General features: G+C 38.7%; 1 long non-coding RNA gene across 3 annotated transcripts; it reads right to left on the minus strand.

Annotated features, from left to right (window-relative positions):
* Positions 1 to 71,605: 71,605 nt before the first annotated feature.
* LOC308622935 lies at positions 71,606 to 186,768 on the minus strand. Of its 3 annotated transcripts, XR_014016709.1 has the most exons (8): positions 186,588 to 186,768; positions 186,371 to 186,468; positions 180,391 to 180,443; positions 179,521 to 179,636; positions 158,042 to 158,079; positions 140,487 to 140,578; positions 73,622 to 73,744; positions 71,606 to 71,963 (listed from the first exon to the last, which is right to left on the minus strand). It is a non-coding gene; the product is annotated as an uncharacterized lncRNA (long non-coding RNA). The 3 variants fall into 3 exon arrangements; XR_014016708.1 differs by lacking the exons at positions 179,521 to 179,636; positions 180,391 to 180,443; XR_014016707.1 differs by lacking the exons at positions 140,487 to 140,578; positions 179,521 to 179,636; positions 180,391 to 180,443.
* Between the last annotated feature and the right edge of the window lie 101,590 nt (positions 186,769 to 288,358).

Raw genomic sequence — 288,358 nt, forward strand, 5'->3', positions numbered from 1 at the left:
ATTTCCAAAAGATCTGAACCAAAATAAGATGAAGGCTTATTTCTGGGAATAGAAGAGTTATTTCTTACCTACTTTGATTCGTAACGTAAACAGCATTGTTGAATAAAAAATAAATCCACCTGCTGCCTTGTAACAAGTAAACAAAAAATAAATTAAGGGATTTATCAAAAACTATATAGACTCCTAATTCTAGAAAAAGCACAGCCCACTTTTATGGGAAGATTTGGATATTTCTTATGAATATTATATAAACAATATTTCATGCTGTTGAACAGTTTTGCTCCAATACTCTACAATTTTAAATTAAGAAGGAACAACAAAATGTAATGAATCAAACCTCAGGAAAACAATATTCATTTTAAACCAACTTCTATTTTACAAATTTTGAAGGAGAAATTTTAATAGTATCTGAATTTTCCCTAATTTATCAGTTAATCAAAATCTACCTGTTCTTGAGTTCAGTTTAGTTTGTTTGTTTGATATTTATTTTGCACATTTTAAATGCATTATGTTAATCTAGCTTATTCACTTTAGCATCTATGAGTCTAACACAATTTTTATCCACTGGGACCTTCAATAATTAACCATACCATTTTTAATACCATATTTTAAGTGTCCTTCATTACCTGTATGTCCTCATTCCCCTCTTTACTAGTTTAAATTCCAAAGCCCATCACACTTTGCACACGCACATAATTCTTTGCCTCTGTATTATACTGACTTCACAAAACCTGAACCCAGCTAAACCCAACTCTAACTCCTCCTCTCCTGTGCCTAAGCAGTTGTTTAAAGCTAGAGAAAATCAGAGAACCCTGCTGGCTGGTCTCACTTTAAATTTACAACAAGAGATCTTAAGTGGGCCCTCAGCATTGCCCAGCTATGAAATCATCTTGTGTTAATTTCACAATTTACTCTCTATTCTCTGACATGGTTTTTTAATAACTTTTTTCTTCTCAAGACTCGAATCCCTTTTCCCCACTGCTCATTCTAAGCTTCCTTGTCTCTAAGAAAAATAGAAGCAATTACAAGAAAGCTAGGTAAGTTAGTAACTTAAAGAGTAGCAGACAGCCTAGATTTATATCCTTGTATTCTGCCCTTTCCTTCTGCTAAAGTGAGTCTAACTGATGCTTCTAGCTAAGTCCAACCCTTCCATGTACATACTGAATCCTTTCCACTTGCCTCAGTGACAATGCCCCTGTAATTTCCCCATCCCTCCTAAATCATAAATTTAGTCCTATGTTGTGGACTATTTCCATCACCAGACAAATATGCTATGATATCTCCTAGATTAAGAATAGAAACATGATTAACTTACTGAAATACCACTATGTCCTGCAATTACTGTCCCATTTCTCTTGCTTGTGTTAATAGAAAAACCACTCCCAAGTTTCAGACTCCAATATCCAACTATCTACTCGTCTTTCCCATTAACATGCTATAGGCATCCCAAACTCAACTTGGCCACTAAACTCTTGGTTTTTCTTGTTTCATATTTCAGTAAATTGCACCATCATTTACTAATTACTTTGGCTATAAATTAAGATTCATCTTTGATCCTGGTCTTTCTTTCATACCTCATGTTATATCTTCATACCTTGCAGCAAATTCTATTTTCTCTTCCATCAATATTTGTCTTGACCAAATTCTTTCATGACCTTTACTGCCAACATTCTAGACCTGGCTATCATGATATCCTGCCTAAATTAATGCAATAGCTTACTAAGTGTTCTCCCTACTTCCACACTTGCCTATTATGCTTATTATTCACACAGAAGCAAGAGTGTTATTTTTTAAATATGGATTAAAAAATTTATACTCTCCCCTATGTACACAAACTACAATGGCTTTCAATTATACTTAGAATAAAATAAAAATTCCTTACTAAGTATTAAGAGGGCATTACTATGTTATTTCACCTAAATCATTTCCTTTGCCCTATTCGTTATAGTATGGACACACTAGTCTACTTGCTGTTTTCAAATACACCAAGCTTGGTCACACCTCAGGGCTTTTGTACTTGCGTTTTCTTGTTCTTTTATTCCACATCTTCACACATTTTGATTCTTCATTTCAATTAAGTCTCTCATCAAATATCACCTTAGCAAGGTGTGGGATTACTTCACATAAAATAGTACACTTCTGTAACTCTCTATCATACTCTGCTTTACTCCTTTGTAGTTGTTACCACCCCCTGACATGGTATCCCCTGTTTATATATTTGTTTACTGGCAGTCCAACACAATATGCACTCCATGAAGAGAGGCACTTTCTTTGTCCTGTACACCATTGTATCACAACAACATAGGTTAATGCTTGACACTTGTTAGGTGTTTATAAATATTTGTGGAATAAATGAACTATTGTATCAATTTCTTAGGACTAATAAAAATTACCATAAACTTACTGGCTTGAGATAAAAGAAATTTATTCTCTCATCACTCAGGAAGCCAGAAGTTTGAAATAATGGTGTCAGCAGGGTTGGTTACTTCTTAGGGGTTCATCTGTCTCATGCCCTTCTCCTGGCTTCTGGTGGTTGCCAGCCAATCCTTGATGTTCCGTGTCCAATAGACATATCTCTCCAATCTCTCCCTCCATCTTCATATGGTATTCTCTGTGTTTCTTCACATTGCCTTCCCCTATGCATGTTGCTTTGACCAATTTTCCTCTTATAAGTACACCAATCATCAGATTAAACACCTTAATCCTGTATGACCTCAATTTAATTACATCTGCAAAAATTCTATTTCTAAATAAGACCCAAATTCTGAGGTTCTGAGTGAACATGAATTTGGTGGGAGAGATGGGACATAATTTAACTCAGTGCAACTACAATTGTATCAAATCATAAAGACTAAAAATTTTCAATTCGTATCAGAATAATTTCAGAATATAATGTGGATGCTATATAATGCAGATGCTGTCTTGTCATTATTAAAAATCCTGGCAAAGAGTTAAAAGATTTGAGTGATCCTCTTATGTGCCTTTTCAACCCTCATTCTTCCATTCAAATACTTGTTCTTTCATTTTAAAAACATATTGTTGTGTGTTTCTATATTACAGATATTATGCTAAGTAATGAGACACAGTAATTAGCAAGATAAGATGGTGTCTGCTCTCAGGAGGTTGACAATCTATTTGAGTGAAAGTGTTATTTTTCTTCAGGACATCTGCTATCACCTGAAATCTTTAGCTGATATCAGTCAAATTTGCATTAGTAAATGGTAAATTTGACCCTCCAATTGAGTAATACAAGGGAAGTTTAATAAAAGAACAATTTTAAAAGTTTTAAGGCAGGTGTTAGAATAGTGATCAAAAAATAACACAGTACCACAGGGATAGTAATAACAGAGATCATTTACCATCCTTAGACCTGAGGGGCAAAGAGGAGAGAAAGGATGAAAAGGAGGATGCTTAGATAGTATCTCTGTATCTAGAGAACAGTTTCAGATTATAACTTCAGTTCTATATGTTCATTTTTTAGGAAATGCCTGAGTTATTGTGGACAAATTTCTGTCTTTATTTTACAATACCTAAGCTTTTTTAAATGCCTTGAAGAGGTAGTGTATAACAAGAAGTAGAACTAGTGAACTAACCAATTTATGAATATCTTTTTGTTATATATAATAGAAAAGATGAATCTTAAATATGGAATTGTTAAATCATCTCTGAAGCAATATGAATCAAGATTTTTTCATTGTGATTGTGGCAGAAGGAACTGTAAAGGAAAGGATGTATGCAGCTGTGTTCATGTTTACATTTTGGTTATAACAATTGGTGTATGTGTGAATTTCTTTTGGCCATACCATATGAATAGATTTTTAAATAATTAAATGGCAACATATCTCTCACTAGTATTTGAATAGTATGAATTTTAGAAACATCTAGAAGCATTATGGTTATTGGACTTTATTGCTCTGGGTCTCATTTTAAATTGCACATTAAGAGAATACAGTACTTTAATTGTAACTTAGCCAAAATCTATCCAGAGGTCTGTTATCATTTTGTCTTTTAAGCAAATTTTCTCCCAAAAAGGCTGGATTATATTTATTTTCTGATTGTTATAGTGTAGTGTATTCTTTTTTTAATTTTTAATTTATTTATTTTTAATTTTATTTTATTTTATTCATTTTTCACTGTGTTGGGTGTTCGTTGCTGCACACGGGCTTTCTCTAGTTGCAGCGAGCAGGGGCTACTCTTCGTTGCGGTGCGCAGGTTTCTCGTTGCAGTGGCTTCTCTTGTTGCAGATCACGGGCTCTAGACGCATGGGCTTCAGTAGCTGTGGATCCCGGGCTCCAGAGTGCAGGCTCAGTAGTTGTGGTGCACGGGCTTAGTGGCTCTGCAGCATGTGGGATCTTCCCAGACCAGGGCTTGAACCCGTGTCCCCTGCTTTGGCAGGCAGATTCTTAACCACTGCGCCACCAGGGAAGCCCCATGTAGTGTATTCTTGATAATCAAACTACTCATGACTTTGGGACTTTTTTTTTTTTTTTTTTTTTTTTTTTTTTTGCGGTATGCGGGCCTCTCACTGTTGTGGCCTCTCCCGTTGCGGAGCACAGGCTCCGGACGCGCAGGCTCAGTGGCCATGGCTGATGGGCCCAGCCGCTCCGCGGCATGTGGGATCTTCCCAGACCAGGGCACGAACCCATGTCCCCTGCATCGGCAGGCGGACTCTCAACCACTGCGCCACCAGGGAGGCCCGACTTTGGGACTTTGAATTGGTAAATATTCATGATGTGAAAAAAAATCATGATATATACTGCACTATCATATAAAAAATGTATGCTTCACTGTGTACTGTGTATACACACCAAAGGACCACATGAAAATATAGAGATACCATTAGCGACTAGACAAATACATCAAAATATAGACTGCTTGCCCCGGTCTGGGAGGATCCCATATGCCGCGGAGCGGCTGGGCCCGTGAGCCATGGCCGCTGGGCCTGCGCATCCGGAGCCTGTGCTCCGCAACGGGAGAGGCCACAAGAGTGAGAGGCCCGCATACCGCAAAAAAAAAAAGAAAAAAAAAAAATATATAGACTGCTTGTAATCATGGATGATTTTGTGTTCTTGGCTTCTTGTGCTTCTCAGTTTTCCATAACATGTATATATACTTTTTAAGCATTAAAAAGCATTATTAAAGTCAAGGTAAGCAGTGCTTAAGACAAATGAGCAGACTCTTGAGGTAATATAATAGTATGGACTACAAGGGGAAGTTGGGATAAACGAAATATTTTTGGTACAACATGGTGACCAACTGTGGAATGGTAACGTCCCAAATAGAAAAGAAGATATGAAATATTTGAAACTGCAACTGTGATATTATATATTTTCTAAAATTTTTGCCACCTTTTCTCACAATCCTGCTGACAATGGGCCATCCAAATTCCGTCCCTCACCACTTCATACATTATCAGGTGAAGAGTAGCTCACTAGGCTCACTGCCACCATTCCCAACTCATCACTTCAATGTAAGTTGAAACTCTTCATGGCAATATGGGAGCAAGCTTCATCACTGTGCCAGTTAAAGCACTTGGGCCTGGGTCTGTCTCAAGCCCAGGGTTTGATATTCCGTGCCTATTTCTCTTATGTGCATGTGTCTCATCCTAAGGTACCCAGGCTATGGTACCACACTTCAAAAGGTGGTATTGCACAAAGGAGAACTGAGACTTCAGTACCAGATTACTTGGGTTTAAATACACCAAATGAGAATATATATAGTATAATGATACTGAATGTGCATATATGTACATACACATACACACACACACGTGTGTATATTGTATAATAATTCTACAACAAAGATTATATATAGATAGACAGTTACAATAATTCTACAACAAAGATTATAAATCCTATAAATAACATATAGTCAAAAGTGCCCTGGTATGCAGACATGATTTATGGCCATTTCCAACAAAGCATTATGATAAAGTAATTATTAGTATTTCTTTCTCTTAGTCCAATAATATAAAAAGCATTCCCACATGTGTTTTCACATGTGCCAGCCTCTCTAAGACATAATTAGGCTAGGCATTGTTATGTACTTTTGGAGAGGGCAGATATTGACTAAGACACAGAGTTTATCCAAAGACACAGTTGGTAATAGGTAGAAACTAATTCCCCATCTCTTAGAACAGCATTCCTTGAATACAACCATTTTCTCCTTTAGTTTTATACTGAGGATGTTTGCTAAGTCCTAACATACGTATAAACACTGGCCCCTCAGAAACCCAAAGCAGACGTCAGCAGTCCTTGCTCATGCTCCTCTCCAATCCTCCGAATATCCCCAAAGGAAATTACTGTTAGTTTACCCAAGATATCAAATAATAGAAACTTTGTTTGCCACCCATAACCTTGAGCAGGTGCCAGCAAACATTATCTGAAAAGAGCCAGTTAGTAAATATTTTTGAATTTCCAGTGAGAACTAGTCACGTCTGCCTTTGCAGTATGAAAGCAGCCATAGGTAATACGTGAATGAGACATGTGAAGGAATTAGCAAGACCAGATATGGCTGGCAAGGAGCTAGATATGGGTCCCTATCCCCAGATGATCTCTGAGGAAACTTTCCAAAACCAATATTCCATGATTATGTCTACCTGCTAAAAGAAACAAAATTTGCATAACGGGCCTCTGTTTGGCCCATCATTGCCATGGTGATAAACATTACTCAGAGGACAGTTTTTCATTTATAAGAATTTAAATGAACTGAAATCATTTACAAATCATGCTTTGCAAGTAACAGAAACCTCAAATAAAACTGGCTTAAATAATAAAGTACCTGACTGAACAGACAAGAGGTAGATCTGTCTAATTTCAGGACAGGATAGTTCAAGAATAAAAGAATTGTGGTCAAATAAAGAAATAAAGCAAGTAAAGAATAAAATCAGCAAGGAATAATATGAACTGTACTTCTGCCATAAAAGAGAAATTTATCCTCTAAAGATGTACCACAATGAAGGAAAAATGTAAGCGCTATATTGCTATTACATTTATTCTGGTCAAGTTTTTTCTCATTAAGAAATATGTCTACACAACCAGATTGTTTGGCTGAACTGTTTACCATCATGTCTCTTCAAAAATTTCTAGGCAAATGGGATCAAAATGTTCTATATTATTTATCCATTGATGCAAGAGTGATCAACTTAGCAACAATCCCTGCTCTTCACTTCCTTTGAAAGTCTAACATTTTTGTAGACTATGTATTGAGATGGAAAAAACATTTGTGATAAAATTCCAAGTCTAAATAACAAGACAGAAAAATACAGCATCATCCCAAATTTGTGTGTGTATGTATATGTATACATCTATAGGTATACATACAGACAGATGCAAATATAAATTGACTTCTTTCACATGCATCCTCCTTCTACCTAAAAAGTACCTTGATCCTCAGTTGGGAAATTCACCTCTTCCCTATTATCAAGAATGTGGTCTCAGAGGGATGAATTACTAGTGTTAGATCCTGATTGGCTTCATTCCTTAGTTCAAAATATTTATTTCATAAATGGTCATTTAGATTATAATAAGTGAGATGAGAGAAAATGTTTATTGAGACTTCTGGAGAGAAAGGAGTTTTTTTCTTCGTCATTGTCTTGGTTTTTGCTGTTTTTTGTTTGTTTTATAGTGCTACCATATGAAACTCTTTTGTACTTGACTTAAACAGGAAAGAATGAAGGCTGAGGAAACAATAGCATACGTTCTCTAAAAATAAAGGTAGGACTGTCCTGTAAAAACAAAGCTGAGAAGAGGAGATAGGAAAGCAGAGTCCTGGCCACAGTTCTTTTATCCTTGAATCAATCCAAGCCTGAAATTCAACAGATCTCTTATCTGTTCAGTTAATAGCCAGACAATTTTCTTTATTATTTAAGCAAGCTTAATTTTAGGTTTTTGTTACTTACAAAGTATGATTTGCAAAAATTCACTGTTTACATTCTCAAAATACTAATGACAACATTGTGCCAATTAGTATAAATGGATTTTTGGTGCATATTTGATTGTTTTGTGAAGTGTGTCTCTTATTCCATGTAGGAAATGCAATGTGCAAACATCTGTTTCCCTGGATTTCCGGAGCATATGTACATTTCAGACCAATTACTGCACTTGAATTATTTTACCATAGGCTGTAGTTGTGTTTGTTTAAAAGCATAAATACCAAGGTAGTGCTATTCTAGTATTGATGCAGGTTATTTTATAAGGCTGTAAACTTCATCTATCATTTCTTAAATAATGATGATAATAAAGAGTGTATGTCAGTCTCTGTGAGATTTTCAGTAAAATCAGTGCCTTCAAATTATTTTGAAGTGCAGGAAACTTTGAATTTATGAAATATTTATGAGAAATCACATCATGTCTACAGCAGTTCTCAGCTGTGACTACAGCATACGGTTTATAAATTGAAACAGGTGTGGGAGAACAGGTGGTCACAGCCAAGCCAGGGAAGGTTTGGAATTTACTGTGGGGAAGCAACATGATAAAATACCACCACTGGCATTGAAGGCAACTTGCTGATTTGATGGCAGAACCCAAAAGATGTTCACAGGGGCAAATACATATGACAGCACTTGAGATGAAAGTGTTCACCTACTGAAATCCCACATATGGAAGTTGGGAAGCAGTCAGTGTCATTTTCCATGGAGAGTGAATGCAAGTGAATCTTCACATTGAATTTGACTAGTTTGGAAGTTAACTACATTAAGAGAAAAAAAGAATAAACTCTTCCTTTTACCTCTTTTAACACAAGCCTAGCTCAAATAAGGGCTAGAGCCACTTTCACCTGTGTTATCTACATTACTTCTAAGGATAATGCCATATATGCTGTCCTATATCCACAAACTCCAAGCATCAGAAAAGTACTCAGAGGGTGTAGGTATAATGTCCTATTTCAGCAAATACCTTTAAAATAAGCCATCTTAAAATCTCATGTTGCTTACAGAATAAAGGTAACAGAAGATAGTATTAATGATTTTTAAACCTCCTCCCCACCTCACTGCCAGTACCTTAGTCTATATTCAGTCAGAGCTTAGGAGTCCCTATGAAATGAAAGGACCTGAGACACAATAGCTGAGTGTTTCTAGATTAATTTGCAATGAGCATCTGTACTTACATTTAAATATGAGTATTTGTCATCTTCTAGAGATTCACGAAGTTTCAAATAAAATATTTTATGGAGTTATATTTTAAAAGTAACCCTAGTGATGGCCAGACCTGGTGTTTGAGTGATTCCCTAGGCCCAGCAAAGCAACAAAGTTTCTGGAGCCCTGGAGACAAGGGATAACACCCCAAAATATGGACCCATCTTCCATGCTACCTTCATTGGCCCAGCAGCTGCCAAGAACAAAGGTCACATCTCCCAATACCTGGCAAACAAATGCAGTATTGCCTCACAAACTGATTGCTTCTTTGAGGTACCCACCAGTGTATCTGGGGAGAAGCTTCAAGACAAGTTGAGGAGTGGCTGTCCTTCTATGAGACTGGAGAGATTCCACAAAAGAATATGGGTGTCATGAAGGAGGCAATGGTTCAACCAGAGGAAGTGGCTGCTGAGATTACTAGGAAGCTAGAGAAACAGAAGAAACGCTTGAAGAAGGAAAAGAAACGGCTGGCTGCAATTGCCCTGCCATCTTCAGAAGACATCAGGAGTACTCTGGAGGACAGTGGGGAGACAAGTGCAAGACCCCAAAACAAGAAAAAGCAAAAGCCCCAGGAGGCTCCTTAGGAGAATGGAATGGAAGACCCATCTGTCTCCTCCAAACCCAAGAAAAAGAAATCTTTTTCCAAGGAGGAGCTGGTTAGTAGTGATCTTGAAGAGACAGCTGGAAGTGGAAGTCTTCCCAGGAGGAAGAAATATTTCCCCAAAGAGGAACTAATTAGTGACCCGGAAGAGTCAGGAAACAAGAGTGCCTCAAGAAAAAGAGGAAATTCTCTTCCAAGGAGGAGCCACTCAGCAGTGGACCTGAAGAGGCTGCTGCCAGCAAGAGCAGCGGCTCCCAGAAAAAGAAAACGCTCAGAAAGCTATCCCAGGAAAATGAGAATGGACATTTCCCTGGTGGGGCGTAACTTGCAGAGATATTTCCCAACCCATCCCCTGTAGTCCAATAAAAACAAAAGCAAGTTCACGAGGAAAAAAAAAAAAGACACCTTACAAAATATCGAGAGAAACTCATCTTCCGTATCCTTGTTCTTGTCTACATTCTGACATGTACTCAAACGAGAACGGACACCACTACCTCAAAAAGCTGTGCAAAACCTCAGGTAAACTGAACTACCCTTCTTTAATTCTCTAAAATTCTTTCTACAATTACCTAGTTTGTCTCAACGTAAGTAGGAGGGTTAGTTTTTAGAAAAGAAAGCAAGTCAGAGTGAAAACTAACAAAGGGCTTTATCATTACGGACTCTACTTACCAAAGGAGAAGCCTGTGTAGCGGAGACTCAATGCCGACCTCACCTTCCTTACGTACACAGGCACGCACTACGCACACAGGCACGCACTACGCACGCAGGCACGCACGCAGGGACTCAGATACGCAAACGTGCAGGTGCTTGGGCTCTGAGACTAAGTATCGCTCTTCCTCCCTGCTGGAAATTTTAACTTGTTAGGTGATTCCTGTCTCCCAACAAGTGCCCTAGGATAAAGAGAGCAAACTTTGTTGTTGTTGTTGTTGTTGTTTTTGCGGTATGTGGGCCTCTCACTGTTGTGGCCTCTCCCGTTGCGGAGCACAGGCTCAGCCTCCATGGCTCACGGGCCTAGTCGCTCCGCGGCAGGTGGGATCTTCCCGGACCGGGGCACAAGCCCGTGTTCCCTGCATCGGCAGGCGGACTCTCAACCACTGCGCCACCAGGGAAGCCCGAGCGAACGTTTTTTTTGAAGTTTAGTTGATTTGCAATGTTGTGTTAATTACTGCTGTACAGCAAAGTGATTCAGTTATACATATATATATTCTTTTTTTAAAATATTCTTTCCCATTATGGTTTATCATAGGATATTGAATATAGGTCTCTGTGCTATACAGTAGGACCTTGTTTACCCATTCCATATATATATAAGCTTACATCTGCTAACCCCAATCTCCCACTCCACCCCTCCCTAAACCACTCCCCCTTGGCAACCACCAGTCTGTTAAGATAGACAACTTCTTTTAGGTAACACCCCCTTTTCAGAGGCACCCCATGTCCAATGAGGAGACAACTCTGCAGGGCCCTCCCAGCTCCAGAGTTCATCATAGCTGTTACTCCAACATAGCCTAAGGTCTCCCTCTACCCTTTACTCTTCGCTTTGTTACAGATATTGACCCCAAGGGTACTACCCTGTACACAGATGTCTGTCTCAGAAGCTGGAAAACACAGTAATGCTAGAAGTGGTCCAAGGAAACAGACTGGATCACCTATTGGCAGCAGGCAGAGTACTGATATCTCTCGGCATGCAGCAACAGTGAAATTTGTTAAAACTTTTAGTGTTAGGAACTGGTATTGCTGGAAGGGGAGGCACTGATGGAAGTAATGTATCAGGCAATTAAAAAGCACATCAAAATAGTATTTATAAAGGCAAAGGAAATGGATTACTATTTTGAGAGAAATTGGTGGTTTGGAGAAAAAAATTGAAAGACTGAACAAATAAATTCAAAGAGGTCCTCCTTGACAATATATAAAGAGACTCTGATCTTATACAGCCAGGGGACAGGCAAATCAAATTTAATCATAAAAATAGCAGAAACCCAAAGAAGGTTAAGAAAGTTGAATATTTATCCTCAACAAGTTTGCTGTACCAGTAGGGATTCCATACAAAATATGGAGAACTATGGATTTGGGTAATAGAACATATTGTCCCTATGAGCAAAACAGAGGTATTGAGAGCGTTTCTCAGTCTATGCAAACAGAATAAAATAAGGACTGATGATCAGCAATCTAAGAGTGGTCACCCCAATAAAAAGTCGTAACACCTTGCCTAATTTCTGAATTCAAGCCAATTTTCAGACCCAGACCCACATACTGAAGCTGTCAAGTTTTCAGAAGGAAGAACCTTGCAACACTATGGCAAAGATATGCAGCCATTATTCCCTGTTTCTTATTCACAGGAACCCATAGCCATTGACTTCAGGAACATACAGTAGGGAAAGCAGAATGCCCACAAGATATTGGAGACACAAGGTCCAAACTGGCATTGACAACAAAGGACTCAAAGCATTATCAAACCCTTTTTTAGAGTGGGGTTTAGGGAGGCCAGGCAATAAATGGAATCTTGGCCAAGTCTGGCTCATGGTGGGTCCACTTCATTCATGAACACACTTAATAGTAATTTTCCTACCCCGAAATAATATAACATGTCCCCAAATATAAAATCTAATGGATATACTTGGTAGTTGGCAGGTCCCACATTAACTCCTTATCCTGTGAGGTAAGAACTATCATAGTGAGAAGGTCAAGTGGTAGCCTTCTAAAGCACCACTCCCCCAGCCAAAATAGAAAAATTTAAAACAATATCTTATCTTGGAGGGCATGTAAGAGGTTAATGTTATTCTTGGAGTGGTGATGCCCATTATATCTCCACTTTATTCATGTCTCTAAAAATGCCAGATGGATTCTGGAGGATGGCATTGACCCCTGCCATGTCAACCACATAGCAATCCCAATTGCAGTTGTGTGGAATGAGGAATCTTTGCTAGATCATCTTAATACAGCTTCAGGATATAGTACACAATCAGTGCAAATATATTCTTTTCCCTCCCTATCAAGAAAGAAGATTAGAAATAGTATTTCTAAGTATTCATTTAAAACAAATTATAGTATACCTTTGCTGCCAGAGGCCTACGATAACACTACTGTCCTATAACAAATAGTGCAAGGGAAAGTGGACTGAGTGGAAATCCCACAGATAGATGACTTCATCTTAATGAGACCAGGTGAACAAGAAGTAGCAAGGAAGTTGGAATCCTGGGAAGACACATACACTGCAGAGGATATGAGATGATCCCTACAAATATTTGGAGGCTGACTATATCAGTGAGGTTTGAAGCAAGTCTGGAGTTCTGGTGCATGCCAGGGCAACCTCTCCAATGTAAAAGATAAATTTTTGCATTTTGCACCTCCCACCACTAAGAATTAAGTGTAATACCTGTTTAGTCTCTTGAGTTTTAGAGGTAGGATGTTCCATCTCTGGGAATACTGTTTTGATCCATATATCAGGTGACAAAATGCTCCCAAATTTGAGTAACACCTAGGAGGAATGTGCTGGAAGACTGTGGTGCATGCCAGTATGACCATATGACCCAGTACAGTAGTATTGAGGTATCTGCGTTTAGGAAACAAGATGGTGTGCAGTTAATGTCAAGTCTTAAAAAGAGAATCACTGGCTCAGACTACTAAAATTCTAGGTAAAGGTCATGCTCTCTGTAGCAGAGAATTATATACCTTTTGAAAAGCAGAGGTGGGGGGAGGAAGGGAGATGTTTCTTGCAAGAACCTAGCTTATATGGTTTGCAGGGCTGGCTAGGAGAGCCAGAAATCCATAGGCCAGCCCATCAGGAAGAGTAGTTCAAAACTTTCAGGCAGGACCTGAGGCTTTAGTCCACAGGGGGAGTTTCTTCCTCAGGGAAATCTCAGTTCTGCTCTTAAAGCCTTGGATTGGTTAGATCCAGCCCACCCAGATTGTCTAGGATAATGTCTTTTACTTAAAGTCAGCTGATTGTAGATGCTAATTACATTTACAAAATACTTCCAAAGCAACACCTAGATTAATATGTGATTGAATAACTTGGGACTGTGGTTTAGTCCAAAGGAAATAAACTGACCATCACACCTGGCTTTTTCCAGGCCCACTCCCTTATGAGGTCAAGTGTGTCTAGCAGCAGTCTATTGTAGTATAGAAGGGGTTCATTCAGGATTACACATGAGTAGGGTGGGAAAGCATGTGCAGATGGCCAGGACCTCCATGTCATCCACCACTATCCTATCAGTGACTCGCCTTTAAGTGGACTTGGCCACTCAATCTCATTCAGAGGTGGCCCTAAGAAACAAAAATGAAGGGAAGTTCTCTCAGTGGATAGATATTTGATGGTTAACCTGACCATCCACTTTGTGTAGGAAGAGAAGTGTACATTCGAAAGAATGTATATAGACTTATAAACACTGGTGAATGGCTTGGCTGGGGGTTTAGGGGCTTGGAAAGATTCAAATAGGAGGACAATGAAGTCTGTGGAATAGGCATACTGAAAAATAGGCATGAACTGTGAGGATGTTTGCATCACATGTTGACACCCATTAGAAAACATCCACCCTTGAAAAGGCACTAAACAACTAAATAGATTGACTAGGTCAGTTGGTATCATTCAGAATTTGTCCAGCAGCCAACTCAGTACTGGCACAATAGACCCATGAGCTGGATAATCATGGTTACCAAGGATGTTTGGGTCTAAGAACATGGGTTCCCTCTCATCACTGCTGCTGCTAAAATGTCCAACTGCTGGCAACCAAGACTGATGCTAGTTCCTCAATATGGCACCATCCTTGCAGGAGTGCAAATAGCCACTTGGTGGTAGATTAACTCCATTAGACACATTCTACTCTGAAAGGAGGAGCAGCTCTTTTTGATTGTCATTGACACATGTACTGGGTATGGTTTTGCCTTTCCTCCCAGAAGGACCTAATCTAGCACCACTATTCAAAGACTAATGGAATGTTTGGCTTACTAACAAAGGATGCTAAATAACTTTGCATTAAAGCCACTTTACAACACAGTGGTTCTGATATGGGCATATTGACATGAAATCCAGGTTCGTATCCTATGCTGTACCACTTTAAAACTGCCATCTTCCCAGTGATTGCCCTCATCTGAATAGAATCACATTGTTCAAGGTCATACCCCTTTCTGGGGGCAGCCTCCATTCAGTGACCAGTCAGTGTAGGACTATAAAGGCCCATGAGTTGGCTGAAACCTCTATTGTTAGTCATCACAGTCCAACTTCTCCCCCTGCCCAGTCTTGCTTTATTCACTCCTTTTTCACCATTGCTGACCCCAAGAGTAACATTGAATATCATTGCTACATGTAAAGTTCTATTTCATTATCTCCCTGCTGGAAAACTCAGTCTGCTACAGCAGATTATATGAAACTGTATAGTTTACTTTCAGATAAAAGCAAACTGTTCATTTAGCTTCAAAAAGAGATCTTATGTTTTCTTAATACAAAAAAAGTAATAATGATAATAAAAAAGGAGGGCATGAAGAAACATTTGGAGGTGATGGATTTGTTTATGGCATGGATTGTGATCATGGATTCAAAAAAGATCCTTATAACTTAAAATAAAGTAAGAATTCCTTTATTTAAAAATAATTAGCTAATATCTTTGTTGTGGTACTTGCCTATAGACATAGATGAGCTATTCTCTTAGTAGACATTAAAAAGACCATGTAATCTTTTATAAATAAAATAACTTGTAAAATATTACCTAAAATAATGTGTTAGTTTTATAAGGAGTAAATTATCAAATTCTTGGATTTAAAGCAAATGTACACATTAATTTAGCATCTACTAGTGCTAGAACTGGAGTTACCCAGAAGTCTAGTCTAGGCCTTTAAGCATCTCATACACACACACATACACAGAAATAAAATCCCTACAAAAATAAAAATAGTTAAAATTTATTGAATACATAATATATATCAGGCAATATCATCCAAGATTGTTAGATACATTATATAATTTATTTCTCAGGGTACCTATTAAGTATATGAACTATTACCAATAATAGGTACCAATAAGAAACCTGAGTATTAGAAAGGTCATACAATTGGCACATGGCAGAGCTGGGATTACAGCTGTAGTCTGCCTAAGTTTGGGACCATGCTTTTAAATATTATGCAGGAAATTTAATGAGAAAGAGGAATACAATAAAAATAATTAAACTATAAATGCTAACAATGCAATACAACAGAATACAATGTACACTTGTAAATACAATTAGATTTGTGAAGTTTACAAATTATTGTTCAAAATTTGTCACAAAAATTCATTTGTTTTACAAAGACAAAAGCAGAAGTTCATAATTGCTTTGACCAGTAATTTATGTACTTGGAGTGTTTTAAACTCAGCTTCTCAAAACTAGTCTCATTTTGACATATTAAACACTTGCTGAAACATTCATTCTTTGAACACCCAGTCTAAATTTTTACCAGCCAATTAACAGCATCATGCTAGGAACTTGTATCTCTTTTGTAGCTGAAAAATAAAATTTATCACTCATTTACTTCCCACTTCAAATAAACTAAAATACACTTTGCAAGGGATGTTTGTTGGGTTTAAAGGTCACTTAGAACTTAAAGTTAAATAATGTCTCTAGAGACTGCAGGAAAGTGTTTACACAAACTCAGACTTTTTATAAAAGCTCTAAAGTGCTTTTGGGTTTTCAGGCAATGGCCTTGAATCACACTTCACAAATGTGTGGTAAACACATTGCATTTTAAAAGAATATCAAAGCTTATTTCAACCATTGGTTAACCCTTCAAAGTCTTTCGTAGTCTGTATAAAGCCAAATATCATAGTTGAATATCCACCATCATAAATAATTGATGACTTCTGGTGGTTGTGTTTTGCTTGTTTTGATGGTTAGCTGTTTTGTGCTGAAGAAGTAAATCATGTCATCCCTACTACCCTATGATGATAAATTATTCAAAGCTCTATGATTTTATCTGATAATTCAACAGTTTTTTATTGTCCTCTTATTTTACTCCAGGTGCTCTCCTGACTGTTGCTGATGAAAGTATTGAACAAATGACACATTTCATCCCTTCATTAAGATTATTCTCTAGTTTGATGGAGTTACAAAAATAGTTCGGCTCATAACAAAACCCAATGTGTTTTGTTTTGTTTTGTTGCAATTAAGCAGAAGCATTTTATTAATGATAGGGAAATATAGGAATAGAGGGAGTGAGGAAAAACAAAAACAAACACATATGCATGCATAAGCACAGGGAATTTGACTTTTCAAAGGAATTCTATGTGTATGATCCCGTATGATTTTTATAGATAGTAATTGGCTTGAATTATACCAGAAATATTGTCCCTGAACTTCTAAAGATGAGGTCTTTCCCAGCATTTAGGTATGTTGCAGCTCTTGGAGTAACATATATACAACTCGGGGGTCAAGTAAGAATGATAATGTTGGGTTGGCCACAAATTTCGTTCTGGTTTCTCCATAGCGTCTTATGAAAAAACCCGAACGATCTTTTTGACCAACCCAATATTAACAAATCCTTATCTGTAAGTAGGACCAAGTCTGAGACATGGCTTATTACTTACATATACATGCATGTGTATACAAATGTGTTTATAAATATTATGTACATATTTATACATATACTCATATATACATGCATGTGTATATATATGAATATTATAGCAGTAGATAAGTATAGTCTAATCCTTGTAACACTGTAGTCCTTGCAACACTATGAGTTTGGAGTTACCCTCTCTGGTTTACGGATGCAGAACCTGAAGCACAGAGAACTTAAATAGCCTTCCCTAGATTCTAGAGGCAGAGGTAGTGGCAGAGATATGATTTGAAGTCAACATCGTCTGACTCCAAAGCCCATATCTTGTTCCACTTTCAATATATTACCTCCTCCAAAGATGAAATTCCAATTCTCAGGTCTGGTTACTTTTTGGCAGTGACTTTCTATATAATAGAAGCATGAGATGTGTTTATGTAATTATTTGGACATGAATATGATTATCCAAGTCTTCCCCACTTTTCAGATATAAGTTCCAGAATGTTTCATAGATGTTGACTTCAACTAGTTGAATCAACTACTTGAACTATATACATTTTTACAACATTAAAACAGAGAAGATAATTTCCAAATCAATACTTTTCAGGTTCTCAATAACACAAAGAAAGTCAAGAATTTCAAAATAGAACACTTCCATTTCATTTCAGACCAGACTTCTAGCTTAATAATCTGCCCAACCTTACAAGGCAGGGTTGCTCATAAGAAACATTAATACTGAATAACAAGTTCACCATTCATAAATGAACTGAAGGGTTACACTGCCAACCAAATCAAAACCTCCGGTGAGACATGTCAAGCCAAGTGATGAAGCAGTAGGTAAAAGAGTAGGAAGTGAAAACCGAAACCAGAGGAGCAGGCATTGCCATCTGGCCTGTTTGATGTCTCCCCCATCCTCCCATGACTGTGGCTGCTTGAATGAGTGAAATAAGATGGGAGAACTTTTGGGAGGAAACCTGCAGAAATTAAAGTTCACATTCACCATACAGAGCCTTCACTCCACTGATTAATGTCTGTCCTGCCTTGAAGGGCTGATGATTCAATTAGTAATATATGGGACCACACCTGTGAGAGGGATTGCTGCCAGGAGGGTCAAGCATAGGGAGTATGTAAAAATTGAAAGTTCAAAATAAACAGAGCAAAACAAAGGAGAATTAAATGATAGATCATGTGTTCTCTGTGGTAGGGATTAGAGCAGGGGAGGAATGATGTTCAGTTCCAATGTATAATCACTTAACTATTTTACAACAAAATAGGAGCTGATACTATTTACAATAGCCAGGACATGGAAGCAACCTAAGTGCCCATCAACAGATGAATGGATAAAGAAGATGGGGCACATATATACAATGGAATATTACTCAGCCATAAAAATAAACGAAATTGAGTTATTTGTAGTGAGGTGGATGGACCTAGAGTCTGTCATACAGAGTGAAGTAAGTCAGAAAGAGACAAAACAAATACCGTATGCTAACACATATATATGGAATCTAAGAAAAAATAAAAGGTCATGAAGAACCTAGGGGTAAGACGGGAATAAGGACACAGACCTACTAGAGAATGGACTTGAGGATATGGGGAGGGGGAAAGGTAAGCTGTGACAAAGCTAGAGAGTGGCATGGACTTATATACACTACCAAACGTAAAATAGATAGCTAGTGAGAAGCAGCCACATAGCACAGGGAGATCAGCTTGGTGCTTTGTGACCACCTAGAGGGGTGGGATAGGGAGTGTGGGAGGGAGACACAAGAGGGAAGAGATATGGGAACATATGTATATGTATAACTGATTCACTTTGTTATAAATCAGAAAGTAACACACCATTGTAAAGCAATTATACTCCAATAAAGATGTTAAGAAAAAAAGGAGCTGATAAATTGATACTCTGATTTTTAATCTTCCTTACATGAAATAGAGACTTTTTTCATATATTATATATATATAAGACTATAGTTATGTCACAGTTTTTTCAACCTTGGCATATGTACATTTGGGACGAAATAATTCTTCATTGTGAGGAAGTGTTCTGTGTATTGCAGGATGATTAGCAGTATCCCTGGCCTCAACCCACTAGATTCCAGAAGCAACCCGCTATAATCTTAGCAACCACAAATGTCTCCAGAAATTTCTCCTGGGGGAAAAATCACCCATGGTTGAGAAACACTAGTCTAGATCATCCAAATAAATGAATACATTTCAATCACAATCAAATTGCCTGGCTATATCAAATCAGGGGCATAATTATATTTACCCTACTAGGATTCAGGTATTGGCCTGATATCTCATTAGACTAGAGAAATAGTTAGATGGCATCTATAGTCATTCTCAGAGCCAGACCTTCATAGGTGATCTGTGAAATAGATTTGCTCCCAGGAGAAAATTAGCCATATATTCACTCCATTTGGCCTCTTATAAGAGAGGAAGAAGACAGTTCTCTAAGGCATGACACAAGCCCAAATTTCTATATTTCTGTTCTCTAACCTCTTTTGGATCGCTCTCTCTCTCTCTCTCTCTCTCCATGTTGAAAGAAAAGGGGAAATTCAGTATAAATCATAGTTCCATTTGTGCAACTTGCCTACCTGGTAACCAAATGAGGAAGTTAATATTATGTACTTTTTCTAAAACTTGTACTACCTTCCTGCTCTTTGAAATTAACTTTACAATTGTAAGATTTCAAGAGTCTGTTATAGTTTGTATATACTTTTTTCATGATACCCCTAACTTACTAAAAAAAAAATTAAGGTCAATACTTTAATTCACTGAAATTCAATTATTTTTATACTCAAACACATGAAGCTTTCAGCACAACACAGTGAATCCAATAGCAACAGTCAAAATACATTCTATGCAATGTGAAAACAACCTGCAGTACAGGGAACTTTCAGTACAGGGAAATGTATTTCTGCTGATACATAGATAGCATTATAAAATGTTCGCAGAACCATTCATTTCAAAAATATTCAAGCCAGCACATATTTTTAATTGTTCTTTAATGTTTAGGGGAAACAAATATGTACAATAATATTTTGTTGATTTCTTGAGTTAAAATGTCAAATAAAATTTTAAATAATATGGAAGATAAATACCTTTATAGAATGCTATAGCTTAATTTGAAGAGCAAATTAAGGTAAGTGCAACCCATGAGTTACTTTACCCTAAGGTAAATGCAATCTGGTGAAATTTAAATAAAATGTGTTTATTTCTAATATGAAATGAAAATAATTGATGAGTCTATGTGTAAAAATGGTTTCCATGAGGGTAAGTTTTTATTGAATAGCTTGCAGTTGCCAGGAAAAGCAATGGATATATGATATGAATGTGATATGATGTGTGTATGCATAAATGTGTATGGATATATATTTATTTATTTATTTATTTATTTATTTATTTATTTATTAAGCACATCAAGGTGACCTTATAAGAAATAGTATAGTATGACAATTATTGAATGGTTGTGAGTGATTCTTACCAAATGTGAGTTTTCTTTTTCTTCCAGGACATTTAGACTACATTTCCCATGATTCCTGACAATAAGATGCAGTCTTGTGATCAAGTTTCGGCCAGTGGTGTGTAAGCAAAAGTGTTGTCGTACTTAGAGAGAATTCACCCCCAAAATTCCAGCACTATTCTGCCACCCTCTCTTGGCTCATGGGCTGGCTAGATGCACTGGATCCAGAAGACTGTGAAACTCTAGAAGACTACAGAGCACCTGGATGGAAGAAACCTGGTCTATGAGGGACTGTGGCTTAGAAACGATGTGCACCCCCTCTCCCTACTGCCTTAAGTCGTGATGGAAACAAGGAATCACTTTTATTTTGTTCATCGACTGATATTTGGGGGTTATCTGTTAGTGGCTTCTAGAAAATGTGTTAGTACATTGCCCATCTCTCCAAGCTCTTACCACTTCAGAGATCTACAGTCTGACTTCCCATTGCCAGAACCAGAACACTTTTTTTTTTTTCCTAAAGGCTGTTTGGCCACCAAAACACTTGTTTGCTCAGAAATTATAGGGAGTTAACTACTGTCCTTCCCCAGAAGACCTCAACCAATTACTGCTGGGATTTCGTGCAAAATTTCCACTCTCCCTGGACCCTCCTGAAAGAAACCTTTGAAGCAAGTCTTCTCCCCTAGATTCCAGAATTTCCCAGCAGGATTAAGCTCCAGTGACCCACCATGGCTTCTGGCTGAATAACACCCTTTGCTGGCTGCCTATCCTCCCTTCACTGTCTTGTAGTCTTGCTCCTCTCCCAGACCATCTACACTCATTTCCTTGTCTGGGGTCTGCTTTGAGAAAAACCCAAACTAATGAAAATATTGAACCTTTCCAGACTGTTATAAAGAGTTTTATATCTGGAAACACATGAGTCCAATTTAGCCTGAACTCCCCCTTCCTAGCTTTATAAATATGGATAACATAATCAATTTTCTAAAGGTCCATATTTTCCTCTGAATCTTATAGGTAATAATAGTAATTATTTCATAGTGTTCTTATGAGACTAGAGGTGATAAAAAGAATAACTTTGTAAATTGTCTACTATACAATGAGCACTGACTAAATGATGTCATTTTTGTTTTTGCTGCATAGATAGGTAGTGATGGAAGTGGTATTTGAACTCAGTGGTATCTCGCTGGTAAACTAGTGTACTTTCTCGCATGGTACGCCAACTCTTGATAATTACCATGCATTACTCAAGTCATTTCTGAAATGACTTATTTCAGTTTTAATTTTTATTTTGTATCAGTGCTATGCATGCACATAATTTAGAGTAAAATAGTTTTACATGTTTTTTTTTGAGAAATAGTAATGGCCATCTAACTCGCATCCCGATTTCCCCTCCCCAAAGACAACAATTTTGATTCTACTAGATAATTCCTTTGATATTTATCTTTATTTCTCTACATAACATGCTTATATTGTTATTTAATGATTTTGTTTCAGGCATTATCTACTGATGTCCCACAATCGAGGATGAGGTTTGAACTTCTTTTCTTTTCCTGCCCTACATCACACATGCACATCTTTCCTATACCCCAACCTCACTACATAGCTATACCATGATTTTTATATTTACTCAGTATTAATATCATGATGACTATGTAAAGCTATACATAACTGAACTACATCGGTTGGCTTACTTTTCTATATAATCACTGTCAATTCCAAATCATCTATTATCCAATTGTCTTCTCTAATGACACTGAGATCTATCAGGTATTCTATCCATTGCATCTTCCTAGAGAAGAAGATGGCGTTATCTGATGTGCATGATCTTGATGCTCTGCTTGCTAAGGATGGTTCACAGCTGTCATCCAGGCATCTACCTTCACCCTTGTTCTGGGGATTCCTTGTACTTGCTTTCTGTGTTAAAAGACCAATTTCCTGTGTTTATCACTTCCTCTTTATTGTTTTCCTTTTTTGTTTTGGTTTAATACATTCTACAATAGTTTTCTGATGAAGGATAACTGGGAGATAGATACAGAGATAGAGATGTTTAACATGTGTTTCTGAAAATAATTATTCTACTCTCATGCTTGATCAATAATTTCACTGGGTAGAGAATTCTAGAATGGATATCTCTTTCCTCCAGGTTTTGAAGTATTCATCACCTTCAGGCTTTCAGCTTGACACAGTTTTTGTGTGAATTGTTTTATTGCTGTGGTTGTGGTTGTTTTATCCTCTTCCTCCATTCCCAGCTCATAAGATCTTCTGTTTCAAAGTTTTGAAATTTCTTCATAATGTACTTCGTGTGAGTCTAATTTCTAATTTTATTCTGAGCACTTGGCCCCTTTCCACCTGAAAATAGGTATCCCTTGACATTTTTCTCTTGTTTTATTGACTATTCTTTTTCCTCTCACCCTTATTTTTTTCCTTGAAATATTGAATCTCCTGGACTGGTTCCATAATATTCTTGTCTTTTCTTTCTCATTTCCTTTCTGTTTATCTATCTATCACTTGATAGATCTATTGATTAATCAATCAATATTAAGGAACTCAACTTTCTGGTGTATTCTACAACTTTATATTCTAGCCTTTATACTAAGGTTTTCATTTTTGTTATATTTTTTTCCCAAGAGTTCTTTGTTATTCCCTATTTAATTTTCTTGTTTCATGTTTATAATATCTTCTGTTCCTCCTCTGAAGATATTAATAATATATATTTTTTAAGTTTTAGCTCTATGAATAGACTTTTTTTCCAAATTGATTTGTTTTTCCTGTGTGTGGATTTTATCTTTTATAGCGAGGCCTTCCTTACTTGTATGCTAATCACGGGCTGGATTCTCATACTTAGAAGTGGGACATTACAAAGATGTTTGAGAGCAACACATACATGAGTGGGGTTGTTTACTTTTGGTTCCTCTGTGAACAATTTTTGGAGTTTTGTTCTAGTAGCCACCAGTTTCTTGGGACATGCTCTGCCCTGAGATAATCAACTAGAATTTTGGTTGTTAGCATCCAGCAAGCTGTTCATAGCTGGTCTGCTATCCAGTTTACACACATTCTATTTTACTTTCTCCAAAAACTAAACCCTCAGTCCTTTGAAAGTAAGAGAGGGCACAGGCATTGGGCTACAGAGAATAGTGGCAAGGATGTGGGGATCCAACTTCTTTAACCAATGTTTGACTTATCATGCTGTCTTTATCTTTTATCTCACTTGTGAAATGTATCTGGTGCTGTGAATTCTCAAGCATTTTGGTAATCCAGCAGTGTAAGTCCAGTTTGTTCTCAGCTTTCCCCACTGCTGGTTTAGGATTCAGTGTGTTCAAGTCTGCCATGTTGGTTTTCTACTGATCTATGTATTTTCTAACCCCATGATCTTTTTCTATCATTTCTTCTCCCATTCTCTCATTCTTGCAGGTTTATTTCTAAATAATCTCATTGCTATGACTTTAATGCAGCTTCAGGAGGGAACTAAAGTAGGTTTGTAAAAATAGTGTGCCAGCTTTACAGGGAGTGTCTTCCTGAAATTTTAGATGACATGTTTCACAAGAAGAGAAGTTGGTATAAAAATGATTTAAAATGATTATAAAAAATATCTCTAAGTCTAGCCAACGACTATCATTAGAAGCTTTAAGGCCACATTAGTTTACATAGGTATATGTATCACAGTAGTAATCCTAAAAGTTTTTTTTTTTAATATGTAACTTCAAGAATGAGATGTAGTACAAAGAAATAACAAATGAAACATGCCATAAACAAAAAATTAAGCATCACGGCTCAGAAATTTTTATGGGTTCTCATTCCTTAAAGAGTAAGAGCCAAAACCTGACAATTTAGGCCTACTACATTTACAATACTCCAGGCAAACTAAACGACTTGGTTTTTCTCATAGCTACCTAATATTTGCCCAGCTCTCTGACCCTGTCCATGAGTTTTCTCTACCTTAAAATATCTTTCTTAATTTATTCAAGATTCTTGTGGAAATAGTCTTTTCCACCTTTGAACTCAAGTATCAATACATCTTAATGAAAAAGTATGTTATTGTTATCTCCTCCTATTAGACTATCAACTCCTTGAGGACAGGGACAATGTTTTACTTAGTGTTTAATTTCTAAGCCTCCTCCCACATCCAGAACTTGGAAAAAAATATAGCATAAAAGTCATCTTCAATAAATTTGTTGAATGATTTTATAGTCACACCATGTACATAAAAATTGTATTGCAAGATTTACTAGTTGCCTAATTCAATACACATTTCCTGACCTACTTATTGAGAAAATTTAAAATTTTATCTGGACATGTAAACAAATAAAGTAGAATGGTCTTCTTACCAGCACTTATAGCTGTTTGTGATCATCTGACAAAATTCTAGCAAATAAGATATAAAAGTAAAGGGTGTATGAGGAGATAACAAAGATGAATGTCCCATGGGAATTCCCTGGTGGTCCAGTGGTTAGAACTTCAGGCTTTCACTGTCGAGGGCCTGGGTTCAATTCCTGACTGGGGAATTAAGATCCTGCAAGCCACATGATGCAGCCAAAAAAAAAAAAAAAAAAAAATGAATGCCCCATTTTTAAATTTTAAAGAAATTCCCAGAAGGAAATCTGTTTCATTAAAAAACTTTTGGAGAGTTTTGTATATTATTTATTAGATATATACACCGAATATATTTTTTCTGAGTGTATAGTTTGCATTTTAATTGATTAATGGTTTCTTTTGGTAAACAGATGCTCTTAGTTTTAATTAAGTTCAATGTATTAAACTTTTCTGGTTAGTGCATTGTATGTTCTGTTTAGGAAATCTGCTCACAGATATAAAGATATTCTCCTATGTTTTCTTCTAGAAACTCTTTAACATCCGTATTTAGATATATTACCTTCTGGATTAATAATTATTGTTATTTATATGGATATTTGATTTTCCAGCACTATTTATTAAATTTTTTTAAATCATGTCATTACCAGTCCTATCATTTTTTTCCAGGCAGCACTTCCTAATAAATAACTTTCAAGTGAATAATTGTTCTAGGACTTGCTTTTTCAGAAACCATCCTAAGATAGCCCTTGTTTCTGAACAATAACAGTTCTGCTGGGTGTTGTAGACAGATTTATTTTGTCTTCTTGACATTTTAAGGATACTATAACATTGCCTCTCAGTTCTAAGTTGATTGTCTTGATATGCCTGCTGTTAGTCTAAGTGATTCTTCTTTTTGTTTTTTACAAAAATTGGTATATTTAACGCATTTTTACCAACTATGTAATGCATATACATAAAAGCCCTGATGAAAATTAAAAACTCACCCATATGTTCTTAAGACCCACCAATTCCCACGTCTTTCTCTCACTGCATTTATATGCAGTTATGTACATCTTTTTTTTTTTAACCTACCTCATACTATATCATATGCTTAAACTAAGTGGTTTATTTTGTTATTTATTTCTAGTTAAAAGCATTTGTTATGTTATGGTCAGGAAATTTCTGCCTTTAGACTGCATTTTCTTTATGGTTGCTTTTAAAATGTTTTCACTGACTTTGGTGGTTTGCAGGATCAAATTTATGTGTCTAGGAATGGACTATTTTCATCAGTTCTGCTCAGGACTCATTGTTTGTCAAAATGAAGAATACCTGTTTTGTTAGTGCTGGAAAATTCTCAACCATGATGTTCTTTACCATTTCCGACTAAAATATATTCTAAGTATAATATCTCCCTCCAGACCTATTAGAAATATGTTACATTCTCTAAGTCTTCACTCTTTGGCTTTTAATCTTCTACATTTTCCATCTTTTTATATTTTTCATTTTATATAACTACCGCATATCTACTTCAGTTTCACTAATCCTCTTCAACTATGTCATTTTTAAAATTTTAAATTGTGATTATTTTTTATTTATGTAAGGTCTAGTTCAGTATTTTTCAGATCCTATGTTTTATTCATTGTATCCTTTTTATGTTGGGATTTCAATGCCTTCTTTTATAATTGTGAGCATGCTTATTATATTACTATATTCTCCTTCTGGATGTATTTCTATTATATTAAGCTCTTGAGACTGAGAATCCCTTGTTGTTCAAGTGTGGGAATGCCTGACAAGAGAAATTGTACATTTATTTACTTCTGATGGCTTCCCACAAGTTTCAAGTTTCACTGCTTTGAGAAGGCTAGCTGGCTTCTCTCTCTCTCTTTCTCTTTCTCTGTTTCTCTCTCCTTGTTCTGAGAGTTTTTAAAACATGCAAGTAATGCCAAATCAAACCACAAATTTAAAATACGTATAAACTTTGCCTTTCCAATTCTCAAATTAGACTTTTTAAAATTTGACTGACAAAGCAGATAAACATAGACTTTTTTAAAACTTGTATTGGTTTTAGCTGTTGTTTTTCATCAGCTGGAGTGTAGATTTTTCGTCTACATTTTACTGAAAGTGCAGACATTTAAAGATTTTGGTTTTATTCCCTTTCCTGGTTCAAGTCTTTGACTTAGTTTCCTGATTCTCCAAATGGACATTAAAAGTGAGACTATTGGAGAAAGAGACAAATAGCCCCACACACCCATCCCCACCCCAGAGGCCTCTGTGGTTTGAGCTCAAGTCCTAGGTGCTCTGGTTTTCATTTCTCTCTTGGTTTTTTGCACTTGAAGAAGTTTTCTTCTTTTTTTTCATCTCTTTCTCTCTACCCTTCCTTCCTTCTTTGTTCTTTCCTTCTTTCCCACCTTTGCTTCTTTCTTCCCTTCTATCTAGCTCAGGTAATATTTAATTGATTTGTTAAGCTTCTTAAACTTGAGCCTCTTATAACTTTTGAATGAAACCTACCAACTCTCTTATAAGCATATTTTTCAAAGATATTTTTAGACCTTCATTAGAAAACTAGTTCCCCTGTTAGTACACTTGGTTAGCTCATTTTTGTCATTTGCTTCCGATTGTGAAAGCTAACAGTAGTGTTTTCTGGAATCATTTGTCATTTCCTCAAATCATATTCAACTGTATCAATTATCATATCGTTTTAAATATATGTATTATAAATATCTGTAGCCAAATCATTTGAAAGCTTAATCAATTTTAACAAAATTTGTCCATTTTTATGGAAATTACTAGAATGCCTTACTGAGTAGCTCATTGAATTTTTATTTTTAGTTCATGTGCCTAATTTTGGAGTTGAGAGGATTGTTGGTAATAAATGTTTGATGTACACTTTTTAAAAAGTTACATTCATTTTATGCACCATTTCTAAGTATTGGATTTAATTCTGGACGGTTGTCAGTTTTTATTATCTGTCATCAACCTGGAACCAGAAGTTCTGCACTGTTTTAACTTTAAGACTTGAAAATCAGGACTATTATTTTCATCCCTAAGACCTGTTTCAAAAATGTAAGTTTTTTCATGTGATGATTCAGATGAGCTTTCCTCAGAACTATGCACTTGCACTGCTCAGAGGCAGAGGCTATCATGTTTAATTGTCACTCTTACAGAACAACTACATAACTTGCCCAAGTTAAATGTTAGCTGAAGAAAAGAAGCCAAGCTGATGTTCGGGGTTCCTGTCTCTCAACCCTTGGCTTTTTCCACATACTGCCTGATTGCTCCTTTCTTTATGAGGCCATGGGTTTCTGCCTCTGCAAGCAGATTAAGAAGAAGAAGAAGAAGAAGGTGGAGGGGAAGGGAGAGTAGAAGGGGGCGAGGAGGGGTTAAGGGGGAGGGAAAGGAAGGGGACCGGGAAGAGGAGGTGGTAAAGAGGAAGGAAAAAGTAATCTTCAGACATAAAGAAGTTTGGATTGGACATTTCCAGAATCCAGTTGTGTAACTGAGCAAACCACAACACCCCTCCTGGATCTAGCCTCAAGTCTCTTATTTGTAAAACAATTGTAATATCAAATTATCGGTGTTGTTTTGATAGAGAATTAGTATATAGAAAGCATTTTTTGGAAAATTATATATACAGAATATATTCAATAAATGAGCTAGTTTAAAATATTATTACAATTATATTAGTAATTGAGGTGGCTTATAGTAGTAATTAAAACTATTCTTTGAAATCAATGTCTTTTTGAAATCTTTTCTTCTGGTCTGCTACTGTGTCTTTCATAAAATGCCATGGCATTTCAGTTAAGGCTTTAGCTGAGTTATGGCCAATGTCATGCTCCTAAGGAAATCAAGTACTTATCAATGAATATTTTTTCCTTAACCATTAAAATATAAATAAAGTCATCTTTCCACTTGCTTATGAGCACCAGTTTTTAATTTCCAAAGCATTTTACATCAAAACTTCTTACACACTTCACGGCTTTTCACATTGTAAATCTTATTTTCAAAGTTACTGAATGTGGACTAATTTAGCCCTGGAGATTTGATTTTCAAAATTCAGTCTAGTCAAGGTGAGGTTCATTTTGAGTGTGAAAAAGCTGAAACTTGCCCAACTTTTCCCCAGCACAAGTGCTTGAAGCCTGATCTCTTTCTTACAACCTTGGGAAGAGTTTATACATATGACCAGCACTTCACACAGAATTCAAAGGAGGGGGAACCAGCACTTGATAAAGAAAACATTGATTTTCTTTTCCAAACTTCTTACAGTGAAACTCAAGAACTTGTTTCACTCTTGTCCTACAACATCACTGTTGGCTTAAAGGCCTTTATGGATTTTTTTTCATATAACAACAACCACATCTTTCGTGCTCAAAATGCCACTGCACCTCATCTTTGAGAATAAACAGCTCTTGCTTTGGTTCGGTGATCTTTTATCTTGCTTGTTTTTTATCAAATTTCCTCTGCCATCAGCCATCCAAGTCATCTGATCTCAGTCTTCCCATTTCAGGGGGTACTGTTTCTTATTGTGTCTGTACTTTTAACCTCGGAGTATCTCTGATCAGGCAACTCTTCTCAGACCCATGTTTCTCACTTGGATGTTTGTGATGTAGAGGTTTTTCAATTTTAATAATTAATATTGTGTTCATTATTTCTTTATGCAGATGCAAAATTTATAATTAAAAAACTTAATAGTTTATACAGCATCATTTTACAAAGTCCCTCTCTTGTTCAGGCAATGAGTAAATCCAAGGATAAATTAGATAATATGTTATTCATTTATTCACTGCTTTATAATTTACAAAATGTTTTCAAGTAGACTCATTTGTTTTACCCTAGTTACAATCCTGAGGCACACAGAACAGATTATTAGAAATGTTTTTAATGTCTTTCAAAGATAAAGAAACTATACTTCAGGGGTTTATATAGCTTGACACAGCTCTCCCTGGTAGAGGAGGCAACTGATGTTCAATCCCATATTTTTCGTCTCCGTATGCTCTGTGCTTCATATTATACTAGTCATTGCATATTCCCATTGTACAGCACAAGCTTTAAAAATCTGAATATTGACACTATCAGTACAGATTTTCAACAATACAAAATTTAATCCTAATTAGGTTTCAAAAACCTACTTGGCAGAGTATACCAGTGAAAAGTAAGGGATTTATAACAGACAAAGCTAGATTTGGTTTCTGATTCTATTAATTAATCACTGACTTACTTTGTATCCCAGATACAAGGCTAATAGGATCTACACTATAGAAATTATTGTGAGGATTGGATGAAAAATATATCGAAGAGCAAAGTATGGCATCTTGCAACTAGCAAATAATCAATAAGTAGTGTCAGTATTGTAATTCCCTTCTCTTCAATCAGTCCTTGGAAAATTTTTGAATTTGGAAACCCATTTTGAACTCTGAGCTCCAATATCTTCCCAGCTACACACGTGTTTTCACTTCCAACTTTCTACCACTTTATGCCTATCAAAATCTCTTTTTCTATTCCCTTGGTCGTCCCACATATAAATGGTATAATATTAAGATTAGAAGGGAATTTTGAGATCATCTCACCCAACACCTTGGTTTCATTAAGGAAAACCTGAGTCCCAGGCAGGTGAAATGGCTCAAGCAGGGAGGTAGATGACTGCTACAAACTTTAAATGTGGCTTGACCAGGAAGTTTGTGCATTTCATAAGGCTTTAAAAAGGGAATAAAACTTACAGTGAATTTCATTGTGCCATCCTCCAGGAGAGGATTCTTGGCAGGGAAGAGCATGCTAAAAATCATACATCTCAGATCATGCCCCATCTCACCTGTTTTAAAGGCAGCCCCTTCTCTTGTAGTACATCCCATTTTCATTACCCATCTCATGTTTCAGATGCTCATCTGAAGAGGCTATCTAGCATGAGAAATGAGCCTGGGCAAAAGACAAAAATAGCCTTTAAGCAGAACTCTGTTATCTCTATTCCTTTCTTTTTTTCTTTTCATTCTCTGTCTCACTCTTGCTCTCTCTTTCCTTTCTAGTCCCTGATCTTGTCTCATGTTCAACTCTAATTATTTACAATAGTCTCCAGTTCTGCTCTTTCAGATTCAGATTGACTTCCAACCATTGTCTAAGTCATTAGCTTACAAATCTATTTGACTATTAACTACAGGAAGAAATAAAATGTACATCAAGCAGTACACACACAAATATGTATATACAAACACACACACAAGCAATGAAAACAAAATTGTCATTAATACATGTACCCATGTTATATGCAAGGAATTTTCTGTTCTTTCTATTTCATTGTTTTAATAGGGTTACCCACAAATTTAATTTAGTATCATCCTTAATAAGTTAGAAGCCACAGTTTGAAAAAAAAATTGTCTAAATTAAAGCCAAGAAGAAAGATATTCACTTTAATGTAAATTATGTTTATTTCTGGATAGGAAATTACTAAATGATTGACTCTTTTCTGTACATTTTTGTATTAAAATAATTTTAAATTGTCATTATTTGAAAAAATAAGTTTCAATCAAAAAATCAATCAAAGGAAAGGATTAGGATTTGAAGATTGGAATAAGACTATTTATTATAAGGTATACAGTTGTTATTGTTAACCTACATGTATCAGGTAGAATACTACTCAAGAATAAGCTATTAGAGATAAAGGGGAAATTTTTTAGGAGTGAAAAAGTTCTTTCTAGTCACTAGCCTTCCTTTACTACTCATCTTTCTCATCCCAGAGCCATGATTCTGGGACAGTTTAGGAGTCCAAACACATTCAGTACCAATTATTAAGATCCAAAGGGAGTTTAAACAAAAATTTCACCCATTATCTCAATGGGAAAACCAAGGCAAAGGAAAAAAATATTAATTCGAAATCCAAGGTAAATTCCATCTTAATGAGTTCCTATGACATCTTACATAGTAGGTCACTTTTTCTGGTAAAAGTCACAAAGAAAGCTACAATTTAGGAGCTTCTTTTATTTTGTGTACACACTTGATCTATTTCTCTAACAATTTATTAAGCTCATGTAAAAGCAGATTCTGTTTTCCTTTACTGTTAGTCAACCTTATACACACTCTATCAATGTGTCCTTTGCTAACCCCTTCCATATCCTTGAACCTGAAAAGTACATATGCCTGGCACTTGTCCACCCTCTCTCCTCTTCACTAAAAATAAGTAAAACAATCTAGATTATCCAGCTGTGTTTAATCCTATGGGTCTATGATACAGTTTACTCCAAGCTACTAATACAAAGCTACTAGGAAGAACACAATTTTTTATTTTTGAAACTGGGTTGGTTATAGGAACTGGTAGGCAAAAGATTTAGTCTCACAGGGCTTCCCTGGTAGCGCAGCAGTTGAGAGTCTGCCTGCCGATGCAGGGGACACGGGTTCGTGCCCTGGTCTGGGAAGATTCCCACATGCCACGGAGCAGCTGGGCCCGTGAGCCATGGCCGCTGAGTCTGAGCGTCCGGAGCCTGTGCTCCGCAACGGGAGAGGCCACAACAGTGAGAGGCCCACGTACCGGAAAAAAAAAAAAAAAAAAAAAAAATATTTAGTCTCACAGACATGGATCACCAGAAGGAGAGATGTATCAACTAAGAGTGCAGAGGTTTTCCCACCAAATCAGTGACAATACCCACCCAGCAGCAAGAAGGAAAACAACAAAAAAGGCCTTTTGAAAATGGTTCACTTTTTCCACTTTCTATTTTTACCAATCTGCAGCCATTTCGTCTGCAAAATTATCAATCTACAGCTGTCTTATATTTTACCAAAGATGGTCCCAAAGAAAAAAGTGTTATAAAACTCTTCAGAGAAAGCTCTCATTTCAAAATATTTATAGATTTGATGAGAAAATATATCCCATATACTTGTAAAAACTGCCTCCTGTTACTTCCATATAATTTAGCTCCAGATAAATATTTGAGAGTTCATGAAAAAGAAAGGCAGATTTTAAAAAATATCCAGCAGCGGAACATTCTGTTGGGTGGAAATGCTTTTTTCTGCCTTCTGTCTTTTTAAGCCACAGTCTCAGATACACAACAAAGGTGACAGCAGGAGAAGCAGAGGCCAAAACAATCTATTTTTCCAAGTAAGATATTGCATTGCACTGTGTTACATTAGAGATGCTCATCACATCAGAGGCAAACATTTTTACCAAATTCTGTTTTTGAAAAACTCATCCCCTACTTTCAGCTTCTTAATATTTGCATTAATTCGTGATGGGAAACTTTTTTTTAGCTGAATGTAAATTGGTCTAACACCATCTACTTCTAATCATTCACTTCAGTCAAACTCTTTTGACAGCAATTCGAGTTATTTAAAGAGAAGCTTATACAATTCTTGGGCTTTCCTGAACCATCTCTAGGGCATGCATCACCTCCACGTTACATACTTCTCAGTTCTCTGAAAATTGTTACCATTTCTTGACCAATCTGAGAATCTGTCAAGAAATATGTTAATAGAGTGAGAATTATTTCACACCTACTCTCCATATGTCTTCAAGAAATATTTTTAATTCTGTTCACCCCAAACAGCACAAATGTTGAAGTGAAAAGTGGTAAACTACCTGCAGAATTGTCGGCTGAGGAATATCAAAACCAAATAATGTATTCTCCCTTCATCCCCACAAATACAAGGATATAAAAATCTGGAATTATGCTATCTAGGCACACATGAGATAGTTAAAACCTGAATATAAGTTGATTTGATTTTTTCCTATTTTCTTGCTTAAAAATCCTGACTCTAAATGTGGTTATGCTGGACCTCTGGACAATCAATAGTTGTTTTAAGTCTTTATTTATGACTTCTATTCATATTTTTAAAATAATCATTTCATAAGCTTATTTTCTTACAGCCAAGCAGTACCTTGTCCCTGTCCTTTCACAGATATTAAAATAATTATTTTAATATTGTAACTTCATTGTCCTGAGCAAGAAATACTAGCCTCCTGTTATATAGCCTGGTTCTTACAAAAATCCATCCACTTCACAGTTTGTCCTGTCTTTAAAGCAACTAAACAAATGTACACAACTGATTTACCCTGAATCATGCCCAGGTTCACAGTATTCACTTTCTAGTTACATAATCCCCAACAAGCCGCCAGAAATCTTTATATTCAGGGATAGTTAGGAAAGCTGAGAATGGGCTAGAACGCCCCACGTGCAGAGATTGGAAAGGGACTTCAGGACCCTTATTCTAGACACGGGCCAAGTAAGCGTTTGCTTAAACTGACAAGCCTTGAGAGGAAGCATCTTCTCCTGATTATAATAAAGGTATAAACAAATTACAGTTTAGAATGTTGGTATAAAAATAAGATGTTAGTATAAAAATTAAAGTTCAGATTGATCATAAATTTCATAATTTCTTAAAGTCATGCCATCACATAATGCTCTATTACAATTTTTATTGGATTGTTACAACAAAAGACATACACATGTAACAAACAGCAGCTCAAAATCTATATGCAGATTACTAAACCAACCTCATGCCTCAAGTTGAAAATGATTGCCTTAAATATCTACAGCTAAACTATTTGTCAGTTTCCCTAGAGAAAAGCCTCTAATTCATATACAGGAAAGAAGAAAAAAGTTTACGTTTTTTTAAAGATACAATCTAAAAAAATTTAAAAATCAACCAATTAGTATAATTAGTATAAAAAAATCAAACGGAATTAGTCAAAATAATATACGTGTGTGTTTGCATGTGTGTAGATCACTGGATAAAAGTGTGGAATATATTTTATTTTAAGATGGATTGTGATATAACTATTGTTCTAAAGGCATTGTATTTATATATTATCCTTGCCGAGGCAATCTGGGCTTTTACATCCATTATCTCACTTTAAGGGTTTATTCTACCACAAAAAGAATCCCAGAGAGTTGAAAGAACTTCCTCCAAAAGACAGCTAATTAATTATGGATGATGGACCAAAATCTTGCTTCTGCTTCATGTCCCCATGGCCCAAAAGATCTGTGGGAACTAGTCCAAATGTTAGAGTAGCTATAGCAAGATGAATAACACATCTATTTATCATCAAAGAAGAAAACTCAGAGAAGCGGTTTCTAATGATTTATAAGCATGTGTTTGGTAGTCACTGGGATAAAGCCCACTCATAACCCAGGGTTTCCCTTACTTTCAATCATTTGTTAGAACCTTAGAACCTTCCTTTAACCTTCAATACTTCATAAATAATTAAGAAAGTTAGGAGTTATAGACATTCAAGTGAAAGAGGAGTATTTTGAGTGAAATCCTAGTATTGCATAAAATTGCCATTTCTGGATTAAAGAACAAAGATAAAAATCCTCGTTAATTTCTCTTGATTTATCCATACCTGAGAAACTGTAGAGTCATTCAAGTTGAAATCTAGAGATCATACAGGAAAAAAGACATTTTTATTTACTCACGATATCAAAAGATAACCAGAAAAAAAAATCCCACTTAATGACCTCAGAATAGAAACCCAAATCTTCCAATCAAAAGGCTTTGCCAGGGCTTCCCTAGTGGCGCAGTGGTTAAGAGTCCGCCTGCAGATGCAGGGGACGTGGGTTTGTGCCCCGGTCCGGGAAGATCCCACATGCCGCGGAGCGGCTGGGCCCGTGAGCCATGGCCGCTGAGCCTGCGCGTCCAGAGCCTGTGCTCCGCAACGGGAGAGGCCGCGGCAGTGAGAGGCCCGCGTACCGCAAAAAAAAAAAAAAAAAAAGGCTTTGCCATTTAAACACAATCAATTTTCTTATATCATTCATCAAACTCACCATATACTTTCACGGCTCTGTCATGCTTGGCCCTCTTTCTATACTCTCCCACACACATCCCGTCCTCCACCCACCCCTTCAGTCCCCTCCCTCTCCTCTACCTGACATTTTCCCATTTGGATAGCTGCGATACAATTTCATGACCATTCCACTCCGGCCAAGGTCTTTCTCCAGCATGCTTATGCATCTCTACCCTCACAATCTTATGGTATGAAATTCATATTACTGTACCTATGGGATATGTTACCATCTTCTTCTCAAGATCTGCATATCCACGTTGGTCATAAAACCTCACCATAGCACCACCAGCTTCATGCCAGCAATAGCACTGATGAGACACAATGGGCTTTTAATTCACAAGCATATTTACTGAGCTTTCGAGAATACAGGATAAGCAATTCAGCACTTTTTATCTCCTTGGGAGATTCAGCAGCTACACATACACAGCTTCTTACCTCACCCCACTACACCCAACTCACCCAAAGGAAGTGAGTGCTTGGAAGGGATGAATCCCAGTGTGTAGGATTCACCTTGACCTAGAGAGATCAGTGCCTTGGTTTCCCACCTGTCTTTTTTGTTATTCCCATTACAACTCAAAGCTACCCCCGGGCCAAATCCAGTACCATATCAAGTAAACAAAAATGACAGTTAGCCTCTAGAATACATCATTCCTCATTCATCTTAACTCTGTCATGTCCATGGAAATAGTGTTGTGACAGGTAATCTGAGATCATCTTCCTAGAGAAGTCTAGGATTGTGCCAGGCCCAAGCCAGGTGATAACCATTTGCTCACACCAGAGGAAAGCAATTTCTTCTTCCTCTTCTTACATTTTCCATAATGTTCATTTATGGTAGCTAATCATATACTGATTCCTGTTATCATTATTATTATTACCCACATCGTTTGTATCTTTGGTTTCATTATGGTCAGAGAATATTAATAATACTTGAAATTGCTGTTTATTTTCTCAATATATCTTTCTGAACTTAGAAAGTCTGTCTTATTTTTCTCTACATCCCATAGTTACAGTGTAGTTCTAACAATGCAACTCCTATGTGTGCTGGTCAATTTTTTCATATAGTTTGGCACTATTTCAGTTATCTTTCAAGATTTTTATTTCCTTCAACTTTGTTCTAACAGTGGAAGAGGCATCTTCGAACCATACAACCTCAGGTTTTGTTTCCCACGTAGCCAGTCACCTGTTGCTTGACTATCACAATGGTGTGAGCATGTTTTATTGTCTGAGTCATCATTGGCTTTGAGATACTAGAGAATGAACCCCTTTACCTTTATGTGACCAGATCAGAATGGGTTAGTATTTACTTATAAATATAAAACAGGCAAATGACAAACAAAATAGCCAGAAAGTTAAAACCACAAGAAACAAGCTCAGCTTCTTCAAGAAATAAGCACAAAATGTGCTCAAGAGTTTATATTTTCTATCCAAAAGAAGGTTTTGGTGGTAAACTGGAAAAAAAATATCTCCTCAGGAATAACTTATATCCCAGAAATGGAGAAAATACATATTCTGTTTTATATGTATTATTATTTCATTCCTTCAGCAATACTCTGAGATGGGAATTCTTACCTCTCCTTTACAGAAAAGGAAATGGATAAAGAGGTTAAAAATCAGCATTCCCCTGATCAAATACTCATCCCAGACAGAGCACAGCTCAACCACAGTTACCTTTCTCTAAGTCTAGTGCTCCCTTTACTTAGTTCTATAGGCAATTATTCTGTATAAAAGAGGAATACCCATAATTCACAGGTTGAAGGTTTGACCTTAACTGAAGAAAGTATAACTTAAACTTAAGTGAGAGGGAAGTAGAGAACTCTCACCTGGTTTTTAAGCATCTTCCCATCACTGAATCAGTGCCTTGGAAGGGGACATTTCTGTTAATCAGACAGTGTACTTGGCCTCAGGTGAGAGCTATCGCGTGGAACTTTGAATCATAAGATGACAATAGTTGACATCTAATCGAAAGGATGGACATAACCAATATAACCCTAGTGTACTGCTAGCAAACAAACTTTAAATGTGTAGTCAATAAACTCTTTTGTACAACCTTGCTATAGCTCCTAGAAAGCAATAGCTATAGTGTAACAATTCAATCTGCACAACCTGGGAGGGATATAGTTCCTTTGAAATAGAGTATAAGGTACATTATTGCTACCAATTTCAGATTCAAAGGCATTCATTCAAAAATCATTTCTGTACCTGTTATATACCAGGCACTGGCTAAGGAATAATATAGAGAGAGTCAAAGTCCCTTCCATGAATACGCTTTCACTCTCAAGGGAAAACTGACAAATATAAGATAGAGAGATAGAGGGAATGGAAGAATGTTACGTGATATACAATGGAATACATAAGAAATATATTCAGGCTTTGGGAGGTAAGGTTGGAAAAGCCTACTGAAACTGAGTTTTGAAGAAATGCTAAGCTTTAGTTAGATGAAAAAGGAATAGAGGCTGGCAGTGTGGAAATGGAGAAAGCAAGCTGTTTCATATGGAGGAATCACCAAGTGAAGGGACATTGTGACATGGATAGCATGGCATGGAATCTTTGAGGAATGTCTCAAACGGTGAAGATTATGGACTTTGTCTTGTAGCCAGTGAGTGAGCACTGAAGTAAAAAGGCAGCATGAATTGATGTGCATCATGCATAAAGAGAAGCAAGTTTGGGTAAAAAGTGATTAATTACTCAATTTAAAATTATTTTCTCAGATATGCAATTCCTCACTTCCTGGGTGACCCTCTCTCTGCCATCTGCATTCTCACCACTTCTTCACCCATTAGATGTTGCCAAAAATGTGTTGAGTCTCTACTACATACCTGACATTGCTTTAAGCATCAGAAATATCAGTCGCTATTTGCAAGAAGCTTGCATACATTAGAAGCAACAGAAATAAAAATCAATATGTGTAGTAAATAAGTCAGCATAATAAAGTACTGAATTGGCACGATAGCTCATGGACAGGGGAGAGAGGAAGTTAAGGGAATTTACCAAGGTTTTAGGAAAGGCCACAAAAACAAGGCAGCACTTGGGTTGGGCCCTATGATAATATTTACATTTATTGAATACTTACTTTTGTCTAGATACAGATGCTCTTGGAAATGTTATGCCATTTAAACCTCACGGTAAATCTTTAAATACTGTAAGCACCTATCTCCCCACTTTTAATAGTTCAGAAAACAAGTTTTAGAAAGAAAAACAGAACCTTGGTGAAGGTCACAGAGATGTGGGAGACAGAACTGGGATTTAGACTTATAATGTCCTCTTGAAAGAAGAGCTGATGTTCCTCAAAAAATTGGGAAAAGGAGCATTGAGGGTAGAGGTGTTCTAAATCCACCATTACAGAGTCCCCAGGACTGCCCTGTATTTTTTGTCCCCTTTTTTTCTTTTTAATTGAAGTACTGTTGATTTACAATGTTGTATTAGTTTCAGGTGTACAGCAAAATGATTCAGTTATATATATTTTTCAGATTCTTTTCCCTTATAGATTATTACAAAATACTGAGTAGAGTTCCCTGTGCTATACAGTAGGTCCTTGTTGGTTATCTATTTTATATATAGTAGTACACAAGGTGCAATGAGTCAATCGCCTGATAACACTCAGTGACAGACTTACTACCCTCTTCAAGGAAAGGTATGAGACATCACAGCATTCATTTCACTAAGCGAATTTCATCTAAATAACCCTCATCCTTATTTTCTTCCTACATATTTTAGAAATATTTTGCTTGATTTTCTTCTAAATACTATCTGTTTTGGGAAAACAAAGACATAAAATAAGATTAAAATTTAATCTTTATAATTAAATACAAGTCTGTCAGATGCAGGATAATTAATTTGACTGGTACTGAGGAGGTCCCCAGGGTACAGGACTTTCTGTGCTAAAACTGGGACTGTCCCGGCAAACCTGGATGATCTGGTCACCATAGTATTCATTGCTGCCTTTCTTGTGCTTAGTACACTATAGAAACTAAATGAATTTGGGATAAATTAATCTTCATCTTCACTTAAGTCATCACTAACAAGCCAATGTATTTTTTTTACATTAAATACAGCTCTATGGATATAAAAAGAGTTATGAAAGACTGGGATATACGATCTGCAAAGCATGCAAAGCCCATGTGATTCATAGGCAAAAATACCACCGCTGGAATCATCTGTCACCAGAGAGTCACCCTTATGCATGTCAACATATCCCAAAGAGCAACACAGTGACAGAATGGGCACTTAAAACACAATTCCATCCTTTTTGTCTTAGTGCATGCACTGCAATTTACAAGTTTTACAGGTTTACAATCACAAACTTGAAATTCAACACACATAATAAACAGAAGATCTGAAAAAGTCATTAACGAATAATTTAATAATGAATACTGTCTCCCTTGGCCATTGGGAGATGAAGGGAAGGAAATTCTCTAGTGAAAGCTGTTAGAAGCATAAAATCAGAGATGCACTCACTGCAGAATTGTTTCCAGTTAGTACTAACTACAAGGCCCAGATTCAACAAAAGCAAGTCACTTTTGGAATGAGAACAATTCAACCATAAAAGTCTAAAGTGGATATGATGAAAGCACTACAAGTTTATTAAAATCTCATTGTTTTGGAGTATCTTTAACTTTCTTGGTTGGTGGGAAATAAAGTTCTTTTAGAGAATAGGACTAAGGAATGTGTTGTATTCATCAAAATGCCTTTAGTTTCTCCCTGTTGGCAGGGATTATGCAACATGCTGCTTATAAAAAGATGAAAACTTTAAAAAGCAAAAAATTTCTTGAACTAAAGGAGCTCATAGACTGTCTGGTACATGAAATAACAAATAGTTACAATAAAATGTGAAAAGTGTGAAAATTCAGGTTTGAACAATGGAGGAAGCAATAGAGCTGACATGGAGCTGTTGAGGGAAGCATTGAAGAGGAGGTAAGGTTAAGCCTGGACCTAGAAGGATGAGCTTTCGCTTCTGGGTTTGGAAAAAAAAAAAAAAAAAAAAAAAACCTTGAAGAGTGTAACCTCTAAACTTTTTGAATGTACAACTGGCCCTCCATATCCATGGGGCCTGCATCTGCAGATTCAAAAAATCACAGATTGAAACTGTACTGTGGTGGATTGAAGCTGTACTGTGGATACATAACCCAGAGATAGGGAGGGTTGACCCTCTATGCCTTTTTAAATAAAGGACCTGAGAGTCCACAAATTTTGGTATTCGTGGGGGTCCTGGAACCAATCCCCAGTGGATACCAAGGGAGGACTGAATATCAACTGAAATAATACTAAGTGTAGCAATCAATTAGCCTCATGCTTTGAAAGAAGGATCTTTTATAAAGGTGACAGCTGAGTAAATACCGTGCCCAACAGTGTTTGATTCCTCTACTTCTGCTAACACATCCATGGAGTGAAACGGAAATTATTGATCTGGGTGTTGAGAAAAAGAGAAATCACAAAGAGTTGAAATGATTAGATGGCTTTCACAGAAAGAAAAATGTCAGCCAGAGTGGTCTTTTAAAATATATTTCAGATCCCTCTTTAAAACTGTCTAGCTGTGAATCTTGAAATCCGGATAACTCCAAACTCTTCCCCATGGCCTCCAGAGAGGCCTATAATCTGGGCCCTGCCTACTCTTTGATCTTTTTATACACTACTCGCCTTTGCTCTGATATTCCAGGCAGAGCACCCCACTTCTCACACTCTACTAGTCTGTTCTGGTCTGAGGGCCTTTGCACTTGATATTTGGTCTTCAAGGAAAGCTCTGACTCCTTCACATCTCTTATTGCCCCTTGTCATTTCTCAAGACACAGCCAATGTCATCCTGCCCAAGTTGTCTACAACATGTCTAATAAATGATTGTTACGGCTTAAATTGTGGCCTTCAAATAAGATGCGTGTCCTTATTTGGAGATAGGGCATTTACAGTGGCAATCAAGTTAAAAAGAGGTAATTAAAGAGGGTCCTAATCCAGTATGAATTGTGTCAAAAAAGGGGAAATTTGGATGCAGAAACTGCACACATGGGAGAAAAACATGTGAAGATCAAAATTGGAGTGATGCTTCTACAAGCTAAGGGATACCAAAGATTGCCAGCAAACCATCAGAAGCTAGGAAAGAATCATGGAAAAGAGATGGAATCAAAGCTGACAACACCTTTTTTTTCTTTTAAAGATTTATTTCTTGTTTATTTATTTTATTTTTATTTATTTTTGGCTGCGTTGGGTCTTAGTTGCGGCACGCGGGATCTTTGTTGAGGCATGCGGGATCTTTTCATTGCAGCACATGGACTCTTCATTGCAGTGCACAGGCTTCTCTCTACTCGTGGCATGCAGGGTTTCTCTTCTCTAGTTGTGGTGCATGGGCTCCAGGGCATGTGGGGTCTGCAGCTTGTGGCATGCGGGCTCTAACTGAGGCGCACAAGCTCAGTAGTTGCAGTGCGCAGGGTTCTCTCTAGTTGCGATGCGGGCTCCAGAGCATGCATGCTCAGTAGTTGCAGTGCGCGGGCTTAGTTGCCCCGCAGCATGCGGGGTCTTAGTTCCCTGACCACGGATTGAACCCACGTCCCCTGCAAAGCTGCCAATACCTTGATCTGGGACTTCTATCCTCCAGAACTGTGACAGTATGTTTCTGTTGTTTAAACCACTCAGTTTCTGGTACTTTGTTATTTTGTATAATATTTATCAATAACTGAAGCCATCTTTGCTATTTTCTCATACCTTCACTGGAGGGCAAGCTCCAAGAGAACATTGACCTCTTCTCTCCCGTCCCTGACTCTACCTTAGCACCCAAAACAGTGACTAGCAGGTAGTAGCCACCCTAAAAATATTTTGGAATGATTGTGAGAAAGAGGAAAAGAATGAATGACTGTAAAAAAGGGTGGAGTCCCAGACTGGAGAGGAAAATCTGGAACATTACCTGAAAATATATAAGCAATATTACTATTCTTCTTAATTAGTTTTCAAGTTAATTTGGATACTTAATTGGATATTTGGCAGTAGTAACATTGAACTGGGATGAAAGTATTTTCTACGTTTATATTTCACTAAAATTTGAGAACAATTTTTGTTTTTAAAATTGGAAAGTTTATTAAACATTATTTTTATTTGGGTTTCTGAGTCATGGTTGTTTATAAATGTAAATTTCTAGAAAGTGCTCCTTTTTGTTTTCTTCTTGTTCTACCCCTTAGGCATTCTGGTTCCACTGCCATGTAGTCTCCCTCCATCTCCATTAAAGCCTTTCAGAAATGTGACATTCACTTGAAGCTTTTATTGATTCACACGTGTATTTTTAAATTTGATTAATACGATAATATAAAAAGAAAACCATCTCTATCATTGAAAAGAAACTACATTGCATTGCTGTTTACACTGTAAAAAAGCAACACAGAGATTGGATGTCCTCGGCATATCTTTTCTCACTCACCACAATATCTGCAATTTGGCAGAACAATAGCCATCTCTTACCGTTAATAATAAAAGGTCTTAACTAGGTAAGAAACTTGCAATCGCACCTCTAAAGGGGCAAAACACTAAAAACGTTTCACCTGGGGGAACCACATGAAAGTGGTTATCTGAGATTCCTTACTTTGCATTCTAAAAGAAAAAAATTTCCAGCTGAAAACCAGGCAAACTTTGATATATTTCTGTATTTGCTATATACAATCATAAAATAGCCTGAAAAACATTGTATCTTTCATTCATATCTACTACATGAAAAGGATTTTAACTTATTGAATTAGTTGCAACTCACTATGTTTAATAAAAGGGTTTGAGTGCAACAATAGATCAGAAAGACACATTAAAATCTATGCTCAGAGGTAGTGATGATGTTGGACACGGTTATGTCACATGGCTGTTTTCTGATGGTTATCTATAGTGTCCCCATATTAAGACCAATGAGAAGCAGGTTTTTCTTTTTTTGTTATTTGTTTGTTTTGCTTTTTTAAAATTTCTTTTTATTTTCTTAAGTTTTTAAATTTTTATTTGATATTGGAGTATAGTTGATTAACAATGTTCTGTTAGTTTCAGTTGTACAACAAAGTGATTCAGTTTTACATATAAAGAAGTAGTTTTTTCATTAATGAAAGATGGATGCAATTTAAAACTGCAACTGTATTTACCTGTCTGATGTTAATCCAGTGTTGGATTGAAAAGCCTTTCTTTAGGAAGGTAAAAAAGGTCCTTTTCCTTATCTTTGTCATATGTTAAATGCCTATGTTCTTTTAACATGGTTGTGAAAATATCCACTTTTTCCTCCTGTGAGACTAATCCACAAACCCAAAGTAGAACAGAGATTTGTTTTTATGATTTATCTCAACTCATGGACTTTGATAAGCCTTGCTTTTTTCTTTCTTTGTAAAAAGAAGCCTCAGAAATAAAAGCATTTGAAAAAGAAAATGGGTTTACAAAATTTGCACCATAAAATCCAACATTAATACTGCAAAATCAGGAATAATGATTTTGTTAGGGGATTAGCCAATTACAGGAAATGTTCATTGGTTCCTCTACTTTGGTGAGGAACTGAGGCAGGGTGACACCATTTATTGTTAGTGTATCTTAGGGTGGAAGAGGTTTTGTTTCTGCCTTTTTAGCTATAATTGTGACCTATAATTGTGTTCTTCTTCCCTAATGCACATATAACTTTGTTAATTGATTTTTCCAATTCTATATCATTAATTTGATGTTTTGCTCTGTTTGACCACGTGGGAAGAATAGTACCTGTTCCTCAGTAAAGGACTTGTTATAAATAAATAAACAAACAAACAAATAAATAAATACAATTTGTGGCAAGGTCTAGTTTACAACACTGATTTATTCAAGTATGTCCTGGTGAAAAGGAGGATAGCTTCTTGTTGAATCTACAAAAATAACAATACATCTATGAAAGATAAAGGTGCCTAATATGGGGAATTTTCATAATAATTAACCTGTTGTTTTAAAGAGTTTGTTAGACTAATAAATATATGACATTATTTTCTTTTCCAGAACATTATTTTACATCATTCTGATGATTTGCTTTTAGTTTATATTAAAGTTTATATTAAGATCTTTCCTAAAATATTTTTTCTGAATTCTCAAGGATTTAATTTTAGTTTATATAAGTACAGGCTTTAAATTGAGGAATTGATATTAGAAATTTAAAATTAGGATTAGAAAATGTTTTTAAGAAATTCATCTAAGAATTAAGTAGAATCACTTAGTTTATGTTTTTATTTATTTTTTAAGGATACATTTATCTTATAACTGGAAGTTTGTGCCTTTTGACCACCTTCACCCATCACTTATTTTAGTATCAGGTTATTGAATTTTGTTTTGCTGATCTGGATTGAAGGAGTCTGCTTTCATGAGGCCGTCTACATCTGCACTATCAGCATGCTGGAAATTATGACTCAGTTCCTTGGTTTACATGCTTTTCCTAAAGACAATGTCAGATCATACTGGGAAAAATGCTTCCATTAATTTATTTCTTCTAGTATCTAAACCTGAGAGTACCTAGTACTGTACTTAATGCAGCTTGTAGCAGGGGCTTTTGAGCAAGAGAAAGATAAATACATTTCAAGTGCTGGATAGTCACATGTAGCTAGCAGCTCCCATATCAGGAAGTGTAGCTCTAGAATCTAGCATAGTACCTGGTACAGATGAGGCACTCAATATATATTCAATAAATGAGTAAATGAATGAAAATAACTTCCATGTCTCACAATGTATAATGTCTCTGGCCAACTGTCTTCCACGAAAAAATCACTCTCATTGCTGTTCAAATAGCTATGAGAGTCTTCCTAGAAGTAATCATTAACCAAAAGATGAGAGGTTATCCCACAATTCAGATAAAGATACTTTGTTTAAATTATCTCCCCAACTTCATGCTCAGAATTACACTCAGTATATAAAGAATATGTAGAAAAAGATATATTTTTATATAAAGAGTAACATAATTTTAAAATGATTTACTTGAATAATGATGAAATGTAGTATGTTTTAATATGTTTAAAAAAGAGGAAATAGTTAACAAATTAATTTTCTTAGTGAGGGGTTAGAAATATCATCAGAAATATCTTTACATTAACGTTGGAAGCTCTAAGGCAGCAGATCTTTCTGATATTTTCTATATTTTTTCGAAGCTCTTTATACAAGTTTCTGAGACACAAGTAATCAGCAAAAAATTGTAGGAACTTCAACGCACTCACCTAAATGGTTGACTACCAAGAGAGGAAAAAAGCATGGAAATAATTGATGTAATAACTAAACTCATGAATGAAGGGAAGCACAAATCCAAAAGCCTCCAATCTCTATCACTGTATCTCAGTAATTCAAAGTGGAAAACTAGTGAGGAAATCAAGTATACCATGAGAAAGGTGGGCCTCCCACATTTGTGGAAAAGTTGTCTTTTTTGTTGCAAAATTTTTGTTCTAAAATTTAAAAGTCATACACAAGTGGAGCAGAGCAGAGAGGCAAGTTATCTTCAAGAGATGGTATGGCTTCTAAGCCAGCCATGCCTTATAATAATCTGACTAAATACACAGACATTTAAAGGCAGTTGTCAATGAGGATGGCTACTGATAATTATTGATCCCTAGAAAAAGCAATGTCACAGAGCAAGTTTGGCAGTGCCCATCCAACTACAAAAGGATGCTGGAAATTGACTCTCCCTCTCCCTGGGCAAGGAAATTCCCAGTGTGACCATGGATGTAAGCAGTTGTGGTCAACTGACTCTGAATGTTTTGGTAATCTTTGCCTGATGAAGAAACTTCAGTCACAATATATGCTTAATCTTGAGTCCATATTCAACAGCAAACTTCTTTTTATAAACTGGCTTCCCCTGTGGGCCTACCTTCAGGAAGAAAATATGTTCAGTATAGAGTTTCACAGGATTCTGTCATTGTGTATCAGTTCTTGGACATAGTTAATATGAATCTGTACCTACAGATAAATCCACCATTAGGGAACTGACAACTCAAGTTTTCAAGACTGCTGTGTGGGAGTACCAGATATTGGACTGTGGAAAATTCACAGGGTAATCACTGCCACCCTGTGAAGACTCTTCCACCAAACTGCTGGACTTTTCCTTGGTAAACAAACTCTCTTGATTTTGTTACAATGACTTACTGGAGTTGTTTTCATTTGCAGGAACTCTTCAAAGGGACAAAATAAAATGCCATAAAATTTTCACCTAATCTTTTAATCATCTGCTAATAACCATTTCTTAAATCAGATATTTCATTGTGGTTTTGCTAATTCTATCATTCCTACTACATCTCTTAGCTGAAATTTCTTTTGTATCATAGATTCTCTCTCTCTCTCCGCACTATGGGTATGTGTATTACCCTAAAAGGCAAAATAATTGCTTAATTCTTTCTCTTTGATGATCAAATTTCAGATTAATGAGTTGGTGCCTTATCGACATCCAATAATGACTGGTGAGTTTTTGTTTTCTACATCTGTGACTGTTTCTGCTGTGCAGATAAGTTCATCTATACTGTTTTTCTAGATCCCACATATAAGCGATATCATACAATATTTGTTTTTCTCTTTCTGACTTACTTCACCCTTTATGACAAAATGCATTATTTGTAAAGTTTTTTAACTTTGTATTCATAATTCCATTTTTTCCCATACGCTGTGTGGTTTTCACTGCAGGATTTGGCAAAGCATGGTGACTTTAATATATGTCATGTTATAGCAGCACTGACTATAAATGTCAGTTTCAAAATAATAATACCAATATTATTACTAACATTGAGACTGCTGAATGAAGTTTAAGATTGCTTTCCAGGTTTTTGTCCTTAACAGGTATCACAAAACACCATGTTGGAAGGTCAGTTGAAATATTTTAATTCCTTGTATGTTTATCTTACCAACCTAATATATGGTAAAGTTCATTGTTTCCATGTATTTTGAACTTTAGGTTCAAACTTGAACATTTTAGTGCTTTATTTTAAAAAATTTAGTTTTTATCTTTCAATTTTGCAAAGGTTTACAGTTTCCAAAGTAAAAAGTATATAGAATTCTCACTTCTATCCCAGTCTTCTACATGCACATTACTGCCTGTAGGCCTGGGTCCCGTATCTCAGGAGGCACTGCACTTCAGAATGCCTTCCCTAGAATTTTCTAACTCCTCCTCCGATGTCTGGGACTGGGGCTCAGCAGTATCATGGTACTTTTTTTACTACTTTCAAGGAGATCTCTGTCTCTCTGCTCTCCTGTGGGGTTGACCATATACCCCAAAGAATTTCTTATGGGGTTGGCCTGGCATGCCATAACTGGGTTCAGATTCCAAGAGGACAGCCTGATAAGGAGATCAATCCCTCTTGGATGATGGAATAATTTTTTTGGGGGGGTGAGGGAGGATTGCATGATATTGATCTAGGATTGTGCTAACAGCTGAATTCAGGTAACTCAAATTCTTTCTTTCTGAAAATGTAAGCATACAGTCAACTGCTTTCACAAAAGGGAGCACACCTGTTTATGCTTTTAGCACTTTCCTATTTTCACTTAATGGTGTATGCTAGAGATTGTGCCATATATAATGTAAAAATCTGTATCAATGTATAGAATTCTGACTCTTCCCTTTTGCAACTATGTACTACTTCATTGTGGGGTGAAACCATAACTCTGTATTAATGTATATTTGGATTGCTTCTAGTGTTTTTGCTATTAAAGTACTATAATGTATAACTTTGTGTAAGTCATTTGATATTGTTTCACGTTTCTTTGAGTGAGTTTTCTTGAAGTAGGATTTCTGAGACAAATGAGATATAACTTAACCAGGTAATGCCAAATTTCTCTCCATAGGAGTCGAATCATTTTTGCATTCCCACTTGGAATATATGACTTATTATTTCCTCACAGCCTTGCCAACAGAGTATTTTGTCAACTTTTAGATTTTTGACAATAGAATAATTGGGAATTGCTGTCTAAGTAAAGATTAATTTGCATTTTTCTTTTTTTTTTTTTTTTTTTTTTTGCAGTACACGGGCCTCTCACTGTTGTGGCCTCTCCCATTGCAGAGCACAGGCTCCGGATGCGTAGGCTCAGCGGCCATGGCTCACGGGCCTAGCCGCTCCACAGCATGTGGGATCTTCCTGGACCGGGGCACAAACCTGTGTCCCCTGCATCGGCAGCTGGACTCTCAACCACTGCGCCACCAGGGAAGCCCGCATTTTTTCTTTTTAAGAGTCAGGATGAATATTTTATGTATAGTTAAGGGAAATTTATATTTCTTTTATTTGTTAAATCTCTGATTAGTTTCCCTTCTCATTCCATTCACTTTTTTGGAATTTTTCATTTTCATATTTAGGAACTCCTTATATTTGGAAATTAGCATTTTGCTTATAACATGAGTTGCAAATATTATTATTCCTTTTTGTGTTAAGTCCCTTGATTTTGCTTCTGCTCTTCTTTTTAATGCATGAAAAAGTATTTTTTAATGAATTCATCATTTTTTTATTGTTTCAAAATATGGAAAGCAGATAGGAAGTTTTTTTTCAATCCTAAATTATAAAGTAATTCATCAATAATGTTTTCTCAAACTTAAATGTTTTATGTTTTTTACATTTAGTTATTTGATTACATTGGTATTTGTCTTAGTACATATAACATGAGGTAGAAACCTAGTTTTTTAATTAATTAATTAATTAATTAATTAATTAATTAATTATTTTGGGCTGTGTTGGGTCTTTGTTGTGGTGTGCAGGCTTCTCATTGCGGTAGCTTCTCTTGTTGTAGAGCACGGGCTCTATCTTGGTTTTGAGGCTGGCTGTATATTTATTGTTTTCTCTTTTTACTTTTATCATTGCTATGTATATTGGGGTTATCAAAGAATGAATTCACTCTGCCATCTGGATCAGAACTCTTTCTTTTCTTTCATTAACTCTCAAATTCAACAACTTCTGTCATTTTATTCCAAGCATTAAGTAGCTGTATCATTTCTTAATAGGCCATTGGGCATGTGAAGAGAAGCAACAAAATGAGAGAGGTCCTTCCATGTACAGATTGCATTAGTGAAGTAACATTTCATTGACTCTAAAACGCCATTTGACTGTACAAGATATCCAATTACTTTACGAACCTCCAGGAAGAAAAAATATTGCCAGTGAAACTATGACATGACATCAATTTTATGATGAACCCCAATATCAGAAGCATGTTTACAGTAATATTCATTGCTTTTACAGGCCACCAACTGTGCCATATCACTTAACATGAACTACACAATGCTAACTCATATAGAAGAAATCAGCATTATATTTAGAAGCTAATATTGTGGACTTTATATCATGTACTTATTATAAAGTACATGACTCACTGTTTCAGTAGTCATGGACATCCCCATCTCCTCCTAATCCTCACTCAGAGGTTTATTTATTTATTTAATAAATTTATTTATTTATTTATTTTTGGCTGCGTTGGGTCTTTGTTGCTGCACGCAGGCTTTCTCTAGTTGCAGTGAGCAGGGGTTACTCTTCGTTGCAGTGTGTCGACTTCTCACTGAGGTGGCTTCTCTTGTTGTGGAGCATGAGGTCTAGGAGTGCAGGCTTCAGTAGTTGTGGCAAAGGCTCAGTAGTTGTGGCTCATGGGCTCTAGAGTGCAGGCTCAGTAGTTGTGGCACACGGGTTTAGTTGTTCCATGGTATGTGGGATCTTCCTGGACTAGGTCTCGAACTGGTGTCCCTTTCATTGGCAGGAGGATTCTTAACCCATGTGCCACCAGGGAAGTCCCAGAAACCTAGTTTTAATTTTTCCAAATGGTGATCCAGTTCTCAACACTATTTTTTTAAATCTACCTTTCTTTACATCAAGTGTTAATTTCCAAATATACTTGAATCTCTTTCTAAATATTGTAATGAATTCCATTGGTCTTTCTGTCCATTCATACCCAAGTACCACGCTACACATCTAGTTATGTAGTATATTTTAGATACTTTAATACATTTTAATATTTGGTAGGGCTAAGCCCCCACGCTAATGTTCTTCTATGTTGGATCCCCTCCTACAGTCACTCCCTTCCATAGTTTTCCATATGAAATTTATAACCAACTTCTATAGTTTGAGGAATAAAACATCCTGCTGGTAAGTTTACTGAAACCATGTAAAATTTACAAAACAAATTGCAGGAGAATTGACCTTTTCATGATGCCATATACCTTTCCAAAAACATGTTACATCTTTCATTCGTTTAAAACTCTTTTATGTTTTTCAGGGGAAAAAATGAAACTACTGATCTTAAGATTTACTAGGGACCCATTAAATAGGTAGTTTTCTCAAGTACCTAGAAACAGAAGTTCAATTCAAATAAAATCAAATAATGTAATGTATGTCTTCACTGTCATTAACTCTATTCCAGAGTCCAATAATATAACAGCATATACTGGTTTTAATAAGAGCTATAATGCCAAGACAGAAAGTTTAGAGGAAAGCTGGTCCTAGAAGACTACTGTGTTGAGATATTTGAATTCTGGGACAATAAGTGTTCTTTTGTCACAAAGATACACTGAGCAAAGATAAAATTGTTCTTCTGAGTTCTATCAGTGACCACTATGTTCTGGCAAAATTGAATTTAAGGGCTTCCCTGGTGGCACAGTGGTTGGGAGTCCTCCTGCTGATGCAGGGGACACGGGTTCGTGACCTGGTCCAGGAAGATCCCGCATGCCGTGGAGTGGCTGGGCCCGTGAGCCATGCCCGCTGAGTCTGTGCATCCAGAGCCTGTGCTCTGCAGCGGGAGAGGCCGCGGCAGTGAGCGGCCCGCGTACCGCAAAAAAAAAAAAAAAAAAAAAAAAAAAATTTAATTTAAGATGGCTACTAATTGCAGCTTAGTATTTCCCATAACTTCCCCAAAACACCTGGCAGCAAGTATGCTTGAAAAAATATGAAATAAAAATTTTGGAGAAATGACAATGTCATTAATCTCAGGCACTGCAAAGCCCTGTTAGGAACAAAGCAGAGAGTGAAGCTAAGATGTAAAACATAAAATCAGATGACAGCTTTTTTTTTTCCATCTTAATACTCCTAGAGGGGGGGTCTTTAAAATTTCAGTGATTGTTCCTCCAACTATCTCCTACACACGGGAAATTCAACAATACCTTTACAAGTCAGCCTCTTTTTTTGTTATTAAACTGTTGCCTCCTCTTTTTTTACCTCTACGATATTCAGCTTAAGGCTTTATTAAACTCTCTTAGGAAGGCTTCAATACCAACACATCTTATAAGAGCGTCTGCCTCATTGATGCATAGAAGCAGCAAGGTATAGTAAAAACTAAACTAAGCTAAACAAAAATCAGAAATTGCAACACACATGTTCTACTCCTTGCCCTGCCATTTATTAGATGGTCTGAACTTGATTTACTCTTCAACTTTGTGAGACACATTTATAAAATTTCTTATTTGTAAAATGGAAATATCTATACTTATCCTACCTACAGCAAACAGTTGTGAAAATCAAATAAGTTCATACATATAGGGGAGCTTTAAAATTGGGCACTGCTATAACATTTGAAAAATAGTTCAATACTGTATATTTTTCTTATAATAAAAATAATGTATGTTCTTGTGAAATATTAGGAAAATACCAAAACGCATAGAAAAGAAAATTAAATTCATCTATAATCCCACCAACCAGAGGTAATGATATAATTTCTCCATTTCCCCTAACTGTACTTATGCCCATACTCTGACATAAATTACACAAAGATTCATACTTCTTGTATCATGCTATATATACAGAATTCTGTATTTTTACTTTTCAATCAATTTTATATTACAACTTGGCAAAATTATCTGTATATATGTTTTCAATGCATGATTTACTCAGAGATGTTTCTAATGTTGGTTACCTAGGATGTATCTCATTAACTATTATTTTTAAAATGTTACAGTGATCATAAAATATACTATTGTAAACTAATTTGACTACATTACAGGCAGTCCATTTATCATGTGATGTTAATGGTAGAGATGAAATTAGTTACTCTCCAATCCTTTGTTATTATTGCCTATAGTGTAAATAGCTTTTGAATTAAGATAAAATATAAAAGAAAAACATTCAAGTTTCCACCAAGTGCCATATGCTTCTCTCTCTCCCTCTCTCTCTCTCTCTCTGTCAATTCTAAATCTATATGAGGAATGTATTTTTTATTGAGGTACAACTTACATGGAATGAAATGTTCAGATCATAAGTGTACAATGGAATGAGTTTTGGTATATTCACAGGTGTAATCAACACTCCATTAAGATACAGAAAATTTCCAATATCCTAGGAAATTCCACTGTTATAGTTACTCCACCCCTCATAAGTAACTATTGTTCTGATTTCTACAACATAGTTTTGTCTATTCTTGAATGAAATTAATATCATAGAATCAGACAATATGTGCTTTCTTGTGTCTGGCTTCTTCCACTCAACACTATGTTTTTTTTTTTAGATTCATCCACATTCTTGAGTGTATCAGTAATTAAATCTTTAAAAAGATTGCTATGTAGAATTCCATTACATGAATATAAAACAATTTTGATTTGAGTCTATTATTGTCTTTTGTTTAGGTCTATTAGAAGCAACAGTGCAGAGATATTCCTGCACAAGTCTTTTTGTGGACTTTTTTTTTTTTTTTTTTTGCTTCTTTTAAGTGCATTCCTAGGTGTGGGTATGGTTGTATGAGAAACTGTCAAACTGTTTTCCAAAATCGTTGTACAATTTTATACACCCACCAGCAACTTACGAGAGCTTCAGTTGCTGTATAACCTCACCAATATTTGGTTCTGTGCATACTTTTAATTGTTAGTTGTCTCGTGTGTTTGATTTGATATTTTATTGTGTTTTTAATTTGTATTTCTCCAAGGACAGATGACATTGAACACATTTTCATGTCTTTACTGGCCATTTGTATAGATTCTCATATGTAATGTCTGTAAATTCTTTTGCCCCTTTTTATGTGGTTGTCTTTTTATTACTGATTTGTACAGTTCCTTACATATTCAGGATATAAGTCCTTTACAACCTATATGAATTTCAAATACTTTCTTCAATCTTGCCCCTTTTTTATGCTTTCTTTCAAGGAGCATTAGTTTTACAGTTATGAAGTCCAATTTGTCAAATTTTTATAAAATTAACCCTCTTGGATACCTCTTTAAGAAATATTTGCCTTCCCCAAGATCATGAAGCTCTCTTACATTTTCCTCTAGAAGCTTGCTTTTCACTTACACACGTTTACTATTTCTAGTGTTCTTTATTTCTTCCTATTAAATCGTTTCCATCTGGTATCATTTTTTTTCCATTGAAAACTTCCTTTACCAATCCTTATATTTAGGTTTGCTTGCAAAAACTTTCTCAGCTTTTGTTTATGTGAATATATATTTCACTTGAAATTTGGAGCACTTTTTTTAGCACTTTAAATATGTAATTCTATTGACTTCTGACCTCCACTGTTACTGATGAGACGTAATTTGTGATTCTTTCACTATTCCCTTAGCTGAGGCTATTTTCAAGATATCCTTTTTCTCATTGATTTTCAGCAGTTTTTCCATATGTTGGTTTTCTTCGTATTCATCCTGCTTAGGCATCATAGATCTTCCTGAAAATATAATTTGAGGTTTTTCACCAAATTTAGGAAGTTTATGACCCTTATTTCTTCAGGAATTTTTTGGTCTCTCTCTCTCTCTCTCTCTCTCTCTCTCTCCTCTCTTTCTGGGACCCTAATGTATATATTATAAATATATATTTTATATTATAAATATATATTATGTATTGTAAATATATATTATAAATATATACTATATATTATAAATATGTTTAATGTATAAATATAACTTATATCTATAATATGCATATATAAATATATATTTCTATATATATGAAATTTTTTAAATCTTTCCCATTTTCTACAATTCAATAATATCTATTAATTTGACTTCAAGTACACCAACCCTTTCTTTTACAGCATTAAATCTGCCATAAAGTAATTCACTAATATTTTTATTTCTGATATACTAGTAATATTGATTTATTTTGCTTTTCAAGTTATTAAATTTCCATTTCTCCACTAAGAATCCCCATTCACTTTTTCATTGTGTCCATGTTTCCCTTAAGTACTTGAAAAATATATATATACTACTTTTGTTTTTATCTTTTATTACCTTATAGTAAAATGATTTTTTGGTATACATTCCTATGAATTTAAACATGTTTAAAAATCTATGTATCCACCACAACAATTAGAATACATAATAGTCCCATCACTCCAAAATACTCCCTTGTGCTACTCCTCTGTATCCACATCCTTCCCACTCAGCTCCTGGCAACCACTGATATATTCCCATCCCCATAGTTTTCTCTTATTGAGACTGTCATATAGGTGTATAAGTGGAACCAGATAGTATGTGTCTTTTTGAAACTGGTTTCTTTTACTTAGTGTTATGCCTTTGAGATTTTATCATGTAACAATAGTTTGCTAGTTTTTACCTCTGAGTAGTATTCCACTGTATGGATGTACCACAGTTTGTCTATCCATTCAATCACTGAAGAACGTTTCAGTTGTTTTCAGATTTAGGCATTTATGAACAGAGCTTCTATAAATATTTTTGTACAGGTTTTGTCCTCACTTCATCCAGGGCCTTTACGCTAAGATATCATCCTTATTTCTAAAGAGTAGGCATTTGGGATCTCAATAAATACTTGAAGTCTTTAGTGATTTCTTATGTTTTTGCTGGGTCAGAATTCTATCATCTCCTAGCACTCCATGACCTTTGACATTTCCATTCATCTCTCAGTCTTACAGCAGCATCCCTCCACTGGACCTCATGCACTCTTGTCCTATGTGTTTATAGTCCAACCACCAGCCAAAGGTCATATGAGAAATCCCCACTCAGACTTCTCAGATCCCTTTGCTGCTCCCTCCTCTCTAAGACCAATGTCTTGAAAATTCCATCTACTGAAGCAGTCCCAAACTCAGAACTCTGCCTTCTCAATTCAAGTAGACTGTTTTCTTTTGTTAAGCTTCACTGCCCTGTGCTGACATTCAGAAAGTGCACCTAGAAATAACATGGAGTGGAATTCATGTCTTTTTCTTCTCTTGGGGATCACAATATTGTGCCCCTGTTGTTGAATACATGCAAGCAGTTATATTATGTTCAGCTGTATAGTTGTTTACAACAGGAATGCAAGTCTGATACCAGTTATTCTGTCATGGTTGGAAGCCATTAGATGAAGTATGCATTTTATATATATTTTTTTAATAGATTTTTATTGGAGCATAATTGCTTCACAATACTGTGTTAGTTTCTGCTGTACAGCAAAGTGAATCAGCCATATGCATACACATGTCCCCATATCCTCTCCCTCTTGAGTCTCCCTCCCACCCTCCTTATCCTACCCCTCTAGGTCATTGAAAAGCACAGAGCTGATCTCCCTGTGCTATGTGGCTGCTTCCCACTAGCTATTTCTATAATTGGAATATCTCTGAGAAGTTACAGAGTAAGTAGTAGACACAGGATTTAAACAGTAGTCTAGGGCTTCCACGTTCATTTTTCTCTCCACTATGTTACAAACGCCTCTTAGTTGTTCCTATTTCTGTGACGTCCTATGATTCCAGCACTCATATATTTTACATACAGCTATTTATTCATGCTTTAATATCCCTAATACCATTTCTCCAGTAAAGTGTGGTAATCACAAAATTCTATAGCAGAATTATTGTTACTAAAAAGTATAACATTATCACCATTATTGTTAGGAAATTACTTTTACTTCTTGATCTTACTTTTCAAATTCTCATTTTGTACCACACCCTTATCTTTAATCCATGCAGTTCTTCTTATTAGAAGAGCCTAGAAAACTCATAAAATTTCCAGAAAGCCAGGATAACCATCACATAAAGCTTATTTTAAAACAAACAACCAAACATTAGACTCCCAAAGAGTTAAAGCATATTCACTTTTTAAGACATAAATAAATTATATTTTATTAAGTAGTAAATAGAGAGAGAAAAAATATTTAAATATTAAAAATCACGAGTCTATTTTTATATCCCGACTGCCTTAATACTCATTTTGTTCCCTCTCCCTCAGCTGTTCTAGTTTTAAGCTTTAGTATATCTAAATCCCATGTTGATATTCTTTTGCAAGTTATTACTTCTCTAAACATTACTATTTCTTGGTTGACCACAATTTCTTAGCTTTTCAGAGCAACCAGTTACTGCTTGTTTAAGCTCTGTCCAGGCCAGCTTCTGTCTGGAGCAGCATAAACTATGAACCATCTAGTTTGCTCCAGTTATACCTCAGCTGTTCTCCATCATTTTCCATCCTGAGAGAATAAATCAGATGCATTTTTTTTTTCCTAATAGAGAAGGGATAAAAGGGACAATTAATATCCATCGAACTCTGACTCTGTGCCAGGTTCCTGAGATGAATTTGTCTCCTTTAAGTCTTCTCAATAACACAATGAAGAAAGTTCATTCCTATGAGGCTCAAATTCATACAGCTGATAAGAGTAAAGCTGAGTTTCCTATTTACAACAGCCAGGACATGGAAGCAACCTAAGTGTCCATTGAGAGATGAATGGATAAAGAAGATGTGGCACATATATACAATGGAATATTACTCAACCATAAAAAGAAACAAAATTGAGTTATTTGTAGTGAGGTGAATGGACCTAGAGTCCGTCATACAGAGTGAGGTAAGTCAGAAAGAGAAAAACAAATACCATATGCTAACACATATATATGGAATTAAAAAAAAAAAAGGTTCTGAAGAACCTAGGGCCAGGACAGGAATAAAGACACAGATGTAGAGAATGGACTTGAGGACACAGGGAGGGAGAAGGGTAAGGTGGGACGAAGTGAGTGAGTGGCATGGACCTATATACACTACCAAATGTGAAATAGATAGCTAGTAGGAAGCAGCTGCATAGCACAGGGAGATCAGCTCGGTGCTTTGTGACCACCTAGAGGGGTGGGATAGGGAGGGTGGGAGGGAGATGCAAGAGGGAGGGGATATGGGGATATATGTATACGTATAGCTGATTGACTTTATTATAAAGCAGAAACTAACACAACACTGTAAAGCAATTATACTCCAATAAAGATGTTAAACAAAAAAGAGTAAGGCTGAGTTTTAAATCTACACCTGACTCTATAAACCCAAAGCGCTTTTCAATAGTGCTTGAAACTGCACCCCACACTAAGTTAAAAAAAATAACTAACACTGCTCACATGTAATTATGTACTTACACCATTTAACAGAATATTTATGAAGTATTTCATAGAAACAATCATCAGCAGTTCCTTGCCTTTAGTCTGGAAGCATTAAATGTACCTTAAAGCTTTAAAATATGTTCAGTTTGTGGAAAACAGGATATTTCTTTGGTTGCTTTCTGCTTTATATAAGTTACTTTATTTGGCTTATTTTTGCACTCTCAATAATGCTTTCATTGTTTAGCTTCATTGTGTTATATTCTGCCTGCTTTTCCAAAAGTTTTGGAATTATATTTTTTAACACCGTCCCAGGGCCCACATTGTCGGTACTCTTAGGAATGAGTGGGCCCTCCTCAAGCTCAGCATCTTCTTAATCAGTGAACATATGACATAGAAAAGAACCCTAACTGTGAGTTGACTCCACTTTCTTCCAAAAAGAGTATAACACTAGAAGGGCATTTTCACCTTGAACAAAATCCTGTATAGTGACCCTAAGCATTCCAGCTACACTTCACTTGAAGGCTAGGCCTGGAGACACAATGTGCATAGAGAACAAGAAAACTAGCAAATCTACATTGCTCAGGTAAGAAGTGCTAGAAAGGAAAAGGAGAATTTTAAGTCCCTGACTTCAGCTCCTTTTAGAAGACTGAAGGTGTAAATAAAGTAAATCCATATAATCTGTATAAGTGGATGGCTGGCCACTGTTTTAATTGTGGAATAACTAACCTCCAATTGGAAGTGTTAAAGTTTCTGAATACCAACCTCTTAAAATCATGTTATTAAAAAAAAGAAAGAAAAAGAAAGCACAAAACAAATGAATAGCACAATAAGCTGACAATGAACATAACTGATCCTAATTTTAAATGAATTTGGGAGAGTAAGTAGGTTATAAACTACTTTATTAATGTTTTTTGTGGGGTTTTTTGCCATGCAGTAGCCCGTGCCTGCTGAGTCTGCTGTATATAAGCCATGCATAAGGTTTAATTTTGATTTAAACAGTTAACATTTCTTCATTTAAACCAGTAATGCTGTGTATAGCAAAACACTGTAAAGTAAGATATAAAAGTAATTTTCCCTTTATAAGATATTGATTTTTAAATAACTAATCAAGGTTTGAGGTTATCCCATGAGAGGAAACAAGACAAAAGCAAAACTAGGGTTAATAAAGCTATATACACAAGTTCACTACTCTGAACTTCAGTTTTAAAGCAATTAATGAAATAGGGAGCAATGTCAGACATTTGAGATAGCATGACAACAAATAAAGATTTATAGTTTTTTCAGTTTTTTTCAAAAAAGATTTTAGGTATAAGTAGACATAAAATAAAAGTTCAAAAAATATATCCCTGCATTTAGGAATAAATCCGATCAAATCCTGGGTTTAGAGACACTCAAATTTTCTTCAGTGATACTTCAAGGTTTCTATGAGGCATGCAAGGCTCAGATGCAACAAGATAAAGTTCATCCAGCCTTAGTGACCTTGATAATGGTCAGTGTAAAGGCTCTGGGAACAAGTGAATCCCTGAATGAAACTATAGTTTATGTTTTGGTATTTCATTTAAACCATAGCTTCAGTAGAAATTGGCATGAAATATTTGATTCCTCAAGGAGTCTTCTGTTGAACAACCTGAAAGGAGTCTTGGAAGCATAGCTACCTGCAAACATAAGCATAATGGAGAGCAAGAAATTTTAGTGAGCATTATATTATATACAGAGGTGTGTGGCTCTAGACTCAGAATGTCATTCCTTGAACATAGAGAAATTATCCTCTAAGAGAAAAAAAAGTCAAAAAACACGATAGTGGGCTTCCCTGGTGGCACAGTGGTTGAGAGTCCGCCTGCCGATGCAGGGGACATGGGTTCGTGCCCCGGTCCGGGAAGATCCCACATGCCGCAGAGCGGCTAGGCCCGTGAGCCATGGCCGCTGGGCCTGCGCATCCAGAGCCTGTGCCCGCAACGGGAGAGGCCACAACAGTGAGAGGCCCGCGTACCACAAAAAACAAAACAAAACAAACAAAAAAAAAAAAACATGATAGTATTTGGAGGATACAAAACAGTGCAGAAAACAAAGTTTGAAGAACTGCATTTATGGGTGGCTTATGAATGTTCTTACACAAGCTCTCTCTGATATTCCATACTCTTTTTACAGAATAGACTGTGGAAGGAAGGTCTTTTGATATCACTTAAGCAGTAAGAGACAATGGCAAAGCAAACTAAGGAAGCTATTTGATTGCTCAGCATTGCAGTGTCTGTGGCTCAGGATGACAGGCTGGCCTCTTTAAAAGTACACAGTTCCAATGGTAAGGTATATTTAAACACAGAAAACTAAATGAAATTATTATAAGACTTGTTATTCAACAAAATACAACTTCTATTAGTGCAACAGGTCTATATTTTTTCTAAGCATTTAAAATTTGTCTTAGCAGGAAATAATAGTTATTGAAAATAGTCTGTGTGCTAAAATTTTTACATATGTTTTTCAAGAATTTGTTGATTCACCAAGTATTTTTTAAGTAGCTATGTTATAATCCTTAGAACAAAAACTTCAAGGTATATATCATTAACTTCACCTTTCAAATGTGTAATTGTACCTCAAAGAAGTCAAATAATATACTAAAATTTGTAAAGATAAAACCATCAGCACTAGTGTTCAAAGGCAGGATATTTAGTCCTGCCTTTTTAAACAACATAAACATAAAGGATGTCAGATGCTTATGGATGTGGACTATTTGGAATGTCACCTTTTGAAGGACTCTTCCATCCTCTCACTTAGACTCACTCTGTGATATTATTTTACACAAATACTGGGAAGATCATCAGAATAAAATAGATTTTAATACAAAGCTTTAAGGAGAAACACAAAATGGCACAGGGAATGGGCTATTCTTTATAGTTTATGAAATAACTCAAAGAAGGATTGCAAGAAAGCAAGAAAAATCTATGGAAACTTTGTATATTTCCAATTTATAATCAATGAGAATTATGTGAGATAGTTTCTATTCTATCCCTACGAACAGTTAAGTTCAGAGCTAAATTTAATGGAGTAAAGTATATTTTTCGTCCTTGACTTCAATTATAATGACAGCTGCCTTATTTGAATAGTCTAGAATCCATTTCATCTTCATTTTAACTTTCTCCATTTTTTGAAAGCTATTGCAAAATCTTTGAATATTTCAAAAAGGTTAAATCAGTACCTTGCTATACTCATGGTAGAATGAAGGTAAGTCTGAAGTCATGATATTAACAGAGCAATACACAGAAAATTAACAGTGATTAGTTTGAGATAATCTCCACTTCTACTTGAATGTATAAATTATGTGGCAGTGTGTGCTTTCTATTAATCCACTACATCAATTATTTTTTACATCCAAAATATGCTTTATAATTAATACCAACATTTGATTACAGGAGTACTCTAAAGCCCTCTGTTTCATTCATCAATAATAGAACTATCCTAATATTATGTTACAGATCATATCAACATCTCGTAAGCCCATTCCATCTTAGTTTCCTGATAACAAACTTGAGCTATCGTTCTCTAATTGTCTTAAAATTCTAAGAATTATCATTGTCAAATTCTTTCTCCAAGTCGCCATGCCACTTGTGCTCATTTCATAGATGTCCTAGACAAAGCTAAATGCCATTTCCAATCCAATTGTCACCATCTCCAGCTTCCCCTTTTTACAGCTCAGTTTTAGACCCTTTCTGCTCATACAGTTTCCATACAAAGAATTTTAGACATAAAAGAGAACCTCTGAAGAATTTCTAGATTTCTACAAAAGACCTCATTTATGATATCTTGCTTGACTGCCTATCAATTTTTCCCCTAGAAAGACAAGGGTCTATTAACCATCTTGAAAGCTCAACCCCACTAGCTGACCCTCAACCTTGCCATTTGTTACAATAATGGTGGCTCTCTGGCCCCCTAATAGTTAAACATCACCAGTTGGATTCTATTACTTTGGGGGCCTCATCCTCCCCATGGCCATCAACAAACTCAACACTAAAAGTGCTTAAGATCCATCTCCCCTTATTTGAGAAATAGAATCCCCAAATTTTAGCTAGGAACTTAGCTATCAAGCTATAGCCCACAGCTCTATTCCCCCTTAGAGGTAGTAATGGCATTTCAGGTCAATAAGGCATGAACAGGAGGACAGTATTATACTTCTAGGTGGCACTAGAAAGTATGCAATCATGGACCCCCTTTCTTCATCTGGATATTGGGTGGATCTATCAAATATGGTGACATACCATTTTGAATGAGATGATTCAGGATCAATGAGACTAAGATAGTTTTGGTTCCTAAAAGACCTCAAGGAATAGAAGCATTCTACCAGTCCTGGATTGCCTAACTCTGAACAGTCTCATGAGAAAGAAAGAAATTTCTATCTTGTTTAAGCACTTTATTTGAGTATCTTTAGAGCAGATAAATCTATATTCTAACTAATACTCATCTATGTCACTTTATCATAAATTTATTTTTAACTAGACTCGAAACACGGGGAAGGTAATTCTAGGTACAGAAGAAGGAGAAGTCTGGAAGAGTCTGGAGTTGAAGCAGTGCACAGTGAGTGACATCAGACTTACGTTCTTCCCCAGTAAATCTCAAAAAGCTATTGAGACAAAAGTGAGAGCCTAGTATATCCCCAGAGCTCACCACATTAACCTAGGATCCTGGTTTCTCAGCTTCTGAACCTCTTCATTTCTAATTATCTTTGCCCCTTACTTAACTGCCTCAAACACCCACTCTCATGTCACACCCCATACTTTGTCATTACAATTAACTGCACTACTTTTAACACCATCACCTCCTATTCTTCTAACTTTCTACCTCTATTAACCCTTCTCCAAAAATATTTGAACTTCACAAAGACTTCTAGTATTTTGATCCCACAATTTTTGCATGTTCTTCTCTTTAATCTTCTTGTGTCTACACATTCCTCCTTAGGCCTAATGGTAATTGATTATTATAAACAATCCATTCATCATTGCTTTGTTCAACAAATATTTTTTGAGAAAGATCAATATATCAGGTGTTGTTCTGGGCATTAGGGATGAAGACGTAAACAAAACAGAAAAAAAAATCTGCTCATATGAAGCTTGCTTACTTTCAACAGGCAAAAATATAGAAATAAACAGTAAAAATATCTTTTGTAACTTCATAACATATAAAGATATACCTTTATATATTATCTATTATATCTTAATGGTTTTAAGTAAGGATGCACCAAATTTCATCCCCAGCTCTAGCATATGAGCCGAATCTAGCATTTCATCTTGAGCTTTGAGGCTTTAAAAACCAAGTGACTGAATAACTCCTTCAATATAAATTCTGGTGTCCCTGAAATTCACATGGATAATTATTACATAATTACATAGGTTACCATCATATCCAGTGTGCACAAGAGTGAACAGAGACCCTAATTCAAATTTGCTGCCAATATCTTAATATTTAACTTAAAACATAGGTTTGCATTCTATATTTGAGGTAAAATTCACTTCATATATTTATTGCAATTCTCAGACATTTGATATATATTTGTCTCTTATTGAAGTAAAACATTTTGTAACATTTAAATATGGTTGGAATAACTATTACTTTTATTTACAAAAGCAAGTTTTAAGAACTTCTAACTAAAATAAATAGGTACATATATTTGTAGTTATTACAAAATGGGAAGACTGCATTAGTTACAAAACTTTAAAAATAATATTATATCCAGTTTGAGTCAACAGTATATTAAGATTAAATAATAAAAGGAAGAACTCTAATATTGAGTTTTCCTAAAATTAAATATTAACCTTTGAAAACAGTATTTAGCTTTCAATTATTTAATCCCGTTTTTGACATTAGTCTTTCAAGAACACATTTATTTGGATATTCTTCATCATTTGGAAAGAGCATCTAAAAGCAGAGGATCAATCTACCAGCTCAAAATTTGAGTAGAACAGACACCAAAGTTACATATAGCAACATGCATGACAAATCCTTTTTGTACACATTATACAGAATATAAGAAAAAGAGAAAAGTAAGGTATGAAAAGCACAATTTGTTCTCACTAATCAAATAAGAGAATGAGACATTCCAAAAATGCTTTTGGAAGAAAATTCTTTTAATGTTTTGACATTTTAATGTTTTGACATTATGGTAAAATATTAAACAAAATTCTTATGCATTTGGTTAACACAAACCAGCAAATTTTTTAGTCCCTGAAAAGGAAAGAATTTTGGAGATTTACAAAACTTATTAATCTTAGGTTCAAAATTCCTTTTGGAGAACAAGTTGTCAAAATCATTTTCTCTTTCTTCGTTATACTTTTCTATACACACAAAAGTCTGTGGAAATTCCTTTCAGTCTGGCCAAACAGGTGTTTGGAGATGCAGAAACAGCAGATGATTTTTCAAAAAATGTTTGACAGCATATGGATTCGTGATGAAATTCAACAGTGCATCTTGTTTCATCAGCTGGCCAAGAGATTGCTGAGTTCCACACAGATAACAACATGATGATTCTGATAGAAAAATGACTTACAGAAGAGGAAATAACACCCTTTGGTTGGGTGTCCACAAATTGATTCTAGCCCTGTGTAATATAAATGAACTGCTGGACATTATCAGAGAAACAGTCGACCACATTCTTTTTCAGCCAAAGACAAAATCCTAACACACAACACATTTTGTCACTGTCTTGCTATGCTCTTATATAATAAGTTCTAACAGAACAGAATCCATAAATTATACATTTAGGAAAAGATTCCAGAGCAAAAGAATGTCTTGGGCTGTACTTCATATATAATACTGAAGGGCTAGACTTCTGTTTGAAGAGAAAACAGTTTATTTGCTGGAAACTACAAATAACCTTGATAAACCTTGATAGTGTATGTATTTCTCACTTAATAATTTCTATAGCATTCTCTACCAGAGCAGGTGCTAAAATTAGTGTCCATGCAATGAAGGCTGAGACACCAATAGAAGCTGAGAGAGAATTTAGTTATCTTTAAACCATGCTTTCACTCCATTTCCGTATTTGCAGACCCATGTTTTCTTATGATGTATAAGCAAAATAACATTTCACTTAAGGTATTGTGTAGAACAAAAATATCAGAAATAAAACATGGTAAGTGAGACAAACAATCTCAAATTTGCTTCTGAAAGTATTCAGTAAGCATCTTTTATCTAGTAGTATAAAAGTTGTAATTTATGGAATTATGTCAATGAAACTACATCATCAACATAGACAAGTTCATCTGATCTAGGAGCTAAAAATGAAATGTCTTTACCTATTTTCTCATGTCGAGGAATGAGAACTTTAAAAACATGCTGAGAATATCACCAACACAATTACATTACATGAGCAGAGCTAGAAAAAAAATCCTAGGAAGAAATGGACAAATTCTTAGAAATGCACAACCTTCCGAGAATGAACCAGGAGGAAATAGAAAATATGAACAGACCAATCACAAGCACTGATTGAAACTGTGATCTAAAATCTTCCAACAAAGAAAAGCCCAGGACCAGATGGCTTCACAGGCGAATTCTATCAAACATTTAGAGAAGAGCTAACAACTATCCTTCTCAAACTCTTCCAAAATACAGCAGAGGGAGGAACACTCCCAAACTCATTCTATGAGGCCACCATCACCCTGATACTAATAGCAGACAAAGATGTCACACAGAAAGAAAACTACAGGCCAATATCACTGATGAACATAATTCAAAAATCCTCAACAAAATACTAGCAAACAGAATCCAACAGCACATTAAAAGGATCATACAACATGATCAAGTGGGGTTTATCCCAGGAATACAAGGATTCTTCAATAGATGCAAATCAATCAATGTGATACACCATATTAATAAACTGAAGGAGAAAAACAATATGATCATCCCAAAAGATGCAGAGAAAACTTTCGACAAAATTAAACACCCATTTATGATAAAAACCCTCCAAAACGTAGGAATAGAGGGAAGCTTCCTCAACATAATAAAGGCCATATATGACAAACCCACAGCCAACAACGTCCTCAATGGTGAAAAACTGAAACCATTTCCATTAAGATCAGGAACAAGACAAGGTTGCTCACTCTCACCACTCTTATTCAACCTAGTTTTGGAAGTTTTAGCCACAGCAATCAGAGAAGAAAAATAAATAAAAGGAATTCAAATTGGAAAAGAAGAAGTAAAGCTGTCACTGCTTGCAGATGACATGATACTATACATAGAGAATCCTAAAGATGCTACCAGAAAACTACTAGAGCTAATAAATGAATTTGGGAAAGTAGCAGGGTACAAAATTAATGTACAGAAATCTCTTGCATTCCTATATACTAATGATGAAAAATCTGAAAGTGAAATTAAGAAAACACTCCCATTGGGCTTCCCTGGTGGTGCAGTGGTTGAGAGCCCGCCTGCCAATGCAGGGGACAAGGGTTCGTGGCCCCGCCTGGGAAGATCCGAGTGGCTGGGCCCGTGAGCCATGGCCACTGAGTCTGTGCGTCCGGAGCCTGTGTTCCGCAACGGGAGAGGCCACAACAGTGAGAGGCCTGCATACCAAAACAAACAAACAAACAAACAAACCAAAAAACACTTCCATTTACCATTGCAACAAAAAGAATAAAATATCTAGGAACAAACCTACCTAAGGAGACAACAGACCTGTATGTAGAAAAGTATAAGACACTGATGAAAGAAATTAAAGGTGATACAAATAGATGGAGAGATATACTATGTTATTGGATTGGAAGAATCAACATTGTGAAAATGGCTATACTACACAAAGCCATCTACAGATTCAATGCAATCCCTATCAAACTACCACTGGCATTTTTCACAGAACTAGAACAAAAAATTTCACAATTTGTATGGAAACACAAAAGACCCCGAATAGCCAAAGCAATCTTGAGAAAGAAAAACAGAGGAATTCCGTTGGAGGAATCCTCCAGGGAGCTGGAGGAATTAGGCTCCCTGACTTCACACTATACTACAAAGCTAAAGTAATCATGGCAATATGGTACTGGCATAAAAACAGAAATATAGATCAATGGAACAGGATAGAAAGCCCAGAGATAAACCCACACACATATGGTCACCTTATCTTTGGTAAAGGAGGCAAGAATATACAGTGGAGAAAAGACAGCCTCTTCAATAAGTGGTGCTGGGAAAACTGGACACCTACATGTAAAAGAATGAAATTAAAACACTCCCTAGCACCATACACAAAATAAACTCAAAATGGGTTAAAAATCTAAATGTAAGGCCAGATGCTATCAAACTGTTAGAGGAAAACATAAGCAGAACACTCTATGACATAAATCACAGCAAGATCCTTTTTGACTCACCTCCTAGAAAAATGGAAATAAAAACAAAAATAAACAAATGGGACCTAATGGGACTTAAAAGCTTTTGCACAGCAAAGGAAACCATTACCAAGACCAAAAGACAACCCTCAGAATGGGAGAAAATATTTGCAAATGAAGCAACTGACAAAGGATTAATCTCTAAAATTTACAAGCAGCTCATGCAGCTCAATATCAAAAACCCAAACAACCCAATCCAAAAATGGGCAGAAGACCTAAATAGACATTTCTCCAAAGAAGATATACAGATTGCCAACAAACACATGAAAGAATGCTCAACATCATTAATCATTAGAAAAATGCAAATCAAAACTACAATGAGATATCACCTCACACCAGTCAGAATGGCCATCATCAAAAAAGCTACAAACAATAAATGCTGGAGAGGGTGTGGAGAAAAGGGGAACCTCTTGCACTGTTGGTGGGAATGTAACTTGATACAGCCACTTTGGAGAACAGTATGGAGGTTCTTTAAAAATCTAAAAATAGAACTACCATACGATGCAGCAATCCCACTACTGGGCATATACCCTGAGAAAACCATAATTCAAAAAGAGTCATGTACCACAGTGTTCATTGCAGCTCTATTTACAATAGCCAAGACATGGAAGCAACTTAAGTGTCCATCAACAGATGAATGGATAAAGATGTGGCACATATATGCAATGGAATATTACTCAGCTATAAAAAGAAATGAAATTGAGTTATTCGTAGTGAGGTGGATGGACCTAGAGTCTGTCATACAGAGTGAAGTAAGTCAGAAGGAGAAAAACAAATACCGTATGCTAACACATATATATATGGAATAAAAAAAATGGTCATGGGGCTTCCCTGGTGGCGCAGTGGTTGGGAGTCCGCCTGCCGATGCAGGGAACACGGGTTCGTGCCCTGGTCTGGGAGGATCCCACATGCCGCGGAGCGGCTGGGCCCATGAGCCATGGCTGCTGAGCCTGCGCGTCTGGAGCCTGTGCTCCGCAACGGGAGAGGCCACAACAGTGAGAGGCCCGCGTATCGAAAAAAAAAAAATGGTCATGAAGAACCTAAGGGCAAGATGGGAATAAATAAATAAATATATATATATTCCTTTTATCAATAAACAAGAGTCCAGGATGTTGAGTCCTTCATACCAGTGAGACTATAAATAAAGATATTACTAATAATATTAATAATACTTAAACACTATGTGTCAGGAGCTTTGTCAAGTTTTTTTTTTTTATAGAGTATTTCATCTGAACTTAACAACTGTGTAAGTCGTGTACTACTGTTATCATCGCTCCCATTTTAAAGATGGGAAACTAAAACACAAAAAGTTGCATCTGTTGCCCCAGTTTACACAGGTATTGTGAGGCTGAAGCAAGATTTCCACCCCACCATTCTTTAGAATTTGATGCTCTAACATCCAATAACCCTAAATGTATTTACTCACATGCACACCCTTGTCCCACTTAAGTTATATTTTGGGAGGTGAAAGACAGGAGTGCAAAAGTGCCTCTGAAAGCATGGGGTCCACCTGGCCTTAGGTAAATGTAAGGAAGCCACTGTCTACCCTTGAGGTAGTACTGCTCCTGCCTCTGCATCACAGTATTGATTAGGAAAAGACAGTACATTTGGGGGCTAACTGGTAGGTTATATTCCAATAATAAGCTGATGTGCAAACAATAAAGGACAAGCTATCTTTTTCATAAAATTCAGAATGTTATTCACTAATCATTTTCATTATTTTCTGGCAGGAAATTCTTATTCTTCCTCCAGGTGTTAATGTAATTTTTATCAGCTCAGGTTTTCCTGCAGGTCACAGGGTTGCATTCTTGTAGAGAGATAGTGGGGAGAAAAAGGAATGCCCATTAAGAGAAATTTCTGGTCACACATGTCACACATATGGTTTCATATCCACACACTGAGAATTTTAAGTCTGAAAAGGGATACTTTGCCTGCTTTATCTATAAGTCTTCACCCATTCCTCCCTCTCTAAAGAATCAGAAGGCAGTGAAAGAGTGTAGATTTCACATGCAGTTGTAGAGTTGTTCATTTAGATAGCCTGGTCAACTTGTGTCTTAGAGAATGCTTCTTCCCCATTCCAAATGATCCCTTCCCTGCACAGACCTACCGTTATTGTAATATTCATGGCATCTCTTTACAGTTTTTTCTTTCCCAGGGAAAAATGATTTATCTGACTGGGTATTTGCATGCAAAAAATTGTATCCCAGGATCATATTCTCTCACAATAGGAAAACATTAGAATATAAGGATAAAATATTAATAATTAGGAACTCATGTGTTTAAAAATATATGCATTTCATAGTTTAAAATAATTTATTAATCAAATATTGTGATGAATACTAAAAAAATATTTAGAATTGAAATAAAGTTTAAACATTACATACCAAGTTTTGTGGGATATACATAACAAAATATCAAGACAGGAATGTATAATATTAATTGTATACCTTAGAGAAAAGAGTAACTGAAAATTAATGAGATTATCATTCAACTGATACAGTTAAAGAATAACATAGCAAAAAATAAAAGTAGGCAAAAGAATGAATATAATGAAAAGAGGACAAATTAGTGAAATGAAAAATCACTATAAACATAATTTGCTATTTTAACAGAGTATTAAAACATAGAATCTTCTAGTATGATTGATCAAGAACAAAAGAAAAGACATGGAGATTTGATATCAGGAGCATTATAATATTACTCAGATAGTAGATATCTTTCTGTGACAGCATAGTCACAAAGATGGCAATGCTCCCCATATTAATCTCTATATTTGATGCAATTCCAACAGAAATTCTAAAAGGATTTTCACCAAACTTGAAAAACCCATCCTAAAATTATTTTGGAAACAGAGTTAAAATTTGATAAAATAATATTTCAAGGAGAATAAGGAGGAGGAGGAGGTAGAAGAAAAAGAGGAAACAGTAAAGTAAGAAAAAAAGCAGGCAATTAAGAGAAAGATACACTCTTTCCAACAGCTCTCCAGAATTTCTACAAAGTTATAAAACTTAAAAGAGAATACTGATACAGTATAAAAATAGATTAACAAGTATAAAATCTGACCAATGTACAAATGGCAGCTTGGTATTTGATGGCGGTTACATTACAGATTTGTTGATATATCAAATAAAATAAACATACAAAAGTGATGGTTGCTTTGAAAATAGCCAGTTCATGGCAATTTCAATAAGAGTAGTTTAAATAAATGCTTGTTTGGAGTGAGATGAAGAAAGAACAAGAGGCAAAGAAGTAGACAGTCTTTATCAAAATTTTTTTTTTAATTTCTACTATTATAGGCAAGAAGAGACATGGGGGTAGAGGGATCACATGGGGTCAAAGGAGGACTTTTTTTTTTTTTTAGCTGTGAAGGACTCTAGAGCATAACCGTGTGCTAACTGGGTTATCTAATGTAGGAGGAATTGTTGATACAGGAGAAAGGAGTGGGGGTTGGGTAACTGTATAGGTAAATCCTTGAGTAGGTGAGAGAAGATGCAATACAGAGTGTAGGTGGAGGATTCACTTTACTAGTAGGGAAAATACTTTCATAGTTACATAAAGGAAGAAAAAATATGGGAACAGATGAATTTAGTGATACAAAGATGAGGAATTCCCATCTGATTGCTGACCCTGCCCTTACTGGTTGGGTGACCTGAAGAAATACCTCTACTTTTTGAACCTCGGGTCCTTGAAACAGAAATGGAAAGAGGATATTCCCTCATAGCATTTTGTGATGATGTGTATAAGGCATTTAGCATACTGCCTGGTGGGTAATTAGTGTGCAGTAAATTACAGGCACTCTTACTCAAGACAACAGTCTGAGGAAGGCACCAGAATCCACTAGAACTTGCTGAAAACTTTAGTGTAGATTAGCTCTCTGTCACTTATAAGTAAAAAGTACAATTTTGATAGGTTAAAAGAGACTAAGAAAAGGTTAGAAAATTAGGGCTGTCAGAGCCAGACTCTTATAGAGCAGTTAAAGCTTGGGTTAAGAATCACAAGTGAGTAATCCTGACTATTTTCTGAACCTCTGTTCTTTGATCCTTGAATAAGGAAAAATACTAGCACTCTCTTACAGGTAGCTTTTAGGACTATATGAATACTAGATACAAAAGAGTAATAATACAGAACATTGTAAATTAACTATACATCAATTAAAAACTGGTTAAAAACAGTAATAATAGAACCTAACCATGCCATTATTATTATTATATAATTTTGTATTTTACATATAATACTTTAAAAATTTTATACTATATATAAAATAAAATCACAAAATTTCATATTATATATAAAATATATAATATAAAATATTAGTTGTATAATTAGGAATGTAAATATTATTTTATAAATTTTCTCTAAATTTAGAAAAGAATTAATAATTATAACACAGTCCTGCATTCACTTCTTTTTTACCCTGATGAACTGTGTTATTTCATTGAATCCTCACTGTTTAAGCCATGATTTAATTAGGATTATGATAAAAATTAAATAACATGCAAAGCACATAAAACAATATCTTTTATGTAGTAAGTTCTCAATAAAAATGAACTATTGAAAGACAACATGGAGCTGAGCACTGGGGACTAGAGTCACACTAGTGGAGTATGAAAGTCGACGCTCTCACTTACTAGATTGGTGATTTTGGCAAGTACTCATCTCCCTGTGTCTGTTTCCTCATCTGTAAACTGGAGAAAAATAATAACAGTATGTTCAAAGGTTGCTCTGAAGATGGATTAAATTTGTTATTATATGTAACAAATTATATAATTACATAATTATATTTAGAAAAATGTCTAGCATATCATAATCACTTAATAAAGAGAAAAAGAATGCCACCTTGGAAACAATCAAAATCAGGGCTTAAATTCAGCTCTTTCAACCCTGGTCTAGTGCTTTCCTAAGGCTACAACTAAAAAAATCTCACATTCCCATTTTTCCTATTCCTGACCCTGTTTAAAGACACAGAGAAGCATCCTGCTTTTGATGAAATATCAGAGAATCCAGACCACACACATGTTCAGAAGGACAAATCCAAGATGTCACTCCATCCCACCCACTTCTCTCCTCACCACTCCTTGGTAGCTGTTTTACCCATGTACATTCATCTTGTGCCCTCTGCCCAAAACCCAGAGTGAGAAATAATGCTGATTTCCTGGGCACAATGGTACTCAGAGCCCTTTGCTGCATTCACAATATGCTACTTAACATTCATGAAGAACCAAATCAATTTTCTTCCTCTATTTATTTAAAATAACATCAACTACTTGACCTTAAGCCTTTATTTAGAAAAAAAAATGATAACACAAAGTTCTCACAAACAAAATTTTTTGGAGTTCAAGTGTTTAGAAATACTACACTGTTGGTCTTTTCATTTCCAGTTCCTCTGGCAACAAATGCACCGTAAGTGGTCTCCAAATATCTCAGTCCTGCTCTTAGAGTGTGATTTGCCATTTTAAAGATCTTAAAAAAGCAAAGGATTCTAAGCTTGATATGTGTTTCAGTTAATGAAACAGCATCTTCTATCTGATATCAAGCACAAAGGGAAACTTTCAGAATCAATATACAGAGCATTTATACCTGGAGGTAATGGTTTTCCCATCATTAAAGCATTTAAGCAGATGTCAGACAACTATCCCATAAGAATGCAGGGAGCGTCATGACCTCCACTGTTTTGTTTCCCCAGCATTCCTCCCCATTTTGACTGTAAGATGCTTTCTCGACATTCCAAACAGGTTTTCAATGGCAACATTCATGTCATGTTTTTATTTGACTCCAGATGCAAATTATTGGCCTAGTAATAGGCAAATAAGTCAAAAAGGATCATCAGAAAAATTTCCTGATACTTTTCAAACTGGATCTGAGAGAAACTAGGGAATTGAGTTGAAGATTTTAGGCTGTCAAACCAGATTCCCCATGATCATATCAATTTCTCCACCTACAAGTTGAGGATAATCAGAGAGGTGTAGAACAGAGGATTTTTAGGGCAGTGAAAATACGCTGTATGATACTAAAATGATGGATACATGTCATTATACCTTTGTCTAAATCCATAGAATGTACAACACCAAAAGTGGACTGTAATGTAAATCATGGATTTTGGATAATTATGATGTGTCGATGTAGGTTAATCAGCTCTAACAAACGCCCCACTCTGATGGTGGATGTTGGTAATGTGGGAGCCTATGCATGTTTGGGAGCAGGGGGTATATATGGTAAATCTGTGTAGCTTCCCCTCAATTTTGCTGTGAACCTAAAACTGCTCCCCCCAAAAATTGTCTCTAATTTTAAAAAAAATGTTTAAAACATTAGATAGCATTAAAATTATGATGACTCTCAATCAAACCTTCACTGGTCATGGATTGGTCCGAAGCAGATCTAGGTGATGGAGAAAGAAGGTCTCTAGTCTGTTTCTCATTATCCACAAAACCAGATGCATCTCTGCTCTTCCAGTAGATTCTCCTTTTTGCTGAAAAAAAAAATTAGAAACCAAATTAGATAACAAATTGGGTGATACCAGGTGGGTAGCAACTCTGCCATTCTACTCTTCAGTGATTCTGTGTCTGCCTCAGAATGACCCATGCATAATGCCCTTTGGCCTGGCTTTTGTTATTTATATTGTCCTGCCATAACTCTCTATCTGAGTTTATAGTGTGGTAGCCAGCTATGGACAAGTAAATCACTGTAGCAGAAAAAGAAAATTCAGTCCTTACTTTCCAGAAATAAACTGATAATGTTATGAGAAGATAACAAATGTTAATACATGGCAGAAAGACAGCATGCCTGCAAGGTAAAATCAAAGTCATTATTTTTCTCTTTATCCAGAAAACTTAATATCTTTATCTAGAATCCATTCTCTCTCAACCTCTAGGCCTTAAATGCCATTTTAGAAGGTATTAGCCTTTGATTTCATTTTTCTTTTCTTTTTAGTAACAAAACTTATGTTAAGTTTAAAAGGAACAGGGAAACTGGGCTTATTAATCTTGAAGAAATAATTTAATAAATAGTCTTAGAGTGTATCTGCCTATCTATTTATCTATCTATACATCCATCTATCAAGTGGGGTTACTTGTTCCCCAGATTAAATGTGTAGGTGTGGATTAAGGTAGATACCAAGGAGTGAATATGGAACTAGACGAACTTCATAGACTTCCTTTTGGGAAGATAATTTTGTATAAGATAAACCTGTTGAAAACTCTGCATGTAGCTAGAAACAAAGGGAATAAAATGCATTAGTTGAAAATAGACTTATCTCAGTTTTTATGAAGTCTTCTCAGAATTGTACTTCTACTGGTGTTTATGTGTAAACAATCATTGGTTAAAACCTGAAATTATCTAGAGTTCTTAAAATATCCATAAACCTATAGCACAATGAAAATAATGGAGAATTGAATTTAAAAGTATAGCTTCAAAATCGAGCTCTACCACAACCATTGTGTGACTTTGGGCAGTTCTCTTAATGCCAGTAAGCCCATTTTAGTCATCTTTATAAGAGAACAACACATTTATCATAGTTTTATTATAATAGTAACTAAGAAAATACAGAAAAATATTATAAAATATGAAGTACATATGCAAATAAAGATAACTATACTCTGAGTCTTTAATAATTATGGACCTCTGCCTTATTTATCTTTATGTTCTCAACACCTAACATAATGTTGCCAATTTCCCAATAAGTAAAATCTAAATTTCTTATTATTTTTTAAAAGTACATTATGATCTAGCCCTCGATCATATCCCTTGCATTATTTCTTGCCACTTTTTTATCATATTCTCTAATTGTAGTGATTCTGCCATTCTGAGTTCATGAATTGGTCTTCTAACACCTTGGGGTCTTTGCATATGTTCTTCCCTGTGCCAGGAGCCCTCCTAATTTCTTTTTCTTGCTTATATCCTACTCAACCTTTAGCCTCATTCTTTCCACCATTTCTTCCAGGATGCCTTCCATGACACCCAACAGATAGAGTTAGGTGCTTCTCTTATGTGTCTTTGTGATATTCTGTATATACTTCCTAACATAGCACTTCATACAGAGTATTGTAATTACCTGTTTCCCCCATTAGTTTACAGACTTTCTGAGAAAAAAAGGTTCAATCTTATTCACCTTTGAACAAGAACACAGCAAAGAGTCATAGAGTAGGTGCTCAAGAGATATCTGTAAAATGAATTCTAGTGTATTGTAAGAAAATATTAATAAATGAAAGAATTTCTCATTTTATTTTATGGGGATCTGGTATTATTTAGGAAAGAGTTCTTGAAAAGAATAAGTAATTGGAGGATGTGTAATCTTCTTAAAAGTTTGACTGTGAGGAGAGATGTATATTTTAAAATATTATTTCTTGTAAAATTATGAACACATTTGTAATATGACATTAAATTCAAAGCTTCTGCTGAGAAACCAAAATAAAGCAGAAGTCTCTGAGAGTTAGTGTAAGACAGTTCCTCTTGTAGAAATCTTCAAAGCCACTATTTGAGAACTAGTTGCAGGTACCTTGGATCTGTCATCTCATATTGAGGCTATAAAAGGGACATAGAAGCAATTTGTGAGGAGGGTTACTTTGCAGAGAACCAATGGAGTGTTGAGTCTCATATTGAGGCTGAGAGATGCCCCCCACACACACCTGCACCTGAGGGAGGGTTGGGGAGCTCAACCTCCTTCCACTCAAGCATAAAATTGAGGGGCTTCAATGGGACCATTCACGGAATTTAATATGTGTAAATTTGAGTTTGGAAAGCAGGGCAGATGTGTCTGATCCACCTGTGGGAAATCCAGAAGGTGATAGAGATGGTCCAGCAGGCAGCTTAGTGAAGGAGAAACAGCTTGGGCTGGTAGTCCCACACTCCCTGAGTTTCAAGGCAAAAGATATGTGAACATTTCCCCTGGACCAACTGCAGCAAAGAGAGCCAGTGTCCAGCTAGCTATCTTGTTTTCAAGAGGACTGCTTGGAGGGCAAGAGGACTACAACAGAGTGAGGTCTGTGTGACCCAGACTTCCAAAGGCAGTCAGTATCCAGAGGAAAACATATTGTCCATATCCAAAGAACCAGGAGGAAAGCCTCCAAACACCTCATGAAAGCACCCACAGAGGGTACTGTTCATACCTGCCAGGCCCCAAATGCACAAAACCATTTTATCAGAGTGCCAAGTCAGCAAAAACATCAGGACACCTTCACTTTTCTCTCCCCCAAGCTCCTTCCCCCACTCAGGGCAAGAAAAAGGAGAGAAAAAGCAAAAGCCAACCATGTTCCCTTCTACAAAGACAAGTGTCCTGCACATGCTTCAAAGCCAACAAGAACATATTTTATAAAATATATGAAGTCATTGGCCTTCCAGAAAGAGCAGAACTGATTTAAAATATGAGAAAGAGATTTATAGGAAAAATAGGACCCACAGAAACAAAGCAAATTTTAAAATATATTTAAACCTTCATTGTTTTATTCAGCTATTTTTAATAGTTATATCCTAAAGACAGTAAGAAAGTCTTCAGTCCTAATTTCAGTCTGTAAAACCATCTCAGAACAGAGATACAGAGCACCAAACTCCATTGCACCTTTGCAGGAATAATCAGGGGTGAGATGGTGTGAACACCATATGGTAATGCTAAATTATCTTCCATTCCAAGGGAATTAAAAGAATTTAAATGCTAGTCAGCAGCAACACAACCAAATAGTAGTCAAAATAAATCATTTCTATTCAATTCACTGAGAAAAAATATTACTTTATCCAACCTGTACTAGGAAAAAGTAAATTTTTTTAACTCTTGAAACAACTGATTGATTCTATGGAGGGCAAATAAGAAAGTTGGGTTGATGGGCAATGAAGAGGAGCCCCCATGAGAACAAAGGAATTAGAATTAATAAAGGTATAGACAGAGATGGTGTTCATTGAGTCTTCTGTGCTATCATGTTGTAAAATATTGTCATTGGAAAGGGAATAGCTACCTCATAAGGAGACTAGGGTCCAGAAAGATGAATTAATTTACTTATGGTCAGATAAGAGACTCAAGCATAGGTCTTTGGATTGTAAATATTGAGACTATTCCTCTCCATTTCTCTGAACTTGCCTTCTAAGGTAAGCATCAGTAGGATGTTCTTAGAGAAGAACATTAAAAATAAGCCATAGGGGAAGAATCCTAAAAGCCAAGAGGACAGAAAGATCAATATTCATGAATAAATAGAAACAAAATGTTTCCACTGTGAAAGGTTTACTGTCTGCAGACCAGTAAGTTTTAGGAGTATGAGAATAAGGAAATAACCAATAAAAGAATATAATCTCTTAACACGTGGTTCAAGAAGGCTTCAATAAGGCATGAGAGATTTGAGGTTGAGAAAAAATTTGTTAAAAGCTTTGAGCCACTTTGAATGAGGGAATATTCTAAATATAAGGAATTACTGGCACTTCTTCTTTTTCTGTAGAATCTAGGACCTGTTGTTTATTAACTTGATTTTCACTGTAAGAATGAATAAAAAAATACCAGTTTTCTCCCTCGTGAGGTATTTTCTGTAGAAAGACATCCTAATCTTTTCCTACTTGCTTTGTATGGTCCTCCATTCCTATTCATTTTGCTACAAGAGATAATTAAGTCCAGCTGTGCTCAGCACTGATCATGGAAATAGACGGCAAGAGATTGGATGGATATGACAACAGAGCAAGACTCCACACCCCAGATTTTATGCTGAGGAGTTAGGAGGAAAAGGACCTCCTGACTGAGGATTTCAAGAGACCCTCTTCTACCTCAGAAGGCTCGGGGGCCAGCCTCATCACCTGCCTTGGATTTGTCTCTCAGAGATTAACAGAGAAGTGGAATCCAGAATTCTCTCTGACAAAGGCATACCACTCCTATGACTGGCTGAGGCAAAGACTTTAAGAGCCTCTCCATATACAACCTTTAAAAGAAACACGATCTGAAAGTTCTGACTGACTCTGTTAATACTATTGGAACATTAAGGGGGAAAAGACAAATTGCAATTGGTTGAAAAATGCAACTGAAATGGCTTGATGGCTTAATTTGGCAGACTGCTATTGCTCTGCTTCAAGTGGCTGGCATGGCATGGGGTAAGATTTCAAACCACTCAGAAACACTGAGTCACCTACAGATTTGCAGCCTGACGTGGATCACGTAAGCAATTCTCAGGGAGAGAATGGCACTCTTGGATGTGGAGAAATGGCTGTGGAATCCATAAAAGATTCCACTGAACTCTGTGACATGGGGCGAGTCACCCAATGTAACAAGGCTGCAAGCTCTCCAGTGGGATAACGGTTATGAATGTCAGGATAAAACATCACAGTATATATATACTTTATCATGTCAAAGTATAAAACAGATCAGACAAGAGGTAAAAATCATGCCAGTCATGTGCGTGTTTCTGTGTGAGTATGTGGAAAAGGAAACACAAACTCATCTTACGTTTCAGTAGTTAAGAATCATCATTAAATAAGTACCTTCCATGTGGCTATTACTGCCCTGGATGTAAATCCAAGGCATGAGCAATATATATCCAACTCTTGAGGTATCATCAGAATCCAATTTCTGCTGATGCCCAATGAATGCCAGAAACTCATAATATAGACTATAATTACTAATTAATCAGGTTTGATGTAAGGGGTGAAATCTATTTGCTCTGCTACTCTTCATCATATTTGTATATGATATACAATGATGCTGAATTATCTTTCAAGGCAAAAGACACATGAAATTATTTAAGCCAGTGTGTAATAACGAAATGAACACTAGACTGGAAGCCCAGTGATTTAAGTCATTTCTACTTAGAAGGCCTTTGGCAAAAGGGCTCTCTCTCTTCATCTATAAAATCGATAACTCACTGATGCTTGTTCTACCGGCTTCACAGTATTTTTAGGAATATCCTGCAAGCAATACGACAGCTAGATTGCATGGGAGGCTAGGGCTCTTGGTAAGGTAAGCCCAGCAGTGCAGGACATTCAGTAATAAGGATCTGGCTCAGGGCTGGAAAAATGTGAACAGAAAAGAGCCTTAGAGTTAGGTGATACTTTTCAAAATGTTTTTAAAAAATTTTTTTAATGTTTTACTTTTAATAATGAAATAATGAAAAGGAAAATGCAAAAATGTGCATGGAAATGAATATAACCAAAATCTGTGTGTCCACCACCAACAAAAATTTAAGTATCAAAATTGTGCTACATTTGCTTAAGAATTCTTCTGGAAAGGAAGGAAGAACAAGAAGGAGAGAGGGAGAGAGGAAGGGTGGAAGGGAAGGAAGAAAGGAAGAATGAAAAACTTTATATCTACAAAAAATTCATCATTAATTCCTCAATTCCTCTGCAGATATTACTACTTTCCTCAGGTTGATATGTATTACTTCCCCATATTTAAAAAAAAAATTTACTAACTATATGTGTGGGTAGGATTAACTTCTTACTGGATAAGAATAACTTCTTGTTTTAAACTTCACATAAATAGTATCAATACTCTACATATATTTTGTAATCTTTTCTACACAATATTATATTTTTAGATTTTTTTCAATGCATGTAAATATCCAATTCACTTTTGAAAGCATTTTTAAATGTTCTCCATTGTATGAATACAGCAGTCCCCTTCTGTGGGATAGTTGTGTTGTTTCCATGTTTTTACAATTATTAGTAGCATCATGGTAAGCATGTTTCTACATGGAACTCATAAAAGAGCAGGCTGTTTTCTAGGGTAGAAACTTCATGTAGTATTGTTGACCAAAAAGGAGCATGTCCTTCTTATTGTACCAACTAACATCCACCAACAATCAATGTGTCTTTTCCCTTAATGGCCCCACCATCTTTGCAAACACTCAGCCTTACCAGGTTTCCTAAAGTGTGTCAATCTGTCAAATGGTGTCTTATTAATATTTTAATTTTATTTTTTCTTATTATTAGTATGGCCAAGCTTTTCTTTCATACAGTTATTGAGATTTTCAGTTCCTTTCCTGAAAATTTCATGTCTATATTCTTTGTCTATTTATGTATTAGGCTATTTTATTATTTTTGTTGTTCATTGTAGAAGTTCTTTATATGTTCCAGATATTAATTCTTCGCTGGATTTTTCAGCTCCAATGTTTTCTGTTGGTTCCTAATGTTATTACATTGTAGTTAGAGAAAGTCTTTGGTTGACTCTGGTTCTTCAATATTTAGTTAATTATGTCTTGCACAAGGGTGCACAGTTAATTTTTGCAAAGGTCCCGTCTGTGCTTGAAAAGATTGTGTCCACTAACATTGAGTGTGATGCTCCATGTATGTTTATTAGAGTAGGCTTTCACTATGTTATTCAGATCACCTAGAGCCTGAGTCACCTGACTGCTCAATCAATTTTTATTGAGGGAAGTATGTTAAATTTTTAAAAAATACATGTTGATTAGTCAGTTCCTCATTGAAATTCTGTTGATTTTTTTTTTTTTTTGCCATGTGTTGAAGCTATCTTGTAAGATCCTAAAGATAAAGATTTGGGCTGTTTCTAAACATTTTCTATGACAAATCATGCTATACTGAATATTCTTGTACGTAAATTCTCAAATACACATACATGCATACTAGTAGGATAAAACCCTAGAAGGAACTAGATCAAAGCATATGCACATTCTTAATATATACAGAGAGATCTTACCAAGCGATCTTTCCTACAGTTCAAACTGAAGAAACCAATTGGGAAAAAAAAAAAAAAAAAAAACCACCTGCCTAGTTAGAGCTGAATAAAATTTGAGTTAATGACTATCATTGGAGAATAAGAACCTTAGTCAAACTGGGTGAAATCTTTAAAAAGGTTACCCTCTACTTTCCCAACTCCAATTCTTTTCTCTGAATCTTGATAAAGTGGCTGTCTTTGCTATGGAATCTTAAAATAGATCCATTTCCATTTTCAGAAAACTTTGATTTGTTCTAATATATACATGTATTTTTTCACCTGTTCTTTGACATTCATGTAATATCCTTGGATGAAGACACTAAAAAGGCATATCTGCTATCTCACAAATCAGAGAGTACTTCTCAAAATGAGAGCATTAAAGATAAACTACCCCTGTTTTGCCAGCCACTGTGAAAAACACATAACAGAAAAAGGATTCTGGAGTCTTTGAAGAATATCCCTGATAAATTTTGCAAGTTCCAATTTTCATCTTCTTGAGAAATATTATCATGTTCCCTCTGAATCACCTGTATAAGTTGTTGCCAGTAAATTCAAACAGCCATTTTATCGACTTGAGGCCAAAGCTTAAAATGCAGGCATCCAAACTGTGCAAAATAACTCTGTTTTTCTTCTAAGGGCATGTAGCTGAATTTTTGTTCTTGAAAATAGGGTGCAAAGATGTAGAGAAAATATCATTGGCTTATTAGGACACAGTGCTCACCTTCAGGGAAAAAAATGTACCTTCTGGGGAAGGCTTCCATGGGTTGAGGAGAAGAGGCAGGATGTTGAACTGAGAGCACTGGAATCCTGACTCAAGACTTAAAATTTATGTGCCCTTAGGCAATTTATTTATTTAATTTCTCTCTGCTTTGGTTTCATCATCTATAAAACAGGGATCATAGGCTTACCTCAAATGTCAGTGTGTGAGATGAAGCACCTTGCAGAGTCCCTGGCTCATAGAAAGCACAAGGAATTTTGTTTTGTTGCTGTGAATCATGGAATAGCAACAACAGTGATGGTGATGTAGCAATTGTTGTGATCCCATCTCTTTTATTCAGTAAGATAGACACAGCATTACCACTCCTCTTTAATAGAATTGGGAAAAGAGTTCCAGGAACATAAGGTTATATGCCTTTCAACCACAACCCTACTATTTGGCAGGTAGACATGGAAAGCTTTGAGGCAGGTGTGCTGATTGACACCCAAGACAGAAAAAATTAAATGACACAAAGTTCACTTGGATTAGATGATTTGGGCTTGATAAATGTCTTACTGGTAGAGGTCTGTTTCTAATGGCAAGAGAAATTAAAAATTCTTATGATTTCTAATGGCATAGTTAAAAAAATAGTTACGTACACACACACACACACACACACACACATATATAATCTTGGAAGCATCCCTTAACACTCTGAACCTCAAAATTCACACTTGTAAAATAGAGATAATACCCTTTCACATGCTCATTGTAAAGATCTATGTTAGAATCTAGAATCCTAGCACAGGACCTAGAACATGGTAGACAATGCAAAAGCCATCGGTTTTAAGGACAGTATTAACAGAAACAGTTAACAGTAGCAGTCACCTTTGCATAGTGATGGAAACAGGGAGTAAGGGCACTTAGGTAGGAAGCTATGGAGGGGCCAGGAGCGCAGAGGAGGCTGGTGGATATGGAACCACAGCCAGCTGATAGTCACTTGGTGCCCTGTCTGAAATGCCACCCAAGCGTCTCTACTCTCCTAAATTATTTTCTTCAAAGCCCAGCTTCAAGCCATCTATTTCTTGTAACTTCCAGGATGAATATAGTTCTTTTTAACTTCATTTATTTTTTCCCAAGAAAATAGAGTTGACCCTTGAAGAACATGGGTTTGCACTGCACAGGTCCGCTTACACTTGAAATTTTTTAAATAAATATATATGTACTGTAAATATATTTTCTCTCCCTTATGATTTTCTTAATAACATTTCCTTCTCTCTAGCTTGCTTTATTGTAAGAATACAGTATATAATACATATAACATAAAATATGTGTTAATTAATTGTTTAGGTTAGGCTTCTGGTCAACAGTAGGCTATTAGTAGTTAAGTTTGGGGGGGAGTCAAAAGCTATACACAGATCTTCCACTGCAAGGGAGTTGGCACCCCTAACCTCCCTGTTGTTCACAGGTCAACTGTACTGTCTTGTTTCATGCTCTATACCGGGAGGTGATTAAGCAGAGGTGAAGGAAAGAGCCACAGGCTCTCACTTCTCTCATGGAGTTTACAGTCTAGTAATCTCAGAAGCATGTATCTTCCTTTGCCAGCTAAAACACTCTACTCTGTTCTGATTCTGATTAACTTCTACTTATCCTTTAAGAATCATCTTACAACAAATTCTTCCACAAAAATTTTTTTGATGCCTTACCCACCCTCTCCTCTTCCGAGTTACGTGTGTGATGGTCAGTTTTATGTGTTAATTGGGCTTGGCTACAGTCCTCAGTTATTCAATCAAACACTATTTTAGCTGTTGCCATGAAGGTATTTTGTAGATGTGATTAAAGTCCATAATCAATCGACCTTAAGCAAGGAAGATTATCCAAGGTAATCTGAGTGGACTTGATTAAATCAATTGAAAGTCCTTAACAGCAGAGCTGGGTCTTCCCTGTGAAACAGGAAATCCTGCTTATGAACAGCAGCGTCATGCCTGAGAGTTACAATCACCCCTTCTGATGGCCTGCTCTACAGATTTCAGATTGGCCCTGACAATAGTGTATGCCAGTTCCTTGCAATGCATATGTACATACGTACATACGTGCATACATACATACATACATCAATGAATCAATGATTGTATCAATGAATGCAACAATCAATGAATTAATGAATATTAATGCTTCTCTGGTTGAACCCTGACTGATACAGATGCCTCTGGGTTAAGTTATTTCTAACATGACACTTATTATTCTCCTATTATAATTGTCTCTATTACAACTACTTTTTGGAAACCTAATAGATAAATTCTCCTTGCTAAGAGAATACCTGTCACATAGTAAACTCAATATGGATTTGTCTAATTTAATTAATTAACTGTTATTAGTAAATATCCTCTAAGGATTAAGCCTTTGGGTGTTATAGTCAGGAAGACCTAAGTTTGAGTTCTGTCTCTCACTAACAGTGAGGCTCTGGGCAAGTCATTTAATACTTTCAAGTTTTAGTCTCCTGCTTTAGTCTGTTTGGGCTGCTGTAAAAAAAAAAAAAACATGATATATTGGGTGGCTTACACAACAGACATTTATTTCTCACAGCTCTGGAGGCTGGAAGTGGAAGACCAAGATGCTGAAGAGCCTGCTTACTGTTTAATAGACTGCTGTATTCTCACTGTGTCCTTACATGGTGGAAGGGGGAAAGGAGTACTCTGGGATCTTTTCTGTGAGGGCACTAATCCCATTCCTGAGGGCTCCTCCCTCATGACCTAATCACCTCCTAAAGGCCCCACATCAAATAACATTACAGTTGGGGTAAAGACATTAACATATGAATTTGGTAGGGACATAAGCATTGTATTCATCTCCCTTTCTGCTAAAAGGTAGTAATAATAATATACCTACCACATAGAGCGGTTTTGGGAGGTAGGAGAATAATTGCATAAAAATATCTTAACAGACTTCCGGGTAAGATGGCGGAAGAGTAAGACGCGGACATCACCTTCCTCCCCACGGATACACCAGAAATACAGCTACACGTGGAACAACTCCTACAGAACACCTACTGAACGCTGGCAGAAGACCCCAGACCTCCCAAAAGGCAAGAAGCTCCCCACATACCTGGGTAGGGCAAAGTGGAGAGATCCCCACACAGAGGATCGGTGCCGAGCGGCGCTCGCCGGCCCGAGAGGCTTGTCTGCTCGCCCGCCGGGGCGCGCAGCGCTGGAAGCTGAGGCTCGGGCTTCGGTCAGAGCGCGGGGAGAGGACTGGGGCTGGCGGCGAGAACTCAGCCTGAAGGGGGCTAATGTGCCACAGCTAGCCGGGAGGGAGTCCGGGAGAACTCTGGAGCTGCCGAAGAGGCAAGAGACTTTTTCTTCCCTCTTGGTTTCCTGGTGCGCGAGGAGAGGGGATTAAGAGCGCTGCTTGAAGGAGCTCCACAGACGGGCGCGAGTCGCGACTGAAAGCGCGGAGCCCAGTGACGGGCGTGGGACGCTGGGGCTGCTGCTGCCGCCGCCAAGAAGCCTGTGTGCGAGCGCAGGTCACTGCCCACACCGCCCTTCCGGGAGCCTGTGCAGCCCGCCACTGCCGGGGTCCCGGGATCCAGGGGCGGCTTCCCTGGGAAAACGCACGGCGCGCCTCGGGCTGGTGCAACATCACGCCGACCTCTGCCGCTGCAGGCTCGCCCCGCACTCCGTGCCCCTCCCTCCCGCCCGGCCTGAGTGAGCAAGAGTCCCGGAAGCGGCTGCTCCTTTAACCCTGTCCTGTCTGAGCGAAGAACAGACGCCCTCCGGCGACCTACACGCAGAGGCGGGGCCAAATCCAAAGCTGACACCCAGGAGCTGTGAGAACAAAGAAGAGAAAGGGAAACCTCTGCCAGCAGCCTCAGAAGCAGCGGATTAAAGCTCCACAATCAACTTGATGTACCCTGCATCTGTGGAATACATGAATAGACAACACGTCATCCCAAATTGAGGATCCCGGAGTCAGTGCTGTGCCTCTGAGGTGGGAAAGCCAACTTCAGGACACTGGTCCACAAGAGACCTCCCAGCTCCACATAATATCAAACGGCAAAAATCTTCCAGAGATCTCCATCTCAACACCAGCACCCAGCTTCACTCAACGACCAGCAAGCTACAGTGCTGGACACCCTAAGCCAAACAACTAGCAAGACAGGAACACAACGCCACCCATTAGCAGAGAGGTGACCTAAAATCATAAAAAGTCTGCAGACACCCCAAAACACACCACAGACGTGGACCTGCCCACCAGAAAGACAAGATCCAGGCTCATCCACCAGAACACAGGCACTAGTCCCCTCCACCAGGAAGTCTACACAACCCACTGAACCAACCTTAGCCACTGGGGACAGACACCAAAAACAACGGGAACTACGAACCGGCAGCCTGCAAAAAGGAGACCCCAAACACAGTAACATAAGCAAAATGAGAAGACAGAAAAACACACAGCAGGAGAAGGAGCAAGATAAAAACCCACCAGATCTAACAAATGAAGAGGTAATAGGCAGTCTACCTGAAAAAGAATTCAGAATAATGATGGTAAAGATGATCCAAGATTCTATTTCCCAGATCCAAAATCTTGGAAATAGAATAGACAAAATGCAAGAAACAGTTAACAAGGACCTAGAAGAACTAAAGATGAATCAAGCATCGATTAAAAACACAATACATGAAATAAAAAATACTCTAGATGGGATCAATAGCAGAATAACTGAGGCAGAAGAACGGATAAGAGAGGTGGAAGATAAAATAGTGGAAATAACTGCTGCAGAGCAAAATAAAGAAAAAAGAATGAAAAGAACAGAGGACAGTCTCAGAGACCTCTGGGACAACATTAAACGCACCAACATTCGAATTATAGGGGTTCCAGAAGAAGAAGAGAAAAAGAAAGGGACTGAGAAAATATTTGAAGAGATTATAGTTGAAAACTTCCCTAATATGGGAAAGGAAATAGTTAATCAAGTCCAGGAGGCACAGAGAGTCCCATACAGAATAAATCCAAGGAGAAATACGCCAAGACACATATTAATCAAACTGTCAAAAATTAAACACAAAGAAATCATATTAAAAGCAGCAAGGCAAAAACAACAAGTAACACACAAGGGAATCCCCATCAGGATAACAGCTGATCTCTCAGCAGAAACTCTACAAGCCAGAAGGGAGTGGCAGGACATAATTAAAGTGATGAAGGAGAAAAACCTGCAACCAAGATTACTCTACCCAACAAGGATCTCATTCAGATTTGATGGAGAAATTAAAACCTTTACAGACAAGCAAAATCTGAGAGAGTTCAGCACCACCAAACCAGCTTTACAACAAATGCTAAAGGAACTTCTCTAGGCAAGAAACACAACAGAAGTAAAAGACCTACAATAACGAACCCAAAACAATTAAGAAAATGGGAACAGGAACATACATATCGATAATTACCTTAAATGTAAATGGACTAAATGCTCCCACCAAAAGATACAGATTGGCTGAATGGATACAAAAACAAGACCCATATATATGCTGTCTACAAGAGACCCACTTCAGACCTAGAGACACATACAGACTGAAAGTAAGGGGATGGAAAAAGATATTCCATGCAAATGGAAACCAAAAGAAAGCTGGAGTAGCAATTCTCATATCAGACAAAATAGACTTTAAAATAAAGACTACTAGAAGAGACAAAGAAGGACACTACATAATGATCAAGGGATCCATCCAACAAGAAGATATAACAATTGTAAATATTTATGCACCCAACATAGGAGCACCTCAATACATAAGGCAAATACTAACAGCCATAAAAGGAGAAATCGACAGTAACACACTCATAGTAGGGGACTTTAACACCCCACTTTCACCAATGGACAGATCATCCAAAATGAAAATAAATAAGGAAACACAAGCTTTAAATGATACATTAAACAAGATGGACTTAATTGATATTTATAGGACATTCCATCCAAAAACAACAGAATACACATTTTTCTCAAGTGCTCATGGAACATTCTCCAGGATAGATCATATCTTGGGTCACAAATCAAGCCTTGGTAAATTTAAGAAAATTGAAATTGTATCAAGTATCTTTTCTGACCACAATGCTATGAGACTAGATATCAATTACAGGAAAAGAGCTGTAAAAAATACAAAGACATGGAGGCTAAACAATACACTACTTAATAACGAAGTGATCACTGAAGAAATCAAAGAGGAAATTAAAAAATACCTAGAAACAAATGACAATGGAGACACGACGACCCAAAACCTATGGGATGCAGCAAAAGCAGTTCTAAGAGGGAAGTTTATAGCAATACAATCCCACCTTAAGAAACAGGAAACATCACGAATAAAAAACCTAACCTTGCACCTAAAGCAATTAGAGAAAGAAGAACAAAAACATCCCAAAGTTAGCAGAAGGAAAGAAATCATAAAAATCAGATCAGAAATAAATGAAAAAGAAATGAAGGAAACGATAGCAAAGATCAATAAAACTAAAAGCTGGTTCTTTGAGAAGATAAACAAAATTGATAAACCATTAGCCAGACTCATCAAGAAAAGAAGGGAGAAGACTCAAATCAATAGAATTAGAAATGAAAAAGGAGAAGTAACAACTGACACTGCAGAAATACAAAAGATCATGAGAGATTACTATAAGCAACTCTATGCCAATAAAATGGACAACCTGGAAGAAATGGACAAATTCTTAGAAATGCACAACCTGCCAAGACTGAATCAGGAAGAAATAGAAAATGTGAACAGACCAATCACAAGCACTGAAATTGAAACTGTGATAAAAAATCTTCCAACAAACAAAAGCCCAGGACCAGATGGCTTCACAGGCGAATTCTATCAAGCATTTAGAGAAGAGCTAACACCTATCCTTCTGAAACTCTTCCAAAATATAGCAGAGGGAAGAACACTCCCAAACTCATTCTACGAGGCCACCATCACCTTGATACCAAAACCAGACAAGGATGTCACAAAGAAAGAAAACTACAGGCCAATATCACTGATGAACATAGATGCAAAAATCCTCAACAAAATACTAGCAAACAGAATGCAACAGCACATTAAAAGGATCATACACCATGATCAAGTGGGGTTTATTCCAGGAATGCAAGGATTCTTCAATATACGCAAATCAATCAACGTGATACACCATATTAACAAATTGAAGGAGAAAAACAATATGATCATCTCAATCGATGCAGAGAAAGCTTTCGACAAAATTCAACACCCATTTATGATAAAAACCCTGCAGAAAGTAGGCATAGAGGGAACTTTCCTCAACATAATAAAGGCCGTATATGACAAACCCACAGCCAGCATCGTCCTCAATGGTGAAAAACTGAAACCATTTCCACTAAGATCAGGAACAAGACAAGGTTGCCCACTCTCACCACTCTTATTCAACCTAGTTTTGGAAGTTTTAGCCACAGCAATCAGAGAAGAAAAGGAAATAAAAGGAATCCAAATTGGAAAAGAAGAAGTAAAGCTGTCACTGTTTGCAGATGACATGATACTATACATAGAGAATCCTAAAGATGCTACCAGAAAACTACTAGAGTCAATCAATGAATTTGGTAAAGTTGCAGGATACAAAATTAATGCACAGAAATCTCTGGCATTCCTATATACTAATGATGAAAAATCTGAAAGTGAAATCAAGGAAACACTCCCATTTACCATTGCAACAAAAAGAATAAAATATCTAGGAATAAGCCTACCTAAGGAGACAAAAGACCTGTATGCAGAAAATTATAAGACACTGATGAAAGAAATTAAAGATGATACAAATAGATGGAGAGATGTACCATGTTCTTGGATTGGAAGAATCAACATTGTGAAAATGACTCTACTACTCAAAGCAATCTACAGATTCAATGCAATCCCTATCAAACTACCACTGGCATTTTTCACAGAACTAGAACAAAAAATTTCACAATTTGTATGGAGACACAAAAGACCCCGAATAGCCAAAGCAATCTTGAGAACGAAAAATGGAGCTGTAGGAATCAGGCTCCCTGACTTCAGACTATACTACAAAGCTACAGTAATCAAGACAGTGTGGTACTGGCACAAAAACAGAAAGATAGATCAATGGAACAGGATAGAAAGCCCAGAGTTAAACGCACGGACATATGGTCAACTTATCTTTGATAAAGGAGGCAGGAATGTACAGTGGAGAAAGGACAGTCTCTTCAATAAGTGGTGCTGGGAAAACTGGATAGGGACATGTAAAAGTATGAGATTAGATCACTCCCTAACACCATACACAAAAATAAGCTCAAAATGGATGAAAGACCTAAATGTAAGTCCAGACACTATCAAACTCTTAGAGGAAAACTTAGGCAGAACGCTCTATGACATGAATCACAGCAAGATCCTTTTTGACCCACCTCCTAGAGAAATGGAAATAAAGACAAAAATAAACACATGGGACCTAATGAAACTTCAAAGCTTTTGCACAGCAAAGGAAACCATAAACAAGACCAAAAGACAGCCCTCAGAATGGGAGAAAATATTTGCCAATGAAGCAACTGACAAAGGATTAATCTCCAAAATTTATAAGCAGCTCATGCAGCTCAATAACAAAAAAACAAACAACCCAATCCAAAAATGGGCAGAAGACCTAAATAGACATTTCTCCACAGAAGATATACAGACTGCCAACAAACACATGAAAGGATGCTCAACATCTTTACTCATTAGAGAAATGCAAATCAAAACTACAATGAGATATCATCTCACACCAGTCAGAATGGCCATCATCAAAAAATCTAGAAACAATAAATGCTGGAGAGGGTGTGGAAAAAAGGGAACACTCTTGCACTGCTGGTGGGAATGTGAATTGGTACAGCTGCTATTGAGAATGGTATGGAGGTTCCTTAAAAAACTACAAATAGAACTACCATATGACCCGGCAATCCCACTACTGGGCATATACCCTGAGAAAACCATAATTCAAAAAGAGACATGTACCAAAATGTTCATAGCAGCCCTATTTACAGTAGCCCAGAGATGGAAACAACCTAAGTGTCCATCATCGGATGAATGGATAAAGAAGATGTGGCACATATATACAATGGAATATTACTCAGCCATAAAAAGAAATGAAATTGAGCTATTTGTAATGAGGTGGATAGACCTAGAGTCTGTCATACAGAGTGAAGTAAGTCAGAAAGAGAAAGACAAATACTGTATGCTAACACATATATATGGAATTTAAGGAAAAAAAAATGTCATGAAGAACCTAGGGGTAAGACAGGAATAATGACAGACCTACTAGAGAATGGACTTGAGGATATGGGGAGGGGGAAGGGTAAGCTGTGACAAAGTGAAAGAGCGGCATGGACATATATACACTACCAAACGTAAGGTAGATAGTTAGTGGGAAGCAGCTGCATAGCACAGGGAGATCAGCTCGTTGCTTTGTGACCGCCTGGAGGGGTGGGATAGGGAGGGTGGGAGGGAGACGCAAAAGGGAGGGGATATGGAAACATATGTATATGTATAACTGATTAAATTTGTTATTAAAAAAAATTTTTTTTTTAAAAAAAAGAAGATTAAAAAATATATATATATCTTAACATAGGGCTTCCCTGGTGGCACAGTGGTTGAGGGTCCACCTGCTGATGCAGGGGACACAAGTTTGTGCCCCAGTCCAGGAAGATCCCACATGCCGTGGAGTGGCTGGGCCTGTGAGCCATGGCCGCTGAGCCTGTGCATCCGGAGCCTGTGCTCTGCAACAGGAGAAGCCACAACAGTGAGAGGCCCACATACCGCAAAAAAAAAAAAAAAAAAAAAAAAAATCTTAGTATACTAATTATCACACATTAAGAATTTGATAAATATTTGCTATCCTTGTTCTTACTATCAACTGAAATTTAGAACAACTCTATTTGGCCTTTCCTTGAGAAACATCTGATTAATTATCCAAAAACAATTAATCTTTATATGTTTGCCTTATTCCTTATGATAGATGCCTTCAAGAACAGCAAATTAGTTTGGCTGTGGTGCCTGTTGACCTAAAGCTCTACAGTGGAGAGCTGATAACTAACAAGGTACTGATCCTGCCTCTAGAATTCTTGCACACATGCATGCATAGTGAACCCAATGAAACCTCAAACAGTACCTTCAACTTTTCATAAAAATACCAAATCCATACAAGAATATGCAACACCTTGCTCACTCAACTCTTCCTTGATAAAGCCAGCAATGATAAACCACTACCACCAAGGGCACCCATATCGATGTGGCCCTATCCCTTCAAAGCACTGTAATATAAACAATCTTCCTTGTACCTCAGAGCAGTCCTATAAAGTATGTAGGCCATTTGCAGGCTCCCTTGGGCAGCTGATGAAACAAATTATTTGTATGTAAGTCTATCAATTGTATAAGGGAATTTATAGACTCCATGTAGCCTAGATAAAATGCTGGGGGACACCTCCCACTTACAGACTCTGTTTGCTGGTGTCTCTGCCCTGAGAACCTAGATCTTAGGTACTCAGAAGGTTTTCTGAGAGCCCCAAAATACAGGGATGAAATATTGCCTTTTGTTTTCAAGTCCCAACTCCAGCATTATGAGTTGCACACCCTTGTGCGATTCACTTAACTTTTTGAACCTCATTTTCTTTAACTGTGAGTTTGGTGATAGTAATATCTCCCTTAGAGGATTGTGAGGACTACAAGTAATAACGTGGGAAGTAGCTCATAGGACCTTTCCAAGAAATGTTAGCTACATTCCTTTTCTTTCGAGAGGCCATAGTATGGTGTAAGGAGGACAGACTGACCCAAATGCTTATTCCCCAGTCAACTTCAATAGAGACACGTAGGCTGACATATTAAGCAAAACAGCCAAACAGTGAACGAAGAAGGATTGTGGCAAACTTCTATATTCATGCTGTAAAAAGGTCACGGTTACTGAGTCTTTTTCATTTCACCAATTTCCATCTGTGAATAAGGAAGGCAAAGTTCACCTATGTTTTTCTTTCATCAATATCAGTGCCTACTCATGAGGTCCATATGCTGAATATAGGACAATCTATCAGGAATATTATTAGGAAGACAGTTTTAAAACAACAGTGAACATCTTAAAATTTACAGATTTTACTTATTTCCTTCATTTCCTAAATTATAATCTTTTTCACAAAAGATGGATACTTTGATATATATCATAAAAATAAATAAAACATGTTTAACACTTTCTTGCTTAACAATATGACCAACACCGCTGCTTTCTGAATTTACTTCTCCATCTTATACCCAACCTGAAATCTGACCTTGAATAAAATTTTTAATATAGTTTAATGCTATTTATTTCCCAGAACCAATAGCTTAGCTTATGTGTTGCAGCTGGCGTAACGTATCAAAAGTTCTGGTAACATTGTTAAGACCCTAAAACATCTTCATGAGATAGAATATTGAACACTTTTATTGGTCATTCTCGGAGGCACTTTGATATTGTACCATGTGGAAAAGAATAGAACAGTCACGTAAGGGCTCCCAGATAGAGGTCATTGCTTCTCTCAGCTGCAAAAAGAGAAGTTACCATCTGACATTAAAGTTACAAACTCTGTTTATTTCTGTGAGTATAGGAAGCCCCAACACCCTGTCCAGGTCTTTATCATCACCCTTACCCTAATCCCCACACTTGGCTGCACATTTCACTAACTAACCTAATCTCCCCCTCCTCCCACATCCTTCCACTGTATCCTCTGAAATATACAGACTGTCTTATTAAAAAACAAAAATTAAAATTAAAAATCTTGATATCCTTAACTTCTTTGAAGTTTCTATTAACCATTTTTCCCCACTTTACTGAATGTGGTCTTTCCATAAGTATACCACTTGCCCTGAGGCCTCTCAAGTGGAGAGTGACTTTTTTATCCTACACACCAAGCACCTCAAGGTAAAGAAATAGGTAGAGTACTCCTTGTCCCATTTTCACTTCCAAGCCATTTTTTATCCTTTTCCCACACACACAAAATCTTAGATCATAGATTTTGAAGTTTTAATCATTGTAATTAACAATCACTACCCCTTCCCTTTTTTGTAAATGTCATTTCCTGACCTCTCTGTGGCATTTTTCTCATTTCTTTTAAAATGTTAAGGTGCTCATGATATCTGTCTTCACCTCTTCTCCAATCAAGTGTATCCTTGAAAACACTTGAGATACTCTTGGATAATCCATTCATGACTCTGATCTCTCTTTTTCTTAACTTTCTCATTTACAATTATCTTCCTCCATCCCAATTCAGCCTCCAATTACTATCACCACTGTCATCCCCAATATTTGCAGATTCTCCTATCATTCAAGCTTATTGATTCCAGAAACTCTACTCAAAAAATTCATTATTTTTTTCCTGTATTGCCCAATTATTAATTCTAATTTCCATTATGGTATGGTATGGTATTACAATGCACAGAATATTAGAGTTCTGATTGCTCCCCATACTAATGAATATTTGATGTGAGCTAGTATTTTTTTACTTCTATCCATTCTAGTGGATACCTAGTAACATCTCATTTCTTTGATTCCTTCATGTGCTTACTGGCCATTCACATGTTTTCTTTTATGAAGTACCTGTTCAAATCTTTTGATATTGTATGTGTGTGAAAATATATGTCCACATAAAGACTTGCACAAAAGAGACCATAGCAGTTTTAACTACAGATGCGTACAATAACACAAATATAAAAACCACTATATTGAGTGAAAAAAGCAGAGAGCAAGACAAAATAGAGTTAATACTGTATGATTATTTATTTGAAGTTCTAAAACAGGAGGAACAAAGCCATAGTGTCAGAAAGCCTATCGGTGTTTGCTTGGAGCTGAAAGTGGGTGGGTGATAGTATAGTTTGCAAAGTACACAGGAAATTTTGGGTTGATGAAAATGTTCTATATTTTAACTTAGTGGGTAATTCCATGAGTAATTCACACTTTATTAAACCTCTGAATCAATTCAATTTATTGTATGCAAAATACACTCCAATAGATATTATCTTTTTAAAACAAGTTTCAACTTGGGACCAATAGAAAACACTGAACAAAGTGATGTTTACCCCCACTGCTCTCATTGCGATTAAAAATTCAATTGGTACATTGAAAATAAAGCTGCTATTTGGAAAGTCCTACATATGGCTCTGTATATCAGTATAATATGTGGCTCAATGGTTTTCATTTTGAATGAGGAAATTTTGGGCTATGATGCAATTATGAATTTATAACTCATGTGAATAAGAATGAATGAGAAATTGACCTCTGACTGCTACCTAATGAAGTATGCATGACGATTATTTGTCCACATGAAAAATAACAAAAGCAAAAATTTTACAGAATAACATACTTTTATAAATTTTGCAGGCAAATCCAAAACTATTCAATAACAAAATATAAAAAAAGGTAGATTAACATTTTGTATTGGAGAAAAATTATAAAATAGTATAATACATAATAAAATATATAGTTGTATACACTGTATGTAAAATGTTTTATAAGCATTATAATGTATTATTTTGGATATTTCAAATATATGTAAGAGTAGCACACTTATATTTATTCTACCTTTTGGAATGTAAAGGTTGTTTAAGAAAAAACTCCAAGGCAAAGAACTGAGGTTGCAAGGATGCTCAACACTCATTCAGCCAGTATCATTAAAACTCAACATCTATTGTTAAGATTTTGCACCAGGGCATTTGTACCTACATATATCCTAGAGAATATTGATGGTTTCTCTGAAAAGTGAAACCTGATTATATGAATTAGCTTCACTAAGCTGTTTTATTATTTCAAACTATTTTTGTGCCTGATCTATCAATCTCTTTCAACTATTGTCATTTGAAAATGGAATTTCCAGACACCAGCCAAAGAGCTTGAAAGCAAAACACCTCACTGGTGTGTCAAAACTGGATATTGGTGCTTTCTCAAAAACTGAGTCATTTATCTACTGCCTTTTCTTTTCCAGTGTTGATCACGAGAATTCCAATGCCATTCTCATCCTCCGTCCTTCATAGCCTGTCTTCTCTCTGGGAGATGTTAGCCTCATCCCTTCAGCACTGGGATTCTGAAATTTCACAGTGATTTGCCTAAGTGCAAGTCATTTTCAACCATTGGGGCAGTCACTTACTAGACCCTTCCACTATTGAGACTTATGACCTTCAATTCTGGAAACTTTTGTACTATTTCTTTGGTATAAATTCCCCTCTTTTAATCTGTTCTGCATTTATGAAATAATAGTTATTCTAATACTGCTCTTTCTGGATGAATCACCGATTTTCATAACATTCTCCCCAAAAGCCCATATAATTTATCTACTTTTAACCAATCTTCCTTGATTTTTACCTTCTAACACAAAGAATTTGTGGGAAGAATAGAAATAAAATTAATGCCCCTGGAGCCTCAGGTTTCCTTACAATGGGTAGATTGATAAGTCTCTTTCTCACCAGGGGAAGCCCCAGGCTCAAGATTGTCTTCGTAGAAAAAGGACTCTTCTACAGAAATAATTTTTAAAAAACAGAACAGAATTTAAGAGAAAAGATTAAAAAATTCTAACATAAGTGGAATTGGATTCTCAGAAGAAAATGAAGCAGGGAATGTGCTAGACACTACTCCATGTTTAATGCCTAAGAAATTTCCAGAACTGATGGAAGCCACTTTCTCACAGATTCAAAACCCCAGGAAACCCTAAGCGGGATAAATGCAAAAAAAATAAAATTTAATTAAAAAAATAGCAAGTGGATGCATTTTCAAACTGTTAAAAATCAAAGATTTTTAATCTTAAATGAGCAAAGGTAATAGAGACACATCATCTTCAAAAGAGCAAGATAAGATTGATATTTCTTAACAGAAACTACAAAAGCCAACTGACAAAGTAATGTCATTGTTAAAGTTTTGAAAGAAAAATAATTGTCATAATAGAATCTTATATCCTATAAAAATATCCATCAAAACATAAAGTTGAACTAAACATTTTCAGACAAACAGAACCACAGAGAAATTGTTACCTAAATGCCTGAACTAAAATTAACAATAAAGAGAATTTCTTTAGGCTCGAGGAAAATTATGTCAGATGGATGCACAGAAATGTTAAAAGGAAAAGATCCCCTGGAAAGGGTAAATGTTGACACACTGCAATCTAGATCTATGTTTTCTTTGATGATATTTGTTGGTTTCAAAACCAAAGTAGCCAAATATTTTGACTCTTTTATGTATTTCATGATAGCATATGTCTGGACCATCTTAGGCTGTCCTTCCAAAAAGCATGAGGCATAAATAAAGCTGACTATCATGTGGCTTATTGTAATAAAAGGCTCCATTACTTCATGGGGGTACATCATGCTTATAAAAGTCATCTGAGCTGCTGTCTCCACTCCTTCACTCCTTCTCCTTGCAACTACCTTCTTCCTTGCAGCATCACCTTTTCCACAGAAGTTAGGGAAGGTCCCTGGCAATGCCTGATGGAGATGCTGCTTCGATCTGGACACTGCCAGTGCCCCAAGGGTACTGACCCACTCAGTCATTCCCCAGTACAGGGGGACTTGGGCTCTGATCCACGTCCCATTGCCTCCTATGGTATGTGACATCCAGTAAATGACTTCACTCTCTGAGCTTCAAATTTCCTTCCTCTGTAAAATGGGGGGTCATTAAAATATGTATGGCACAAGATTGTTGCTCCTTGAACTACCCAGAACTCTGGATTCCAGGTTCTAGGCTTTCGTCTCCCTCACAGTTCAGGGAACCCAAAGAAACAAGAAAGGGCTTTCTTGGATTGTCCCCTGTGAGGCCCACACCCCTTCTCCACCAAAGTGGTTGATCATTGGAATGAAAAGAGGGCTATATTCAGGGTATATGACAGCATTGTGATCCTAGGGAAGTTGGAAAGCACATCAAAGAGTTTCTTAGGACTCCAGACAGCTTTGAGGCTGGAATGGGAATGAATGGCTGTGTTGCATCTGAATGAAGAAAACTGATGGAAATCAGATGTTCATTGGTGACCACACAGCCTTAACAATCACATCAGCTATCTCTATAAACACTAACATAGGATTCACAGTGGAAGAGAAAGTTGGGAACTATGGGGCTGCCATATATATCACTCTGAAGAAGGGGGACAGTGTTTTCCCTCATGAGCAGAGGGCTTTGTATGCTCTCTGGAATAAAACAGAGCTTTTTGGAATCTGGTAACCACAATTTTTTTTTGGATGCAGCTTCTACTCATTCATGTAGAATATGAAGTCTGACTCAGCTCTAAGTCCTATGGTCTTAGCTTTGAACTTCACCACTTTCTCTTTACAGACTAGCCATACCAATGGCCTTTGTTGAGAGTTTCTTATTGTAGGCATTTGTTGATATTTGGCCCTTCATATATAGTAAGTGATAATTTTCAATTCTCATAATACTATTGTGTTTAAAGTATTTCTAAAAACTCTTTTACACTGGAATAAAATATAGTAGAGGAATGGGCATTATTCTTCTGTACTATTGTCATCAACAAATATTCATTGAATACCCTCTCTGAGCTGGAAACTTTAAAGAAAAGAAAATATAAGATATACCCTTATATGCTTCTCTAGTTAGGAGGTTAAAAGATGTCCCCCATATGCTTCTCTAATTAGGGGGATAAAAGTGACATTCTCACATGTACACTCCGGTACAAGTAAATAAGCACCAAGTGAGTGGAATAATTAAGTGGTTCCTAAAGTGACTGATCATCAGAATCATCTGAATAATTTAAATTTCAAAAGTCTGAGTCCAACGCCCCAAAACTGTGACCTGATTGATCACATTGAGCAGATTCTTGGGCATTAGGGTATGTGTATAATTTTAATATAATTTTTGAATACTTTATTTATACCTATAATGTAAAATTTTAAAATTATAAAAAAGCAATTATACTCCAATAAAGATGTTTAAAAAAAAGTAATCAGATAAAAGTTCTTCTCATTATCTGTTCTTTCGTCTGCCTTCTTGGAAGCAACCATTTTTACAAGTTTTTTAATTTTTCTGGGCACACAGACACACACACACACCTCTTTTTAAAAAGTTAGCCCTACATACACACTGTTCTATCTTTTGCTTTTTCACTTAATAGAACTTGAGATTGTTTTATATTCTCAGGGAAAAATAAAAATCATCTGGATGAAGTGTGTCAATATTGACACACTTCCTTTTATGCCAAGTATTGGAGAAAAGATCATCACGCTGGAATGATTACCCTTAAAATACCGAAATACCAAAGTATGTCAGTTTGCAGTTTTAACTGCAAACTACCTATATACCTTAAAAGAGGAGTTTTCAACACAACAAAAGCAAAGTGCCATTGCCAATACACATATGATCTTTCAGTCATGAATATGAGACTAGATAAGGATATGAGAGGCAGAATTGAAAATAACTTCTCCCCAAAAAAGAAATTATTTTCTGCCTCTTTATTTCTGGTTATAATTCCTGTAAGAACTCCTTTTGTTAATTATAACACTATTGTTTGTGGCCAAGAAAGAAAAGATACCAAAAAATTATGTTTACGCCAAAAAGAAGGAAACCTGTAATATTGGAAACAGAATATAAAATGAAGTATAGCAATATTTAGACTGAAAAAAGTGGCAGATCATGAGCTCTCCTACACTGAAGACAGTGGTCAATAAAAACTGAATTTCATTCCTTTCTATTTGGCACAATCTAGTTTTCTTAGTCTTTTCAGTTTTGAAATAAAAGCCAATTTCATCTGAGAGGCAAATAATGGTGTTATTGTTATTACCTTAGACTTTGGACACAACTATTACAATAAAAGCAAGAATTGGGAATCCCATTAAGGGCATTGGCAGGAAATTTCCGCCTGATTTATGTAAACTTACCACCAACGTTTCAACTGACAGGGAAAATGGTGCAAATGTAATTCTTTTAACAAGACAAACATGTATATGGTATGCAGGATAATTTGTTTTTCTGCTGTAGTTTTCATTTTCTCTTTTGTATATCTGGAAAGTTGAACTAGATCGGAAAACGATGTCTCATGCCCCAGCATTCACATATAAAGTTCTATTGAGACACGGTCACACCATTTGTTAACATACCATTTGGGGCTGCTTTTGTCCATGATGTCAAAGTTGAGTAGTTGTTACTGGGACCATATATAAGGCCACAAAGCCAAAAATATTTACAGAAGTTTATAAACCCTGAATTAGATAATAATGACTAATAAGATTACACATTTGTGGAGCACCTACTATATTCCACATACTATACTAACAACTTTATATGCTTTACTTCATTTATATTTGTAAAAACATATAAATGAGGACTAAACTTTAGTACCTAAGCTCACCTTGGGGGAACTGATCTTAGTTCTTTAAAGTCCTCATTCTTAAACAACAAATGTCAGTTTAACTAAGGACTAGATGTATTTGTGGAATGTGTATAGCATATAAGATAAGATGCGAAGGACTTAAGAAGTAAAATGCATGAGTAAAATGATAATTTTTAAATAGGTTATTTGAGTACAGGCATGATATCTTCCTTTTTGTTTCCCTAGTAACTATCACAGAACTGTCATGTAGTTGGCACCTACTAAAAATTGCATGAATGCATCAAGTCTGTGAGCTTAAAGCCTCTTAGTATTGTAGGAGATAAGACAATACATAACCAAAATAGAAGCCAGATATATTATGGAGTACTCCTCTAAGTGACACAAGAAAAGTCAGATGTGCTATTCTAGTAGGGAACAATCAAAGTTGAAGCTTTCTGTAATGCCTTTGAGTGAGAGAATAAGTAAGAATGGAATGAAGCTTGGACCTAGCTGCAGAATCTCTCTTACAGAGCACAGCTTAAAATTCCAGTTTATTCTTCAAGGCATACAGTACTTACTGTCACATATCTGGAAAGCTCTGGGAATGCAAGTAGTAACTACTCTTTCTGCAAGTTTTCTCGTCTGTGAGGAGACATTCTAGACAAGGGGTTTGCTTTCTAACCAGAAAATATTTGATTTACTCCTCTGGTCACACCTCATTCAAAACATTTGATTGAATAATTCATAACTTCCTGTAGTAATTCTCAAGGAAATCTCAGAAAGGTCAGTTCCAAATCCTAACCAGCAAAAGTATTGAGGGTCAGGTAGATTTCATGTATTAGAGTAAGAAAGCCCCAGAACAACTAATCAAATCCAGGGATTGCCAGGATTGGTTAAATATTTCCTTTCATGTATTCTCTGGTTTTATGCACCTATCCCTTTGAAACTTCTTATGAATGGAAGGTATTTACCTGTCCCCACCTGCAACAGTAGCCCTTCACTAACTCAAAAACTGTTTACCCTTTAACAATGACTCAACTCAGCTCAACACTAGGGCATATGTTGTGACCATAGTGGGATAGAAAGACACAGGTTGAGGCCACTTAATCTCCTCTGTCAAATCTCCAGAATTTACTTTTATATCAACTAGTCCATGTAGGAGCAAAGGCCAATGGTGATTAAACTGCTGTAAGTTATAGGAGGAACTGTGACGAGGGGCCAGCCAACCAGTGATGATTTGCTGGGATCATAAAACCTACTGTCTTGAAGGAAGGATGGGTCATACTGTTCAACTATTGTACATGTGGAGTGAGGATCGGAGCAAAACAAACAAGGAAACAAGCAAGCAAACCAACAAGCAAACAGAACCATATAAGTAACTGACCTCAGAAGCCGGAATACCAAGTGACAAACAATGACTTCACACATGGTAATACCTTTGAATGGGAGTATGGAAGGCTTCCATTCTTAATATCCTGAGACAATGGAGGTCTTGGATTTCATGAATAAAACACAGGCTGTTACAGTATATGCACTTGGGTTAAAAATACTTCTCACATTCAAGGAAGTTCTAGACTTGTTTTAAATCTTAGCATGCACCTGAAACATCTTCAAAATTGACTTTCTTTCTGATTGATCCCTCTCAAACCCACCTACCATTCCCAATGGTTTCAGAGTCCTTACAACAAAATGGCATTCTCCATCCTCTGCATTTAATTTGAGAACCCAAACCACCACACAGCTTTTACTTTGGGGATTGGGATCTGAAGCCACTTGTGTCAATATGACTCCTTCTTATTTGTTCCAGAAGATTATTGGCCAGGAAGATAAGGCTGTAAACCAATAAATAACTTCACTATTGGTTTCAGGAATTTCCTAAAAGCCAATACTTCTGAATGAATAGTTTGCTCATCTGGGCAAACAATCCCTGCTCTAGGAACAATGAGTTGTTGACTTGGCCAAACAGCTCACTTATCAAACAGCTGTTTATTTATCAAAACTCCTGTTAAGACTCTTGCTTCCTTGTGTCCACCAAACCAGAAATACTACATCATGAACTTTACCCAATCCCAATCAGATAATGTGCCTTGAAGGACCTGTCTTAAAGCATTTGATCCAAGAGCCCAAACTCCTACCAATATCTTCCCCTGACTTCTCCTTTTTGAAGCACTACTGAGACAGTCAAAGTGTTACTCTCCCTTCCTGCAGTAGGTTTAATGAACTTAGTTTTGTTTGAATAACAGGTTATCCTGGTGGTCTTTTGAGGAATGTATGGGCAATCTTTCCCAACTATACCAAACTGTCAGCTGCAATCTCTACTTATATCTAAGTGGATAAACCTCAGTAACCATGGTGGGAATACAGAAGGGCAAGCTACTGAGGAAGTATGTATGGAAAACTTATTACACCTTCAGGCATTTTAAACTAGCTTGTCAAAAACAAGTAAAACCACAATTTTATCTAAAATCAAAAAAGTGATTTTGTCATATATATGTTTATTCTTAAATCATAAAATACCTTTAAAAGGCTAATAGCTGAAACTAAATTGTAAGCTTCAAAATTGCCCTGGTTTGTTTGACTAAAAGGACATGTAATAAGGGTTTGTATGTAGACGCCATAAACCAAGTAATTAAAACATACAATTAGCAAGACAAAAAAAAGAAAGACTATAGTGAGATTTTCTGATTCACATTTCAGATTTTTTAATAAGAAGTAATATCTGAAGAGATCAGGAAAAGAGAAAGAGATATTCCAAGCACAACTTTGTAATATAAATTTCCTTGTATTAAATAGATCCTCAACCCTCATTCCCACCCCCACCATCTCAATTCCTTTATTTCTTCTCTTGGTAAATGTATTAGTTGATATCAGGTGTCCAACATTGCTGCCCGTGTTAGTTTGGAATGTTGAATCCCCCATGCTGGCTCAGTTTTGTCAGCCAGAAAATTTTCTTCCCTCCATCCTTCTTCCTTCTTTCTTTCCTTCCTCCCCTCCTTCCTTCTTTTCCCTTTCTTTCTTTTTCTGTCTTCCTTCCTTCCTTCCTTCTTCCCTTTCTTCCTTTCTTTCTTTCTTTCTTTCTTTCTTCCTTCCTTCCTACCTTCCTTCCTTCCTTCCTTCCTTCCTTCCTTCCTTCCTTCCTTCCTCTGTTTGATTTGCTTCTTCTGTTGCTTGCAATACATAAATAGTTCTAATGATGTTATGTTATTCTATATCAATGAATACCTGGAGATGTTACATAAAATATGCTTTACAAATGATATTTTGATGAAAGAGCTATTTTTAAAATTTTCTGCTCAGTTTTATCTATTCCATTAGATTTCACCATCCACCATCACCTTATCTCCTGATAGTCACATGCTCTGAGTTTTCTAAGAGTTTTTTATTACTAATTGGTTGATTGATTACCATTTAAGTCTTCCTACCCAACCCAAATTATGGAATTAACCATGTCTTAATTGTGATCGTTCAGAAGAATGATTCATAAAAACATCCTAGTACTAAATTTTATGTTTGTTTTGTTGTGTTTTAAAATGTAGATTTTATTATTATTTAGGTATGGTGAGGCCAACAGATCGGGAGATGACTACCATTGAAAAGATAGTTTGATACTCACAGTTCTCCAGAGAAAGGGGCACACCATGCCACACAGGACTACATGGGGAAGCACCAGGGTTAATCAGGAAGCAGAAGTGAAGGGAAAGTATAGGCAGGAGCCCTAATTGTGGTTTTCATGGGAAAGGTAAGGCAAGCAGGGTAAGCAGGCTTAGAATGAGCTAGTTTGAAATATTTCTGGGTATGGCATCTCTGGGATAAAAAGGGTGACCTCTGGTTGCTTGGTACCTGGCCCTGGGATGATTAGGGCAGAGAAATATTGCCTCCTGGAGTGTAAAAGTCATACAGAAGAGGCGGTTTGGAGTATGGACTCTGCATTAGTTAGTTTGCATATTAAAGTAATGCTTCTGGGCAAATCTTTTGCTGTCTCTAAGAATCAGGGCAGTGTCTCCCAAGTCAATAAGAGCTCAGATGCCACAGCATCAAGAATAAAGAAAATATAGTTAATGCATAATACATGTTGTATTGAGTTATATCATCATAGATTTTATTATACATAATAGTTTCTACCTCTTAATCCCCTATCCTTATACTGCCCCACCCTCCTCCCCTCTTCCCAGTGGTAACCACTAATTTTTTCTCAATATCTATGAGTCTGTTTATTTTTTGTTATATTCACTAGTTTGTTGTATTTTTTAGATTGTACGTATAAGTGATATCGTACAGTATTTGTCTTTCTCTGCCTGACTTATTTCACTTAGCATAATATTCTCCAAGTTCATCCATGTTGTTGCAAATGGCAAATCTCATTCTTTTTAATGGCTGAGTAATATTCCATTGTGTGTATATATATATATATATATATATATATATATATATATATATATATATACCAAATCTTCTTTATCCATTCATCTGTTGATGGACACAAGTTGCTTCTATATCTTAGCAATTGTAAATAATGCTGCTATGAATATTGGGGTGCACATATCTTTTTGAATTAGTCTCTTTGATAAGTAGGCAGCTACATGTAAAAGAATGAAATTAGAACATTCTCTAACACCATATACAAAAATAAATGCAAAATGGATTAAAGGCCTAAATGTTAGACCAGAAACTGTAAAATCCCTGGAGGAAAGCATAGGTAGAACACTCTCTGAAGTAAATCATTTCAATATTGTTTTTGGATCTGTCTCCTAAAGCAAAGTAAATGAAAGCAAAAATAGACAAATGGGACTTACTTAAACTTAAAAGCTTTTACACAGCAAAGGGATCCATTGACAAAATGAAAAGACAACCTACAGAATGGGAGAAAATATTTGCAAATGATACAAATGATAAGGGGTTAATATCCAAAATATATAAACAACTCAACATCAAAAAAACAAGCAACCCAATTAAAAAATGGGCAGAAGACCTGAACAGACATTTTTCTAAAGAGGAAATGCAGGTGGCCAATAAACACATGAAAAGGTGCTCGACATCATCAGGGAAATACAAATCAAAATCACAGGGAGATATCACCTCACACCTGTCAGAATGGCTATCATCAAAAAAGGACAAAAATAACAAATGTTGGCAAGGATGTGGAGAAAAGGGAACTCTTGTTCCCTCTACAATCCCTGTTGGTGAGAATGTAAACTGCTGCAGCCACCGTGGAAAACAGTATGGACGTTTCTCAAAAAACTAAAAATAGAACTACCATATGACCCAGTAATTCCACTTCTGGGTATATATATGAAAGAAAATGATTCTTATAAGTTCTCTCTGAAATCCAGAGGTGGATATTATGACTTTGAATTCTGTTATAAGCCAGAATCTTTGGTAAGGACTAAATGTGGTTAATCAGAAAAATATAACAATCACATAAGAAACCCCACACTGCAGTTGCTTTCCCATAATCCTTCATTATTTAATAAATATATATCGGTTTAGTATATACATTTAATGTATACTCTGGGACTATAAAGCTGAACAAGGAAAGCATGGTCCTGAACTTTCATGGAACTTCTATTGCAGTGGAGTAAATGGGTCAATCCATAGACCAGAAAAAATAATAATTGCATGTTATAATGAGTAGAATGAAGGAGAGAAAGTGTTTTGACAGGGAAGAAAGGGGGCAGGTAAATATTCAGATGGTAATAAGTGATCAAGGAAGGTCTCTGCCAGGAAGTACAGAGTATCCAGAGAAAAACTGAGCCAGCCCTACAAACTACCAAGGCTGTCTCACATGCAAATTACTTACTGAAGCAGATGAGAGAACACACTGACAGGACCAAGGTCTGTTACTTAATTTGTTTATTTCTCTGTCTTTGGAAATGGAGGAGAGAAGACAAGAACATAAGACCAGATTCATAAAATACTGCAAGTGAAACCCCAAGACGGCCTCAGTCAGTGGTTCTCAACAGGAGCACCATGAACGTCAGTATCACCAGGAGCTCTCTAAGACTGCTTGTGCCTACACACATTAATATATAAAATAAAAGCATTCCTAGTGGGCAACAGAGACCCAACCCACAACAAAGAAAATGTCCAGAGATTCAGAGAGAATGTTTGGTCTCGTAGACTTTAATCTGGCTGACCTGGAGTCATGGGACCTAAACTGTTACAATTTCACTTGATTCTCTCTGGCTGAAGCTTATTTTAGCCTTTGCCACTGATGTGGTTTATTATTTTTAATAGTGTTCCATCCAAGAGTACAACATTCTCCTCAGATAAAGCCTTGGTTTGCTCCACAAAATAATTCTACTTCTTCATGAGACTCTGAAAGTTTCTCAGCTAATATAAAAAGAGCTTTGATATCTAGCACACTGAATTCTCATCTAAACAGTTCATATTTACAATGTAGAGACATTTTTCTCTAGCAAGGAGAACACCAAATTTTTCTTTCTCTTTTATTAGATATAAGGTAGAAAAAGAAATGCTTCTAAGGAAATTTTTTTATCTTCTTCAGTTTTTTTTTTTTCTGTGACTATTCTGTGCTACTCTACTCTCACAAAGAGAAAACACAGCACAAGTATTTTCTATGAAGGCTCTGTATTCTTTTCACTGAGGATTCTCTGAACTTGATGTGTTTCAAAATGTTGAGATACATAAATTAGAATGTCTGGTGAGAAGATCTTGGGCCCCTATGATCAACTCAACTAAATATTTACAAAATCTATTTGGTAAGATGGCACTGTGGTATCCAATATTCAGCTGTAACAGAGAGAAAGAATGCTAGATTTCTTCCCCCTGTTTCCTTCCTCAAGGGTAAAACTAGAAGAAGCATTGTCAATGAGATACTGTTCTTTTAGGAATGATACTCTCAGCAAAGACTTGAAATCACTTCTAGATGAAATGCAAGTGCCTCAGAGAATGCAAGAAGAGATACCGCAAAATGCGTTTATGAGGTTAAAGTCAGCATGTTAAATTGCTTAACCCTCCCCGAGATGGAGATGATGATGACGATAGATAGATAGATAGATAGGGGTTATCTATAAATATATATATATATATATATATATATATATATATACACACACACACACACATACATATACACACAGAGAGAAAGAGTTATGTGCTGAATTGTTCCCTATCAAAATTCTTATGTTGAAATCCTAACTCCCAGTCCCTCAGAATATGACTGTATTTTGACATAAGACCTTAATGGAGCTAATTAAGGTTAAATGAGGTCATTAGGGTGGGCCCTAATCCAATATAACTAGTACCCATCTAAGAAGAGGAGACTAGGACACAGAAAAACACAGAGGAAAGAGCAAATGAAGACACAGGGAGAAGACAGCCATCTGCAAGCCAAGAAGAGAAAAACAGAAGAAATAAACTTTGCTTAACAACTTGATCTCAAACTTCTAGCCTCCAGAATTGTGAAAAAATTAATTCCTATTGTTTACTCAACCAGTCTGTGGTACTTGTTATGGCAACCCTAGCAGACTGATATATACGTAACAATACAACTTACACCACATCTACAAATATTATGCCCGTCAGGGGGAGGGGACATAGTCACCATCTATTGAAAGAAGTAATGTCAAAGATTTTGTGTAGCATATTTCCAAACCTCCACACTCCGTCTTCTCATCACAAGTTATTTGCATTCCTTCCACATGTATAATATACTCATTCTCTCTTTTTTAAACATTTTATATTGGAGTGTAATTGATGAACAATGTTGTGTTAGTTTCAGGTTGTACAGCAAAGTGATTCCGTTATACATATACATGTATTCTTTTTCAAATTCTTTTCCCATTTAGGTTGTTACATAATACTGAGCAGAGTTCATGTGCTATACAGTAGGTCCTTGTTGGTATTCCATTTTAAATTCTCTTTAAATAGTACTCAAAGAATCATTCCATTATAGTATCAGTCTCTGGCTCAAATTCAGGATTTTGTAACTTAAACTAAGTTCAAGTGTGGAGAAGAGTCATCAGCATGGTTCCTCTTATCTGAAAACTGGTGAACTAAAGAGACGACCTAACCCAGCTATCGCTACCAAATTCACTTCATTCATTCTTTCATCTTTATTCCTTTGCTCTACTGTAATCAGTGATTAAAGCATAGCTTTGGAATCAGACTGACCAGGGATGACTCCTGGCTCCTGGCTCCAATATTCACAGACTCTGTGACAAGTCACTTAATACCGCTGAGTCAGATTCCTCATCAAAGTGTCGTTATGTGAGAGTTAAATGAAACCATCTTTTTAAACAGGGCATTATAATTTTTCAATAGTTCATAGCATTTATTGGCAAATTAGCAGGACTCGGTATTGTTCTTATTGAAGATAAATAGATGTATGTGTCCTTACAACCACCCAGCATGCAATGATAGGATGGGCATAGAATAAACACATAGATACTTGTGTTATAAAAGTGTACTGGGAGGCACAAAGCTATCCTAGCTCATAATAATTCTGAAATCCAGATGGGCACGTGTTGCCAGTTCCTAGATTATAGTCCTGTCCTAGTTTATGAGAGTTTTTCTCCATTGATCTTAGCTGTAGCCTCTAGGCTCTGGACTCTCCCTTTTAGACACCTTTTCCTTTCCATAAAAATAACCCTATGTTTGCTGAGCACTTTTCTCAGCCTCTTTTCTGCCCATTAAAATATGGAGGTCCAAGAGCCTTTTTTTATTTTGCTCTCTCACTTTTAGTTCGAGCTGGTGGTGTTTCTGTCAATATAGTTATCTTACAAACTCTGTCAGTTTCTTATGTATCAATTATAAATCTACCCCACTGAACAAAAGTCACAGAAATCTCTTCTTAAGGTCTGCTCTACTCAGGGTCTGGTGTGAGGATATGGTAGACAAATTTCTTAAGATTCCTGGAAACTCAGCTGTTGAACAGAGAGGGTCTATGAGCTATAACCATAAAGACTGCTTTTTGAATGAGAAGAATTATGAAGCATCACTTTTAAATATTTCTGAGGTCCTAGCAAAAAGTGTTATAGTTCCACCCTTTACTTATTTAGCCTAAGACCACATTTGCCTTATAGTGCCCTGGATTTCATCTGCCCTCCAAGAGACTGGGGTGATAAATATTTGTATTTTCAAACACAGAAAGTCTTGGATATTTTACAGTTCTTCTAGATACTATTCAAAAACTAAATAATTCCTTTTTAGCTCATTTCTCTAGATTTTAATCTTATAATATGCAGCTAAAGGAAACCAGCTAACACTTTAAGCATTATTTCTGAACAAATTCCTTAGATCCATCAGTACATTAAGAACGTTATTCATTTTTCACATTCCTATAGATGACATTATTTAAAAATTTTGAATTGCTATCTTATAAGGATCTTCATTCCTTCAGGTTTAATAACATTTTGCTCAGTCTCCCTTAAGCCCTCACCAACAGCTTCCTTGAAGGCTTTCAGGATTCCACTAACAAGTTCCTCAAGACCTTGTTTAACCATCACGAATCTCAAAGTCACATGTAATGGTAATGATGTGGAAATTAAAAATAATATATGTAAAACATTGAGCAAAACTAAATGCTTGAGAAAATCATTTTTATTCTTAGACCAAATAAATGCTTTGAGGTCAAAATTGTTTTATTTTTTCTCTAATGTGCATGAAAATGTCGTTGCTACCAAATTCACCTTATTCATTCCTTCATCTTTATTCCTTTGCTATAGTGTAATCAGTGATTAAGGCATGGCTTTGGGATCAGACTGACGATGATTTCTGGCTCCTGGTTCCAATATTCGTGGACTGTGTGACAAGTTACTTAATACCACTGAGTCAGATTCCTCATCAAAATGTTGTTATGTGAGTTAAATAAAATCATCTTTTTAAACAGGGCATTATAATTTTCAATTTCAATATAGTTCATAGCATTTATGGCAAATGAGCAAGACACAGCATTGTTCTTGTTGAAGATAAATAGGTAGATGTATCCTCTAAAAGCCCCCAGCCTTTAAGAACACAATACCTGAGCAAGTATAAAGCAGGTTGACTAATTTGATTCAGATTAAAATGCATGTAGGGAAGGAGTGGACAATACATTTGAGAATAGGGAGTACTAGAAAGGGCATTGTTAGGAAATCTGGGCTTTTGCCTTGGTTCTACTACTTACAGACTTGCCAATCCTGAATAAGTCATTTTACTGATTGGGGCTTCAGTTTCTTCATCTGTGAAATGTATATCATAACATGTGCACATTTACCTCAGCAAAAACTATGAGGCTCAAATGAGATTGTGAATAGGAAGATGCCTTGAAAACTGTGAGGCACTGTATAAATATAGATTATGGTTTTTTAAAAAAATTCCAGTTTGTGCCCAAATAGAGAAAACTAAACTCACAAAGTAAATGCATTGTTTTTATGCCAAGACTTTTGCATGGGGTCTTGCTTATAGCAAGAGCATTTTCACACTAGAGGAAGGATTCTAATTAGCTATCTGCAAAAGTGAAAGGGTAACCTTTCTATTTTTATTATAGAAAGTACAATTTAAACCTATGCAAGTAAATTTGTGTTAAATTCCTACCAGCATTTTGTTCTCTGATTTTCTGCTCACTAATTATGGATTGCAGCTATTCAATTAAGATAAATGTATAGGGCCTCCCTGGTGGCGTGGTGGTTGAGAGTCTGCCTGCCGATGCAGGGGATACGGGTTCGTGCCCCGGTCTGGGAGGATCCCATATGCCGCGGAGCGGCTGGGCCCGTGAGCCATGGCCGCTGGGCCTGTGCATCCGGAGCCTGTGCTCCGCAATGGGAGAGGCCACAACAGTGAGAGGCCCGCATACCGCAAAAAGAAAAAAAAAAAGATAAATGTATAAGTGCATATTGCTCAGAAATATTTTATGTTAATTTAAGGGATGGTGAGGTATGACTTTTATTTTCTCTGTTGAATTTGGATTATCTCTTGTATTAGTGAGAACACAAGATTATTTTCCGATATACACAAGAGAGGTATATTAAGCTGTGGGAAAATATAATAATATGTCCATGTAGCAGTATTTTCCAAATTCTTATTTTCCATTAATACAGAATTAAATGAAAAATATCTCCTCATACACAATTTGCCAGGCATGTTATCTCTAAGCATGCTGAGAGTGTCTTTACAAAGCCTAAAATCTCCAATTTTGGACAAATATAATTATTCATAAATATATTGTAAAAAAAAAATCTCAACTAATATTTTGGATAGACAATTATGTACGAAGAACTGTGTTAAGTGGTTTACAAGCTTTAACTCACTGGATCCTCCAAACAAGCTACAAGGTACCTGTTATTAAGATCCTACTTTTATAGATCAGGAAATAGAGTTTAGAGTATGTATTTATCAGGGTTCCTCAAAGGAAACAAATAAAAACTACTCTAAGTGTTTACAGCAGAAACTTTAAAAAATATCCTGCTAAATCATTCACAAGTTAAAGAAGAAATCATGAGACATTTTATAAAGAGAATGGCAAACACTATATATCAAAATATGTGGAATGCATCAAACACAGTTATTTGAAGGAATTTATCACCTTAAATACTTAAGTCAGAAATTTTTAAAGCCTCAAAATGAATGAGTTAAGTATTTACACTAAGAAGTTAGGCAGTCCACCTGAAACCATAAAGTAAAACCAAATAAAATATAAGAGATAATAAATATATAAACAGAAATTCATAAAAAAATTTTAAAAGATCAACAAGGAAAAAGTTGGTTCTTTTAATAAAAATTATAACAAAATAAACCTACCCCTGTCAACTCTTTGAGAAAAGAGAGTGGAAGCAATGTTATGAATGAATATAATCACAGAGAATATAAAGAATAAAAAGATGAGAAAATAATATTAACACCTCTTTGCCATTCCTAAGGAAAAAATGTAATTTACTAGGAAGAAATTAAAATCTTGAATAGTGGTATAACCATTAATGAAATTGAAGCAGTGATCAAAAAATCTATAAACAGGGCTTCCCTGGTGGCACAGTGGTTGAGAGTCTGCCTGCCGATGCAGGGGACACGGGTTCGTGCCCCGGTCCAGGAAAATCTCACATGCCGCGGAGTGGCTGGGCCCGTGAGCCATGGCCGCTGAGCCTGCGCGTCCGGAGCCTGTGCTCCACAACGGGAGAGGCCACAACAGTGAGAGGCCCGCGTACAGCAAAAAAAAAAAAAAAAAAAAGGAAAAATCTATAAACAAAATAGGAGGCCCTGTCGGTTTTAAGAGACAAGTTCTACCAAACTTTCAACAAATTTCTGTACCTATTCTCCTAATCAGCAGAAATGGAGGATTATTCCTCAGTTCAAAGTATGATACAAAAACCAGACAAATCATTATGGGCCTATTTCACTCATAAATATAGAACCAAAATTCCTAAAAAACAAAAAAAATTTTAAATTAATACAATAGTGCATTAAGAAGATAATATACTATGACCAAACTGGGTTTATTCCAGGTATGCTAGAATAGTTTATAAAATCCAGTAATGTACTTTTCCACAGTAATGGGCTAAAAGAGAAATTATATAATCATCTCAATAGATGCAGAAATTTGGTAAAATGCAAACCTCATTCATGATAATAAGTAAGTTAGTAGTAAATTAGGAATAGAAAAGCATATCCTTAACCTGACAAAAAAATATATGTCTCCGAAAATCATATATTATTCTAAAGTATTAGCTTTAAAATCAAGAACAAGACAAGGAAGCACAATTATCACTTCTAATCAACAGTGTATTGAACGTTCGAGCTACTAGAATTAAGCAAATGGAAGAAATTAAAGTCACAAGAATTAGAAAGGATGACATAAAACTGCCATATTGGATATATTATCATTCACCTACAAACCCCAGAAAATGCATAGACAAATACTTAGAAATAATAGCAGCATTTAATAATGTGGACGGATATAACCTTAACACAAAAGTCAGATATATTTTTATTCTCCAGAAGGAAAAATATAGAAAACATAATTAAAGAGAGGATTCCATTTAGAACCATATCAAAGAAATATTAAGTGCATAAGAATAAATCCAAAAAATGATGCCCAGTACCTGTAAAGGAAAAATTCTAAAACTCTATGAAGCAGTATTCAAGAATACCCAACTAAAAAGATATAAACTATGCTTCTGGATAGGAAGACTTAATATCATGAAAATGTCAGTTTTCCAAAAATTGATCTATAAGATCAATAAAATTTCAAACAGCTTCTCCAAAATGTTTTTTTAATTGAACTTTATAAAGATTATTCTAAATGTGTATGATGAATAAGGGATCAAACCTAGCCAGGACAATTTTAAAGAAGAGAAACAGGGAAATATTCTTCTTACTATATATCAGGATTGATTATGAAATATAGTAATCATGGGTAGATAATATGACCGTGGATCTTTGGCATGACAGATATATTATGTAAGATGAAGAAAGCAGAGATTACTCAGTAAGTAAATCAGGGAAAAAATTATTATCCATATAGAAGAAGATGAAATTGGACCCCTACCTCACACAAAAATGCAAAATCTATTCCATATGAATTAGGACTTAAACATCAGTAATAAAAATGAAAACACTTAGAAAATAAGAGATTACAATTTTTTAGTCTTTGAGATATGAAAAGATTTCTTATATGCTTACTGTAAAAAATTTAAAAATTGATAAATTATGCTACATTAAAATTAATAATTTTGTTCAGCAAAAAAAAAAAACTTAAGTTTTTATAAGAAAGTGAAAATACAGGTCCCATTCCTTTATGATATATTTATATTACACACAATGGACAAAAGATTAATATCAAGAAGATATAATACAATATAAATTAGTATCCAGAACAAATACAGAATAATGGGAAAGAAATGTTAGAGTCCTCTACACAATAGGAAACATATGACCAATAAACATGAAAAGCTGTTCATTATATAAGAGAGATTAAAATTAATACCATAATAAGATACCATTTTACATCCTTTCAATTCACAAAAATTAAAATGTCTGAACATTCCAAATGTTAGAAAGGATCCACAGTAGCTCTAATATTTTTCTGGTAGGGATATAAATAAGCACAATCACTTTGGAAAAGAGTTTGATTTTTATAGTCTATTACTGACTTTTCATATCTGAAGGCTCAGCAATTCAACTCCTATTTTATACACAATAGAACCTCTTGCAGCCGTTTAATAGTAGATTTATTCTCAATATTCACAGCAGTGCTGTTCATGATAGCAAAAACTTGGGAATAACCCAATAGCCCACTGGAGACTATAAAAACAAAATGTGCTATATTCACATGATAGAACATTGCAGTTAAAATGAATGAACTACAGTGTCATGCAACAAACTAAATGAATCTTAGTCGTATATTAAGTGAAATTCTAAGTCTCAAATGATTACATGAAGCATTGTACTCTATTTTAAAAGCTGAAAATAACTAAAAAAGACATAATGTTTTAGGAATGGTTATAGAGGCAATGAAAATGAGAGCAAGGGGGTGAACACAGGAGTCAGAAGGAGGGGGTTGGCTGGAGGATAGAATGAAAGGGGTGAACCATACAGCTGGATGAAGATTATTTTCAAGATCTTAGCTTTAGTTTTTGTTGTTGTTGTTGTTGTTGTTGTTTTGCGGTATGCGGGCCTCTCACTGTTGTGGCCTCTCCCGTTGCGGAGCACAGGTTCTGGACGCGCAGGCTCAGCGGCCATGGCTCACAGGCCCAGCCGCTCCACGGCATGTGGGATCTTCCCGGACCGGGGCACGAACCCGTGTCCCCGGAATCGGCAGGTGGACTCTCAACCACTGCGCCACCAGGGAAGCCCCCCCTTTTTTTTTAAATTTTTTTTTTAATTAGCTTCAGTTTTGCATGGTAGGCTCACAGATGCTTATCATGTTATTGTTTATTTTATATATAATAGTGTGCATATATTAATTCCAACCTCCTAATTTATCCCTCCTTTCCCCTTATCACATTATTAAAAACAGCTATCTAAATATATAAATAAATGTGGGGCATACATTGACCATAAAGAAAAGTGTATCAAAGGCATAACAAAAGAAAAAAAGAAAGAAAACTGAATGTGCTTGGTCCTAAATACTCAGTAGAAACTCTCCTTTATAATGCTGGGTAAACAGCCAGGGTTGGAACAGTGCAGCAAATAGCAATCACAGATCATTAATCATGATCTAGATCTGTTCCAAAGCAATTTCAATTTCTGAGGAATTTTGCCCTAAAAGTTTTTCTCCCTGGGTGCAGCAGCCCCTCAGTTGCCACGTGTACTTCAAAGGATCCCAGTTTGTGACAATGTAAATAATTTATGCACAAAAAGTTAAGCAAAGCATGAAAATTGGAAGGCATCTTAAATCATTTTTAAGGTTGCATAAGCATAATAAAATAATCTGAGAAATAATTACATGACACTATGGGGGTGAATGAAGTCTAGCTAATGAATCTGGATGCCTACATCCTTTCTTAGTTTTCTATAAAAGAGTCTGCATTTCAGAAAGTTAAATTAGAGAGTTTAAACTAAGACCTCAGTGAAATTCTCTTTTGGGGCAAATGGGTTAGCTCCTGAGTAGATGTCTGATATGAAACATAAAGTAAAATTGCATTTTTCAAGACATTTCTTTTTTCTTGTAGATAGAGGAAAACATTCCTGTTTAACAAGTTCATCAGCATCTAAGAATGTGTTGCAGAATGACAATAAAGCTGTCACCAAGAAAATAATCTTAGCCAATTTACTTCAGATGAGTCAATCCACTGTGTTATCTTCTCCAAGGGAGTGAAATGGTAACACCACAGGAGCAAAAGTAGCAGGTTTAGAGGAAGAAAGACTATTACTTCAGTGGTAAGGTGAACCTTCTTAGCAAGGTCAACAAGCAACTGAGAGCCTCCCTTTATCACAGTATACTGATAAAAGTTAAGTTTAAACTGCCTTTCAAATTAGCAAACAGCACATAACATACTAGTCTGCACTCAGTGGAGAATGCTCAGAGATTCACCTTGGGCATGAGCCAAAAATTAATAGCTTTAAACCACTCTGTACGGATAGAAAAAGTAAGTTCCTAAGTTTCTGCAGAGAAAAATCAAAGAATCATAGACTGATATGGAAGCCATGATACCTATGGCTATAAATTGATGTCTTTGACAATGAAGAGTCAGAAGAATAAACAAGATGATTTGAGTCAAGACCAGCCATCCAAATATATTCCTAAAGTGATTGTATTCGTTTCCTAGGGCTGCCATCACAAATGCCACAAATTCAGTGGCTTGAAACAATAGAAATTTATTCTCTCATAGTTCTGGAGGCCATAAGCACCAAATCAAGGTGTCAGCAGGGTTCCTACTAGAGACTCTGAAGAAGACTCTGCTCCATGCTTCTCTCCTACCTTCTTCTTTTTTTTTTTTTTTTTTTTTGGCCTCACTGCGTGCAACATGCAGGATCCTAGTTCCCCAACCAGGGATGGAACCTACGCCCCCTGCAGTGGAAGCGCTGAGTCCTAACCACTGGACCACTACGGAAGTCCCTCTCCTAACTTCTTATGGTTGCTGGCAATCCTTGGTGCACTGTGGCTGGTACATTCATTATTCCATTCTCCCTCCGCTTTTTAATGGAGTTCTCCCCTAGGCCTCATCACATGGTTCTCCTAATGTGTCTGTCTCTGGGTCTCTTCTCCTCTTCTTATAAGACACCAGACATACTAGATGAGGGTCCACCCTAATCGAGCATGATCTCATCTTAACTGGATTACTTCCGCAAAGACACGATTTCCAAATAAGGTCATATTCACAGGCACTGGATGTAGGCTCTTTAACATATCCTTTTCAGGAACAAAAATTCAACCCACAACACTGATCAGCGAGAAAGTTTGGAGAGAAGGTTTTTTTATGGTAAAATACTGAAGTTCCTTCCCTGCCCTTTTATCCTGGGAGCTAACCATCTGGTTAAACATTCTGGGAATTAATGTCTCCAACAGCAAAGACCAGTAACAAACTCATATGCCTCATAGCCTAAGAAGGTAACACTAGTGAGTGAAATGGACTGGTTAATATGAGCTGAGGTACTTATTTTATTCACTTTAAGAAACAGCCTTTATTGAAAGTTTAGTCCCCACATCCTTTTTTAAATCATGAGATTTTTCACCATGTACATTTTCCATATACATTTTTTCCACACGATTTTCATAATTCTCATTTTGGTTTGTTTTACATGGACATCTTGCATTGAACTTTTGACAGAGACCCTTTGTTGAAAATATAGAAATACTTTTAATTTCCACAAAGAAATATGCTTTCAGTTTTCTTGAAACACACTCTTAATAGAGGCATAGGTATAAAAACATTTCTCTGCTCAAAGACAAATGACAATAAAAGCATAATGACATGCAGTGGCTGATATACAACTTCAATTATGGGTATGTAGTGGGGAATAGTGGGGATTGTGGCACCTGTCCAAATGAGAACCACCAATTACTCAGCTTCAACCAATTAGTGCCAGAAGAGCATGCAAGGGCAGTCCTGAACACAGGATGTTCAGGTAAGATTCTTCAAGAGAAACCAGAAATCCAGTTCTGATTTTTCAAGAGTAACCACAAACCCAGATTTTTGTGAGAAATCTCCAGATTTTTTTTAAAATGTAAAAAATGTTGTTTAATGAAAGCCAAATAAAACACAAATGTGAATTTAATTCAGTTATAGGCCACTAGTTGCTATCCTTGAGACCACTAGGACAAACATTTGAATGAATAGTTTTCCCTTTGGAAAGATTTACTTCCCCTCCTCCTTTCCCATCTTACCACTGCTTCTTCCTTTTTCTCCTCAACCTCTCCTTCTCCTCCCCCTGTGACTAAGTTCTGGCTCTCAAACTATGCTCTTCCTCAAACAGAATTTGAAAAGCTGAACCCAGGTGATCAGCTAATGAAATTAAATCTTGACTATTTTTGCCTAATGTATAGAAGAAAAATTAGTCTATGGATAGAAGACTCTTAATCTGAAAAATCTCTTCCACAAACCAGCCCATGTCTTTTACCACTGATAGGAGACCTGATTATGTATAGTTTGACAGCTTTAGCTCTCTGCACCTGTGTTTATTGGAGGCTGATTTTTCCATTGATACACAAAATGTAGGCATATTTTTGGCTAATATATAGATTTTGGTGGACATTCGTCATTCTTCTTAGCTACCTAGTAAGAAAATCTGTCTTCCTTTGTCTTCTGAAACCTCAATTTCACAAGACAAAGGAAAGGGGTTCTCTTACTGGGAAGTTAAAAGAATGACTCATGTGCACCAGTAGAAGTTGAAAATGCCAAATTCTCACTTTCCCATGCTTCACTATCCGATTACCAGTCCAGACTTTGAAACCAAAGTTAGGAACACAAAGTAGCAGTGTCTGTGCAAAATCTTTTCTGAGGAGAGTGCTAGAAGCAGTAACCAGCTCGTAGAGATCCATCTTGCAGAGACAGCAGGGGCAGCAATGGTTCTAGCTATAATGACTAATGTTCAGCATCTGAGAATTGATGGTGCTAGCCTGGGCATCTATACCCAGGAGCAGTGCTCAGTGGCAGTGCCCAGAAGGTCCTCCTGTTCTTTGGCATAACTCAGGCACTGTTGCTGGCTGTGAAGCTTCAAGCTTGATTCTCCACCTCTCCGGAAGATTATGGATTATCTATTTCAAATAACCAGACTTAATTTCTGTTGCTTGCAACCAAGTTCCTTGATTTATATAAAAATTAAATGTCAATAGTTACAGTATTTTTCTCTTAATGCTTATGAATTTTACCTCATGAACAACTTTCAGAACCACTGTTCTAAGAGATGGAAGTAAAGCATAGTGGTTACTATTATGGATTCCAGTTCAAATCCTGGCTCTGTTACCTCCAAGTGCTTTAATCTCTCTGTGCCTCAGTTTTCCCCATATGTACAAAAAGGGAGGACAGTAATAATTAATTTATCTTATGGGATTTTTGTGAGGATTAATGAAGTGCTTGAGGCATAATGAGCACTCAGTAAATGTTTCCTAGAGACATTATTTTCCCCCTGAGCTATATCACACAATTACATGTGACTCACTCTTGGCATAGCCACTTCATTTGGATGGATGGTAAAGAAATAGAGCCAGAGAGGAATTCCAAGACCCTGGAGCTAGAGTACTTGGGGTTTCAATCTCTACTGAAAGTGGTCCACTGACGCTAGAGTTGAATTACCCCAAAGTCTAAAGCCCTAAGAGAGAAACTGCAAATAATATCTGTTCCTTTAATGCTTCTCTCCGAATTCCGAAAAAAAACAAACAAAAAAAGTCCTTTCTGTTTCTGCAGTTTTTCTCAAGTCCATTGTCCTCGCAAGGCTCTTGGGATCTATCAGTGAATAAAACTGAAAAAGATCTCTGCCCAGGGAGCTTATATTATAGACCAAAATATATAACTAAATTAATGATAAAATAATAGGTAGGTAAATCATATGGTATGTTACAATGTGGTAAGTGTTAGGGTAAATAATGGGGCAAGATAAGGGGAAATCTTGAGTGTCCAGAGTTGGAAGTCGAAGCAAGTTACCATTTTAAAAGAGGTTGATATTTGTGTAGAGTTAAAGGAGATCAAAGAATTAGGTGTGTGTGTATATCTGTGGGAAGAGCATTCCAGGCAGAGGGAACAGCCATCACAAAGGCCCTAAGAAAGGTACATGCCTAGGGTTTTGAAAGAAGAGCAAAGAGTTTAGTATAGATGAAGCAGAGTGAGTAGGGGAAGCTCACCAGATGAAATCACAGAGATAACTAGGGATTATTTTGTGTAGGGCCTTATGGTTATTACAATGACTTTGACTTTTATTCTGAGATGAGAAGCCATTGGAGAATTTTGAGGAGAGAAGAAACCTATAATTTATGTTCTAAAAGCACCATCTGGCTACTGTGTTGACAATAAACTATAGAAGGAAGCAAGGCAAGGACAGAAGCAGGGATATCTGTGAGGCAACCACTTCAGTGATCCAGGAGAGCAATGACAGTGTCTTGCTTCAAGATAGTACCAGTGTACATGGTAAGAATTTGTCATGCTCTGTTTATAACTTGAAGGTAGAGTCAATAAGAGTTCTGGATATTGATGTTTAATTCTTCCCTGTGTCTTGTCAATCCACCTTCTCTGTTTTGTCTTACACCCTCAATCACCATCTCTCCGGCTACACTGATAAGAGAGGTCCTTCTACATTTAATATGTTATCATCCTACTTCCCTGAATTACATTCCATAGTTCTCTGTACATTTCACAATATAAATTCCTTAATATAGCTCACAAGACTGTTTATGACCTGGCATCTGTCCATATCCATACCTTACCTACCTCTGTCCCTCCAAGAGGGATTTGACTGCTTACTTCAGTCAAAGGACACTGAATGACTTGCACTGCCCTGAACCTGTCTTGCTACTTCATACGTCTGTGCCTTCAGACCTACTGTTCCTCTTCCCATAATTCCTTTCTCCAGCACTTCACCTGACTGACTTTTACTAGAGATCACTTAATCCAGTGTTTAGTGAAGAAAAGGGACTATGGGAAAGAAAAAAAAATGTCATTATAAATAATTGATTGAGAAAGTACTCTTAACAGCAAACCACAGAACATCAACTGCATTTATGAAAAGCTGAGAGCGTAATTAGATTCCCAAGTTCATTGGATATGATTAAGAGAGATGAAGATTTCATATGTGCAGAAGTTTCAGTTAATTACACATCATCAAAGGCAATACAGTGGAAGGGAATTCAGAAAAACGTTTTTGTGAGTCCAGGGACACTCTTGGTGTCATTTAGTCATGGAGTGACCTTAAGCATTCTCAAAGGGTTCTTTCCATTGGAAATAAAATAGATCCTCTACCCACAACCTGCATCCAAAAGAATTTGGGGAAAAGATCTGAGTAAAGTTTAAATAGAGGAGTGATATAACGTGCTTTATGTTTTTAAAAGATTATACTGGTTCCTTTGTATAGGACAGCAAGGAAGCCAGATTTGGGACAAGGAGACCAGTTAGGAAGCTATTGCAGTAGTTCATGCACAGAACAGTGGGGGCTTAGACTGGGATTGTGACCCTGAAGATGGTGAGAAGAAGTCAGATTCAGGATGTATGTCAGAAATAGGGTAGATACAGCCCGTCTTGCAAAGGCTTAATCATGCTCAGATGTAAGAGCATGAGTGGAATCAAGAATAGCTGTAGTTGGGCTTCCCTGGTGGCGCAGTAGTTGAGAGTCCACCTGCCGATGCAGGGGACACGGGTTCGTGCCCCGGTCCGGGAAGATCCCACATGCCGCGGAGTGGCTGGGCCCCTGAGCCATGGCCCCTGAGCCATGGCTGCTGAGCCTGCGCGTCCGGAGCCTGTGCTCCGCAATGGGAGAGGCCACAACAGTGAGAGGCCCGTGTACCGCAAAAAAAAAAAAAAAAAAAAAAAAAAGAATAGCCGTAGTTTTTTGTTTGAAGCAACAATGTAGGGACAGTGGTTTGTGTTATATGTGTTGGAAGATCTCTGTGAAGTCGAATGCCTACTGATGACCTGAATATGAATGACTAATATCTCCCTCTCTACCTAATCCTTTGGACAGGTCCGTTACCTTGCTAGAATCAGTGTCTGCTACCTGTGGCTATAACATGTAATATCATGTCCTGTCTGCCAGATTAGACGTCTTTGTAACCTCAGAAACTTGTCCTCTTAGTTCCCAGCGTGGCTGGTAACTAGATATAGTTACTGGGTATGGTCTCTCCAAATGTGCCCAGTCATCTGCACTAGGCCAGTCCATAATCTAACACGGAAAGAGCATTAAAACAAGAAAGAATTCTACTGTTCAGAACACTAGAAACCATCTACAAATGTTTTCCAAATTTACATAATTATCACAATAACTTGTTAACATTGCAGATTCCAGGACTTACCCCGGATCCACTAAATCAGAATTTCCCAGAGAGGAAACTATTAACCTACCATTTTTCTTTTTTAACAAGTTCCCCCCAAGTTATATCAAGGATGAGCTAAGTTTGGGAAACACTGATCAACATCTAAACCCTTGTTACAAGAGGAAACGAAAAGCCCAAAGGAGTTAAGTAATTTCTAAAAGGAGCTGTTCGCCTCCCACATCTGAGAAAGAATTTTACTTTTTTGCTTTCTTCTTTTAACTTTCCTCATTCCCCTTGCAATATATAGAAGTTACATGTTTTTGATCAGTCTCTGAGAGGACTGCTAACACTTCCTAATCATGTCTCCCAGGAGAAGTGACTTTGGAAATCTAAAACAGTTTCGGGAACTGCTCTGTCCTTTCCTCATAAAAAGCTCACCTTGAAACAGGCAGACACTCTAGGAAAACTATTTCTTCTTAATTGGGACGATCTAGAGAGACTGGGAACCATAGAGGCTCTCTTTGCCAAGTTAAAAAAAAATGGTGTCCCTTTGTCCTTATTATTTTCAAGATGATACATGTGATCTAATGGCTTTTGCACACCATGAGGTTCTCAACATCAATAGGCATTACGCATGTAAAAGGGCAGCAGGAGTGGCTCATTATCTCCAGCCCAAGCAGAGAGAAATGCAATAATCATAATTCTCTGCTTTTCTTCAAGCTTTTAGCTGGTGTTGGAAACATGAGTAACCTTAGTGCCTTGGGTTAGGGTGAGTAACACCCTTTTCAATAGGCAGATGGTGTTCAATGCCTGCTTGACAGAGCACAGAGGACGTGGTGAAGGAGCCATTGACTGGGAGGGACTATTCTTATCTCTAAAACAAGACAATTGATTTGACTTTGAGAAGAACAGTGACTCCCCAATACTACTTTCCAATATGCCCAAACTCTGAAGCAAATGAGTACTTTGTGTGTCCATAGGAGTTAAAAGTTATCTATGTCAAAAAGAAAAGTTGACCGGAGAAAATGTGGTACACACTCCAAAAACATTATTAAGTCAAACCACTTTGTTTATTGAGTCTTTTATTCTCTTCCTGGTCTAGACACTGCTGTAGAATTGATGAAGTTTTACATCATAGATCTCATGAAGCCAGTTAGGTCTCAATTACCTGTTCCAATAAGAGAAGCCTGGAGCAGATCATTTAAAACATAAAAGGCACATACCTAAATCAAAGCCTTGGTTTTCCTTCCCTCTGAGAAGCAATATTATCATCACTTTGAGTCTTTCTCTTTTCCTGTTTCCATTCTGGCACCAAGAGAAGACAGTCATTCATAGTTTCCTTTGCTGAATCAAAACTTATAAGAAAAATGCTATTTTCTCCTTATAATGGTGGTTTCCTCCTCTCCACTTGTGTACACTCTCAAGCTGCCTACTCTGTTCTACTCACTTCTTTTCCCAGAGGAAATGTCCTTTTAAGATCACTTGGGCATCATCCTTTCAGAAAGGTGCTCTTTTAATTGAGAACTTGATTTCAAGAGTAGGATTTGTTATGAATCCTATCTGTCGAGCACTGTTTCAGCCACCCGACCATTTATGTCAGCAATACTCCTTTCAATCCAAGCTAATTCAGGCCAGCCTTTCCATCAAGCATGATAAACAACAAAATCGATATTATGAAAATGGAGATGATGAAGATCTCAATTTGTTTTAAGTAATTCAGTGAGAACAGAGCTTCACTTTTTGCCTTTGCATTCTAAACCATTGTAAATATTCTGTTCTTTTCTTGTTGCCAATAAGAAACCTTGTTTTTTGTTTTGTTTTTTAGTTTCTGAAATATATTTTGGCCACAGCTTTTTCAAATGTAGTGGAAGATGGTGCCTGATCCTTGCTCTCCTAAGACTATTTCCAGAGCACTGATTCACCACCATCCCTGCTGGTCTCTCTGCTGGAGACCAGGCCACTCAGCTACACACCCACTCCATGAATGCAGAGCTGACACCTCTCACCCACTGCTGTAAATACCCATGTCCACAATCCTAACTCAAGATTGTACACCTGTGTATAAAGGAAAAGCTAAAAGCCAAGTATCTTGCCTTCTCAGGTGGGAAAGGGCAAGAAAAAAGAATCAAGAATGAATATAAGTATTCTTTTCACACATCAGGCTGTGTATCAAACCTATTATTGTCATCAAACCACCTTTCTTTCTACCGAGCCACCCTGGCCCCTGAGCTAATTATTCCTTGAGGGCAAAGACTGTGATTGATACTTCTTTGCATGACTCTCAGCTCATGCCAATCACAGAGTAATGATCAAGAAATTCTTATTAATGGGCAGAAAATGTGATGGGGTTTTGTAAATCATATAATTAAAATCCTTATTTTAAAAATAGTAAAACATTTTCAGAACAATGAAATGTAATGTCTGAAGTCACATGCATAACCAACAGGAGCCTGAGGCAGGATTAGAATCCAGGAATCAAATCCATGAAAATCCAGGTTTTTTGTGTTCCAAGAACTCAGCCAATTACATACTCAGGATGATGTGGTTGCAGGAGATGTGGAGTTTCACATTTCCAGCCCCTGCAACTAATGTGTACTGTCAGAGAAGCAAACCAGAAATTCAATTTAATAGGCATGTATTGAGCACCTTCTATGTACAAAACTCAGAGTTAGGCATTTGGAAGAAAGCACAGTTTAATGTGTTGGTTTACCTATAGTTCACAAAAAACGATGACCCAGTTTTTGTATATAGACCACATACTTAATGAGTATAAATGTGTAGTAAACAAGTACTTTTTAATTGATTTTTATGAAAAATATGTAGTTACTCCAGGGACAAATTATTTTTATTCATTCACTCATTTATTCATTTATTCAAAAATATATATTGAGCATCAAACATTTTCCAGGCACTCTCTCAGACAATGGGAATACAAAAATGAATAATTCCAAGTCATTATGCTCTGTGACTTTACAGGCAAAAAGAAAAGTAAGGACAACAGAGTGAGAAAGATGTTATGGCAGCGATCTCTGTTCTGTAGGAGACCATTAGCATGGGGATGGTAGTCAAAGACAAAGGAGAAGTCAGTTCATAAATTATTTTAGCTTGGAAGAAACTCGTTGAGCAGTTGAAGGTGAGATATGTTGCAGATGGAAAGAAAAAACTACCTAGATGAAGGATGTGGGAGAAGAAAGGGATGAAGTCAGGGAACCACAGGAAAGAATAGGAAAAAAACAGATCAGAATCTTTAGGCATTGATAAAGGTTTTGAATATTATTCTGTGGGCAGTGGAAGCTGATGAAGATTTTCTAGCGGAGAGAGGATTTGACCAGATTTGAGATGAACTGGGGAGATGTGACAAAGCATAGACAGCTAAATGATGCCTGAAGTTTTTGATTAGAAACAACAGACTTTGTTATGCACAGTAGAGGTTTGATATAAAAACAGGAAGGAGGTAAAGAATATGATAACAAATTAGATTTTGGATTTTGTGGTAGGCAGAAGAATGGCTCCCCAAAGATGTCTATGCTTTAGTCTCCATAACCTGTGAATACATTACCTTACATGGCAAAAGGGACTTTGCAGATATTAATAAAGTTATGGACCTTAAAATGGAAGGAGTATAGCAGGATTATTCAGGTAGGCTCAATCTAATCCCATGAGTTCTTAAAAGCATAGAAACTTTCGTAGCTTCCCACCTATGGTCAGAGAGAGAAGAAATGGAAGGAGAGATTCAAAGTATGAGAGGGATACAAACCTCCATTTCTGACTTTAAAGATGGAAGAAGGGGGGCAGGAGCCATGGAATATGTGTGGCCTCTAGAAGCTGAGAATGGGCCTCAGCTGATAGCCAGCAAGGAAGCAGGGATCTCAGGCCTATTACTACAAGAAACTAAATTCTGTCAAAATAATGAATGAGCAAGGAAACAGAACCTCTTCCAGGGACTTCAGAAAGAAACATAGTCCTGCTGAAATCTTGATTTTAGTTTGGTGAGATCTAGTGAGATCTATGTCAAACTTCTAACCTAAAGAACTATAAAATAATAAATTTATGTTGTTGAAACCACTAAGCTTGTGGTAACTTGTTATGCCAAGAGTAGAAAACTAATACTGATTTGAAGACAAAAAAAAAAAAATGAGTCTGATAATTCCCAGGTGGGAAAAGGTAGACAAAAGAAGAAGAATCTTCCAGAGAGATTGTAAAGAAAGGATTAGAGAGGTAAAGAGGAATCAGAAGAAGTCATAGAACCAAGGGAGAGAAGAACTCTGAGAAGGAATGATCCAAATTGATAACTGCAAGACATCAAGTAATATTGGACTTGTAGCTCTGCCAAAGCCAATCTTCAAATCTGTGAACAGACTCTTTGAAGGATTAAACCAGAAGGAAACAAAGCTTGTGCCCAGTGGACTGGCATCCTATAAATGAGTCGGTAATTTGCAATAGATGATTTGACTCTAAATCAAGAGAGGAAATATTCACAGAACAAGTAAAGGCATGAAATGTGGTTTCTCTCTTCCTTCTGACTTTATGTTTCATGAATATGTACCCTAATAGGTTAAACAGATTATTTTAAAAGCACTTATAATACTTGCAGGCTAAAAAGGGTAGGGATTTTCTTTATTCCCAGAGATTCCTGTGGCATGAAGTGTGGCTGCCAAAGAGTTAAAAAGCTCTAGTTGATCACCACACTTCTCCCATATGCATACAAACTTTCAAATAACCAGATACCTTTTATTTAAATGCAGCTGCTTTAGACCTACACAAATATTCTGTGGAAGCTGTCTTACTCAATTTTGTATCTCCAGCACCTAATCAATGGTGGGAACATAGTAGGTCAGGAAGATTTCTTTCCTGACAGCATTGATGAATAAAAGATGTTTGTAATAAATTGGTGAAGTCACCATAATACTCAAAACACAATTTATCACGACTTTCCGAAGTCTTCCATTACCATCCATGATATTCATAATATATGAATTTAATTCTGTTAAGACTCTTACAGAAAAAAAGTTTACATTAGCATAGAGACAATATTCAAAGTACTACATGTTCCTGCATACTTCACAGAGCTTTGTTCCAGAAAAGAATTATTCCCAGAAAGTACCTTATCCTGACAATGCTGGTTTGGCACACAATTGTGATGTATGTCCTTGACTATATTCAAGTTCACAGAACACAGTACATATTTTCTTTTCTGAAATAGCAGAGCATTGTCCTGCCCCAAGCATCCCTGGGAATACTTGGGTGTTATTTGAAAATCACTTTGAGATTCTCTAGGCAGCTTTTTGCAATATTTCCCCAAATAGGTCTTCAATTGTCTTTGTCCATATTATCCTTAGCCAGTTTCTCTCTTTAAAGCATGCCCCAGCTATAATCTCCAGGGCTCTCCCACAGCCTACCCCAGCAAGAGCCTAAACTGGTCAATTTACGTATACGGAATTTCTAGACTGCTGGGGGATTTAGAGACTATTTAATCCCACCAAGAGGAAAAGAAAACTCAATCAAAGGAAGTGAGGTGAGATGTTCAGGGGATAAGGCTGGTTAGTGGCAGAACCAGGCTGCAATCTTTGTTTCCTGACTCAGAGGTGAGTGTTCTTCTCACAACATACCAAAAGATGCCCACATTTCTTGTAGGATTCATCCAAATTAGGCAAGGCTTATTTTCTTTGCCACCTTTGTGGAATGATTCTTTTGGCTCTTTCTCAAAGTATTAAGCTGATTAATTCTGCCTAATTAACGTGCAGATTATGAAAACAATCATATTACCCCCTGGAAAGCAATCTATGATTTCTTCAATTTTGGAGTTATGACATTTTTTTTAATTTATAAATTATTTCTCTCTCCCACTCACTTCCTTCCACCCATACTAAAAGCATACCATCAAACATTTATTCTCTTATTCATTTATTCATTCATTATTTTATTTATTTATTCATGCATTCATTTGTTTATATTCACAAGCATTGATATAAGCACTAAAAGTACAGAGATGAAAACAGAGATGCTTGTGTGTTTGTTTGCTTGGTGTGAGAGGAGGAGGTCACCAAGAGATCTGGCTTTATCCCCTTTATGTGTTATGTTCTTAGCAGTGATATGGACAAGTTTATAGGCCTATGCATATAGAAAAAGGAAAGGAGATTTTAAAATAGGAAAGTCTGAACAGGAATTTTACCCAAAAAATAGCTTTTATTTCTTCAATGCAAGTGATGTACAAATACCTTAATTTGATGCTTGTCAGGTAAATTCTGCTACTTCTTTGTAGTGATAAAAGTTTCCTTGGAGACTGGCAAAATTCAGGCTGAGAAACAGATTTTAGATTGATAAAAAAAAACCACTTTCTTCTATTTCAAGCATAGCATGTGGTCTTCTCCTTGTACTAGATAACTACTTAAACAGAAGAAAGATTAGATAGATAGGTAGGTAGATAGATAGACAGACAGATAGATAGATAGATAGATAGATAGATAGATAGATAGATAGACAGATATAGATGTAGATATAATTGTTTCAGGGATTTCTGGCCAGAGACCCAGATGGATGCCTTTCCCTTTGCCATGCTCCAATTAATCAATTGGTTCTTTTTATGATGTTAAGCATGACAGATTTCTACAGTGTCCATGCAGGTCCGCCTCTCAGATCTCTCTTCAGGTGAACCTGCTCTGAGAAGCATGGGTAGCTGACAGCCCCCAGCTGCCACACACCATAGCAGTCACATCTCAGCCATGTTCTCCTGGGGGCTGATCTCTATTATTAACTGAGCACAGCAGGGGACTAGAGCTGGACAGTTCCTGCCCAGTGCTTCTTCTCTGATGGGAAGTCTCTGCTCCGAGACTCTCATCAGCCTGGCTGAGATTCTCAGAGCTTCACGGCAACCTGAGACTCCTTCTTCCTAACCATCCATCCTTCCCTCTCTCCTTTCAAAAGAGTCATGCCAGCACCATGATTGAGAGTCTTCTCTACCTGTTCCTGCTTATCTGCCCTACTTTCAGGGGCAGAACTCCAGGAGATAAATATTAATCAGAGGATCTTTCACACAAAGATAATATTGATAATGATCAATATCCTCCTCACTGGTTTCTAAGACCTTTCTTGAAAGTTCCCTTTTTTATTTCAAAATTCTGAACAACAAAGAACCCCCATCCATATCCCACCCATCTTAGGAGAGAAGAGGAGTGAAAATCATCTACAGCCAATCCTTATGGATATGATATGATTACTACTTCCTAAGAGGAAAGGTAACTGGGTGGTGGACAGTGATTGCATTGAGTTACAGCATTTCTTGAATTGGGGGAGTCTTGAAGGCAGAATTTTTCTGTTGTGTAATAGAAATGTTGCAAAGGAGCAAGGATGACTAATCTCTCTAAACAAAGAACAAGATGTGAGTTTCAACAACCTGTTCATGCTTCTGCTTCTTCCCCTTGTCATCATTATATAAACCATCTTTTGTGATAAAATGGCCAAGCTCTTGCAGGAATCAGGAAACACTTGTGATGCTCCAGGGACAAACTATGGACTGATTTATGCCCTCCTAAAATTCATATGTTAAAGCCTTAACCCTCCATATGACTGTACTGGAAATAGGACCTTTAAAGAAGTGATTAAGGTTAAATGAGGTCATAAGGGTGGGGCTTTAATCTGATGGAGCTGGTGCCCTTATAAGAAGAGGAAAATATACGAGACCCTTGTGCTCTCTCTACCATGTGAGGACACAGCAAGAAGGCAGAAACCTACAAGCCAAGAGCAGATGTCTCAGAATGAAACCTACCTTATTGGCACTTTAATCTTGGACTTCCCAACCTCCAGAATTATATGAAATAAATTTCTGTTGTTTAAGCCACCCAGTATAACTTTAAGCTGACTAATACAGACATTAAGGACAATTATTATTGTCTATCTCTTTCCAAATATTGTCATAGGGCAGATGGCCAAGAGTATCCTGATACAGTGATGTACAAAGATACCTTTTAAAGACAAAACATTAATTCTCTCCTTTGGTTAATTTCCCATTAGATAACTTTTACAGCTATTATATTTTAGTTAAAATATATAACTCATGGCCATTTTTCTTATATTAATTCAGAAACATCTACAAAGTTCTGTCAGAAATCAAATAGTATCTCAAAAGAAATATTTTTGAGGAGTTCGTAATGGACAAGATACAGAGCTATACAGATAGACAGAAGAAAAGGATACCTTTAAAAATTCCACTAATTGCCTGTTTATTTTCTTTTTAATAGAAAAATGTTGGAAAATAATAACAAAGGATGAAAAGTTGACTGGAAACCCCCTATCCAACAGACACTTTCACTTACGATCAGTTAAAGCAGTAATTTTATCTCTAATAAATCAAGGTCATGTTTTGTTTGTTTTCTGCAGTAAGTTTGAATGGAGTTTCTTAGAAACTTGAGAATGGGAAGGCTGAATGATAGTTGCAAAGTCAGCTGTTGGAAAGTCATGCAAGATGCACTAAATGAAGCCTGGTGGTCAGATTCCCCCGTATGGACTCTTAAATAAGCACAGATGCTAGGACTGCTTTTCTCAAACTGTTCTCCTCAGAATCCTTGAGTTTCCTAGACACAAATCAGGGGACTCCTGGAGGGGGATGGGGACCCTACTGGTACTTAATGTTCCCCTCTTCAGCCCCTTTCTATTTCTTTGAAATGTTTTAAAACCAATAATGGTAGGTGTTTAATGCCTCCCCAAACATGTCCACCTCCTAATCCCCAGATCCTGAGAGTATGTTACCTTACATGGCAAAAAGGACTTTGCTGATGTGATTAATTTAAGGATATTGAGACAAGAAGATTATCTTGGATAATGTGACCACAAAGGTCCTTATAAGAAAAAAAGGAAAGTAGGAAAGTCAGAGTCAGAGAAGGAGATGTGGCAGCAGAAGCAGACAGCCAAGTGGTGGAAGGGGGTATGAGACAAGGAACGTGGGCAAAGGCAAGGAAACAGATCTCCCCTAGAGCCTCCAGAAGGAATGGAGCCCTGCTGACACCTTGATTTTAGTCCAATGAAACCCATTTTGTATTTCTGATGTCCACTCTGGACTTCTGACCCTCCCAGCTGTAAGATAATCAATATGTATTAAGTCACTGAATTTATAGTAATTTATTACAGCAGCAATAGGAAACTAACACACTGATGAACTAACACAAGTACTTCTCCAACTTTAATATGCATAAGCTTCATCTAGTATGTTTGTCAAATATTAATTTCTAGATTCCACTCCCCAAAATTCTGATATAGGTTGTCTGCTGGTTAGTCTAAGAACCTGCATTTTTAATGAATACTTCCCCAACCCCATGATTCTGATTCCAAGTTTCCAAAACCGAATGAAACCAGATTCACCATAAATAATCTCATAAGATACAGGAAACCGTGATGCTAGCTGGAATAATGTTGCCACAAATCCCCCCTCCACCCTCTGGTACTTTCAGCAAACATCCCTAAGAAAGATGCATCAAACACTGAATTCTGCATCGTGTGGCACAGCAAGCTTCCAGTGTAAGCTTCCATCTTGCAATTGTTCATTGTGTCAGTGCATTGCAATAGAACAGTTATTATTTGATTCACTGAAGAAATAGTAAGTGTGAGGAAATATAGTAAAAAGAGTCTCAGTCCTGCAGTCAGTAGACCTTGATCACACACTCTTCTGAGTCCCTGCCTGGATGTATAGCACTGGGCAAGACACTTTTCATCTCTGGACCTCAGTTTCCCCACATGTAAAGTGAGAGTTTTTAACTAAACAATCTCTTAGGTACTTTCAGCAATAATATCCTCTTAGTGATCCACTTGAGTCTATTGAAAAAAAAGCAAAAGACACTAGGAATTCCTTTTTTTTTTCATTTCATCTTTAATCAACTTTGTTTCCTAAGGACATTTGTGAATGCAAAGGTTTCTTTTCCACTTTCAGGTCCCTATATTCCTAGGAAAATTATATCCTTTCAAAGGGAGACACATGTACACCCAGAATATGGCTAGTTTCAACGACTCTTTCTTTACAGCCCCGCCCTCCTTCCAAAGGAGGCCATGATATAGGTAGGGTCTGCCAGATGTACCATTTTCAATTATTCTGAGACTCATACGCCATCCTATTATTCATCCAGTTCCTTTGCTTCTCTCCTTCTTTCTCCCACTGGACTCATCCTGATCAGTCCTTTGGTTTGGCATCACTTCTAGAACAAGGTAAGTTACCACCTTTCTCCACTCTGAACTGCTGAAACCAGACCAGCTTCCTCTGTGGGGTGTGTGAGGGGTTGTTATCACATCTCACGAAGGGATTATAATGTACAGTTAAGAACACCCACTCTAAAATCAGTGAAGACACTAGTTCAAATCCAGGCTCTGCCAACTGCTAAGGCTAGATATGCATGTTTGGGAAAGATACTCAACTTCTCCTTACTTTTGTTTCCTTAACTACAGATACAGAGAGATATAGATTTTTATCCAAATCTATAGAATGAGGATGACAATACCTAACTCACATCATTGTGGATATTAAAGGTAATGTTTGTAAGATACCTGGCACCCATTAAAAGCTGAATATGGTAGGTTTTATTTTCACTATTATTCTTGTCAGTGAATTTTGGCATGGTCAGAGCTGAAGGATCTAGGATGACTAGGCTCAAAATCACATCATAAAATTATCAGAAATATTTGGCATAAAGAAACTTACAGGAGACAGAATAATTGTCTTCAAATATATGAAAAAAGGATTATACATGTTTTGTCTATTTACTGAGAACAGAGCAAAATTCAATAGGGGGATTTCTTCTAAGCCTAACAAATAATTTTTTGACTACTAGGGCTGTGTAGGAATGGAATGGACTCCCTTGAGAGGTAATGAGTGTCCCATAGCTAAAGGAATTCAGGAGGAGCCTAGCTAGCTCTTTAGTGGGAATGTAATATAAGAAATTCAAGCACAGGATGAACTATTGGATTTTTATGACATTTAAAATACCTTCTAAGATTGAAATTCTATGGTTCTGTGATTATTACCAGCCCCAAAAGAGGAGCAGGAGGAAAGTTTTTAAAGGTGAAAAAAATAAACAATCAATTTGGCTATCTGCAAGCAATTCTTGAGAGAGAGAGAGAGGCTAAAAATGTTGACAGCATTTGTAAAACTAAGGATTGGGGATTGAAACATTCTACATCTTCCTATTTACCATGGCTCTTACATGTGCTTTTCTCAGCTATAGTCCTGTAATGCCAAATGCATTATGTAAAACCTGAGTGAATGGATAGATTGTGAGAGGCTCTTTAAAATGTAAACTCAATGGCAAAGCCCATTACATGAAATTATGTTTACTTAACTAGCTAAAGGCTTAAAGGTAGTTAAAACACATAAACCATCTTTTCTCCAGCTGAGAGATCATGAAAATGGATATGAAGAGTGTTAACAAGTACCCAAGGATTTGGAAAATGTCAAGCCCAGTGAACTTTTGAGTTTTAAGGAAGTGTCCGTCCAAGTGTTTTGAAGTCTTAATAAAGGTTGGCATACTGCTCTCTCACTAGATCGTTATCTCTGGCTCTTTCTCTCTCTTCCTCAAAATGATTCAAGAACATCTCATGGAAGCAAGAAATTAGCAGGTGCATAATTGAAACGAAATTATGGTAGATACTTTGGACAACATTATTTACAAGGAAAATTCAATAGAAGCATTTAAAACAAACCTGATTGTACATGTACCTGTATATACACTGCGCGCGCACACACACACACACACACACATTACAGACTAATAGACTAATATCCTTCTAAAATACTAACAAAGTTAAGTGGTGGTCTTAGGGCCTGACATGAATGCTAGGATGTGCTTTCACTATGTAATTCAAATTGCTTTTAAAAAGCAACATTCCACAGTTTGCAAAGGGCTTTCACAACTATCTTTATCCTCACTCCAGCCCCTATTGAACCAGGCAGGGGAAAATTTGAGAATCAACTGTATTCTTCATACCATACATGACATCTGTGACCAACACACACATACATAAAACAACATACACACGGGCTTCCCTGGTGGCGCAGTGGTTGGGAGTCCGCCTGCCGATGCAGGGAACACGGGTTCGTGCCCCGGTCCGGGAGGGTCCCACATGCCGCGGAGCGGCTGGGCCCGTGAGCCATGGCCGCTGAGCCTGCGCGTCCGGAGCCTGTGCTCCGCAACGGGAGAAGCCACAGCGGTGAGAGGCCCGCATACCGCAAAAAACAAAAAACAAAAAACAACATGCACACCGAGAAAACATTCAAAGTCTAATCATCCAAAGACACTGATGATTTTTTGTTTCAGACAGTGATTATTATTTAAGTGCTATTCACATTTAGAATATTCATTAAAAGACATGAGATAGGTCATGAGTCCAGACATCTAGCAATAGATATTCAAAGGCTTTTCTGTCACTCAAGAATGTGTATATACTTTTGAAGAGAGAATTTTATTCTTTGCAGGTTCTATTTAAGCAAATGAGAATGACTCCAGTGTTAAGCTTTGGTGATAAGTTGTACATTTAGCTTCTAAAAGCCTTTAAAAATAATGTGTATGTAATCAACAAGAAATAAAAATCAATCCATTATGCCCTGATTCTATCAGAAAATGGTACTATAAATAGCATCTAATAAATGGACCAGAACAAAGCCCTCTGGCCAGGAAGCAGTTGAGCTGGGCCCTAAATCATCTGAATTCTATTTAGAAGATTAGATTGAAACCAATTTAATCCTTAAACTGAGGAACTAACATTAGACCTTAACAGTGATGACAGGATATGGTGATAAATGGCATCAGAGGTGACCAATAAGCCTAAGAGGACTGGAAAAGTCTAAGAGTCATTCAATTTGCTGCTTTTCCAAGTAAATTACTAATGGCCACAAGCTGGCTCTACAGGAGCTGGGTCGGGTGTGACTTATGACTGAACCTGGGAGGCTGAACAGAGTAATTAATGGAATGTAGAAAGGATCTAACACTGCCCCCTCCTCTAGACCAACTACCACTGCAAGCCCATGGAATGAGCTGAAATCTAAACTCTAAACTTTTTCAAAGACGCTTTCCCTTTCAAATAGAATTTTGTATGATGCAGCATTAAACATTTACTACAAATAAAAATCATAATAATATCTAACATTTATTGAGCACATAGCATGTGTAGGAATCAAAATTCAACACACCAAGGAAAGATTTCAAGGTTTAGGCAGGTGTCTTGGGTTATAAAAAGGAAAAATGGCAAGGCATGAACAACAAAGACAATAGTATCTTTTTTTTTTTGAATTCAAGAAAAAAGAGTAATGAAAGCAGTCCTGGATCTGGGAGAGCTCTGAGAAGCAGCTGTTGATCAACAGCAGCTGAATGCAGGGAAGAGCTGGGGACATGCAGGAAAGAAGGCTGCCTGCTAATAGGTATAATGTCCCAGAATGCTTTGTGTTTGTGTGAAGGAATTTACAGCCCAGTGATCACCACCACAAAGCTTATACTTATCTCTTTGCAACTCGCGCCAGCTCTTGGAATTTTCTGTTCCCTAACTCAGATGTCAAGAGAAAGGGGAATAAAGGTCCAATAAAAAGAACTGGAAGACTCTAGGTCCATCCACCTCACTACAAATAACTCAATTTCGTTTCTTTCTATGGCTGAGTAATATTCTATTGTATATATGTGCCACATCTTCTTTATCCATTCATACGATGATGGACACTTAGGTTGCTTCCATATCCTGGCTATTGTAAATAGAGCTGCAATGAACATTTTGGTACATGACTCTTTTTGAATTATGGTTTTCTCAGGGTATAAGATATAACCCTCTGTCTATATAAGTAGTGTCCATGAGGCACAAAGCTGCTTAATCTTTCTCTCTTTGTATGCTTCCAAATCCCATCTTGTTTTGCATCCAGTGTGCTTTGCACAAATGCCAATCCCCTCCATTTCAGCCCTGATGTCATGACAAAGGGAAATCCTCCCACTTGAAATCTTTCCCTTTCAGCCTTTTTGCTGAAGTCCCCTTCATACAGAGACTGCCTCTAATTCCCGGTTTGAGACCACTTTCTTACATGACACATAGCCTGATATGGCCAGGCAGTTAAAAAAAAAAAAAAAAAAAGGCAATGCCTAGATTCCCCCCATGATATAAATTACAGAGTTGCAGCCCCATCAGGGTCCTCCAATGAAGCCGCCCACTGAGTGAGGAACTGTTGGATTTCCATCTGTGTGTCTCATACCATTGGTAGCTATTGTTTAAATAAACATTACTTTGTGTTGCGTTTTTAAAAAATTCAATACATGTTGATGTCTGGTTAAAAGGAAAGAAAATTGCAGTAATGAAAGACTAGTATTTTCAGAGTCTTGTGATGTAAATTGCTAATTTAAAACCCAAAATATTGTTAAAGCGTCTTTATTTAATAGCAGGTGATTGCAAGCTGTAATTTGCAAGCTGTAGATGCAGATGGTAATGTTTTTCCTCCCTTTTCAGCAGTGCAGTACAGTATTTACTGCAGATCTATGCAGGCCTGGAACAGCCAACTGTGAAAGAAAACACTCTGCAACAAGATTAACCACAGAGTTCATAAGACCAAGATGGCTTTCGAGACCTGATCCTGTCTCAGCCAAGGCAAGGTCCTCTCCTCCCAAGCTCAGAGGATGTTTGCTCACCAAAAGAAGTTGAAGGTGATGTCATTGGTCTGCCAGGTTCCTGCTAAGGTTAAAACACATGAGTGAGAGAGTGATATTTAATTTAGTCTTCATTTATTTACTCTGGCTGGAGAGAACTCAGGAAGAGAGAGAATGTAGGGATAGGGTTGCCAGATAAAATGCAGGACACCCGGTGAAATTTGCAGTTCAGATAAACGAGCAATAATTTGTTAGGATAGGTGTATACCCAGGTACCTGGGACATACTTATACTAATAAATTATTGGTTGTTTATCTGAACTTCAAATTTAACTGGAGTCATGTATTTTTATTTGCTAAATCTTGCAACTCTATATGGGGAGAAAGAGTGAGTAAATAACTAACAATGACATGTCCAGGAAACAGAGACAGGACTTGACATTTACTGAGCACTGTTCTAGGGCCTTGCCTTCTGCTGCCCATGTAATCATGGCAACAATTTATCAGGTAGATATCATTGTTAGCCATATTGCAAAGAGGCGTAATTGTGGTTCAGAGACCTTTGGTGACTTTCCCTATATAGTTCACAGCAACCCTGGATTTGGTGACCAAGTTCTCTGTGGCTTCGGAGCCTGAGTTCTTTCCATAAAATGATGCTGATGCCTCACCTTTGTTAATTCTCTCCCATGACACTTAGGGTGTCCGGCAGTAAGTCAGTGCCCTTCTCCAGCTCCTGGTGGCCTCCCAGCTCCTCCAACCACTGCAACAAATCAAACCAACGAACAAACCCATCTAGCCTCACCAATATCTCCTTTCCCCCATCCCACCCCAGTGATGACTAAAAGCACTAGTTGCTTTCATTTGTATTTTATTTTCAAGAAGAATAACAGCTCTTTCCCCATGCATGTTATCCAAGTAAACTCCTGATAATTATTATATTCTCTTTGATTTAATTGTAGTCTATCACCAAAAGACCTGGAGAGGCTAGCCTTCTTTGAGCGCTTTACCTTACACACTTGTACAGAATTCTGAAGTATTCATAAGACCTGAGCAGGAACAGGAAGTGGGCTGTTGATCGCTGACTCTGTAGCCACACCTCCATTCTTTCCTGTTGCCAGGGTCCTAACCAATTCAGTGTCCATTCCCTTCCTTGTGACTCAGAAGCAAGTCCTGTTTGGATTCCAGGGTTTCTCAGCAGGGCTAATGTTGGCATCTGGGTGAGATGATTCTTCATCCCAAAGGACTGCCCTGAATATCACATACTTCTTGTTCCTGTATCCTGGGTTCCAAGTACTGCAGATGGCATTCAGTCACTTTGTAAACCAAGGACAGCCCTGCACATTTCCAGATCCTTCTGTTGGTGGAGGGGCACCTCTACCAGGCAACCTGGTTGTCTCTTTGCCTTGGTAGTCATGGTTTGGTGCCCAGAATCACCCAGTTCTGGCCAGTATAGACATGAGGGGAGGTCTACTGGGAACTTCGGAGAAAGGTTTCCTCACACTATGAAAGAGACCCAAGGAGGGAACAGTTCCTCTTCCACCACTGGGTGTGCTCGTGTCTGTATGTGATGTGTGGAGCTGCCACAGCAATTTTTCACCCATGGGGGCCAAGAGTGAGAATGGAAAAATGGCAGAGTGCAAAAATGGAAAAATCCTGGGCCCATCATGACATCCCTCAACCGCAAATTAGCGAACCCTGGAGCTGCCCGACTTTAAGTGTTATATCCTTGTTTACGGCTCTTGAATTGGGGCCCTCAAGCCACTGGCAGCTCAGAGCCCCCATCTGCCACGTGATCCAAGGACACTGGACGTCTGAAGGGAGGACAAAGAAAGAACAATGGGAGGGGTGTGCGGTGTGGAGACGACTTTGGCGTGAGAGTACAATTATAAGGGGGAGAGGGCGGAGTCAGAGAAACGGAACTGGAAGCCTAACTCTATCACTGAATAACTTTTTGACCTTGGGTGAGGGCAATCATTATCTCAGCCTTAGATTTATGACCTGAAAACTATCAGGATAAGATTTACAAAAATTGTCAGCTCACACCTATGGGCCACCCTGGACCTACAGGAATGCTGTTTTTTACTGGTCCGTGTGCCCGGTAGCTGTGTAGTTCTGCCACGTGTGCCACCACATCCCACTGTCTTACAGCCAGGCCTCTTCACTCATCTCACCTGTGCATCTCCTGGGCCATTGGGTTCAGGGCCCCCAGGTAAACCCACTCTCTCCCATCCTAGGAGATGTTGATACTGTGTTCTATGGCTCTGATATGAATGTCATTGGGGTCAAGAATCAGCCTCAGGATCTCTGTTGTGTCTACAAGTCTTTTTGTCTACACCAAATGAACTTCACGCTAATTAAAATACCAAAACCCAATTCCGAGACATCCACAGTTAAAAATTACCAATTTTTACTTTCAAGGAGCACCTAGTATATCTTTTAAGTACAGAATGCATAAACGCTAACCTTGCACATTGCATCACATTCCGTTCAACTTCTTATTAACGTTTATTTGCAGAAAAATAAAAATTACTTCCCCTCATCTACTTAGGGGTATTGTATACACCACTTAAATACAGGGTTCTCTAGTGCCATCTAGGGGATTTTAGAGCAAAAAAAAAGAAATTGCTCAGCTGAAAGAGTAAAACAAGAACTGAACAATCAGCTATGACTCGCAATGTCATTTCTTATACACCCCTGATAATGTTTGGGTAATCTTTTATTTTACAGTTTGGATAGCTGAGCAAGGTCACACATGGTGCTGCATCTGGGGAACGCATAAATGAGTAAAATGTATGACATTGCACCATGCTTTGTGGCCTAATATTTTGCAGACATAACCTTGAGACAAAAAGTTTCCCTATTTAAATCAATGCCTCTTTCTAAAACCAAATCGAGCAGGATTTGTTACTATTTTTTTAATGTGTTTTCTAGATTCCTGGTTCCTACATACCAATCATGTGCATGTAAGAATTCCAGCAAGTGCCCTGTAAAGCTAAAGGGAAAAACCAAAAAGTGACACACCTTGCAAGAACTTGCCTCCATCCTCAGGCCTGAGCACAATGCCAAGCAGACAGAGGTCACTGCTAAGCATCCATTTTACTGAACTGAGCTCAGCTTCTAAATGGTGCTGATGGACAATGTGTGGTCCATCACTTTCTAACATACTCTGGGTGACCCGATTGCAACAGTCTGGGTTGACCTAAATAGCACATTTCTGGGGAGTTTTACTTGTGTGATGACCCTGGGTGAGGTGTTTTTCCCACAGGTTCCTGCATTTAATCCTTCCCCCTAAACCTCTGATTCCTATAAATACCTAATTCCTATTTTACACATAAGAAAACTGAGGCAAAAAGAGTGGAACGACCTCTTCAAAGTAACACAAAGAAATATATAAGCAGGATTTCAAATCCACATTACACTCCAGCCTCAAGCAGTGTGCTTCCTCCAATAAGTGGAATTTCAAAGACAGCATTTAAATATGACGACCAAATATCTTACAAACTATTTCCACCAAAGGGAAAATGCACATTAGGCTGAACCACATGAAATTCCTGATATTCAACCATTTTTGACCTACGAAAGAGCACTTACACGCGATTCAATACACGGGAAGGCACATTCAAAGAAGCCTGGGAACAAAAGAAACACATGTCTAAGGGCGTGCGGTGCCCTGGGCTCTGCTGTATGAGCACCACACCCACCCCTGACACCACGCATCCTTTACAAATAGCAGCAATCCCCACTTACAGGGTGGCCTTCCTGGAGAAGCCTGGGAAGGGAAGAGATTTTGTGTCAAGGTCAGAGTGGGGCACACCAAGAGACTGACCACCTGGGCAAAGGGACAACGTCTGGCCTGGAGTCCCAACACCCACGTGTGAAATGACCCGCACGCCAGGCCTTAGTCCACACCTGCGGGGAACCCGGCAGGGCACCAGTGCTGGTGTCCAAGGTGAGGACCACTGGCCTTCCCTCCCTGCTCCCTAAGGCGACAAGTCAAATTCTAACAATTCCATCTGGTAAGAGTAGCCCTTGTTCACAGGTCCCAAGTTCCTGTCACTTTGCTGGATTTTCTGGCCCGAGGTTGTATCCGCTCTCGGTCCTCTTCCTCCCTCCTCCAGACCATTGCGCCGTGCTTCCTCCCCACCACCTCCCACCTGCATCTGGTGAGCTCCTCCTTACCTTCAGATCTAAACTTCCAAGTTCCGTTTTCTAGGGAGGCTTCCCCTAGCCTCCAACGCTACATCCATGTCCTTTTATGTGATCCTTTAAGGCTGGTAAGAGGAAGAAGTAGCTTTTGTTATGTACCATTTGCCATAATTTTTTCAGGTATCTTAGCTACTGCAGACATCAATTCATTAAACTGGATTACCTCCAAAGATGCAATTTCCTCGTATATACCTATGTGCCTGTCAAGGCGAAAGTTCCTAAATATCACCTCCAAAATGTGTTGGTCTTATTCATCCCACAAGTATTCTGAGACAGTAGGCAGTGGCAACACAATTCTAACACCATTTGTTCAGGGCCACTTTGTTCATGCCTGGCTTGAATAAATGTTCTTTCTCAGTAGGTTCATTTGGCTGGACTAAGTCTCTATGCCAGAGTAAATGCATGAGGTTGATGGGGTGATCAGGAATAGGTGACGAGTGGGTAGATATTTTAGCATGTATCTAATAATGAGCCACAGCACCTTATTATTTTACAAAAATGAAAAGCATTGGGTGTTTAACAATGGCTCTGAAGCAACTCTGATGTAACTTCAATGGGCCTTGCAAAGGCCATATACCTGAAAGTAAAGATGATCAAGGCTTATTGGTTCTCATTCCAATAAAGCTAATGACTTCTGCTTAATATGCAGTCAAAGGCTAGTTGGTTTTAAGCAAAGATTTTATAACTTATACTTTGTTTCAAAATATTTTCTCTCCATTCTTACCTTTCTAATGTAGGAGGGTCAAATGTAATTAATATATGAGTATATATAACCTCCTTCCTTTGCTCAACCCATCCTCATCTATTCATTAAGGAAATATTTTGCAGAGTTGTCAAAGGAAAGGGGGATAGGGACAGAAACTGGGGCCCACAGAAATGGGTGTGTAGAAGCATTTCACGGAAAGCTAAAATACTGACGCATGGACAGATGCTGTAGCAAATATGTAGGAGAATGAGAGGCGTGTGGGGAAAGAATTTAAGAAATACTGTCATGGATGATAAAGTGGAGCTCCTTTGACATTACTGAACACAATCAAATAAAATTATAACTATTTTATTTCAGAATTCTGGACTGTAGCCATTTAACTGTGACCTGCAGTGAGACTGGGCTATGTGGAACCCTAGGATTTATTCAGATTACACTACACATTATGTACAATATGAAAGACTAGTAACATAAGTTGATTTGTGTAGAATTAGCTTGCTCTATTTACTGTAGGGCCCTGGGACTTATTGCATTATTTGGTCCATGATTTTTATTGCCAGCTCTACACAGCATTCTGACAACCTGTGTCTCTACTGTTCAAATATACCCATTGCCTCAAATACTCCTCACCTGAAAAATCTCCTCACAGTATCAATTCTGAGTTCCTCTGAAAAAGAGGAGGGTTGTAGGCCCCAGATAGACAAAGAGTGAAATAACACTTGAGATTAGACTTTTAGTGGGAATCTACCCAACAGAAGTTTCTCACCAAATAACAGGACCTCAACAAGTCTGCAAACCACCAAGAAGCTCACTAAACCTCAAATCCCAGAGTTCCCTCCTCAAAGATGATGAAATCCAGACATTCAGTAGTTGAATTCCCAGTGGTTTTCTTCTCAGCCTTATTAACAAAGAGAACACTAAGAAAGTTCTTTGTTGACTTCTTTTTTGGTGTGTCTTTTTTGCTTGTTTGTTTTCTGTTGACATGGCCTGAAAGAAAGGCACTGAAGATAGTGTGAAGACTTCATTTTAATTCTTCACAACACCTTATATCACCTTATACCACTTGATTATCACAAACTATGTTACTGTTTTTGGACTTCACTAAGCCTCGATTTTACCAGTCTACAAAATGAGATGTTGCAGCTTTCCTTTTTCCAATATGGTTTTTTATGACCTATTGGATGGTTTGAGAGGTACATTAACTACTCCTGATCAGGAAAGACTTACTACACTTTAGGTATTTAGTTTAATTTATGGTATTATGTTATACACTTTTGATATAATATGTTCAGTAGTGACATATGACATATGTTGACAAGTACACTGGCACTGGAATGAAAAAACCTAAGTTGGTTCAATTTCTAGATTGTCTACCACTATTTATTTCTGACTCTGTGAGCTTAGATAGGTAGCTTTACTTCTTTGCGCTTCATTACTCCATCAATAAATTGACTGTAAGAAAATTACGTTAATAAATATAGGAAATGACTAACATAAACACATTGAAACCTTAATGGCTTAATACAACCAAAGGTTATTTCTTATTCATCATGTTCAGTATGGGTGTTTAGTGCAGCCTTCCACACAGTGATTCAGGGATCCAGGCTCCTTCATCTTATAGATTTGTCATCCCCTTTACTATCTGTAAAGGGACAGATAGCAAATATTTTAAGCATTACAGGCCATATGTTACAACTACTCAACTCTGCCATTGTAGTACTGATATAAAAGCAGCCATTGCCAATATATAAATAAAGCAATGTGGTTGAGTCTCAATAAAATTTTATATATATAAACAGGCGGCAGACCAGGTTTGACCCACTGGCCATGGTTTTCAGACCCCTACACCAGGATATTGAATTCCTCTTCTGGATTCCTTATAACCAACTAGTTAGTGGGGGAAAATCAAAGTATGGGGAATGGCCAAGAGTTTTTAATGGGCCAGGCTTAAAAATAGCATGTATCACTTCTGCCCATTCCATTGGCCCAAGAATGGGCATACATAACTCCAAGGAAGCCTGGAAAGTAACTTGTGTTTACCCAGGAGAAAAAGAAAATAGGGTGCTATGAACTCATAACATTCTCTGCCAAAAACACTTTTTTCAATGGTTGTGGAGAGAGTCGTATGAGATAATGAGTGTGCAAAACTACTTTGTACGTTATAATCTGCTATGCAAACGTAGAGTGCTATTATTATCATAATTACTATATGTAATGTCTTTATGAATACCTTACCACCAGGGAGTGGTAGCCCCCTTGGAAAGAAGAGAGTTTATGGATATAAGAGACACTTGAAATTTTTGGATCAAGCAGACTAAAAATTATATTTTATGAGACAGGGCAGTCAGAGCCCCTTCCTCCAACTTGAGTGCCTTGAAATACACTGAAGTTTCTTTTTCCTCCATGGTAGTAACAAGTTTTGTATGCATAGAAGCAATTACTGAAGCACTTTCCAGGTTACATCAGTAGTTAGATTACTTGCTGTAAAACTGAAGTTTATTTATGATACCCTTCAATGCCAGAAACAATGAGTTGGAAATATAAAAATGAAGCTATCCATAATATTAACTAATTAACTAAAAATCCGTGCTTAATATTTTCCAAGAGTAAAGCAGTGTGCTGGGGAGATAGGACACATCAGAAAGCATATAAGCCAAGATAAAAACAATTCTCAGTGTGATCCCTTAAATCAAATTTTGAAGATCTCACTTCTAAACTATTTAATGTGTGAGATCGGGTCATGGTATTTTTTTCAACAGCCTTTTCACAAAGTAGCATGAGCAACACAATTATTCCACTAATTTTAAAAGACTTCTCTTCTGTTTGTGTCTTTTAATGATAGAATGAAAGACGGAGAAAATGAAAATGCAAAAGATTAGAATTAATTACATTGAATACAGGATAAAGCAGGGATGATTCATTTATTTATTTAATTTTTAGCAAAGTAGCAAATTGAAGGGAATTCCTATGAAGCAATTAGCCATCCAACTTTTGTTATTTCAAACAAAGCAAGTGAATCAGACATTTGAAGGGGTTTATAAAGATCTCACAGACTGTTGGAGGTGGAGTGCAGGGGTATTTGGAGACAACTGTGTTGGCTAGTGGGGATGATGGTACCCAGTTGAAAGTTGTGACCTGGGTGGGTCTCTGTGTCTCCATATTATATATAATCTCCCCACTTCTAAATAGCTGGTGTTCAATGGATAGGGTATACATAAGGCCCAGTTTGTTCAAGCCAGTCCAAGTTTACTCCTATTCTCCAGCATAACTATTAATAGTGTCCTCATTCACTCTCCAGTGTCCCCAGTTTGGACAATTCATTACATGGACAGGCTGTCAATGGATATGTGTTCATGGCTTGATGGGCAGAAGTTGGAAAGATGACACTCATGCCACCACTTAACAGCCATGCCCAAGAGGCTTAAAACATCAAAATGCACAAATAACTGAGCACAGAGAAAGTAATAGGATCCACAGGCCCATAACTGAAGGTCTTACTGGTTGTAGACATTTCCTTCCCTGAAACCTGGCCAGAAAGCTCCTCAGCAACAAGAAAATAGCCAATCAACACTGATTTGTGATCTGCCACCACCCAAAAGAGGAGGCGAATTGTTATTTGAGAATCTGTATGAGCTTGGATCACCATTGTTAAAAACCTGGGCTTTGGCACCCAAAATAACTTGTCCAAATTTATAAAAATTCAGTGCTCCTCATTTTGATCAGTAAAAATAATGTCTCTAGCTATTTATCAATTAAATCCTTATATTTGCCAAAGGTGAATCTTGAGGGTATTTGTTAATTGCCTCATGATTGATTCTAGGCTTTATTAATCATAATGATAAAATTTCAGAGGGCAAGAGGTCAGAGTGAGCTTGGGCAACAGCCAGTTCTACACGCTTCAAGATATAATACCCAGAAAGAACCAAAGGCTTACCTCAAAGCATTAGCTTATTGGAAGCCTGCGAGGACTGCCCCAGTCCCTAACTCCTCACCTGGTGTTCCTACATCCTATAAGTCATCTCAACACCAACACTTGCCTCCTGTTGGTTTCCAGTTCCTGCATTTGTTGGGAAGCATTAATACTGGAGAAGTGTTTTTCTCCATAAGATTTAGGAAAGAGAACATGAGTTTAGCCTTCAGCTAGAGAAAGATGACTGCTCACCTAAGCCATTCTTTCTAATTTTAGGAATAATTTTAAAACTCTTGGTTCATCTTGAGATAGCATCAGTCAAGAGCAAGTGACATGCTTCGTCTTCTCTTAAACTTGCTCGGAGCCCATCCTTTTCCATTTCGGCCATAAAAATTCTCACAACTCTCCAGGTAAGGATCTTTCCATTTGTTCATGATTGTACCCCGAGAGCCTGACCTAGTGTCTACCCCATAGCTGTTCTATACATATTTTTTGGAAATTAACAAATTAATGAAAGAAGATGAAATTCACTAGGGAGCATGCAGCCAAAATATGAGTCTTCTGGGCAATAAACAGCCATGTGTCCTCCACACTGCCAGGACTCCACTGAGTTGAGAACCACCAGAGTGCCTGGAAAAACTGAGAACTGCCTTAGAAACAGATCCAAGCAAAACTAATTAACAAAGAGGTTTGCAGAAAAGTTATTAACACTACAGAAAGAAGAGAGTCCTTCCTGGATGAGAATATTAGCATTGCAGAGAGATAGCAAAAAAAAGAAAAAAAATGCAAGAGATAAATTGCTTATTGGGGAGGATAATAGCAATTGGGATATATAAGAGTGAAGGTGGCTGCTGATGGCTGTAGGCAACAGAAATAGGAACTCAAGCTGGCTTAAATAATCCAACAATATATTTTCTGACATAATTGGTAATCCAGGGTAGGTAGGCTTTTGGGTTGGGCAATTCAGAATCTCAAAATGTCATCACGGGTCCATGTTCCCTCCAACCCTTGGCTCCGCAGAATCCTCACTATCGATATGAACTCTGAATGGCAGCACCATGACTGAGGCAACTGTCAAGTCTAGATTATAATGCTCACAGGAGAAAGAGAGACAAACGCTCACTGTGGCTCTATTTTATTTATATATGTGCCATTCATTTATTTTTGAAGAATCCATGCTCTTTATTATTATTAACGAGGCTTGTAATCCCCTGACTATAGTTTTCCCACTGAACTGGAGCAAACATAATTCTTAGAGTCAGAGTCTGCACTTCTTCTTTACCAGCAATGAAACTTTTCCAAGAAGCTCTCGGAGTCTTTTCCCCTCACATCCCATTGATTGGATTCCACACCTTTTCCTAACACATTCCTCATAAAGCAAATGGATATCCCCCTGCTGCTCTTATAGGGGTGATCAGCTTAGGCTAAAGCCTATGGCTGCATGGGGAGGGGTGAATACCTAAAAAAATGTTATGCTAGAGAGAAGAAAAGGGAACTGCTGTGTCAGCAACCATTAGTACTCCAGAGTGACAGCGTCAGTGATTAATTAGCAACCTGGGTTAGCTCTCTGACATGTGAAGATTAGAGCAATTCCCAAAGAGGTATCTCACACAGGCAAGGCACTTACTTTATAAAAATCTTTCCAAATCTCTGAAGTAGATAATTACTATTATCCCATCTTTTCAGATAAGGAAACCAAGGTTCAACTGGCTGACATACTGAGTTATACAGTCAGGAAGTGGCAGCTGCATATGGAGAGTCAAACATTTAGTGAAAATGTGTCTGGTTCCCTGAAATAAAAATTCCGAGTCACAGAGTTTCAAAAGAAAACTTCCAAGCAAATGCCCAATACCCTATGAAGCCATACGTTAAATGTATTTCATTGATCATAATAACATTGTTTTTATGGTACGTCATTTATTCATTTATGTATTCATTTATTCAACAGCTTATTATGTGCAAGACAAATTGCCAAGTACTTGGGACTAAAAAGAAGAAAAAATTCCACCTCTGTGAGAAGTCCTGAGTTCACACACCAGGCAAGAGTAAAAGGTAAGTGTCGACCATATTTCCTAATCCTAAAATGTCATCAACTGGAAAACATGCAAATCACACCGAGAAAGGAAAGGGGAGGGAAAATGCAACTTTAAATGCACACATTGATTGTAAACTACATATAAGTTTCAAAATGGTTCTAACCTGGGGAAAGACTGTCAGAAGAGGAGAGATCTGCCAACCACAGCACAGGTTCTATAATAAGGTAGACACACAATGCCTTATGCAGGCAAAAAATGAGCAAGCAATTCATTCTCCAAGGAGGGCACGGAGGTGATGTGATAGAGAAGGTAACCTTTTAAATACGAGCACTGGAAAATGAGTTGAGCTTTCCAGATAGAGAGAATCCAGAAAGAAAATGCAACACAATAAGACATTGGGTGGGAAGCAAGAGTGGCTTCAGGGCAGAATCTTCCTCATGAAGGTAAGAGAGAAAGAAGCAGCGAGATAAAGAGAGAGAGAGAGAGAGACAAAGAGACAGAGACAGAGAGAGAGCTGGGTACACATACAATCCAGTGCTTTACAGAATGAAACATTCAGCTTCCCAATTATTCTTTGAGCTGCTGGAGCCCGATTCCTCAGGATGAGAGTCCTTAGCCTCCCACTTCCTGGTCTGACCCTGTAGCGTCTCTTTTCTGAGCCTCAGCCACATCCTCTGTAAAGGTGGCAAAGTCCCCATGCCTACTTCTCAGGACAAGCTCTCAGGATTTACCTCCAGGCTACCCAGGAGGTACAGAGCTCCAAGCCTGGAGTGTGGCAAGCACCCAGTAAATGGTGGCAGGCCAAGAAAAATGAGGAAGAGATTCCATTCTTCAGGCTTGACACTCAAAGAAACACCTCACTCAAGTGTGCCAGACATGCCCCTTCAGGGAGACAAGGTGGTTTAGGTAGAGAGACTGTGATCCCAAATCTAGACACAGCCCATGGACGTGGTGGAGGGATGTTAAGAGCACCTCGCCTGAGGTGTGGGTGATTTCAAAATAAGGAGAATGGCATTCCCGATTCATTTGAAGATGGCTGAAAATGGGAGCTTTACAAATTAATCCCCCTCAGTGGAGTGTGAGGGAACCAGATTGAGGTGTTTCTTGTCAAAAGAAGGGATCCCACCCCATTCCTTGTGCTCTGGTAGCACTGAAGTGCACTCAGTATGATTCTGGGCCACTGAATGGAGAGGCACAGAGGCCGGCAGAGGCATCATGCTGGTACACTGCTCTGGACAGAAGTCCAGAAAATGGGCACTTGGGCTGGCAGAGCCCAAAGGGGGAAGTGACAGCCCCTCCTCCCCAGGAAGCAGAATTAAGGCTGAATGACAATGGAGCATGGGTGGGGATGGGGGCATGTGTGCCCTACATAATCCAAGGCCACCATTCCAGCTATGAACTCCAACATTAAACCAGCCCAGATGGGGACAGTGTATGCCTTCCAGTCCCCCTGCACTTGTTGCCACCAGCCTTGAACAACTCCCACAGTGGGGACCAACCCAGTGATGATACGGAAAGTAGTCACCAGCAGAAACTCAGGAAAGGAAACATCCAGGCAAACCTCCTTCCCACTAACTCAGATGCCATCCCAAGGAGGAGGAGAAGAGGAATCTCACTGAATATCAACCCCAAGGACACTAAGGTTTAAACCAGAAGAACTTTGGGATTATGTTTTCTGCCATGTTTAGTCTGTTCAGGCTGCTGTAACTGAATACCATAGACTGAGTAACTTATAAATAATGAACATTTATTTCTCACAGTTCTGGAGGTTGGGAAGTCCAAGATCAAAGGTGCCAATAGATCCAGTGCCTGGTAAAGGCCAACTTCCTGGCTTGTAGAAGGCTGTCTTCTTGTATCTTCACATGGCGGAGAGCAGAGAGTCAACAAGCAAGCTGTCCTGTCTCATAAGGGCACTAGTTCCATTCTTAAGGGCCCCACACTCATGACCTAATCACTTCCCAAAGGTCCCAACTCCTAACATCATCCCATTAGGGATGATGGGCTAGGGTTTCAACATATGATTTCAGGGGACACAAACTTTCAGTCCATAATATGTTATAAGAGACCAAGGAAGGATTCATGAGCTAGAGTGAGTTCAATCACAGGAAACCCAAGCTTTGTGCAGTCTAATTTTTCCCAGTACTTGAGAAAATTTCAGCAGTACCAGCTAACATTATTGAACGCTTAATTTTGGCAGGCATTAGGTTTCACATTTACATGGATTGCCAATTTAATCCTCCTAAGTAGATAGCTGCTACTGTTATTTCTATTTCACAGATGAGAAAACTGACATAAAAATCCTGTGTTCTTACTGTATGTATGGAGTAGAGACAATAGCTAAAGGAATAACAAGCTATTTTATCCTGTCTCTTGAACGAAGCAGCAAATGTCACCATCATGAGGGAGGAGTACAAACACCACCTAACACCCCTGGAAACACTATCTAGAAAAGCATGTGTGTCCCCTGCCCACAGGGTCTCCCCTTCTACACCAGATGAGAAGGACAGCGATCTCCCAGGCAAACTTGTGATGCAGGTTCGGCCAGCGCCTCTTTCTCCTTCGTGGTGGAAAGCCCTCCTCTCTAATGTCTACTCTGGATCCCAGCTTCTAGGCTGACCAGCCTTGTAATCTTACATCCGTGTAAACTGAGTAAGTTAACTCCTCTGTGCCTCCATTTCCACATGTGTACCAGAAGGCAAACAATGCCAACATGTCAGTATCTTAACAATGACGGGGAACAAGTTATGGACCATGCTTCACATAACACCTAGCACAGTGGCTATTATCTTCCCCATCCCCATAGCCTCACTCTCAGCTACCTGTTCAGTTAGAAAGCGAACTTCCCTTCTCTGACGCATAAAAGGTATAGGCAAGTATTTAAATGTTTTCCCCTCCCCGGGCGTTTTACTAGCAGCATCTTGAAAATCAAAGCACCTTTAAAGACACAAAAGAATCCATTTCCAATAGAAAGACTTAGAATTTCCCACCATGATGCGTTATTACTAAGATTTTCCTGATTAAGATTTTCCATGGGTCAAATCCTCCTCCTAAAACGACGAAAACCACATTTTAACTTTTTATTTATTTCCAACCTGTCTCTTTTCAGAAAAGACGTAAGATTGTCAAGAACTGAAGTCAATATACTTTGTGAAATATCAGTTATTAAAAAAAGAAACTGAAAATCAGTTTCTTCTTTCGGTTTCATCCAAAGCTATGGGGCCTAAAAACATCAGACATTGATCTGAGTGTCTTATCAGCTAAAGCAAAGTATTTGCATTGTTTCTAAAAATTTATACCTTTAAAGCATCTTCACATACATGTTTTATTTGTTCCTCTCAACAATCCAGTGAAGAAGAGATTACACTCCCCATTTTACAGATAAGAAAACTGAGGTCCTGGAAAACAAAACCATCAGACCCAGATGTCTTAAATCATTGTTCAATGCTCTTCTGTTACACCACAGCCCCCTACTTCCCAGGATGGGGTAGAATTTTGAAGCAGAAAAGGACGTTAAAGATTATCTAGTCCAGCTCTTAGAGAGCTATTTTGAATAATGCATGTATGTCAATACTCACATAAACAGTATTAAATTTAATAAAATAATATTGAATTTTACAATTATCTGTGGTACATGCTTGACAACACACCTGGCCACTTTCTTCTGGGTTTGAGATGGGATTTTTTTTATGACACAGAAGTAACTAGAAGGTCAAATTATGTATATGGGCATAATCCAGGTCCCTTTGGTTTTCTCATTTTGGGCATCAAGGGTCTAACAAGATTCACATCATTATCCCTACGTCATGAATCAGGCATGTTTTAAAAACGCTCCATGGCTAAATAATGCTTTGCAACATCATCTTCCAGGAGCACTTCTCTTCCAGTCATGATTAGACTTTTCTAAAGATTCTGCTCAGCTAGGATTTTTAGTGTTTTTTAATTGTGTATTTTATGATATTTTAATTTTATGTTTATTCATTATTAATCATCTTTATTATATTTTAATTGTCAATGCAACATCCTGAGGAGGGAGAGGGAACACTTCACAAATAAGAATATTAATTTATTTGCCTTAAAATAATAATTAGGATTTTAATAAAATTACTTCTCTTAATAGGTCTCTGTGGAATGTTAATTCCCCACCCTTTAATGAACTAATGAGATACCAGGTGAATTTCATTAAGCACTGTGCTCACTTCCAACCAAAAAATTTTAAGCAACAATTGTAAACCTTCAAAATATTTACCTAAAGACAACTTGCTGATTCCCTCTAAAAGGCAATCTAAGAGCAACATACAGAGAATAAAATCTAAATGTATCCTCTCTCATTCTGGCATCTATTTGGAGGGTGAATATATTGACATTGCCCATCTCACTGTGGTCTCCCAAACCACTTTGCATTTTACTTGCTCCCCTATCAGGAAACGGCTACCTGTCAGCACACAACTCTGCAAAGCATTCTGAGTTTCAGTACCATTCAAAGTGTACACCTAAAGTAATAATATTGACTACTGATGATGCTGTCTTACACCCAAGATGTCACAGGTCTCTGGAAATATCAAGTAAGCCTCACAAGTTCTGAACACCAGGAGAAGACTATAAACAGGGGAACTGAGGGGCAGGGAGAGGAAGGCAGTTGCACGGTGCTTCCCAGCCACGGTGGTAAGTCTCATGGAAAAACAAGCTGGCCACAAGCAGGTTGAGCTTGCCTGGCCCTTCATGAAACATGGACTGGCTTAGTGGCTCTTGGATTTGCCAGTGAGTTCTCCTACTTCTTTTGTTATCAACACAGGAAAGAAGTTGTATGTGTTCTTTTGAATGAGTGTACTTTTTTGTATCACTGTCAAAGTTTGCTTTTAATACCACCCATTGATGTACAGCTTTCTGGTCCCTTGATAGTTTTAATGAGCTGCTTCCATGTTGCAGCAGTAATTTTTGGAGCTGGCATTTCCTCTTCTGCGCAGAGGATGCTACAGCCATTATGAAATTAACCTAATATTCTTCCAGCATCATTTTAAAATAGGTTAAAATAATGGCTTTTTGGTTATATCTGTTACTGTAGGATTGCAATGCATTCTTACAAACCTTGTTAATTTTCTGAATGCGTGATCTATAAAAATCCTACCACAGAAAAGAAAAACAAATGTCAGTAAATTTTCCCACGTAAGAAGAACTTTTTTTTGTTTGTTTTGTTTTAATTAACAGTTAAAACAATTCCTTTCACATCACCTTAATGTTATCCTTTGGGGCTCTCTGAAAATGAACCAATTCACTTCAATAAAATCACTGTCATTCTATTTACCAGACCAGAGTTTATTGGAGCATGACTACTAAATGCAACTAGTCAGAAAAAAGAAAAGCAACTCCCATAAACTCTCAATTAACAGTATGTTTTGTACCCCTGGCACACACATCCTACACACACACACACACCCTACACACACACACACACAGACTCATCTTTTGCAGTGTAATTTCGGCTCCAGACATTTTTTAAAAAGCATTTGGTAACTGATTACAAGAATGAGTCCCTCTCATTCTTTAAATGACCCATTAAAATATCATTGTAAATCCTTCTATTATAAAGTCCAATCCCCATGATGTCATGAAACCCAGCCCAAGAAGAAGAACCATAGAAATGTTATTTCTTGGGCCTCTCACTGTTGTGGCCTCTCCCGTTGTGGAGCACAGGCTCCAGACGCCAGGCTCAGCGGCCATGGCTCACGGGCCCAGCTGCTCCGCGGCACGTGGGATCCTCCCGGACCGGGACACGAATCCACGTCCCCTGCATCGGCAGGCGGACTCTCAACCACTGTGCCACCAGGGAAGCCCAGAAATGTTATTTCTTGGGACTAGAAGAAGGAAAGCTTTCAGAGCTCTCATCTCCAAGTTCTCATTTTATCATTCAAGAAGCGAAGTCTAAGCAGGATGGCATGAGTCCAAAGGTGATTTTAACACCATAGCAACCTAAGGAACAAATCTAGCAACAGCAGAACCCACTTCAAAGAGCAGAGGGTAAACGTGGGAAGTAAAATTCTCTTTAGCAAAGTGGCAGCAGAGAGGGACAGTTCCAAAACAAACACAGGTTAATATTCTTTCTTTCCGTGAATCAATCATGAATTCTTAGGAAAGTGATGATCAAAATCTCTTTATAAATAACAGAAATAAATAAGGATAATTGCAACGTACAGCCTGAATTCTGAGAATTAAACTATGAAGTCAACACTAAGAGATGTAATGTATGCAAAAGATGCTACAAATGGAGTTTTGGAATACACAACATCAGCAAGGCTTCCAGTATCAGGTTCCTATCCCTATTTCAACTGAAATTGTAGAGGGAAGGAACTACTAAGACAATATTAATTTGCAGCAAGTTCTGGTAGCATTGCTCAGCTGGGAGAATGTAAGACATTATCCACCACCTATGAAACACAGGCTGCCTGAGAATGAAGCCACCACAGAGGAAGGTGTGTCTGAGAGCTGGAGATAGCATCCTGACAATGTCCCTGGGACATCTGGAAACAGGGACTAAGTCTAAAGCTAGGCCTGACTCCACACCTGAATACTGCAGTTCTATGAACTGAAGGAAAAAAATCTCATTTTCACTCAAAGTAGTTTGAGTTATGTCTCTTTCACTGGCAATCAGAAAAAGACCTAATACCTTAATGGAACTTTCATGCAACTTGAGGGACAGTGATGGTCAATCATAAGGATCTAAAGTGAGAATTGCAGAATAAAGTATAAAAAGTGGACTGAGCATTCAAGGAAGCCTTGAGCTGGAACTGTGATTTGGGAAGGAAACAATTGTCTTCTCTAGAATCCAGTTTTCTCATCTGTAAGACAGAGATTGTACCTCCTTCACAGCGCTATTCTAAGAACTAAATTAGTTTATAAATGTGAAATGATTAGATCAGTGCCTGGCACTCTAATATCTATATAATAGTGTGCCTTGTATATTAGACATTAATTAGAAATGAAAGTTAAAGTGTAATTTATGGCAAACTTCACTTGGGCTACAGTCAATTTGGGAGACTCGTTACTCCTAGCCCAGCACCTAAGGAACCTGGGAGAGCCCCAGATAGCTAACAAAGTGGTTAACAAAGTGGCTCCCTTCCTCAGCTCTGAGAATCACATACAGATTCCAAAAGTGACCCTGCCATGTGAGTGCTTCATTAATATGTGTGTATTTGTGTGTACATTTTAGCTTTACTTTTTATGTTCTGGAGGAATCAACATGTTATTTTATGCTGTAGCAGCTACAGTCATAATGCTGCCAATTTAATTCTTCAACCCAAAAAGATGGTGACTTGTCTCTCTCAAAATTTCTAGAACAATGATCTTGCCAAGCTCTTAGGTTCTGAGGAAATCCCTTGCCCATCTCATTTCCAGGCAGAGCACAAGTCAGAAAAACTGAGTAAAAAATTCTCCCCTTAGAAAAACACTCACTTCTGGCAATGAACTTCCAGCATTCTTTTGAACTCTGCCTCTTCCATGTTTGTGACGTGAATAGACCTTGCAGTTAATTATCAACATGAATAATATATGACTGTGAGCCCAAGAAATAAGTCAAAGGTTCCAAAGGGTTTTATCTCCAGTTTCACACGTGGATGTTCTTGCAAATACACATTCCATTTTAAACATGTCAGCACATTTGGGGATAGAAACTTTTTGGTGCTGGCCTTCTCGAAGGTGGCTCATTAGTGAACAGCTCATGCAATCGACAAGCTATTGGTGGAGGACAGAGAGATTAAGTTTCTTATCTCTGCCTTTGCATGTTCAAGTGTCTCAGATACATTGATGTAACTAAATTCTTCTCTCTGTCTCTGTCTCTCTCTTTCCGCTGCGTATCACAATAATTTGTTAGAACAGAGTGGAATTTTGCCAACATGTAATTCTTTTCAGCCCCAAATGTGTCTTTTGGTCACCTTGCTTTTCCCTCTAAGTACCAGCTAAAGGTTCCCATTTAAGTGACAGGCCTTTTTAATAATAAGTTAAGGCTTTGCAGCAATTGCAAGAGTTTGGGTACAGTGTCCAATATCATAAGACATGATAAATGTTCAGTGAAGGATACAGTTCGAAATTCCACTGGAAAAATAGATTGGGCTAAAACAATAGACATTCTTTATGACAACACTCAAGCTAAGTTAAAATGGTGATGCTCACTTTTTTTGGCATGCTTTCCAGGTATCTAATTTTTTTTTCATTTTTTTTTCTCATTAATGACTATGGAAACCAATATGGCAGGTAGCATGCTCAGGCTAATTTGGTTGACCAACTGAATCAAATGGACTGTTAGTGAATTACTAGCAGGGTTGTAGGTGTGCATGAATAATTTTGGCTGATATCCGTAACATTCCAATCCACACAGTCCTGCTAGTCTGTGTGGCATGAGGGCAGAGTGGACATAATCGCTTCCTCTTTGGTCATGCCAGAGAACTAGCATTTCTGGTGTTGACTGCTAAGTGCATCAAGGATCCCTACTCCTCTGAGCCTTAAGGAGGTAGGAGAAAACCAGTGCATCCTGTTGCTTTCTTGGCAAAAGGAAAAGACAACAAAGGCACAACCCTTCCTCCCTCTTCAATATCTCTAGGGAAGCATCTAGCAGATAGACAGAGCTCAACCTCTGGAAGCAGAGACCTAGGCTTCAGTTCCAACCTGACTAGGTACTAGAGCTGAGGACTTTAGCAAATTGTTTCAATTCTGTGCTACTCATTTCCTCATCTGCAAAATGGACTTAATGTCTACCTTTAAAATTTCTTGGGAGAATTTGATGTCAAGTGACAGATAAAAAGTGGGAACATAGGAAATAGTAGTTCTTGGCAAAGATTTCAGAGAAAGTAAAACTTAAGAAACAGAAGCAGTTAAGAAGAAACATTTTATATATATATATATATATATATATATATATATATATATATATAATAACTGAATCACTTTGCTGTACACCTGAAATGAGCACATTTAATTAACTATGCTTCAATTAAAAAACTAAAGAAAAAAGAGGAAACAAAATATTAATATTATCAAAGCAACAATAGAGCTATTGTTATTCTTAAAATAATTTATGTGATATTATAAATAAGATTATCTAAAAATGACTCCAGGGGTTCTCTCTGAATTGTCTGAACAAGGAGCTAGCTAGCACTGGGGCTTACTCCTTCCCCCAGCAAGAAGAGCTTCTCCTTAACTCAACTGCCAGTGGGACTGGGGATTTCCTTCCCCAGCAGGAGAACCAGCAATGACCCACAGGTCCCAAAGTCTATTGGTCCTGGGAAGCTAGTTTTCCCAGACAGCCTCTGTAACAGCAGCACCCAAATCCAGAGTACCTGGATTACAAGTAGCATATTTGTCTTCTCTCCACCCACTTGACAAGGCCCCTTTCCCATGTTAGATTTCCTGTTAGTCTGTTTGAGCTGCTATAACAAAATACCCCAGACTGGGTAGATTATAAACAACAGAAATTTATTTTTCACAGCCTGGAGACTGGAAGTCCAAGATCAAGGCACCAGCATGGTCAGGTTCTGGAGCAGCCCTCTCCTTAGGCTATGTGTATTCACATAGTAGAAGGAGTGAGGGATCTCTGTGCAGTCTTTTTAAAAGGGCACTAATCACGTTCATGTGGGCTCCATCCTCATGACCAAAGCACCTCCCAAAGTTCTAACTCCTAACCCTATCACACTAGGCATTAGGATTTCAACATGAGAATTTTGAGGGGACACAAACCTTCAGACGTGGCACATTATAAGAAAGCATAGTAATAGGGGGACATGTTTCCTGCCCCGAAATTTACTCCCACAGTTTCTTCATCAGAGTACCCTGGCCCTAGATCACCTTTCCTTGGGGATAATGCAAGATTTTAGGACTGTGTACTTTCTTTTCTTACTAACCCTGGTTTTGTAAATGTCCCCCAAAAAGCCTGTTCCTTAACCACACCCTGTGATACTGTGGAATTTGTCTGGAGCCTATTGTACAACTGCCTAAAACTCCAGAATTTTTTTTCAATCAATCCTAAAGATCCATCCATGAGTTCTAGATACATCATCTACCATAAAATGGGCATATATTTTGTTCTCTGTTCAGAGCACTCTACCAACCTCAGGAGGGCAAGTTAATTAAACACTATCCCTGTCCTCAAAGGGTTTGGTTTTGGTCATTATTATGCTTTTATTCCATCCATATCTTTGGTAGGAAAGAAAGTAAATACAGTTGATTTAGTAGAACAGAATGAAAATTTATCCTCAATGGTACCTGTGTCACCAATTGATTGAGAATAAATTATGAACCATACACTGTTTTACAAAATTCTCAGACTTACCCTCTGATAAGAGAACTGGGATTCAGAGAGGTTAAATAACTTGCCTGAGGCCACACAGCTAGTGAGTGATGAAAAAGAGTTTGAACTCAGTTCTGTTCTTGTAATAATAAGTTATCCTGCTTCCTAAGCAACTTGAATATCCAAAGGGAACCTCAGAGCAGATGAATTAGGCTGGACCCAACATCTACACATTTAGTCTATTTTTCTTCAGTCACTAAAAGAGTGCCCCAAGGGCCTGAGAGTCTGCATGTTTCTTTGCAAATGATCATTTATTTCCAAAGAGTGACGTAGTTATTAAGGAAGAAAATAAGCAGAGTAGTTCTAGACACATAAATCACATTCCAAAGTATCCTTGTCCACTGATCAGCACTCGTAAGGCTCATATTTAAAGCTCTGTCATATTCAAAATGCTGCAAGTATAAGTTGAATCTTTATAGTGAACAGGGAAGAATAAAGGCAGAGCTTCTGAAGTTATAGCAAAGTCTACAAAACATACAAATGAAATAAACTGTTATTTTTCAAGCTTCTCATGAAGCTGTTTTCAGTCTTTCAAATACTTACTGTGTTTAGGGTCCTGAGGCACAATTCTTCTAAAACAGCTATAAAAAGAAAAGAAATAATAAGTGAGCAAGTCAGTGCTACAAATCACTTGAATGTGCTTTATAAATTCCATTAATACTACCACCAACACTAAACATATTGACCCAAAGGAAGGTAAAATGGAACTCACAATTGTTCAGGACCAGTTGTGTTCTGGTTTCTGTTTGGGAATATAATCCCTTTTAATCTTCAGAGAGTAAATATTTGTATTTATTTTTGAGAGGGCAGAGAGCAGGAGCAAGAAGAACTAAAATCCTGCAACCTGTAGACCGAAAACCACATTCACAGAAAGACAGACAAAATGAAAAGGCAGGGCACTAGGTTACCAGATGAAGGAACAAGATAAAACCCCAGAAAAACAACTAAATGAAGTGGAGATAGGCAACCTTCCAGAAAAAGAACTCAGAATAATGATAGTGGAGATGATCCAGGACCTTGGAAAAAGAATAGAGGCAAAGGTGGAGAAGATGCAAGAAATGTTTAACAAAGACCTAGAAGAATTAAAGAACAAACACCTAGAAGAATTAAAGAACAGAGATGAACAATACAATAATTGAAATGAAAAATACACTAGAAGGAATCAATAGCCAAGTAACTGAGGCAGAAGAACAGATAAGTGACCTGGAAGACAGAATGGTGGAATTCACTGCCATGGAATAGAATAAAGAAAAAAGAATGAAAAGAAATGAAGACAGCCTAAGAGACCTCTGGGACAACATTAAATGCACCAACATTCACATTATAGGGGTTGAAGAAGGAGAAGAGAGAGAGAAAGGACCTGAGAAAATAATTGAAGAGATTATAGTTGAAAACTTCCCTCACATGGGAAAGGAAATAGCCACCCAAGTCCAGGAAATGCAGAAAGTCCCAGGCAGGATAAACCCAAGGAGAAATACTCCAAGATACACAGTAATCAAATTGACAAAAATTAACATGAAGAAAAATTATTAAAAACAACAAGGGAAGAATGACATACAAGTGAACTCCCATAAGGTTAACAGCTGATTTCTCAGCAGAAAGTCTACAAGCCAGAAGGGAGTGGCACGTTAGAGGGAAAAACCTACAACTAAGGTGACTCTACCTGGCAAGGATCTCATTCAGATTCGATGGAGAAATCCAAAGCTTTACAGACAAGCAAAAGCTAAAAGAGTTCAGCACCACCAAACCAGCTCTACAACAAATGCCAAAGGACCTTCTCTAAGTGGGAAATACAAGAGAAGAAAAGGACCTACAAAAACAAACCCAAAACAATTAAGAAAATGGTAATAGAAACATATCAATAATTACCTTAAATGGGAATGGATTAAATGCTCCAATCAAAATACACAGGCTCACTGAATGGATATGAAAACAAGATCCATATATATGCTGTCTACAAGTGACCCACTTCAGACCTAGGGACACATACAGCCTGAACGTGAGGGGATGGAAGAAGATATTCCATGCAAATGGAAATCAAAAGAAAGCTGGAGTAGCAATACTCATATCAGAAAAAAATAGACTTTAAAATAAAGAATGTTACAAGAGACAAGGACAGTACATAATGATCAAGGGATCAATCCAAGAAGAAGATATAACAATTCTAAACATATATGCACCCAACATAGGAGCACCTCAATACATAAGGCAAATGTTAACAGCTAAAAAAGAGGAACTCGACAGTAGCACAATAATAGTGGGGGCTTTAACACCTCACTTCCACCAATGGACAGATCATTGAGACAGAAAATTAATAAGGAAACACAAGCTTTAAAGGACACAATAGATGAGATAGATTTAATTGATATTTATAGGACATTCCATCCAAAAACAGCAGATTACACTTTCTTTTCAAGTGAAAATGGAGCATTCTCCAGGATAGATCACATCCTGGGTCACAAATGAAGCCTTGGTAAATTTAAGAAAATTGAAATCATACCAAGCATCTTTTCTGACCACAATGCTATGAGAGTAGAAATAAATTACAGGGGAAATAATTACAGGGGAAAAATACATAAAACACAGAAACACATGGAGGCTAAACAATACGTTACTAAATAATCAAGAGGTCACTAAAGAAATCAGAGGAAGTCAAAAATACCTAGAGACAAGTGACAATGAAAACATGATGATCCAAAACCTATAGGATGCAGCAAAAGCAGTTCTAAGAGGGACGTTTATAGCAATACAATCCTACCTCAATAAATAAGAATAATCTCAAATAAACAACCTAATCTTACACCTAAAGGAACTAGAGAAAGAAGAACAAAATGCAAAGTTAGTAAAAGGAAAGAAATCAGAAAGATCAGAGCAGAAATAAATGAAAAAAATATTTGTATTTATTTTTGGCTTCCCATCATCTAATTTCCTTTCCTGTATTTAAGTAATTCTCCCCCTAATGAGTCTTGCTGGGAGGCTGAGGCTGCCTCTTACTTTGGAAGTTGCATCCCTTGCAGCCAAAGTCAAGAACATGCTCCAGTTTCAAGCAACCAGTTGTGTCTGCCCTAGAGTTTGAACAAGGGACCAGTGAGAGAAAGAAGCAGCAATTCTACCACTATCTGTAATAGTGTCCCTTCCAGACCAGCCTGTGGCTTGGCTTTGGCTGTTTTTCTTTCTGCCTCCATGCCTGGTTCCCCCATCACTTCAAGTGATTCTTTCAATAAATCCTATTTCTCCTTAACTCAGCCAGATTTGGTTTCTGTTGCTTGCTACTCAGAACCTAGACTGATCCACCTTACAACAATCTATCTTTGGGCATGAGTATTATTAGCCCTATTATATAACCAAGAAAATGGAGGCTTTAAGATATCTAATGATCTTTTCAAGGTCATGCAGCTTGTAAGGAATAGTGCATCAGTGACTGAATTTTGGACAGTAGATTCTCTCTATGCCCTGATAAGAAATACATAGTGGTACCCAAAGCCTGTCTGAGCGTTGCCATCATCTGATGAAAGCTACCCAAGGAGACAGTTAGTTGCCTAATGGCTCCTTCTCTGGAGTTGCAGTTTGCAAGGTTGAATTGTTAAGTAATTTGACTTATTTTAGGAGAACAATTTCATACGCTGTCTCTTCTGAAAAAACATGACCATCCCAAATAGAAGTGAACTTCTCATGTAATACTGTGTGTTTTGATATTGGTATTGTTATACTGGTCTTGCAAAGCCATCGGCCTAGGCCCTTGAACAGAGTTGAACCACAAGAGATGCAGGAAGCTTTATCTGAATTCCAGCTCTGATCACCCCATGACAAGTGAGGGGGCGGAGGGAGGAGAGAAGTTTCTTTCTTTATGCCCTAGCACACGGAAACTTGGAGCTCTGCAGCTCCTCCAAATGGAGACTAGGCATCACAAGGCTGGGATCTGTCGCTGTTCTGACACAAGGAAGGAGCAATGAGGAAAAGTCATTGCAGAATATGAGACTGTCACTTCTGTGTTTATAAAATGCTCCTTATTTGTACAAGGCACTTAGTGGGGCCACACTCAGAGGAGGCTGGAGGAATCCAATGCTTTTGTTTTTGTTTTTACATCTTTGTTGGAATATAATTGCTTTACACTGTTGTGTTAATTTCTGCTGTACAAGAAAGTGAATCAGCTGTATGTATACATATATCCTCATATCCCCTCCCTCTTGAGCCTCCCTCCCACCCTCCCTATCCCACCCTTCTAGATCATCACAAAGCATTGAGCTGATCTCTCTGTGCTATGCAGCAGCTTCCCACTAGCTACCTATCTTACATTTGGAATCCAATGTTCCAAAGCTCATGTCTTCCTATCTTCCATTGCTCACACATCTCAATAAATAGACTTGGTGGGTGGAAAGTGGTTTGAGTGATACTCCAAGTAGTAATGATTGGGACTTCCTACCAGCTGGCAGAAAAGCCTGCCTCAGAATGAACATGGACACCGGTTCTTGTGTTTAAATACAAAGAACACTGCAAAGTTTCCTGCAGGCTCTGAGAGATCACTGCCAGAATTAAACAGGACTCACCAGTGGCTCCAGAGAGGCCCTTGACTTTCAAGTGGGAAAGACTGATTCACCCCACCCTACTCACAAGGGCCTGGACATCCTGATCATCTTCCAATTATGGGGTTCGGATTCAGTCGGTGTGGGTTCAAACTCTGCCTCTGCATTTGCTACTCATAACTTTGGCCCAGGTACTTTGCTTTTTATGTGTCTCACTTTCTTCATCTATAAAATGGGAATTATAATAGGACCTACCACAAAGGATCATTATGAGGAACAAATGAAATCTTTTCTTTAAAAGTCCTGAATATAACTCAAAATGATGTCTGTCTACAAATATCCATATATCTTTTGGCTTCTAGGTAAACACAAGTTAAAATTTTGTGGTTAGCCCAGTGCTTCCAAACTCCCAAGCATCATGGGATGGCCAAGTTATTCCACTTCCCCAAACCTCATTTCCACGTGTATGAAAATAGCAGATGATAGATTACAATAAGCTTCACAGGCTTAAGGTAAGGATCAAATGCAAAAAATATAGAAATTGTCAAATGACTAAGAATTGGCAGGGATGATTAAAAACCTTCCAAGACAGAAACTGGGCTTCTTGCTGTTTCTTGAGTACGTTGATCATATTCTCACCTCAGACCTTCACCCTCGCTGTGCTCTGTGTCTGGAACTCTCTTCCACCAGAGCTTTCCACAGTTGGCTCCAGATCAAAGACCAAAGACCACTTCCCTAGAATGGTCTCCCCTGACCACTCTGTATTAGTTAGCCAACACACACACACACACACACACACGCAAGCTAGTCCCTCGTCCTGCATTATTTTATGAAGCCCACTGATTATACATATGACGTATTTATTCATGGTCTATTTGTTCCCTGCCCTATCCCACCCCCACCCCGCTGGAATATAAACTCCTTGAAGACAAGGATTTATTAAGCCCCATCTCCTCTTCAGCTAGAGGAGCAACTGGTGCATAGCAGGTGCTCCATGAATCTTTATTTAATGCACTAAAGAATGAATTCAATCCTGTTGACTCTGGTGTGGTGCCAGTTAACACCACGGCTGAAATCCTCTACTTACTTCAGTCTCAAGGTATGAAAGTGGCTTGGTCAAGGTCACCCAAGGACAGTTATTTTCATGCTATGCTCCCTGGCTCTGCTTCCCAGGCCAGACCTTGCACAATGCCTGACCTGCTCAGCCCTCAGGGCCTTTACCTCCAGCCTAGAGCAGAGTTCTCCCCATACTCCGGATCCCAAACATACAGTACCTCTTTCTATGTGGGCCTTGATGAGGAAAAGCTTGAGAAGCACTGCTCCAGGGAGCCTATGTGATTCCAGAGAGGTGCCCCAGGCCCCCGAGGCATGGCATGGTGTAGCATGGGGTGGCATGGCAGGAACCCAGGGGCCTGACTCCCCGGGTCCCCCACTTCCTAATTCCAACACAACATCTCTACTTCTTCACTGCTTTGCACAGTGAACATCTAGAAATTGTGATGTGCAAGAAATGACTCCACAGGAACTTAATTCAAGACCTGAGGAATCTATGCAGAGGCAGATTACATCCTTGGAGACACCCTTGCAGACCCTCTAGAAAAACAAACATCTATGCCCCAGTGGGTGGGTGACTCACTGACTGCATTCCTCTAAATCACAAATTATCCTGCCCCTTGAGTATGGCTCAAGGTCATACATGAGTACTTAACACCTTAGAATAAATTTATTGGCCCATTTTCTAAGGAGGTGTCAGGAAGGCTCTATCCTAGGGAAGTGACAGGAGACAGAACTGTTGTGCCATGACATGAACAGAAAAGGCTCCAAAAGGGGAGGGGGGCACCAGAGACCAATGACCTGTCCCAATGTCACCCCAGCTCACACAGGTTATTAGGTAATGTTGCCCTATTGGCCTTACTCTCTCCCTACACAGACTAGTTGGCCTGAAGCCATTCACGAGCTGGCAGCCAACACTGCTTCCCACTCAATCCTTCTCCACGTATCCTGCCAGTGAAACAGATTTTCAATGGCCTCTGTCTGTGGGATATTGCTACCCATTCAGGAGTAAATTTCCGGTGCAGGGCGGCATAATGATTCCCATTAATGATGATATTATTCGTGCAGCTAAAATCTGCACGCCCTCAGCTAAAACATTCCCCTGTAGAGGCTGCAACACTTACTACTCAGAAATCTTTCATTACAGGTAGGTAATGTGTTTGCTGTGTACAGGAGTCTGATGCATGGTAATAGCCTCCCTCATTGTTCCTCTGACTCCTTTAAAACACCAGGGGATTTTTATATGCACGTTTAGTCACGAAACCCAGACTTCTGCTTGCAAGCATCCTGCTCTCAGGGCAGATGACGGGAAGCGGTGCTTTCAAGCTCTCTGTTAGGAGAGTCCCATTCATCACAAATATATTCTCCACACATGAAACATTGGAGAATATATTTGCAGTAGAGATTGTACTCATCCTCAGTGCTATTGACATTCTGAGCCAAATAATTCATTGTTAGGGGTGGAGTGCTATCCTGTACATCGTAGAACGTTTAGCAGCAACTCTGGCCTTTACTAGATGCCAGTAGCATCCCATCCCCAGTGAGACAACCAAAAGTGTCTATAGACATTGTCAAACATCCCCTCAGGGGCCAAACTGGCCTCAGTTGAGAACCAGTAACATAAAATAAAATGAAAAGAGAGGAGAGATATCTCCTCTTGTTTTTTTTGTTTGTTTGTTTTTGTTTTGTTTTGGGGTTTTTTTTCAGCACGCGGGCCTCTCACTGCTGTGGCCTCTCCCATTGCGGAGCACAGGTTCCAGACGCGCAGGCTCAGCAGCCATGGCTCACGCGCCTAGCCGCTCCGCGGCATGTGGGATCTTCCCGGACCGGGGCATGAACCCGTGTCCCCTGCATTGGCAGGTGGACTCTCAACCACTGCGCCACCAGGGAAGCCCTCCCCTCTTGTTTTAAAGCCCAAAATGTGTAACCCAGTCTACACACAAAGAAACCCACATGGATAGAAAAAAAGCAGGTAGTTTTGCTATCAGATAAAGCACCGTCTCTAAGCAGTGACAAGAATAGGAAAATTAACTTAGGTTTTATTGGTTTTAAATTAAACAATTTAAGAATCCCTAGTTAGAAATGGTCATAGAGATCATGCAGGAAAACTCCCCCATGATATTAATACAAGGGAGAAAACTCAGAAATGGTAAGTAATTTCTGAATGGTCTCACAGTAATGATGGCAGAGACTGGACTAGTTACTCAGGTCCCCAAACTCCAAGTTTTTAATTTATTATTTTTTACATTTATTCATCAAGCATCTATTTTGTATTTAATCCAATATAAAGTGCAGAGCTCAGGTTTGGAGACAAAAGAAGAAGAGACATATTTCCCAATAATGTCAATAGAGACCATTCACCAGGTACCTCTTATGTATCCACGGATGAGGCACTTTAGATCTATCCTGTCATTCAGTCCTCATAAAAAATTCTATGAGGTTGGTACTAGTTCCTCACTGGCAATATTGACAGGTACAGTTAGACACCAGGGCCCTGTAAGTCACATGACACTTACAAAGCTCAGCATTGTAACTGGAAATACGCCAAGAGTCCTCTAGGAGTGATGTATCTACGAGAGCAGAGAGAAGTCCACCTTCCTCACTGCTGGTAAAGAAACATCACCCATCTGCCAGCTACACATGATGTGTGGCAAAAGAAGGGACAGTTGCCACAGCACAGAGCTGGGGTCAAACCCTGGTTCTGCCCTTTTTGTTTGCATCCTTTGAGCTAATTGTATAAGGTCACTGAGCTTTGGTTTCCCTGTTTGTAAAATGAAGAAGAGGTCCAACATACAGTTAGTGTGGTAATAAAACATGATCATCTCTTAAAGTCACCACATGCAGCCCCTTGTAAGAGTGAATGTCCACTAAATGTTAGACTCCTTTCCTTTTCCTAATCTCTCTGTGCCTCAGTTTCCTCATCTATAAAATGGAGATAATAAAGGCAGCTACTCTGTAAAGTTGTGAGGGCTAAGAGGATATATAAAATGTATAGGGGCTGGAGGTTAATAAATATCAGCTTTAGTTATTTTTGCCAATGTAAATTGTTCTGGAATAACTTTAATGGATAAATCAAAGGTGAGGACTCACAGATGTACCATAGAGATGAAGTAGCATGCTTTCCTTCCAAAACCCACACCCCTTCCAGCCCACTCTATAAATTAATAGGCAAGAAATCTGAGATCCTTTAAAGTGAAATTATTTGCCCAAGATTTCTCAGTAAGCTGGTTGTGCCTTTTTCTGGCTCCCAGACCCAGCTGTTTCTACCTCCTTCTTTTAACCTCCCATGGGCTACCCTGAACCTAGCCAGAAGTAAGCTTCCCGTGGATGAAAAAAGTGATATCCGGGTCACAGACTGTCCATATCGAGATCCCACTACAACTTCATTGTGTTGTTATTGAATTTGAAGAGTCAAGATGTGACTAACAACAGAGGAATGTCTATACAAATGTTGCTGCAGCTCCTGCTGGCTCTGCTCCATTGGACACTCCACTGAATCACTAGGTTCTCAGTAATTATCACTGCTTCAGAAAGCCTTTCCCTGGGGCTCCCCTGGTGGCACAGTGGTTGCGAGTCCGCCTGCCGATGCAGGGGACGCGGGTTCGTGCCCCGGTCTGGGAAGATCCCACATGCCGCGGAGCGGCTGGGCCCGTGAGCCATGGCTGCTGAGCCTGCACGTCCGGAGCCTGTGCTCCGCAACGGGAGAGGCCACAGCAGTGAGAAGCCCGCGTACGGCAAAAAAAAAAAAGCCTTTCCCTGACCATTCTGCCAAAAACAGCATATCTCCCACACCAATTTGTCTCCATCACAACAGGCTGAATGTTTGTGTCTTCTCAAAATTTATACGTGGAAACGTAATTCCCAATGGGATGGTATTTGGAGGTGGAGTTTGGGAGGTGGTGAGGTCATGAGGGTGTAGCCTTCATGAAGAGGACTAGTGCCCTTATAAAAGAGACCCCAGAGAACTCCCTTGCCCCTCCTACCATGTGAGGATACAGTGAGAAGTCAGCAATCTATGAAACAGGTAGCCGGCCTTCACCAGATAAGGAATACCTGGCACCTTGATCTTAGACTTCCTAACCTCCAGAGTTGTGAGCAATAAATTTCTGTTGTTTACATTACTGATGATCCACCAGTCTACAGTATTCGTTTATAGCAGCCCAAATGGACTAAGACTCTTGGCCAATTGCTTATGTTCTCAGAGGTTTAGGTTCTTCATCTGTGAAGCATCCGGTCAATAAGCGATATTTATCATTATAATTCTGAGCTTGCTTAGGTGTGCACTTCAAGAGGTCAAGCCAACACCAGTGGAGGCTTTGGAAATACCTCTTTGAAAGGTAAGAAAAAATGTCATGGAACAGGACTCCATAAATTGCTCTTTCACTGTGCTTGACAGTGTTAAAGCATCTTCCCCAAAGTGCCTTGGTCCCCAAGGACCCCTTACTTACCAGGAGAATCTGCTTCCTCCCTTGTGTGCTCTGCTCATCCTCCTACTCGCATCTGCACCAATTAGAAGGCAGCAGATTGCCAGAGACCCAGTAGAGCACGTAGAAGACAGAAACACCATGCCAAGGACGGGTGAGGCTTTGGAGCTCGTACAGGTAACAGGGTCGAAAATGAAGATGTAGTAGGGGAAGAGGAATTACCACTCTCCTGATTACATGGTGAGGTGAACGGAAATGAAAAACGTGGCATAAATTATTAAGGAAATCTTTGCAGCTCCAGGCAAAGATAACCAGTGAAGGAAGCTGGATATCATTAAAGGTTATAGAACGATCAGGCAGCTGTAACATGGGGTCTCACTGTGACACAAAGGAGGGAATTTTACTCCCAGTGTTTTCTATATTTGTTAATGGTTTCTATATTTTAAAAGATGTTTTCGATTCCCTGGTTAGCTGGCTCTGCTCACTGAACAAATATAGGAAATGACTTCAGATTAACACAAAAACACAAGTTTATGCCTATAATCTGAATAATTGAGCTAAAATATTTCGATAAGCCATTTGGATTCTAGATAGTATATTCCAAATAACAATTCAGAGAGCCAACTTCAGAATGCTTTTCTAATCAGCTATGCAGGGACCCTGGATAGAATTCTCAAGTTATCACTGCAGTGTCGAATAATCTGATGAAGAAAGGAGAGGAGATGAAGTAGATTCTGGTAAACAGAAAGTACTGTGAAAATTTGCCCCATGTATAGGGGAACTTTCTGGGGAAAGTTTGAGTTTATTTACCAACTCATATATTTTTCATTACTTTAAGTTGTGATAGTAGTTTCTGTCCCAATCACACGTGCACCACTAAATCGAAATCTCTCTGTCTGTCTGTTTCTGTCTTTCTCTCTTTCTGTCTCTCTCTCTATGTGTCTCTCTTTTTCACCCAAGGACACTGGTTGTTTGCTGGAAGAAAGATTTTGTGGCTTAGAGGTTGGGTTAGCAAAGGTCATGCAAGACGCACCTGCAGAGGAAAGAAGAGAGCAGAGATACCTCGCAACCCCTGAGACAGAGTGATTGCCTTAGTTCTCAAAGGCTTTCCCAGTTCCCCCATCTCAGTTCCTAGAAGCCTCACTGTGCTTCCTGTTCTGTCCGGGGATTACAGGAGAGGGAACCTGCTAATTAACACCCTTCTCATGAGACCCTCCCTCAAACTAGGAGTGACTCAGGTCTCACAAAGGTAATTAGTTGGTTTATATGAGACTAGAAGTCTCTTCATCACATTTCTGATAAGTGGCCATTCGGACTCTGCTTGAATACCTCTTGTGATGGCAAACTCATTATCTACCGATGTAGCTCATGCCATTTCTGGGCAGCTCTTCTTGGCCAAGTACATAGGGGGCAATTGGTGCAAATAAACATTTCCATCAATTAATCAATCAACTAATAACATGAAGTCAAGGCTGAAGATGCAGATAGAGCCAGAGCAAGAAAGGCTAATCACAATCCTATTATATATCCTTCCCCCAAACCCTCTTTCCTACCAGGCTGCTAGCCATGCACTAAACAATGGATCAGGAAGAATGGAGCTCTTTTTGTCACTTCGGTCTCTGTCCAGATTTGGACCACCAGAAGGACAGTATCAAAAGAAAGATAAGAAATTACTCAGGAAACATTATAAAGCACTGTCTGCCTCCATTAGATTAGAGCTGGGGAGTCATAAAAGTTGCCTTTGTGGCTTTTTTTGTCCGTAGTTCTTTGTGTAAAATTGTGGGGTTTTGGGTTTTTTTGTTTTTTTTTTGCGGTACACGGGCCTCTCACTGTTGTGGCCTCTCTCGTTGCGGAGCACAGGCTCCGGACGCGCAGGCTCAGAGGCCATGGTTCACGGGCCCAGCCGCTCCTGGACATGTGGGATCTTCCCGGACCGGGGCACGAGCCCGTGTCCCCTGCATCGGCAGGCGGACTCCCAACCACTGCACCACCAGGGAAGCCCTAAAATTGTGTTTTTTATTCTGGTTACAGAAGTTATATATTTTCATTGTAGAAAATCCAAAAACATGGTAAAGCACAAAGAAGAAAATAAAAATCATCCATAACCCCACTACCTACAGACAAATACTGTCATTTTGGTGTATATGTTTCCAGGGGGGTTTATTTCTTTGTTGTGTTACTTAATTGGGATCATATTTTTCATGGTGTTTTATAATTTGCCTTTACTTAACATAAAAATCTACCATAAACATTTTTCTAAGTTACTAAATTTCTTCTTCAATGCAGTCTTTAATGGCTATAGCATTCATGCACATACAGGTACCATATCTGTTTATACATACTCCTATTTACAGTATATATGTATGCTATTTACTTACATATCTGTTTATAGTGCTGTTGATGGACATTTACTTAGACTAGTAATATTACATATGACAGATCAGGAGCTCAGGGACCACAGAGAAAGAGCCCAGAATTTAGACTTAAAGGGTCAAAGAGAGTTTCCTGGAAGAAGTGATACTTGAATATTAATTTTCAGATTAGAAGGCACAATAGCATACATTATCTGTTAAGTCTTCATAGTCGACGAAGGTGGCCTTACCATGTCCCTCCCCTGACGAAACTTTAGACAGATTTCTTCCTGACTGTAAGCCCTGATCTCCCTTCTCTTAAAGCATTTGCTTTAGAAAAACTTGTAAATTCTTTCTTTGCCCCTTTGAGATGTAAATCTTTTTAAAGGTTTCCTGCCAGTTTTAGGGACCAAAAAGGTCTTTCTCAAGGACCTGGGAGCCATCCATTGGAAATGTAATCTTGGAGGAAGGGGTTGCCCCTATCTCTCAGTTTCTCTGGGAGGGTAGGAGCCTAACTTTGGCAGGCACCTTTCTCCAAGCTGTAAAACTACCTCCTGTCATGAAGATATGAGAAACTTTATTTTTCCTTTCAGTGAAACCAATTAGCAAACGAAGATGGCCTGGGATCCTTCCATCCCAGCTCTTAAAAGTTCTCTGGCCCTTGGCCTCAGCAGAGTTAAACTCAGACTGTGTTCTGGCCTCTCTTCCCTGTTGGAATCGTCTTCAGTAGAGTCTTCCTTGCCTGTTAAACAACTTTTGCTTTCACACCATGAAAGTCTTAAATGGTGTCACATCCAAGTGTGCAGGTGAGGAGAACATGCCAGCAAGAGAAGTAACCCAGCTAGGAAATTTGTGAGCACCTAGAATGGATGTTGGTAAAGTTTTTGCTTGCTCTTTGAATCCCCACATGCTGTGCTGAAACAAAGAAGTTGAGATTAACTGGAGTGGTTGAATTATACTAATGAGAGTCCTGAGAGCTGGTTGGCTCCTCCGTGGCTTCTTCACCCACAAAATGAGAGCAATAATAGTACCAAGATTGTAGTACAGAGTTGTTGTGAAGGTGAAATGAGTTAGCACGTGATAAGTGGCAGTTCCTGGCACCTAGAGAGTGTTGTTCTTGTCAATATTGTTATCATTATTACCATGGAAAAGCACTGATTTTAGATTCAGAATAGACTGGGATCGAATGCCAGCTGCATCACTTACTGGGTGGGTGAATTAGGCAATTAACTTGTGTCCTTATAGATTTTTCAAAGGTTTAAATTAAGTAGTACATGCAAAGCAAATCATTTACATTGGTCCTGTGGTGGACAGAATTCTAAAATGGCCTTTACTGTTTCTGGTACCAAGTTATTCACTTAAACACTAATCTATAACCTATAACTTATAATCTATAATGCTTTATAAGTGCTGTTTATAACGGAATTTTGCAAATGTAATTAAAGTCCCAAATCAGTTAACCTTAAAATACAAAGATAACTGGATAAGCATAATCTAATCACATGCCATTTAAAAGCAAAAATTTTCTCTGCTGGTCGAAGAAGAGAAAGTCAGAGAGAATCCAAAAGTGAGGAGGATTCAATATGCAGTTGATGTCTGAAGATGAAGGGGGCCACATGGAAGGACCCGAGAGCAGCCTCCTGGAGCTGAGGGTGACCCCAGGCCATAGCCAGCAAGAAACCATTCCTACATTCCAAGGAACCTACACTCCAAAGAACCGAATTCTCCCAGCAACCCAAATAAGCATTGAAGTAGATTCTTCCCCACATCCCACAGATGAGAGCATAGCTTGGCCTATATCTTGATTTCAGCCTATAAGACTGTAAGAAGGCAGCCAAGCTCCCCTCCACCACCACCCTCCCCTGCCACCGCCAACTTCTGACCTACAGAACCGTGAGATAATAAACGAGGGTCGTGTTAAGCCACTACATTTGTGGTCATTTACTATGCATCAATAAAAAACTAACACAGTCCATTAGTTACATAGGAAGTTTCTTTTTTTACCCCAAACCTCTTTTAACCACTGTCAAACCCAAATCAAACGTGGATCCAGGGGCAGTTATGTAACACGCTTTTTCTTGGGTGCCAATATCCCCTGACCCGAGGTCAAAGTACTACATTATCCCCCAAAGGACACCCTGGCCGCACAGGCAGATGCCCTGGTTAAAAGTATAGGGCAGCCTCAAGAGTTCCTTTGAAATTATACTTGCTTTTCGAGTCTCAGCACCAGGGCGCTAAAGAGATCAGACTGTTTTCAAAATTGAGAATCACAGGCAAGTCCATTTGTCCCTTTTTATTGACATTTCTGACCTTGCTGGAAAACATGTTATCTTTTGCTATAAAAATTATCAGAGAGTACAGCTTGCTGAGTGATATTTTATATTAAAGGACAGAGTACTCAAGGCCACTCTCCTTGAAGGAGGCCTACTGCCACTAAAAAGCTCTAGCATCTTGGTGAGACATTTTTCCCCCTAATGTCAAGTCCACCTTTTTAACTGGGCCTCAGTGTTAGCAAGTAATTCAGTAGATAGAACCATAGTGTGACATTTTCTTGATTGAATCTCTCCAGCAAGCTTAGGTGCAGTTTTAAATCTAAAAGTAAAGTCTTAGGCCTTACAAGAAAAAAAAAATATTTATTTTCTAAAAGTTCTTGGTGGATATTGAGGATACCTGTGAACATCGGTTTTGTTTAGATGTTAATTCTTTTGACAAGTCTCAAAACAAAATTAAAACCAAAAATCAAATTAGGATCAAATAAATATAAATCCTCTGGGTTGTACATTATCCTGTTCAGATTTCTTGTGCTAAGATAAAAAAATATTTCCATTTAGGATAACTGTGCTATATATCCTTTATCTGCTCTACTCTACAATGGCAGAATGTCCATGTTGGCCAGTATTCATTCAGAATTCAATTACGCATTTACTCATATATGTTAGGGACAGTGATAGGTGCTGGAGATACAAGTTTGAAGGAGACATAGTCCATATATTGAAATAGGGAAGGCAGATATTAAACTTTGTAAGGAACTCAAGCTGCCTTTTCATCCTTTCCTACGGATGGATCAAAATAAAAAGCTGTATTGTGTTTTATTAATAAGACAGTTGGAAAACTGGGGGTCAACTCTTCCTTGCCTACCTACTAGCTGTGTAACCTTGGACAGGTCACTTAAGTTCTCCAAACCCCACTAAGGTAGGTTTTTAAACCCTTCATTGGGTGGCCTCAGTAACCGGTTGCTCTGCAGTGGGACCACTGTGCCAGGAGGTGTGCAGAAGACACCCTGCTAAGCCCTCGAAGAAGAACTGCTCTCCCTGGGTGGGGTGTGGGGGGATGGTGAGGTGACCCAACCACAGGGCACAGACAAGGCACATAGCACAGCACACAGGCTTGGAGAAAGGAAGGCTCTCTGCTAAAATTCTAGTCACTGGGAAATTACTCTTCTAAATACCTGCAGGTCATCCTGGATCTGCTCTCTCTCTCTCTCTCTAGATCCTTTTGTTTCATCAACGACCAAGTACTAAAGATTCTGCCTTCTAAACAAATGGCCTCTCCTCTCTACCTGACTCGGGTTGGACTCTGCAGTGGCTTCCTTCCTTATCTTGCTGCTTTCAGTCTCTGCCATCAGCCCCTTAGCTCTTTAACATGGTTTACAAAGCCCTTCACTGTCTGTCTTTCGCCTAACTCTCCAGCCTCATTGTCCACAGTGAAGTCTTGCACTTTTTCCTCCAGCACACATGCTGGCCCTTGGTCTAGAATGCTCTCCCCAAACTCCTGCTCATCCTTTGAGAAGAAATAAAGACATTACCTCCACATATGGTGACTAACTTGTTCAGAGCTGTGTGGGAATTACTAGGGTTTACACTGAAAGTCCCACACCCCAGGAAATTCCCCTCGGTCCCCACCTTCTCTAAGCCTTCCTTGCCCCTCTCTGGTCAGGTCAGTACCCTTCCTCTGTGCTCCCAGAGTGCAGGTGTTCTGTCATCACCACACTGTAGTATAATTTTATATGTATTTATCTTGACCCACCCTTTGGCTCTGAGCTCCTTAAGGACAGGGATTACATTCATTTATTTTCGTCTTGGAACACCATAGGCACTCAGTAGAAAGGAAGGGAAGGAAAAAAGGAGAGAAAGATGGAACAAAAGACTGAAGGCATGTTATAGTAAAATATGTTGTTGAACTCCAGCAGACAAAGACATCATGGGCTTCTCAGTCACCATGATATGGAATATCTGTTGATTAAGTTTTTCTTCATGAGTGAACTTCTTTCTATAACAACACATGGAAGTAGAGAGCAATGTACTATTCAGTAGTATATCTTTTCCAGGAATATACTGATTGGGGACTATGGATAAATGCTAAAAACTGCTGTAACAAATAAGTAACAACATTTCAATAGTGGGACATAATAGAAGTTGATTTCTCACTTAGATAGAGTTGAGTTTAGATACAATGGAGTATTACTCAGCCATAAAAAGGAATGAAATTGGGTCATTTGTAGAGAAGTGGATGGACCTAGAGACTGTCATTCAGAGAGAAGTAAGTCAGAAAGAGAAAAACAAATATCGTATATTAATGCATATATGTGGGATCTGAAAACAAAATTGGTATAGATGATCTTATTTACAAAGCAGAAATAGAGACACAGACGTAGAGAACAAAAGTATGGATACCAAGGAAGAAGCGAGGGGGTGGGATGAATTGGAAGATTGAGGTTCACAAATATACACTATTGATACTATGTATAAAATAGATAACTAATGAGAACCTACTGTAGAGCACAGGGAACTCTACTCAGTGCTCTGTGGTGATCTAAATAGGAAGGAAATCCAAAAAAGAAGGGATATATGTATATATATAGCTGATTCACTTTGCCATACAGTAGAAACTAACACAACATTGTAAAGCAACTATACTCCAATAAAAATTAAAAATAAATAAATAAATAAAGTTTATCCCATAAGCATCACTTCAAAAAACATAGAAAGCAAGTGTTCATCATTGTCAGGCTGCTCTCCTCCATGTGGTCACTCAGGGTCTCAGGCTCTTTCGGGCTAGTATCTCTGTCATTCCCTTGAGTTTAGAGTCCTTTAAGCCTAGACAGTGCACAGGAAAAGAGACTGGAAGATAGATTATGGGAGGCTATATAGGCCAGTCTTGGTGAGCTTTCTGCACATCACTTCCCTCTCATCCCATTGGCTAGAACTTGGTCCATGGCCACACTACCTGCATGGAAGCTGGGAGATGCAGCATAGCTGTGTGCCAAAGAAGAAGCAAAATCAGGTTTGATGAGTGACTAGTCACCTTCTGCCACTCCACTGAAACAAAATTTTCTCCTACTAGGTGGGCCAGCTTGGGCAAGTTAGTCTCTCTCAGACCCAGTTTTCTTACCAGTAAAATCAGGATAATAATGGTGCTTAACTCACAGGGAGGTTGTGAGATGAGGCTCAGATGAGATAATGCATGTAAAATGATAAGCTCAAAGGCTGGGATATTCTATGTGCATTAGTTATTATTAAGATTATAATTATTACCTATTACGATTATTACTGGTATTAAAACTACCCTTTTTTTTTTTTTTTTTTTTTTTTTGTGGTACGCAGGCCTCTCACTGTTGTGGCCTCTCCCGCTGCAGAGCACAGGCTCCGGACGTGCAGGCTCAGCGCCCATGGCTCACGGGCCTAGCCGTTCCACGGCATGTGGGATCTTCCCAGACCGGGGCACGAACCCGTGTCCCCTGCATCGGCAGGCAGACTCTCAACCACTGCGCCACCAAGGAAGCCCAAAACTACCCACTTTTATGCCAAGGGCATTCTAAGCAAGAAGTTATCATTAAAAAATTTTTTTTCTGGATCCCTTGGGTCTCTGAAAAGCTGCAGCTGCCTTCATAGTCTGTCATCCCCACCATTAATTCCACCCTCAGTTTCTCTAGCTGCCTTTTAAATCCTAAGCCACTAGGAGGAGAGAAACAAAGAGTTCAGTTCTTTGACCATATATATATTAAATATCAAGTTTTACAAAAGACAGTATTATCCATCATCAGACAATGATAAACTATAATGAAATATAATTTCACTTGTACTCAACCATGCATTTTATGAGAATACCATAAAGTTTTACCATTGGCCTCAAAAAGCAATAGTAAACCCCTATGATTCCTTATGTTCTACTTTCCTGGGTGCCTTCAACAAAGACAACTATTGATTTTGAGTTGTCTGAAGTACACTCTATAAATAATTATCCTCAGTCCATGGCTTTCTTTTTACAAGACTCAAATAATGGGGAAAAATAGGGAGGTACCACAGAAATACACATCCAAGACAGTTGTATGGAATCTTGTGGTTAACGGCAGCCTCCATTTTAGTTGTGCTCAAAGCTGAATCCAGAAGCCAAAATCCTAGCAGTGCAGATCTGTCTCGAATAGAAACCCACATTCTTTCTAAAACTAAACTGAGTCAAAACAGAGACAATAGAGATGTATTACTTCAATTGCACAGAGGACTCCAACCTTCATAGGTTTTTTAATGATCCATTATTGTATTTGATCCTCACAACACCCCTGTGATAGAGATAATAAGCCCCATTTTACAGATGTTTTAAAAAGTAAATAAATAAGGCTCTTAATTAAAAGAGGTTGCCCAAGGTCATAAAGTTGTAGCATACTTGTGACAAGAGCCCAGTTCTTCTGTTCTGATTCCTGGAGCATCACTCATTCCTAATTGCTGACTTCTCATCATGCACTATCAAAAACTAGGATGCACCCAAGTAGAAGGGAATATATCAAAGGAGCCAACTTAGAAATATGTGGGCTGGGGGAGAGACAAAGAAGCGAGAGGCTGTGGAAAATGTATCACAACCTCAACACAGTCCAAAGTCAATGACCCCGAATGAAGCTGGGAGAGATGAAATCCTTAAAAAGTCAGGGGGATTTAATTCTGGAATGGATGCAGGGATGAGATGCTAATTCCAGGGGTGGCCCCCTTAGAACCAAGGCGACATGACACCTCAACTGGATCATACTCCAGTGGCCCAAAGGAATATGGGCAGCCATGGAGCCTCCTGCATCCTTAGAGGAGAAAGATGCCCTTAAGTCTTCTGAAGTCCCTGGCCTTCCACCTTCACACAACAGAATGACTACGGTAAACCACCAAGCTGCCTGAGGTGACAATGGCCAGAGGACACAATGGTGTGTATGAAAGGAAGCATTTCAAACAGTGGGGGTTTATTTCCTCTCTTGCTTATTTCCCCAAAATGCCTGCAGAAAAGAAAGATAATCAGCATCTGAGCAGCTGTGGACAGTTCACAAGGAGATGCTTTGTTCTTCCTAACCGACGGGAATTTATTTTCAGACTTTAATTTAAAACGCAGAGCTAACCCCAAACCCATCATTACAGTTGCTTACTAATCCTCTCTAGCTTGTGTATTTCCTTCATCACTGCGTGAATTTTTGTTTTGTTTTGTTTCGTTATGTCGTGTTTTTTCCCCGTCTCTGATTGCTCTCCTCAAGCTTGCTGTAAGGTATGCAGGTGGGTGCGGTGGGTACACATGGAGACATTTGCACTGCCTCTGTCTCACCTACAGGACTGTCACCTACAAGCAGAGATTCTACTACAAAGGCAGTAAAACCACCTGCGGGAGGCACAGAGGCTCCAGGGCGTCCTGGAATCACTTGGAAATGAGGTTGCCTTGTGCATACCCATAATTGCAAAAACTCATCTGTAGCCTCCATTGCCCCCACCAACCTCCACTACCTCCTCTTCTACCCCAAATCCTCCCCGGAAAATATAAGTTCCTCCCAAGCACATGTTACCCAAAGGGTAAATGCAGTCGTCTTACAGAAGCGTTTACGCTTGAAGACAATAATAAGAAATGACTAGAAGAAACCAGTGGTGAGTCAAAAGCTAGTAGCAGCTGATAGCTTTTTTACAACCTGTCTCAAGCAATTGGTAAGGGTGATTTCAACCCACCCATGGGAGACACCCAGCTGGTTAATGGTCTGCCCCAATCTGCATCAGATCTTTCTGACGACAGCCTCCTCCCCAAGTCATCTAAATGAAAAGGCGAGTGAGTACACCTTTGCCATCAGCTGTTTGCTGCAGTGCTGTCTTGTCTTAGGTGAACCTCGTCATTTGGAGCCTGATGTTAGGAAAAAAGGATAAAAGGCTGTTTTCACATTTTATCTAGGCTGTTCTTGGAGTTTGAAAGGCTTCTGTTCTACACCAAAGCCCTCAGTGGCTTGGCAAATATGACAAGTGGGGGGAGACTGGAACCTTATTCTAACAGTCATCTTCGAGGTAGTGCCGAATTTCATATAAGGACAATCAGGACAATCATTAGAGCCTTTCCTCCATCACCAGGTCCTTGAAGAGGGCTGAGTTGGACTCTAATATGCATTCCCAGCAACACCCTACTCAGAGATCTTCCGGGCACAGTGAATGTTTTTCCAACTGAATTGAATGCAAAGGAGTTTATACTGAAATAGCCAAAGGATCCCTTTCCTATCAAAAAGGTCTCCTGGGGGGTGATTTTCATTATCTCCTTGGCCTTTTTTTTTTTTTTTTTTTTTTTTTTTGCGGTACGCGGGCCTCTCACTGTTGTGGCCTCTCCCGTTGCGGAGCACAGGCTCCGGACGCGCAAGCTCAGAGGCCATGGCTCACGGGCCCAGCCGCTCTGTGGCATGTGGGATCTTCCCAGACTGGGGCACGAACCCGTGTCCCCTGCATCGGCAGGTGGACTCCCAACCACTGCGCCACCAGGGAAGCCCTCTCCTTGGTCTTTTATACACTTTTTTCAGGTTCTCTGACACAAACATTTATTACTTTCATAATCACTTACTTGAAAGTCAGTTGTATAAAAAAATGAAGACTCCTTAGAAGCCCCTAAGACACTGCCTCTAAGAGGGTAAATCTCTATTCTGAAAATACATAAAATAGAGGCTTCGCCATGATCCCTACAACCTTAGCTTTATGAAATGATCATCTGCACAGAGAGGGGAAAAATCTGTGTTGGACCAAGTCTTACACATCTCTGAAGCTACCAGGATACAGATACCATATACATACATTATGTACCTCATATACGTATGTGCGTGTACACACACATGTGTAAAACTCTGACTACAGCTTCAGGGTTTCAGGTTAGGCATTTAGGTAACATTTATTTCCTGGCTGGAAAGGTAATTTAAGCCCTAGATTCTAGAGATGTGTTAAGTTTTTTAGCCACAAAACTAGATAGGTCTTGGGATTCCCTGGTGGCGCAGTGGTTGAGCGTCTGCCTGCCGATGCAGGGGACACGGGTTCGTGCCCCGGTCCGGGAGGATCCCACATGCCGTGGAGCGGCTGGGCCCATGAGCCATGGGCGCTGAGCCTGCGCGTCCAGAGCCTGTGCTCTGCAACGGGAGAGGCCACAACAGTGAGAGGCCCGCGTACCACAAAAAAGAAAAAAACCTACATACGTCTTAATAAGAGCCCGATCAGCATAACTGATGAAGCTCCAGTTTTCCTCAACCCCCAAAACTTTAGTTTTTTACCACACTGGAAGGGTCAGGGTTGCTACCACCGTCTGAAAGGATTCAAGTGCACTGGAGCAAGCTTTCGCCGAAACCCTGCACTACATTGGAGTGCTTCTCCCAAACGTCTGGGGGCTCCACAAGTCGAGAGGAAAATGTGTACCTCAAATTCAATGGAGAGAAGAGTGTTGATCCCTCCTCTGCTCTGTCTGGACAGTGGCAGGGATGCTGCCTGACTTCTCTCTAAAGTTTCCAAGATTTCTTCCATTTCTCTTTTGACTGGAAACAAGACATGAAGAGAGAAAAATTCACTTGTGCCCTGCCATCCTTTCTTCTGCTGAATTGCTAGCTTTGTTCTTGCCTCTCTGTATTCGTCAAAGGCTACTCCAGAAGCCCAGACAGGTACCTGGCTCTAACTAGCTTCTTTGAAAAAGCAGGCCACGGAGGCCAGTGGAGGGTGCTAGGGTCATTGATTCAGGTAAAGCACGAAGGCAGGGAAAGAGCCTGGGTTAAGGAGACGGAGGGGCTCACTGCATCCAACCCTTGCTCCCTCTCCCAGATCAGCTTCTTTCTGCGTATCAGCTGTGTTTTCTCTTAACTTCGGTAAGAAAGTTTGATGACTTTGCTCCTGGAAGCTCTTGTCTCATACATCACAATGGAGATTAAGGCTTCAGTTTGAAAATCTAGGGAAGGACTCTGACCTCCTGGCTGGGGCTGTTGTGAGGTTAGGGTTCCAAAACAATACTATGTTCATTATTTCATTTGAACCCTACAAGAAAACTATTTACAAATATTATCACTTTGTTTCAAAGATGAGGAAACGGAGACTAAACAGGCTTAAGTGGCTTTCCCAGTGTCTCAGACTTCAAGAGAGCAGAGAAGCCCCTGTAGTAGAAGATAGAAATAGAAGGTAATAATAAATATGCTGTAATAGTTAAAATCAATGTATTGTTTTACAATGATTGCTTTACAATCAATAAAAATCAATGTATTTGTTTCTATTGTTTGGTGCTAAGCAGCTTTTATGCATTACCTCATTTATCCTTCCATGAACTGAACGGTGAAGGTTCTGTTATTATCATCATTCTACAGAAGAGAAAACCAATAGGTGAGGAGGTTTAATAGCTTGCCCAAGGGTACGTGGTAAGGGAAAAAGACTCTGCCACGTGTGCACTCTGAGCCACTAATCTGCAATGTGGTCCCTCTGCCCAAAGATCTGTTAATCTATTAGCATGAAAAAATCCACTTTGTGAAACAATAATGACAGACAATATATATATAATTCAATGGTAAATTGCATAGGATACAGCATGTGCTCTATAGGAATTCAGAGCAGGAAGAAATTAAATCCATGTGACCTAAAGTAGTCAGGAAAGACTTGATGAAAGTTCTGGGGTCCAAAGGATGTAGAGGAGTTAGCTGAAAAACGTGTTGAGGGGACAGCATTTAAGGAAGGAGGACAGCATAAAAAAGATAGTCAGTCAAAATAACTTTGGTGGGGGCTTCCCTGGTGGCGCAGTGGTTGGGAGTCTGCCTGCTGGTGCAGGGGACGCGGGCTCGTGCCCCGGTCGGGGAGGATCCCACATGCCGCGAGGTGGCTGGGCCCGTGGGCCATGGCCGCTGAGCCTGCGCGCCCGGAGCCTGTGCTCCGCAACGGGAGAGGCCACAACAGTGAGAGGCCCGCGTACCGCAAAAAAAAAAACAAAAACCAACTTTGGTGTTTTTGAGATAGAAGAAAATGAGTAGAATGGAAAAGCCAGTCTCTGAATCGTCTTCGTTTTCCCATTACTTCACCTTAGTATTATCTTTTTTTTTTTTTTTTTTTTTTTTTTTTGCGGTATGCGGGCCCCTCACTGTTGTGGCCTCTCCCGTTGCGGAGCACAGGCTCCGGACGCGCAGGCTCAGCGGCCATGGCTCACGGGCCTAGCCACTCCACGGCATGTGGGATCTTCCCGGACCGGGGCATGAACCCGCGTCCCCTGCATTGGCAGGTAGACTCTCAACCACTGCGCCACCAGGGAAGCCCTATCATATTTTTAATAATTCAGAGCCCTCCTTTAGAATCTGATAAAGCCTGTGGGTTCTTTTTCCTCATTAAAATGTACATATACTCTGATATCACTTATATGTGGAATCTAAAAATACAACAAACTAGTGAATATAACAAAAAAGAAGCAGATTCACACATATAGAGAACAAGCTAGTGGTTACCAGTGGGGAGGGGGGAGGGACAATATAGGGGCGGGGAGTGGGAAGTACAAACAGTTGGGTGTAAGATAGGCCATAGGACTGTATTGTACAACATGAGGAACACAGCCAATGTTTTGTGAAAAAAATGCTTAAAATGGTAAATTTTATGTTATGTATATCTAACCACAATAAAACAAGGAATAAAAAAATTATGCCATCCTCAAAATAAATAAAGTCAGCATTCTTAAAAGGAAAAAAAAATTTTTACATGCTCTCTAAAAATTGTACTGTTCATAAACGCTACAACTGACGGCCCCCGCACCCAGCCATATAGAACTTCCTTCCCCAAACAAGCCTATCCATGAAACTCTGCTGCAGAACTTCTGCACTAAAATGTCCTAGGTTGGATTGTTTTTTAGGTTAAATAGAGCCAGGTACCAGGTTGTATGGGAACTACTTAAGACATGAAAACCTGGACTCTATGTGCTGGTAATTTCAGCCTCAGTCTAGGTCCTCAACACCCATGTCCTGAAGTACTCTGCTTCTTCATTTGGAAAATATTTATGGAATACCAAAAATATTTATGGAATACCAATACAAAATATCTGTGCTGGGCTCTGGCAGGGCCCAGTCTCCCAAGAACTCATGACTGACTCCCTTGTGTTGGTTTTCACGCTGACATTTCTGTCCATCATCTAATCTTGCCTTCCTCCTTTCTCCGTGGATTGTAGGATGCTTTAGCATTTGGAAGGGTTCAGGATATACTCCGTTACCCTAATGCTTCCTTTCTCCAGCCTACATACTTGATTCATCTCACATTTGCCTGCTGAACAAATCCTTTTTAGATAATTTCACTGTCATCTCTAGGTTTTCTAAACTACAACTCTCTCTTTATAAGTGGATGCTATTACGTATCTAGAAGGTCGTGTGGCTTCTCGGAAGCCAGGCACCTTCAAAGCCAAAGTTCAAAATTTGGCTCAACCACTTCCTGGCTGGAATGTCTTAGGGAAGATGAAACTCATTGGTCTTGGTTTTTGGATCTGATAAGTGGGAGTAATAATAATGTCTGATCTCGGATGGCCTCGGCCTGCAGCAGCTTGAAGCAAGATTTCAGTTCCTCAGCCAGCGACTGGAGTCCGGCCACGGCAGTGAGAGCGCTGAATCTTAGCCACTAGACCACAGGGCCAGTGGCCAGTGACAAGGCCCTGGCCCACTGGCTTTGTAGAAATGAATTTCCAAAAAATGATGGAAAGTAGTGAAACAAGTAAAGTGTTTATTAGGAGGAAAAAGGGTACATGTGGCTAGACACATGGGCGGGCTCAGAGAAAGAGTCACACCCTCGTGGTAGCTTGAATCACTTAAGGCATTTCTTCTGGGTTTCCTTTGGCCAATCATCTTGCTTTGTCTGGTTCTGAGTCCATATTTGGTTTATCTCAGGGTCCTCCCATGTTCTGCGTGCATCTCCTAGCCAAGATGGATTACAGCACAGAGGCTTATGGGTAGGTTGACGTCACCTACTATGGGGTGGTGCCCCCTCCCCTTTTGACCTCCAAGGAGCCTTTCTGAGCACATATAGTGAGGAAGTTCTCCTTGACTTCAAGAATGAGGAATACATGGTCTCTTTATGTTTTATCTGGGCAGGGCTCAGCTCTCTGCCCTGCTATTATCTTTATCTTCGAGCATCTGTCCACAGGGGACAGGCTCCAGCCTGGGGCCCACCTATCTCCTGCCTCATGTCTACATTTCACAATTATCATACAGGAAAGAAGTAATTGATACCTGGTGTTTGGCATTTAGTAGCTGTTCAGAAAATTAAAGTATATGTATTTTTTCATATTTTTCAACTTGTGTATTGCTTTACCTTTACACTCTTGGAGAGCAAAACAAATCAACAAAAAAGCTAGAATCATGTGTCATTGAATCGTGAGAGGGGGAGGAAATTTCTTGTGGCGACGTTAAAGAAGTAATCAGCGCTTTCTTTGTGTAACTCAAAGTTTAGAATTATTCCTGAGTTCAGTTATTAGATAGTGTTGCCCAAATCCAGTTCCCTACTTCAAATGAGGTACATGTCCTAATTATTTGGCTAACCATGCAATAAGAGACTTTTTACTTTAAAGCATCAGTTTTGAATCCCTGTGTTGCTAGGGATATATTTCAGTGCCAGGGGACCTTGTTAGACCACTTCCCGTAATCAATTAGTCTGCGTATAAGCAAGGCTATAAATTCTTTAACTATCCTCTCCCTATAGGTTTTGATAATTTTCTTTCTTCTTTTTATTGAAGATAAAACACCCAAGAAACACCCTAAGCAGTTGCCATCGCATTTCAGATAGTTTAAAAGTTTTATCCTTTTCTGGCTCAGCTTCTCATCCAACAGAAAGCAGGGGGTCCACTGCAACCCCTCCCTGTCTCAGGGCAAAAAGCAAGCCCACTCTCGGCTCCCCGAGGATTCCAGACAAAAGCACACAGTGCCTTGGAAAGTAACTGTGGATGCAAAATACCACCATTAGAGGAACTATTTTAAACGAAATTGATCCTTTGTTCTTTCGCCAATTGGCTAATCCTCCTCTTGAGACGTGCTTCCATTTCAAAAAGCTAAAAACACAGTTCTCAGACTGAGACTTAGAGGAGGTGTGGGATGTGCTGACACAGACATTAAGTAGGATTGAGCCAACCGGCAGCTGCATCTTGATTAGCTACTTGAGTATTTCTCCAGGCTCTGCACTCTTGTGGCAGAAGCATATCTGAGGAAGGGAGAGAAGTTAAGGGAAACCTAGAGCAAGGTCTGGGTGTCTGAGTCAGTGATGATGCTGACCAGCGTGGTCCATTACCTGCACCCCAGCCACTGGATTCTAGCAGTGACCTTCTTCCCTGCTGGGATTTTTAAATAGTTCCAGTTTCCCTGACTTTCATGAGAAAATTCTGGTATCCTGGTCTTCATCTTCACAATATGGTCCTGGGGAGAATCCTCAGGTGTAGGCAGCAAAACTATTCAATCTACCACATGGGGTTCCTGTTGCATTCCCCTTAAGGGAGGATCCGGGGTGGGAGGAAGGGGAGACATAAGGGATGGGGGTAGGATGGGCTAAGTCTAGGAAGGCAAGGGCGTGACCAGAGCCTCATGAAGATCTCTCTTGAACTGAGTATTTATAACTTTCTTTTTTTTATTTTTAAGCTTTTGTAATTATTTCATCATTACATGGTATCTGTTCAATGTACAAATGTAGAGAGACAAAATAGAAAAAAGAATATTCATAACCCCAAACTCCTTAATCCTTCCAGTCATTTATAAGCATATATATGTATATATACATCTTTTACATAAATGAGATAACTATAAATGTTTACTTAATTATACATCATTCATTCATTTGGGGCTAATAAGTTATGATGATTAATTTTATATGTCAATTTGACCAACTACCAGGTTCCGAGATATTTGGCTAAATGCTATTTCTGGTGTGTCTGGGAGGGCATTTCCAGATGAGATTAGCATTTGAATTAGTAGATGGAGTAAAGCAGATTGCCCTTCCCAATGTGGGTAGGCATCATCCAATCCCCAAATGCACTCTCTCTGCCTAACTATTTAAGCTGGAACATTGGTCTTCTCCTATACCATCAGCTCCCCTCGTTCTCAGGTCTTCAAACTGGGACTGGAATTATACCACTGGCTTCCTGAGCTCCCAACCTGCAGAATATATATATATATAATATATATATTATATATATATTATATATATATAATATATATAATATATATATTATATATATATAATATATATTATATATATATATTATATATATATAATATATATATTATATATATATTATATATATTATATATATATTATATATATATAATATATATTATATATATATATATATATAATCTGGAGAACCCTAATACATAAACGTACATTTATGTTAATATTTTTAGTGGTTGCATAGAATTTCATTGTATTACTGAAACATAATTTAATTTTTTAGTTTCCTGACTGGGGCCATTTATATTGTTTTCAAATTTTTAGCTATTATAAGCAACCAAGAAAAGCATCCTTGAACATACATTACTGCACATTCTTCTAAACATCCTGGTGGGCATGTGGTTTAATCATCCATCCCAACCTCCCTCGTTTCAGTGCCTGGATTACAATAGATGATGTAGGCCCTGGATTACGACAGATGATGTTGCCTGGGGTAAAGGAAAGCACAGCACTGCACACTCCATCCAAAGAACTGACAGAAGCTGGGTCATTTTAGGCCTCCTCAGAGGTTCTGACACCACCATCATCCTCAAATTATGATTGAACAGTTGCTTTGTGGGGAACACACAGAGCACATATTTCTCAGACAGATCAGCTAATTCAGCACTACTAAGCACAGCCTGGGGGGCCACCTGATAAGATAAACTCCGCCCAACCTACAAAGAATCTAGGTCAGAAATGACACTTTTCAGTCGCTTAAGGTGTTAAGGGACTCAGAACAATAGGATCATATCATATAGTCCTTTTATTCTCACTCTGTTTTGAATGGTTTTAGAATAATTTTTAAACATAGCAGCTCTAAGATGGATGCAGTTGGGAGGCTGCACTGGGGAAACAGTGAATTGGAGCAGGTAAGTGTATCTGTCTCCAATTAGCAGTGCTGTCAGTACACATCATAAAATATTCAAAGGCTTCCCAGGAATGTCAACTTATTCATAATTGACTTAAATGAATCACTGACAAAAGGCCTTTAATCTCTCATATAACACATCTCTAAAAAATTAAAACTGGAATCACAGTTCAGTAAAAAAAAAAAAAATCCAGCAAGGGTTCCACTCACCTAGATGGATTTGTCATTTGATGTGTTGGCTTCGTGAAGCATCCCGTATTTGAAGCAGCCCAGGACTTGGTCTCAGTGGTCTTTAGTGTAAGACATATCTAGGAGGATATAAATGGTATTGTCCTTCATGTTATCAGTGGAGTCTTAATTTATTTTTCATTTGGAAAAAAAAAATCAAAAAACAAAAGAAAGGAAGATAAATCCTTAAACAGCTCACCTTCACTGTATCGACAATGTTTTAAAGTCCAAATGCAGGTGTTTAGAAGAGCCGCAAATGGAAACAACTTCAGTGTGTCCTCTGTCCCTGAAAACTCTTTGCAGGGATGTGCCATGTTGTACCAGCTGATGAGAGCCAGCGGGACACAACCCTTCCCAAATCTGTATGAAATGACATTCACTGGGTAGCTTGAAATTGGTCATAGTGGGAGTTTTTACCATGGAGATTGGCAAATGCTGCTAATCAGGGCTTTTTTTTTCCCCTGAGAGCCAGTCGTTAAACATTTACTAGCACTTCACTGCTTCCTGCCCTTGACCACAGCCCAATAATCCTCTCCTCTGACCGAGCATTGCCAGTGCAGAGGTGAGCCTCTGGCTGACCACACACATACTCTTTGGAACATTCAAGAAGTATTTCTTTATTAATTAATAAAAAACTAATCTTAGACTCATGAATAATGGGCATTTTCTTCTACCCTCAGAAAAGACTGAAATTCTACTTACAATTCTCATTTTCACTTTAATATTCCCAAGACACATTGACACGCTGAACTCTCACAGTAGTTAAAATAAGAAATTAAATTAGGAACTCTTGAGCAGCTTATTATAAATTGCTCATATGTCCATTTGTCAAACCATTAAAGTTTTCAGAATGGCTGTGACTCTTTCCTGGGTTGTTCTGGTCGGTGAGCAAATTGTACAGGCAAGCATGTCCCTGAAGCCTGCCCCGGTAAACATTTAGTATTCAAGTGCATTGATTGGTTCATATTCCACAAGCCCCAGAGTTGGATCATAAGTGAGAGCTGCTACTTCTCTGTTATGAATTAGCATCTTTTCACATGAATGTATTAATAGCCATCATTAATAATTATCTGAGCATGAAACTGACAGACAAAAAACTTTCAGGTTATGACTCTATCACACCAATTTCATTTGTTGATTGATTTATTTAAATTTCATGGTTAAGATAATACCAATTTTAGCTATGCTAACGTACATGGATCTTAATTCTTTCTCTGCCAGACTGCATTACCAAACAAAATCCTTTTCGAATTTTTAAAATTTTTTAGTGGATAAGAAGGATTGAATAGGAACCAAGGTATGTAGAAAATGCTTAAAATATCCCATTAGAGACCCATAGATCACAGATGCTTTAGTGGAATACTAAACTACTCTCTGTGCTGACCATGCATTCTAGTAAAAACTTGGAAACTCCAACTGGCTGCTTGGGCTCAAAAAAAAAGACGAAAGAAAGAAAGAAAGAAAGAAAGAAAAGGCAATGCCAATGCCACCTTTGTTTCTCTGAGTCCAGATACTATTGGGAATCTCTGAACTCAAACTTCTAACTATTTGAACTCCTCAATGGGATGGATCCAACCACCTATTGTAACAAATTACCACATTCTTAGTGGCTTAAAACAACACAAATTTATGGTCTTACAGTTCCTAATGTCATAAGTCCAAAATGGATCTTACAGAGCTTAAATCAAGATGTGGGCAGAGCTGCATTCCTTTTTTAACTTTTGCCAGCTTCTACAGACTGCCTGCATTTCTTGGCTTGTGGCCCTTCAACCATTTCCAAATCCATCAGGGTATCGTCTTTAAATCAGTATCTATCTCTCTTCCTCTCTCTCTCTCCTTCCCTCTGCCTATCCTGCCTCCCTCTTCCTTTTCCCTTATAAGGATGCTTATGACTACATCTGGCCCACCCAGATAACCCAGGACAGTTTCCCCTATCTCAAGATCCTTAACTTAATGACGACTGCAAAGTCCCTTTTGTCAGGTAACGTAATATATTCACAGTTTTTGAGGATTAGGACATGGATCTCTTAAAGGAGTCACTATTCTGTTTACCACAGTGTAAAAGCTGCCTCTGGAGGCTGGGAAGATAGTGGCTCATGGTTTGTAGTAAAGTCAACTGGCAAAACTCTTGCCTGTATTAATTTGGAAGATAGAACATAGACTTGTGCATATCACTAAGGAGATATACAGACAGAATGTTAAAAGCACCAGCTGGGTCTCTCGTGTAAGGAAGAGAGAGATTAGTTACAGAGAGAACTGTTCAGTTTGTGAGCAGAATTTCAAGGAAATATAGAAGAACCAGGATGTAATGGGTTGAAAAACAAAACTGTTTCACATTTTCACCATCTTTAGTCAGTAAAAGATTCAAAAAGTGAGAAATGACCTCAGTGTTGAGATCAAATCATAAGTTTATTTATAAGACCTTTTGTTAAGACCTCAGAAGGATTTAGCAGAGTGCCTAGTTAGATCCTCTCAACTAGAATAAAGAATTTCTAAAAATCTTAAAGGCAGTGTCCCACAGCACCCTGACACTCAGCCCAAAATAGAGAGAGGTCTATCTCAAAAAGAATTATGTATGTGAATTTAGGGGCATGAGGTGAACCCAGTCAGATTCATAGAATTCCCACTGAGTGGCCAAATGGGAAAGCTTTGTATCAGCTTGGACTAACAGGGGTAGAGACAGTTCAAAATGAATACAGGCTCTACAAGCAGGAAGTAGGTTGAGAGAGCTGCTTAGCTGCAAACGTAGGCCAGAGGGTAGAGGCAGAAGCCACAGAGAACAATGGATTAGGAAGACACTCCCAGGGGCAGAACTGGGCCCTCAGCAAGCAACATTCCCTTCTTTGGAATAAGGAGCCCTGACAATTTGTGCCTGGCTGGAGTTCAAAGATGCTCTGGACTCATGACTGCTCTGAGCTGCTCCTATCCCTCCTTTTTGTATTTTGCTTCATTTTACCTTGCTTTGGTTTTCTAAAGAAGGGCAGACTGCCACAGGCAGTGCCTCGTTTGGATGTATCTGGAGTTTCAGAAGCTTCACCACCCTACAAATGGACCTTGAGAACTTGTTTGGAGGGTCTAGCAGGGGAGCTCAGCTACTCATATGCTCTTGACCAAATGATCCTCCTGTCTCAGGGAAGGTCATCCTCTTCCACTGGGCACACAGTTTTGGGATGAATGCACACAGAGCAGTTACAGAGGAAGGGGCCACCAGCCTAGCCAGCCAGATCAGCAGAAGCAACCCTGGCGATCAATGGCGTGATACATGTCACAGCCATATCACCCTCACATTCTACCTTTCTCTCCTTTTTGAATGAGATTTTTTTTTTATTGGAGTATAACTGCTTTACAAGGTTGTGTTAGTTTCTGCTGTACAATGAAGTGAATCAGCTATATGTATACATATATCCTCTCCCTCCAAATGAGATTTTCTACAGTGGTTATCTTAACTCTGTCCTCTGTCTTACCACTGTATATTGGGTAAAGCAGTCAGGTAACATCTCTTTGTAGTTCGCATGTCTCCAGATTAAGAGGAATGACACCCAAAAGGCCTTATCCACATCTAGACCTGATTCAAATCTTGAATTCATAAGTTTCTCCCATGATGTCATAATTAGGTGAGACTCAGAAGGTCTTAAAAGGTATGAGTGTATTTGCATATGGGAGAGAACAGAGAGCAGACTATCATATAGGGTTAAATTAATCTCACCAATGAATACCTCCCGATGTTCACACCAGTGTGGATTTTCCTTGCATTGACTCTGAACTTGGCTACATGAATTCCTTTGGCCCATAAGACATCAGAAAACATGACAGAAATAGAGACTTGAGAGGAGCTTATACATTTGGGGCATGTCCTCTTGTAATGCTGCTCCCACCGTGGCTCAGTCTAGCCTCCTTGAGGCTGAAGGACCACGGAGAGAAAGAGACTCGGCCATCCCAGCTCTTCAGTTGAGCCCAACCTCCAGCCAGCCCTCCAGCTCAATGCAGTCATGTGAATACACACAGGTAAAACCAACAGAAGACCACATAACCAACCAACAGAATAATTTCACAGCAGTAGATAACTGATGTAGGAATTTAGTATGAACATGGTGCCAGGAGCTATTGAGAGCAAATGAAGTTAAGTTCCATTTTAATTGCCCTTTTCTAGTATCTGGACCCAGCCTGCCTCCCCATCTACCCTACAGATCAGCCTACCACTGCTACCACTGCCTCCACTGATACCAGATTATCACTCACAAATCCCATTCCTCACAACCATAGTCCAACTCTGGCCCTCACTTACCTCCACCCTAAGACTCCCAGAATCATACTTTTAGATTTTGAAGAATATTTGTCAATAGTTTTATGAGATTTTATAATAACATCAGCCCTTATACGATGTCATAAATGCGTCCTTGGGTCTTCTGTTTTCTAGTAGCCCAGATTATAAAGTTATGTGTCATGAGAATAAACCTTCTTCATCAAGAGGAACTGTCATAGCATAGTAGCTTGTTTTAGGAGCCACTTCTCTTCCTCAAAATATTTTATCATTTTTACAAAACTAGCTGGTGTTATTTTAAGTAGCTTCCTTTTATCCTCCAGGTGGTACCTGAGCCTGGGCTCCCAAGCAAAGTCAGGAAAATTAGAAACTTCTCTACCACATAGATTAACGAGGCAGATCCAAGTACTTCAGCACCTAAGTCCCTCCTGGGAAGTAACTTCTATGCTTAGGAAAGGGCTCTTCCAGGTTGCAGTTCGCTATATCTCTGGGAAAATGAAAGAGGGGAATGACCCAAACAGGCTCCCTTACTCATTGCCAAGGACACGGAAAAGAAACAGGTTTTCACTGTTATATCATTTCACCTGCTTGTATCCTCACACCCATGAGGTGGGCAGAGCTGTATCATCATCACCACTTTACAGATAAGGAAACCGAGGCTCCAGAAGAGTAAGTGATAGACACAGGTCACGGAGCTTGTATGAGGCGTAGCCACAGTTTCAACTCGGGCCCCTCTTTGAAACAGTATTTTGACAATTATTACTTTTTGGAGAAACCTGGACCCAAGTCTTGAATCTGTCTGTTAGAAGCAGGTGAACTTGAGCTCATTTTGTAATTTCATATTTGAACTGTAGATATTAGTAGTTGCATTGCAGAGTTGTCATGAGGATTAGATGAGATAGAGTGAAGGGGAAACAGAGAGGCAGCAGTTAAATACATAGGAACTGAGCCAGATTGCCTATGTTCAAATCCCAGTTCTGCTACTTCCTAGCTGAGTGGCCTGGGGCAAGTTGTTTAACTTCTCTGCCTCTGCTTCCACTACTTTAAAATGGAGATAAAGATAATAGCCTTACATCACAGGATTTGGGGGAAGATTAAGGAATAGCTAATATATGAAAAGCTCGTATAACAGGATCTGGCTTATAATAAGTATCAGCTCTCGTTACCTAAATCTTGGCATATAAGTCACATTCAATTGGCTACAAGTCCTCGGCTCTTTTCACTTCTCCATGCTACTTCAAACCTTTAGAGTTTCCAGGTTCAACTTCAGTGTTCCAAATATCCAGTTCACAGACCAAAAGACATAACTCCTCTTGGTTGGCACTGTTTAAAAAAATTTTTTACCATTATGAATAGACGGTTTGTCTCTGCTTTGATGAAACAAAAATGAATTTCTTTTGTGTGCCTGACTGTAGCTGACTGTATTAAATAAATTATTCACTATGACAGAGGAAAAGGCTGAACACTTTTGAACAAAAGAGACAGCCCCAGACCACCTAACAAAGCTCCGTGGTCCCCTGCTGAGTTGAGCAGACACTGGTAAGGATCAATGTCCTGGAGAGCCTAGACTGTACATCAGCCATTCAGCAAATTTACATCATCCTCCATCAGCCTCTCTGACGGACTCTGAGCTCTAGGGATAAAAGAGGACGTCAATCAGAAATGTTAATAAATCCTGAATCTGAAAACAGAGGAATTTAAAAATAATGACAGAGTTCAGTGCATATTCAGGGAAGTTCTATTATACGTGCGTTTAATTTTTTAAACTTTAAAGATATGCTCTTAGGTAAAAAAAGAGAACGTCAGAGAGACAGGAAGATACAGAAATAACCATGCAAGGAATGTAATTAATCCCAACAAGAATCCTGTTCCCCGCTCCTGTGCCTGGAAATGAGAGTGACCGGGGCTGTGACTTGGCCACCTCTCAGTAGACTCGTGTGCCTCTCCAGTGTAAGCTCTCACCTCACCACTGTGTGAATGTAGGGCTAAAGGGGAGCTGCTGTTCATACAACCTATCCCAAAGGCAAGCCAACATCTTCCCCTGGTGCCCGACCAAAGCAAGATCCATCTGCTCCGACACCGGAGGAAAAACAGGCTGCAGTGGATTTCATGACACAAATGACAGCCTCCAGTGAGTTGCCTTCCTAAGGATTTTCAAGGGTAATCTTAACAACAGGAGATGTTCACCTGAGATGCAACGCCGCTATTCTGTATACTTAGAATGTATACAACTGCACTTTCTCCCTGGATCATTAATGTAACCCAGAAGAAAGAAACTTCAGTCCTCCTTCTATAATGCAAGGGATCAGGCCTTGTAAGTTCACACCCATACATTTAATTGGACTGCATTTTGATGATTTATAGAACTGCAATCTTGTGTAAGAAAAAGGAGAGCAGGGATATTTATCATTGCTTCACCCATCCTAATAATTAGCATGCTTCATCCTGTACAAGTACACTACCCCTTCAGCCACTGGGCTTTGGCCACATTCCTGTGATCAAATGTAGTGTTTGCAATAATGAAACTCAGCAGGAGTCATTTCTTTGAAAAATGTGTAGCATAACTGTAGTAATATGCTTTCATCTTCTGCTGTGAAAGTAATACCACTGTCAGGAGGATTTTCTTTAAGTTTATCTGAAACTAATTTATACAGAATGGGTTAAAGTACTGCTTCTCCCTAGAAACTGTGTGTGAGTGAGGAGAGGGGAAGAGACACACTTAAAGAGCCTTTTGAAACTGAGCTTTTAACACAGAGGAGATTCTGACAGATAAAATTTCTGTTTTCATTAGAGCTTAAATTCCTTAAATTTGGGGCTTCCCTGGTGGCTCAGTGGTTGAGAGTCCACCTGCCGATGCAGGGGACACGGGTTCATGCCCCGGTCCGGGAAGATCCCACATGCCACGGAGCGGCTGGGCCTGTGAGCCATGGATGCTGAGCCTGCACGTCTGGAGCCTGTGCTCCACAGTGGGAGAGGCCACAACAGTGAGAGGCCCGTGTACCACAAAAAAAAAGGAAAAAAAATTTCTTAAATTTGAAGTTTTATTTTAAATATAAAATAAAAATGGAATTATCCTATTTTCTCTTTCTCAGTTTGATTATCAGTATATTCAGTTCAAGTTTTGCTCTAGACTATTTTATCAAGAAGCAATGCACAGCCAAAAAAGAAAAAATAAATCCCAAGTGTTTGAATGATAGCCGCTGAATTGCATCTCATTTAATTGATAAAGTTATTAGTATTATTCTCATTTTAGAGATGAGGAACCTAAGGTTCCAGGAAGTTAGGTAACATGCTAGGGTCTCATAAATGATGGAGCTGGGATTGAACCTAGGTAGGTCTCTTCACACCAAAGTGGATTTTTTCTCATATGACTCAAATCTCTGAATCATAGGACCAGGAAAAAGGTAGTTAATTTTACTCTCTTTGTGTAATCAGAGTTACTTCTACTATATCCTGGGCCACTGACCAAGAAAATAAAGAATAAAACACCGTCAGGCCCCCTCTCCTTGGTCATGTCTAGCTATGCTAAGACCTCAGACAAATCCAAAAGTTATAGTGTCCTCTCTTCTTCCCCAACAGTTGGTGGAAAAGCACATACAATCTATGGAGATCACAAATCAACCTATCAACCTGCTGACCAAAATCACAGCAAAAGATATTTAAAAACCCATAATAATTCACCTAACTTTAAGGGTGTAAAAGGTTTAGAAATGTAAGAATGTGTCATTAAGAAAGGGGTATTTGAGAACTAGTAAAATTGCACCCAGACTGCTGAGCACTCAGCGGAGAAGAACTGGCTCAATGTTTAATGTATCAAGTGCTCTACGTGGTGGCACCTGGGTCTCCCAAGGCGTCCTCCTTCGCTCAGCCTCAGGGAACCAGAGGAGCAGAAGCCACCAAAAAACACTGGCAACAGCAGAAAAAATTAAAAAAAAAAAAAAACCTGGGTAAGTTGAGATTAATTTTCTATCCCTCAGGCAGATATATGCAGAGGGGGCAAAAGCAAAAAATAGAAATTCCCCATCACCTTCTTGCAATCTTCCCCCAGGATTCTGAGAGACTGCTGTGCTGTCGACAATAGCAAGATGTATTCCCTCACCCAACCACAGAAGACTGCCTTCTTCAGCAAACACCCTGTTTTTCATACACCTTGATTCTGTCTTTTATATTTTTCAATTTTCTAATCCATTTCTTCCAATAGCTTCCAAGAGAAAAGGGAAAAATGCTTTCAAACTCTAATGTAAAAGCATACAAATGAATAATCCTATGCGTGTGCACTTCTGTATGCATTTAAGTGAGTATTTTGATTCTGTCGACAAAGCACAAAATGAAGTGGATACCAGAAAATAAATTCATTCCTCAGGCACAATTCAGGCCTTCCAAAATCAAGCAGAAGCCCAAATTATTTGATCAAGTGAACCTGATAGTAACCTACTATGCATTGTAGGTCAATTGAGTGTGGGAACAACTTGGTTGAGTGCCATTGTTTATGACTGTTATCATTGCCATCTACAATGCAGCATTTAGACACTTAAGAAGTTCTAAATAATCACTGCATCTCACCACTTACAATGGTCTCAAACAATGAATTCTCTGAGGTTTAATTTATTCATCTGTTAATAAAGAGCTTCAAATAAATAAGCTCTGATAGGCTTCCCAGGTATCTCGTTTTCTAAAAATAATCTAAGACCCTCAGTATACCTGAAATAAAAGTGTTTTGTAAATTCTAATTTAAACCAAATGAAAGCCAAGAAACTATTTTAAGAAAGCAATCAAAACAATGGACAAAAGTCAAAGGAACTGAGTTCTAATTACGGTACTTTGATTATCTTGGTTAGCTATTGTGGAATAAAAAACCACATCACACTTAATGCCATACACAACAGTAATCAGTTATTAGTATTTCCTCTCACAGTTTTGGAAGTTTCAGGGCTTGGAGGTGGGTCCTATTTAGGGTTTCTCATGCAGTTGGAGTCCAAAGGTGCCTGGAGCTAGAGCCAGAGACATCTCAAAGCTGTCCTCATTCATGTGTCTGGCTCTTGACACTGGCAATCAGCTGGGACTTCAACAGGCAATATTGCCCAAATACCTATGCGTAGCCTGCACTTCCTTGAGGCATCACAGCTAGATTCCAAGAGGGAGTGTTGCAAGGGATAGAGAGAGCGAGATGTGTTGCCTTTTATGACCTGGGAAGTCATGTATTTTCACATCCGTGCATTCCTGAATGTTTAGTAGAAGCAAGCCACTACAGCTTTTCCATATTCAGGGAGAAAGGAACTAGGCTCCACTTCCTGATGGGAGGAAAGTCAAAGAAATTACAACATGGTTTTTGAAACCACCACATTGGCTTTGGTCAAATCATTTAATATCTAGGGCTTTATGATCCAAGAAATTATGAAAACATGTATTTTAATGTCTAAAAGTCAAATATAAAACAGCAATGAATTTGACTGCATTTCTATAAATATTTTCTCTTTCAGGAGAGTAATAGCAATAATATTAACATTCATTGTGTGATTACTATGCTAAATGCCTTAAATGCATTCTGTATTCCCTATGTCGTAAGTATAATGATCATCCCCTTTAACCCTTATAGCTGCACCTTAAATTCAGAGTAATGGGTTAACATTTGAGAAAACTAACAAAATCTATGTTTGCAATTCCCCACATAAAGAAAGACTGTAAACATTTCTTTAGAGCTCTGTGACAGTGACGTTATTTTGGTGTAAGACATGTTTTCAGTACACTGATCATTATCAGGGAATGTTACTTATTCTTTATATGGAGAATAAATACAACTGCCTCAAATCCCTTTCCCAAGTTCCTCTGGGCAAATTATTCTGTAGAATAAATCATCCCCAAAAGAGTGTCCTTTAAGCAGAGAACAAATGTATGTTCTGATTCTGCCAGCAGACCCTCCAGAAGAACACTGGAAACCATATTTGAGGATACCTAGCCAATAAAGAAAAGTTTCCCCCATCAGAGGAGGCACTCGGCACTCATGGCAGGCCAGGCTGCAGGGAAATTCTGAAAGTAGAACTTTATGAGAATACGATAGCTCAAACCCAAGTATTATTGAGCATGGAAGAAGCCTGCTCCTTCCCCAGAGCAATTTCGTTCAGGCTGGCCTCATTATTTTAAAACACAGTCACAACCTTAACAAGAGGTGCATGTGAAAGGCAGCCCCAGCATAATCAGGCACTCAGCTGAAGAGTGAGTGTGTGCAAACGCCAGGGGTTAAGTTAGACAGAAAAGCCTCCCCCCACCCCCTATTATTGACATATTGACCAAGCAGAACAGTCAGGAAGTCAAGCCATCCCTGAGTCCTCCAAGTCCACACCACTTTATTGAGATGCAAAATAGTCCTGCAAGCAAGCTGGAGAGCACGATGCTGATTATACTAAACCAGTGTTAATCCTTCATCATTTCCAAATGACTAAAATGACCATTTGGAAAACGTCAGACTTAATCTGACACAATCGCCCACAGGGAGCCTGGAGTCCATTCTATGTTAGCCTTGGATTAAAAAACATTTTAAAGAAAGTAAAGAAAAAAAGAAAGAAAAAGAAAAGTAGAAAACACCTAAAGAAGGAAAGGAAAAGAACAGACACTGTTCAACTTTCCCCTTGGAATTTATTCCATTAAAAAACTTTTCCATGCATAATCAACACTCAAGGGCCTGGGGTTTTATTGTATATCAGTAGAGCATCAAGTATATGCAATAAATGAATCAAAACCCAAAGTTGCTTAAATGAAAATATGCCTGAAAATAAATCAGACTGGCCTCTTGAGATATACAGAAGTCTAGATAAACTTAATAACAGGGTTTATTGAAATGGTTGCCACGCTGTTAGACCTTTACCAGTCTCAAACACCTGGTAAGTAGTTGCTGCTATATTGTGAAATTTCTGTTAAATAATTAGCTTGGAAACATTCCCCTGACTGCTGTCGTATATGCTCTTCCAGGAATGACTGGGAGAGCTCAGTGACTGTTCTTGCTTATTGCAAAACAAAGGTGTCAGCAGGATCTTTAAGCTGTGGCAATGGCTATGTCAAGGTAAGGACCATACTAAGCCACAAGAACAGGATTGGAATCCAAGCTCTGTGGCTTGTTTCTAATAGACCTTGTTCATTACAACCTGAGTACCCAAATTTTCTAATGTTCTTTAGAAATGCAATGAAATTCCAGAGCAAAGAACATGCCATCAAAAAGCCCAAGTTTCGAGAAATGAGCAATATTTGTGTAAAATTATAAACCACTGAATCACCACTTTATTTTATACTTTCTCATACAGGGTATGTTACTTTTTTTCCCCTCATAGTAGGTAGTCACTTTTCACTGAGTTCCAAGATTCAGAATTAACTTTAGAATTAACTAATTCATGTTCATAAGTGCCTACTTTGTTCAAGTTGCTTTCAAATACTTCTATCTTCTTTAATCTTTCATTCCTTTTTTTAATTTTCTCCTCTTACTACATGATGTGGGTAAGTTACTTGACATTTTGGAGCCCCAGTCTCCTCATAGGGACAATGGGAATAGCTATTGTACCTACATCATAGGATTATTGTCAGAATCAAATAAAATAATGATCATGTATGTAAATAAGGATTTTTTTTGTTGTTGCAAACAAGTGAAAAAAGACTTGAAGAAAAAAAAGTTTGGAGAAAATAATGGAGGAAGTAAAAAGATTAATGAGTAAGCTAAAGGACAGGGCTCTCACCAGCTAAAGACTCCCAGAAAGTGTTCATGGCAGGAAGCATGCTACTGTACCACAGTGGAGGCTACAGTAGGGAAAGAATTCTAGCTATATCTTCCAGTTACTTTGCTCAGTATTTAAGATCCCAAAACCAGAAGGCCTGATTAACCACATTTGATTATGTGACTTTCCTTCAGGTATATTGGGTGAAGGAAAGAAAGATCTGGCAAAAAGGACCCCATCAACTCCAAGGTTAAGAATGGAGACCCCTGGATCTACATTCCCACCAAGAGTACACATACCTGGGGAAGAGGTAAATCTCCCATAGGAAATCCAATGCTATCAGAGGGAAGGAGAATGCATGTCACATATCACACAAGATGAAGGAAGTCCACTACCATATAAAATACATGCTATATGTCAGAACTCAATCAATGTCAATTGTCTATAACTTCCTTTTGATGCAGTTATGGTTATTCCATTTTGCAAAAAAAAAAAAAAAGTAAACTAAAGCTCAGAAAGGTTAGGTAATTTTCCCAAGTCACATAAAAAATAAGTCAAACAAACGGCCTGAATTCCAAGACCAAACACTCCCAATGGGAAGAATGAGGGTAAAAAGTTGAGAAAAAACAAAGAGCTGTTTAGTTGGATGAGGAACAAAATCTGTTTAGGACTTTGGTCCTTAAGCTTGCTTTTCCCTTGGGCACAGAGTGAATTTTCAATGTCATGCTCTTGTGCAGTCTGTTCTGTGATCTCTGGACCCTGTGGAGGTCAGGTCTCATTATTCCCCTTTGGGGAAAGCCTCCTGTTCAACAAAAGAAAAGCCAAACTTCTTCAGAGAGGTTAGAAAGTGTAAGTAGAAGCTTTAACCTTCTGTTTTCTGGTGAAATGGGTAGGGGATGGTAAACGTTCAGGAAGCCAGGCACACATGAATTTTGCAGCTAATCTCAAATGAAGGGAAGGCCACCTGAGGCAGCTGAGATAGCAGAAGGAATTGATATCTTATGAATGTTACCTGGAGACGTTTTCCTGAACCTTAGACCCCAGTCATTTCTAACTGATAGCAAGTCTGTTGCCACCAGCCCAAAATGCTAAAACTTGAAGAAAAATACATTCATTTTCAAGGGTTGCTTCCTCACTCCCACCCCACAATTTCCAAGAAAATTCTAAGTGCAGCATATAGCAAAGGTCTGAGTATTTCAGATGAAGTGGGGAAATGCTTATGGTATATATGCTCTCCCCAATTCTAGCATATTAGGACAGTTTACTAAGAGTTCCCTTTGTAAAACTTTAGGGAGAAATGGGAAGAGAACTGAGGGAAGATGGTTAGATCCTCGGACATCAAGATGAACACTCTTGTGAAGAACAAAAACGAGGTCAAAAAGTATATGAAGGGATGTGGGGCTTAGAGGTGATGAATGGCAGATGTCACCCTAAGGAGAGGAGCATCCAGGTACCCAAAGTCTGCCTAGAGTCACGGGATTTCAGGGTCATCAGTGAGAGACACTTTTTGAGGGTGGTGATGCTTGTTCTAAATACCTGGGCAGCAGGAAATATGCACCAAAGGTGTCCACTCTCTATAAGAGATGTAGTAACTAGTGAGAGACTCAGGTGGGACAAGAGCAGCCAAAGCTGAGAGCCAAGAAGGTGCAGAGGCAGGAAAAGAAGAGGGTGGCAGACAACCCCAGGGAAAAGAGAAGCCTGTTACCAGTGGGAACAGAAGCAGCAGAATGTTAACAGCCACAAAGAGCACAGGAACAACCAAAGAACCAATGGGAATGGAGGGCATGTAGATCAACTATAGTAAAACTGTTCTTTGTGATGCTGACCACATGTACATAGGGTGCTGACCCCATGCAGGCACTCATATTTTCTCATAACAACAAGAAGAAGTATATTATTATCTCTGTTTTATATGTAAGGAGACTTATCTCAGCAAGGGCAATTAACTTGCCCAAGGTCACACAGTTAGTAGAAACAGGGTCAAAACCTAATCTGTCTTCACAGCCCACATTTTGCTCCAGTGCACTATGCCCATATATTAATCTGGGCATATACCCATATTTCAATATACATGTTGAAAGGCATGTTTCAACATGCAACTGTCATGGGCATTTTGCTCTACAATTCTTTACAACAATTGCATTCTACCGGACATACTATCTTGAAACTTGCATTTTTCTTCCTTAATATTATATCTGGGATATTCCTTCTTGTCTGTTATCTGTTCCTTTTTGTATTTATATCATGTTCCACAGAATATCACAATGCAGAGTTCAGCAAACTATAGTCCACTGGCCAAATCTGGCTTACCACCTGTTTCTGTAAATAAAGTTTTATTGGCACTCAGCTGCATTCATTTTTTGTAGAGTTTCTATGGCTGCTTTCCTGTTTTTTTTTTTTTTTGCGGTACGCGGGCCTCTCACTGTTGTGGCCTCTCCCGTTGCGGAGCACAGGCTCCGGACGCGCAGGCTCAGCGGCCAAGGCTCACAGGCCCAGCCGCTCTGCGGCATGTGGGATCTTCCTGGACCGGGGCACGAACCCGTGTCCCCTGCATCGGCAGGTGGACTCTCAACCACTGCGCCACCAGGGAAGCCCTGCTTTCCTGCTTTAACAACAGAGTTGTATGATACTCAAGGCTAACATTGGTATTTTTTAAAATATTTCTCTGATTACTAGAAAGGCTAAATATCCTTCCGTATGTTTATTGTCCATTACCTTTTCTCACCTGTGAATTGCCTCTTCATTTGCTCTGCTCATTTTTGCACTATTGTTAGGAGTATAATGCAGGGTTAAGTATACTTTCTCTGCATACTGCTGGAATTACCCAGACTCTTGACCCCAATACTTATTAGTTGTGTGACATAGGGCATGGTACTTGATTTTTCTGTGCCTCAGTTTCTTAATCTATAAGATGAAGTGATAATATTGTCTCCACCTATTATAATTATTATAAGATCAAGAGATAACTATCCTTGTTATTTATCAATTCTTTTTTTCTCTGTTTTTGCCAATCTGTCTAGTCAAACAATAAGAGCTTTTACAACAACCCTCTCAAAATTCCCAAAACACAGAACTTCTGAAGCCACTAAAAAGTGTTTTGTTATCCTCCAGGCGAGGTCAGGGAGTCTCATAGTTAATGGGAGCAGAATCCTGGTGATGTGATTCTGGGTGATGCAAGAATAAAAATATCTTGTTTCATTCCTTTGCTCGCAAACATTTTCTACATCAGTCCAGTAAACCATAAGTGAATCTTGCTGTAATAAGTGAGGTTCTTGCAGGCCCTCAGGGATCACCTTCTTAACATTAGTTTCATTGTACAGACAGTAGGAGACAGAACCCAAAATCCACTGAGCTTGTGATCTGCCTTGATCGAAAAAAAATTTTCCCCTAAATTCCAGATTTCTTGCAATTTGAAAAAATACTTGTATCTCTTTCATTGCTCTTATTACCTGTGCCTTACATTAAACTTATGTCCTCTCTTAGCTATTAAACTGTAAACAGCTTGAGGACAGACTAAGAATTTGGTTTATCTTTGTGTCCCTCACAGCACCCAGAAGAATATGTTAGACAACTTTGGTGCTCATTAAACAGTATGTTACCATATGAATTAATTATTAATGGTTATTACCATTAATAACAGTATGAATAAATATCAAATGTCTCCTGGTTTGTTTCTTTCCCCTAAAAACAAAGGAATTTTAGTCAATTTAGGGCTATAGTCAATTTAGTCATTGGGTTCCGACTAATTAAAGTCTTTACAAGTATTGATTTCTCTGTATTAGAAGTTCCCCTTTCATGAGGAAGCATTGGAATTTAGAGAATCTGGAATTCCCTAGAGGGTCCTCATTTGGAATTTGAGCAGATTTAGCCTTGAATTTTCAGGACTTTTAGATTATCAAAATAAAGCAGAAAATAATAATAATGATTGGAACTGACGCATAGTAAGCATGTTATTTATATTCTATCAATTAATCTTCCCAAAATATTATAAGGTTGGCATTATTCTTATCCCTGTTTTGTAAAAAAGGAAACTATGGCACAAAATGATTAACTCACCTATGGTCACACAGCTAGGGTATGACACACCAGGACTTAGCCCCATGCAAAATGGCTCCAGAACCAACACACGCCTCTCTATATTGCAACGGGGGCACTGCCAGAAAAGTCTTGTAGAAACAAATTTACCATCAGGAGAGGAGGTTTGATCTTTTAAATCACCAGTGCACCAGTGGTAGACTGAGGGGACCTGGGCTTGATTGCTGGTTCCATAATGATCTATTGGCAAAACTTCAAGCAAACAAGCCAACACCTTTCCTGGACTTCAGTTTTCCTCATCTATGGGGATAATGATAGCATGAAGTCTACTTCACAGCTATCTAAAGTAGAATGAGATCTTGTATATAACAAACATTTTCTAAACTATAAAGCAAACTGTCATGACAACGAGCTCAAAGATAACAGAATCTCAAGATTTACATTTAGAGAAGAGGGTAAGAGGATGATATACAGGTTTATTAGGGCTGCCATAACAAAACACCACAGACTGGGTGGCTTAAACATCAGAAGTTTATTTTTTCACAGTTCCAGAGCTTGGCAAGTCCGAGATCAAATTGTCAGAAGGTTTGGTTTCATCTGAGGCCTCCCTCCTTGGCTTCCAGATGGCCTCTGTCTCACTGGGCCCTCACATGGTTTTTCTCCTGTGCATATGCATCCCTGGTGTCTCTTCTTGCATCCAAATTTCCTCTTCTTATCAGGATACAAGTCACATTGGTTTAGGGACCACTCTAAGGCCTCATTTAAACTTAATCACCTTTTTAAACACCCCATCTTCAAATAGTCATATTCTGAGGTACTGGGGTTAGGGCGTCAACATATGAATTTGTGTGGAGGACACAATTCAGCCTGGAACAAAGAAATGTCTTTAAAGGCAAGTGTAAGCTGTACTCATTGACCCACAGAAAGGGGTACAAGTAGATGATAGAGGGATATTCAGAGGATTGATGCCCCAAATTCTAAACAACCCAGGCTATCCAGGCCATCAGGAAACTTGAGGCTGAGTCATAGAGCTAATTTTCTCAATTATCCTCATTTCACTGCAGTGATGGTTTGGGGGCTATGAGTAGTATAATACAAGAAGATTAATTATAATGGCAAATTTCACCGAAAGGTCTAAAAGTAATTTTAAGTATGTTGCCAACCCCACAGGTTATTAAACATCTTTACACTAGAACAAGCAAAAAAAGGCACTTCTAAAATTAGAGAACTTTACATCTTGAATGGTGGGAGGGAGAAGAGGATGAATTTGTCTCTACTGTGTGTGATGATGTGAGTTTGTGGTTAATTGATGTTTTCCTAGTCCCATACATTTACTTAGGCTCATCCCTCTGTTGAAGTCCCCTTTCCTTGACCCATTAAAAAATGTTGAACCTAAATGTCGCCTTCACCATGAAGCATCCCCTGATCGCTACAGCAGGAAAGGCTCTCTCTCCTCTGAAAGTCACTCTATTTTCTTATATTTCTCAGAATCACTTAGGAGTAAAGACTGAGCTCTGGTAATGAAAAGACCCAGAAACAATATGGCTTGAATAAGATGAAACTGTATGGGTTTCCGACATAAGATTCCTGAAATGAGCAGTCCAGGTGTGTCCCCATCATTTGGAGGCCCAAACTCCTTCCGTCCTTGGTTCTGACCCATCTTTTTGGTCATTGGACTTATCCGTATAGTTGAAGTTGAGTCATGGGTACATCCATAAAAGAGCTCAGAGGAAGGAGAAATAGCAGGAATCCAGGGGCAATGATGTTCTTTTAAGCAAGAGAGATAAAATTTGAATATATCATTTCTGCTCACATTTTACTGATAAATATTGTTGCATGGCCACACCCAGCTGCATGGAAAGATGGTGTACTAGTCAGGGTTCTCTAGAGAAACAGAATCAATGAGAGAGAGAAAAGGGTGTGGGGGGGGATTCATTACAGGAATTGTCTCATTTCAATTATGCAGGCTGAGAAGTCCCATAATCTGCCATCTGCAAATTGGAGAACGAGGTAAGCCAGTGGTACAATTCAGTTCAAGTTCAAAGTCCTGAGAACCAGGGAGTCGATGCTCTAGAGCAGGAGAAGATGGATGCTTCCACTCAAGCAAAAAGAGAAAATTCACCCTTCCTCTCCTTTTCTGTTCCACTCAAGTTGTCAGTGAATTGGATGATGCTCACCTGCATTGGTGAGGGCCATGTCTTTCCTGAGTCTACCTATTAAAATGCTAATCTCTTGGAGGAGGACCTTCAAGACGGCAGAGGAATAAGACGTGGAGATCACCTTCCTCCCCACAAATACATCAAAAATACATCTACACATGGAACAACTCCTACAGAACACCTACTGAACGCTGGCAGAAGACCTCAGACTTCCCAAAAGGCAAGAAACTCCCCCACGTACCTGGGTAGGGCAAAAGAAAAAAGAAAAAACAGAGACAAAAGAATAGGGACGGGACCTGCACCAGTGGGAGGGAGCTGTGAAGGAGGAAAAGTTTCCACACACTAGGAAGCCCCTTCACTGGCAGAGACAGGGGTTGTGGGTGGGGAGCTTCAGAGCCACAAAGGAGAGAGCAGTAACAGGGATGCGGAGGGCAAAGCGGAGAGATTCCCGCCTAGAGGATCGGTGCCGACCGGCACTCACCAGCCTGAGAGGCTTGTCTGCTCACCCGCCGGGGTGGGCGGGGGCTGGGAGCTGAGGCTCGGGCTTCGGAGGTCAAAGCCCAGGGAGAGGACTGGGGTTGGCTGTGTGAACACAGCCTGAAGAGTCTAGTGCGCCACAGCTAGCCGGGAGGGAGTCCGGGCAAAGGTCTCGAGCCGCCAAAGAGGCAAGAGAGCACTGTTTCCTTTATGCGCCACCTAAACAAGCTCCAGAGATACGGGCGAGCCGCGGCTATCAGACGGGACCCCAGAGACGGGTATGGGATGCTAAGGCTGCTGCTGCAGCCACCAAGAAGCCTGTGTGCAAGCACAGGTCACTATCCACACTCCCCTCCCGGGAGCCTGTGCAGTCCGCCACTGCCAGGGTCCCGTGATCCAGTCCAGGGACAACTTCCCCAGGAGAACACACAGAGCACCTCAGGCTAGTTCAACATCACGCCCGTCTCTGCTGCTGCAGGCTCACCCCGCATCCGTACCCCTCCCTCCCCCCGGCCTGAGTGAGCCAGAGCCCCCGAACCAGCTACCACTTTAACCCCCTCCTGTCTGAGTGAAGAACAGATGCCAGAGGACGACCTACATGCAGAGGTGGGGCTAAATCCAAAGCTGAACCCCAGGAGCTGTGTGAACAAAGAAGAGAAAGGGAAATTTCTACGGGCATCCTCAGGAGCAGTGGATTAAATCTCCACAATCAACTTGATGTACCTGCATCTGTGGAATACCTGAATAGACAACGAATCATCCCAAAATTGAAGTGGTGGACTTTGGGAGCAACTGTAGACTTGGGGTTTGCTGGATGCGACTGACTAGTTTCTGATTTATATGGTTATCTTAGTTTAGTTTTTAGCACTTGTTATCATTGGTGGATTTGTTTATTGGTTTGGTTGCTCTCTTATTTTTAATTTTTTATTTTAATAATATTTAAATTTTTTTATTTTAATAACTTATTTTATTTTATTATATTTCTTCCTTTCTTTTTTTTCCTCCCTTTTCTTCTGCGCTATGTGGCTGACAGGGTCTTGGTGCTCTGGCCGGGTAACAGGCCTGAGCCTCTGAGGTGGTAGAGCAGAGTTCAGGACACTGGACCACCAGAGACCTCCTGGACCCGTGGAATATCAATCACCGAAAGCTCTCCCAGAGATCTCCATCTCAACACTAAGACCCAGCTCCACTCAACGACCAGCAAACTCCACTGCTGGACTCCCCATGCCAAAAAACTAACAAGACAGGAACACAACCCCACCCATTAGCTGAGAGGCTGCTAAAATCATACTAAGTTCACAGACACCACAAAACATACGGCCGGATGTGGTCCTGCCCACCAGAAAGACAATATCCAGCCTCATCCACCAGAACAAAGGCACCAGTTCCCTCCACCAGGAAGCCTACACAACCCACTGAACCAACCTTACCCACGGGGAGCACTGGAACCTATGGGACTGGATGTTTTGTACCAGGACAGCTCAACTCCCCACACTTAAGTGTTCAATAAGAAAGAGCTGGATGAGTGAAATGTTCATCTTGTTCATACAGAGATCATGGGCGCTCTGATCTTTTGTCTTGTACCACTTACCTCAATTATAATGAATCACTTATAAATGTGTCTTTTTAATATTCCTTTCTCCTTGTGTGCACCATATCCCCTTGTGATACTGTATATATAATGAGGACGGGGAAGAGATCTATGGTGTATTCCCTCATGGGGAGTGCACCAAAAATATTTATTAAATAATGAATGAGTGTATTTGTCAAACGGTGGTGATGGATTCTTAAGAAATGTAGAGGTAAGGATAGTATCAAGGAGTGTGATAGAGACTGGTAGGCATTTCCCTTTTCTCCTGGATACACAGCTGGACCTGTTGATGATGAGTGTGGTCTTGAGGGTGGGTTCTGGCCAATGGGATGTATGAGTGTATGGGCAAAAGTGAGGTTCACCACTTCCAGCCCAAGACCACATAGCACCTCCAGTGCCACCATCTACCCGCACATCCTCTGCCTGCTGACAAGATACAAGAGAAGACACTGGGTCTTGAGTGATGGTGGAACCATCAGATGGAACGATAAAGGTTTCTGAATCACCATGTGAAGTACTGCCAGCCAAGGACCTACAAAGAATGGGAAACAAGTTTCTACAGTCCTGAGCCACTGGTGTTTTGGGTCCTTTTGTTAAAACATTTAACCTACCCTAACTAATATAGGAAGAAAATCCCAGATAAAATTATCTGGGATTAATCCTTAATTATCTGGGATTAATCCTTAATCCTTTTCAGCAAGATGTTCCACTTCTTTCTTCATTTCCATACATGAAATTTACTCATAGAAAATACTCTACTTGAAATAGTCAACAGCTATAGTTGGGACAAGCCTTACTCCTAGGTGGTACAGATAGACAAGGGCAAAGAAGGATTCTCTGACCAGGATCGTGTCACTCACCAAAATGCCTGAAATTCTCACAACTGAAAAATTCATTATTTTTAGATTTTATAACCTGATTTTTAAAACAGTTTTATTGAGGTTAATGGATATACAATAAACTACACATATCTAAAATGTATAGATGTAATGTTTTTCCACATGTAAAGCATTACCACAATGAAGATAATAAACATCATCCAACAGTTTCCTTATGGCCTTTTTTTAATCCATTCCTCCTTTTCTTCCCCAAATTCTCCTCATTGTATCCCCTTCCCCAGGTAAGAAGTGATCAACTTTCTGTCACTATGAATTAGCTTGTACCTCCTAGACTTTTATGTAAATGGAACTACACAATATCTACTGGGTTTTTTCCTGGCTTGTATCATTCACTGTCAGTATTTTGATATCTTTTATATGGTAGAGTATATCTATAGTCTATTTCTTTTTATTACAGAGTTGTCCTCTATTATACAGATATACCACGGTGTGTTTCTCTATCACCTGTTGATGGACATCTGTGTTGTTCTCAGTTTGGAGCTATAACAAATAAAACCATTATGAACATTGGTGTACAAGCCTTGGTATGGACATTTTTTTTTCTCTTGGGTAGATAACAAAGGCTGCAAGGGCTGAGTCATAAGGTAGGAATATGCTTAACTTTTATTTATTCATTTATTTATTTGCGGTACGCGGGCCTCTTACTGCTGTGGCCTCTCCCGTTGCGGACCACAGGCTCCGGACGTGCAGGCTCAGCGGCCATGGCTCACAGGCCCAGCCGCTCTGCGGCATGTGGGATCTTCCCGGACCGGGGCACAAACCCGTGTCCCCTGCATCGGCAGGCGGACTCTCAACCACTGCGCCACCAGGGAAGCCCAGAATATGCTTAACTTTTAAAGAAAGTGTCAGAGGAAATGTACCACTTTGCCTTCCCACCAGCAATGTATGACAGTCCCATTTCCTTTATATCCTCCCCAACACTTCATATAGTCAGTCTTTTTAATTTTAACCATTTTAGTAAGCATATACGGTATCTCACTTGCCCAAAGCAAAAAACCCAGAAGCTTTTAAAATGCCACTTTGACATTGTGAAAAGAGCACGGACATTAATGATAGAAGAACTGGTTACATGTCTTCAAACTATCATTTTTGTAGGTACAACTCTGTCAAACAAGAGGGCATTCTAGGGAAGAGCACTTGCTAAGACTTAGAAGTATGAAAGAGCCTGTGGAACAAATGACAACCATTCACTAATGCTAGAGTTCAGAGTGAGAAGTCCAGACTGGCAAGAGATAACTCTATGAAAACAAGCAGTGGCCATTTCATAAAATGTATGACATGCTTAAGAGTCTGATCCTTGAAAAAGGGGCTCCATGATGGTGGAGAGTGCCATAATCAGATTTGTAAATTAGAACTGGCAGTTCTGTAAGGAACAAGCAGAGGAGAGGTGAGCCCATAAGGAGAGAGTCCTCTAAGAAGATTACTGCATGAGTGCAGTCCAGAGATAATGAGGACCTGATCTAGGATAGCAGCAGCAGAGAGAGGATGGGAACCAAGATACAGAGGAAAGAATTAACCAGATTTGGGGAGGATTCCCTGGATTGTCAGTGACTTGCAGGTTTTTGCTTTGGGCAGATAGATAAGCAGGGTGTCTTCTTATAAAATAAGGAACAAAAGTTGGAAAGCAGATTTGTAAGGGAAAATGATAAATTCATTCCAGGACCCTGAGATTAAGGTATCTCTGAATATCAAAATGGAGGCATATGGAAGTCAACTTTTGCTTCATTTATTCAAAACGAAAGTATTAATTATTGTCTGTGTGCCAGGCATTGTAGGGAGATGGCATAATGTGGGGCTGGAAGTAAGACTAGACTAGGAACTAGACATCTTGGTTTCAACACTGGTCAGGCAGCCAGTCAGTTAGTTTTCATTTATTTTGGGTAAGTCTCTTAAATTCTTACTCACCTATATAATTGAAGTAATAATACCAGTTTGGGCCACTTGCAATATAGTAAAGAGCAGAATTATATGAGATATAAGATGATAATTCAAAGTAGAAAGTATTAAGAACCATACAAGAGGTTTATAGAGTTCTGCATACCCAGAAGGGTGTTTACTTCCAATTGGCTCTGGCCTCACATTGTAATATATGACTATTTATGCCCACACTATTTACAGCCATAAGTGAGAGGAGGGACTTGAAGGAATAAGCCATAAATACAATTTGATGAGGCAGAGAGAAGGCCAGGTCAAAACATTCCAGCTGTGGTTCAGGTAGCAGGAGGGCTGGAGAAATTCATACCATTCCTCCCAGAGGCCAGTGTGAAGGGGTGTCCAAGGGAAACCATATAAAACAGCTCAGGACCACTATCTCTATGAGATTTCGCAGGATAGCAGAAAAATGTTTGTAGGTTCCTAGGCTGTTCCCCAGTTACAAGGGTGCTTGCAATGAGAAGAAAAAATCTCTGGAAATCAGAAGACTAGAAAACCAGTCTGAACACCACTACATAATAGCTATGTGATCTTTGATGTAACTTACCATCTCTGGTTCTCCTTCCCCACGTGTAAAGGAGGGGTTTAAATGATCTCTTCCAATCCTGCCAGCTCTCACAATGAATGTCTTTATAAAGCCTTTCTGGACACACTGGTCCTTGAAAAGGAAGCTCCTTTCCTTTGCTCATAAATCTAGATCTGTTTACTCAGCAAGATTAAAGAACATAATAAATATTCAAGCCAGGCACTGTTTGGACCGTGACACAGTTTAACAATGCTAATCTGCTGCATGGCAGTCAAAGTCTGCATCAGCTTCACATGTTTTTGAAGATGTCTTTATCATCCAGTGCTTGGATCAGTCATAAACTCAAATTTGCATCGATGACTTCATTTAGCCATCTCCCCGCCACTGGTTCCTTAGCTGGGTCTTCAGCACATAACAGAGGTCATCCATGCAGAGGGAAAGTAAATCTCTCCATATATTTTGAGAATCTAAGTACTATTTCAGAACTACTACAAAGTCGTCCAACGTATCACCTTGGGGATCTGGATTTTCTGAGGATAGATTAATTGCTGCCCTGGTCTTGGCTAATTTTTGCTAATTGCTCAGGACCTTGGACAGGTATACTGCACTGAATACGCTGGTAGGTGCAATGTGAAACTCTGAGAATGTATTTGCTGGATTGGAGAAAGCTGCTTTCAAACTTAAATAGGGCAGACTATCTTTGCAGGCAACATGGTGGAAAACTACCTTAGTCAAAATTTGCATGCTCTTCAAATGAGAGTTTGCTATTTTCCAAAGAAGTAATCAAAAAGGGGAGCGGGGAGGGTGCTCATGCAACTCTCACCAGTGTCTATTACTGTAAAATGCCAGAAGCAATTATGATGTCATGTGTTGTCTAAAACTGGAGCAGTGAGACAGCTTGAGATGCAGTCAGAGATAATAAACCAAATAAAATCTGCAGAGTTTTACTGCTTAATATTGTTTCTTTCCAGAGTTATAAGCAGCAAGAAAAGCATCTGCCACATTACATTCAATTTATTCCTTCTTTACTTTCTCTCTTCTTTCCTCCCTTTGTTAAAAAGAAATTATGTAAAGTTGAATTGGTTAGGGATAAATTTCAAATGTTACAGCAGGAAAAAGAGGTGCTGTTATTAAGAAAAACGTCTTCCTGGACCGATCCTATGTAACTTACTGTTGCAAGCCTTGCAAATATTCCCCTAATTAATATGCTTTCCTGTTTTCTACTTGCTTTACCAACAAGCATCTGAGAAAGGAGCAAAGAGCTTCCCACCTTAAATGGGAAAAAGAAAATAAGAGATGCCTGCCACTCAGGATCCTTCTAATAAATTCTACCTAATAAGGTCCAGTGTTAGGGGCTAATTTCCAAGGTATTTCCTTAATTGGATTCCTAAAGCCAAATATATGCTTCTTTTAATTTCCTTTGGGTCTGACAGCATTGAGTTGAGAAAAGTCAAGAGCTTATTTTTTCATTTTCTGTGTGATAAAAACATTCCTCCTTTCCATGTGATTTTCAAATGAGATCAATTGTTTAATTTCTCTCAAAGGCTATCAGCAAGAGTATAGCAAGAGAAACTTAGAGACCCAGAAGCCACTAGGTTCCTCTGACCTTGTTCCCTGCCAGCCAGACAAGCTACTTCCTTAGAGTCTAATGGGGGAATTTATTCAGAAAAAGGTTTTTTGTTTCATGTTTGCATTATCTTCCATCACAAGCTGTAAAATCCTTCACATCTCACTGACTAAAGAAAAGAATACATCGCAAGACATCAGAACGTACACCATCATTTCAGTTGGACCCAGACAACCTTCAAGGTCACTTATTTCTACTAATCTCGGGCTCCCTTGCTTTCTCTATCCATCTCTCATCAGCCCTATATATCGTGAAGAAAATCTTCATGCAGGAAGCAAACATCGCATTAATTATGTGAACCGCATCTGCATGCAGATTGCAGGAGCTCTCAGACCACATCTGTTGAATCCCAGGCCAAAAACACCCAACTCCACTGGGATGTTGTTTGCTAAGCCCTTTTGGTCAGTGGTAGATTGATTTTCATGTTCTGGCTAAACAAATAGTTACCAATGCTGAGCACTGTTCTTTGCTTTGCACTGAACCCCAATTAGCAAACACAGTCAATGGACAGGTCAAGAGTTGAGGTTCAGACGGCCTCCTCGAGGCCAAACCTCTCTGTTTGAACAGCTTTCCACTGACCTTTGTCCTCATCACAGGTGATCTCCTGTGAAACATGTCACTAAGCTCCATGTGAAAAGCCAGAGAAGAAATAAATAGCAGTTTATTCAATTATCGTATGTCACTACACAGACAGATCAAACAACTCCGGAAAGATCATTACTGATAAGGAATGAACTGCTGGGACAGAAAGGTAAAGATGTGGGTCAGGAAAAGCTCTAAGCTACAGAGGTGAATAAATACATGGTGAATATTTAGAGCTGGTCTGGGTTAAGAGCAGTTTAAAGGAAAAATGTTACTTTTAACTCGTAATAGACCAGCTCCGTGGGTCTGGGTATGGTCAGCGATCCCGTTAGAAAGTGATGGCTACATCTTGAAATTGGCTACACTTCAGTCTGCCGCTATAAATTCACATCAGATTTACAGCTTTCTGAACCTTTTTGTCAGAGTTACAGGCCTATAGCACATCAGGAATGGCAATCTCGCTATCTGTCTTACCCAACACACATTTTACGGACTATAGTCTTCAAGACACCAAAGGACTATAAGACCCAGATAATAAATCCACCAGGGGTCAGAGCTACAGAGATCATGTTAGACATCTGACCCACAAAACACATTCGTGCTGATAGGATTTGTCTATTTGTCTCCTGTGAGGTGCTGTTGATTAGAAGACCCATTTCTACAGAGGCTGCCCCAGAGGGAGAACAAATTAACTACCAGTCCATCCACCTAGTTCCTCTGTAAGCCAACAACAGGAGTGGTTTGGGGTCCTTTGTCACAGTAGGTGCCCCAGGAGTCGTCAGCCAGCTGACACCACCTTGTCCACGTGCTGATGGGAGCAGGAGATTCCCAAACGCCAAGGAGTTGACTCTCTTGGAGTCTATGCAACCTCCATACTCATTAAGCAGACTCCTCTCAGGGACTGGAACAGAGAGATGGTGATTAGAACAATGGAGCTAGTCGCCACACATGAACGGCCCTTTCATAAAAGGGCAAATATTTTCCAAAAGCTAGACTTACTCAACCAGAAGCATTCAGGACTGGTTTCAGGCATTGCAAATGAAAAAACAAAACAAACCCAAACAAAACTAACAGTTGCCCTTGAATTCACAGCACTCACACTTTAGTGAGGTAGGCAAGCCATAAGTGATGCCTGATGCCACCACCAACCACTGGGCTAAGACAAGCCCTGGGGCTGATCTGAAATTCCAACAGCTGTTGACCTGAACTCTTTAATGTTCTTCAAATCACTGTTCTCTTCCTTTCTCACTTCCCGTAGTTTAGAGTCACCAACCCTCCATCAGTTCCCTCCAGTTCAGATGAACTGAGTACAGTGAAGCTAAATGACATTGACTGAAACCTACCCAAAGTGAGGCAAAGGCCATGACCTCTTCACCCAATGTTCTAGCAACTTAGTTACTAACTTGCTTAGGAACTAACTTGGTTAGTGACTTGGAGCACACTTGGTTTATTACAGTCCACAACAGGGGCTCCAGATCTTCAGGAACATAGTACTAAATAAGACTGCCAAACAATTCTGAAATTAGAGTAGCTTTGGCAAAATTTACATCCTAGTTTTTCAACCACTTCCTATCTGCCTGCTCCCCTTTTGCCTATTGATCCTACTTCCCAAGCCCACACCCCCTGCTCAGTCAGTGGACACACCAGGTCTAACCTATTCCTTTGCATCACATGTGGTGAAGCACATGTCTTACTTTCTGGTGTTTACATGTTCCTGCCTAGAAAGCAGGTTCATCTTCATATTATGCAAACAGGAAGAAACACATAGAGTCTAATCTAAGGGAAGTTTAGAATGCCTTTTTTTTTTTTTTTTTTTTTTTTTGCGGTACACGGGCCTCTCACTGTTGTGGTCTCTCCCATTTTGGAGCACAGGCCCCGGACGCGCAGGCTCAGCATCCATGGCTCACGGGCCCAGCTGCTCCGTGGCATGTGGATACTCCCGGACCAGGGCACGAACCCGCGTCCCCTGCATCGGCAGGTGGACTCTCTACCACTGCGCCACCAGGGAAGCCCTAGAATGCCTTTTGAACACAAGTATCCCTCTGCCTCTAATCCCACCATTAGAGATTCATTGGTTGAATCTTGAAGAAATATAGCTTTTGTGTAGTTGCTTATTAAAATTATTCAGAAAAAAATAAATATCTAGTGGGAACTTCAATCGCAATTCAGGTAGTAGGAGAGGGTTCCCTCTCCATCTCGTCCCATCCAAGCATGAAGCTTGACTTTTATTTCCACAGCATCTCTGCCTCCCTGGGATAATGACCTCTATTCTGTATTTTGGAACTCTTATGTATGTCTCAGGCCACAGGAAAAGGTGGATATCCCCCCAGGGCAGTTAGATGGCCTCAGTAAAGTCTCATAACAGGTGTCTTCCTTCTAAACAATCCTTGAGCTACCTACAGGGAACTCTCCATGAAAAGTACACATCTCACAAGGGCAATGAGACTAACAGCCTTACTAGCATGGTTTCTCTACCCACCTGTAGATGAACATTAACAGCAGCTGCCAGGGATCAGTTCTAAGACACCCTATGGATACCAAAATCTGCAGATGCTCAAGTCCCTTATATAAAATGGCGTAGTATTTGCATATAACCTCATTCACATGCTCTCATATACTTTAAATCATCTCTAGATTCCTTATACTACCTAAAACAGTATAAATGTTATGTAAATAGTTGTAAATACAATGGAAACGCTATGTAAATCATTGCCAGCGTGCAGTAAATCCAAGTTTTGTTTGGGGGAACTTTCTGGACATTTTTTTCTGAATATTTTTGATCCGAGGTTTGTTGACTCTGTAGATGCAGAGCCCATGTAAATGGAAGGCCAAACATGCCCTCCACTGACAACAAGTGGTCTGCCTTTGATGGCTGGGTTCCAGGGTACTCTCTTGTGATCTGCTTGGCTATTTCTATTGTTTGCCCCATTCCATCTCTCTACCTGGTTTACACCACCTTCCCCCCCATTCACTCATCTCCCTCTTACTTCCCCCCCCCACTAAGATCACCCATCCTCCCTGCTCTTCTCCTTCATGCAGAGACCTGCCTTTAGTGAGGTGAGGAGAGAAACAGCCTGACTTTCTAGTTCTTATGCTATCCTCTCTCCAGTTTTCTGGTTATAGCCCTGCTTCCTTAGGACCTGCTTTGGAGGTCAGAAAATCAGACTTGACTGTTTCTTGTGGTTCCTAAAAGCAATGTGTATGCCTCTCATTACAGGGTGAGGTGGGGAAGTGGGGTAAGGTGATCATATAAAGAAAGTGGGAATAAAAGATACACAGACATTAATAATTCAAAATATTATCTGGCTTCAACAAGTATTGGCATTTAACACTTGAAGAGGGAATTCCCTGGCGGCCCACTGGTTATGACTCTGCGCTTCCACTGCAGGGGGCACGGGTTCGATCCCTGGTCAGGGAAGATCCTGCAAGTCACACAGCACAGCCAAAAAACAAAAAACCTACATGTCCATCAGCAGAGGAATGGATCTTCCAAAATATAGCAGAGGGAGGAACACTCCCAAACTCATTCTACAGGGCCACCATCACCCTGATACCAAACCAGACAAAGATGTCACAAAGAAAGAAAACTACAGGCCAATATCACTGATGAACATACATGCAAAAATCCTCAACAGAATACTAGCAAACAGAAACCGGCAGCACATTTAAAGGATCATACACCATGATCAAGTGGGGTTTATCCCAGGAATGCAAGGATTCTTGAATATACACAAATCAATCAATGTGATACACCATATTAACAAATTGAAAGAGAAAAACCATATGATAATCTCAGTAGATCCAGGAAAAGCTTTCGACAAAATTCAACATCCATTTATGATAAAAACCCTCCAGAAAGTAGGCATACAGGGAACTTACCTCAACATAATAAAGGCCATATATGACAAACCCACAGCCATCGTTCTCAATGGTGAAAAACTGAAACCATTTCCTCTAAGACCAGGAACAAGACAAAGCTGTCCACTCTCACCACTATTATTCACCATAGTTTTGGAAGTTTTAGCCACAGTAATCAGAGAAGAAAAAGAAATAAAAGGAACCCAAATTGGAAAAGAAGTAAAGCTGTCACTGTTTGCAGATGACATGATACCATACATAGAGAATCCTAAAGATACTACCATAAAACTATTAGAGCTAACCAATGAATTTGGTAAAGTAGCAGGATACAAAATGAATGCACAGAAATCTCTTGCATTCCTATACACTAATCATGAAAAATCTGAAGGAGAAATTAAGGAAACACTCCCATTTACCATTGCAACAAAAAGAATAAAATACCCAGGAATAAACCTACCTAAGGACACAAAAGACCTGTATGCAGAAAACTATAAGACACTGATGAAAGAAATTAAAGATGATACAAACAGATGGAGAGATATACCAAGTTCTTGGACTGGAAGAATCAACATTGTGAAAATGACTATACTACCTAAAGCAATCTACAGATTCCATGCAATCCCTATCAAACTACCAATGACATTTTTCACAGAACTAGAACAAAAAATTTCACAATTTGTATGGAAGCACAAAAGACCCTGAATAGCCAAAGCAATCTTGAGAAAGAAAAACAGAGCTGGAGGAATCAGGCTCCTGGACTTCAGAGTATACTACAAACCTACAGTAATCAAGGCAGTATGGTACTGGCACAAAAACAGAAAGATAGGTCAATGGAACAGGATAGAAAGCCCAGAGATAAACCCATGCACATACGGTCATCTAATACATGACAAAGGAGGCAAGTATATACAATGGAGAAAAGGCAGCCTCTTCAATAAGTGGTGCTAGGAAAACAGGACAGCTACATGTAAAAGAATGAAATTAGAACACTCCCTAACCATACACAAAAATAAACTCAAAATAGATTAAAGACCTAAATGTAAGGTCAGACACTTTAAAACTCTTAGAGAAAAACACAGGCAGAACACTCTATGACATAAATCACTGCAAGATCCTTTCTGGCCCACCTCCTAGAGAAACAGAAATAAAAACAAAAATAAACAAATGGGGCCTAATGAAACTTAAAAGCTTTTGCACAGCAAAGGAAACCATAAACAAGACGAAAAGACAACCCTCAGAATGGTAGAAAATATTTGCAAATGAAGCAACTGACAAGGGGTTAATCTCTAAAATATACAATCAGCTCATGCAGCTCAATATCAAAAAACAAACCACCCAATCCAAAAATGGACAGAAGACCTAAATAAACGTTTTTCCAAAGAAGACATACAGATTGCCAACAAACATATGAAAGGATGCTCAACATCACTAATAATTAGAGAAATGCAAATCAAAACTACAATGAGGTATCACCTCACACCAGTCAGAATGGCCATCATCAAAAAATCTAGAAACAATAGATGCTGGAGAGGGTGTGGAGAAAAGGGAACCCTTTTGAACTGTTGGTGGGAATGTGAATTGGTACAGCCACTATGGAGAACAGTATGGTGGTTCCTTAAAAAATTAAAAATAGAATTATCATAGGACCCAGCAATCCCTCTACAGGGCATATACCCTGAGAAAACCATAATTCATAAACAGTCAATGTTCATAGCAGCTCTATTTACAGTAGCCAGGACATGGAAGCAACCTAAGTGTCCATCAACAGATGAATGGATAAAGAAGATGTGGCACATATATACAATGGAATATTACTCAGCCATAAAAAGAAACGAAATTTGAGTTATTTGTAGTGAGGTGGATGGACCTAGAGTCTGTCATACAGAGTGAAGTAAGTCAGAAAGAAAAAAACAAATACTGTATGCTAACACACACATATATATGGAATCTAAAAATATATATTAAAAAAAAGTTTCTGAAGAACCTAGGGGCAGGACAGGAATAAAGAAGCAGATGTAGAGAATGGACTTGAGGACACAGGGAGGGGGAAGGGTAAGCTGGGACAAAGTGAGAGAGTGGCATGGACTTATATATACTACCAAATGTAAAATAGATAGCTAGTGGGAAGCAGCTGCATAACACAGGGAGATCAGCTTGGTGCTTTGTGACCACCTAGAGGGGCGGGATAGGGAGGGTGGGAGGGAGGTGAAAGAGGGAGGCGATATGGGGATATATGTATATGTATAGCTGATTCACTTTGTTATAAAGCAGAAACTAACACACCATTGTAAAGCAATTATACTCCAATAAAGATGTTAAAATTTTTTTAATAAAATAAAAATAAAGTTAAAAAAACAAAAAACAGAGGAATGGATAAAGAAATGTGGTACATCTATAAATGGAATATTATTCAGCTGTAAAAAGGAATGAAATTGGGTCATTTGTAGAGATGTGGGTGGACCAAGAGACTGTCAGACAGAGTGAAGTAAGTCAGAAAGAGAAAAACAAATATCATATATTAATGCATATATATGGAATCTGAAAAAATTGGTATAGATGATCTTATTTACAAAGCAGAAATAGAGACACAGACATAGAGAACAAATGTATGGATACCAAGAGGGAAAGGGGGTGGTGGTGGGATGAATTGCGAGATCAGGATTGACATATATAAACTGTTGATACTATGTATAAAATAGATAAATAATGAGAACCTACTATAAAGCACAGGGAAGTCTACTCAGTGCTCTGTGGTGACTTAAATGAGAAGGAAATCCAAAAAAGAGGGGATATATGTATATGTACAGCTGATTCACTTTGCTGTACAATATAAACTAGCACAATGAAAATTTAAAAAAAAAAAAGACATTAAACACTGAGTCAACCTCTATAGCTCAAAACAGCAACAACAAAAAACACTTGAAAAAAGGACTTTGGGTTGACAGTGTTAGATGCTAGAGTATCCCCTTCCTCATAGGGCTGTTAAAATTCTAAGATAATATATGTAGAGTATTTAACACAGTACCTGACACATAGTAAGTGCTTGATAAATGTTAGCTATGTTATTATTATCAAAAAGGAAAAAAAATTGAGCTGGAAGTACCCTAGGATAGGATAAAAAACAGGGAAAAACTCCACTACTGCTCAATGTTAATGAGAGCCAAGAAGACAAGCCTGCCATCTCGGTTTCTCCTCCCTTCCAGATTCTTTGACACAACTTTTCTCTCATAGCAGCTAGGAAGCTTCTTCCTACTCACCTGCCACCAATTACTAGACCCCAAGAAAGCCCACTTTATCAACACTGACTCAAGCTCTGAGGTAATTTTTTACCTATTTTGAAAATTTCCAGCAAGGATTTTGTTGTACCTGTAATTATATCAAAACACTCTTACAGAAATTCAGTAACAGCCTGATACTGTGGCAGATAATTCTCTTTCAGAGTGGCATCATTATATCTCCAGTGACAAGATGCTGAGTGAAGTGGTCCCCCCCAAGCCCCAACAGAGACCCTCTAACAACAGGTAAATACTACAAAACTATTCATTAGAACCTTAATATAACACACCATCACCGCAGGGAAAGCCAGTTTAAAATCATAAATGTCAAGACATAATTAGCTTAAAGGTCAGGTTTAATTACAGTTGTTGAAACTGAATACACTAATTATTGAAACTATGTTGGAAAATTATTTTAATGGTGTAGAATGTTTTGTCAGTGCCTTTGTTTCTACAGAAAGATAGTTCTTGTTGCTTGTTGAAAAAAATGATGACTGGCATTTATTTCCCTGGGTGGATGGAAGCAGAGAACAAAACAGATGATGGGGCTGGTAAAAAAGCCCACAACTCCAAACAGCTCCACAGAGAAGTTACTCCATGTTATTGTATTATTAATCATTTTCTTATAATCGGAGCTTTAGATATAATTTTAATGAAGCTTCAAGGAAAGCTCAATATATTACATTGTAACAACAAAGGAAGCACATTTATCACTGGGTCGTAGGTTTAATGGTAAAACAAATAAATAAATAAACAACTGGTGAAACAATAACTCAATAACTGTAAAAAGTTGTCTTACCTGTAGGACTTCTAAGATTTCTACCAGGAATATTTATTGACTCACCTAAATATTTCTGATGAGTTTTTTTAATCATCTTTCTCCTTTGGGTTTTCAAAGATGAGAACATTTGAACAATCTTTAATTTTATTTTGTTTTGTCCCCTGTTTGGTTTAAAAAAAAATAAGGGATAATACCTCTCAAAGTTTGGCTCTGTTTGAAAAAGCAAACTAAAGGAAAAAATTCCACAAGAAATGCAAGTGATAAGTAACCATGAGTTACCAGAAGCTTCTTACAATTGGTAAGACAAGTCCTTTGGAAGATTTGGTCTGAATACTGATATATCCCCATAGGGAAAAAGGAAGTTTTATGCAGTGTAGTTCTCATATGGAGATTAGCACTCTGAAGAGAACTAAAATATCAATTTCCAAAGGAAAAATAATTGTTAATATGAGGCAAGAATCTACGGATTGTATTTTGTCAAAATGGAGAACAAAGGACTAAGGAAACAGTGTTTTACTATCTGAAAGACACATTGAAGGAGACAGTTTTAGTTAAGAGAGGAGAAACTGCATGACAGACACCAAAGCATTTAAAATAGCTCCAAAGAACCCATTTGTGACAAAGCAAGAGCTGAGCTATTCACCAGTAAGCCATAGACAATGCCAGCAGAGTCTGCACTCTGCTCTACTTCAATAATGGAAAAAGAAAATGACATTTAATTAAGAGTTGCCTGCCTTGCAGGTACTTATGACATTGAAATCAGTGTGGACATAAGGCATTAAAGCTGACATCAACATAGTTTACTCTAGAAGTCATTTACTTAAGATTTACAGCTGACTGTAAGAGAAAAGTGAAAATTTATGAAAGGTTTCCATCTGGCAGGCTATAACATTAGTATTCACACTGATAGCAGCAATGATTTAAATTTCATAATCTAAGTGAAGATATGCATCAAAAAATCCTTCTAAAATATGTCTAATAGCTCTAACTGACTGCTTTATTAGAGTCTGCCTATAAAAAATGTCAGATATCAACGAAGTCATCAAATGCTAATTTCAGTCTATTCAACTAATATTCCTAATAAAGTGATATCCTTGTGGCTGAAACCCCACCCAAGCTCTCTGAAAGAGACACAATAAACTAACTTTCATTGTTTTAAGAAATAAAAGCTGATTGCCTTGTTTGATCTGGTTATAGCAAGCATTTCAAGTCATAACAATGATTATTTATTAAATATTAATGACTCTTTTGGAGGATGGGGAGAGGAAAAAATGCAGCCTTTGGCATGTGTTGTTGAGGGCCTATGAATAAATCCTGTTAACAGAGAGGAGGAAATAAGCATAAATCTCCTACTGCAGAAGAATCACTGTGCTATCCATTTCTCCGAATTAAAGCACATTGTCACTGCAAAATGCCCTTATGTTGTCAGAATAGGACTGTGTAAGAAGATAAACCCTTGACACCCTCTCTTAAAACTGTAGATAAAGAAACGTTTAAAACAAAAAGAAATGTGGTTTACATAGCAGAAGACAAAATTAGAGTACCTTCAGATGATAGTGGGTACAGATTAAAAATATGTTTAACTTTAAAAGAGGTTCATATAATTCCAGGGGTTTCATGTAAGATGCTGTGGAAATAAAGAAAAGAGCAAGAATTCCAGAGTCACAAGGCAGGCTGGTATTAAATTTGGTTCCACGACATTCTAGCTCTGTGACCTTGAGCAAGATATTTATCCTCTCTGGTCTTCTGTTTCCCCATCTGGAAAATAATGCCTAGCTCATAAGGTTGTTGGACTGTAGGTAGATTTTATATAGGAAGTTCCCAAAGCAATGGTTCACAAAGAGGTTTCAGCTATGCAAAGCTTATCATGACTGTAAAAATTTTATAAACAGAAATCTCAATTAAACAGAGTTGGGAGACCAGAAGGGAGCTCTCATGCCCTGCAATGGTAGCAGTGTTTAACAGGAAGAAGAAAGACTCCTTTCCCAGCAAGAACTCAGCCATAGCAATGAAAAGCCATGGACTCTGTTTACTAGAGCCCTCCTAACTTCCTTTTCTCCTCTGTAAAAGCATTCTCTTTTCCTGACGACGGAGGGATTCACACATGGTTCACCATGGTTGCAGACCCTGAATTGCAATTCTGTGATAATCACGAATAAACCCATCTTTGCTAGAGAAATATATGGCAGTCTATTTGTTCCAGGGCAACATGGCTCTCCATGGAACTGAAAATATGGTGTGCTCTGTGGAGCTCCTAGACCCTTCCAACCCCAGAAGTTAGATGCAGGAGTTGAAGGATTAACGTATGAGAGACACTGTTGGTTATCTACCCAACCACCACTCTTCCCTTCTCATCATTAAGGACATGTCAGTTGCATCCAGATATGTCATATGAACATGCCCAGGAAAACAGGCCCCTTTCAGAACTCCAGGGGATAACCATGAGTGGTTTTATTTGGGGCATATATGGTCATAAATCGTACTATTCACCTAATATTTCTGTCTCTCTGCCATACATACACAAGGTAGTCTTGTACTTCCTGGCTTTTTTATGTTTGGATGGAATCATTTTAATAGTTATAATGAATAGATCAGGAATACAAGTAACATTGGGATTTGATGACTTATGTGTAATCTTCTCTTTTCTCTCTGGCACAATACCAGTTATTTTTAAGATGGTGGCTGCTCACTCATCCTAAGTCTCTGAATGATGGTGTAGAAAGAGACCCCAGGCAATCCATGATAGACACAGAGCATGAGCAGTAAATAGACCTTTGTTGTTGCAGCCCACTGACACTCTGGGTTGTTTGTTCCCATAGCAGGCCCTGAGGTATCCTGACACATGCAATAGATACTTTCTACTGGGACCTGATGAAATGAAGGAGAAATGAAAAGAGAGGGATGCACAAGGAAAAGACCTCATACGACCAGTTTTTGTGCAATTGTATAAGCACTCAATTCTACTAGAGGCGGGGAGGGAGTATCAAGGTAGACTTCATAGAGGAAGTAATGCTTGAATGAACTGTGAGCTTAAAATATTTGAGGCACTTACCAAATTGATTGAGGGGGAGGGTGAAAAATATTTCAGAGAGAGAGAGAGTACATTGAACAAGTAGATGGGGGTGTGGTACTCTCGAAGATTTGCCTAAAGAGATAAATAAAATATTATATAATCTTTATGGAATTTGGACATTATTTGGTGGGTTAGAGTCTTTTCTACTGTAAAATCTATGACAATTGATGATGAAATTCAGAACACATATCCCTGGACAGTTCCAGAATTTGAGTGAAATAACAATGACATCATCATAATCATTGCTGGCAATTGCCACATGATGTACCCCATGACATAGAAAAAGATTACACACAAACTCATTTCTTTCTATTCCACTGAGGAAAGATATTGGAGTTCAAAACTGCAAAATTCACATTAAAAATTAAAGTATTAGTAGCAGACATTCAGTTCACACTTCACAAACTATCCTAATGCACTGATAAGTCCTTACAAAGAACTTCTACTGTGGGTAATGGGAGCTATCAAAGGATTTTAAGCAGAGGAATAAGAGAGCTGGAGACGTACATTTTAGAAAAATGTTTCTAGAAACATGGGATGGATGGAATGAATGGAGCAATATGATGGCTAGGATATCATTTAGGAGACTTAGCTGTTAGCTGTTACAGCTTACAAAGGAAGACCAAAAAAAAGCATGTGTCTATATGACAAAATTCAAGAGACAGAAAATTTGCCTTTCTTGATGTCTGTGCTTAATTGAAAACTATCTTCAAATAAGTATCTTTTTTTCTCTCAGTAATTTCTCAGTGACAGTACTTATCCACTTGCTTCTACCTTATGTCTCTCCTTGAGCTCTCTCTCTCTCTCTCTCTTTTCTCTCACCATTGCTTCATCCCTCCCTTGGGAGAATTCATAAGTGTTTCAAGACCTTGGTCAGCTGTGCAGTAGGTAGAATGGAGTGGTTTCTTCTTTCCCTAGAAAACCATGATGATACAGCTCAGGTCATGATAATGAGGGCCTGAACTGAGACAATAACAAATGAAAGGAAGAGGAAGAGATAGAACAAGCAGATGGTAAGCTACAGAACTTGGTACACCCTGTACATTGTCAGTGGAACCCCCTTTTCTGGTTGAATAGTCAGATTCCTGGAATGTTGTAGTCACTCAACAAATATTTGCTGAATAAATAAATAAGTTTGAGAAACAAAATGCAAAACACCAAATGTATAGGATGAATCAAGATGAGTCAACAATGACTCCCGTTCTAAAAGATTTTCTACCATTGCCATTGACCTGAAATCTTAAGACAGGGATAGCAAATATCCCCTTCATTTTAAGCACTCATAGGACTCACTTTAAGTTGACCATTATAATTTTTCACTGTTCAACCTAAACACACCATCAGAAAGAAGACTTCAGAAGACAGTGCTCCAGAAAGTCATTGCCAGTTGATCCAGATTGGGAAGGGAAATGGAACCCAGTCGCCTATTTCTCAGATTTACCAATACATTTAATGAATTTCAAAGGAATCAAGCAGCAAACTGAAAAAGAAAGAACTATATTCTGTGTTTTGTTCCTATGTTCTTTTTAGTTATATTTCTTGGGATTCTTTCCTAATGGAGGAAAACTAGAGCATTTGAGATCACCAGATGCCAGCTGACAAGTCTTCAGTCTCAAGAGGAGTAACAATGAAGGGCAGGCCTGTGTGGCTTGAGAAAGGATGGAGTGAGTGGGTTGGGCTATGCAAAGTGCTTATTTTGAGAGAAAAAGAAGAAATTTGGTCTATTTATTTTGTTAACATAAAATCTGCAAAAAATGCCTCCTACACAGATCTTGTCAGTGTAAACCATCTAAGACAAATAAGGGTTATGAAAACCGCATCAGACAGGAAATCAAGAACTAGAAAATTTATCCCTGCCCTCACAATGAATTCATAGAGTAAGCAGAGATATCAGCCACCCTTCAATTTCCCTATTAGTTAACAGGGGCTCAGAATTTCCTCCAATAATGATAACAACCACTTATTGAATATCTAATGTATACTAGACATTCTAAGCATTTTGCATATATTATCAAAGCCAGGAGCGTATCTCCCTTGGAACCAGGAATGGTGAAAAGGCATTCCCCTTTTACTTTATTTGTATTATTAGTCCCACTAGGTACATGACAGAAACCAAGGCTCAGTAAGATTAAGATACTCATGCTCACATCATATAAAAAACAAAGTCTGTCTGGTCCCAAAGCTACTCAGAGTAACCACTCTGTTATACAGAAACTGCTAAATGTCATTTTTCAAATTACAGCCAAGCAGTTAGTTGGACTAAGACTGAGACTTCAGAAAACAGTACAATCCCCAAGTGTCGTGGTAACACTTCTGTTTAGGAACGTAACACTGACAAGACTGAAAATGAGCACAATTCAGCAGACACAACCTGCTTAATGGCTACCAGTATCATGCTATGTGCGGGCTGACATTGGCATATAAAGCAATATACGAGACCTTTATTGACCTGTTAATGTCACTCCCGGTGCTAATGGAGTAATACATTATCCACGATGGATCTGTGGAAACCTGTATCCAATGGCAATCACTAGGACTACCTCAGAAACATACAGTTAACCTGGACTGCCTGCCATCAGATCAATGAAGAACTTTGGCTGCTCCGTCTTCCTAGGAAAACACAGATAACCATAATGCCCTGGTGAACAGGCTGGCTCTCTTTTCAAGTAGTAAACATCCCCTTAGCATTCACAATTACTAGGTGATTTTACATTGTTGCCAGGCAAGAAATAGGACTTTCTGGAAATGTGTTCTCTAAACATTTGTCACCTAAAACCTAGGGGAAGAAAAAAAACTGGCAAAATTATTTAGAAGGATGAAAGAGTAAGTGTCACTATGAACCCTTCTCCAGTGGTAAATAACCAAGCTTTTATTGGGTGGATGTAATTAGAGACAGATTTCAGTGCAGCATGGATACAGCTGTTTCTGTCCTCTCGGCGTCAGGCTGTTGCTGGATCATTCTGTGGCCATCGGAAATTTAGCCAATCAGTTCCACCTTGGTGCACCCAGCTGACCTCCTTCTTCACTGAGATGATGAACCTGCTTATTAAGACTGCTCAGAACTCCAAAACGAGGTCCCCAAATCTCAAAGTCACCTTGAAATATGAGCCTCCAATGGCACACCTGTCAAGTTTATCTTATAGTAGTGTTTGTTCTGGGTGTGTTTGTGCTTTAGGAAGCCCTTGGGAAAAAATTCCTACGATCAGCCTGATGCCTCCCTGTCAATGCCAGGCAAAGGGTTTTGCTTCTCCTGGAGATCACAGGAGTAAAAGGACAATGTCAATTGTCCATTTTTCCGAAGGAAGAAATGCAAAGGCCTCTGAATACTGTTAAGAGAGAGAGTGTCTGCAGCAGAGATACATGTAGATGGTCAAGCCTCCTTTTTTTAAAACTATGATTGCTTGTTCTTTATGGATATGTAAAATTAGGGAAAAGATTGTCTCTCTCGATGTCCTAAATATGAGAATATAAGACAGTGATAAACTCAAAGTTTCTGTGCTTTGAATGAAGCAGCAAAGGGGGTAAGAACATCCGTGGTCTTAGATAAGTCACCAGGTACCTGTATGTGGACTTGGTTAAAAGCTTCAGATTAACCCCCTCAGCACCCACCTTAACAACAGGAAGCCTTATCAACTCCTGGGCCCAACACTCTTCAGACGGAAAAAAGTTCCAGTTTCTATATAGGTCAGGAAACAATACAAATAGTACTTGCATTTGCTAGGAAACAAAGAAAGGGAAAACCCTTAGACTAGTCTGTCTTTTGGTGTTCTGCAATTTTAATCTCCTTGTCATTCATAGGAATCAATTGCCATCTGGTTAAAAGAGAGATGCCGCCAATTTGCACAGAGCCTAAATAATCTATCTCCACCCTAGATGGTGAGTAACTAGAGTACAGGAACTGTTACTCCAGTCGTAGTCCTTGCCTCACAATGCTGAACACGGAACTGTTCTTCAAAGTTACTCTACAAATGTTCATTGGATTGAATTAGAGTAGATGTCAATACTCTAAACGTCCTTTCTCAGTCTGTAACTGAAGAGAGGAACACTATTTTATTAAAGCTCTAAATGTAGTTCTATCTTGGTTTGCAAGGCAACTGCAAATAGGATGACTTCTTCATTCTGTTGGTACTTGAGTCTTAAACACAAGAAGACTGAATATATCATTGTCTACAGGGAAGCAGTCCAGCAAACAGTCACTGAACAGCAATCTCAAGAGGTTAACTGGTCAACCTCCAAGCCAGTGATAGTCGCCAGGACCCCCTCTTTCCCTTGGCTCAAGAAGGCATTGTATTTAGATAAAATCAAATTCCTTACTATATATGATCCTATTGCTACGTAACAAATGACCTCAAATTTAGCATTTTGAAACAGCAATTTATTATCTCACACAGCTTCTAAGGGTCAGAAATCTGGAAGTGGTTTGCTCAGCGGTTCCAGCACAGTGTAAGCTTATGAGATTGCAGTCAAGTTGTTGACTGGAGCTGCAGTGATCTGATGGCTTGACTGGGACTGGAGGATCCACTTCCACGCTTACTGATGTGGCTGTAGACAAGAGGCTACATGTGAGACTCTTCACAAGATTGTTCACAAGATGACAGCAGGTTTCCCCCAGAGCAGATGATCCAACAAAGAGAGAATAAGAAAAAGAGAAATAGAGGGAGAACACACACCCAAAATGCAACCCATGGTATTATTCATAACCTAATCTCAGATGTCACCATATTCCATTAGTCACACAGACCAACCCTAATACAATGTGTGAGAGGAGTATCACTGAGCACCATCTTGGCTTCCACACTTACCAAGACCCATAATGCCCTACATGGTCCCCTCTCTGCCTATGCCTCCAAATTCACCTCATGCCATTCTGCCCCATGCAAACTCTGCTGTAGTAACATGGTCTTTTGACAGTTCCTAGACAGTCCCTTGAAACATTTCCTTCCTCAGTTTCTTTTTTTTTTTTTCACTCTTTCCTCTGCCTAGAATGTTTTTCATCAGTTCTCTGAATAGGTAAATATTTCTCATCAGTTTAAACATCCCCTCATCAGGTAGGTCTTCTCAAACTACCTACTTTAAAGAATCTCTTCCATTGTATGTTAACCTATTGTTTATTTCTTTCATAGCACATTTGGACTTACTTTTATTCCTGTATCTACTTGCTTATTGCCTTTTTCTAAACATAATAAGCATTATGAAGACAGGGAGCCTGTCTGCTATGTTCACAGTTGCATCTCCAGTGGCTGGTACCAAATTGGTGCTTGATAAATATTGTCTAAATAAAAAAGGTATAGTCAACAGTTCTTCCCAGTCAGCATCTTGTACTCTAACCACCCTGACCTGCACCTGCACAGGGGGGCAGAGGGCATTTTCCTAAATCAAGCATCAAAGCAAACCCCAGGACACCTATTCTTTCCATATTCTCCAACTCATGACTCAGCTTCCTCTAAACAGTCACAGACAAACGGGTCCAAACTGGTTTAGCACCCTTAAGATTTCCCTCCCCAACTTCAGGTGTGGCATTAGGCTTGTCTTTGAAAGTCCCTAGAATGTCAACCCGTAATCAACTCATAATCTTCCAGCTAACCTAGGCTTTCTTGTTCTGCTGTACCAAGTTTTCAGTCAGTTGCCTCATATTCAATTTCTACTGCTCAGACCAATATCGTCAGTTAGCTGTATTCTGTCTGCATGGGCTCTCAAACTCAGCATCACCCAAGGATATTAAATTCCTGACCTCTCTCAGCTCTTCATTGTACAGACTTGTGTTAAGCCTGGCTCGACACCCACACTCAGCCAGAACTCCCAGAATCCCTGCTTGGGTCCAGCAATCAAGCATCAGCCTGAATTTGAGCAATATAAGAAGTTCAGACAACTGTTTACTCCTTGCTTTTCTATGGCCTCTTGTTCTCTAGAGATCTTGTTATCATTTGAACTCCCACGTATAAGATTTTCAAATGCTGAAATTGTTTGAGTCTATTTTTCTTCCATTGGTTTTAGTTAGAACATAATTACCAATCTTAACCGGGTACAATATATGCAGAAACACTTTATTGAATGTTCCACTCCTTTAATCCTAATTCTGCATTGCAAAGTGAAATCTTCCAGTAGATCTAGGTTCTAGGCCAAACTCTAAACTTATCCTCAGTTTCCTGACCTGTAAAGTAATACTACAGATGTTCTGAGATGCTCTCCAAAGCCTTCCTAAGTTTTATAAGTGTAATATACAATATCAAGGCACAAGCAGGTTTTCCTAGTTTTTTATCTCTGATCCTTTAGGTACTTCTGAAACCAAATGCCAGTTCCCCCAGCAACAGGCATGAGATCCAAAGCCCCAGTTCCCCCTCTGCATGTGCTCTCTTGATCCACATACAGTGCGCTGCCTGAATCCTTCATTCTCCTTTCCTCAGAGATGTCTTAGAAGCAGCTTCCACAGAGGTGAATGGGTCCCCACCCTGAAACTTATACTCACCTCCAGGGACCTTTGTACAAATCACCCCCACCAAGGTTGTCCCCACTATTATTAGCACACCTCGATTTTCGAATCAACTGAGACACAAACTCTGTCACATTCAGAGAAGACTGAAGGATTTCTCTGTTAATTCCCCAGATGTTTCTAGGGACAGAAAGAAAGAAATGGAAAAAGAAGTAAGAAATCTAAACTGTTTAAACCTTAAGGCCAAGGTATTCTGTCCCCTTTCAACTCATCATTGGAAGACATTACAAAGCACAGTCTTAAAATCAGTTTACACAAAATGTTTTCAATTTCTTGCTTTCAGTGCTGATAAACAAGAACTCTTGTGCAAGTTTTGGACTCTCAGAATGAGAGCTGAAGTCACACTCAGGACTTGTTAAATATTTGTTGAGTTAAAAAGCAAATCATAAAATAATATTCTGTGCATATTGCATTCTGTGTTTCCAGCCACATTCCCTGAGCCTCCCCCATTTCTCTCTGTTATATTTTGGGTATACAAAGAATCAAAAGAAGAGACTATATTGTCTTTACCTGTAAGCAAAGTCTCTTATCTTTCTGATAATTTTTAATTCAATAATGGTGCCTAAATCCCAGAGTCTTTTCATCTCTTTACACACACACACACACCAGACAACCTTCCAGGAAAAATTTCCAGCTAATAATTATCATGACACATTAAAACACATCTACTTTCATTACTGAACAATGACTGATAAGCAAAACTACAGTTATTCTGCTCAGGCTCCTGGTACCTCAGGGAACTTTTCAAGTTTGTGAGAGTGATAAGAGATTGGTCTTCCTCAGTCGGAACCCAGTTTCTCCACATTCTCTTAAAACAACTTGTGTCAGAAAATAAATTTTTCTAATTATCTTCTTTTTAAATCCTTACTGATATTTTCCTATAGAAAAACCAAGAGATAGAGTTCAGAGTCTGTGGTTAAAGAAGCCACTTGTGCGTTCCTATCAGAGGCTTTAAACTAAGAGGATTTCTTCAAAGTCCATCATGAAAGAGTCTTTCAGTTATGCAACACACCAAGAAAAATAAACTGCCTCAGAATTATCTCCTCCGAGTACCAGTCCCTTCTGCTTCCTACTGCACACATTTTAGCTACAGTGCCATCTGTTAAAATTCATTATTAATTATTTTACTTTTCCTCGGGGGTTGGTAATTGTTGTTAACCTGCCTTCAAGACAGGTTAGAGTCATGCAAGCAAATGAACAACTCAAGGCAGGAAATATATTTCACAGGCCTGATTCATTGTCATAGCTCATCCAATTATTTTCAATAAAATGACGATTATTTTTAAAACTGGCTAGAAAGAACCATGTAACTTTGGGAAAATTAAAAATGGTTCCTTTAATAATGCACTAAATAAGTATAAGAAATGTGATTTCCCTGGTAGTATTAGGTATCTATTGTTTTATATAGGTATGTAGACAAAGGCATAGGTTATAGATCAAGGATCTATAAAATATCCACTTACTCTAGGGGTAAAAGAATAAGCAAATCACTGTTTTACTTTATTGACTATATCAAATTAAATGCCAACTGCTTTGCCCTGAAAAATGAACAGGTGTCATGTATCATGTAGCCCTAATGTTAAAACAAAAAAGAAAAAAGATATCAATAAAAAGGATTAAAATGGCAAAATAAATAAATAAATTTTAAGATCTTAATTTATTGAAATCATTCTCATCTTATTTCTGATTTTACTATATGCAGAACCTATGACATGCCATATGCATTTTTGCATTGCCCAAGAATATTCTTCAAAACTTGGTTCTAAAATTCTTTCTTTCTCCCTCTACAGTTATGCCTTAATCTGCTTCTATGGTATTCATCTGCTTCCATGGCTTAAATTACCACTGATATGGCTTCCAGACACTTCTCCAAGCATCCCCAGGACTGTTCTGCTTGGAATTCAAGCCAGTATATCAAAAACCAATCTCATCATCTTGGATTCCAAGAAATACAGCTCTTCTCAAGTTTCCTACCATTGACATAGAAATCACCATGTCCAGGATGGCATTCTTGAAAAAAATGTTTCACTTATCCATCTCTTTTGTTTACAGATCAGTTTCCAAATGCTGTAGACTCTCAGCAATGTAGTTGTTCTTAATCCATTTCTTCTTTCTCAGTACTTAGCCAGCATCATAGTCCTAGCTATTATATTAAACTCAAATTATTTCTACTACTACTTTCTGATGTCTAACCACTGACTTCAGAAGGATCCCAATCAATGGATTAGGACTTACAGAAAGATGTCAAAGCCACACACTAGCTGTCCAAGAGGAATGTCTTCTTCCTGAGTTTTTCCCAGATTCCTGAGTTTTCTTTTTCCGTGATTATAGCAGTGACCCATTGTTTTCTCTTCCAGAACATCCAGAAAAATTACACTTTCCAACCTCCTTTGCAGTTGGGTTGAGGCTATTTGACTGAGTTCCAGTCAGTGGAATGGGAGTGCTATAATCCTGATGCTTAAAAACATCTCACATGATACCCCATATCTCTCTGTGGTTACATTGGTAGCCACCTGTTCCAGAAGGTATAGCTAAAAGATTGAAAAGAGCCACCCTACACTAGAGTGTAGTTGAAGAAAGAAATTAATGTAAATAGTGTTCAAACCCTACAATTCAAGGGTTTCGACCCAGAAGTGACATTAGTAACTACTGCCTTATTCTACCTCCCAATACCCAGGCCCTTAGGTGAGGTAGCTGAAGACTGAGAGCACAAAGTGAGTAACTTTCTTAATCTATATTCTTTCAAAATGAGAGATAAAAACTAAATTATTTTTAATTTAAACGAAGCAAGGCATAAAAATGGATCCAGAAGAAAATATTATAGGGATCTGTGATATAGTCAGGACACTGCAAAGCAAGACGTGAGACATAGTACTCCACTGAATTGTTGACAATAAGGGTTAGTTCAGGTCTAAACTTGCTTGGTTTTTCAGTGACAACAGGACAGACAGCAGGTATCTCACCCACATTGACTGTTCTATTCTGCAAAGACTAAGAAAATCTCCCCAGCATTCTTCTCAACTTACAATTGAAGTAAAATGTCCACATTCTATCCCTCCGTGGCTTACCTTGTTTTCCACTCTCTAATTCCTTTCAGACTATCTTGTTGGTTTGGACCCTGCCTGGCTCTGGATTTCAACTTCTCCAGGAAACACTTCCCTTTAGGTCTTCCTGGGCTCCAGGCTCGACAGCATGTGGGCCAGCCCAGGACTTGCTCTTCAGTCGGTCCAGGCTTTGGGAACTACAGCCTGGACTTCGAAGCCCAGGGCACAGCAGCTTCTCCTCGTTGGTTCTGAGATACTTGAGTCCTTCTTGTTGGGACCCTTAACCCTGCCCACATGTCTATAAATAACCTGTCATTAAATCATCTTTAAAGTACCAATTGAGACCTCTTTTGTTCTCTGACAAGAACTTAGAAAGAAAGGAAGGAAGGAAAGAAGGAAGGAAGGGAAAAAAAGGAAGAAAGAAAGAAAGGAAGAAAGAAAGAAAAGAAACAATGAGAAACAATGGAAGCATCACAGTCTTTGTAGATTTGGCCATGATAAATCTGGAGACTTGTGTGGTTCATTCAGAACACCCCATCCAAGAAAAAAACAGCACAACTACTAAAGTAGTTCAAAGCCATTTGTAATTCACCACACCAGATACAAATCTTAGTGGAAGCAAGGGGCTACACAGGATGGGTCCAGATGCAGAACATGTGGCATGGGCTCTTCCCCTGTTATCTGTCAATGACATTCTTTATGTTAGAAAATAATAATAATTAAAAATAAACACCTTGCTCTGCTGCTTCCATTGACATTTCAAAAGAACTAACTATCCTTACAAGGGATTATTTATAAACACTGGGCTTTCCTGGTTCTTGAACTAAACCCAACAGCATCTAAGGCTGGGAGAGGCCATATCTTTAATGAGGGAGTGAACAATACCTCCACCTTTAGCCTTCCAGAAACTCTGAACACCCTCCTCCCAGTAGACATTTTTTTTTTTTTTTGCAGTTAACACCATGGTTGGGCTTAAGTATGTTATTTGCCCTAAAAACAAAGAAGGGTTTGCATTTTTTGAAATACAGTGTGCTCCACACAGAAGAGACAGGGATCAGATTATTTTTACTTCAAAACACATTGTTTCTCTGCCAAGCAAAGGACAATGAACCACTCCCAATAACTATTTGTAAGGTGCAGGATTAAAGTATTTTTCTGCTTGTAGTTAAAACCAGGCAATGAGTCAGTGAAAAAAAAAATTCCCCATGAATTAGCTTTTAGATGTACTTGTTCATTGTTCATACAAGCATTTATCTTAAAAGGATATGCTCATCTGTTCCACTCATTAACACTTATACCTATCCAAGCCACAATTAAACCCTATTGAAAATTTTGGTTTCATTATTATGAAATAATTTGGATTATTATGGAACTTAATCATAAATATGGACAAAACCAGTTTAGTCATTTGAACTGGGCATTTCTTGCAGAGCAGTCATCATCATCATGGACAGACCACAAAACACCTTCTAGATGAATGCTCCCCACAATCTGTCCCCAGAGCTATGTGAACTCAATGTTCTATGAACATCTATGAACATAGAACAATGTTCTATGAACAGGGGAAGGGTAGGGGGGGTCTTCCCAAATATTTTTATTCTCTGAGACATGTGTGTGCACATGTGGGTATGAATACTATATAACATCACAATACTGTTGGAATATACATATATTATTTCAACCTGTAGCCAAAATATACCAGAAGGTTTTCTACAAAAACATGATCTTGGGACTTCCCTGGTGGCACAGTGGTTAAGAATCTGCCTGACAATGCACGGGACATGGTCTTGAGCCCTGGTGCGCGAAGATCCCACATGCCATGGAGCAACTAAGCCCGTGCACCACAGCTACTGAGACTGTGTTCTAGAGCCCGCACACCACAACTACTGAGCCCATGCACCACTACCACTGAAGCCTGTGCGCTCTAGGGCCCACGTGCCGCAACTACTGAACCTACGTGCTACAACTACTGAAGCCTGTGTACCTAGAGCCCGTGCTCCGTCTGCAACAAGAGAAGCCACCGCAATGAGAAGCCCATGCACCGCAATGAAGACCAACACAGCCAAAAATATCACAACCAAACATGATCTTTGTAGATGTAGCCCTTGTAAATCCACAGCCTTTACATGGTTCGATCAGAACACTCTATTCAAAGAAAAATACCACAACTACCAAAGTAGTTAAAAAGGACTTCAAACCCATTTGTAATCCATCACAATCTCTCCCTTTCTCTACACTTTTCTCTCACCTGCATCTGCAACCAACAGTGATGTTTTTTCAAATGGCCAACATCTCTCTCCCTCACATAGCCTCTGTGGCTTCTACATATATTGCTAATGTAGATTGGCCTAATATCTCTCTCAGCCAACAATAATCTTCCTTCTTGTTGGGAGCAGAGAGAGAAGAAGCTGGAAAATTGAGGATAATAATACATGTGAACAGTTTTTCTCTAACACAATGCTAATACTTAAATAAATATTATCCTAAGGTTGTGAATTTTTTACTATAGTCAACTTTCTATTGTAAGAAACAGAAACTCAAACTACCTGATGTTTGACGTGGGCTTGTGATGGGTTCTGGCACATCAGCTCATTCACCATCTCTTCCAAATTCCTTCTTAAACTGTGGACAGCTAAGACCTACATTTCCTAGACTTCCTTGAAGAGAGATTTTGGATATAAACCAGTTTCCACTAAATTAGAAGTACTGTCATGAGATTTTAGAAGGTGATCATGAGGCGGAGGTCTTCCTTCTGCTTTGTTTTTTGTCAGTGCAAACGTGGTTATGTAAATATTGGGGTTTACCGTATGTAACAGCATTTAATGTCCAATGCTTAGCTTCATGTGAGTGCGATAGAGAAAGTCAGGAAGCTGGCCTTGAATCACAGGCAAGGGGATGTGTTCCTGAGGACTGTTCCAGTGACAGCCTCCTGACCCCCACGTTCCTGGCAAAGGGAGCAGCTTCTGTGATAGCAGGTCTAATAGGCTTGTTCTGGAGGTCTTTCGCAGGGGCTAACCCACATCTGAAACCTATAACCCTTCCAAAGATTTTGTAAGCACTAGAGACTTATATTAAACCTCATTCTCCTAAAAGTAGTCACAGTGGTTTCTGTTGCCTGCAACTGAAAGAGTCATTGGGCCCAGATCAATAAGATTCAGTGTACCAATCAAAATCTAGAGGAGAAAGAAAGATGAACAGTCAAGAAGTGTCTCCCAAGAATTGGAAAATTACTGGGAGGTAATCAAGAAGTTTATTCTCTGTTCTAGTTGACTAAATGTAGAGGATGCTTTGGAAACAACCATAAAATATCTTCTGTTAAAGAAAAAACAACTAGACAGTATTTAAAGTGGTAAGAACAGATTTTATTCAGGAACTATAGCAAGAAGGGAGAAGAAACCTAAGTGTAGAATCAGCCTTAATTCTCAATATAACAAGGAAAATAGAGATTTATAGCCAAGGAGGAGGGTGGGGTGTCAGTGGATGAAGAAATACTAAGAGGAAACATCAAGGACAAGGAGGATTCTGGTTAAACATATTTAATAAGATTCTTGCTGAAGGCAAACCAAGGTGATGAGATATCACCTGAGGGAACAGGTAAGATGAGGAATTTGATCAGAAGATCAAAGATTGAGGGTGGAGAATTCGCTCTAAACTGATTTAGCAGGATTTTTGCTAATATTGGGTGATGCAAAGATGGACATGGAAGTCCAAAAGTCAAGGCCTAGTTAAGAAGAGGGTTCAGAGGAATCAGTCTAAAGTTTGGTCAAGGAGAGACTCTTTGTCACCTCTACTCCAACCCAAAAGGTACAGATCCGGATTCTTATAGTGGGGGTTCTAAGGAAATGAAAGAGTAAGCCCAATCTCTTGGTAATTAAGTAAAATGACTGTCACATTTTGAGACCTACAAGAAATTGAGAGAATAAAGTTAACATTGATGAGAAAAAAATCATTCCCCTTGAAGCATCAAGATGACCATCATGTTGAGAACAACTTTAGCAGGCACAGAAACAACAGGAACAGATAAAAGCTAGACAGGTGAATGGAGACTAGCCAGAGTAACTGCAGCAGGTGAACTTTAGTAGAGGTCAAATCATGAGACACTCAGAATAAGTAGGCAAAATGTCTACTCTCTCATCAATCAGTGGTGCAGCTCAGCCCTAGTCTGAGCCTCGTGGTCATTCCTACTGATATTACTGATGCCATATTCCTGACCCTACAGGTGAACACACTCTCCTTATTTTACTTGACAAAAGTAACACAAATCTAAAGGAGGATTCAATCAGATACTTTCTTAGCAGTGTTCTAGAATAATGTAAGAGGTAAAGGCAACACATATGTGGATTTGAAAAACATGCATGAACTCGAACATATTTCAGATTAAGAAAAGGATAAAAGAACTTAAAGACCAATGTAAGAAAAATAAGAAAGATAAACCTCAGAAAGAAAAAGGATAAGAATGGCAATGGTAAAAAGGAATTTAGTAAACAAAATTTATTGTGTGCCTACTATGTCCCAGGCATTGTTCTAAGGGCTGGAGATATGGCAGTGAATAATAAATACAAGGAGAAAAGACATGGTAGGTGATGAGACTTAAGAGATTCTGAAGGTCAGTTAGGATAAAAATCAATGATGGGCTTTTGTAAAGCAGTTTTGACATTGTCCTTTAGAAAATAAGGAGTCATAGAATTTTTATTTTTTTAATATCAGAAAAATAATTCTGGTTCCTATTAGAAATAGATTAGAAAGAGATAACACTCTAATCTATCTACTCTTGCAGTAGATAAAAGAGTTAAGGGGCTATTGCAATAGTCCGAGCAAAACTCATTATCATCTTCATCACCACCATCATCAGTAGATCTTGTATAATTACTTTCTAATTGCTTTCATTACTTTCTATCTTGAATAATTAGATAGCATTGATCACATTGGTAAATGCAGAATAGGAAATATTTCCTGTTTTGGTTTAGGTGTGGAAGGGAATTCATAGTACTACTTGTGGCCTGTTGAATTTGAGGTACCTATATCATAACTAAGTTAATGTTCGCTCAATAGATCCATAATCATAGTTTCAGAATTATGCCTTCCTGCTGGTCTTAATGGAAATGTTTTCCAGCCCAAGAGAAAGCAAACTGTCAGTTTCTTCAGAGTACATACCACTGGGGGCTTGGAGCTTCCCCTGGTTTTAGGTACTACTCCAATTGTACTAACCCCATCTTGTCTCTCCAAGAGTTTTCTCCAAGGATGAATTCCCTGCAGCTATCTCAAGGAGTTTTCATAATCTTGGAGGTTGTTATCAAGTCACTGATTTCTGAGATAGGGAAGCCTCCAAACAGGATTTAAGTCAAATCTAAGTAAACCAGGTGTCTGTGTCCAAAGGTAGCCAGTATAGAATCAGGACCTAGTACCAAGCCCAAGGGACTGGTGTCTAAAATGAGTTTGAGGGGACTTCCCTGGTGGCTCAGCGATTAAGAATCCACCTGCCAATGCAGGGGACATGGGTTCAAGCCCTGGTCCTGGAAGATCCCACGTGCAGTGGAGCAACTAAGACCGTGTGCCACAATTACTGAGCCTGCGCTCTAGAGCCCATGAGCCACAACTACTGAGCCCATGTGCCACAACTACTGAAGCCCATGTGCCTAGAGACCATGCTCCACAACAAAGAGAAGCCACCACAATGAGAAGCCTGTACACCTGAATGAACAGTAGCCCCCGCTCACCACAACCAGAGGAAGCCTGCAGGCAGCAACAAAGAAACAACACAGCCAAAAATTAATTAATTAATTAAAAAATAAAGTGAGTTTGAAATAATTATTTTACTTTACAGAAGTTTAAATATGTCCTCTGGACTGGGTATACCACATTATTTACTTCCCCTCACACCCGTCCTTCACCTGGTAGCCAAGCGTACCAGCTATATTATATCCTAATGCACCTGCCACATGACCCCTGCCCCCTCTGACTATAGCTATTGGACCAGAAGTAAATGCCTGAACCAAACTGGGCTATTAGATTCTCCCTCGGGAATCACTTAATTAAGGCAGCTCATTCTAAAAAGTCATAAAAACTCAAGGGTTGATGCTGCCCTTTTTAGGCAGTCCTTGTGAAGGATCAAATATAGGCAGATGAATGACAGAGAACCTGGACTTCTATCAGAGAAAAGCCAAGCAGATCTACAGCACAAATGATAGACTGCCCAAGAACAAGAGAGATGAAGCAGTAGTTGTCTGACATTTTTCCAATTCCTGAGAGCTTCCCAGCGACCTGAGGGCATCAGGGACAAGAAGTATTAATGTGTGGTTGCTCCTAGCCCTCCCTTTCATCTCCCCCATCTCTTCTGATGACAAACTGAAATTTTAATGGAGTATCACAGTTCAGGTGTACAAAAATGGAGTAGGCAGCCATTAAGGATCTGATCTCAGACACGTCTCTGCACCACTGAGAACATGAACTTTCTGTAAACTGTACCTCGCCAAGGATACCAGCAGTTTTTAAAACAACCTCCGCTAGCTGCAACTTTGTGTCTCAAGGGCTCCCTTTGTAAATATGCAACCATGTCTGATCCAACTGGTCCTTACTTAACAAGCACCCTTACTTCTTTCAGCTCCAACTATAATTCTTGATAAACAACTCATGATAAACAAGTAATCTTGCTGTTTTTGCTTTTTATCAGCCTCCCCCATTTTCAAGTCTGGGGGAACACAATTCAAGTGCTTCTTGAATCTGTGTCTCTTGGGCTGCAGGCCTAACAAACCCCAAATAAACACCTTTTATTTCAATCAGTTCTCCATTTCTGACATTTTGTTTAACACTTCCAATCATCTTACCTCCTTCGTACTTCAAGGAAGTTTATCTCTTTGCTAACTAGTTGTTTGTTTTCAACTGAAAGCATAGGAAAAATTCTGGTAAGGTAGAAGAAAAGTGAGAAGAATTCTCACTTGAATCAGCAAGGAAAAAAGTCAGAAAACATGGATCAATATGAAAAATTTTTTTTTTTTTTTTTTTTTTTTTTTTTTTTGGTACGCAGGCCTCTCACTGCTGTGGTCTCTCCTGTTGCGGAGCACAGGCTCCGGACATGCAGGCTCAGTCGCCTTGGCTCACGGGCCCAGCCGCTCCGCGGCATGTGGGATCTTCCCGGACCGGGGCACGAACCCGTGTCCCCTGCATCGGCAGGCAGACTCTCAACCACTGCACCACCAGGGAAGCCCAAATTTGGTTATTTTAAATCATCTTCAAATGACCCAAGAAAACAATATTCTTATTTAATATATTTTGGATGCTAGCCTATGCTGGCACAGAAATGTCTGGATACTGAGACACAGGACATGAGGCCCTGGATTTATATGGGGTGAGCCTATATTAAATTTTCAATTTTTTAAGCTAAATTGAGTGAAGTCCCATTTCTTGGTTCTGAATCCTTCTTTAGATATCTTCTTAAAAATTTTAAGATTGAATCCCAAACTTATCTCATTTATCGAACCATCTCTCCACCCTTTATTGTAATACAGGGCTAGGTGTCCTTGTTCTTATTTTAGAGAGAAAAAACGGAGCTCTGAAGTTCTCTTTGGAATGGAGAAATATGGAATTTGATGATCTTTTCCATCAGCCTGATCTCCTTATAATTTAGATGGCGTTTTAATATTTATTGAAAATAAAAATAAATGAATAAATGTTAAATAATAAAACAAGTACTAAAACTTCTGTCTATGGCTTTTAATTCCCAGTCTTCTAGCAGACTGCCCCACCTCCCCACCACTATTCAATGTCACCTAAATTTAATGATATCAAGTTCACTGCCATTTAGGTCTTTCTTCATTCACTAGCTGGAGAAACTGTCTTTGGTATGCAGACTGGTCTCAGGCAAGGAACATTACTCTTTAATCTCCTAATTTTAATCGGTGTGTCATCACGCCGACTGGGGCTGCTAATAGCCTAGTTGTAGATTAAGACCAGCAGACCTGAACTGCAGTATGTCATTAGTTACAAATACAAAGAGGAAAAACACTGAACAATGATAAAAGAGGCCATTCCAAATCAGAGAGAAGATGATTCTTCCTCATCTTCTCCAAGGTTCATGACACTATTTCAAAGTCCATTTGCAACAGGATTCAGATTAATGCTTTCTGCTTGGTCAGATAATTTCAGAACAGTTGGTAAATTGAAATGATTTGCTGTGTGTATACCAATGTTATTGGCTGGCCCAGGAAATGTTGCTGAATCATGTGTTCACAAATGCATTGTTTCAACTGATAGAGCTGTTCCTTTCACTAGGAAATAAATATTTTAAATAAAAAGAATCTTTCACTATTTAAAAAAGCATATTTTTCTTCAACAGAATTAACTACCATTATGACTTCTAGTGTCTTATTACCCTCCAGTGAGTAGAGAATCAAATACATGCTAATCCTTCCCAGAGTTCATGCATATATCTGTCACCAGTGAAGAAAAGTTCCAAGTGAAAAAAGAAATGTATGTTTAGATAGATAATAGATACATAATACATAAACACATAGATAGATAGATAGATACATAGGAAGATACTTAAGATAAGGGAGACAGATAGACATCAGATACTATAAAACAGGAGTAGAATAGTCTGGTTTCCTAAGCTTGGTAGTGGTTCTTATTTGCTTCTTCTGGGAAGTTAAATAAGAACCACTGCCAAGGTTAGGAAAGTAGACATAAAGAAAAGAAGGTCACATTACTCTGAAAACAAAACTAAGGAAATAAAATATAATAATATATTAATGCCTGTTAAGGGTTGAGTTGTGTCCCCTGAAAAGATATAATGAAGTTCTAACTCTCAGTACCTATAAACATGACCTTATTTGAACACAGAATCTTTGCAGATGGTCAAGCTATGATAAGGTCATTAGAGTGGGTCCTGATCCAAGATGACTGGTATCCTTATAAAAGAGGGAAATTTGGACGCAGAGATAGACATGCACAGTGGGAAGATGATGTAAAGACACATGGGAAGAAGAGAGCCACGTGACTGGAGTGATGTATCTACAAGCTAAGGAACACTGAAGATGGTCAGCAAATACCAAAAATTAGAAGAAGCAAGGGAAGATTCTCCCTTAGAGCTTTCAGAGACAGCATAGCCATGCTGACACCTTGATCTTGGACTTTTAACCTCCAGAACTGTGAAAAACTAAATATCTAATGTTTACCCAGTTTGTGGTACTTTGTTACAATAGCCCTAGCAAACTAATACAACACCTATCTTGATTCTGCACAAGCATACCTCATTTTATTGTGCTTCACAAATATTTTTCTTTTTTACAAATTGAAAGTTTGTGGCAACCCTGAGTTTTCAGATGATGGTTAGGATTTTTAGGCTACAAAGTATTTTTTAATTAAAGTACGTGCATTGTTTTTCAGACATAAGCTCTTGCGCACTTAATTGACTACTTAATAACTTGTATATGCACTGGGAAACCCAAAAAAAATTATGTGACTTGCTTTAATTCAATATTTGCTGTATTGCAATATTCACTTTATTGCCCTGGTCTGCAGCCAAATGGGCAATCTCTCTGAGATATGCCTGTACTCACTTCCCCACTGTCATTATTCTAGCCTTCCTGTGTTCCCTCCTTTTCTAAAGTATTTGGTGGTACAGGTCATAGAGAAATAGCAGAAAGTAACTAATATTTCTGAGAACTTTCATAAACCATGTTATTTAATCCTTAAACAATCCTGAAGGCACATATTATCACTGGAGCTCTGAGATGTTGAGTATCTTGCCCAAGGAAACACAGCTAGAAAGAAATGGAGCTGGGATTTGAGCCAATGCCAAAGCATGCTACTATACTAAGCATTCTACCACATCACACTGCAGCTACTAATTTTTTCAGGGTGAATAAAACGAAACACAAAAATTTCTGGTCTCTGGCAAATAACTGCCTCATTTCAAAGCCAATGTTGCTACAAGTTAGAATGGAAGATTCTGGGGACTGGAGAGGAGGGTAGGTGTGGGGAATTTGTGAGGTGAGGGGATGGGATTGTTCCCAAGGTCCTGCTCCTCCTTGCTCTCTGGAGCCGGGGCACAGGACCCCTGGGCATTCACCCACCTGGTATGGGGAAAAGCACAGGGAGGGCAGACTTGCTCCTCTGCTACAAAAGTTATGATATGCTTCACTCTACTCCAGAGATCCAGCTTTGCAATGAAAAAAAAAAAGGTTGTTTTTTGCAGAGATTGGCTTCTAAGCAGATGTCTGGGCCCATTTTTGGAGCTGGCATTAAAAATAGAGCAGGATGTCCAAAAACCATCCCCTGAGTGTGCAAAGTGGCTGAAGGCATCTGGGGAGGACAAAGGTAGTGTGGGGAGAACAGAGGCCAGGAAGCCTACTCCTTTCCTTTGTCAGATGAGAGAAGCTTTCTGCCCTTAAGGGGCGGGGAGCGACCTGCGACTCCTCCTGTCACAGGAGGCTATTTGAAGCACGTCAAATGCACTGGGATCCACAAGAGAATACGGGTTCTGCTGGCCCCTCTCCTTTTCATAGCCACAGTGATTGAAAATAAGTATCAGCCTTGGGAGCCTGCTGGGATGGTTTGCTGTTGTTTTGTTTTGTGCCAATGATAATATTTTCAAGCCTGTGCCTCTGAGACACTCTACAAAAATAACTGACAACTAGCACAACAAAAACAACTAACTTTCCATACAAGTAAAATAATAGTAACTTCTTAAATAATAATAATAACCATCATATAGTTCATGATTATTATATGCCAGGCTCTGAAGTAAGCGTTTTGCAAGCATTAAATAATTGAATCCTCTCAGCAATACAGGAAAGTAGTTGTTATTATCCCCAATTTATAGATGGAGAAACTGAGGCTCAAAGAGGACAAATTAACTTGCTCAAGGCCAAACAGCTAGAAAGTGATGAAGCCCAGGATGCAATTCAAGGTTTATTTTGACCCTAAAGTTTGTGTTCCTTCCCCTAGGAATGATGACTGGCCTTTGGATGGGGAGGTTCAACTGAAGGGGGCTAATTCACCCTGAATGAATCAAGGTTCTTATTCCAGCCTATATATTGCAGGCTCCTTGGCCTCCAGGCATGCATTAGAGCTGGGCAGGTACGAAGGGAGGACCAGTAACCTGGATCATTAGCAGAAGAGTCTTTATTTTTAGCATGGACTTAACAACTCCACAGCAGGGAGGCTCAGGGAGTAGCAATGTCTTCTTGCAACAAACAAGAGCTTCTTCATGTTGCTCCCCACAAAAGCCCCGCATCCAGCAGGGGCACACATGTGATTGCCTGGCCTGACCAAAAAAGGTGAGAGATTCCCCTCTCATCTTTCCCACTCGGGCCAAGGTAACAGATGATGAATGTAAGGCTCCCAATCAGCAGGTCATGCATTTTCTGAAGGAGCATCACTACTGAAGACAAATGGTTCTCAGACCTCTCTCCCAATCCAGACAAAAGCTATTGCACACCCCACTAGTGACAATGACTTCTAGAAAGTTATAGAGAGATGGTGGATTCAGTTCATTATCTGACAGGTGCACCCATTAGCAGCCAAGCCTAAATCCAAGGCATCCACAGGAAATGAGTTTGAAGAAGGAAACTGTTTCTTACTCACTTTAGACTCTTAGCACAGTTCAGTACACAAAGTTTCACTCTGTTGTAGAGCTGGATAAATGAATGGATGGTGAAGAGAAATTATTAAACTTTTGGTAAGAGAAAAATTACCAAACATCATAATTGGAGGGAAAGCATTGGAGGAAAGCAAGGAATTGGAGAGGGGGCGAACTGTCAAAAGGACAGGAAGCAAGAGCACCATTCATTCATTCAACAAATATAGAAGCAACTATACTGCAGTTACAACTTTTTTACTGGGCTCCTACCATATGCCAGGCACTGTCTAGGCATTTAGGGCACAGCATCAAAAATCTCTGCCCTCATGGAACTTATATTCTAGTGGGTGAAAGATAGTGAATAATATTAAAAAATAGTAAATATAGCACCTTGCTATGGAAGCAAAGACAAGCAAGGAAGATCAGAAATGTTGTAATGTTATAAAGTATGGTAACAAAAGGCTTTACTGAAATGATATTTGAGCAAAGTCTGGAAACGTTGAGGGAGCAAGTCATGCGATATTGGAGGAATATAACTAATGTCAAGGAGAACTGCTGTGAAAACACCTGGAGCACGGAGGAACAAAGAGGGGGCAAGTATATTTGAAAGAGTGACAGAGGGAGAAAGACTCGGGAAATGAGATTGGAAAGGTTAAGATAAAGGGGCAGATCATAGGGCTTCGGCAATTCTACTGAGTAAAGAGGAAAACCAAGGGAAGGTTTTGAGCAGAAGATTGGTTTGGTCTGATTTCCACACCCTTACTTCTTTGTCCAGACATGAGGTAGGAGAAAAGGATGTGATCTAGAGGCCATCTAGAAGACTACTATAACTTATTGTTGAAAGGTGAAAGATGATGTTGGTTTGGTGATGGCAGCACACATAGTAATAATTGTCATATTCTTGGTGCATTTTCCACAAAAAGCCTCCAGAATTTCCCAACCAGCTGGATATGGCTATGAATACATAAAAGGAGTCACAGATGATTCTTTATATTATTGGCCTAAGCAAGTAGAGTTATCATAAACTCAGATGGGAAGACTGGGAATGGATCGATCATGGAGGGGAGATGAGGAGTCAGGTATAGCCATGTAATGTTTGAGGTGTCTTTTCAATGGCAATGCAAAGCGGTGGAGTTGTATGCATGAATATGGAGCTCAAGGAAGGAGTCTGGGTTAGAGATAGAAACTTAGGAGTCACCATTTATATGTGCTATTTAAAGTCTTGAGACTGGATAAGATCATCAAGGAAGTGGGTGTAGATGGAGAAGAGAAGAGGACAAAGAACTGAGTCCTGGCATGCTCCAACATTTGGAAATCAAGAAGAAAAGATTGTGTTGAAGAGAGTCCAATGAGGGCCTCCCAAGTTGGAATGGTGCCCAGAACCTAAGAGAAGCAAGAGTTTCCAGGAGGAAGAAGTGAGCAGGAGTGACAAACAGTACTGACAGGTCAAGTAAAACAAGAACTGACAATCAACAGTCAGAACTAGCAGCTGCAAGGTGACCTCAACATGAGCTAATTGGATGAAGTGGTTGGAGCTGAAGTCTGGGTGGTGGAGCCTTCAGAGAGAATGGGAAGAGAGATGAAGAAGACAGTGAGAATAAACCAATACTGTAAAGGAAGGAGAATGATAAAAGAAGAAAGGAGGAAGAGAATGAGTGGCATACCAAGGAGTAGGGGACACAGGAGAAGCCCACCTTGGTACAAGCAATAAGGTGGTTCACTATTTACAGAGAATTTTAAAACAATTTTTTAACTGACTAAAAGTCAGTCTGCTTTGTATTATTACCATGGGACAGGTGCTCTAAACAATATCAGCATAAAATACTCCTACTTATTAAAGCAGGCTTCTCTCTCTTGCCACCTTCACCCTTTGGGTTAACCACTACAATGAAGAAGGGAAGGAAAAGAGTGCTTTTGAAAAACCTCATTTTGACTACCACATAAAATCCCTCTCTAAAAATTGTGGTTGGTGGGTTAAATGTAACATAACAACAGTCGTTAGCCCCTTCCTGGCAACAGGTACAATGGCACATTGGATCATTTCCCAACCTCTTGATTCAGGGTCTTGAATCATTCCCTTTTGTCTCATGAGGGCTATAAATTCCCAGACATGACTCTAAAAGAGTAGAACAGACCTTCAGCAGCGTCTTTCCTATATCGTGTTGAGGAAGGCATCATCGGGCAGGTGCCATCAGTGGATCTTTACATGTCACCATAAGTAAATGAGATAGCCTTCAAGCCTCATCCTGGGTGTATCAATCTATTAGTCAATTAATGAGCCAAGAATTATTGATGGAGTGCCTACCACATAGACAGCTCTGTGCTAGATGCTACAGAGAATACTAAAAAAAAAAAAAATCAGAATTTTCTTTCTAAAACATAATCTGATTATTTTCCTGTTATGGTAGACATGACTAGGTGTCCACAAAAGTCACCCTAATAATAGAACTACAGCCAGATCTTGGCTCTTCAGCCCAACTGCAGTTAGCTGTGGCCACAAGACTACTTATTGTCAAAGGAAAGTGAGTAGGGGCTTCCCTGGTGGCGCAGTGGTTGAGAGTCTGCCTGCTAATGCAGGGGACACGGGTTCGAGCCCTGGGCTGGGAGGATCCCACATGCCGCGGAGCGGCTAGGCCTGTGAGCCACAACTACTGAGCCTGCGCGTCTGGAGCCTGTGCTCCACAACAAGAGAGGCCGCGATAGTGAGAGGCCCGCGCACTGCGATGAAGAGTGGACCCCGCTTGCCACAACTAGAGAAAGCCCTCGCACAGAAACGAAGACCCAACACAGCAAAAATTAATTAATTAATTAATAAACTCCTACCCCCAACATCTTCTTTAAAAAAAAAAAAAAAAAAGGAAAGTGAGTAGCACTGACATGTGCCACTTCTATGCCTAGGACTTCAGTCAACAGGCATACTTTCTCTACATTCTCTTTCCTCTTCCCTGGAACCTGGAAGGCAACAGCGATGCAGCTTTGAGGATGCAAAAGACAATGCTCAGGGGATGAAAAAGAAATGACTTAGCAAGAGCTGAGACGATCACATAGAACAAGCTGCCCTCCTACATGTGAAAAACGAGAAGAAATAAACTCTTGTAAACTTTAAGTCACTACTCTCAGGGCCTATTTGGGATGGAACTTTGCATGTGCCCTGACTAATATGCTTGCCCATCCCCAAAACTGTCCACAGCTCTTCAATGCCTAGAACACAGAGTGCTGGTTACTCAATACAGCACACAGGGTCCTTCACTGTGCAGCCCCACCTTACATCATCCTGCATTCCCAGCCTCATTGTGAGTGACATTGAATGAGTTAATGCCCTCGGAGACCCAGCACAGAGCTGGCACATTAAAAAAAAAAAAAAAAAAAAAAAAAAAACGTTTAATTGATACTAATCTGAAGAAGCTAAGACCCTAAAAGGACGAACGAATGATGTCTTTTTTTTTCTGACTCCTTCAGTGAGTAAAACAAAACACAATTTCAAGATTGCATCCCTTCTCCTTAATGGAAGGCAAGAAAAAAATAATTCTGAACTGTGTAGGGTAGGGGCAACCAAGTCTGCAGGCATTTTGAACACATGGATTTTTAAAATGTGACCAACTCATTTCTCCCTTTTTCCTCAAGAGAAATTCATACCTGAACTATTCATTCATTCTAGGAGTAGCCAGAGTTGCAGCAATTTTTTCAATTCTGATTATGAACTAAGAGATTTACATGGACCCATAATTAAGAATATATTTCTATCTCTTTAACAACTAGAAAGTCTACAGCTACATGAAGTCAGGGAAAATTCATAACATCTTAGAGTCATGTTTCATAGTTTCTGAAATTCTTCCACATCCATAGATTCATTTGCTTCTGTACATGTCTTCCTACCCACCCCATCCACTAGAGTTTTTGCTCCATGTGAGGAGGAACATGGTAGTGTTTATTTCTGTGTCTCTATTTTTATATCAATTTATCGTTAAGTCCTAAGCAAATCTTCTATACAGTTAATTGAACTTGATCCTTATAGGAACTTGGGAAAGGCGAGCAAATGGTAGCATGACTATCAGACTGGTGAGGAAACTAAGGCTCAAAGAAGTAAAAGGACCTTCTCATATAAGGTCACTTCTTAGACACATCTTATACAAGTTGCAATTTGTTTATTCCTCCCTTGTCATTGAACTTCTTTCAGGAGAAAACTTTAAGCCAAATCAGAATCTTAACACATCATTTCCATTTATATCTAATTTATCTAAGTCCTTGCTGGATTTCTTTAAGCATCAAAGTATTACAATGACTAGAGAGGAGAAGTACTTTTAACGATAATCTTATAAAATATCACATGTACTTGATTTTTACAAATGCAAGCAATAACTGGAACACAGAGTGAAGGGTAAATTGTCCCTCCATTATTCATCCAGAGCCCCCAGAGTAGCACTTTGAGTTTTCAGCTCTTCCTTTAGTAAATTAGACCCCAGTCCTTGGTTTTCTCAGCCTCAGCAAAAATGCCCATGTACTGGCATGACATAAAAATGAGCAAATGCCTGACATCAAGGGACCACAATGATTTGTTGACAGAGGCAAGTGGGGAATGCTCGGAAATCAGCTTTGTGTGAAACCCCCAAGATCTTTGTGTTATTCAAAAAGGCTAATCTAATGATAAAAGAAAATTATGGTATTTGAGACCAAAAAAAAAGAAATTTATTGCTTGCTCAAGTCTATCTGGATGGTCCCAATCAGTCTTCCCCCAACCCAAGCTCCTTCCCTCTTATGGCGGCACTCTCCTCTCAGACCTCAGTGGCCTCTTGATTCAGACAGCAAAGAGGGAAGAAGATTGGGAGATCCTGGCCTGGAAACAGCACACATCACCTCCACTCATTTTCCAAAAGCCAAAACTCAGTGACTCAGCCATAACCACTTGCCACGGAGCCTGGGAAATTCTATGTGTCCCAAGGGAAGAGGAAGCAGACTTGGCCCATACTTTAACTACATGGATGGAGGTGGAGAGGGAAATCTCTCAGCCTAACTGTCATTGAATTCTTACCAAATTGGCAGCATAGATATTGTAGTTTGATTTCATTAGATTCGAAGAAAGAAGTGGGACATTTCTCACACACTAGGATTTTTGGAATATGACTCATATTTGTTACATGCTACTGCCTTTATTTTGTGATTTATCAACCCTGGATAGCACCTGTTAGCTCCTTGCTGTGAAGGTTGAAGAATTTAGTTCATCTACACTGCCTTCCACCTTCCCTTCCTGCCTTGCTCTTCAAATTTTGTTGGTTATGTTGTTATATTTGTTTCTTTTATGACTTGAAATATGACAAATAAACTCTGTTTTTTGGATTTTCAAATTTAACCAGTATCTGTTGACTGCTTGCTATGAAATATGAGAAAATAACTTTCTTTACTTCTTTTTTTAACCTCTCTTTTCTTATCTATTTCTCTTCTTTAACTGTTGTTATTTTAAATTGTCTACGTTTATGACCTTTACATTCTGTTCTATAATTCTAATATCAAGTGTACCAGCTTTTACCTATACATTAACGCACAAACTAAAAATTATAAAACAACATTTTCACTACTATGTTTATGTATTTTTTAATGTAGAATCATATAGTGTGGTTCCAAGCACAGAGAAGGAAATGTAACCCTATGCTACCGAAGCATTGTTGGTAAAGGGAAAATCTTTTTAATATCTTACTTTAAAGCGATGTTTCTCAAACCTGAATTTGTACCAAATCACCCAGAATTTTGTGAAAATGCAATTGGTCTCAGGTGACGCCCAAGACTGTGCATTTTTAACAAGCTCCCAGGTGATGCCAACAGTGCTGGTCCATGGATCACTCTCTGGATATCAAGACCCTCTTTTAATACCTTTTCAACTTTCATCATTTCTTCTGGGTTATAGTGAACCCCTAGTGTTTTGAAATCCATTATTGTCTTCCTTTCTTGAATTCCGATTTCCACCACTCTAATTCCATATAATCTCTGTTTTCCATTTTCAAGTCCCTACAAAAGAATGTTAATCACTTATCCAGGGCCCATTTTTAAGTCAACAGTATGTTTTGAGATTTTTAGGTGAAAGCATTTTGACTCAGTTTAGTACTCTGTGATCAATTCACACCCATCGCTGAATCCATTCACTCCTATTTCCCTGCTTAGAACTTCAGAATTAAAAGATTCCAACCGAGTTCCAATGAAACCAGTTCCAAACAAGTGACCAGAAACTTTTTGAAACACGTTCATCAACCAAGTCAACCGCCTCCAAATCACCATCTCTATCAAAATATACCAATTTGAGGCTTTATTTCCAACTATTTCTTCCTTGAAATTTGGTAATTAGACTTGGTCCCTTGAAAGCATAACCCACACCCTTTCCAAGAATATATCTTATTCTCTTACCCAGAAAAATTATTTTAAACTTTTCTTCATCCCTGTGACACTAACAAATGGCACAGGGGAGAAATCATCATCTAGTCATTTTAAAAAGTCCCTCTGAAAAGGTCTATAATTCATTCTCATGTCACAAACTACAACATTAAGAGAAAAGTGATAAATAAATCTATTCTAATGAGAAATACTGTTACGAGAAAGAAGAAAAGCATGCAGTAAATACATTTTTAAATAATCTTAAAATAATGCTGAGGTATACTTTGGATTCCACATCTTGAGATATGATTAGTCATTTTTTTCTTTATCCCACAAACCCTGCTTACACAAAAGCAATTATGAGAAAATGTGTAATAAAACAGCAGGTGATACCAAATGGAATTCAGAAAACTGTCTTAGGGGAGAAAAAAAGAGATTCATTCGCTGCTAAGCATCCCTAAACACTATACTATACTTTAGGAAGAGTAGTGAATGTTAGTTTCAAATATTTAGAAACTCAGGGTATGTTGAATACAGATCACCCCCGCCCCTCCATTCTCAGCTTGGGAAAACTGAGACAGCAATCCTCAATGGTCCCAAACTTCTGTGGGATTTAACCTCAGAAGGGCATTCAGAGTACAATTTGATTTAGAAGTGTAATTAGGAACTCTTCTCTTACTTAGCTGAGTCACCTGGTGTCTTATTGCACACTTCCACTCAAATTAAATGCATTAATTTTTTAAATTGAGTCAGGGAGAGTCCCATCTGCAGTGTAATCAAGGTAAATTATATTATTATATTATTAAGTGTCAGAAGGTCCAAGACACAAAATAAAATAAAATAAATATGTATAAAAGACTAACAGTGCCCTAGGCAAAGAGTTAGGAAACTGTTCATCATATTATTTGAAGCTATTCCCAGCACTAGACTATAAAGGCTGAGGCAAAGGCTGCAAATATTATTTCTTCTAGTAGATCATTTTCTCCAGTGAGAAGGAAAACATACTAAAAATAAAATTTCTAGTTGGCTATTTGCTGAGATCCTGAAATAAGTACTTAACTCTTTAAACTATAATTTAAGTCTCGTGGGGATCATTTGTAAGACTCTACATTGTCACCAGGTGGCTTTTTTTTTTTGTTTGTTTGTTTGTTTGTTTGTTTGTTTGTTTTTGCGGTACGCGGGCCTCTCACTGCTGTGGCCTCTCCCGTTGCGGAGCACAGGCTCCGGACGCGCAGGCCCAGCGGCCATGGCTCACGGGCCCAGCCGCTCCGCGGCATATGGGATCCTCCCAGACCGGGGCACGAACCCGTATCCCCTGCATCGGCAGGCGGACTCTCAACCACTGCGCCACCAGGGAGGCCCACCAGGTGGCTTTTGGCTTCAGGAAACTTCACATTCTTGAGTCTGCTTCCCCAATGGGGTAAAGCGCTCCACTCACCTTGCTTCCTAAATTCTGTCTGTATCAATAAAGACATCTTCCAAAATTAGAGCCCACTAGGGTCCAGGGCTCACTCTTAATTTTAGGAAAGTTTCATGATGATCCCTTGCCTAGGGTGTTTCCTGGAGTTTGCATGCATTCTGTTCAGAAATGGGGGAACTTACGACTTTATGGAATTCCCAGGAACCATGGGCCCCTTCCATCTAAGGGAATGTAATGGATATTATGCAAAGTTGTCAACAACCTGAAAAATGCTGGGCCTAGGGCAAGGAAGTTGATAAGAACAGGAAAGGACTCAGGCAGAAAAAAGAAACTTCAAGCCAGAATACAACGGGATGAAAGTTCAAAAGGAAATGCAAGGAAGCATTCCTTCCACCAAGTACAAAAAAGTCCAAGGCACAAGGAGTGATGATGGCTGAACACATTCAAGAGGTATCTTCGGGGCATGAGGACCTGGGAAAAATATATCAACCTTTGCTGCTTCTATTGCTTCAAAATGGCTTTTGCTCTATCTTTTGGTTCAGTGACTTATGAGATCCCAATAAAGCAAGTAACTGTAACTTTTATAAAATTAAGGATTCCTTGGTACATCTGAGGGCCCACAGTGATTCAGGCCAGGAGTTAGCAAACAATATCACGTAGGCTAAATCCAGGCTACTGCCTGTTTCTGTAAATATAGTTGTATTGGAACACAGCCATGCCCATTCATTTAACTCTTACCTATGGCTACTTTTATGCTACAGCAGCAGAGCTGAATCGCTGCAACAGAGACCATGTGGTCCACAATATTTAAAGTACTCCATGGCTCCTTACAGAAAGTGTTCTGCTGACCCCAATATAGATAGCAGACCCCTCAGCCCACAAAGTACGTAAGTGACTTTTGGATAGGACAGTGTGACTCTGGATTTGGCCCATCGCCTCTAGTCCAAAGAGGTTTTAAGACATAGTTGCTGATAATATTTTATCTGCTATGCATAGTAAGCATGGTTGCATACATCTTAAAAGCACAGGCCCTGGAGTTGACTAGCCATGTTCTAATCCTGACTCTGCCACTTACTAGCTGTGTGGCTTTGGGAAAGTTGTTTACCTTTTCCATGCTTCTGTTTGCTCATCCATGGTAGACAGCCACTACTCTCACCTTCTGGTATTCATACCCTTCTGTAATCCCTTCCTGTCAAGTATGGGCCAGACCTAGTGACTCACATCTAATCAGTAGAACACGGCAAAGTGACTGGACATCACCTCTGAAATTGGATTATAAAGACAGACTTCTGTCTTGCTCTCCCCTCTATTCTCTCTAGCTTGCTCAGATGAAAGCCAGCTGCCATGTGGAGAGATGCCACATGAGAGCTGCACATGGCAAGGAACTGAGGGAGGCCTCTAGCCAACACCCAACAAGGACCTGGGACCCTCAGTACAATAAGCTAAATCCTCCCAACAACCATTTGAGTGAGCTTGATCTCAGAGAGACAGCAGTGAGCAGTCCTGAAGAGAGATCTTAGTTCCCAGGAACTGAATCTGTGTAGCCTGGGTGAAAACCAGGAATCCTAGCCACTAGACCACCAGGGGCTAGAGGCTAGAAGCAAACTGGCCCTGGCTCTTGCCCCTGTTTGAAAGCAAGAATGTTTAAAGAAGTCAAAAACTGTAAAAACAGGTACAAAGTTTATTATCAGAGACAGCACAGCAAGTGGGAGCACACAGAGAAACAGCTTGTTTATTTAAGACTGAAACAAGGCAGAAATACACATGAGGAGAGAAAGGGTGTGGGTGTCCTTTCAAATGAGGAGTGCAGTAAAGAGGTAATTTAAATCACTTATATAAGACAGTCCTTCCAGGTGTTTACCTTTGGCCAGTCATCTTGTTTCTTTTTCCACATCTGACCTGTCCTAGGACCCTCCCCAGAATTCATGTGCAACATTTTGCTAAGGTGGATTCCACCACAGAGACCTATGGGGGTCTTGGCATCACCTATTATGGGGTAGTGCCCCCTTCTTTTTGACCCCCAAGGAGCCTTCCCACACATGTGCAGACGGGGAAGTTTTCCTTGACTCAGGAGTGGTCATCTTATCTCTTTACTCCAGCAGAGCTCAGCTTCTGCCACTAGCTTTGTCCTTGGAGTGTCTGGGGGAAAGCAAAGCTTCAATTTTACTCCACTTCATAAACACTAGCATCCAGCCCAGAGGCCCATCTGTCTTGTACCTCAAGCTTGGACTTAGGCCCTGTGATGATCACAGTTACAGCTGACACCTTGAATGCAGCTTTGTGAGAGACACTGAGCCAGAGGGTCCCCATCCACGATGTGACTGGATTCCTGGACCACAAAAACTGTGAGATATTTAATGTTTTGTTGTAGTAAGCAGCTATATTTCATGATAATTTATTACACAGAAATAGCTGACAACTACTGTTAAAAAAAATGGATACATATAAAGTGTACACAATTGTGCCTGCCAAATGTCCTAAAACTGTTACCTATTATTAGGTGAAAGCCTTGTTTTCTTACTTCATTTCTACTTTCATAGCTTCAATTGAAGTGTAGTAGTTAGGGCCATGAGCTAAATGTATCAATTTGGCAAGTCACTTCACCTCACTGAAATCAGTATCCTCCCCTATAAGTGTGGAAAAGAAAATAGTACTGGGGGCTTCCCTGGTGGCGCAGTGGTTGAGAGTCCACCTGCCGATGCAGGGGACACAGGTTCGTGCCCCGGTCTGGGAGGATCCCACATGCTGCGGAGCGGCTGGGCCCGTGAGCCATGGCAGCTGAGCCTGCGCGTCCGGAGGCTGTGCTCTGCAACGGGAGAGGCCACAACAGTGAGAGGCCCGCATACCGAAAAAAAAAAAAAATAGTACCAAACTCATAGGATTTTCATATGTATTACATGATGCATTAGTTTGCTAGGGCTGTCATTAACAACATACCACAGGTTGAGTGGCTTATTAGACAACATAAATATATTTTCTCACAGTTTTGGAGGACAGAGGTCCAAGATTAAGGTGTCAGCAGGTTTGGTCTCTTCCTGAGGCCTCTCTTCTTGGCTTTCAGGTGGCTGCCTTCTCACTGCATCCTCACATGGTCATTTCTGTATGTGTACATGTGTCTAGCATCTCTCCTCTCACTCTTTCTCTCTATCCTAATCTCTTGTTATAAGGATACTAGTCATATTGGATTAAGATTCACCCCAACATACCCATTTTAACTAATTACCTTTTTAAAGATCTTCCCTCAAAATATAGTCACATTCTGAGGTACTGGGGGTTAGGGCTTTAACATATGAATTTGGGGTAGGGGGACACAAATTGGCCCATAACAAATGGATAATCCAAAGAAATAGCTTGCAAAAGTAGGAAGCCCATAAAAGGCACAAAATCCGAGTTAACTCTTATTAGTGTTCTTTTCAGCATATGCTGAATTTTAAGCTATGAAGGGCTGTAGAGGCCTAAAAGTCAAAACCCCTTACTTTAGAGATGAAGAACAACCTATAGAATTCCATGTTACTCATAGTAGGGAAAGAGAAATGCAGAGCAGTTTTCAAACTTCCCTAGAAATGTGCTCAATATTTTCTCTGTCTCGGCTCTCTTCTTTTGCTCATGTTAATCCTTTCAACCTTGAGCATGGTCACTGCCAGATCATGACCCTGCCAGCCTTCAGATTTTAGTTCTAGACCCCCCTGCCCAGAGAAGGAAAGAAGAGGGGGTAGAAATCAGGAATGCTGTGCTGTTCATTAACTATTTCTGACTGTCTTCCCAGCCCCTTGTGATTGGTGGGGTCACATGACTAGTTCTGGCCAATGAGTTGTAAGGAAAAGCATACGTCATTTCTGAGCCAATGTGAGATTCTCCTGCATTCTGTATAACTGTGCCAGTTTCTGACAACATTTAAGATAGTAATCTCTTAAGAGACCAAGAGGGGCAGATCTCCCACTTTCCCTCCCATCCAAAAATCCACAAGAGACATGTGTCCTGAATGAGAAATAAGCCTTTATATTTTAAGACACTGAGTTTTGGAGATGTTACCACAGCAAACGTGGTCTATCCCACCAATAAAAAGAGCGATTTTTTCTGGACTACTCAAGTATTGTTCAACGTGTTTCTTTGCTTACGTTTGCAAAAAAAAATTTTAAACCTAATTTAACAGAGAAAAAAACAGTTGACAACAGTACTGTAAGCCTTACCTTAACTTGTACAATAGTTAATATTAGCATCTGTTTATTTTTAATTATTACAACAATGCTACTTTCATCTATAAGAGGGTTCTGTTCTCTTATTAACACTCCTTTCTAATTCCGAAAGTAAAATATGTTTATTGAAGAAAATATGAAAATATAAAAAGCATAATTATATAAAACTAAATTATTCATAATGATATAAAACTAATAGATAACCATTATTAGTTTTGCACACATATCTTTCCTGTCTTTAAAGTAGGAACCACATTTTCTGTTTAGCTTTCTGAGCTTCTATTTTACGTAACAATGTGCTGTCAGCACTTCTCACCATTAAATATCCTCCATCATTTTTATGGCTGAATAATATTCCATCACATGGCTGCATAAAGATTTGTTTGATTGACCACTTATTGATAAATTGCTTCTAATCATTTTCTATAAAATCAACATTTTCCTACATCTATAATAATTTTCTTAAGACCAGTTTCTAGAAATTAAACTGCTGCACCAAATACTACATAAAATTTGAAACCTTTTGATCTATTTTTGCCAAACTACACTTTAGCAATGTAAGTACATTTCACAATCCATCCAGCAATATATGAGAGTATCTATTTCTTACATGCTCACCAAACTAGAAATTCACCATCATTGTCTCAAACATGAAAATCAGTTTCAAATTTCTTTCATTAAGTGCTAAATGCCTTTCTTACCCCACCATCAAAAATATATTTACCTGATAGGTAGAAGGAAGATGGCGGAAGAGTAAGATGCGGAGATCACCTTCCTCCCCACAGATACATCAGAAATTCAACTACACGTGGAACAACTCCTACAGAACACCTACTGAACGCTGACAGAAGACCTCAGACCCCCCAAAAGGTGGATGAAAGGCTCTTGGTGCTGCAGCCAGGAGTCAGTGCTGTGCCTCTGAAGTGGGATAGCCAACTCCAGGACACGGGTTCACAAGAGACCTCCCAGCTCCACATAATATCAAGCAGCGAAAATCTCCCAGAGATCTCCATCTCAACACCAGCACCCAGCTTCAGTCAACGACCAGCAAGCTACAGTGCTGGTCACCCTATGCCAAGCAACTAGCAAGGCAGGAACACAACCCCACCCATTAGCAGAGAGGCTACCTAAAAACATAATAAGGCCACAGGCACCCCAAAACACACCACCAGACGTGGACCTGTCCACCAGAAAGACAAGATCGAGCCTCAACCACCAGAACACAGGCACTAGTCCCCCCCCACCAGGAAGCCTACACAACCTACTGAAACAACCTTAGCCACTGGGGACAGACACCAAAAACAACGGGAACTACGAATCTGCAGCCTGCAAAAAGGAGACCCCAAACACAGTAACATAAGCAAAATGAGAAGGCAGAAAAACACACAGCAGGTGAAGGAGCAAGATAAAAACCTACCAGACCTAACAAATGAAGAGGTAATAGGCAGTCTACCTGAAAAAGAATTCAGAATAATGATAGTAAAGCTGATCCAAGATTCTATTTCCAAGATCCAATATCTTGGAAATAGAATAGACAAAATGCAAGAAACAGTTAACAAGGACCTAGAAGAACTAAAGATGAATCAAGCATCGATTAAAAACACAATAAATGAAATGAAAAATACTCTAGATGGGATCAATAGCAGAATAACTGAGGCAGAAGAACGGATAAGTGAGGTGGAAGATAAAATAGTGGAAATAACTCATGCAGAGCAAAATAAAGAAAAGAGAATGAAAACAACAGAGGAGAGTCTCAGAGACCTCTGGGACAACATTAAACGCACCAACATTCGAATTATAGGGGTTCCAGAAGAAGAAGAGAAAAAGAAAGGGACTGAGAAAATATTTGAAGAGATTATAGTTGAAAACTTCCCTAATATGGGAAAGGAAATAGTTAATCAAGTCCAGGAGGCACAGAGAGTCCCATACAGATTAAATCCAAGGAGAAATACGCCAAGACACATATTAATCAAACTGTCAAAAATTAAACACAAAGAAATCATATTAAAAGCAGCAAGGGAAAAGCAACAAATAACAGACAAGGGAATCCCCATCAGGTGAACAGCTGATCTCTCAGCAGAAACTCTACAAGCCAGAAGGGAGTGGCAGGACATAATTAAAGTGATGAAGGAGAAAAACCTGCAACCAAGATTACTCTACCCAGCAAGGATTTCATTCAGATTTGATAGAGAAATTAAAACCTTTACAGACAAGCAAAAGCTGAGAGAGTTCAGCACCACCAAACCAGCTTTACAACAAATGCTAAAGGAACTTCTCTAGGCAAGAAACACAACAGAAGAAATATACCTACAATAACGAACCCAAAGCAATTAAGGAAATGGGAATAGGAACATACATATTGATAATTACCTTAAATGTAAATGGACTAAATGCTCCCACCAAAAGACACAGAGTGGCTGAATGGATACAAAAACAAGACCCATATATATGCTGTCTACAAGAGACCCACTTCAGACCTAGAGACACATACAGATTGAAAGTAAGGGGATGGAAAAAGATATTGCATGCAAATGGAAATCAAAAGAAAGCTGGAGTAGCAATTCTCATATCAGACAAAATAGACTTTAAAATAAAGACTATTAGAAGAGACAAAGAAGGACACTACATAATGATCAAGGGATCGATCCAAGAAGAAGATATAACAATTGTAAATATTTATGCACCAAACATAGGAGCACCTCAATACATAAGGCAAATACTAACAGCCATAAAAGGGGAAATCGACAGTAACACACTCATAGTAGGGGACTTTAACACCCCACGTTCACCAATGGACAGATCATCCAAAAGGAAAATAAATAAGGAAACACAAGCTTTAAATGATACATTAAACAAGATGGACTTAGTTGATATTTATAGGACATTCCATCCAAAAACAACAGAATACACATTTTTCTCAAGTGCTCGTGGAACATTCTCCAGGATAGATCATATCTTGGGTCACAAATCAAGCCTTGGTAAATTTAAGAAAATTGAAATTGTATCAAGTATCTTTTCCGACCACAATGCTATGAGACTAGACATCAATTACAGGAAAAGATCGGTAAAAAATACAAACACATGGAGGCTAAACAATACACTACTCAATAACGAAGTGATCACTGAAGAAATCAAAGAGGAAATAAAAAAATACCTAGAAACAAATGACAATGGAGACACGACGATCCAAAACCTATGGGACGCAGCAAAAGCAGTTCTACGGGGGAAGTTTATAGCAATACAATCCCACCTTAAGAAACAGGAAACATCTCGAGTAAACAACCTGACCCTGCACCTAAAGCAATTAGAGAAAGAAGAACAAAAAAACCCCAAAGTTAGCAGAAGGAAAGAAATCATAAAGATCAGATCAGAAATAAATGAAAAAGAAATGAAGGAAACAGTAGCAAAGATCAACCAAACTAAAAGCTGGTTCTTTGAGAAGATAAACAAAATTGACAAACCATTAGCCAGACTCATCAAGAAAAAAAGGGAGAAGACTCAAATCAATAGAATTAGAAATGAAAAAGGAGAAGTAACAACTGACACTGCAGAAATACAAAAGATCATGAGAGATTACTACAAGCAACTCTATGCCAATAAAATGGACAACCTGGAAGAGATGGACAAATTCTTAGAAATGCACAACCTGCCAAGACTGACTCAGGAAGAAATAGAAAATATGAATAGACCAATCAGAAGCACTGAAATTGAAACTGTGATTAAAAATCTTCCATCAAACAAAAGCCCAGGACCAGATGGCTTCACAGGCGAATTCTATCAAACATTTAGAGAAGAGCTAACACCCATCCTTCTCAAACTCTTCCAAACAATATCAGAGGAAGGAACACTCCCAAACTCATTCTACGAGGCCACCATCACCTTGATACCAAAACCAGGCAAGGATGTCACAAAGAAAGAAAACTACAGGCCAATATCACTGATGAACATAGATGCAAAAATCCTCAACAAAATACTAGCAAACAGAATCCAACAGCACATAAAAAGGATCATACACCATGATCAAGTGGGGTTTATTCCAGGAATGCAAGGATTCTTCAATATATGCAAATCAATCCATGTGATACACCATATTAACAAGTTGAAGGAGAAAAACCATATGATCATCTCAATAGATGCAGAGAAAGCTTTTGACAAAATTCAACACCCATTTATTATAAAAACCCTGCAGAAAGTAGGCATAGAGGGAACTTTCCTCAACATAATAAAGGCCATATAGGACAAACCCACAGCCAACATTGTCCTCAATGGTGAAAAACTGAAACCATTTCCACTAAGATCAGGAACAAGACAGGGCTGCTCACTCTCACCACTCTTATTCAACCTAGTTTTGGAAGTTTTAGCCACAGCAGTCAGAGAAGAAAAGGAAATAAAAGGAATCCAAATTGGAAAAGAAGAAGTAAAGCTGTCACTGCTTGCAGATGACATGATACTATACATAGAGAATCCTAAAGATGCTACCAGAAAACTACTAGAGCTAATCAATGAATTTGGTAAAGTAGCAGGATACAAAATTAATGCACAGAAATCTCTGGCATTCCTGTACACTAATGATGAAAAATCTGAAAATGAAATCAAGAAAACACTCCCATTTACCATTGCAACACAAAGAATAAAATATCTAGGAATAAACCTACCTAAGGAGACAAAAGACCTGTATGCAGAAAATTATAAGACACTGATGAAAGAAATTAAAGATGATACAAATAGATGGAGAGATATACCATGCTCCTGGATTGGAAGAATCAGTATTTTGAAAATGACTCTACTACCCAAAGCAATCTACAGATTCAATGCAATCCCTATCAAACTACCACTGGCATTTTTCACAGAACTAGAGCAAAAAATTTCAAAATTTCTTTGGAAAAACAAAAGACCCTGAATAGCCAAAGCAATCTTGAGAACGAAAAACGGAGCTGGAGGAATCAGGCTCCCTTACTTCAGACTATACTACAAAGCTACAGTAATCAAGACAGTGTGGTACTAGCACAAAAACAGAAAGATAGATCAATGGAACAGGATAGAAAGCCCTGAGATAAACCCACACACATATGGTCAACTTATCTTTGATAAAGGAGGCAGGAATGTACAGTGGAGAAAGGACAGCCTCTTCAATAAGTGGTGCTGGGAAAACTGGACAGGGACATGTAAAAGTATGAGATTAGATCATTCCCTAACACCATACACAAAAATAAGCTCAAAATGGATTAAAGACCTAAATGTAAGGCCAGACACTATCAAACTCTTAGAGGAAAACATAGGCAGAACACTCTATGACACAAACCACAGCAAGATCCTTTTTGACCCACCTCCTAGAGAAATGGAAATAAAAACAAAGATAATCAAATGGGACCTAATGAAACTTCAAAGCTTTTGCATAACAAAGGAAACCATAAACAAGACCAAAAGACAGCCCTCAGAATGGGAGAAAATATTTGCAAATGAAGCAACTGACAAAGGATTATTCTCCAAAATTTATAAGCTGCTCATGCAGCTCAACAGCAAAAAAACAAACAACCCAGTCCAAAAATGGGCAGAAGACCTAAATAGACATTTTTCCAAAGAAGATATACAGACTGCCAACAAACACATGAAAGGATGCTCAACATCTTTACTCATTAGAGAAATGCAAATCAAAACTACAATGAGATATCATCTCACACCAGTCAGAATGGCCATCATCAAGAAATCTAGGAACAATAAATGCTGGAGAGAGTGTGGAGAAAAGGGAACACTCTTGCACTGCTGGTGGGAATGTGAATTGGTACAGCCACTATGGAGAACAGTATGGAGGTTCCTTAAAAAACTAAAAATAGAACTACCATATGACCCAGCAATCCCACTACTAGGCATATACCCTGAGAAAACCATAATTCCAAAAGAGACATGTACCAAAATGTTCATTGCAGCTCTATTCACAATAGCCCGGAGCTGGAAACAACCTAAGTGTCCATCATCGGATGAATGGATAAAGAAGATGTGGCACATATATACAATGGAATATTACTCAGCCATAAAAAGAAACGAAACTGAGCTATTTGTAATGAGGTGGATAGACCTAGAGTCTGTCATACAGAGTGAAGTAAGTCAGAAAGAGAAAGACAAATACTGTATGCTAACACATATATATGGAATTTAAAAAAAAATGTCATGAAGAACCTAGGGGTAATACGGGAATAAAGACGCAGACCCACTGGAGAATGGACTTGAGGATATGGGGAGGGGGAAGGGTAAGCTGTGACAAAGCGAAAGAGAGGCATGGACATATATACACTACCAAACGTAAGGTAGATAGATAGTGGGAAGCAGCCGCAGAGCACAGGGAGATCAGCTTGGTGCTTTGTGACCGCCTGGAGGGGTGGGATGGGGAGGGTGGGAGGGAGGGAGATGCATGAGGGAAGGGATGTGGGAACAGATGTATATGTATGACTGATTCACTTTGTTATAAAGCAGAAACTAATAAAAAAAAAAAGAAAAAAAATATATTTACCTATATTTTCTTCTAGATCTTTTATTGTTTCATTTGTTAACATTTCTTTAGATAAGCCAACTGGGTTTTGGTTTGGTTTTGGCGTGGCTTTTTTGTTTGTTTTTAGTATAGAATGTGAAATATAGATTTAACTTACTTGTTTTAACAGATAGCCATTTTTTTCCAAGACATCTATGAAATAAACAATCCATACTCTCTCTATATTAAACTATCCATACTCTCTATATATTTAGATCTGTTTCTTAGCTTGTATGAGTTATATAGTATTTTAATTACGGAGACTTCTGTAGTATTTTCTTAACATCTAAAAATGCATACTTACATATGCATACACCCTAAGTACAGTCATTATTTTTCTTTCTCAAATCATCTTTCAGTTCTTCAGAGTACTTTGATTTTTATTCTCCTCTTTTGATGCTCACATGAGGTGGGAAAACAAAGACATAGGGCTTTTATGTTAGGGGCAACCCCTGAGCTGGAGCAAGAAGAACTATCAGTGCACGAAGCTTTAGACAAGGTCTGCAGGGCAGCTGACGGCATGATCAGGGCTATCATATAGAGCTTCTTCTTCCCAAATGAAGTTTCATTCTTTCAGTCTGAAAGATATTTGTTTAGTTCCCTAATATTAGCCTGTCCAGTTGTCCCTGTCATTCCCATGACAGAGTGGGAGAAACAGAAAAATAAAGAGGCAATCGCTACATACTGTGTTCAACTGCTACAATAGAGGTGAGCACATGACTTCCTGAGATTAGGTACTTTTAACAAGCAAAAAGACTGACCTGACTAATCACAAATAGCCAGGCCATACTTTGGGAAGCCACAAACAAATGTATTGAAAGTCTCTGTCCCTTCCACAGGAGAGTCAGGATTTTTCATCCACCAAGTCCCACAACAGGGCAGCAGGTCTAGACTCTAGGTGATGCCAATAACATACTATAATTATTTGTTTTCACCACTGATTTTATTAGGCATGCACCACTACCAAATATAAATACTAAATAATTTACTTAAAGCACTTTTTTTCCACTGGAAATACCATGCATGACTAATTTTGTCCTTGAGAGTGAGATGCAAGCTAAATTGTTCCTATCTAATTGGCAGTTCCTTTCAACAGCTTATTTTCATTAGTAAGCACTTGTCATTGCTTTTCTTGATGCAAAGTAAACATCATAATGATTCCAAATGTTTTTAGGAATGAGATGAGATTTGCTGCCTCTGACTCCAAAGAAAGACAATTTCATAGAGAGCCCCTTGAGAAATATGAACTAGGACCTTGTTATTCATAAAATGGTCAGCTTCCCTCAAGAACTTGTTAGAAATACAGAAACTCAGACCCCATACCGGACCTATTATATCAGAATCTTTAACAAAAACCCCAGTGATTGTGTACACATTGAATATGAGAAGTTCTGACCTAGAAAACATAGGAAAACTCACAGCCCCAGATATCTTCCCCCCCTCATTATTCCATCACAATAGATTGGTGGCTTAGCCACTGGATTGTAGTATTCAACACACAGAAAGGATTTGACCAAAAAATGAAGATACCCACTCTCAGTTTTGCCTGAACGTATACTGCTCTGAGAAGCTGTCCTTGAAGTTCCACCAGTCCACTGTTGTTAGCATGTCCCCCGAGGAAAGGGACCAACTCAGGTCTAATGTTTTTTAATGTAAAAAATTAAAATACCCAACATTAGGTATTTGCTAAAATTTTTTTGGATTCTCCCACATAATGGAATACTCTCCAGCTATGAAAAAATATTATAGTAGATGATATAAAATAAATGGCCATCACACTGTAGTAAGATACTTTATTAGAGACACTCTCACTTCCTCTCATGTTTGTAGAATTCTAAAATTTCAGGGTTGAAAGAGACTTCATAGGTCTTCTGGATCTTACTTCCACCTTCCACTAACTACTCATCCAGTCTTTGCTTGAGCACCTTTGATGATGGTGAGCTCACTACCTAAGCAAGGTGGCCCATTCATTTTATGAAAGTGCGAATGGTCAGAGAGCACCTTCTTCCTTTTGCTTAATAAGCATGTCTCTCTATAGCTCCTTTCCTGTGAGTTGGTGTTCTAGTCTTTGGAATCCATGAGTAACTTCACCTCCTACTTCCACAAAGTAGTCCTTCAAATATCTGAAGCCACTCACTATGCCTTGTCTTCTGCAGACTCAGCATCCACATATGTTATAAGTTGTAAGGGGAAAATTGACTACAATTAGAATCAACAATAATTTATTATGGTTTGGAATTCTCTGATCTAGCTACTTTCCCCTGAGTACACCTCAGTTTATATCCAACAGCATCCATGTGTTAATACTTTCATTCATTTATTCAGCCAATATTTATTGAGTGACTGCATGCTTATTGGCAGCTAGGCACTGTTCTAGGCACTAGAGATACAGTAGTGAATGTAATCAACAAAATTGTAGCCCTCATGGAGCTTACATTCTAGCTGTGGGAGTTAACAACCAAATAATATAACAATAACAATAATAGTAAAATGTTAGACTAGAGAATAATAATATACGTTAAACTAAGCAATGATAATTGCTATGGAAAAAACTAAAGCTGTGTAGGAGGGGTAGAGAATTGCTATTTTATACAGGGTAGCCAGAAAAGCCAATATTTGAGCCGAGACCAGAAGGAAGTGAGAAAGTAAACCACATGGTTATAGTAAAGAGCATTCCCAGAGAGAGGAAAGAGCAAGTATAAACCTCTGAGGAGGGAGAACACTTGGTGTGGTCATGGAACAGCAAAACAGCCGGTATGGCTGGAATTGAGTGACCACAGAGGTGCGGAGTCAGGGGCTGATTGCAGAGACCTATAAATATTGAAAAGACTTTGGCTTTTTTCCTTTGCAATAGAAAGCCAGTGGTAGGTTATAAGCAAATGAAGGACATAATCTGCTTTAGCATTAGACGGACCCCTCTGGCGTTGTTTTAGAGAATAACTGGGCAAGTTGAAGAGGCCAGTCAGGGAGAAAAGAGCATAAAAGAGAGCAAGGAGACCCTAAGAGGATATGGCAATACCCCAGAAGAAAGATAATGGGTCAGATGAGAGTGGTAATGGTGAGGCTTTGAGCAAAAGTCATTCAGCAAATAATCTTTTAAGGTGGTGGGAAGGGGAGTAAATGAATAAACCTTTTGTCAGCCATTGAAATTATCAGCTTAAAATAGACTGTTATAACCATAAGAAGTTTTATGTAAACTCCATGGTAACCACAAATAAAATACCTATAGAAGACAAGAAAGAAAATAAGAAAGGAATCAGAGAAGCACGTCACTATAAAAAAATCAATAAAACACAAATAAGACATCAGAAGAGGGAAAGAGTGACAACAAAAGCTATAAGAAACCAGAAAATAATTAACAAAATGACAATAGTCATTTCCTATCAGTAATTACTTTAAATGTAAATGGATTAATCTCTCCTATCAAAATAAGTAGAATAGATGAATGGATTTTTTAAAAACCTAGTTATAAGAATTTAGATCGAAAATTCTCAACAAAAAACTGGCAAACTAAATTCAACAACACATTAAAAGGGTTATACATCACGACCAAGTGGGATTTATCCCTGAGATGCAAAGATGTTTCATATGAAAATCAATGTGATACACCACATTAACAGAATAAAGGATAAAAATTACGTGATCATCTCAATAAATGCAAAAAAAGCATTTGAGAAAATTCAACACACTTTCATAATTAAAAAAAAAAAACTCAACAAATTGGGTAAAAAGGAATGTACCTCAACATAATAAAGGCCATATATGAGACTCCCACAGCTAATATCAATTCTCAATGGTGAAAAGTTGAAGGATTTTCCCCTAAGATCAGGAACAGGGCAGGGATGCCCACTCTCATAACTTGTATTCAATATAGTACTGGAAATCATAGATAAAGAAATAGAACAAGAAAAGGAAATGAAAGTCATCCTAATCAGAAAGGAAGATGTAAAATTGTCCATATTCATAGATGCCATGAACTCATATGCAGAAATCTAAAGGGTCTACATAGAACTAATAAATTTAGCAAAGTAGCTACAAAGGCAACAAAACTACAGTAATCAAAAAGTATGGTACTGGCATAAAGACAAACGTATAGACCAATGAAACAGAATAGAGTCCAGAAATAAACCCACGCATACATGGTCAACTGATCTTTGACAAGGGTGCCAAGAATATACAATGGGGAAAGGACAGTGTTCAACAATTGCTGTTGACAAAACTGGGTATCCACATGCAAAAGAAAACAAATCAGACCTTCAACTTACACCATATTCAAAATCAACTCAAAATGATTAAAGACTGAAACATAAGAAATACCTGAAACTACAATATCCCTAAAAGAAAACACAGAAGAAATCTTCATAACATTGGCCTTGGCAATGACTTCTTGGGTATAATACCAAAAGCACAGGCAGAAAAAGCAAATATAGATAAATGGGACTACCTCAAACTAAAAACTTCTGCACAGCAAAGGAAACAATCAACAGAGCAAAAAGGCAACCTATGGAATAGGTGAAAATATTTGCAAACAATATATCTGATAAGGGGTTAATCTCCAAAATTTATAAGCAACTATTACAATCAACAGCAAAAAAAAAAAAATGAAATAACCCAATTAAGAAATGGGCAAAAGGCTTGAATAGACATTTCTCTAAAGAAGAAATACAAATGGCCAACAGGTATATGTAAATATGCTCAACATCACTAATCATCAGGGAAATACAAATCAAAACCACAATGAGATATCACCTCATATCTGTTAGGATGGCCATTATATATATGGCAAGTGTTGGCAAGGATGTGAAGAAACTGCAACACTTGTGCACTGTTAGTGGGAATGTAAAATGGTGCAATTGCTATGGAAAACAATATGGATGATCCTTAAAAAATTAAAAATAGAACCATATGATCCAGCCATCCCACTTCTGGGTATTTATCCAAAAGAATTGAAAACAGGATCTAGAAGAGGTATTTGTACTCCCATGTTCAGTGCAGCATTAATTACAATAGCCAAGACTTAGCAACAACCTAAATGTCCACTGACAGTTGAATGGATAAAGAAACTGTACATACATACTATGGAATGTTATTCAGTCTGATAAAGGAAGGAAATTCTGACACATGTTACACCAAGAATGAAACTTGAGGTCATTATGCTCAGTGAAATAAGTCAGCAACAGAAGGACAAATACTTCATGATTCTATTTATATGAGGTATCTAAAGTAGTCAGACTCATAGAAGCAGAAAGTAGAATGGTGGTCACAAGGGATTAGAGGGAGCGAGGACTGGGGAGTTGGTGTTCAATGGGCATACAGTTTTAATCATGCAAGATGAAAAAGTTCTAGAGATCTGCTGTCCAACAATATTCATTTAGTTAATAATACTATACACTTAAAATTTTGATAAGGGACTAGATCTCATGCTATGTGTTTCTCACCACAATTAAAAATAAGCAAAAACAGGGGGCTTCCCTGGTGGCGCAGTGGTTGAGAATCCACCTGCCGATGCAGGGAACACGGGTTCGTGCCCCAGTCCGGGAGGATCCCACATGCCGCGGAGCGGCTGGGCCCATGAGCCATGGCCGCTGAGCCTGCGCGTCCGGAGCCTGTGCTCCACAACGGGAGAAGCCACAGCGGTGAGAGGCCCGCATACTGCAAAAAAAAAAAAAAGACAAAACATGCCAGCAGCAGTCACAAACGCATATGTATGAAATATCTTTATAAAATTGGATAAACCGTTTTGGATGAAGCTTGCACCATCAGTCTGGAATGCCTATTCTTTTTTTCTAGTTTTATTATTGATGACTTTCATAACCATGAGCAAGTCTCTTACCTTCTCTGAGCCTCAGTTTCCTCAGTAAAATGATTAAAATAAATTAACTCTAAAATTCATCCTATGTCTATAGGTCTATGGGTACCAAAGGGGGAAGGGGGGGATAAATTAGGAGTTTGGGATTAACATATACACACTACTATATATAAAATAGATAACCGACCAGGACCTACTCTATAGCATAGGGAACTATACTCAATAACCCATAAGAGAAAAGAATCTGAAAAAGAATATATATATATATATATATATATATATATATATATATATATATATATATATATACATTGTGTGTGTATATATATATAAATATAACTGAATCACTGTTCTGTACACCTGAAACCAACATGACATTGTAAATCAAATATACTTCAATTTTAAAAACTATATAATTAAGTTCATCCTAACTTAAAGTCTTAGGATTCTAAGTTTCTCATTTACTCAGTGTGATCTTAATGATAAAAGCCACAGTGATCAACTAACTAATTTCATATTTTCAAGAAGCTCATGGAGGCAATTTCTTTCCTAGCCTATTCTGTGCTGAATTTTATAAGTTTGGAACTCTATATTTGCCTCAAGCAAAATGGCGGACAGAAACCCATGAACCTATCATGCCCTGAGTCATACGATGTAATTGCCGATAATCCTAATTCTGGTTCATAGTTGATTGCCCATAATTATGGCTGCAGTCAAATGCTTTTAGCATTAGCATCAGCCTGGAGTTGCCAAGCTCCCTCCCTATCTTAGGGAAATGGAACCGTGAGTACGTTTCAAAGCAAGGTTTGCTGCTTTTTTGCCTGGAACACTTTAATTGGGTATCATTTGGAGATTTCTAAATCCCATTTTGCAGCTTCTGGTCACTGCGTTAGTTAGCGAAGCCCAAAAAGCGGGTCATGAGACATGTCTAAACTGTGCAAATGTCAAAACAAAAATTATTATCATCCTTGATTTCTTCACAAAATGAAAAGAGGCATCATCTTGACCCTTTTTAATATACACTGATAGAAACCAAAGATAGCAAAGCTGTAAGAGAAAGCACTCATGAATTTGGAATGGAAATTGCTTTTCTAATTTAAGAGTTCTCCCTCTAGTTAGCAGGGATTAAAATCACTGGGTTTTTCAGAAACCCACAGACTCTGTAAATGTGCAATTTGAGTATATTCACCCAAGGGCCTACCTAGAAACCTTAGTCATCTTTACCTTCTGCCCTCTCCTCCCTACCCACATCTAGTGAGTCAACAAACTCTACCCTTTACCTCTCTAGTGATTTTGAAATCTACTCCCCTGCCTCCAGCCCCCATTACTGCTGAAAAGGCAATTAAGGATTTAATTACCTCTTAAATGGGTAAGTGGTTGGCTTGACCCCAGGCCTTCCCCACTTCTAAACTCTCCTCCACAGAGACACAAGAGATGGTTTTACCAAAGCACAAATTGGAGCCTGCGCTATTACTTTAAAAACATTATGGCTCCCTGTAGCACAAGATAATCTAAAGCCTTAGCTTGGTACTTCCTACCTCTTTAGTTCGTCTCTCAGACTTCCCCCTCATCCCTTCCAGTCTTCTAGAGCTCACTCCAAGGCCTATTATTTGTCAGCCTCTAAATCCCCAAATGTTCCATGCTCTCACAAACATTCCTCTTGTTAGTTCTCTTCTCTTCCAGGACCTCCCAACTTTATACACTGACATCACTTCCTACAAAACCTTCCCTAACCTTTTTAGAATAGTTCTTTCTAACATGTTTCCCTAGAACAATGATTTATTCATTAGTGCATTTTTTTTTTCATTCACCAAATCTAAGAGACAACTAAGTTCTGGGGATACGGCCACAAATAATATAATCATGCTTCCCGTCCATGAAGTCTACCTTCTTGTGGGCTGTTTCTAACACATGTTTGCCAGCCCATTGTCTTTTGGCTCATATTTTAATTAGTGCTCTGTTTCTTTCATTAGACCACAGACTCCTTGAGAGGGGGTTATGTTTCATTTAATGCCCAGCACAATGAGTGAGTCCCAGCTTATATTTATTGAATTTTATTTAAATTGAATTGGCTTATCACTTGAGTATATATGTATTTGTGTATATTTGTACCCAAACCAAGTAGCTTATAAAACCTTGTAATTTAGAAGCCTTAACGCTGTCCTAAACATCCCCTAAGTGCCCCTGTCTATCTCAAAACAAAACAGACACTAGCATAAACACCTCACAAGCATTATCGCAGATAATGTACAGGAAGCACTTGCCACAGTGACTAGCATCGAAAAAAATGCTTAATCAACACAAACTCCTCTTCAGCTTAATTTGAGTAGCCCTTCATTTTTCAGATTGATAATAAGCTAGTATTTGTTTAAGTTTGATGGACTTTTCCCATAAGACTTTCCAACAAAGCAAGAATTTTCTTCAGACCCATCTCATCAAATGGTTACAATTCAATTAGTAATATTAGAGGAGCTTGCAAGCACTAGAAGAAAAGGTGAATGTTTGAATTCCTGGTCCTCATATAAGACTTGGTAAACAAAGCCTGGGTGATGCAAGACCTGGGTCCTAGGACCAGCTCTGACCTGAATAAGTTCTGAAAAATCACCTCATTTCTCTGTTGCTCCATTTTCTTACCTGTCGAAGATGGGGATATTAATACCACTTTTACCTTCCTTGAAGAGCTTTGTGGATAAAAATATAATACCTGTGAAATTACCCTGAAGAAAAGGTAAAAGCTTATCAAATGTGAGGTGGTATTTGTAATAGTGAGAACTTAACAGCACACTCTTATGACAGGACCATCTCTCAGGGATGTCCCCAAGCAGATGTGAGGCTGCTTGGCAAATTGATTCACATATGGTCAGGGATTTAGTGGGAAGGGATAATAAATCCTCCCGAGTCCTCTTGGGCAGATAAGGAACAAGTACAGCCAACCCTCAGTGACCTGTGATAACAAGGCCAGAGATAATATGGATAAACGGATTTCACAGATTATCCAAAAATATACCTTTCACCACTTACAACCTCTAAACTTTTGCAGAAATTCCTTAAAAGGAGCCAAATTACTTTAACCTAGATTCATAACCTATGTGAGTTTCACCGCCAGTTCCGACTTCTATCCGTGCCCAGACCCAACTGCAAAAAACAAAGAACAGCCAGTGGAAATACTGGAGCAGCTGCCATAAAAATTGCTGATCTACCCGAAAGAGCTCAGTACCTTTTGTCCTGAGACCTATGAGATGCTGGCCACATCCACACTTTCCTGGGGGCAAGGAAGAAGCAACCAGGGCCTGCCAACCCAAAAAATTCTGATAGTGACCTCAAACCATGGCGATTTCCCCAAGTCACCTGAAGGAACTTGTCCCTGCAACTGATCCCTCCCCAGGCAGCAATGAAATCAGGTCTTGGATAATTCCTAGTCCAGAGCTATTCTACAGATGTCTCCAAAGCTGGGATGGGAAATGGCTCAGAAATAAGTAAATCCGCTATTTGAATTATTCAACAGTTCTCTGCCTGACAACCCCTATGAGGGAGTTGCCTTCTTGTCACTTCTCATTATGATAGCTTTTCTTTCCCTTCTTTTTGCCCCTTTTCCTGAAATATTGGCAAGATGATTCAAAAACATTGTGAAAGGGCCTCCCTGGTGGCGCAGTGGTTGAGAGTCCGCCTGCCGATGCGGGGGATACGGGTTCGTGCCCCGGTCCGGGAGGATCCCATATGCCGCGGAGCGGCTGGGCCCGTGAGCCATGGCCGCTGAGCCTGCGCATCCGGAGCCTGTGCTCCGCAATGGGAGAGGCCACAACAGTGAGAGGCCCGCGTACCAAAAAAAAAAAAAAAAAACATTGTGAAAAACACCTAAGGAAGAACCATCTGCAAAACAGCAGCCCTGTAGGTTACACACGGCTTCCTCTTACCAAGTAACTCAAGATCAAAATCTGGGCAAGTTAAAAAGCAGAAAATCTTTGATAGCTCTTGATGGGAATTAGAGTAACAATGAAAAAAAAAGACTAGTGATGCTCCTACTTCAAGGAGCTTGCATCCACTCATTCATTGATTTGACAAATGTCTGTTCAGAGTGTTTGCTCCATACCAGATAGCTCAAAAAGAACTCTTGGGATCTATCTAGTTTTTAGAATACCACCAATAACTGCAAAGTGTGATTCCCTTCCAGCTCTGTCCATTTTGTACTAACGCCAGTGAAATAAGTAACTGACACCCTGGAGAGAGCGGAAGGTAGGTGACCAGCTATCACCGTTAGCCCAGAACTACAGGGGGTTCTAGTACATAAGACTTTCTATTTTAAACCTGGGAAAGTCCTGGGCAAACAGGAATAAGTTCGCCACTCTAACACGCACCCCAGGATGAGACCTAAGACTGAGTTTCAAATTTCCCATTAATGGCTAGATTCGACCTTTGACAATCTTTGTATGAGCTTTGATGTTTTTAAAAAAATATTTAGACCTCAGTTTCCACTTCTGTAGAATAAAGTTGCAAGACTAGATTATTTCTAAGGATTACCTTCCAGCTTTAATATTCTAAGAGTGAATTTAACATCTTTTTAGGATTATAATGGATCTCAGGGTGCTAAAAAGCTATAGAGAGCTCCCTGCAAATCTCTGTCCACAAGTAAAGATAACAACAAGTTGAAATCCTGTTAGATTCCCAACAATTACAAGGATCTAATCTAAACTCAAGCCACTCCTCTAAATTAAGCATCAAAGTTATTTGCCTCAGTGCCCGGGTAAACTTAGCCCAGAGTGGAGAAAGTTCTATTCAGAAACTGGCAGAAAGCCTTAGAGTCTGTTTTGGAGAGATATAGTTCAGAATTATATTTAGCTGGGTTACTTTAGCAATTAGACAGAGTCATGACCTCAAAGTATTTATGATGAAACAGACCTCTGTTGCCATTAGGTGCCTTGGTTTCTTAAGATTGCGGGAGGAATAAAGGTACACACAACACATGAAAAATCACTTCTTTGGAAGAATCATAAGTAAAAAAAATAAGGGTTGGGGGAAGCATGATCCCAACTTTAAGACTAGCTTGTAGAAGTAGCTTGCTTTACTTTAATAGCCTCATCTGTAAAATGGGCAGATGACATACTTCTCAGGGTCATGTGAAGGTAAACTTGTTCTCTTTTATTAAAATTGTGTGTGTATATATATAATCTTAAATTCATCCATCCTTATATTTTATATATATGGATTTATATATGAATGGATTTTATTTTATATATCCACCCTTATACTTTATATATAGTGTATATATTTATATATAAAATATCTATATATTATATATAATATATAATACATATATATACCTGCTATATGCCTGTCACATTCTTAGATATAAAAAGCATTTCTTTTTTTTTTAACATCTTTATTGGAGTATAATTGCTTTACAATGGTGTGTTAGTTTCTGCTTTATAACAAAGTGAATCAGTTATACATATACATATGTTCCCATATCGTCTCCCTCTTGTGTCTCCCTCTCTCCCACCCTCCCTATCCCACCCCTCTAGGTGGCCACAAAGCACCGAGCTGATCTCCCTGTGCTATGTCGCTGCTTCCCACTAGCTATCTATTTTACGTTTGGTAGTGTATATATGTCCATGCCACTCTCTCGCTTTGTCCCAGCTTACCCTTCCCCCTCCCCATATCCTCAAGTCCATTCTCTAGTAGGTCTGTGTCTTTATTCCTGTCTTACCCCTAGGTTCTTCATGACATTTTTTTTCTTAAATTCCATATATATGTGTTAGCATACAGTATTTGTCTTTCTCTTTCTGACTTACTTCACACTGTATGACAGACTCTAGGTCCATCCACCTCACTACAAATAACTCAATTGGCGAATCTAGAGGAATATGTTGTGGAAAAGTGAGTTTCAGCTCCTTCAAATCCTATCCGATCACGTTTTTGGCTAACCCAACACAGTCTCCCAGATTAAAGTAGGAAGTAAGTTGTCAATGAGATCACCTCTCTGTCTCTGAGTAGCATTTACCCTTAAATTGTTGTGAACAAAAAGCAATGTAAGAATATCCCATAATCCATAGAATGTCATGCTTTAAAAGGTCTCAAGAGTCCCCTTGTCTGAGGATGCCTTCTCCAAGTTGGACAAATGCTCACCCAGTCCCTGCTTGAGCACGGTCAGAGCTGAGAATCATATGCTCTGAAAACAGTCTTTGTGCCTTTAGTTAGTGCATCTTCACAGATTCAACTTCTATCGATCCACCTGGTTGCATCCTTTGGGATTCCTGAAGTTGTACAACTAACCCTCTTCTCTCTTAATTATTAGCACACACACAATAGGCACTCAGTAAATGACAGCGAGTGTCCTTCCTCCCTTACTCTTTCTCCTTCCTAAATAATTGCTAGCTCAAGTTAGGTCATGTTTAGCATTCTTTAGAAAACAATTTTCCCGATGTCCCTGAAGACATGTTCTGGGCTGTTGACCAGGATGTTCCTCTGGGAATTATCCATGAAAATTCACGACCAAGACAGGCAAGGGGGGCAGCAGCCTGGTGTGGGGAATATGCATTCTATTTGCAACCAGAAGAGGCTCTCTCGGGCTTCCCTGGTGGCGCAGTGGTTGAGAGTCCACCTGCCGATGCAGGGGACACGAGTCCGTGCCCCGGTCTGGGAAGATCCCACATGCCGCGGAGTGGCTGGGCCCGTGAACCATGGTCGCTGAGCCTGCGCGTCCGGAGCCTGTGCTCCGCAACGGGAGAGGCCACAACAGTGAGAGGCCCGCGTACCGCAAAAAAAGAGGCTCTCTCGCCTTTAGATTGGCAAATAGTCAAGAACTGCTGAAATTCCCATTCAGTGGTGAAAGTCCATTGCTCTCCCAGTCCTTATACCAGTGGCATCGCAATGCTGTCCTGAGTTTGATTTAACTTCTTTGCCGATACACGGGAACAGGCTGTTAGAAAACAATTATCAAACAATTATCTCAGGAACTCCCTCAAAACTGCGCTGTTTTTCAACCCCATTAGGGTTGAGATAGAAGCGTACAATTGCAGGATGATTCATCTCTCAATACTGATCTGCTGCTACATTACTGGACATTTCCTCCACCGCCGATTCCATCAATCATGCAGTCATCTGAGCCGTTCTGCGGCCCGTGCTCCTCTGACAGGGCCACGCTTGCTATTTATCTTACATGTCTTCCCTCACTCTTGTCAGTGTTAATTCTGCTCTGTCCTCATTCTCTTCTCCTGTCCCCTGAGGGCTCTGTCTGGGATATATTATTATTCAGTATTTACAGGAATGTCACTTGAAAAATGTCACCATTGTAAATGACAAAAATTCAGAGGTTTGCACAGAATCATCTGTGCCCCAGCCACCATTTTGAATTTTCATACCAGGATGTAAATTCCACAGCTATCCATGAAACTTTCAAACCATTGACCTGGTTCAAAGGAAGACTTAGGGCAGGAGTATGACACTTGCTAAAATCCTTCTAACTTCATTGTAAAGTTTCCATTTTTGAGGAGGATGTATTCAGTTCTCTATTTTTAGAAAAAAAAATTTAAAAACACTCCCACCATTATTGACATTGTAACACAAGTCAAGGTGCAAGGTTTATCCTTAAGCCTCTATAGTTTATAATTATGAGTTGTCCACACCTCATTGTTAAACGTCTATCTCTTTTAATGATGAAATTGAAATGCTTATTTTAGCTAACACCCATGTAACTTTTCTGATGTTCCACAATCTGTTCTAAGCATATATACTCACATATATTAATCCTTAAATCAAACCTATGTTCCTCATTACTGTCAAAGAGGATATTTGGACAAACTATTTAAATAGAAGGGGAAATCAAATTTATTCAACACATACTATATGCTCAGCTTTTTTGCAGACATTGTCTTTCAAATGCTGAGCACAGTTCTGGAAGATAAATATAATTATCTACATATTCATAGATGAGAAATCTGAAGTGTCAAAAGGTTTGTAGGCTCAGTGCAGTCACTAAGCCAGCGTTTTAACCCATATCTGTCTGATTCCAAATGTTCCACTTCTCAATATTCCACAATGTCAATTGCTATCTCTGCTTTTAGAAAGAGACCTGATGATATTCTAGGTTACTGTCAAAAATTCTTCTTTGAAGTTTGTACTCAGTCGTTGGACTGGTGTAACATCTTGTTGGTCATAGGTCAGTCATCTTTTTATATCAGCCTTGGTGGTAATTCACTTTGTCCAGATTCATTATGAAGGAGACAGAAAATGTGCTTGCCTTTTCCCCAGATTGGACTAGAATGATCCAAAATTCTGGAGTGGTCTGCAAATTGGGCCTGCCTTGGTGCCAGGCCACGTAAGCTGATCCAGTTTAAGAAAAAAGGCATCCACTTATTATGGACTGTGATCCACAGTGGAAAGCACTAGTCCAAGCACTTGTTTTAACCTGTAAAACTTTTACAACAATCCCATGAGATAGTGTGTTAGCCGGTCGGCATTTGGTCGGGAAAACAAAAGCTACTTTGAATGTTCCAAGTATCAATAATTCCAACGCAGGGAATTTTAGGGGCTTATACAGTCTTTTGGAAAAGCTGGGCAATGGATATTAGGGAAGCCACTAAGACCTGATACATCTATGCAAATGGGCTCAACACCCATCCTGAGACCACTGCATGTCCTAAGGACCTCTGGGAAGCTCTCACTGTCTATCTTGGCTGGCAGCTCTGAGAGAGATGATTCTCAGTAGCCCTACCTGAAAGTCACTCTGAACCTCACATCTTCCTACCCACACATCTGCCTGTAGCTACCGCCTTTGGAACATAATGGCCACTTCTCTTCTGCCAGGAAAATCTCACACCAGTGCCTCTCCTTGGCAGATGATACCCAAAGCCATACGTGAAAGGATATTCTGGGAACGACAGTTCCCCTGGCTTCTTCACAGTGCACAGGAGACTCAGAATGTGGTACAGATGCAGCAAGCTAATGACAGATAATCTGGTAAAGTTAGGTATAATTGTTATTCCCATTTTACAGTTGATGCAACTGAGGCACAAAGAGGTTAATTGATTTGTTCCAAATCACAAAACTAGTAAGTGATAGAGTCAAGATTCAAATCCAGAGTCTGGCTCTAGAACCCATGCTCTTGCCATTGCATGAAACTGTGCTCATGAAAGACTTAGCCCAGTAAAGCTTGGCACAGATTATACATATTACATTAAGCTGTTGTTATGATTATTGTTATTATTATTATATGGTAGTACTATGTTTGTTTTTCTCATAATTATCACAACTGGGATTGCCCAACTACGAGCTAACTATGTTGACTACCCCCACCAACAGTCTATCTCCCATTAGCCATCTTCCAAAGCAACCTAGGTGGATTTTCTTGACCTGATGAATGTACCATTATAATTTAGTCCCAGATATCTATACAATTACTAACCCTTTAAAAAACCAATGTCCTTAAAAAGAAACAAAATTGAGTTATTTGTAGTGAGGTGGATGGACATAGAGTCTGTCATACAGAATGAAGTAAGTCAGAAAGAGAAAAACAAATACCATATGCTAACACATATATATGGAATCTAAAAAAAAAGGAAAAAAGTGGTTCTGAAGAACCTAGGGGCAAGACAGGAATAAAGACGCAGACATAGAGAATGGACTTGAGGACACAGGGAGGGGAAAGGGTAAGCTGGGACGAAGTGAGAGAGTGGCATTGACATATATGCACTACCAGATGTAAAATAGCTAGCTAGCGGGAAGCAGCCTCATAGCACAGGGAGATCAGCTCAGTGCTCTGTGACCACCTAGAGTGGTGGGATAGGGAGGGTGGGAGGGAGACGCAAGAGGAAGGGGATAGGGGGATATAAGTATACGTATAGCTGATTCACTTTGTTATATAACAGAAACTAACACAACATTATAAAGCAATTATACTCCAATAAAGATGTTTAAAAAAAAGTGTCCTGAGTAGCTACAGATGTATGTGTGTGGATACGAGCACACATGCACACACGTGCACACAAATGCATGCATGTGCATGTGTATACACACACACACAGACTTTGTGAACAACAGCAACATAACGATTTCAATTAATGCAACTGATGTTGGTGAGTTCCAGGAGCTTTACACGGGCAATCCCAGACAGCCAATTATTGCAGGCAACCTACTCCCACATATTCACCACACAGAAAACATGTCAAATGAATTTGGAAACAACCCTAGACTGCAGCACACTGAGAGAGGCTGGGCGTTGGACTTGCCGGCTTTGGGCTGCCTGGCGCAGCCCAGAACGCATGCGTGGTCTCTGATTCCATCTCCAGATACTGCAGGCAAGCCTGGGTAATTGGAAGTCTGCCCAAACAGAAAGTCTGCCTTGTTTAATAAACAGTGACCTCTGAAGAAGTTTAAAATTTACCAGAGGAGAAACGCAGCCTCTCGTGTTACCGTCAGTGTTTCAGAACTAGCTGAAACGGATGTTAGGTTTCAGCTGCGTTCTTTCTCTTACAGCTCATTTACCCATGCAGTTAGGCAGCTAAGCAGATGCAAAATATTTAGAATTACACATGCTTCTCATCAATCCAGTGGTCAGAACTTTTTGCTTTAAGGTAAATGATCAATTTGTTCTTTCTTTATCTCTTTTCCTTTATTACTACCATCTCCAATCACGCTTAGGAGAAAAAAAAAAAAAGGAAGAAAGAAACAGACGGTGTTTATCTTAACTCAGCAATTTCATGATTTCTATCAGACGGTAGGAGCAAAAATAATAAGTTGGAAGATTTCAGATGAAAAGGCTACAGAGCAGAGCCAGGGCAAGATCACGTGGCTGCTAATGTATTTTGTAAATGTAGGGGAGAAAATTATGCATGAATAACAAATTTCCATGACAGGAAGGTGAACAGCCCATTTAAGGACTGCAGATTCAATGCTGGAAATCACATCACTCTGAACAGGTATACAGCATTATATTCTGATTGAGAAAGGAATGCCATATGAATGCACTACCTTTTTAGGTAGCAGAGGAATATTGCATCTTTAATAGGATTTTTGATTCAAATGTGCTGAGCCAAATGATTTTAAATTGTGTTGGAAGAGTAAACAGATAACATCATCATTTAAAAAAAAAAAAAACAGCTGCACATTTGTGCCAGATCAACATAGAGCCCTCAAAATAAAGACAGGGAGAAGGAGGTAACAGCTCTGAATAGGAAATAAAATTAGATATGACTTCTTGGTCATTGAAAAGGTAAAGCAAGGTGAACACAATCCTTTGTCAGCACAAATCCAAGAAGATTTCAGAGTTGGCAAGTTCTTCCTCTTCAAAGTATCATTCTCAAAGACGGATTTAATTTGGGTGGAGATTTATCTTGCTTCTTCCAACAAACTGATTTATTTTTATTTGTCAATTTGCATTATTGGTGTTGAGTATGGGATATCAGGGAAAAGGGAAGGAGAACATGCAATCAGGAAGGGACACCACAGCATTAAAATGCCCGTGATTCAAATACAGAAAATACCTGAGCAAGCCCAAGAAACCACAGGAACCAACACCCCTGCTAGCAAAGCCTCTGTTTCCTAGAATCCTCCCAAATGAATCCTTCTGTTTAGCCAAGTTTCTCCCTAACTGAAAGCTAGCCCTTTCGGTGTGCTGACTCTCCAACAGCCTAAGCTTTCCAAAAATCTTTTTTAAAACATCATTTCCCCATAGAGAATATACAGACCAATGTTCTGGGGCTTTTGCCTACTTGAATTAACATTCTTCAGGAGAAATTCATATAGAAGAGAAAGAATTCCTTGCATAAGTGAAAGCATAGATGGCTGTAAATGGAGAAGTTCCTCAGATTTTTAACAGAATTTCTGAGCCCACGGTTTTCTGATCTGCCCACTAGGCAATGTCATTTTTCTCTTCTCTGCTTAGAGTATCTCACTGGCCTGCCATCAAGGCTTCTGTCCTTGAGGAAAGCATCATCCTTAAGGGGTTGGAAATTTACATCTAGAAAGGCTGATTTGGAAGTCTCTTGCATATCCCAGGCAGAAGAGCCACAGTCTGAAGCTTCAGGAAAACTATGGCTTGCCCATTAAGCACACAGAGACATGATCAGAATTGACATGGCAGAAACACTAGGTCATGTTTTGCTTACATGATTGTAACAGGGAAGAACAAAACTGACTCCATATTGGATCTACTTCTTTTACTTTAATCTTCGTATTCTATCGCTTTTTTTTTTTTTTTTGGCCTCTCCCGTTGTGGAGCACAGGCTCCGGATGCGCAGGCTCAGCGGCCATGGCTCACGGGCCCAGCTGCTCTGCGGCATGTGGGATCTTCCCAGAACAGGGGCACGAACCCGTGTCCCCTGCATCAGCAGGCGGACTCTCAACCACTGCGCCACCAGGGAAGCCCTATTCTATTGCTTCTGCTGCAAGTTGATCACTAAAGGGATAGTGCCTATTGCTTACAGTACACATAATGGCCCATCTCTGGGAACCCTCTTCCCATGTCTGAGCATTAAGCTAAAATACCTTTGCTTAGCTCACAGAAAACATCCTGACTAGGCCCACCTGTGAATGGCTGTAGGAAAAAAGAAATTAACACATCCTCTCAGGAGTCTGGCTGGAACCAGGATATATTTGCAGCAACTTATCACCTTTTTACTTTACCTCCTTACTTCCCCTCTCTTTGTTCTATAAAAGAAACTAGCATCCAAACCCAGGGCAAGATGGTTCTTTGAGATGCTAGTCCACCATCTTTTCAGTCTGCTGGCTTTCTTAATAAAGTCAGTATCCCTTGCCCCAACAACTAGTCTCTTGATTTACTGGCCTGCTGTGCAGGTGACATGATGACTTGATAACATGAAGGACTTGGTAACATGATGACTTAAAGGATTTTTCTGTCATAGACCAATAACTTTTAAATTTTTATTTATAAATTTTAAATAGTTAAGAATGACTGAAACATCAAAAATATAAAAAGGTATTCAAAAAAACTTTCTCACTGCTGTTCCTGTTGTTATCCCTTTAGATAGATGACCATCTCTTATTTTACTATTTATCTTTCCAGGGGTTTTTTTTTGGTTTTTTTTTTTTTTTTTTTTTTTTTTTTTTTGCTTTAAATCTTTATTTTCACAGAAATAAAATGGTATAGAAACAATTAAAGTCCTTGTGTAAACTTCCCTGATTCATTTCTCTCCCTCCGCAGAAGAAGCCACTGGCCTCAAGTTAACATTTATCATTCCTAAGCATATTTTTTTCATGTTTTTACTGTATATGTGTTGATAAGGAATATGTAATATTAGATTTTTTTACATTTACTTTTTTTATATTTAAATACCAGACATTAGATGCTAGACAGTTTGTTATAAAAAGTTGTAGGTGAACTCCTCTAATCCAATTACAAAGAAAGTCTTCCAATCTACTTCAGATTCCAGAATTTTCACTATGTGTCCAATTCATCCCTTCCTGGATTCATCCAGTGTCTTCTAAGATGTGACCTTCTTGACCTCTCAGATCCTGATTTGCTTTAAGTGTCAGGCTTTTCAAGTTTTACACTGTTCATCTTGCAAGAGGAGAAAGATCCTCTTCTCATTCTAACTCAGGAATCAGCAACAGAAGATGATAAAAATATTTTCAGACACAAACTCAGTTTCCTAGGGTAAGTTCAATCATTGTTTTAGAATAGGAAAATTTTGTTTTCCTCAGGTAAATCCATGATTCTGAAATTATCTTTCACTAATGACAATAAAAGGAGTTTAAAACCAGCCTTACCCACCCAGACATTAATAAATTCTCTTAGAATTAAAGGTAGATTTTATTATCTCAGAAAATTAACAGTTGATGATATTTATTACTATTTTAAGGTATCTATGGTGAACAACTACAGGATTTGTTTTCCCAGCAGTAATTTCCCCTACTTTTGGCAACTGTGCCCTATTTTCACTTGAAGAACAATCTCTGTTCTAAGCCCATGCATTTCAGGTTGAGCTGACACAAGCACAAACACAAGAACAGATGTATGACTCTTGCCAGGCCAAAGTCAAATTACCCCTGGCTACAGTGATTTTCCCTGGAACCATCACATGATCTAAGCAGGCCATTGAGAACCTGCTCTGGCCCTTTCGTTGGCCTTCTAGAGAAGGGGAAACTCTCTGCGCCCTGGGTTTGCTGTCAGTAGGTTTGTCAAACCAGAGCTGCTGGAGGCCATCTTTCTCTACCTTTAGAGGACCCAGCCTGAGAAGAAAGCCATTGCTAAGGAAAACAGAACTGAAAATTAGGAAAATAATCTATGTGTGATACCTGGATCCAAATCTCTCCTTTTCAAAAATGTGAACAAACTATTTTACATTTTCAGCCCTTTTTGAGTAAGTCATTGGAATTAATTTTGTCACTAGTAACTAAACAAGTCCTTACATAGTATTTAACTGTAATAGTGGTTGACCTATACTTATTCTATTCAAAGCTGAGAATTGGGACTTCTCTGGTGGTCCAGTGGGTAAGACTCCATGCTCCCAATGCAGAGGGCCTGGGTTCGATCCCTGGTCAGGGAACTAGATCCCGCATGCATGCCACAACTAAGAGTCCTCATGCCGCAACTAAGAGTCCTCATGCCGCAATGAAGATCCCACGTGCCACAACTAAGGCCCAGCGCAGCCTAAATAAATGATAAATAAATATTTTTTTAAAAAGATCTTTCGGGCTTCCCTGGTGGCACAGTGGTTGAGAGTCCGCCTGCCAATACAGGGGACACGGGTTCGTGCCCCGATCCGGGAAGATCTCACATGCCACGGAGCGGCTGGGCCCGTGAGCCATGGCCGCTGAGCCTGTGCATCCGGAGCTTGTGCTCCACAACGGGAGAGGCCACAACAGTGAGAGGCCCGTGTACCGCAAAAAAAGAACTCAAAATCCTTAGATATTACAGTTTGTGATCCTCCAAAGGGCCACAGTACCTAAACAGATACATAGCATATCCATAGTCTTAAAATTTTATGGAGATGGGGAAGCAATTAGGAAGAAAAAGAATGTCTCCAAAGTCTTCTTAGAAGAGCAAAACGATTAAAATATTTAAAAATATCAGGAAACTGAAGAACTTGGGTAACAAAAAAGGCAGCCATTTCTTAACTCCAACTGAGTTGTGCCTATGTGAAAATATGGTATGGCCATATTTTTCCAGACAAGGCATAAATCTAGGTATTTAGTTACAATTTCCCAATTTTTAAAGGTTGGTTTATTTATTTATTTATTTTAATCAACAAGAGTCCTTTGTAAGCCAAACAAAATATATCTCCAGGGCCATGTGGCCCACTAGCTGCCAGTATACAGTCAACATCCTCAGGGGAAATTTGAAGGAATGGTTATATCCTTAGAGCACTTGGTGGTTACTAATCAGTTAAATTAGACAAAGAGCAAAAACATTATTCATGTTGCACTCTTTTAAGAAAAACATTCACCATTTAATCCAAAAGTAAAACCATTTGCCCATTGGCAAATTTGAGAAACACTTTTCTGGCTCTTCAATATTTACCAAGGTATCAATAATCCTTTGCAAAGGGGCCTCAGTCATCCCAAGCTATTTTAAAATGAATAGAACAATTATCCTGTGGGAAGCATGCCTGTGATACATTCAGGCTTTGAAAGTTCTGCTTTTCAAACTAGCAAACCCAGCTCCTGCATAAGAAGAGATTTGTTTATTATGCTTATCTCAAGCCACAGAGAATACTGTCCGTCTTTAAATGGTCAGATTTCTGCCTACGGTATCTTAATTCTGCCTTAGAAAGATAACTCCAAAAAGTTAGAGACTGTTTACTCAAGTTGTTATATTACACAAAAGGATGCTAAATATTTGATGATAATCTTCCCCTATTTGAATTAGTATGAGTGCCAATCTAAACAGCACATGCTGAACAAAAATGTTATTTTAATTGCATTTTCCCCTCCCCTCACATATATTCTCAGAATAGAAAGTATGCTCTAAAAAGTATGTCTTTCCTCCTCTAAATGACATGAAGACATTAGTTTTGCCTTGATCACTCTTCATTTGAGCAGCTTAGGAAGGCTCAGCATGAATTTTTTATGTGTCAGATATCTTCCTCCACCTCCTCAATCCCCTCCTGCTGTTTTCTGCGTTTCTCCCCCATCATCCTTTGACTTAGGATAATCTATTTCCTCCAAGGTATTTGGTGGGTTTTGTAAAGTACTTCTACCCCTAGTTAGCTGTGACAATACTGAGTATATAGGAATATTGGTAAACTCAGCAATTCAACAGGCAAAAATAGAAAGCAAGTGTCAAAGTCATGGAGGACTTGGGGGACTCCCCTGAGGCATTACTACTGGGCTCCAGGAGGCCCTAACAGGTCTGGGGAGCACTATCATTTCCAAAATAAGAACTTCTTTGTCTTGTCCAAAGACAAGAACTTTGTTATTTCCTCTCTGTGCTCACCAAGAGGAGTTAAGTTTGAGAATTAAAATTTAATAAAGAATCAAGGAGATGAAGGAAGATGGCGGAAGAGTAAGACACGGAGATGACCTTCCTCCCCACAGATACCCCAGAAGTTCATCTACACGTGGAACAACTCCTACAGAACACCTACTGAACGCTGGCAGAAGACCTCAGACCCCCCCAAAAGGCAAGAAACTCCCCCACGTACCTGGGTAGGGCAAAAGAAAAAGAATAAACAGAGACAAAAGGATAGGGACGGGACCTGCACCAGTGGGAGGGAGCCATGAAGGAGGAAAGGTTTCCACACACTAGGAAGCCCCGTCCCGGGCGGAGACTGCGGGTGGCGGAGAGAAAGTTTTGGAGTAGCGGAGGAGAGCACAGCAACAGGGGTGCGGAGGGCAAAGCGGAGAGATTCCCGCACAGAGGATCGGTGCCGACCAGCACTCACCAGCCCGAGAGGCTTGTCTACTCGGCCCCCGGGGCGGGCGGGGCTGGGAGCTGAGGCTCAGGTTTCGGGTTTCAGTCGGAGCGCAGGGAGAGGACTGGGGTTGGCTGGCGGGAAGAGAGCCTGAAGGGGTTAGTGCACCACGGCTAGCCCGGAGGGAGTCTGGGGAAAAAGTCTGGACCTGCTGAAGAGGCAAGAGACTTTTTCTTACCTCTTTGTTTCCTGGTGCGCGAGGAGAGGGGATTAAGAGCGCTGCTTGAAGGAGCTCCAGAGACGGGCGCGAGCCGCGGCTAAAATCTCGGACCCCAGAGACGGGCGTGGGACGCTGGGGCTGCCGCTGCCGCCGCCAAGAAGCCTGTGTGCGAGCACAGGTCACTATCCACACCCCACTTCTGGGAGCCTGTGCAGCCCGCCACTGCCAGGGTCCCGGGATCCAGGGACAGCTTCCCCGGGAGAGCGCACGGCGCGCCTCGGGCTGATGCAACGTCACGCCGGCCTCTGCCGCCGCAGGCTCACCCCGCCTCCGTGCCCCTCCCTCCGCCCCCGGCCTGAGTGAGCCAGAGTCCCCGAAGCAGCTGCTCCCTTAACCCCGTCCTGTCTGATCGAAGAACAGACGCCCTCCGGCGACTTACATGCAGAGGCGGGGCCAAATCCAAAGCTAAGACCCGGGAGTTGTGAGAATAAAGAGAAAGGGAAATCTCTCCCAGCAGCCTCAGAAGCAGCAGATTAAAGCTCCACAATCAACTTGATGTACCCTGTATCTGTGGAATACATGAATAGACAACGAATCATCCCAAATTGAGGAGGTGGACTTTGAGAACAAGATTTATGATTTTTTACCCTTTTCCTCTTTTGACAACGACTCATCCCAAATTGAGGAGGTAGACTTTGAGAGCAGGATTTATGATTTTTTCCCCTTTTCCTCTTTTTGTGAATGTGTATGTGTATGCTTCTGTGTGAGATTTTGTCTGTATAGCTTTGCCTCGACCATTTGCCCCAGGGTTTTATCCGTCCGTTTTTTGTTTGTTTTGTTTTGTTTTGTTTAATTTTTTAATAATTATTTTTTATTTTAATAACTCTATTATACTTTATCATACTTTATTCTATTTTACTTTATCTTCTTTCTTTTTTTCCTACCTTCCCTCCTCCCTCCCTCCTTTCTTTCTTTCTTTCTTTCTTTCTTTCTACTTCTACTAATTCTTTCTTTCTAACTTTTTTCCCTTTTATTCTGAGCCGGGTGGATGAAAGGCTCTTCGTGCTGCAGCCAGGAGTCAGTGCTGTGCCTCTGAGGTGGGAGAGCCAACTTCAAGACACTGGTCCACAAGAGACCTCCCAGCTCACATAGTATCAAATGGCAAAAATCTCCCAGAGATCTCCATCTCAACAACAACACCCAGCTTCACTCAACGACCAGCAAGCTACAGTGATGGACGCCCTATGCCAAACAACTAACAAGACAGGAACACAACCCCACCCATTAACAGAGAGGCTGCCTAAATCATAATAAGGCCACAGACACCACAAAACACACCACCAGACGTGGACCTGTCCACCAGAAAGACAAGATCAAGCCTCATCCACCAGAACACAGGCACCAGTCCCCGCCAACAGGAAGCCTACACAACCCACTGAAACAACCTTAGCCACTGGGGACAGACACCAAAAACAAGGGGAACTACGTACCTGCAGCCTGTAAAAAGGAGACCCCAAACACAGTAACATAAGCAAAATGAGAAGACAGAAAGACACACAACAGGTGAAGGAGGAAGATAAAAACCTACCAGACCTAACAAATGAAAAGGAAATAGGCAGTATACCTAAAAAAGAATTCAGAATAATGATTGTAAAGATGATCCAAAATCTTGGAAATAGAATAGACAAAATGCAAGAAACAGTTAACAAGGACCTAGAAGAACTAAAGATGAATCAAGCAACGATGAGCAACACAATAAATGAAATTAAAAATACTCTAGATGGGATCAATAGCAGAATAACTGAGGCAGAAGAACAGATAAGAGATGTGGAAGATAAAATATTGGAAATAACTGCTGCAGAGCAGAATAAAGAAAAAAGAATGAAAAGAACTGAGGACAATCTCAGAGACCTCTGGGACAACATTAAACGCACCAACATTCGAATTATAGGGGTTCCAGAAGAAGAAGAGAAAAAGAAAGGGACTGAGAAAATATTTGAAGAGATTATAGTTGAAAACTTCCCTAATATGGGAAAGGAAATAGTTAATCAAGTCCAGGAGGCACAGAGAGTCCCATACAGAATAAATCCAAGGAGAAATATGCCAAGACACATATTAATCAAACTGTCAAAAATTAAACACAAAGAAAACATATTAAAAGCAGCAAGGGAAAAACAACAAATAACACACAAGGGAATCCCCATCAGGATAACAGCTGATCTTTCAGCAGAAACTCTACAAGCCAGAAGGGAGTGGCAGGACATATTTAAAGTGATGAAGCAGAAAAACCTGCAACCAAGATTACTCTACCCAGCAAGGATCTCATTCAGATTTGATGGAGAAATTAAAACCTTTACAGACAAGCAAAAGCTGAGAGAGTTCAGCACCACCAAACCAGCTTTACAACAAATGCTAAAGGAACTTCTCTAGGCAAGAAACACAACAGAAGGAAAAGACCTACAATAACGAACCCAAAACAATTAAGAAAATGGGAATAGGAACATACATATCGATAATTACCTTAAACGTAAATGGATTAATGCTCCCACCAAAAGACACAGATTGGCTGAATGCATACAAAAACAAGACCCATATATATGGTGTCTACAAGAGATTCACTTCAGACCTAGAGACACATACAGACTGAAAGTAAGGGGATGGAAAAAGATATTCCATGCAAATGGAAATCAAAAGAAAGCTGGAGTAGCAATTCTCATATCAGACAAAATAGACTTTGAAATAA

Source organism: Mesoplodon bidens, assembly GCF_964165515.1.
Source record: "Mesoplodon bidens genome assembly, chromosome: 1".
Taxonomy (NCBI): domain Eukaryota; kingdom Metazoa; phylum Chordata; class Mammalia; order Artiodactyla; family Ziphiidae; genus Mesoplodon; species Mesoplodon bidens.